Source organism: Salvelinus namaycush, chromosome 17 (genome assembly GCF_016432855.1).
Source record: "Salvelinus namaycush isolate Seneca chromosome 17, SaNama_1.0, whole genome shotgun sequence".
Taxonomy (NCBI): domain Eukaryota; kingdom Metazoa; phylum Chordata; class Actinopteri; order Salmoniformes; family Salmonidae; genus Salvelinus; species Salvelinus namaycush.
Genome location: NC_052323.1, coordinates 31,536,707 through 31,819,130, shown reverse-complemented (window position 1 = coordinate 31,819,130; position 282,424 = coordinate 31,536,707). Strand labels below are relative to the sequence as shown.

The following is a 282,424-nucleotide window of genomic DNA, read 5'->3' as shown; positions in this document are numbered from 1 at the left end:
CATGATCGACACTATCCAGAAAGAGTGGTATCTTTGACAAATTGTTTTTTAACATTCAAACTGAGAAAACGTGTGATGGCGCTAGAGAGTCAGCGGCTCCTAGCTGCTGCAGTCCATGTTGTACTGTTGGGCTTGCTCCACATGTGGTTAATACAGCACTGGTACAACAGACACAGTCTATGTCCCAGAAAGGACCAACACAAAAAGTTGGACATTTCAATGAGTTGCTGGAAAGCAATACAATGGTGGCGCCTAGCACTTAAATTCCCAGTGGAGTTCTCCTAGGTGCAGTTTGCAACCGGGTGACTTTGATCACAGATGCCTCTGTACAGGGATGGGGAGCAGTCTTGAAGCATTCAGGGGTCCATGGTGTATGGTCAGCACCATGAACAACGGCTTACGTCAGTGTACTGGAGTTCACCTTGGACTCCGGCACTTCCTCCCAGTACTGATAGGACAACATGTACTGATACGGACCGACAACAGAACCATAGATGCACACATCAGCCGCCAGGGCAGACTATATCTCCTAGATATAGGACAGATACTTCAAAACCTTATTTCTTATGATACATTTTTTGACTTTGTTTTGCTATTTATGAATGTGTTATTCAAGGTGTTTATTTGGGCTATAGCAGTTAAGGGCAAATTCAATCTTTTTTTTTATACTTACAGGGGTCCTAAAATTCAAGAGACACAAATTCAAAGACTTGATTATGGATGCTCTTAATGACAGTTGTGGCTGCTTTGCGTGATGTATTGTTGTCTCTACCTTCTTGCCCTTTGTGCTGTTGTCTGTGCCCAATAATGTTTGTACCCTGTTTTGTGCTGCTTCCATGCTGTGTTGTGTCATGTGTTGCTGCCATGCTATGTTGTTGTCTTAGGTCTCTCTTTATGTAGTGTTGTCTCTCTTGTCGTGATGTGTTTTTTTGTCCTATATATATATATATATATATATATAATTTATTTTTTATTTTTTTAATCCCAGCCCCCCCCTCCCCGCAGGATGCCTTTTGGTAGGCCGTCATTGTAAATAAGACTGTTAATAACTGACTTGACTATTAAATTAAACAAATAAAACAATTATCCATATATTAGCTTAGTAGAACCCCTAAAAGACCTGGAGACAAGGAGAGGAGACTGCCAGCTTTTCAATTAGCCAGTGTACTATGTAATGCTGCCCTGCGTCTGTGGAGAATCCATTTCCTTGCTGTAGTTTAAGTGGACTCACAAGACAAGTACTGTAATATAGGTTGTGTGTCTGGTCTGGAGTAAGTCATTGTCACACTGTTTATACATTCTGACACATAATAGGTGTGTAATGTCCCCTTCTACTTAGTTTAAGCAGGAAGAGGAGAAGATTTGTGGAGATAGCATGTTGGACCTGCAGTATGTCTGTGTGACAGTTTGGCTAATCCCAGTAAGAGCTAGAATTAGTTTATCTTTCAACCTCAGAAAAAGGTTTAAGAATGTTTAACACCAAAATTATATGGCACTTAATATGTAATATCTAAGTACTGATGTGTATTGATGTGTTAGGTAATGTTGTGTATTAAGTCTGGTACAGCAAAGTGTTTAACAGAACACCTCCAACACCCAACTATGTAATTGTGCCAAGACTGCATATTAGAGGAGAGGGGGGGACAGATTATCCATTATATTGACCAGATACTCAAGTGGCCGCTCTAACAATGAAAAAGTCTTCAAAAATGGAAGGTAGATGGGAGGATGCAAGATCAGGTGGGACCGTTCTAGCCAATGAGAGGGCAGATACCCGTGTGAACAACGGGCACAACGGTTTCCACAGCCACAAAGTCAGTTCGGGACAAATTCATGAAAACTAAAATGTGGTTTTTGGTTTTACTTTAAGGTTAGGATTAGGATTAAGGTTACCCGTGTGGGTAGGGTTAGGTTTAAAATCACATTTTAAGAAGTTAAATTGTAGAAAGGTTTGTGGCTGTGGTAACTAGTGACGATCAGGCACAAATCCGAGATAAACGTTTTCTCAAAATTGCTCAAAGTCGTCTTGTATCAGTACACAACCTAAGCATTACGAAACTTCTATACAATCAAACAAGCCACATGTAGCACATAAGCCCTAACATTTTTTGTTAACCAAATTTGACACTCATTGATGTCCATACAAAAACTCCTCGCTTGATGAGCGAGAAACTAATAAACGCCACCTGCTGGAGAAGACATATTTTGGGGCCCAGTTATCCCTCTCGCTTCGCCTCTTCCACTTTGATTAAAAGGAAAATATGTTCCTGAGCTGGATCTGGTGCCTGCGCCCACCCCCCTAATTACCAAGTCTCACAGCCTGACTCTTTCCTGTTGATGTTTCCAAAGCTGCCTGTGTCTGTGGAAAACTACATTCCTCACACACATGATTTGAATATTTACGTTTCAAATGGCACCCTATTCCACATAAGTAGTGCACTATGTCGGGAATAGGGTACCATTTGGGACGCACAAACATCTGGCAAGACCCTTCCTCCAACCGCCTTCTCAACCCTAGGCTGTTATTGTTATCTATGTTAGCGTGCTCAGCCCCAACATCCATATCTTCATTTCCACCAGAACAAATCTGTGTTTTATAATTGACCACAGTTGTGAAATGACTCCTAACTGTGTTCATGACGTATAAACATAATTTCCTATAGTTGGTACTTTGCAGACGTCTATAGACGGAGCGGGGTGTAGGACGCTAGATCTTTTCAGTCTTTTCAATCAATATGACCAAAACAGGCAAGCTATGTCGGAGCCAGGCAAGGCTGTATTTCATTTGAATGGCTAACAGGCTCACTATCTGTGTGATGTAGATTGTTGAAAGAGGGAGGATTCAGTGTGGTGACTCAAACCAGTAATGGTTCTGTATTCATTCCAGCCTCTATGACTGTCGTTTTATAGCTGAGACCCCGTAGATTCCCTTCTGAATCTCAGTCCAGCTAATTATGTCGCAAACTGTTTTGTGCTCCCTGTATGTTTGTTTTTACTAACTATCTTCTCTCCCCAGATTGTTTAGCTGTAATTGGTCTGACTGGCTGCAAGAAAATCAAGCTAACTGTAATTAAATTATCTTCTCTCTTTTTCTTATACCTTTGGAACACACTGGTGGTTGTGCAATACAGCAGGCCGCTGAAGTGCTAGGCTGATAAGAGAGCTAACGAACGAGGGCAGCCAGTGCTGATTCTGAAAGCCACTTCCTTATATAGCCCTGTCATCTATTTGTCCCAGCAGCAGTGGGAAGACTCGAGACTCCTAAATTGAAGGATCCGTTTGGTTCCATAAATGGCTGCTAAGTTCACGACTCCACCCTTCACCCCAATTCATTTACCTTCCTATCCCTCTATTTGTCTCCCTCATACATCCAGAGTTCTGACTGTCAACCAAATAGGATATGTGCTCCTCTCCTGCTACAGTATATCCTGCTGCCAGGCTGTATGGTTTCTGTCATCCCTCTCCCGGTCAGGCAGGCAGGGAGTCAGGCTGGCAGGAACGGAGACAGACAGGCAGGGAGGTAGAGGCAGGGAGGGAGGGAGAGAGGCAAGCAGGGAGGGAGGGAGGCAGGTCCCCCAGGCAGGGTGGCAGGAGGGAAGGAGGCAGGCAGGTCCCCCAGGCAGGTCGGCAGCTCCCCCAGGCAGGTCGTCAGGTCCACCAGGCAGGTCCCCCAGGCAGCAGGTCCCCCAGGCAGGTCGGCAGGTCCCCCAGGCAGGTCGGCAGGTCCCCCAGGCAGCAGGTCCCCCAGGCAGGTCGGCAGGTCCCCCAGGCCGGCAGGTCCCCCAGGCCGGCAGGTCCCCCAGGCAAGCAGGCAGGTCCCCCAGGCAAGCAGGCAGGTCCCCCAGGCAGGTCTCCCAAGCTGGTAGGGAGGGAGATGGAGTGAGGGAGGAGTTGGTCCCCCCTTTCCTTCCATAACAGCTTCCACTCTTCTGGGAAGGCTTTCCAATAGATGTTGGAACATTGCTGCGGAACATTAGTGAGGTCGAGCACTGACGTTAGGCCTGGCTCGCAGTCAGCATTCCAATTCATCCCAAAGGTGTTCGATGGGGTTGAGGTCAGGGCTCTGTGCAGGCCAGTCATGTTCTTCCACGCAAAAATATTTCCCTTCGCTGGAACTAAAGGGCCTAGCCCGAACCATGAAAAACAGCCCCAGACCATTATTCCTCCTCCACCAAACTTTACAGTTGGCACTATACATTCGGGCAGGTAGACTTCTCCTGGCATCTGCCAAACCCAGATTCCCCCGCCGGACTGCCAGATGGTGAAGCATGATTCATCACTCCAGAGAACGCATTTCCACTGCTCCAGAGTCCAATGGTGGCGAGCTTTACACCAGTCCAACTGACGCTTGGCGTTGTGCATGGTAATCTTAAGCTTGTGTGTGGCTGCTCCGCCACTGAAACACATTTCATGAAGCTCCCTGACGAACAGTTATTGTATTGACGTTGCTTCCAGAGGCAGTTTGGAACTTGGTAGTGAGTGTTGCAACTGAGGGCAAACGATTTTTACAATCTACAAGTTTCAGCACTCGGCGGTCCCGTTCTGTGAGCTTATGTGGCCTACCACTTCGTGGCTGAGCCGTTGTTGCTCCTAGATGTTTCCACTTCACCATAACACCACTTACAGTTGACCGGGGCAGCTCTAGCAGGGCAGAAATTTGACAAACTGACTTGTTGGAAAGAGCATCCTATGACGGTCCACGTTAAAAGTCACTGAGCTCTTCAGTGAGGCCGTTCTACTGCCAGTGTTTGTCTATGGAGATTGCATGGCTTTGTGCTCGCTTTTATATACCCGTCAGCAACGGTTATGGCTAAAATAACCAAACCCACTCATTTGAAGGGATGTCCACATACTTTTGTATATATAGTGTATGTCTTTGAGAGCAGAGACACATCTGCCTCTTGTCAACCTATACTGTGCTATATAATAGTAAGGGAACGGAAAGGGGATACAACTGAAAGCATTCAACTGAAATGTGTCTTCTGCATTTAAGTTTCTTTCTCCCATTGCCCACATTTTTGTGTTTTAAGTTCAGTGCTCTGTTGAAATGGCTCAGTCCCTCCAATAACAACAGGCGGCTATTGCTTCTAGATGGGGTTGGTTGGTGACATCCATTGAGACAGTGAATGTGGGACTTGGTGGGAATTCCCATTGGATTGTGTGTGTTTTATGTATTTGTGTTGCATGTGGCAAAACAACTCTAGACCCAGGGGTATTACATAGACCAACGGGTATTACATAGACCCAGGGGTATTACATAATGCTGAAGGCATTCAAGTCATTAACAACTCTAGACCTAGACTAATAGAAAAGTCCCTATTAATGACCTAGAATGTCACTGCTACCAAATATCTCTCCATGGAGTTCAAATGAAAGAGAACTGAGAAGCATAGTATTTGTTGTGTCTCATCTTGTGCCTCTGCACCCTATCCTAGAAAGATCAGACTTCATGGTCAGACTCCAATCTAGACACATAACTGAGTGGTGCGAAATAGCAGTTTGAGAGATAGAAACTGGCAACTCACCACAAATCTGAGTTTATAGGTGGTGGATGGACCACAGGGTCAAAAGACAGAGATTTTGCACGTTTTTTGATGAAGGTGAATGTTTGTATACACTGCTGCTCATATTTATCTCTGTATATTTATGCTGCCATAGAATAATTTCTCAGCCAATCTAAACAAGCTGTATAATGTGAAGCCCCAGTCTGAGTAAAGTTGATAATGTATCACCCCTTTGGTTTCTATAACAATTCCTTTTCCATGGTGGGTCTCTATTTCAACAATGTTCTCTTAACATATCCATCAATTCTTGGTTCTTCGCTCAGTTCAGAGAAAGAACAAAAAAAGAACACAGGAACACACATTTGGCGCTATATATAATATAATATATACAACTATTTAGGGGGAAGCCCATAAGTCATGGGTCCTCTCCATATGAGGGAAAAAGTGTACACACATGAAGCCTGCGATTTACAAGAAGAAAAAAGGGCCCTATCGGCTGGGCTATTAGGGTTGGGAGCTGCCAAGCCATGAGGCACTGGTTGGCTGCCGTCTTTAATAGCCCTCGTTTCTCCAGATGTAAACAGAGGAGCTTCTCCTAACATTGCCTTTTTAAGGCCTCTCCAGGAGGGAGGGAACAGGGCTGGGGGTGACCCTAGCTTTCTGCACAACCCTAATGAAGGTTCTGCCCCGCCCAGCCATGGTGCAAACCAACATTCCCTCATTTGTTTTACTCTTTTCACTTTTTTCTCCTTCAGTGTCGTCCCCTCTCTGTCTGAATGTAGTCTTTTCCAGCCAGGCAGTACCTCAGGAAGCAACAGCAGCACCTAGGCTTCGAGAGTCTGGAGGATGAGGGGTACGGGTCAAGGGGTGGGGGGTGGCTGACACAGAATGAGTGACATTTCACAGACATGGCAGGGCGCTCCCCCCACCCCCAGGAGATCCCAGTCCATTCTGTGTGTTGGATCCCCACAGCTGTAGGCGTACAGGAGGAAACTTCATCTGGCAGGGTATGAGCCACAAGGTCATGGCTTTGTGTCCCGTTTTTTTCTTTCTTAAAAATGCACTCTCAATCTTTTGTATAATTTCAGCCAGTAGTTTTGAAAGTGGTGCTCATGAGACAAAAGTGAATCTAATTCATACTATATGTTACAAACATGTTGTGCTTAAGATCCTGGAGTGCATCTTTAGTGAATGAATACACTGATGAATCTTCTTAGCTGACTCGGCTTGGTGAGCAGAATGTCTGATCACCACAATATATGATAGTGTTAAAGACATACAGTGCCTTCAAAGTATTCATACCCCTTGACTTATTCCACATGTTGTTGTGTGGAGAAAATAAATGAAAATGGATTAAAAAAATTATACCCAATAATGACAAAGTGAAAACATGTTTTTAGAAATGTTTGCTAATTTATTGACAATGAAATACAGAAATATCTAATTTACTTAAGTGTTGGTGATCATTGCTAGACAACCATTTTCAGGTCTTGCCATAGATTTTCAAGTAAATTTAAGTCAAAACTGTAATTCACTCAGGAACATTCACTGTCTTGGTTAGCAACTTCAGTGTAGATTTGGCCTTGTGTTTTAGGTTATTGTCCTCCTGATAGGTGAATTAATCTCCCAGTGTCTGGTGGAAAGCAGACTGAACCAGGTTTTCCTCTAGGATTTTGCCTGTGCTTAGCTCCATTCCGTTTATTTTTTATCTTGAAAAACTCCCCAGTCCTTAACGATTATAAGCATACCCATAACATGATGCCGCCACCAACATACTTGAAAATATGGAGAATGGTACTCAGTAGTGTATTGGATTTGCCCCAATCATAAGACTTTGTATTCAGGACAAAAAGTTAATTGTTTTGCCACATTTTTTGCAGCATTACTTTAGTGCCTTGTTGGAAACATGATGCATTTTCAGGAATATTTTTATTCTGTACAGTCTTTCTTCTTTTCACTCTGTCAATTAAGTTAGTTTTGTGGAGTAACTACAATGTTGTTGATGCATCCTCAGTTTTCTCCTATCACAGCCATTAAAATCTATAACTGTTTTAAAGTCATCATTGGCCTCATGGTGAAATCCCCGAGCGATTTCCTTCCTCTCCGGCAACTGAGTTAGGAAGGACGGCTGTATCTTTGTAGTGACTGGGTGTATTGATACACCATCCAAAGTGTGATTAAAGGGATATTCGATGTCTGCTTTTTAAAAAATTTAACCCATCTACCAATAGGTGCCCTTCTTTGTGAGGCATTGGAAAACCTACCTGGTCTTTGTGGTTGAATCTGTATTTAAAATTCACTGCTCGGCTGAGGGACCTTACAGATAATTGTGTGTGTGAGGTGCAGAGATGAGGTAGTCATTCAAAGATGAGGTAGTCCATGTAACTTATTGTGACTTGTTCAGCTGATTTTTACTCCTGAACTTATTTAGGCTTACCATAACGAAGGGGTTGAATACTTATTGACTCAAGACATTTCAGCTTTTCATTTTTAATTAATTTGTAAACATTTAAAAAATGTCACTTTGACATTATGGGATATTGTGTGTAGGCCATTGACAAACAAATCTCAATTGAATCCATTTTAAATTCAAAATGTGAAAAAAGTCGAGGTGTGTGAATACTTTCTGAAGGCAGTGTATCTAAATGTTCCTGAGATGTAGGATTAAGTGCGTGTCTGTGGTGAGGGCTAACGTCTGGGCTGAGGGCTAACGTCTGGGCTGAGGGCTAACGTCTGGGCTGAGGGCTAACGTATGGGCTGAGGGCTAACGTCTGGGCTGAGGGCTAACGTCTGGGCTGAGGGCTAACGTCTGGGCTGAGGGCAAACGTCTGTGGTGAGGGCTAACGTCTGGGCTGAGGGCTAACGTCTGGGCTGAGGGCTAACGTCTGGGCTGAGGGCTAACGTCTGGGCTGAGGGCTAACGTCTGGGCTGAGGGCTAACGTCTGGGCTGAGGGCTAACGTCTGTGGTGAGGGCTAACGTCTGTGGTGAGGGCTAATGTCTGTGGTGAGGGCTAACGTCTGTGCTGAGAACTAACGTCTGGGCTGAGGACTAACGTCTGGGCTGAGGGCTAACGTCACCCGCAGTTTCCTAAATTGCTCCTCACCACAGTCTCCCCTGCAAACTGTGACAACATTTGGAAGATGATTGCCAGTCTTTTCATGTTGGATTGGCACCAGCTGCTTTGGCATGTTTCACTCTCGCGGCCACAGGATATGTAGCCAATTACCTTGATGAGCTGATCTGTTGGCCCGTCACACTTCCTGTTGCTCTCCCTCCCATAGTGCCCTGACTCCTTCCCACCATCATTTGACGTGAGCCAGACCTAGCTGTGTTTTTCAGTGCATGTGGTTGGCTTTCATGAAATGTCTTCATCGAACACTTCCATGCTCTAGTGAGCTCTCTCTACAGTCACCCTGATGGTTAGCTATGAAAAATTCACTACCTCCATCCCCATTATTCTCCCTCCTTTCTAAAAGCAAACAAACTTATTTTCCCTCTGTTCTCTGGTATTCCCTCCTCTTTTTTCCCTGACCTTTTAGTATATGATTCCCAGCTTACATTCAGCGAATGCTTTCCCATATGGGGCAGTCGGACTTTTTGAGAGGAAGATAATTATTCCAAATAGCTGTGTCTGAGCGCTGTACTCATGTTCCCAGACCCGACCCGACCAGGCTAGAGCAGGCAGGAATGGCAAGGATCCCTCTCTCCTCCTTAATGGTTTCCACATGGAGCTCTGGAGTGGGCGGCCAAGCCTACAGCACAGGCAGAAAACTCCAAATTTAGAAGAAATATGAAAATGGTCAAATGCGGCTTCGTTTGCAAGGGAGACAGGCCCAGCACCCCCTTCACCCTGCCCCCTCCCTCCCCGTAGATCTCCTTCTCAGACATTGCAGGTCATAGGCTGAGGTCACGGGGCCCTCACGCTAGCAAATCACAGAGCTTTGGGGGCTTTCCCTCATTGGTGCCTGCCCCTCGCCTCATATAAGGTCAAAGAAAAGTCTGTGCTCCCCAAGCCTTGCACCAGGAACCCCTTCAGCCAGTTGGGCTCACACATCGGCCATGGTAGCAGTGTTGGGAAGCCCCCCAACACCTCCCACTTCCACCCCCACCCAGGCCTCACCACTCAGCGTCAGCCACCGGGCCAAGTCTAGGACAGACAGCAACACAGGAGCCACCGAGGACCAGGGCCACAGGCAAAAAGACAGCAGCACAAAGGTAAGTCTGCCTCTGCTACACAGCCTTACATACACTCCCCTACGTACAGTATTTATTTGGAGAGTGAAGCTAAAACTTTTAATTTGGCTCTATACTCCAGCATTCTGGACTGGAGATGAATTGTTTAGTATGATGAGAAAGTACAGAATGTCACCTTTTATTTGAGCGTATTTTCATACATATCTATTATATTGTTTAGAAATTAAAGCACTTTATGTATCTAGTCCCCCCATTTGAAGGTGTCTTAAGTATTTGGTTAAATTAATTTACAGTGTATTAAAGTAGTCAAATGTTTAGTATTTGGTCCCATATTCCCAGCACACAATGACTACATAAAGCTTGTGACTCTACACACTTGTTGGATGCATTTGCAGTTTGTTTTAGATGTATTTCGGGTTATGTTGTGCTCAATATAAATTAATGGTAAATAATGTATTGTGTCATTTTGGAGGAACTTTTATTGTAAATAATAATAGAATATGTTTCTGAACACACACAATGAGCATGCCCCTCAAAGCAAGCTAATCTCTCACCATTACCAATAACAGGAGAGGTTAGCATTATATATCATACCCCCAAGATATGCTAACCTCTTACCATTACCAGTAACAGGAGAGGTTAGCATTTTGGGGGTATGATCTTTGTTCCTCTATAACTTTCTCACTCAGCATTATTCAGAATTCATTCATATAAGTGAATTTGTCCAAATACGTATGAAAAAGAACATGTTCAAATGGGGGACTACATACATAAAGTGCTTTCATTTCTAAAACACATACTGTATGAAAAAAAACTCAAATAAAATGTGACATTCTGTACTGTCACCTCATATAAAACATTTGATCTCAAATCCAAAATGGTGGAGTTTAGAGCCAAATGTACATATTTTAGCTTCACTGTCCAATTACATACTTAGGGGAGTGTGCATCTTTAGAGACAGGGTTCACTCCCCCAAAGTGGAAAATATACCAGTCAACTGTGGACTATGTGACATTGTATGGTCAAGTGATACCCTGATAGATGCTCATAGGTAGAAGTCTTGATGTGGCGGACGGGCAGACGATCAACAGAGTACAAGGTTGAAGGTGACTGATAGAGTTTTTTGTCACCTGTCATCTTCTCCTGTCTGTGCTGGAGGCTGAGGGCTGGATGACCTGGGGTTAGGGTGTTTTTGTCTGCCAGGCGCGTCTGTGGCAGCGCCACGGTGACATGTCTGTTGTGTCCGTGTGTCATGATGACAGACAGCAGGCTAAACTGACACTGAGCTGATGAACAGCCAGGAGATGAGATGATGGCTCTCACTGGGACACAGAATCAGTGTCACTCCAGTGTTACTCTTGGTACTGGTTGGTTTCAACCTTAAGGCTGCTGCCATTGTCAGCAAGACAATGGTTTATTGAGTTAGTGCGGGCAGGAGTGCATTAGGCTTCTTCAGTGAATACTTTACCTTGTGTTAGGTGACACAACAACTCATCTGAATGTGGTGGGGCCAGACGAGCACCACTAACAATGATCTCATTTCTATATTCTTGTTGTTTTATATAACAATCAATAAGAGTGTGGAGGTATAACCAAAGTTATAATCATTGTCTGGGTGGAGGTATAACCGAAGTTATAATCATTGTCTGGGTGGAGGTATAACCGAAGTTATAATCCTGTCAGGGTGGAGGTATAACTGAAGTTGTAATCATGTCAGGGTGGAGGTATAACTGAAGTTGTAATCATGTCAGGGTGGAGGTATAACTGAAGTTGTAATCATGTCAGGGTGGAGGTATAACTGAAGTTGTAATCATGTCAGGGTGGAGGTATAACTGAAGTTGTAATCATGTCAGGGTGGAGGTATAACTGAAGTTGTAATCATGTCAGGGTGGAGGTATAACCGAAGTTATAATCCTGTCAGGGTGGAGGTATAACTGAAGTTGTAATCCTGTCAGGGTGGAGGTATAACTGAAGTTGTAATCCTGTCAGGGTGGAGGTATAACTGAAGTTGTAATCATGTCAGGGTGGAGGTATAACTGAAGTTGTAATCATGTCAGGGTGGAGGTATAACTGAAGTTGTAATCATGTCAGGGTGGAGGTATAACTGAAGTTGTAATCCTGTCAGGGTGGAGGTATAACTGAAGTTGTAATCCTGTCAGGGTGGAGGTATAACTGAAGTTGTAATCATGTCAGGGTGGAGGTATAACTGAAGTTGTAATCCTGTCAGGGTGGAGGTATAACTGAAGTTGTAATCATGTCAGGGTGGAGGTATAACTGAAGTTGTAATCATGTCAGGGTGGAGGTATAACTGAAGTTGTAATCATGTCAGGGTGGAGGTATAACTGAAGTTGTAATCATGTCAGGGTGGAGGTATAACTGAAGTTGTAATCATGTCCGGGTGGAGGTATAACCGAAGTTATAATCCTGTCAGGGTGGAGGTATAACTGAAGTTGTAATCATGTCAGGGTGGAGGTATAACTGAAGTTGTAATCATGTCAGGGTGGAGGTATAACTGAAGTTGTAATCCTGTCAGGGTGGAGGTATAACTGAAGTTGTAATCATGTCAGGGTGGAGGTATAACTGAAGTTGTAATCATGTCAGGGTGGAGGTATAACTGAAGTTATAATCATTGTCTGGGTGGAGGTATAACTGAAGTTGTAATCATGTCAGGGTGGAGGTATAACTGAAGTTGTAATCCTGTCAGGGTGGAGGTATAACTGAAGTTGTAATCATGTCAGGGTGGAGGTATAACTGAAGTTGTAATCATGTCAGGGTGAAGGTATAACTGAAGTTATAATCATTGTCTGGGTGGAGGTATAACTGAAGTTGTAATCATGTCAGGGTGGAGGTATAACTGAAGTTGTAATCCTGTCAGGGTGGAGGTATAACTGAAGTTGTAATCATGTCAGGGTGGAGGTATAACTGAAGTTGTAATCATGTCAGGGTGGAGGTATAACTGAAGTTGTAATCATGTCAGGGTGGAGGTATAACTGATGTTGTAATCATGTCTGGGTGGAGGTATAACTGAAGTTGTAATCATGTCAGGGTGGAGGTATAACTGAAGTTGTAATCATGTCAGGGTGGAGGTATAACTGAAGTTGTAATCATGTCAGGGTGGAGGTATAACTGAAGTTGTAATCATGTCAGGGTGGAGGTATAACTGAAGTTGTAATCATGTCTGGGTGGAGGTATAACTGAAGTTGTAATCATGTCAGGGTGGAGGTATAACTGAAGTTGTAATCCTGTCAGGGTGGAGGTATAACTGAAGTTGTAATCATGTCAGGGTGGAGGTATAACTGAAGTTGTAATCATGTCAGGGTGGAGGTATAACTGAAGTTGTAATCATGTCAGGGTGGAGGTATAACTGAAGTTGTAATCATGTCAGGGTGGAGGTATAACTGAAGTTGTAATCATGTCAGGGTGGAGGTATAACTGAAGTTGTAATCATGTCAGGGTGGAGGTATAACTGATGTTGTAATCCTATCAGGCTAGACAAGCAGCATTTACAGTCTCTGTTGTCCTTTTACTTCTGTCATGGAAACAATGTGGTCTCTTTTCACCTCTGCTATTTCAATATGTGTGTGTTTACATGAAGGAGAGTGAAAGAGGTCAAGGTTGAGGGCTGATTAATATAATAAATAAGTATAATAAAGTAGTATCACCTGACACATAATGGAGTGAACTATGGCAGACACTTTCTACTGGTGGGACTGTAATATTACTCTGTTCCTTCACAACAAGTGGCTAGCAATACAGCCTGAATCTAATCACCATGGAAACTAAAAATAATGTGTTGTCTGCTTTATATTACCTCAACATGCTTAGCAATTCTATTAACTGTCTAAATTTAGTTCAAGACGTATCTGGTGTTTTCCTCTTTTGCTCCTTTAACTTTGATACAGGCCTGGTGTTTAGCTGTTTCCTATAAATCAGTAGTGTGATCCTGATTAATGCAGCACTTCATCGTGTCGGTTAGGTGGTTGATATTAGGCAGCTACACAACAGAACGACAGGTGCATCCACACACCGCTTCGGTGTCATAAGCAGACGGTTCTATAAACAAGGATGATATTCATTAACATTGTGACAGTCTACAAAATGTGTACACAAATAAATGCCTCGCTGTAGCGTCTTCTGACATGAAGTTATCTTTCATCAGGGTATGAAAAGGGAAATGTGAACACAACCCCCCCCCCCCCCCCCCCCCCCCCTTAACTTATTTATACAATCAGTCATTTCTGGTAGACTTGTCTTTGGAAAAACAATGGTATTTTCCACCATATCTGTGTATTAATGCAGAATGCCATATCAGTATATGGATGGATGGTATAGATAGATAGATAGATAGATAGATAGATAGATAGATAGATAGATAGATAGATAGATAGATAGATAGATAGATAGATAGATAGATAGATAGATAGATAGATAGATAGATAGATAGATAGATAGATAGATAGATAGATAGATAGATAGATAGATAGATAGATAGATAGATAGATAGATAGATAGATAGATAGATAGATAGATAGATAGATAGATAGATAGATAGATAGATAGATAGATAGATAGATAGATAGATAGATAGATAGATTGATTGATTGATTGATTGATTGATTGATTGATTGATTAAAATGAGGGGATGGGAGATGGAGACAGTGAGGGAGGGAGAGGAAACCGTCTGGAAGCCATCAAACCACAGAGCCTTTTCACATGACCCCGTAATGGCCCTGGCTCTCTGGCCTGTCCTCTGTTTCACTCTCCTCCTCCCCAGGGGACCCCCGTTCCCAGGGTCCCTCTCACATGTACACCAGGGTGGGTTAGGGGTGGGAGGGGAAACAGGGGGTTAAGTCCTCAGAGAATGACCAAGACCTCTTTTCAGATGCTCAAAGGAGGACAGACAGAAAGCCCTGGCCTGATCATACACACACCTACATACTGTATTCTCTCCCTCCCTCTCAGGAACACACACACAATACCACAGAGGTTGTTTGGTTCTCTTCTATACTGTCTATACGGGTGGGTGAGGTTATCTCCATACTTTGTCTCACCATCCTTTGGATGCTATAGCAGCTCAAGCAGTTTTTCCGTAGCTACAGCCTCACATTCCAGATTCCATCTCTCTCTCTCAGCATTCTGGGAATGCTTCAGTCGTTTTATAACTTCCTCTCTGTGTTGTAAAATGCTTTTCCTGCTGGGCTTTGTGTCTTTTTGAAAAGACAATGTGGCTACATTGTGTCTTTTTGAAATCTCTGATTTATCTAGTCAATTTCATGCCCACTGTTCTTTGCCTCTTACATATTGCTAATTCCTTCTCTTATTTCATTGTGTGCATGTTTGATGCACATTCACAACCTTTGACACCTGACTGAAGAAATTGCCCAATTATTGCTCAATTCTGTTTATCCATGAGCCGTATGAGCGTAAGAAGGAACTTCACCCCCTGTGTAAGAAAGTAGTGTTTTTAAGTCCATTATAGTTTTTGTTAATAATGTATTATTCGTCTTGTGTTTTAAGTCCATTATTGTTATATTATTATTTATATTTTTTTCTTTAACATTTATTTAACTAGGCCGGTCACTTTAGAACAAATTCTTAATTACAATGATCGCCTACCCCGGCCAAACCCTAACCCGGACGACACTGGGCCAATTGTGCGCTGCCCTATGGGAATCCCAAGCACGGCCGGTTGTGATACAGCCTGGAATCGAAAAAACAGGGTCTGTAGTGACGCCTCTAGCCCTGAGATGCAGTGCCTTAGACCGCTACACCACTCGGGAGCCCAAGATAGTGTATTATTCATCTGTAGTGTTTTTAAGTAAATTATAGTTCTTCATCATCTTTGTTTTATTTTCTGGCTATTCTAAAAAATAATGTACAATTCACTATCTAACCTACACACAAGCCAATGGACACACACACACACAACTTTCTTTGGCCCATTGGGATAAGAGATTCATCCTTTCTCAGAAATTCTCTCTCCGTCTTGAGAAATGCACCCAACCCAAATTCCCAAAGTGCTGGGAATCCTGTGTTTATGGAATGCATCTGAGGGAGCGTTGTGGGATCAGGTGTAACAGTATAACTTTAAACCGTCCCCTCGCCCCGACACGGGCGCGAACCAGGGACCTTCTGCACACATCAACAACGGTCGCCCACGAAGCATCATTACCCATCGCTCCACAAAGGCCGCGGCCCTTGCAGAGCAAGGTGCAACACTACTTCTAGGTTTCAGAGCAAGTGACGTAACTGATTGAAACGCTAGTAGCGCGTACCCGCTAACTAGCTAGCCATTTCACATCCGTTACACAGGCATGGGGTGCCCTGGGGGGGGGGGGGGGGGGGGGGGGGGGGGACCTCTGCTGTCCTGGATCTGGGATAGGATGAGAAACACAGCACACTGACTTACAATGGTGAAGATGGGGCATGTACTTTCAAGTCCAAACAAGACGGGCCGTCAAAAGTAGAAATATGCTTCAAGTAAAAAGTTTAATATGTAAGAGACGCATTGACAGCCTTTGATTTCACAGCTTATTTGACTGTCGCTTAGGCATTAGCACAATCGATCACAGTAATAATTTATCCTCTGGATGGTTTAGTTAGACAGGGATGCACAAAGTTGCTTCCATAAGTTTCTGTCAAATACTACTCTGACCATAATGTCTCAATGTATATGCATGTGTTACAAAGTAAGGCCCACGTGAATGTTTACCGTGACTATTCAATTAGCCTCTACTGTGACATTCATTTGTTTCTTTGTTCTTTGCCTCTGAATTCTGAGAGAGAGCGAGAGAGAGAGAGCTCAGAGGTACTAGAGTGCTGAGCTTCATCAACATCTGATTCATCCTCTGTGGTAGACACAGAGAGCAGGCAGAAGAGGGAGAAAGAAAAGAGGAGAGAGAGAGGGAGCCCCCCCCCTCACCCTCCTCACGCTTCCTGCCTAGATGATTTAAGGAGATGGGGAGAAATGAGAGGGGACCTTAAAAGGCAATGTTTGGGCGTCCATTATCAGGCCATGGGTCTGTGTAAACACAGTGTCTGCCTACACGTCTGTCTGTATGTCTGTGGAGGTGAGCACTTTGGCACAGGCTTAGGCACTTCACAGTTACAGAGACACTTGCACACACTCACTCACATACACATGCATACACACCAAAGTAAGCAAGTCCTGGCAATGTATTTTTCACCTTGTCACTTTCAAGTGATAGTTTCTTGACATCGGAGAAGAGTTGAAGTGAAAAGGTTTACAAATCATTTTGACAGATGTTTAGGCTGGAAAGGTCTTCAGTGATACGTTAAAATAGCCAGGTAATTAAACTAATGATATACAGAACATTACATTCATAACATCTAGCATATGCCATGTACACTGCTCTTTCCATGACAGACTGACCAGGTGAAAGCTATAATCCCTTACTGACGTCACTTGTTAATTCCACTTCAATCAGTGTAGATGAAGGGGAGGAGACAAGTTACAGAAGGATTTTTAGGCCTTCAGACAATTGAGACATTGTGTATGTGTGCCATTCAGGGGGTGAATGGGCAAGACAAAAGATTTAAGTGCCTTTGAACGCGGTATGGTAGTAGGTGCCTGGCGCACCAGTTTGAGTGTGGTCAACAGTTTCCCGTGTGTGGTCCACCACCCAAAGGACATCCTGCCAACTTAATATGATTGTGGGACGCATTGGAGTCAACATCGGCCAGCATCACTGTGGAACGCTTTCGACACCTTGTAGAGTCCATGCCTCGACGAATTGAGGCTGTTCTGAGGGGGGGGGGGGGGGGGGGATTCAATATTAGGAAATTGTTCATAATGTGTATAGCAAACTGTAGGCAAAGCTATATAATTGCCTATACATGCATAGTAGTACAGACACCATTTAATACTCAAAAGAATGTGCACCATTGCTGTAGTATATGGCTAGAGAACATTGATGTCATATCAACTACACTAGGTAAACCGGATAAGTTCTAGCTACTCAAAATATATGAGCAAACTGATTTGAATTATTTTGATTTCTCTATACATATAAACCACTAGTTCAATTAAATCAATAGGGTGAAGTGAACACGACATCTTTTTAAGTCAAAGTAATTTAATAAGTACTTGAAATGTTTGAGTTTAGCAGTCCACCTTAAAAACTATGATTTATCATTACTCAAATGTAACTGTACGTTTCCTTTTACTCATAGCCAGTCGATCAATAATATAACAATACTTTTAGCAAAAAAATGCATATTTAATTACAAATCCGTAGAAACTATGAGAATAAAAAAGGTTCAGAACTTTTGTGAAACATCACAGCACAGTTGAAAAATACAGTGCATTCGGAAAGTATTCAGACCCCTTGACTTTTTCCACATTTAGTTACGTTACAGCCTAATTCTAAAATGTATTATATCGTTCTTTCCCTCATCAGTCTACACACAATGCTCCATAATGACAAAGCAAAAACAGTTTTTGTTATAAAGAATAGAACATTTAAGTACATAAGTATTCAGACCCTTTACTCAGGACTTTGATGAAGCACTTTTGGCAGTGATTACAGCCTCGAGTCTTCTTGGCTATGACCCTACAAGCTTGGCACACCTGTTTTTGAGGAGTTTCTCCCATTCTTCTCTGCAGATACTCTCAAGCTCTCAGGTTGGATGGGGAGCGTCGCTGCACAGCTATTTTCAGGTCTTTCCAGAGATGTTCGATCAGGTTCAAGTCCGGGCTCTGGCTGGTCCACTCAAGGACATTCAGAGACCTGTCCCAAAGCCACTCCTGCGTTGTCTTGGCTGTGTGCTTGTTCTGTTGAAAGATGAACTTTCGCCCCAGTCTGAGGTCCTAAGCGCTCTGGAGCGGGTTTTCATCAAGGATCTCTATGTACTTTGCTCCGTTCTTCTTTTTCTCAATCCTGACAAGTCTCCCAGTCCCTGCCGCTGAAAAACATCCCCACAGCATGATGCTGCCACCACCATGCTTCAGCGTAGGGATGTTGCCAGGTTTCCTCCAGACATGACACTTGATATTAAGGCCAAAGAGTTCAATCTTGGTTTCATCAGACCATAGAATCTTGTTCCTCATGGTCTGAGAGTCCTTTAGGTTCCTTTTGGCAAACTCCAAGCGGGCTGTCGTGCCTTTCTGAAGAGTGGCTTCCGTTTGGCCACTCTACCATAAAGGCCTGATTGGTGGAGTGCTACAGAGATGGTTGTCCTTCTGGAAGGTTCTCCACAGAGGAACTCTGGAGCTCTGTCAGAGTGACCATCGGGTTCTTGGCCACCTCACTGACCAAGGCCCTTCTCCTCCGATTGCTCAGTTTGGCCTGGTGGCCAGCTCTAGGAAGAGTCTTGGTGGTTACCATCTTCTTCCATTTAAGAATGATGGAAGCCATTGTGGTCTTCGGGACCTTCAATGCTGCAGAAATGTTTTGGTACCCTTCTACGGACCATTCCTTCGACCTCATGGCTTGGTTTTTGCTCTGACATGCATTGTCAACTCTGGGACCTTATATAGATAGGTGTTTGCCTTTCCAAATCATGTCCAATCAATTGAATTTACCACAGGTGGTAATCAAGTTGTAGAAACATCTGAAGGATGATCAATGGACAAAGGATGCACCTGAGCTCAATATTGAGTGTCATAGCAAAGAATCTGAATACGTATGTAAATAAGGTATTTCTGTTTAAATTTTTTATGAATTAGCTAATATTTCTAAAAAACGTTTTTTGCTTTGTCCACTCTCCCCTCTTCCCTCACTGTAAACCCCAATGTGCTGTCATTACTCACATTTTTTGAGGAAACCTGTTGCACTAGATATTTCTGAGTACAGTTACATAAAGTGATTTTATAGTCATTACTTAAACCGATAGAGTCACTGTGACCCTGTAGGCCAGGGGTCCAGATTTGAGTTGTATCAGCTTGAAATTCTTTATTAACGCCCCCATTAAGCCACCCCTCCAATATAATTTCCCAGTGGGCCTTGCCTTTTTGAGTGAATTGTGGAGTTACTACCCATGGCTGTATTTGTTAGTGACAGAGACATGATTGTTGAATTTGTTCATTTTCAGTCCTGTGGCCTTCACCAAGTGAGTCCATAGGTAAATGTTATCATTATAATTAAACTCTTTATGACAATACATTACATATCTCCTAGTCTTATTTTGAGGCCTAGCTTTACTTGATTACAGTGGTCTGAAATTCATGGTTTGCAGGCCACATCAGGTCTGCAAGTAGGGTTGCAAAATTCCCAGATTTTCAAAAAATCCTAGTTGAAGGATTTCCAGGAATCTTACTAATGCGATTTCTGGAAAACCTGGGAAATGTAACAGAATTTTGCAACCCTACCTGCAAGTCACATTATTCTGGCTTGCAAAGTGATGGGTAATTCCTATTAGAATCCATCCAGAGTTAGGATATCCAACAGCTTAAATTTGTATTCACCAGCAGCCTGCATTCATAATGTCTGCCAGGGTCAGGAACAGTGGGAGGAGACTACCTAAGCCATTTAAACTGGAATAACCATTTCAATAACAGTTGCAACAATTCTAACTAAATGATTGGATTAGTAAAAAAATTTATGTTATTTATCTTTGGGTAGCATAAAATCAATCACTCAATGTACATGCAAAAACACAGATACAGTATGTATTTTTTTCAAAGAATCTATCTGCAGTAGAGCATACTGGGAAAAAGTTAATTCGTTATCATAACTTTAAAAAATGTTGTTGGTGTGACTTCTCATTTAGTTTTGAGTCAGTATCACAAACATTTAAGTAACAGTGACTTTGAGTTCAACTTACTAGAAGTATTTGAGTTCGAAATAGCTTTGGGCTTACAGTGTAATAGTAAAATGTTTTTAACAAGGAGCATGGGAAACAGGAAATGAATACAGAATGTGATGTTTATTGTTTTGTGTTGGTCATTAAGTGTCTGTGGTATCAGTATCATTAGACACAGAGCATGGGAGAGTGTTGTGTTTGTTAGTAATGTTTTCTCGGGCCTGTAGATATCTGTTTGGGTAAGACATCCGGGGTCCTGGATGAGACCTGTATATACAGAGCATTCAGAAAGTATTCACACGCACCCCTTGACTTTTTCCACATGTTGTTGTGTTATATGCAGCCTGAATTGAAAATTGATTAAATTGAGATTTTCTGTCTCTGGCCTACACACAATACCCCATAATGTCAAAGTGGAATAATGTTTTTAGAAATGTTTACAAATTACCTTGGCTGCTGCAATACCTCACTTTAGTCTCTGGTAGACTCCCAGCATGTTATTTAGACAACACCTCACTTTAGTCTCTGGTAGACTCCCAGCATGTTATTTAGACAACACCTCACTTTAGTCTCTGGTAGACTCCCAGCATGTTATTTAGACAACACCTCACTTTAGTCTCTGGTAGACTCCCAGCATGTTATTTAGACAACACCTCACTTTAGTCTCTGGTAGACTCCCAGCATGTTATTTAGACAACACCTCACTTTAGTCTCTGGTAGACTCCCAGCATGTTATTTAGACAATACCTCACTTTAGTCTCTGGTAGACTCCCAGCATGTTATTTAGACAACACCTCACTTTAGTCTCTGGTAGACTCCCAGCATGTTATTTAGACAACACCTCACTTTAGTCTCTGGTAGACTCCCAGCATGTTATTTAGACAATACCTCACTTTAGTCTCTGGTAGACTCCCAGCATGTTATTAGACAATACCTCACTTTAGTCTCTGGTAGACTCCCAGCATGTTATTTAGACAACACCTCACTTTAGTCTCTGGTAGACTCCCAGCATGTTATTTAGACAATACCTCACTTTAGTCTCTGGTAGACTCCCAGCATGTTATTTAGACAACACCTCACTTTAGTCTCTGGTAGACTCCCAGCATGTTATTTAGACAATACCTCACTTTAGTCTCTGGTAGACTCCCAGCATGTTATTTAGACAACACCTCACTTTAGTCTCTGGTAGACTCCCAGCATGTTATTTAGACAATACCTCACTTTAGTCTCTGGTAGACTCCCAGCATGTTATTTAGACAACACCTCACTTTAGTCTCTGGTAGACTCCCAGCATGTTATTTAGACAACACCTCACTTTAGTCTCTGGTAGACTCCCAGCATGTTATTTAGACAACACCTCACTTTAGTCTCTGGTAGACTCCCAGCATGTTATTTAGACAACACCTCACTTTAGTCTCTGGTAGACTCCCAGCATGTTATTTAGACAACACCTCACTTTAGTCTCTGGTAGACTCCCAGCATGTTATTTAGACAACACCTCACTTTAGTCTCTGGTAGACTCCCAGCATGTTATTTAGACAACACCTCACTTTAGTCTCTGGTAGACTCCCAGCATGTTATTTAGACAACACCTCACTTTAGTCTCTGGTAGACTCCCAGCATGTTATTTAGACAACACCTCACTTTAGTCTCTGGTAGACTCCCAGCATGTTATTTAGACAACACCTCACTTTAGTCTCTGGTAGACTCCCAGCATGTTATTAGACAATACCTCACTTTAGTCTCTGGTAGACTCCCAGCATGTTATTTAGACAACACCTCACTTTAGTCTCTGGTAGACTCCCAGCATGTTATTTAGACAATACCTCACTTTAGTCTCTGGTAGACTCCCAGCATGTTATTTAGACAACACCTCACTTTAGTCTCTGGTAGACTCCCAGCATGTTATTTAGACAACACCTCACTTTAGTCTCTGGTAGACTCCCAGCATGTTATTTAGACAACACCTCACTTTAGTCTCTGGTAGACTCCCAGCATGTTATTTAGACAATACCTCACTTTAGTCTCTGGTAGACTCCCAGCATGTTATTTAGACAACACCTCACTTTAGTCTCTGGTAGACTCCCAGCATGTTATTTAGACAACACCTCACTTTAGTCTCTGGTAGACTCCCAGCATGTTATTTAGACAACACCTCACTTTAGTCTCTGGTAGACTCCCAGCATGTTATTTAGACAACACCTCACTTTAGTCTCTGGTAGACTCCCAGCATGTTATATAAACAACACCTCACTTTAGTCTCTGGTAGACTCCCAGCATGTTATTTAGACAATACCTCACTTTAGTCTCTGGTAGACTCCCAGCATGTTATTTAGACAATACCTCACTTTAGTCTCTGGTAGACTCCCAGCATGTTATTTAGACAATACCTCACTTTAGTCTCTGGTAGACTCCCAGCATGTTATTTAGACAACACCTCACTTTAGTCTCTGGTAGACTCCCAGCATGTTATTTAGACAATACCTCACTTTAGTCTCTGGTAGACTCCCAGCATGTTATTTAGACAACACCTCACTTTAGTCTCTGGTAGACTCCCAGCATGTTATTTAGACAACACCTCACTTTAGTCTCTGGTAGACTCCCAGCATGCTATTTAGACAATACGGCAGCCCTTCTTTGTGACTGCTCTTGGGTTTTTCTGGCTTCTCCTTCACCTTCGCGCCCTTTTCCCTTTTATGTCAGTCAGCAGCATTCTGTGACTAGAAAAGGGAATGTATGCAGCCAGCCGACAAGAGAGCCAGGGAGCGAGAGGGAGAGGTGGAGGAGGGGCATGCACGTTGAGAGCAGAGACAAACTATCTGCCTTCCTGCAAGAGCCTGAAAGAGTGAATGCTTATCGAAAGTACAGCTACATTTTCCGGCTCAGAATTCCTTATAAGGGCAGAGGGAGGCTCCAGGAGAGGGGGTTGAGACAACCTAGAGCTCTTTCGTCTTGGGGAGAGCTCCAAATTGCTCTGGAATTCTCCTCTTGTTTCTTCTTTATTTTCTTCACCTCTTTTTGGTTTTGCTTTCCCTCTTTGGACTAAACTGAAAACTCCTTCAGTTAGATTACAGGAGATTTATTGTACTCCTAAATAGACCTCATCATAGCAGCTTTTGGACACTTAGTTTGGACTCTTGTCTGTGAGAACAACGTAGAGCATGGCTCTGTGTAGGTCATCGTCACTAAGCTAGTCAGTATCTCTACAGGCCATGCCTTAGCCACAAAATTAGACACCGCTATCCATGAGCCCATACTGTTGAGTGTCCAGTTCCTGTGTGTGTCTGTGTGAAGTCTTGTGAGTCTGCTGTCTGTCTGCTGGAACTAGTGTTGAACTGTTCTCTTCTATATCTATCCTATTTCAATGTGGGGGAAACAGCAGAGGTCTGCCGGGATATACTGAACTTAAGAGCAGGACATACACTGTATCCCATAGGTGAGTGTCACATGCAGTCTGCCACAGTTACATCAACCTAATCCTCCTCAGAGGTCAGAAATCATAGCTGTGATAGATAGCTGATGTCACTTCTTAGAAATGGTAATAATAATGCTTTCATGTAGTCTGGTGTGTCACTGTGAGTATCACAACTCCCATTTCTCATCCTGGGTCAACTCCTATCCCTCACCCTGGGTCAACCCCATCCCACATCCTGGGCCAACTTCCATCCCACATCCTGGGTCAACTCCTATCCCTCACGCTGGGTCAACTCCCATCCCTCAACTTGGGTCAACTCCCATCCCTCATCCTGGGTCAACTCCCATCCCACATCCTGGGTCAACTCCCATCCCTCATCCTGGGTCAACTCCCATCCCTCATCCTGGGTCAACTCCCATCCCTCATCCTGGGTCAACTCTCATCCTGGGTCAACTCTCATCCTGGGTCAACTCCCATCCCTCATCCTGGGTCAACTCCCGTCCCTCATCCTGGGTCAACTGTTATCCTGGGTCAACTCCCATCCCTCATCCCGAGTCAACTCCCATCCCTCATCCTGGGTCAACTCCCATCCCTCATCCTGGGTCAACTCCCATCCCTCATCCTGGGTCAACTCCCATCCCTCATCCTGGGTCAACTCCCATCCCTCATCCTGGGTCAACTCCCATCCCTCATCCTGGGTCAACTCTCATCCTGGGTCAACTCTCATCCTGGGTCAACTCCCATCCCTCATCCTGGGTCAACTCCCATCCCTCATCCTGGGTCAACTCCCATCCCTCATCCTGGGTCAACTCCCATCCCTCATCCCGGGTCAACTCCCATCCCTCATCCCGGGTCAACTTCCATCCCTCAAGGGCACAGTCAGTACGTCTGTCTAAGTTGGCTGAAAGTCACTGAGGGGAAGGCTGTGTATCAGATGATATCAGATCCAAGGAAATTTGTTTGAAACCTTCCCATCCCCAGCATCCCACAACATCACTTCCCCCCGCGATAGAATAAGCTGATAGTGTGTTCTTTACTCTAATTCGATTATGGGTGTTGTTGACTCAGAGTTGTATTTTTACAACCAAGCATAATCACTAAATAAGTTACTGTAACTAAAATCAGATAAAGTCTCTGAGCTCCATGGGAGTTTCCTCCTCCCCCTGTTTCTCCTCCTCCTTCTCCTCTTCGTGGTGGCTGAGGTCTGATGTTGGGAGGTGGGGCACTGTGGTGTCCTGACCTTAGGGATTCCCAGAGGCCCAGGGAGCTGGTAACCATGACACCCAGTGACACACATTCTGCCCCTACACCAACTAGCATAAACACAACACACATCTACAGTCAGTTAAATTGTTATTATAATGTTAAAATATTTCATTAACTGGTTATCTTATCTAACGTATATGATTACACCAGTCTACATTCTAAATAAATAGCAATAAGAATCTACTGAGAAATGGTGCATGCAGACTTTAATTGACAAAGGAGTGGGAGCAAGGCTAACGGGATGAGAAATGAGTACCTATACAGTAGCAGTGATCGAGCAAGAGATTCCAGAGTGGTATGGCTGAGGGAGGAATCCTGGATGTAGCATGAAGAGTAGAGTAAGTGTGTTTAGAACAGAGGGAGAGAGGGAGCTCCTGGTTGGGGTTCGGGTGGGTGTCCTGCAGTTAGGGGTTTAGTTTGGGTGATGCTGCTGGCACTCTACCCCCTCTGCAGTTGCTGTGAGAAGAACGTGCTGGAACAGGAGATGGCACCACACCCTTACAGTCATTACGGCAGCATCTCTTAACAACATGCTGCTGATCAGAACTCTCTGTGGCCACAATCCAACATGGCTGAAGCTCCTGGAAAATCAGTGCCACAGGCATCCCAAAACATCCCCAGTACACCAATCCCTAGCAGTGAGGGACTGGGATATAGATAGGGGTAAGGTGGGATGGGCTAGCAACTTGCACACAGGGGGGGTGGGCTGTTGTGTGCAATGCGAGGGGGGGGGGGGATTTGGGAAAGCTACAGGGAGGAATGCTAGTGGGAACAGGGACAGGATGGAGCAGCGTTTAAATATGCAGGCAGGGGTCAAAGTCATTTCCTGTTCCCCAACAATAACGTTTACAGCCCCCACATTCCCCAACATACAGCCAGCCAGCCTCACTCTTTATGGTACCATCTCTCTTACAGTTTCCAATTAGAAAAGGACTGTACATACAAGACAACTTTCACAATTGAGTTCAGAATGTGTGCTTCATGTTGTTTGGTGAATGCCCTTAAGAATCCTTCCATTGCTCTTTTTTCCCTACAGGTCAGTCTGAGCTGGGGTCTTAGACAAGAAACAAACCAGAGAGGTTCTAACACCATCCCCTTTGCTAGTCAAAACAACCCTTTTCTTTAGTGATGTGAAGAGAAGACAGGTAAGGTATGATTGGGTGAGTGGGTGTGCCAGAACATTGGCATTGATATTTTACTGTGTAGCTCTATTGCTTGGTCCTCAGGCCCCAGGTGCAGTGCTGCATCTCTGGTCAATTGGGAGTCTGAGATGAAGCACTGTAGCTCGGGAAGGAGGGTGCTGCTACAGCGGGGTGAGTAGTCTGGGACAGAGGGATAGCTCTGTCTATCTCTATGCCTTATAATCATGGAGACCATGCATGGAAGCTGTTATTGTGGCGATCTGTGTTCAGGATATTAGGGAGGGAGGGAGGGCCCCCAGTGACTGGTTCTGCCCCTCCCAGTCTCTCTCTCTCTCTCTCTCTCTCTCTCTCTCTCTCTTTCTCTCTCTCTCTCTCTGTGTCTCTCGCAGGTCTGGACACATATCTGAGATACCAAATCATCGCTCCACCCATGATGTTAACATGTTAATGGACCATTAAAGACTGTAGTTCCTGGTGTGTTTTCCATGCTATAATTTATCTCCTCCTCCTGAGTGCATTTACAGCATTACCCTGGGCTTTTCCTCGTCCCCGGGGTCCAGTTTTCCCAGGAATCCCTTGGGTAATCACAACGGGGATTCCTGGAAATACTGTTCTTGGGGGTGGGGCTTGACTACATGGATCTGGGATAGTAATACAATCTGCTTGTAATATGTTCCACAGGCATGTGGTTGCAACATAATGTCATGTGAAAATGATATGACTGGGGAAGGACGATAAATAAACAGATGAAACTAGTTACTGAATACTGTACAGTATATCTTGATGCAAGGCCATTCTGGGTGCATACTCTGTAAATTACGCTACACCATTTTATATGCATTTCACTGTCAGATAATCTTAATAAAGGGATATCATGTTATATAATAGCTATTTATACCTCCACTTTTTTCTTATTTTTTCATGGGCAATGTTGCCACTGTGCAAATGTTAAAACTCAATAAAAGTTAACATTTCCAACATGTCTATCTCAGTCGTTCAACTTTATTGCAACACTGCAATTTTGATCATCATGTAAACTTGCTGGAATGACCCAAATCTAATTCTGGACAAACTGCCAAATATGAAAACAGTGCCCTCTACATGTAGATATCAACACTACACATTGCTTGTCAAAATCTTCACCACAAGGGGTCAGAGTTGAGCCACTTCCTTACATGTACTAGGGGTAGGCCATCATCCTACATGTGCTACATCAGATTGCCATTATGGCAGACCAAAAATATATATATTTTTTTATATCTTAACATATTTCAGTTCACATAGAGTAGCATTTAGACATAGAGGAAATGTGTATGAGTGTATGTGGGCACTATTCTACAGACATCTTCAAGATAACAGGGAGCGTGTACCCCAAACGTGATGTTCTGTGTCCATTACAAGACTAGTTGAAAGAATGTGTTAGTTTTAGACAAATAGATCTCCTTTGGTAGGAAAATCTAAATCCCTTTTGTATGTATCAATTTATTAAAATGGGTAACTTGGACAAAGCTCATATGAGTACAGGCAGGGGACTGTACAATGTTTATATAATATGTGAAACAATAAAAACCTTTATTTGGGCATTGGGAAAAGGGAGAAGAAAGTGCTTTGACATGAAATCACTTATGAAGAGATTTAGAAAATATCTGGGAATGTAGTGTTCTTTTAGGCTCCAGAAACAGGTGCTACACAACCTTACCCCTTCAGGCATTCAGGAAGAACATGTGCGGTGACTCGCGTCAAAGTAGGCACGTAGATAGATAGTCACATTCATAATAGCTTTGCTACACAATACCATCTGTTCCCCCATTGACCGTCTACTAGACATAGAACATTGTGTGGGCTGCATAAATCTGAGCTTTCTCCAGCCTGGTATAAGAAAGACGAGCACCCCCTTGGTAAATGTTCCCTAGCTCTGCTGTCGCCTGCCTGCAGTCAGTTGTAAGAGGGCAGAGAGAGGGGGAATGTAACAGGCACAGCGTATGAGTAGGAAGGCAGGCAAAGAGGGAGAGGGTGGCCCTTTAAAACTCACTCCCTTCAAGGTTATCTGGAGACACCTCTGGGACCTCATCCAATCAACAGGAGAGTCCTCAGGGACCTCTTCCAATCATCTGGAGACTCCTCAGGGACCTCTTTCAACCATCTAGAGACTCCTCAGGGATCTCTTCCAACCATCTGGAGACTCCTCAGGGACCTCTTCCAACCAACTGTGGAAGCCCATTCCTCAAAGGAGGGTGGGGGAGGGGAGTGCACACATACAGACACACAAGGCACTTCTGAGATGCCTATAGGCTGTAAGTTCTTGGTCATGTTTGGCTCTACTTGCCAACTGGAATCCACTACTGTGTTGATTTGAAATGTTAATATTGTTCCCTACTGTGAGAAACAGGGGAGACACAGAGAAGGTAGTGTAATTCACAGCAGTAAATAAACATATTCATACTTTGAATCTGTTGACTTCGATGGCTCTTTGTAAGACTGTGGGTGGCTGTATGTATCAGAGAGGACTTATATTTGCTGTGGAGATGAACTGCTGCATTCAAGATAGACAAAGATGTTATCAATATGAATTAAACAATTATTATCAGCATCAAATGACAATACTTAAACCATTAACAGATACATAAGGAAGTAGTTAACACTTTACTCTTAGTGGCATTCTTTCTGTCTGAACTTTGCCTCTCTTTGGACTAGGGTATTAGCATTTCCCAGATTCCATGTCAACCATTCTATGTCACAGCTCAGCTAACTCACTAGGCTCTAAATGTTATCCATGGTACACAAAAGGTTTCTAAAGTAACCTATGAAAGGTAGCATAGCATGTGTCCCGCCAATGAATGAGAATTCAAATACAACAAACATATAACCTTGTAGATAAGGCCTAGCTGTTTCATGCTATCTGATTAAGTTGGTCTGGTTTATCTGCTCCTCCTGCTATCTGCTCCCTCCCATTGATGACTCACTGGGAGGGGCACACTTAGCGCAGAGGCACCTGAATACACACCCACACTCCCTTACCTGCTGATAAAGCTGACTGCAACACACCTTGAATTGGGTTCGGCCCAGTTTAACCCCCTCGCTGAGTCACCAGCTGCTGTCAAGGCCTTGGAATCAGAGACAGAACAAGCTGAGTCTAACTTTTTACATCCAGACTGGAGAGTGGATAAGGGAAGGGCGACTGACACGGCTGCGCCAAAGTCAAACCATAGCGTTTGACCAGCACCTTGCCACGTCGACAGGCCACTCTCTGCTAGTGTGAAAGGGAGAATCCCAGTGCTCTTCATGCAGTCAGACTTGTTGGGCCAGGTGCAGGACGGGTATTGGCTATTCCCATAGAGATAGAGGAATCTAGTGCCCAAAAGCCAGTTTAAGCATGGGAAGCGCCATTGAGGAATTTTACTATTATTTAGAAGTAGTCAACTGGGTGGGACTTCCTATCAGTAGCGGTGCGTGGGTCAAATCACTGGGGAAGCCAAGCCCCCCCAACACACACCTTTGTTTTATCACAAAAACCTCTGTCCAGTGATGTCCAGAAAGCATATTGTATGTACAGTAACAGACAGTTACATGACCTACAGCATGGTCAAGCAAGTTAATGTTTCCAACATTTTTGGACAACTAAACAACTATTGATTTAGAACCACAGAGGGTTACCGCAAGCCACAAAGAAAACAGGAGCTGCCTCCACTATTCCAGCACCATTTCAACTTCAACATTTCAACATCATCAAATCACCTCTGCTTAGTCTAATACAGTGACAACTGAAAGATAACAAAAACGATTTAGTCCAATCAATGTAAACTAAATATGATGTGTGTGCGTGTGTGTGTGCACATTCATGCAAGTAGGAAAACATGTTGACTCACCCTACTTGTACAGAAACGCCAATGCCATCATCTTCTCTTTCACGTTCACAAAACGGTCTTTCACTCATACGTACACGCTTTTATTTTTTGTTGTCCAGGGCTATCTGGCTAAAATCCTTGCTAGCCTAACTTCCATTCATGGGAAACGTTAGCTAGTTAACATTAGCCTTCTACATCTAGCTACATATTGAACTTCCATCATCTCAGGCCAGGGGCACAACAATGTATGAATTCATGGTTGGATCTGAATCACTGTTATAATCATCGGCCAGTACAGAGATTTAAGTAAAACCCCAAGTTCAAATCTCCATCCATGGATAATTTAGGAAGGGGACAATTTTGGTCAGAGAGGTGACCAAGAACCCGATGGTCACTCTGACAGAGCTCCAGAGTTCCTCTGTGGAGATGAGATAACCTTTCAGAAGGACTACCATCTCTGCAGCACTCCACCAATCAGGCATTTATGTTAGAGTAGCCAGACGGAAGCCACTCCTCAGTAAAAGGCACATGACAGCCCACTTGGAGTTTGCCAAAAGATACCTAAAGGTCTCTCAGACCATGAGAAACAAGATTCTCTGGTCTGATAAAACCAAGATTGAACTCTTTGGCCTGAATGCCAAGCATCACGTCTGGAGGAAACCTGGCACCATTCCTACAGTGAAGCATGGTGGTGGCAGCACCATGCTGTGGGGATGTTTTTCAGAGGCAGGGACTGGGAGACTTGTCAGGATTGAGGGAAAGCTGAACGGAGAAAAGTACAGAGAGATCCTTGATGAAAACCTGCTCCAGAGCGCTCAGGACCTCAGACTTGGGCAAGAGTTTACATTCCAACAGGACAAGGACCCTAAAGCACACAGCCAAGACAAGAGTGGCTTCGGGACAAGTCTCTGAATGTTCTTGAGTGGCCCAGCCAGAGCCCGGATTGAACCCAATCAAACATCTCTGGAGAGGCCTGAAAATAGCTGTGCGCTGCTCCCCATCCAACCTGACAGAGTTTGAAAGGATCTGCAGAGAAGAATGGGAGAATCTGCCCAAATACAGGTGTGCCAAGCTTGTAGCGTTATACCCAAGAAGACTCAAGGCTGTAATCGATGCCAAAGGTGCTTCAACAAAGTACTGAGTAAAGGGTCTGAATACTTATGTAAATGTGATATTTCTTTTTTTATATACATTTGCAAAAATTTCTAAAAAACAGTTTTTGCTTTGTCATTATGGGGTATTGTGTGTTAAGTGATGAAGAAAAAAAAATATTTCAGAATAAGGCTGTAACGTAATAAAATGTGGAAAAAGTCAAGGGGTCTGAATATTTTCCTACTGCACTGTACATATACACAAAGCAGTACCAGCAAGACTGAGCAAGACCCAGATATTATGTTCTAAAGAAGCTAGAAAATACATAGATTTAGTAAAACATAACGTTGTCCTCTCTGATGATGTGTTGAACGCTTCAGTCAGGGCTGCATTCACACACAACTGTAGCAGAGAGAGTGGGCTTCCCCTAGGGGCAGCTCATCTTTTTATAGCCTCCCTCATTGATAAAAAGCCTTTCCAGCTACTGTGCCAGCTTTCTCCTCCCATCATCCATCTTTATCCCTACAAGGTATCAGGGGAGAGATATACAGGAAGTGGGTGGGGTGGGGTCTCTCTACCCGCATGCACGACCTCATATTTTGTAAGGAAAGTGGTAGCATAGAGTCTATGTATTCCTACATGTATATGACCCACTTTAGGCCACATGTAAGATGATACAGTACCTGGGTACTACAAGGATTAGAAAGACACCCACACATCCTATACAAAACAACTTGGCGAAAAAACAATCTGAGGTGATTTGCTGCTTCATACCAGCACACAAATGAGCTGGTTTGAGATAAAGACAGGATTTGGTTATGTAGCAGGAAAGGTTTACCTAATATGTGGGACATAAAGAAAGCAACATTGTTGTGTTATTGTGCATGGGGGTATTTCAATGACCCAATCCTTTCACATTACTTAAGGAGGGAAACTACACCGCCTGAAATAAATAGCTATTGGTAGGCTATACACAGTGGTGGAAAAAGTACCCAATTGTCATTCTTAAGTAAAAGTAAAGACACTGTAATAGAAAATGTCTCCAGTAAAAGTGAAAGTCACCCAGTAAAATCCTACTTGAGTAAAAGTCTAAAACTATTTGGTTTATAATATACTTAAGTATCAAAAGTAAATGTAATTGCTCAAATGTACTTCAATATAAAAAGTACAAATTCTTTATATTAAGCAAACCAGACGGCACGGTTTTCTTGTTTTGTTTAATTGACGGATAGCCAGGGGCACACTCCAAAGCTCAGACATCATTTACAAACGAGGCAGTAGCGATGACCAGGGAATTGGACCATTTTCCTGTCCTGCTAAGCATTCAAACTGTAACGAGTATGATAGGGTGTATGATAAGGACAATGTATGGAGTAAAAAGTACAGTATTTTCTTTGGGAATGTACTAAAGTAAAAGTCAAAGTTGGCTATACACTGGAAAACGAGGTGAGGTGAGGCAAGCATTTCTGAGGTTACTTTATGCATTGGAAAATAACAGTAGCCCATTGTACCATCAACAGTAAACAACATAATTGAGAGACTATAAAAAGGGATTTTTTAAAAATATATTGGTCAGATTGGCTGACTGACAAAAACATCTGCATATGGTGGGGGGTAGTGTTATGGGAGGGGGATATTTATTCGTGTTCACAAATAGACCATTCTGTAGCCATGTGAAAAAAATATGTAACGCAACAAAAATTGCAATGTTCTGCCTACCAGCTGACGAAGGGATACGACAGATAGAAATATAATAATTGTGTTCATACACAATGCTGTCGCGCAGTTTCACATGGACGCTACATCTGTCATATTGTGGGGCATAGTACAAGGTTCACATCGCAGATGATAACGTTTCTGTTTCACAGTGAACACAAACGTTACGCCCTGCTGCTATAAATGTAGCCGCATTTATGGCATTCCGCACATCAACTGTACAACCTGTAATAGCGGGTGAATATCGAACCTCCAATCAGCCGCTGAGATACAATGCGGACTTGATAAAACCGGACACACTCTTTTCACGCCACTTCGATACAAAGTGATTTTCGTGGCAGGTTAGGAGAGCATTTTCGCTAACCCTTTTCCCAACATTAACCTCAATCTCCTAACCTTCTACGTTAATTATCCTAACCTGTTGTGTTTTCCTAACCTACTACCAAAAAGTCACTTCGGTATGGAAGTGGCGTGAAAAGAGTGTTAGCCTTGTTAAAAGGTTACATTTTGTCCTAAAGACATCCCCCTCCCATGTGGAATGCTGAAATCATGTTCTGAAATATGCACTGCAGACACAAATCCTTGGGGATCTGTTCCATATTATGTCTTCACTGTTCATGAATTTGCAGAAGATGATGATGTACAAGATGTAGCTAAACAACATTACAAAGACAAATAAATGACTAGGATTAGGATAACAACATACTTATCTTCAATTAAAATGTCTGTGAAATTAGATGTGTAGTGGTGCTGCTACTCAATTTTAATCTGGCAAGAGAGAGCTGAGCAGCAGAGCTTTTAACAATCCTTCAGCCCTTCCCCCACACCACACCAGCAGCCTAGGCTCAGTCTACTGTACAATAGCAACCAGGTCATGTCAATAGGGGATAAGTTGAGCCAAAGGGATAAGTTGAGCCACCCTTGTTTCTAAGAAACCATACACAAAATGAATCAATTGACCAAGGAAGGCTCTAAAAATTGTCAAAGACTCCAGCCACCCAAGTCATAGACTGTTCTCTATGCTACCGCACACAAGCGGCACCGATGTACCAAGTCTGGAACCAACAGGACCCTGAACAGCTTCTACCCCCAAGCCATAAGCCATATTTATTCCTTGTGTTATTATTTTTCTATTATTTCAAGAAATGTCTCTCTGCATTGTTGTGAGGGGCCTGTAAGTAAGCATTAACACTCAGTGAAGGCTCATCAGAGGACGAAGAGGAGGACCATCCTCAGTGAATTTCAAAATATAAAAAATTGGGAAACATTAAAAAAGTTATCATTTTTAGATAAAACTTTCTAAATATATTCATGTCACCAAATAATTGATTAAAACACTGTTTTGTAATGAAGGTCTACAGTAGCCTCCACGGCACTCTGTAGGGTAGCACCATGGTGTACCCGGAGGACAGCTAATTTCTGTCCTCCTCTGGGTACATTGACTTCAATACAAAACCTAGGAGGCTAGTGGTTCTCACCCCCTTCCATAGACTTACACAGTAATTATGGCAACTTCTGGAGGACGTCCTACAACCTATCAGAGCTCTTGCAGCATGAACTGACATGTTGTCCACCCAATCAAAGGATCAGAGAATGAATCTAGTACTGAAAGTTTAAACTACAGCTAGCTAGCATTGCAGGGCATAAAATGTGGTGAGTAGTTGACTCAAAGAGATAGAAAAACAACAGTTGTACAGTATTGAACAAATTAATTTCTTAAAAAATTAAGGAGAAGCAAGAGAGAGAGAGAGAGAGAGAAGCTACATTTTGTATTTCTTTCACTTTCACTTACTTAGCTGGCGAATGCAGCTAGCTAGTTTAGCCTACTCAAACACCCAGCTCAAATAGATATATGCTATGTTACCTAGCTGGCTATGGCTATCCAACACTGGAACTCTTCCAAGTCAAGGTAAGCTTTTGGTTTTATTAATTTATTGCCACCGGGACCTGCCGGTATAACTGCTAAACTGCTTGCTAATTGTACACTGTACTGCATGATTGTAGCGGGTTTACTAACGCGTTAGTTCTAGTAGATGTTGTTGACTTGTCATTAGCTAATATGGTAACAATGACGTAGGCTGTGTGTAGCAGTTATGATATGAAGGTTTGGCTTGGAAAGTTTTTTTCGCCTGGTCACTGACAGCTGATTTGTTGTGCACTGAAGTCCACAAGCGAAGGGAAGAGATGAGAGGAGGAGAAGGTGTAGATGCGAGAAGGAATTATGCAACGATCCGGTTGCTATGAAAGTGAACTGTGTTTGCGTGTGATCACGGGTGTATTCATTCCGCCAATTCTGTTGAAAAATATTTCTTAAACAGAACGAAACTGGGATCAACATACCTGAATTTGTCCCATAGAAACTATCGTTTGGAACTGTTGGACTAATGATTACATCCTAGATCAGCTAGATGCAGGCAATATTGTGCAAGGCGGTATTGAAAGTGTCAATGTCTGTCACCTTGATTACTCAAATGTTTCTCAACCTGTTGTAAACTTTCATTCATAGGTTAGTTTGTAGCAACCTCATGATGGGTATAGTAACGTTTGAGTACCTATCGATGTTACATTGAACAGGGTGAACGGAATATTGAATGACAGTCATCCAATATGCCGTAATAGAAATAAGGCCATGCTCGTAAAAAAAATGTGCGTCCTCCCTCATTAACACCATTATGATTATTTCCAGGGATACACATCATCCTGAAATATATGTAGATACAGTTAAAGTCGGAAGTTTACATACACTTAGGTTGGAGTCATTAAAACTCCTTTTTCAACCACTCCACAAATTTATTTTCCAACAATTGTTTACAGACAGATTATTTCACTTATAAGTCACTGTATCACAATTCCAGTGGGTCAGAAGTTTACATACACTAAGTTGACTGTGCCTTTAAACAGCTTGGAAAATTCCAGAAAATGATGTTATGGCTTTAGAAGCTTCTGATAGGCTAATTGACATAATTTGAGAGTCAATTGGAGGTGTACCTGTGGATGTATTTCAAGGCCTACCTTCAAACTCTTTGCTTGACATCATGGGAAATCAAAAGAAATCAGCCAAGACCTCAGAAAAAAAATTGCAAATGGGTCTTCCAAATGGATAATGACCCCAAGCATACTTCCAAAGTTGTGACAAAATGGCTTAAGGACAGCAAAGTCAAGGTATTGGAGTGGCCATCACAAAGCCCTGACCTCAAACCTATAGAAAATTTGTGGGCAGAACTGAAAAAGTGTGTGCGAACAAGGAGGCCTACAAACCTGACTCAGTTACACCAGATCTGTCAGGAGGAATGGGCCAACATTCACCCAACTTATTGTGGGAAGCTTGTGGAAGGCTATCTGAAATGTTTGACCCAAGTTAAACAATTTAAAGGCAATGCTACCAAATACTAATTGAGTGTATGTAAACTTCTGACCCACTGGGAATGTGATGAAAGAAATAAAAGCTGAAATAAATCACTCTCTACTATCATTCTGACATTTCACATTCTTAAAATAAAATGGCGATCCTAACTGACCTAAGACAGGGCATTTTTACTAGGATTAAAAGTCAGGAATTGTGAAAACTGAGTTTAAATGTATTTGGCTAAGGTGTATGTAAACTTACGACTTCAACTGTTTTGTTAGAAATAATATTATATTTCACTTGACAGAGTGATGCTGAATGTAAAAAAGGACAACTTATCCCACTCTTCCCTACAGCTTTTGTGTTTGATTGATTTCAAAAGTAGTTATTTGCATTTTAGCTAACCCTAACTCTTTTCCTAACCTTAACCTAATTCTCCTAACCTGCTATGTTAATTATCCTAACCTGCTGCGTATGTTCTTAAAAGCTGTATCCCTTCTAGACAAAACCCAGCAACCAGGCTTCACCACCTCATACAATGGACCCTTCCCTCTCTAGCACCTCCCAGCATTATACAACAGTTCTCTAATTCCACTTTCTAGTGCCCACATGCAGCTGAAATTCTTTGTTTTGTGGGTAGTGCCTGCCTGGTTTTTAGAGGGAGCAAAGGTATAACGGAGGACAAGGCCAGAGAGAGAGAGCTAGGGTTTAGTTAGTATGGCATAGGTATTACATTACACCGCAGTAGCACCTCTAGCAGGCAGTCATGTCTATAAGGGATACAGATTTTTTTATTTTAGAGAACCTTAACCTAATTCTCCTAGTTTGCTACGAAAATACAATTTTAACATAAACTGTATCCCATCTAGACAAAACCCTATCAGGGAGAGGGAAAGGGAAAGGGGGGAGCCAGATCAGCATGTGATACCTCCCAACCACTCGATCTGCTTATATCACGTCGAGGCCATTCCTCTGCTTCGGAGCCTTTTATGAAGAGGCGGCACTGGGGTAGTTATTTAAACCCTCTATTACTGAGATGGTGAATTAATCTTGATCCTGAATGGGATTGGTTAATTAGCTTAAAAAATAAAAAACATCTTATGAATACTCCGTTTTCAAAATACTATCCTTTCCAAGACACTGGGGTGCTGCTGTGGGTCAATAATGGTTGAATTGAACAGTTTGAAATGGCGGATGACATGTTACCTTTAAAACGTTAACAATGACAAATTGTGAGATTCAAGTTTGACCTACTCTTTTTATTTACCTAGCTCACATACTAGCCTTATTTTTTTACTCTCTCCAGACAGGGTCATCCCTTTGGCCCCTTTTGTCAGGCCAGAGGGCTGTCTGGGGCCTCTCTTTCTCTGCAAACAGCTGCTTTCCGCATGTGTTGACCTCACAATGGATAAAATGACAAACAGGCCTCATTCACCCTGCCGCAACCCTTGCGCTGTTGTGTCTTCCTAGGCTGGAGAATGACGTCTCACAGACCTTTTTCTCTCTTGGTCTAAAAACCCTCCCATCCCCCACTCCATCCAGCATTTCTCTAAGCAGTCTGGTGTCTAGTGTGTCATGGTTGACAAATCCTTGGCCACACAAGGCCCCTTCTAGGACTCTCAGACTTGCCAAAGGCAGTTAGATATTTGCACAAAACCAGAAAACACACTGAGGGATACAGCATCTTAGAGCACTTCACTTTTGCTACATTTCCTACCAGCTTTGGAAGTGGCCATGCAGGATTGACAATGCACTATGACTACAATGACAGATCTTACAGAACAATGCAAACACCCCAATAATGTTAGGGGGAGGTTTAGTCTAATACAGATGTCCATTTTTACTTGAAATACTCCCATTTCCATGCTGTGGGGGGGAGGGAAATACCTTCTGTTGCATTGCACTTTGCTCCTAAACCTATTGTGTAGTTCTCGCATTCCTTCTCAGTTGTCCCACTAACCCTTGACACTTACTCCCATTGTCCCACAAGTGCATAATGAGGCATACGAGTCTCATACAGAAGACTTACTGCTAGGCCAGATTCTTCTTTGCTTTGGGCAGTTTTATTTAGAGTCGATGAGGTGTAGATAATTAAACGATTTTCCACGACAGCCATTTGAAGCCATTTTAATATTTACAGATATAAATCCTGGAAGATTTTTTTTCAAAACACCACCACAAGCACCTACAACTACCCACCAACCCAACAACATCATTTACCAGGAACTGCTTTTTCTAGATTACAGCAATACCCTTTTAGACCATTTCCACAAATGTGTCCCTTTGTCTAGAGCAATCTGAGTCTGATATCTTTGAACAAAAGTCTTTCCTTATCTATCCCCAATCCTGCCGATGTCTCCAGTTTCCAAATGCTTACAATACTAAGGTTGTGTGGTAGTCAACAGGTAAATGTGTAAAGACAAGCAAATGGAAAGCAAAAAATGCTTATTTTTTCTTCTTCAACAGCCATCATCATCCAGGCATAAGGCAGAAGTCCGTGTGTTCTTCAAATTACAGACTGGGACAGTGGTGCTGACAAGTCATTTGAATTTATTCTGACATGCTAAAAGGGAATAAATTACACTTTTATAGAACGTCCAGCTGTAAAATAGCTAATGCTGGGTCAGGGGGAATAATGTGTGGGGGACGGGACAAACAGCCCCTGGTGTGCATCTGTTGTGACTACAGGCTGACTGAAATCCAAATGGTTCTTGCCTTACAAGACTCAAAGTATATAAAAAAAAGAAACCCTCCAACACTTTCTTCGCAATAAAAAAAAAATGAAAATTAGGAAACGGTTGCTACTCTAAGCAGCAGCAATATGTATTTGCAGAGAGAAAGACCCAGAGTATTTTACAACAGGATCTGCTTCCCCTTAGAAAGTAACAAAAACACCCTTTCCCCAAAATTATCAATTCAATACAGGGAAAGACAACTATAAAACTGAAAAAAACGTTCTGATAAAAAAGTGTGTATATATATATATATATATATATAAATTATAACAGGAAGGGCGGGTGGAGTGAGCACGTTTGTCTGTCTCAAAAACGGAACATTGAGGCCATCCATAATAGCAATTACATGAAACAAAAACATTTTCAAAATAAATTCATTGATGCATAATTTTTTCTAAGCAATTTACAAACAGGTTTAGTCAAGTGGTGCCTAATTTATAATGAATATGCTTTTGTGGAGTTCATATTTTTTATTCGTTGTTTGAGACTTCAGAAGTACAATATTAATACAGCGTTCTAAAGAGAAACCTAGTGTTTTCATCTTCACATTAGAAGCTCTTCTAGCACATATCTGCAGGCAGAATCTTAATTACCTTTTTTATGAAAACAAAATAAATCCAATGTTTGCTTAGTAAATACCCAGGATTCATTCATAACAAAGGAAACAGTTTCAGATTACATCTTTCATTTTGCTTGAGGATGAGGGAAAAAAGTTGAATAAGGAAGAGAAAATGGTTGTTTCAAATGTTCAATCTGACTGACGTGTGTCTGGGTCATCATGCCACACTCGGTGACAGAGGGAATGGGGGCAAAGCTGCTCTGACAGGCAGCCATGAGGTGAGGGAGGCACCCAAACAGCAGCTCTCAGAGGGAGAAAGTATCAAGGGGAAAGTATTGGCAGGTGCACAAACATCCGCAGTGAGCCAACCATTTCTTAGTTTTCCGTTTTGAAGAAACAAAAAATCTTCAGGGGCAGGACAATAGAGAAGGCTACAGCTTCGGAAAATTCCATACCAAGCCTGCTTTCGGTGTGGATATAGTATATACATAACAATATATAGATATATGCAGAGCATGTTATCTATATAGAGCGATTACATATATAGTATATGGAAGGAAAGTTCTTTAACAGGAAAAAAGGGTTGCCCACAATGCCTGGCAGGTTCTGGTGAATTTGATCCTGGATGCCGGGGTGTGATTGGAAGGCAAATCCTGCTACGGCCACTCTGCTCTGCTTCCTTTCATTGTCTTACTGCTCAGAAGCCTGCAAGACAAACGAAGAGACAGAGAGAGGCCATAGGTTACACATCAAGTAGAACAGGTTATCAAACAGGGTTGAGTGACTGCTATAAACAAGGCCAACTAAGTCACTGCAGTTTTCCATCCCTGTAACATAAAAAGTGCCCAGTCACCAGTCCCACTCTGCAGCAAAGCTGGGACCTGCTGCTGCAGAGTGCCTGAGATGGGGGAATCAAACATTTATGGAGCCTTTACTCTGAGCCTCCTGTAATGAAAATATTAACCACCGCTTCAGCTTAAAAGGTTCACAACTAGCACAGGAGACAACAGCAGCTGTGTAGTGTACCGGGGAGTGGGTATAGATGTTCACAACTAGCACAGGAGACAACAGCAGCTGTGTAGTGTACCAGGGAGTGGGTACAGACAGAAAGACACTAGTGGAACGGTCATGAAGGAAACAATGCAGCTTATCAATAAACCTATTTGAAAGGGCAACGTTACACAGAGATCAAACAAAAACACCTTTAAAAGACAAATAGGGATGTGGCCTGCTTATGTGAGCCACACTTCCTTCATACTTGTCTGCAGTGGAAGGTAACCTTTACAGACAGCCATTAACCAAAGACATGCAGCAATTGGCCTTTAGAGAGGCGTCAATCCACAGGACAGAAACATGGGCACAACAATCCTAAAAGATGTGAGGATTCCTTCATCTTTCTTATGGGCTCCTACAATCTTGTCTTCCTCAAGCAAGCCTTCACACATTGATGATGCATGCCGAGCCTCATCCAGTGGGTTTAAATGAGTGCAGTGCAAGTCGGGACATGATCTCAACAGATCTGAGTGATTTGAGAAGCATTTTTGACAAGCTCTCACGAGCCACCTTCCGCTACAGCTGTACCCTCCAATGTGGTTTGACTCAAAGGAAAGGTAGTTTTGCTGCAGGGATGACATGGGAGGGTGTCTACAGAGAGTCAGAGGATTAATCCACCATGCAAATAAGCAAAAGTAATGGGTCTTAATTACACATGAAATGGTCTGCAGCTTTCGCTCAATGTGAATCGTTGGTTCAATTCAAAACCTAACACGGATCTGCGGATGTTCCTGGCGTTTTAAGTGTCTGGAGGGGCCAGCTGATGCAAAAGACAAGTCTCACTCTCAGGGGTGAAAGGCCAGCGCAATCCTCCATATACAAACCATTAACAGATCAAGCCTCTTCTAATATAGCAAATAGCCTTTAGGAGACGTCACAGCAACATGGCGATGATATTTAGGCCTTACAGACACTAAAGACCAAGCGATCATCAAAATGTTTTGAGAGTATAGCTGGGTTAACGGAGTTTGCTTTGAGCGTTGGCTACTTGTGTTTGCCTGATTATGTCAACGTGGCTTGCTCTAAACAAATATCATATAATACAAGGCCATTGGGCAAAACATGAGGGCTGAAATGCAAACTCACATTAACAACGTTTCCATTGTTACAAGGCTAAGTGTGCCCAAGTCAAACTGGTATCCAAGAAACCAGCAAGTTCTTTCAAGCTTCAATAAGCCAGAACTCGGCTATTTAAATTTCTGGCTGTGGGTACTCAGCACCTTCACTGGCAGTGTTATCTTAAATGGACAGCTAGCAGGAGAGAACACTAACCACCAGACCAAGAAATAACATGTCCTTTTCCATACATCTTCAAAACAAACACACGAAGAAAAAAAATCTGGGGGTCCATTTACAAAGGTAATTTTTTGATCAGTTCCAGAGGAAAAACTTTGATCTCTCCACCCCTGCATGAAAGGCACATAAAGCAGAGCTCAACTGTGCTGCAGGCTACTGTGTGCATGGAGTCCACATACTAAAACAGACACCGTGTACACAATGGATTAGACCAATACCACGTCATCAGCAAAATCATATTTATAACTAGCCCCTCCTCACAGCACTTGTTCAGTGCCATCATGTGGGATGTTCCTTGAAAGAGGGGGGAGAGGGGCATAGAGAGTCCTCGTGCTTTGATTTCCTATTCATATTTAATGGATTTCAAAGCTCTTCTTGGCAGTGAAGACACAGCACTGGTATAAGTCGGGCCAACAGAGGGGCCAAAAATGATGATTTGCCTGACGTCACCGAGAGAAAACATCTAATCCAACAAAAAACTGTAACCCGCAGTAAATATAAGTCACAGGAAGCCCTGTTCGAAACACGGTTTAACCAACAATACGTCACACAAACAAAATGGTAGAGGAGCATAAAATGTAATGTGCTAATAAGTCAGAGGGGCTGGCGTGCTGGGGAAGAGCAGGAGCGATACACTGAGCCCTCTCAGGGGTGCCATCCAGGTCACGTCACCCATTTACATGGGCATTCTTCCTCCCCAATCAACCTGCATGCAAACCCAAAACATTTTGGTCTAATAAATATTTAATCCGATTGTGTACTGAGAATTTAATTCAGCCCTGCCTAAGATTTGGGAAGCAGGCACATATGGACTAATACACGTGAGAGGGAGGGCTTCATTTGAGTCCTCCATGCACTGTGGGCACAAACACATGGTGTGTGTGGAGCAGTGAGTTCTGGGCCAATGTGACAGCCATGGTTTAAAGGGCAACTGCACTTCCTGATTTGGCCTCATTTTAGATTTGGTTCATTAAGAAATGCTAGCGGCCATAACTGAATTCAAACGTGAGTTAGTTTCATGTGGGTGTTCGCAGGTGGGAAGAGTTTGCCAATTTATTTAGCCAATTAGATTCAGCCTGTTGGTGTGCGACCATGGCAAATTTGGTTAAACTTTGGATAGCCCATCTCTGGGGATAGTTAGGGACAGTCAATAAATTACACAATGCAAAATGGGACAATATTTTTATGTTGCACATCTTTTAGTTCTCATTAAATGCTTTCAATAATTGTATATGAATTTCTGCAATTTAGTTGGTTTAAAGTTTTTAAGTCATTGAAATTTGGAGTTCATCAACTTAAAAAAAATATTATCCCATTAACATTGTGTAATTTACTGATGGTCCTTAACTAACCCCATCGGGATATCGAATGCCATATTAAATTAACCATGTGCATTATGATCGGGTCGTGTGCAGCTGCGCTCTGAATTGATGATTACTTGGGTGCTGGCAGCTGTGAGTAGGATTAAAATAAACCCAACCCACGGAAAATGTTAAGGTACCCTTCATTATTTAACATACAATTATTTCCTATCATCTCTCAAATCTCAATTTTGGACAAGACTAAGACCAAAATTATCCTATTTACACTTTGTAGTGAATTTTGACACTATAATCAATGTTTGACTCATATCGATGCCACATACGCCATTTTGAAAACGATAAGTTGCATCTTAGGCGAAGTCGCTGTTTATGGGGTGGGGACAAATAAAACACCACCACTATGGTGGTTTTAAGTAAAAGGGGGCGAGGCATTAACTTGGTGTAAGCGTTCCTTTTACTACCAATACAGGTCAAGTGGAAGGCTGCTCTGCAATTTCATGCCAGAGATTACACACCTAAATGGGCTATTGCCTAATCCCTGTGGAAATCCTAGTCATCACCTGATGAAAACTGCTTCAGGTTTTTTGAAAAATTGGGTTGACTCTTCTGCCATCAACCCTGGGCACCCGGGATACCCTCTACGAGAGGGAGGGGAGAGACTGGAATTAAAAGAGGTCATTCAAGAGTCACATCACATGAGCACTAAAATTCACATGAACACAGGCAGCCATTTATTACCATGAACAATGGTCTCATACATGTGTGTGCAGTGTGTGGTTAGAATCTCACTCCCACTGTATCTGAGAGCATTACAATAAAGATTAACAAGTGTTAGATCAAGGAACAATGATTGCGAGAAATCAAGAGTCAATCGTACATCATTTAGAGAAGGGGTTAATTCAAGAGGGAAATCAACTTTAACATCCACAGAAGATAATAAAGCCACAACCCTTTGTCCCAGAGAAGAATAAAAGACATTGGGGTACAAAGTTAGTAGTCAAATTTCCCAAGGACGTCTTTGCATCTGCAAGACAGACCAATTGAATTTCTCTTTATCTTTCAGGGGCCTCCTCGAACTAACACTGTTGTGTTGTTTGTGGTCTCATTAATCCGCTGGGAGAGAATGTTCCAAATCCACAGTTTTTTTTTTTTCAAGCACTTTGAAGGGGGAACGAAAATAAAAGCAATTGGCGTCTCCATTTTTGCACTTGAAACGTCGCTTGGCTTTTTGCTACTAACCTTTCATGTTACTCTTGGGTTTGTCAGTTTGCTTGCCTGAGGGAGTTTGTGCCGGTTGCCCCTGTCCCCCTGAGGACGCAGCCTGCTGGGCTGCTTTCTGCTTCAGCATCGTCCAGTCAAACGTGTAGTCGTACTGGTGGTTCAAAGTCCTGGACAAACAGACACTTTCAGACATGCAGTCACACTGAGCTCACCTATATTCATCAACTTTTTACTGCTGCCAAAGGACAACTTGTTTTCAGCCTAAACATACATAAAAGCAGAAAGAGACTACATGAAAAACACAGGCCTAAAGAGGTTGCTCCTTTCACTGTTGTTTCATAAAGTACACTTCACTATTAACGTCTAGAACACCTTAAGGACTCCATATGCTTTACATGCAATGCAACCAAGTAATTTTTTTCTGCCTCGTGGGTCTTGACAGTGAGAGAAACATGTGATTTGGTGCACACGCATTTCAGCTCCCTTGGGGACAGGGAGGTTAATGTTAAAGGTTGAGAAATGACAAGCACCTGAAGAGAATGCGGAACAGCTGACGCAGGTACATGTAGTCAGGCGCCTCCTCGAACCGCAGCCCACGACAGTAGTTCAGGTACATGGCGAACTCTGCTGGGAAACCCTGGAAACAACCACAGGAAAGTAGGAAGGTTATCTATCGATCCATGCCCAACTGTCTGGCTTACGGTCATGTATACATTATTTACCATGACAGTCAGTGCCTAATAAACTACTCAGATGCGTTCTGGTAAGGCAAGTTACCGAAAGAAAAGAGCGGGCATGTTGCCCAAGTTAGTCCACAGCCTAATGCAAGGCATCAGGCTTAGCAGCACACTCTCTCAGCCAGCTACTTAAGTCTTTTAATGAGCAATGGCCATCATGCTTTCAGGTCCAAGGTGATGGATGCATAACAGCCACTATTTAAAGACTGGATTAGATTAGCGACACCAGCCAACATCTCTACTCTCATACGCTACGAGACAGCCTTTAGAACTCCTTCAAACAGGCTCGTACTTCACTGGCTGATGTGACTACTCAAGGACTTCCATAGTAAGCATCTACCTTTCTGACCCGGAGACCCCAAATAAAAATAGGACCAACTCAGTCCGCGGGTGGGCGTGCCAGGTTGATTCTTCTATGGTTTCACTCACCTTACACAACACCTCGACTGGAGTGGACATCTTCTTCTCGCTAATCTTCTCGTACTTCTGTTTCTTTGTGGCAGCCTGTGGAACATGTGGGCGAGAAATGAAAATGTTGTGCACCACAGTTTAACACTACCCTTTGCAATTTCTCATCACACACAAGTTTGTCATTGCCGGTGAGGTCAGTGGTCCATACAGAATGTAATGTATTAGTTTGGCCTGATGTGACTTACAGCACTGTGAAAGAGCCACCTAAGGGAAATATTCAGGAAAATGTTGGGACATTTGAGGAAGTTTTGTATTTTTCTCAGTAATACAAATATGTGTACATAGTGTTTTGTGACCTAGCCTATCTTGATAGGCCGGGCAACTGGGGCTGTATGTATATGAAGAATGGCTTGGTTCTGTAGGTATGTACCTAACACCTTGCTGAGGACTTGAGTTTCTATCACTGTAGGCTGCCGCTCCATGTAATTACATTAACACACAGCACAGATCTCTCGTGTTCCCTATTTAACCCTTGTAGCGTCAGAAAAGGGGAAGGTGCATTATGCTGCAAATGCAAGTCTTGGTGACTTTACAAAAGCATAAAACTGAGTACACTCGAGGCACCCCATATCTCTGGAGGATTTATTAATTTAAAAAAAAGGTATCTAGCTAAACCTTAGGGAAGTAGCTGACCTCAACACTACAACTTGAATGGAAAGTTAGGGGTTATCTACAAGACTAGCTAACATCCTGCATTGTACAAGGCATATTATGTAATGTTAAACAATTTAATTCCTGAAGTTGTCAGAGAATACAACTATAAAATAAAACATGCAAATGTGAATAAGTCATAAAAATTGTAAATAATCTGAAATCAAGTTATGGAGACAGCTGACAATCAGTTTATTTTATTGGGGGGGGAAATCTAGTAGCAGAATCATGGAGGAAAAGCTGTGGCGAGCGAGCAAGTTGGTTTCAATGTGAGTAGGTGAAATATGAACCACTTATATAGTGGACTGGGAGCCCTAGAGTACCTGCCTGGCCTACCTTTAGACCCTGCCAGGGCAGGCTGGTTCTGTTGAAGTACATCAGGACGTAGCCTAGCGACTCCATGTCATCTCGGCGACTGGAAACAAACAAGCAGAGACATTTGGCATTCAGCACGTAAAAAGGTAACATCACAGTTGGTTCAAGAGCAACACATTTGACATTAATCTCAAGGCCCTTTGTAATTGTAATGGCTAAGCTGTACACTAACTTTCAGACCAGTGACATAGCATTTAACTGGTAAAGTGCAAGCAGGCACTGTCATTGAATAATTCACTTGAATTAGAGGGTGGGATGTCTATCCTGTTACAGTGTTTCAACAGAAGGCAATCCTTTCCCACATATTTTGTTTTTGGAGCACGGGTCAGTAGAGAAGCCACATACGGTGTTTTTTTATATCCCAACTGAATGCTTCAAATGACATGAAAACCAGCATTCATAAAAAGCCTGTTTAGACGGGAACAAAAGGATTTCTAGCCATGTTGAATTCTATCTTATTACGAAAGTCATTGCTCACAATGTATCAAAGGTTTTAAGAAAATTACTGCATGCTTACGTTGCTGTAATATGCAATACAAATAAAAACATGTAGTCTTGGACTTCCATGCCTACTGTACAGCTCAATGCAGAGTTTTGGTATATAAGGGAAGCATGACTGGCTAAATCACACAGCCCTGTTTGTCAAAATTAGGATTCTGGGTCAGCCAAGCTTGTTGGTGGAGGCTAGATTCTAACGCGACCAATGAGTGCAGCTTGGTCATCATGAGGGCAAGTCCTTAGAGAGCCAGCTTGCAGCCCCAGCAGGAACACACAGTCTGAACATCAAACGCTCCTTCATGCCACTCAAAAATGATCCCAATAAAGTGCAGAAAAGACACATTAACCTATATATTAAGCCCTAGGAATCCTATCACTCCGGCTGAAAGCGTGCAAACAATAAGGAGTGAGAAGAGAATATCCAGCGAAGGCTGAAATAGATTCCAGATGACTGTAGTTACTGGGTGGTGATCTCTTACCTCTGCTCGATGCCCAGGTGCGCGTTGATGCTGGCATAGCGTGCTGTGCCGGTGAGATTCTTGTCTTCTCGGTAGGGTATGTGCTGTCGTGTCCTGTTGTCCCGGTATTTTTTGGCCAGACCAAAGTCGATGAGGAACAACTGAAAGGATGGGGGAAAGAAAAAACATTGACATTTTAGAAATATCCTGATTCACAGGGAACGATTGGCAAAATGGAGGCTGTCACTGTGCAAGATCGTGGGTCTATTCTTCCAATTTCCTGCTCTGCTCCGTGTACCATTTTACTAGCGAGGCAGCCATCCTCAAGGCCCCTGCTTATTATCTATGAAAACTGTGCTGGCAGGATCAGGGAACACCCAGGGGTCAGAGTCAGATGGAATCTCTGCAGCAAACTCACGAAGGTTTTCATTCACTAATAGCTCCCTGCCTGCTAACAGCTCTCTATGGTTGTTGAATTCCCCGGCCATCACAGTCTTGTCTCAGATCGGAATGATCTTATTTGTTGACTGCCTGCCATACTTCTCCACTCTACTGCCCACACACAACTGCAGGTTGCAGTCCCTGAGAGAGTGCCTCACCCAACAGAAGTTTTTCACTGAGGCAGCAGTGACCGACTGGCGGATCCACTCAGCCGTGCCTATGCTTGCTTGGCTCAGCTGGGGATTCAAACCTTATTTCCTCCCGTCTACGCCTATCGGAACGTTCTATTGTGACGCTTCGATCTGAAAAGTCAGGTCGGGAGGAAAGGCAGTTTCACACGCAACCATCCACTTGCCGTAAACTAAGTAACACTCCCTTTTCCGCAGTATTCATTAACTTGCAACTTTGTCCTCTACCTTGATATACCTTCAGCTGGTGTTCAATAGCAACAACATTGCAGGCAGAATGAAATATTTCAGAGTCTATAAATACACAACGTAGCAAGGCCAGTGGCCACCCTAAATAGCATTTTCCAGTGTTCACAGAACAAAAGCAGGGGCTGGAGGAGCTTTCATTAAACCTGCAGAGCTGAAATATAAAATCAAGGAAGTGTTAAGTTGAAGTAAGCTGCTATCTGGTAAGACATTTGAACATTCACTGACTTCACCTAGGTCTAAATCCTTAAGAACTACATAAATGGTAAGTATGAGTTTTGTTTAAATGTGAAAATAAGCCAACCATTACAGCACTTGCATGAGCAATGCGTACAGTCGAAGGATTGCTGAAACTTAGCTTCATCATTTGAACCATCAGTAGAAATGTAACCTATTTGAGAATGTGGTCCAAATACACAATCAATCCAATGTGTGGAGGACAATTTCACAAAAAAAGACCTGTTCTGATGAAAAGCATCCCATGTTCTTCTCCATCTGCTAATATTCAAGGTCATTGTGAATGGGGGGTCAGTTACCTTGTAAAAGATACTTCAACATCAGAACTGTATCTGACAAGCCAATGACTTTCAAAATAGGCTACATGTTGGTTTCAACTCTAACATGCCGAGTCACTCCATTTCTTAGAATTTTGGTTCTTAGTTCAATCTTCAACAACATACCATTACCTGAACATTCACAACCGTCTCAAAAGCAACCATAGACTTCACAGGCCCACCCTAACCAACGAAACTGTGAAACAAAGCACCTAGATACTTTTAAAAGTCAAAGTATGTTTCATCAGAAGATTTTCAGACTGAGGGTTCTGGTTGCAAAGCCATACTAGTAATTAACCTTCAAGGAGTCTAGTTCTCTTCCCCTTTGAAAAACAGGAACTGAAAAATGTGTAACTCTAGGTCTGCTAATCTGCGAGCAAACATAAGTTAACCACACCCGTCTGCCTTGCTGGTCCCCGATCTGGCTTTTCAGGTCCTACATTTTCCAAACATTACTTTTTTTCAGCTCATCATGGGTCGGCAGGTTGCCTAGTGGTTAGAGCGTTGGGCCAGTAACCGAAAGGTTGCTGGATCAGAATCTGCCCCTGAACAAGGCAGTTAACCCACTGTAATGCTACATGCAGGTCACCAATTAGCTACAGTACTGCTGAGCCGACAAAATATCTGTAGGAATTTAAGAAAATTGCCCTCAACTCAATGTTGGCTCATTTTGGCTAACACACATGTTCCTGTGTTGACATATCCTGAAACCCCAAAAGAGATAATCATTTGTGAAACCAAAAGAAATATAAATCATCTGTTTAACTGGCAAGTAAATCTCAAGAAACAGCACCAAGGAAATGGAAAAGAAACCAAAATATAAAATTAGCCTGGTGGGCGCCGTGACGACTTCAAATGAGGAGCACGTCCTCCTCAAAAAATCTGATAGCATATTCCACTACTAGTCACCATATGTCCTTCATCCACCTAAACACAGATCCCTGCAATCTGGAGTAGGTGTTCATCTCTAGATTTGTTTAGCATGTGTGTCTGGTTTAATGCCAATATGGTGTTCACCAAATTAATGAAATAAAAAAGTAGTACTCCTTCTAAATGGGTAAAATAAACTCCAAAAGGAAAAAGCAAACAGAATTTGGGGGAGTATTAAGAGGCGGTTGTAGTTTCAGACCTGGTTTAATCCTGAGAAAGATGGGTCCTGAGAAGAACTAACAGCCAAGCTTCTTTTCCTCTTCCCCACTGGAGATTCCAAACACTGAACAAATAGAGGGTGCAGTGCATCAAACAGGATTGCTGACAATCCCACAAGGCCAGCGCAGACAGGCAACACCAAGGCTCAGAAAAAGAACGGGAGGAGAGGGAGGAGAAGGGGAAGAGAAAGCCCAAGGCCATCCTTCATCCACCAGCAAAGCATGAGCTAAAATCAGAGAGGAGTCTGTGGTAGGACTTCCTAGGAGTTAGCCTGGGCTTAGATGCAAGTCAGTATTTAGGCTAGGTAGATGGGGGCGGGAGGGAGATGTCCTGCAGGATATGCAGTCCACACTGCAATACCAATTTCAGTCGTAGAGGCAGAATTGAAGACAAAATAACGGCCCAATCCCGATGTTATTCATGTTTTTAAAAAAACTTGTATTTCCAAGCCTGTTTTGCATTTTTGACTTTGCATTGGCTTTTTGATATTCCAGCATTTAATGCTAGCAGTGGCCACAGTATAATTGCTTTGTACCATAATCATCCTACAAATTTGGACCAACAGTCTGCCTGAGTGCAGAACACAATACGCAGTTGACTGACTGGCACAACTAGGGTTAAAAGAGAATTCAAATAATGAAGGCCATTCCCTAACATGGGTACTCATTTAGCAATAACGCATGAAAAAGCTTTGAAAAATGCAGCCACCCAACCCACCACCTCCTTGAGATCTCACAGGAAGCAATGGGTCCCCCATTTTTTTTTTTTTTTTTTTTTTTTTTTTTTAATTATCCTGAAACGGGTTATAAACAGTAGACACCTTCAGTAAGGAAGAGGGTAGAATACTTTGGCAGACTTTGGAAAAGCCCAATCTGGCAATTAGCAGCTCTACAGCGCCAAACAGAGGGAAAGCGTGCAGTACAAGAAAGAAGCATGAACTAATCTGCATGTAGCCGTCAATACATAGAGTAGATTTAGTACAGCTGCGAGAAACGCGTAACAGGACAGCCTTTGTGATAGCGGCTCTTGATTAGAGGATTTCTATAGAGCAGCCCTGGACAAAGCAACAAAACAAGCGGAGTATCACTCTCCAAACCATAGAGAAGAAGCTAGTGTTGGTGCAGTGTTCACATGCAATCTATTAAGACGGGGGATTAAGGTTAAGGTTTAACAATTGCTCTTTGGCAGAGATATATTTTCACCAATGAAGCCATGTCCAAATGAAGACTATTTCAGAAACACACTTCCTGAATTAAAGGCAACCACCCTATTGGGCACAAGCTAAGGGGTATATAAGCACCATTGTAAAACAGCAGATAGGAAGCAGAATGCAAAGTGAGTTCAGGTGAAGAGAAAGGCAGTTGATTTAAACATGAGGATAGAGTGGGGATCGCAAAAGCTACTGCTATGCCAGTCTTCCCATCTATTGAGTTCAGTGTCAGAACTTGCAATCCAAAAGGATTGTATGCGCACCCTTTATAATGTTGTTCAATTTCAGTAAATAAACAAAGTGAAAATTTCATGTGTATGAAAAAAATAAAATACGCTTTAGGCTGGCATTCACACAGACACACAATGGTAAACACTTATTCCAGACAGCACTGCCAAAAATTGTAATACAGGCTTCAATGCTTGAATACCCAAAAGGTACCGTTTCATTTTGATTAGACTAGTCTGATGAGTTTATATCACGTAATACTAACGATAGCCACAGCTGGTGTGGATAGGTCCGTGTTAAAACACACATCATGCTTTAACTTTGCCAAACGTTGCCTGTCTGCAAGGGCTCAAAATAGTGAGTTATTTAAAAACAAAATACAAATCAGGCAACTTGAGATACAGTTTGTATATGAAAAAAGAATCGAAAACGCCTTAACATTATTTTCTGCAAAGGGGAAAGAATGAATGGGATTACACATCATGCAGAAACCTTTTTGTAGTCCTGTCTAAGATCTCAAACAGATCCACACCTATGATGCTGTCTAAGAGGGCCTGTATTACCTGATTGTAAAAGTACCTAAATGTGACTAACAAAACAATTCCATCCACATAACAAGTGGACTAAACCAACCACAAACAATTACCCTTGAAAATGCCCATTACCAGGACATGAAGCCTATTCAAATATATATATATATATATATTTTTAAATCACATTGACCTCACTGAGGATTAGATAGTCAATATTTCCACAAAAAAATACATGAAACCAGCAAAAGAAGATAGTTCTATTAACAATAGGGCTACTTGTATCACTTCACACAATGGTGTATAAAATAAAAGTGAAACTAGGTAAGAGATTCACTCCACTTACTGCATCTCAGGAGGGGGAAACTGCTGAAAGCTTACCTTGTTACAGTGACGGCCAATACCCATTAAAAAGTTGTCTGGCTTGATATCTCTGTGAATGAAGTTCTTTGTGTGCACATACTCGATTCTGCTGATCATCTGTGGGGAAAACGCCTGTCAATCAGCTAACACAGAACTTCAAAATAGACTGGTCTTCTAAGTCCATTTTCAAACGTTTCATAAGAATGAGAAATGTACAAGTAATATTCTCCCTTTGGCAAATACAGAATTAATGTTTGTTTTTTATGTAACCAGACAAAGTTAAGCAAAGGGCCAAAGTGGAAGATAAAGAGCATTGATTAAATGGAGTTACCTGGTCTGCGAGCATTAGTACAGTTTTCATTGTGAACCTGCGCGAGCAGAAGTTGAAGAGGTCTTCCAGACTAGGTCCCAGCAGGTCCATCACTAGGACATTGTAGTCCTTTTCTTGGCCATACCACCTGCAAGACAGCACCAGCCATGCATCAATATTCATAACCATAAAATGTTATTTCAGTGTTGTCTTAGGTAAAACTTTACATAGCAATTGCATAGTAATTTATTAGGCCTATGTAAAATAACCGGTAATGCAACAGTTCTGTGTGGTCAAATCGCATATTTCAATACCAGAGGCAAAAATGTATGTGGAGGTTGAACTTTAGTCTTTAGGCCAAAACCTGTTTGTATGGAGGTCATAACACCATCCCAAACCCTAAGACTCCAGTGAGTTATTAAGGGAGGCCTCATCTATCATTAACAGAGATGCCTCTTTTTTTTTAGGCTGGCCTGACAATAGTTAAAGCTTGGCTCTTCAACCCTGTTCCTGGAGAGCTACCATCCTGTAGGTTCACTCCAACCACAATCTAGCGCACCTGATTCTAATAATTAACTGGTTGATAAGTCAAATCAGGTTAGTTACAACTGGGGTTGGAGCAAAAAACCTACATGAGGGTAGCTCTCTAGGAACAGGGTTCGAAAGCCCAGAGTTAGAGTCGGTCTAATCCTCACAGCTCTGACATTCGAGGTCAAAGAGACTCCCAACACTTCTCCAGTACACTGCCAGGCCAGCAGTCGCCAGGCAACCATCTTGTCCAAGATTCCACTAAACAAAGAGGTATTGTGTGGGAATGATGTACTGCAAGAGTCCACACAGCCATTTTGCTACTCTGACAGATCTTGTTTGCGGAATTAGCTACGGGTGTGGTTAGTCAATAACACTTTCACAAGACCGTCCATGGTGGCAGCAAAGAAATTGCACTTTGAATAAAGTAAACCGTTCCAAACTCTGCATTTCTACGAGCTTACACACCCCCAGGACACACACTCCCAAGCACAAGCGTAACAGCCAACATGTGGCAGCCAAAAAGTATGGTGCTAGAATTTGGTAGGTCTATGCAAAGCTCTCGAATGTTTGGTCGATAGGCTGATGGTCGGCCGAGATTTTTAGTCTAGCAGTGACAAATATATATTTGAAAAATTGTATGGCACACGAGACACCTGTCTGATTCAGGTGTGTCTGAGTGGACTAATCCATTGCAGAGGCAGTGGGTATGGCACACCAGTAGTACATTTACAGTTACTTATCATAAATTATAAACCACAGTGTTTGTTTGGTTACGGTAATTTCTGTTAATGCATTCAACACATTATTATTACAGTCTCACCGTTGTCATTGTATGAGTGGACACATTGTTTGCAAAGCGCACAACCTAGGCTACACTTGTGAGAAAAAGTTTGGGTTTATTATTTCATTCAATTTACGAGTTGTCAATTTATTAAATTGTCTTTTGTTTGGCGCATTCCTGTCAATCTTGTAAGGACACGCACGTGATTACGCATAGAAGTAGACCTAGGCTACCTGGCCTACGTGCAAATGTAGGTCTATAAATGTTCCCATTTGGGGATCTGATACCATTTCTGATTGAAAAGCTCCAGTGATGGTGAGTTAAGACAGTTATTTTTTCTTTGCCTCAAACAGCAAGTAAACAGTCTGTATTTACATCCACTGAGAAAGATCATAGTTCCCTAACATAGCCTATTGAAAAATCTTTCCAGCTCTCCCCTTTTACATAACCACTCAGCATGAAAGGGGGGGAAAAAAACATGTCATGCTTTGATCCAGGGGAAACGTCATAAAATAGACCAACCTGATTACTTCTTATGCCTTGCGCAAATAGCCGACAGCTGTGTGTGTGTCTGGAGCTCACTGGCACGGGAAACTGAGGTCCCAGAATATTTTATACAATGTTGTAAGTTTGCTAGCACTAGCTTCTGGCTGGACTAAGTTAATAGTTGATACAATGTTTCTAGTTCCTTGAAAATATTTGTTTTCTTCTGTTTAGGCTACACTGATTCATTATTAAATCACAGTGCCTAAAGCATCTGAAAAGCTCAGTAGCCTACATACAGTTGATTTTATTCAAACCGGGTGTCTATATATGGAAAAATACACCTTTGAAAAATTTGGGCAATTGAACAGGTGACTCTCGGTCGACACTGCGATAGACAATTCAGATGCAGAACAATTTAAACCTGCCAATCTTTAGAATGCAAAACAAGAAAGAAAAAAATCTATATGCTAATGAAGCAAGTGGCGTGACATCTTGAAGGTAGTATCCTCCTACATTTGAGAATGTCAAATAGAGGGTTGACAGTCAAAAAATAGCTTGTGAATACAAAGATAATCCTGGCAGATCTGGGTAAACTCAATTCTTTACTCAAACCTCACCATAGAAATATAATTGTACAGACAATGTACAGTTGCGGCCAAAAATATTGGCACCCTTGCACTTTTCTTAAATAGTTCCATAGTTCTAAAATAAGCTGAAATAAAAATTTAAAAAACAGGAGAAATATGGGCATAATATATCAGTGTAAACCCAGGCTGCCTTAGAGACAATCCAAAATGTAACTACAAAGGAAACTAAATTAAGGAAAGAAACAAGTCATTAACCGATAGGCCTAGCATTTTTTAAGGTGGAATTTGAAAAAGAGCAGAGTTTCATCATCTCAATGGACCCAAGAGAAAATGCATAAGCACAAGACTTCCCTTTGTTGATTATGCCGCGTTCACGTCATGTCGGAAACAAGGGACCTCCGACTTAAAATGAACTTAAGTTATTTGCGTAGGGCTTTCTATTAGTTGATTGTGGGAAGCCTTGTTCAGCAGGTTCTTCTGGCTTTGACAAAGTTCTGTCACTCTCTCAGCTAGTTCCTATAGTAACCTTCCCAAACATCCTAAAACAACTCAATTCAAAAGCACTATATAGCTCCTGACACTACCAACTGAGCCTCAAAGCCTGCACATTAATGTACAATTCACACTCATGTACCAATAATTCTGAAATGGCCTTGAGCCCTTTGAGGTGCCCAAGAGAAGAAGTCACCTGCCTGGGTAACACCCAGTATCTGCTGGAGGTACCAGCTGATAAACAGCTTTCAGTTGTGCAAATTAGAAATCACCAACCCCCTACTTACCTACCAACAGCCAATGGCTTGGCATATCCATGACTAGAGTTACCCAACACAAAATGAGTCTTATCTGTACACGGTACGTAGCTAAGTAACAGAATGCAGCTCTAGAGATTAGGTTACCAGTAAGCCACCATGCCTTGGTCAACAAGCATCAACTTAGTTTGAATATACCAACACACAGTTGGCTACGTTTCAAGTGGACTTCATCTGTTGATGGTCTTCTTTACTAAAGAGGAAGTTGGGCTATCTGGGGCTGCAGGCAGCCTAGTGGTTAAGAGCATTGTGTCTTTGAGCAAGGCACTTAAACCTAATTGCTCCTGTAAGTCAGTCTGGATAAGAGCATCTGCTAAATTACAACAAAAAAATAAAAATGTTTGCACAAGCTCCCTACGCAGGTAATAATGGAATTATTTTAATCTCAATAACTTGGCTCTACAACCCTTCAGTCAATTAAGTAGTGTCATTTTTCCAGAATATTTGCACTTAAGTTTATAGCCACTGGCTCTAGTCTAATATCCCTTTCATACACAGACCAAAATACCACTAATATACCACGCCTGCATTTTTATACCAGCTTTTTCAAACATCCGAAAGCGGAAAAAAAATCATGGAAAAATAAGCCACCTAAAGACCTAGTCATGATTCCTGCAATTTCACAGACCCTGTGAAACCTGCTTTTTTGCAGGTCAATTCATAAATTATGTTTAACACCTCCCTAATTAAAAATTGTTTAACACGTCCCTAATTTTAAATGCAAACAGCCGCATGGTTAACCAACACCCCCACTTTGCCAGTTACACCACGATATGTATAAAAGGGGTAGGTATACCTGCAAATATGCTAAACAATGGGCTGTTTGAAAGGGGGTCATAAACATGGCCTTGTATTGTTTACATGTAACATCACATATTCTGTCTGAAATGGGTATAAGTAGGTCTAATTAAAATGTGATGAAAATAGGAGAGGGGGAAAAGCATTGGAGAACTTTCCAGATTGAAACTTCCAACTCTCGTTGTGGAAAGAAAATGTCAGGTGAGTTGCATAACAGAAAGGTCCCTAGACAGGTGCACCAGCCACATGCTGATGTACCTGAACACAAACAATTGGCTATGAGAGTACAGAACCTGGAGAGAATAGCAGATAAAATAGTGTGGCAGCCCCAACATTTCTAGTCTAAATTGTTCTAGTTGGGTAGTGCATATTATTCAACAATGTATACATACAATGTATACATACATAGACCCCTTTGACTTTTTCCCACATTGTGTTATGTTAGAGCCTTATTCAAAAATGTATGTCATACCCCCCCCCCCCCTCAAGCTACACACAATACTCTACAGACAAAGGAAAAACGGGTTTGAAATTTTTTGCACATTTGTTAAAAATAAAAACCATAAATCACATAACTATTCAGAACCTTTTTACTCAGTACTTTGTTGAAGCAATTTTGGCAGCAATTACAGCTTCAAGTCTTCTTGGGTATGACGCTACAAGCTTGGCACACCTGTATTTGGGGAGTTACTCCCATTCCTCTCTGCAGATCTTCTCAAGCTCTGTCAGGTTGGATGGAGAGCGTTGCTGCACATTAGGCCACTCAAGAAAATTCCGAGACTTGTCCCAAAGCCTGCTTTGTGCTTAGGGTCATTGTTCTCTTGGAAGATGAGCCATCACCCCAAGTTGGAGGTCCTGAGCGCTCTGGAGCAGGATTTCATCAAGGATCTCCCTATACTGGGCCTCCCGGGTGGCGCAGTGGTCTAAGGCACTGCATCTAAGGCACTGCAACGCAGTGCGAGCTGTGCCACCAGAGACTCTGGGTTCGAGCCCAGAAACAATTGGTCTAGCGTCGTCCGGGTAGGGAGGGTTTGGCCGGCAGGGATATCCTTGTCTCATCACGCACTAGCGACTCCTGTGGCGGGCCGGGCGCAGTGCACGCTAGATGTACGGTGTTAACTCTGACATATTGGTGAGGCTGGCTGGGTTGGGATGGATGCGCGCTGTGTTAAGAAGCAGTGCGGCTTGGTTGGGTTGTGTTTCAGAGGACGCATGGCTCTCGACCTTCCCCTCCCGAGTCCGTGCGGGAGTTGTCCTGGTGTCTTTTAGTAGTGGTTTCTTTGCAGCAATTTGACCATGAAGGCCTGATTCATAGTCTCCTCTGAACAGTTGATGTTGAGATGTGTTTGTTACTTGTACTCTGAAGCATTTATTTGGGCTACAATTTCTGAGGCTGGAAACTCTAATGATCTTATACTCTGCAGCAGAAGTAACTCTGGGTCTTCCATTCCTGTGGCGGTCCTCCGTTCACCCACAGCGCGTCTCACAAAGACACAGTAGTTGGAACCAAAAATCTCCAATTTGGACATCTGCTGCAGTGGATGAGTTGATTAGAGTTAACTGCACCTTAGATTGCAGCCCAAATAAATGCTTCACAGAGTTTCAAGTAACAGACACATCTCAACATCAACTGTTCAGAGGAGACTATGAATCAGGCCTTCATGGTCAAATTGCTGCAAAGAAACCACTACCAAAGGACACCAATAAGAAGAGACTTGCTCAGGCCAAGAAACACAAGAAATGGACATTAGACTGGTGGAAAATTGTCCTTTGGTCTAGAGTCCAAATTGGAGATTTTTGGTTCCAACTGCCGTGTCTTTGTGAGATGCGCTGTGGGTGAACGGATGATCTCCACATGCTTATTTCCCACCGGAAAGCATGGAGGTGGTGGTGTGATGGTGCTTTGCTGGTGACACTGATTTATTTCAAATTCAAGGCACACTTGACCAGCATAGCTACCACAGCATTCTGCAGTGAAACACCATCACATCTGGTTTGGGCTTAGTGAGACTATCATTTGTTTTTCAACAGGACAATGACCCAACACACCTACAGGTTGTGTAAGGGCTATTCTACCAAGGAGAGTAATGGAGTGCTACATCACATGATCTGGCCTCCACAATCCCCCGACCTCAACCAAATTGAGATGGTTTGGGATGAGTCGGACCGCAGAGTGAAGGAAAAGCAGCCAACAAGTGCTCAGCATATGTGGGAACTCCTTCAAGACGGTGGGAAAAGCATTCCAGATGGAGCTGGTTGAGAGAATGCCAAGAGTGTGCAAAGTAAACCCCCCTACCTTGTCACCACACAACTAATTGGCTCAAACATATTAAAATATTGCACAAATTAACATTTAAGGCACACCTGTTAATTGAAATGCATTCCAGGTGACTATCCCATGAAGCTGGTTGAGAGAATGCCAAGAGTGTGCAAAGCTGTCAAGGCAAAGGGTGGCTATTTGAAGAATCTCAAATATAACATTAATTTATTTAACACTTTTTTGATTACTACATGATTCCATTTGTGTTATTTCATAGTTGTGATGTCTTCACTATTATTCTACAATGTAGAAAATAGTAAAATAAGGAAAAATCCTTGAATGAGGTTCTAAATCTTTTGACCAGTAGTGTATATCTGTAAATTAACCAATGAAATAAAGCCACACCCAGCCATGATTACAGACACCTGTGTGTCCTTTGAAACTATATAAACTGGTGACCCGCAGTGTTTGTCATTGTACCCTGATGAAGACAAGCTTGTCTGTTGAAACGTTGGTAATTAAATTATAAAAAAATGTTTTACCTTTATTTAACCAAGTAAAACCCATTGAGGTTAGAAACATATTTTACGAGGGCGACCTGGCAAGAAAGCAAAAGGGAAATAGCAGCGTGTACATAAATTACAGAAAAATACAAAATATTCTCATAAGACAAAGTGTCACAAGTTGCAGATACAATTGAAGATTAGAAACAACTGCGTCTATCACAAACCGTGTTGCCTGTTTTTAGACTGTTCGACAAGGGCACTAAATCTCTCAACTTAAATATATTTTGAAGCATGTTCCAGGATGAAGGAGCATTATTGCATCTGAGCTCCTAGTGTGCGTCTCTCCTTTTCTTTTTCAAGTGTTCTACCCTAGCCAGCACCTCGCCTAAACAGGTGTGCGTTTCTTTCGCCTCCACACGATCTTATATAGCCACATACATATTGCACATTTCCCTACATTCAGTACTCTATTGAATATAGGAGAAATGTGCAATATGTATTATGTATGTGGCTATTTAAGAAGTGCACAATGTGTACGTTGGGTAAGGTTTAATGAATGTATTATGCTGAATGTGTAATGTACAGTGTCTATTTTGTAAACAGTAGTACTGTGTCCAATAATTTTTACCTTGGGGACATTAAAATTGATCCTATCACCTTTGATGGCTTTCGTATCCTTATGTCCCTTTTCCAAGTCAAATGCAAACAAGTGGTGTATCTTGTCACAACACCATAAAACAATTGTGTATCACTGATAATATCGATAAATTATAAGTCAACTGGGTAATTATGACCCTAACTCGGTTGTTTTAAACGTGCACAGCCAGTTTACAGCCTGCCTGCCTCGATTATTAATTTCACCAATGTGTCAGTGAACTAACCCATTACCCAAGTTCTACTCTACATATTGCCCTATAACTCATGAAATCTAAAATAAACTAATTGTAGGTGTTTAACGAGAGAGAGATATGGTCCTACTTCATCGTTGAAGTCACCTTGAGACAAAAGCAATAGGCCCAGATAGCTAGTTGTTTTCGCTAGTGCTGAGCCGCCATTTTCTAACAGGGAAGGAAGACATGTTGGAACAAACAATAAAAGAGGAGCGGCCATTTCCAGCACACCGATTTTTTTTCGCGGCCTGGTGATTTTTTTGCATGTTAAAACTAGAACAGTGTACACATTGGTGAAAATCTACATGGCTCATGAAGGATTGGTCATTCGAATAATATTAACGTTAAAAGGGAATGTATGTGGAACGTTTTCATAAGCAAAGATCAAGGAAAATCATGAAGCCATGGCGATTAAAGCTAACTAATGCCAGCTAACGTTAACTAGCTTAACTTACCAACTACAACTGGCATATGGAAGTAAACCTGACATGTTTGCATGAGTAATGTAACTGTACAAATATTGTACAATTAGCTATGACTTTTCTCCACATACATCTCCGATATTAAACTGTCCAAAATAATGAAAATGTACATTACCTTATGTGTGGGATTCCAACTCCTCCTTGTAATATTTTGTACAGCTTGCTTTCATATAACAACTGTGGGTGTCTGGCTTTCTGAGATTCCAATTTTACAGCTACCTCCTGGAAAACAAAATGATCAGTAAGTTAGCTAACGTAGTCGTCCACCTAGTTAGTAACACTTTAGACTAGTCACGTTAGCAAGGCAGCGTTTAGTTATTAACGTTAACTAGGTGCTTTAGTTTAAGATGCATCAATTCAATCGTAATTTACTAGGTACAACAAATGTGTTATTTCTAAGTTACGAACGTTATGTAGTTCGTTGCACGTTTTAGTGTGGGCAATATCGACAAGTATCTTAGATGACAGTTAGCTAGCTAGGCTAATGTTAGCTGGGTATTCATTGAGCATCGTTGCCCAACATTTCAGCTAACTTAGCTAGCTAACGTTAGGAAGGCTAACTAAGCAATCTGCTGTTCAATCTTGTAGTCGGCTTGGCTGTTGGTTAACAGCGAACAATTAGTTACCCACTACTTTAATGGTTATTAACGTTACCTCTCCATTTGTGATGTTGATCGCCAGGTATATATCACCAAATGATCCAGATCCAATTTTTCTGACAAGTTTGTATTTTCCACCGACAATGAATTCGGCTTTTGAGCCGCTGCTGCTTGCCATATCCTCAAAATCACGAGCAACCCCAATCAGTTTAAAATAGTTTTCTCTGGGACTGCTCCGTCGGTTCCCCTACTTGGCCAGCTCGTTATCAGAACATATCGTGAACATACAATCCTGGTTGGTCGTGTGCTATGTACTTGAACTATGTACTTGAAACAATGTAATGTTAACGAACTAGGACAGACTTCGTTTATTCTCATGCGTTATTCACTAGCTAGCTAGTAAAAAAAAACATACAAAATAAACCCAACACATATCACGAAAAAGGCCAAACAATTATTCTGAAAACACTTCTACTGTGCCGTGTTTGTCCGTCGCCCAGTGCCTCGTCGCTAGCCCGCTAGCGTCGAGCTATCGAAATGACACCAGTGGTACTGCGAAGCACCGTTCGATAATCTGTTTGTACCACCTCCGCGAGGGGCAATATTGTTCTTGTTTGTCAAATTTTCGATGAAAGTTACAGCTTTTATGTGATTCTCCTTTGTTCGTATTATATTTTACGGAAACCTAGGGTCGCTGCTTTCCTTCAAAGCGCAACCCACTCACTCCGCCATTTTCTTGTCACTACTCCACAAAAATCCACCGTCCGTCTCGAGGTGATTACCTAGCTAGCTTAGCTTCAGAACAAGGCGCAGGCGGGCGCGAGGAACACTGGGGGGCGCGAGCGCAGAGGACGCCTTGTGACGTTTTGAATTTGCGCTTACGAAAGAGAGCCTTGCCTAGTAAGTGCGCGTGAGAAAAATAAAGAAACAGTTTAGCATATTACAACGTTCAATGTATGCATTGTAATTAGTGTGCAAGATACCGAGTACTTTCCACTGATGTTTTCAGATCAAAAGCCGCACTCTACCTTTTCATCTAATGTTCGGGACACATTTAAAATCTAAGCGAATGTTATGCCATGGATCATATAGCCAAAGCCTATGCGTTGGGACTTGACATTAGAGAACCCATTTTTAACAAATGTCGGTTTAATTTTGGTGACAGTTGTTTCTACATAGGCTACTATACTGACAGCGTCATTGTATTAAGTGTCACCAGTGTTACAACGGTTCACTGGTGCCATCTATTGCCTCACTTACTCACAGATCTTTTTAGTGAAACAAATCCTAGCCTGTTTGACATTATCCTCCCTCTTAACACTTATTAGGTTGTATTCTCCTGCCCAGACATTGCTGACGCATTCCATCTCTTACAACGCCTGGATAGGTATTTTACATATCAGCTAATCACATAAATTATAGCAATCTGGTGCCATTGAGGAAGTTAAACAAGGAACAGTCATTTGTGTTGGTAATATTATTTCTAGTCAATAGCACATCTAGAAAACAATAAGGTCTTTAAAGAAGTGGAACCTATGGAAGTTGTCCCTCCCCCCCCAAAAAACAAATCTGACTAGGAGTTATGCAATAGTAAATCATAATTATGAGATAGTAAGTCATTATTATGAGATATAAAGTAATTGTGAGATAGCAAGTCATTATGAGAAAGTAAGTCATAATTATTAGATATGTAAGTCATAATAATGGATTACTAAGTCATAATTATGAGATACTACGTTATTATTGTGAGAAAGTAAGTCATTATTGTGAGATAGTAAGTCATAATTATGAGATATGTAAGTCATAATAATGAGATACTAAGTCCTAATTATGAAATACTAAGTCATTATTATGCGATATAAAGTCATAATAATGAGATAGTAAGTCATAATTATGAGATTGTAAATCATATTGAGAAATAAAGTCATAATTACGAGATAGTAAGTTATAATAATGAGATTGTAAGTCATTATTATGAGATTTAAAGTCATAATTATGAGATAGTAAGTCATATTTATGATATAGTGATAATAATGAGATAGTAAGTCATAATAATGAGATTGTAAGTCATTATTATGAGATTTAAAGCAATAATTACGAGATAGTAAGTCATAATAATGAGATTGTAAGTCATTATTATGAGATTTAAAGTCATAATTACGAGATAGTAAGTCATATTTATGATATAGTGATAATAATGAGATACTAAGTCATAATTATTAGATATGTAAGTCATAATAATTAAATACCATGTCATAATTATGAGATAGTAAGTCATATGAGATAATGATAATAATGATATTGTAAGTCATAATTATAAGATCGTAAGTCATTATTATAAGATAGTAAGTCGTAATAATGCGATACTAAGTCATTATAGTTATGTGATAGTAAGTACAATCAATCAAATCAAATTTGTCACATGCTTCGTAAACAACAGGTGTAGACTAACCGTGAAATGCTTACTTATGGACCTTTCCCTACCATGCAGAGAGAAAAAAAGAGAAACAATAGAAAAATAGACGAATAATAACACAAGGAATAAATACACAATGAGTAATAATAACTTGGCTATATACACGGGGTACCAGTGCCGAGTCGATGTGCAGGGGTACGAGGTAATTAAGGTACTGTAGATATGTACAATGCCTTCAGAAAGTAGGTCCTATTCACACCACTTTACTTTTTTCACATTTTCTTGTGTTACAGCCTGAATTTCAAATTGATTAAATTGAGATTCTGCGTCACTGGCCTACACACAATACCCCATAATGTCAAAATGGAATTATGTTTAAAAAAAGATATACAAATTGATAAAAAATGAAAAGCTGAAATGTTTTGAGTCAATAAGTATTAAACCCCTTTGTTATGGCAAGCCTAAATAAGTTTAGGAGTAAAAATGTGCTTAACAAGTCACATAATAAGTTGCATGGACTCTGTGTGCAATAATAGTTTAACATGACTACCTCATCTCTGTACCCCACACATCTGTAAGGTCCCTCAGTCAAGCAGTGAATTTCAAACATAGATTTAACCACAAAGACCAGAGAGGTTTTCCAATGTCTCGCAAAGAAGAGCACCTATTGATAGGAGCACCCCTCATAGCCTGGTTCCTCTCTAGGTTTCTTCCTAGGTTCTAGCCTTTCTAGGGAGTTTTTCCTAGCCACCGTGCTTCTACACCTGCATTGCTTGCTGTTTGGGGTTTTAGGCTAGGTTTCTCTACAGCACTTTGTGACATCAGCTGATGTAAGAAGGGATTTATAAATAAATGTTGTTGATTGATTGATTGATTGATTGATGGGTAAAAATAAAAAAGCAGACATTGAATATCCATTTGATATATCATGGTGAAGTTCATGGTATCATGGTGAAGTTATTAATTACACTTTGGATGGTGTAGCAATACACCCATTCACTACAAAGATACAGGTGTCCTTCCTAACTCAGTCACCGGAGAGGAAGAAAACCGCACAGGGATTTCACCATGAGGCCAATGGTGACTTTAAAACAGTTCCAGTTTAATGGCTGTAATAGGAGAAAACTGAGGACGCATCAACAACATTGTAGTTACTCCACAATACTAACCTAAATGACAGAGTGAAAAGAAGGAAGCCTGTATAGAAAAAAAATATTCAAAAAAATGCATCCTGTTTGCAACAAGGCATTAAAGTAAAACTGAATACAAAGTATCATGTTTGGGGAAAATCCAAGACAACACATCACTGAGTACCACTCTTCATATTTTCAAGCATGGTGGTGGCTGCATCATGTTATGGGTGTAACGATCTTCGTCTGGAGAAAGAGAGGAGGACCAAAGCGCAGCGTGGTAAGTGTTCATGATGAATCTTTAATAGAACAAACTGAACACTGAAATACAAAACAATAAATTGAACGAACGAAAACCGAAACAGTTCCGTGTGGAACACACAGACACGGAAGACAACCACCCACAAAACACAACAGAAAACAGGCTCCCTAAATATGGTTCCCAATCAGAAACAATGACTAACACCTGCCTCTGATTGAGAACCATATCAGGCCAAACGAAAAACCCAACATAGAAACACAAACATAGATAACCCACCCAACTCACGCCCTGACCATACTAAAACAAAGAAATAACAAAATAACTAAGGTCAGAACGTAACAATGGGTATGCTTATCATTGGCGAGGATAGGAAATGGAATAGAGCTAAGTACAGGCAAAACCCTAGAGGAAAACCTGGTTGAGTCTGCTTTTCAACAGACACTGGGGGACAAAGTCACCTTTCAGCAGGACAATAACCTAAAAGGCCAAATGTACACTGGAGTGGCTTACAGTATCAAGACAACGTTGAAAGTTCCTGAGTGACCAAGTTACAGTTTTGACATAAATTGGCTTGAAATCTATAGCAAGACTTGGAAATTGCTGTGATCAACAACCAACTTGACAAAGCTTGAAGAATAAAAAATAAATAATCATGTGCAAATATTGTACAATCCTGGTGTGCAAAGCTCTTACAGATTTACCCAGAAAGACTCACAGCTGTAATCGCTGCCAAAGGTGATTCTCACATGTATTCACGTAGTAGTGTAAATATTTCATTAAATTAGATATTTCTCTATCTAATTTAATTATGTATTTACACTCCTGGTATTATGGGGTATTGTGTGTAGATGGGTGAGACAAAAAATGTATTTAATCCAATGAGCATAAACATATCTATTTGCATAAGGAATTGGCAACTCTTTCTCATTCTGAGAAATAATCATCTTCCTATCCAGGCAGGCCACTTGATTTCAACATCTAAACAAAGTGAACAGGCTGTTGTTCAAACATTTGGAGATAGACAGAAAGGTGTATTTATAACAGTTCGACTGTTCTACCGTGTTAGCAAGCAAATAGATCCACGTTGGCTAGACTTTAAATATAAAGACTAGCTGGCTACTCACTAGCAGTGGACTTGTGCTTGAGAGACCTGTGTTCATTTTCTATAATGCCTGCTACCAGAAGTTGGTCATTATTAGTGGATGTGCATTGTGCATGGTTCTGGTTAGATTTGTAACAAAAACTGAATTTTCATAGACAGACTTGAAAGCCAGATCAATGATTATTGCAAACAAATTAGGTTAAAATATTTTGATTAAATAATTAAATTATTAGTGGGTCTTATGGTTGAAGGCTTATGTTTAGCCTAGGTATAATTTTATAAGCCCTGAATTCATTAGATTATTCCTGACTGTTTGAAATGCAGTGTATTGACCTTCAATTGTGCAACAAAGCTTGTTTAGAGAAAAATATTTTAAAAATCAAGATATATATTGTGAATCGCCATAAGTTAGATATGATTTTTAGGCCACAGTGCCCAGCCATACTTGGGTGGCTGGAGTCTTTGACAATTTTTAGGCCCTTCCTCTGACACCGCCTGGTATAGAGATCCTGGATGGCAGGGAGCTCAGCCCCAGTGATGCAATGGGCCGTACGTACTACCCCCTGTAGCGCCTTGCGGTCGGATGCCAAGCAGTTCCCATACCAAGCAGTGATGCAGCCAGTCAAGATGCTCTCAGTGGTGCAGCTGTAAAACTTTTTGAGGATCTGAGGGCTCATGCCAAATCTTTTCAGCCTCCTGAGGGGAAAGAGGCGTTGTCGTGTCCTCTTCATGACTGTGTTGGTGTGTGTGGACCTTGATAATTCCTTAGTGATATGGACACAGAGGAACTTAAAGCACTCGACATGCTCCACTACAGCCCTGTCAATGTGGATGGGGCCGTGCTCAGCCATTCTGTAGTCTACGATCAGCTCCTTTGTCTTGGAGTGCAATAGAGATTGCGTCATCTGTGGATCTGTTAAGGCGGTATGCAAATTGGAGTGGGTCCAGGGTGTCTGAGATTATGGAGTTGATGTGAGCCATGACCAGCCTTTCAAAGCATTTCATGGCTACAGATGTGAGTGCTACGGGGCAATAGTTATTTAAACAGGCTACCTTGATGTTCTTAGGCACAGGGACTATGGTGGTCTGCTTAAAACATGTAGGTACTACAGACTGGGTCAAGGAGAGGATGAAAATGTCAGTGAAGACACTTGCCAGTTGGTCAGTGTATGCTCTGAGTACACGTCCTGGTAATCAGTTTGGCTTTGTGGCCTTATGAATGTTAACCTGTTTACAGGTCTTACTCACATCGGCTACGGAGAGCGTGATCACACAGTCGTCTGGAACAGCTGGTGCTCTCATGCATGGTTCAGTGTTGCTAGCCTCGTAGCAGCATAGAAGGTATTTAGCTTCACTGGTAGACTCGCATTCCTGGACAGCTCTCCGGCTGAGTTTCCCTTTATAATCCGTGATAGTTTGCAAGCCCTGTATTTGTATTTTATAGGGATCCCCATTAGTTCCTGCTAAGGCAGCAACTACTCTTTCTGCGGTCCAAACACATTAAGACACTTATATTACACATAAACAAAAGATAAAACAGTACATCATATAACACTGTCACACCACCACATATCTACAACACAAAATGTATGTGTGAGTATGCGTGTATCTGTGCCTGTGTGTGTATCTCTTCACAGTCCTTGCTGTTCCATAAGGTGTATTTTTTAATCTGTTTTTGAAATCTGATTCTACTGCTTGCATCAGTTACTTGGTTGTGGAATAGAGTTCCATGTAGTCATGCTTCTATCTAGCACTGTGTGCCTCCCGTAGTCTGTTCTGGACTTGGTGATTGTGAACAGACCTCTGGTGGCATGTCTGTGGGGTATGTATGGGTGTCCGAGCTGTGTGCAAGTAGTTTAAACAGACAGCTTGGCGCATTCAGCTTGTCAATAACTCTTACAAAAACAAGTAGTGATGAAGTCAATCTCTCCTCCACTTTGAGCCATGAGAGATTGACATGCAAATCATTAATGTTAGCTCTCCATGTACATTTAAGGACAAGCCGCGCTGCCCTGTTCTGAGCCAATTGCAATTTTCCTGAGTTCCTCTTTGTGGCATCTGACCACACGACTGAACAGTAATCCAGGTGCATGTCACATTCCTGACCTTATTTGCCTTTGTTTTACTTTGTTTAGTTGGTCAGGACGTGAGCTGGGTGGGTAGTCTATGTTATGTGTTTCTATGTTTAGGTTCATTGGTAATTAGCCTTATATGGTTCTCAATCAGGGACAGGTGTTTGACGTTTCCTCTGATTGAGAACCATATAAAGGTAGGCTGTTCACACTGTTTGTTTGTGGGTGATTGTTCCTGTGTCTGTGTCTGTTGCACCACACGGGACTGTTTCGTTTGTTCGTTCGTTTGGCTAGTCTTACCTGTTCGTGCGTTCTTCGTGTTTATGTAAGTTCTCAAGTTCAGGTCTGTCTACGTCGTTTTGTTGTTTTGTAATTTTCCAAGTGTTTTTCGTGTTCGTCTTGTCTTTAATAAATATCAATTATGTCTGCATACAACGCTGCATTTTGGTCCGACCCTTACTCCTCCTCCTCGTCCGAGAAGGAGGCATTAGACAGCCGTTACAGAATCACCCACCAAACCAGGACCAAGCAGCGGCAGCAGGAGAGGCTGCACTATTTGGAGAAATGGACATGGGAGGACGACCTAGACGGCAAAGGACCCTGGGCAGAGCCAGGGGAATATCGCTGCCCCAAAGAAGAGCTGGAGGCAGCGAAGGCGGAGAGGCGCTATTATGAGGCGCTCGCACGGCAGAGCGGTTGGAGGCCCGAGAGACAGCCCCAAAAATTTATTGGGGGGAGGCACACGGGGAGTGTGGCAGAGTCAGGAGTCAGACCTGAGCCAACTCCCCCTGCTTACCGTAAGGAGCCGGTGAGGGCGGAATTGGAGGTGAGTGACGCAGAGACTGTGAAGGATTTAATGGGGAAATTGGAGGAGAGAGTAATGAGGGATGTACTGGTTTGGTGCATGAGGCACGACATCCGTCCGACTGAACGTGTCGGTGAGTTGATGTCACCGGGAACAGCTCTCCATACTCGTCCTGAGGTGCGTGCTAGCCGTCTGGTTAAGACAGAGCCTACACCACGCACCAAGCCTCCTGTGCGTCTCCAGAGTCCTGTGCGTCCTGTTACTGCTCCACGCACTAGCCCTATGGTGCGTGTCTCCTGCCCATTACCACCAGTGCCTACACCACGCACCAAGCCTCCTGTGCGTCTCCAGAGCCCTGTTCCTCCTCCACGCACTAGCCCTATGGTGCGTGTCTCCTGCCCATTACCACCAGTGCCTACACCACGCACCAAGCCTCCTGTGCATCTCCAGAGCCCTGTTCCTTCTCCCCGCACTCGCCCTGAGGTGCGTGCCCTCAGTCCGGTACCACCAGTTCCGGCACCACGCACCAGGCCTATAGTGCGCTTTGGGAAACCAGTGTGCCCTGTTCCTGCTCCCCGCACTAGCCTTGAGGTGTGTGTCTCCAGTCCGGTACCACCAGTTCCGGCACCACGCACTAGGCCTAATGTGCGTCTCCAGAGCCCTGTACGCACTGTTCCTTCTTCCCGCACTCGCCCTGAGGAGCGTGCCCTCAGTCCGGTACCACCAGTTCCGGCACCACGCACCAGGCCTATAGTGCGCTTTGAGAAACCAGTGTGCCCTGTTCCTGCTCCCCGCACTAGCCTTGAGGTGCGTGTCTCCAGTCCGGTACCACCAGTTCCGGCACCACGCACCAGGCCTACAGTGCGCCTCAGCCGGCCAGAGTCTGCCGTCTGCCCAGCGGCGCCTGAACTGCCCGTCTGCCCAACGGCGCCTGAACTGCCGTCTGCCCAACGGCGCCTGAACTGCCCGTCTGCCCAACGCCGTCTGAACTGTCCGTCTGCCAAGCGCCGCATGAACTGCCTGTCTGTACTGAGCCTTCAAAGCCGCCCGTCTGTACTGAGCCTGCAAAGCCGCCCGTCTGTACTGAGCCTGCAAAGCCGCCCGTCTGTACTGAGCCTTCAAAGCCGCCCGTCTGTCATGAGCTTTCAGAGCCGTCCGCCAGACAGGAGCCGCTAGAGCCGTCCGCCAGACAGGAGCCGCTAGAGCCGTCCGCCAGACAGGAGCCGCTAGAGCCGTCCGCCAGACAGGAGCCGCCAGAGCCTTCCGCCAGACAGGAGCAGCCAGAGCCTTCCGCCAGACAGGAGCAGCCAGAGCCTTCCGCCAGACAGGAGCAGCCAGAGCCTTCCGCCAGACAGGAGCAGCCAGAGCCTTCCGCCAGACAGGAGCAGCCAGAGCCTTCAGCCAGCCATGAGCAGCAAGAGCCGCCAGCCAGCCATGAGCAGCCAGAGCCGCCAGCCAGCCATGAGCAGCCAGAGCCGCCAGCCAGCCATGAGCAGCCAGAGCCGCCAGCCAGCCATGAGCAGCCAGAGCCGCCAGCCAGCCATGAGCAGCCAGAGCCGCCAGCCAGCCATGAGCAGCCAGAGCCGCCAGCCAGCCATGAGCCGCCAGAGCCGCCAGCCAGCCATGAGCCGCCAGAGCCGCCAACCAGCCATGAGCCGCCAGAGCCGCCAGCCAGCCATGAGCCGCCAGAGCCGCCAGCCAGCCATGAGCCGCCAGAGCCGCCAGCCAGCCATGAGCAGCAAGAGCCGCCAGCCAGCCATGAGCAGCCAGAGCCGCCAGCCAGTCATGAGCCGCCAGCCAGTCATGAGCTGCCCTCCAGTCATGAGCTGCCCTCCAGTCATGAGATGCCCTCCAGTCATGAGCTGCCCTCCAGTCCGGAGCTGCCATTAGTCCGGAGCTGCCCTTCAGTCCAGAGCTGCCTCTCTGTCCGGAGCTGCCCTTCAGTCCGGAGCTGCCCTTCAGTCCGGAGTTGCCCCTCTGTCCTGAGCTACCTCTCTGTCCTGAGCTACCTCTCTATCCTGAGCTACTTCTCTGTCCTGAGTTGTCTATATTTAGGAGGGACCTTGGTGAGGGTTCCTGGACCATGGTCGGGGGCGAGGGTCGCCACTCAAGGGACGCTAAGGAGGGGGACAAAGACAATGGTGGAGTGGTGTCCTCGTCCTGCGCCGGAGCCGCCACCGTGGACAGATGCCCACCCAGACCCTCCCCTTGAGGTTCAGTTTTGCGGCCGGAGTCCGCATCTTGGGGGGGGGGGGGGGGGGGGGGGGGGTACTGTCACGTTCCTGACCTTATTTGCCTTTGTTTTACTTTGTTTAGTTGGTCAGGACGTGAGCTGGGTGGGTAGTCTATGTTATGTGTTTCTATGTTTAGGTTCATTGGTAATTAGCCTTATATGGTTCTCAATCAGGGACAGGTGTTTGACGTTTCCTCTGATTGAGAACCATATAAAGGTAGGCTGTTCACACTGTTTGTTTGTGGGTGATTGTTCCTGTGTCTGTGTCTGTTGCACCACACGGGACTGTTTCGTTTGTTCGTTCGTTTGGCTAGTTTTACCTGTTCGTGCGTTCTTCGTGTTTATGTAAGTTCTCAAGTTCAGGTCTGTCTACGTCGTTTTGTTGTTTTGTAATTTTCCAAGTGTTTTTCGTGTTCGTCTTGTCTTTAATAAATATCAATTATGTCTGCATACAACGCTGCATTTTGGTCCGACCCTTACTCCTCCTCCTCGTCCGAGAAGGAGGCATTAGACAGCCGTTACAGTGCAACAAAACTAGGGCCTGTAGGACCTGCCTTGTTAATAGTGTTGTTAAGAAAGCAGAGCAGTGCTTTATTAGGGACAGACTTCTCCCCATCTTAGCTACTGTTGTATCAATATGTTTTGACCATGACAGTATATAATCCAGGGTTACTCCAAGCAGTTTAGTCATCTCAATTTGCTCAATTTCCACATGATTTATTACAAGATTTATTTGAGGTTTAGGGTTTAGTGAGTGTTTTGTTCCAAATACAATGCTTTAAGTTTTAGAAATATTTAGGGCTAACTTATTCCTTGCCACCCACTCTGAAACTAACTCCAGCTCTTTGTTGAGTGTTGCAGTCATTTCAGTCGCTGTAGTAGCTGACGTGTATGGCGTTGAGTCATCTGCATAAATAGACACTCTGGCTTTACTCAAAGTCAGTGGCATGTCGTTAGTAAAAAATTTAAAAAGCAAGGGGCCTAAACAGCTACCCTGGGGAATTCCTGATTCTAACTGGATTATATTTGAGAGGCTTCCATTATAGAACACCCTCTGTGTTCTGTTAGACAAGTAACTCTTTATCCACATTATAGCAGGGGGTGTAAAGCCATAACACATACGTTTTTCCAGCAGCAGACTATGATCGATAATGTCAAAACCTGCACTGAAGTCTAACAAGACAGCCCCCACAATCATTTTATCATAAATTTCTCTCAGCCAATCGTCAGTCATTTGTGTAAGTTCTGTGCTTGTTGAGGGTCCTTCCCTATAAGCATGCTGAAAGTCCAGGGCGAACTCCTGGGCGCTCCTCGTCCCCTGTGTAACGGCTTTCTTCGCCCTCCCCTAACGAGGAGTAAGAAATGTCGGACCAATGCGCAGCGTGGTATGTGTCCATAATGTATTTTAATGAGACAAACGAACACAGAAACAAAACAATAAACGATACGTGAAATACAAACCGAAACAGTTCCGTGTGGGACAAACACTGACACGGAAAATAACCACCCACGAAACCCAGGTGGAAAAAGGCTACCTAAGTATGATTCTCAATCAGAGACAACTAACGACACCTGCCTCTGATTGAGAATCATACCAGGCCAAACGAAAAAACCAACATAGAAAAACAAACATAGATAACCCACCCAACTCACGCCCTGACCACACTAAAACAAAGAAATAACAAAAGAACTAGGGTCAGAACGTGACACCCTGCCTCAGGTGGAAGAGACGTTCACCCGCCGCTCTACCCTCGGGCGGCTGGTCGAAGACTGCCCGAAAGCGGCGGGTGAACTCCTCGAAGTGGTTCAGCGCCGCATCTCCTTCTACCCACACGGCGTTAGCCCACTCCAGGGCTTTCCCCGAGAGGCACGAAACGAGGGCGGACACCCTCTCACGTCCCGAAGGAGCCGGGTGGACGGTCCCCAGATACAGGTCCAGCTGGAGCAGGAACCCCTGGCAGCGTGCCGCCGTCCCATCAAACTCCCTGGGAAAGGCGAGACGAATCCCACTGCGACCGGGTGCAGGGGAGGCGAGTAGTGGAGACCCCTGTTGTGCTGGTGGAGGCGCTGGAGGGACTCCCTGTCTCTCCCAGTGGTCCATAGTCTGGACGATGCGGTCCATGACAGCTCCGAGATGGTGAAGCATCGCCGCGTGCTCCCGGACGTGCTCCTCTACCCCCACAAAGGGGGCACCCGCTCCTGCTTACTACATTGATGGGTGTGGAATTCTGTAACGGGGTGAGTGACTGGTTGCCGGGAAGTCAGGCGCAGGACAGCAAAGATGGGTGATAACAGGAGAACTTTAATATACACCCTGGCCCAAAGGCACAGGCGAGGCAGCACAAAGCACAACCACGGTAACATGAACCGGATTAAACAAAACAAACAAACCTAGGTTTGAAACAAACCTAGCGCAAGCCAGCCTGTAGCGTAACAAACTACACAAAGAACAATTCCACACACAGACATGGGGGAAACAAAGGGTAATATACATTTAGTCTGATGAGGGAATGTGAACCAGGTGTGCGGGAAAACAAGACAAAACAAATGGAAAATGAAAGGTGGAGCGGTGATGGCTAGAAGACCAGTGACGTCGACCGCCGAACGCCGCCCGAACAAGGAGAGGGACCGACTTCGGCGTAAGTCGTGACATTAGCACTAAATATTTCTAAAACTTAAAGCATTGTATTTGTAAGAAAACACTCACTAAACCCTAAACCTCAACTAAATCATGTAAAAAATATTGTGGAAATTGAGCAAGTTGAGATGACTAAACTGCTTGGAGTAACCCTAGATTGTATACTGTCATGGTCAAAACATATTGATGCAGTAGTAGCTAAGATGGGGAGAAGTCTGTCTATAATAAAGCGATGCTCTGCTTTCTTAACAACACTATCAACAAGGCAGGTCCTACAGGCCCTAGTTTTGTCGCACCTTGACTACTGTTCAGTTGTGTGGTCAGTTGCTACAAAAAATAACTTAGGAAAATTGCAATTGGCTCAGAACATGGCAGCACAGCTGGCCCTTGGATGTACACAGAGAGCTAATATTAATAATATGCATGTCAATCTCTCCTGGGTGAAAGTGGAGGAGAGATTGACTTCATCACTACTTTTATTTATGAGAGGTATTGACATGTTGAATGCACCGACCTGTCTGTCTAAACTACTTGCACACAGCTCGGACACCCATGCATACCCCACAAGACATCCCACAAGAGGTCTCTTCACAGTCCCCAAGTCCAGAACAGACTATGGGAGGCACACAGTACTACATAGAGCAATGACTACATGGAACTCTATTCCACATCAAGTAACTGACACAAGCAGGTAAATTAGATTTCAAAAACAGATTAAAAAACACCTTATGGAACAGCGGGGACTGTGAAGCAACACAAACATTGGCACAGACTCATGCATACACACACACAAACACAAACACACACACACGATAACAGACGCACTATACATACACATGGATTTAGTACAGTACTGTAGATACAGTATGTTCTAGTGGTGGAGTAGGGGCCTGAGGGCACATAGTGTGTTGTGAAATCTGTGAATGTATTGTAATGTTTTTAAAATTGTATAAACTGCCTTAATTCTGCTGGACCACAGCAGCTAATAGTAATCCATAATAAATACAAATACAAATACACACACACCCTCCCTTGAGCTTTACCAACTCTGCCGTTCTGTGCTGCCGATGTAAAGAAAAACCAGCTAGATTTATATTTACCATGTTCTTGTTCAGCCACAACTCAGAGAAACATAGGATATTATAGTTCATCAGATCAGGTTGATAGGATAGTCTTGAATGGAGCTCATACAGATATGTAAGTCATAATAATGAGATAGTAAGACATTATTATGAGATACAGTATATAAGTCATAATTATGAGAGTAGTAATGACTGCTCCTCCCCTCCCTAAAATGGGCTCAGTGTGAGGTGTATGAAGGTGGCATGTGCTCCAGAGAGAACAAGTAAGTATAAAACACATGGGTTATTTACCTTGTGTAAATAGGGTTTCTGAGAGAGTATTATTCTTTTTATACCTATCCTACTATGTGCTGTGATGTAAGTATAAAGCACAAGGGTGAGGTTATTTACCTGCAGTAAATAAAGCTTCAGAGAGAATTATTCCCTATATAATATAGATGATTGATGCTGTCTTTTAGGCTATTTCAATCACTAGCAATCACTGGCAAAGTGAGGCCAGACCACACAGAAAGGTTAGGCAATATGTCAATAAGAAAAACATTCCCCAGAAGTCTGAGAAAATAAGATGATGAAGCAGGTGCTAGATGCACCTAGAATCAATGATACGGACCTCCAAACCTTACCCCAGTTTCGGTGAGGTAACTTTACGTGACCATGTTCTAGAAACATTTTCCCTATCACCAAAGGGACCACTGATGCACAAATGTGCCACTGACGCACATATCTATCTTATGTATTGACTGTGGCTAGAAATTCGGTAGGGTGATTAAAAAAATGTAAACATATTTTGGGATAGAGACACATCATGAGCGGTCCTTTAACCGATACATTTATTCTGATCAACCATGCTTAAATAAACAGTAAACAAATAACTTATAGACATCATCATTCGTTAAAAAACATAAAATCATTAGATAAATCTTGTAATTTAATAAGAGAAAGAGTGTAGACTCAGTATTACGCTCATTAATCCTTGAGGTTTCTGTTAAGCATTTTACATTCAATCATGCTCTTTTGAATTGAAGGTGCCACATTTCATTTATTTTTCACAGGCTCAACTGTAAGCATGTCCTGGTCAAGCATGGAGGAGTGTTTGAGGCATAACAAGAAGACACAGTCGATAACGTGGCACACAACCATTGGTTGATGCATGCAATGTCTGAGCAGGGGAATGAGACTGGGGCTGCAGTCCAAACATGTCATTTTTAACCCCTCAGCCCTTGCACTAGCCGGATGCAGTTTGATTGCCATCTTAAGTGGAGGTCCATTTCACTAACGTTACCCCCTCGGCTCTCGATTCAGCTTGAGGTAGCGAGTGAAGAACCATGATCACTTGTGGGGTTGATATGACCCACAATTCAATGCAAACTGTACTCATACTCCGGTGGCTGAAGTATATGACGGCTACATTTTCGGCATGTCAGACAAAATTATGAAGCTAGCTTAACCCTTGTGTTGTCTTAAGAGGTTAAGGGTAAAAAATGACCCGCCACTATGTTTAACAGCAGAGAAACCCCCCTAATTTATATTTTTTCAACTTGAAATCTTATGACTTTTCCTAGTGACCCCAACATTCGAAAAAGTTAAACATCTCCTTTGTACATATTTCCATGAAAGCTGTACACCACCAGGGTACAAAGATTGTCTTATGGTAATTTTTGACACGGCAGTTACAAAACGATTTACACACCACAAAAACCACAAAGACACACACACACACAAACAATGAGAAATTGAGATTATGTGTGCTACTGATTGAACTCAGCCAGCAGCTCCTGAAGAGGAAGATCACCATGGTTGGCAAAGTTAGAAAGAACAAGCCTGAGCTCACCCCTGCACTCCTCGCAACAAGTGGGAGAGAGGCCTTCTCATCAAAGTTTGCCTTCACCCACACCACCACTCTAGTTTCTTACCTCCCATTGAGGAACAAGAATGTGGTCCTCCTGAGCACACTGCACAAAACGGCTGAGATCAGTGATCGTGAGGACAGGAAGCCAGCCATCATCCTGGACTACAACCACAACAAAGGAGGCATAGACAACCTGGACAAGGGGATTGGAACGTACAGCTGCAGGAGGATGACTGCCCGCTGGCCCCTGGTCATCTTCCATAACATCATTGATGTGTCCTCATATAATGCCTTAGTGATATGGAACAAGATCAACCCTACCTGGATGCCTGATAAGCGGAACAAGACGAGGGTGTTCCTGGAGCAGCTGGGAAAGGCACTTGTAACCCCACACATTCAAAGAAGGGAGCCCCTTCCCCGCACAGCAGCCTCTGCAGCGCTTGTGAAAGCTGTTCAGGGGGCTGAATCTTGTCCTGATCCACCTGAGGCTGCAGCTGGGGCAGGCAAGAGGAGGAGATGCCAATTCTGCCCCCCAAAGAAGGACTGTAAAACAAATACTGTGTGCTGCACATGTGAGAAATACATCTGCAAAGTCCATGCATACACACTTGCACACTGTCCTACATGTGCTAATTAGAGTTGATTGATTTATGTTCTTCACGTTTTAGTTTTGTATCTATTATCTTATTTTATTCTTATTATTGTTGTTGTTTATACACCTTGTGGGTGGGGGCAATGGTTCAAAGAATGGGAGAAAACTAGTATTTTGTAGTTGAATTCCTCATTGTACAGTATATAAGAATATATCACTATGTTGCCAAAAAGTTCAAGACTGTTATTGTTTCCCTTCAATAAAATACATTCAAAACTACTTTCTGCACATTTCTGTTACTTTCGTAGGCTATACAAGTGCTATCGCTTGCTAAAAAAATTATGTTTATACCTCTACTTCTACATAATAATACACCTCTACTTTAGTAAAGTAAACAATTATAACAGGTGTGTTGTAATAAAAACGAGGGGTGTCCACTGATTAAATGCAGTCTTTCTGCATTGTGCAGAGGGGAAACCCAGATATTCACAACGTTTGTGATGAATGACAGGTTGTTTCTTCATGCAAAATAGATTTGGGGTTTAAAATTCAATTAAGCTGCTTTATTTTAGAGGTTTAGTGAAGGCGGGTCATTTTTGACCGTTAGGACAAGGGGAGTATACAGAATGAAAAACTACACAAGGGTTAATAAAAAAAATATAAAGATGATATTGATTTTAGCATTGGCAAATTGGCTTAGTCTGGTAGTGAGGAACCTATAAAACCTAGCTAGCTTCAAATTTATTGGAATAAATGACCAAACTATAAAACTAGCTAGCCAACTATGGGTAAATGTAGCTATCTAGCTACCTGAAAGGAGTGCTAGCTAGCTATGTACATTCATAGCTTTAGGTTGGTTGTTTTTAATCAAGATTTCCACCAAGGCCTTTGTTTCTCCGATCACACACATTTAAGGTACACTCGGAGTCGGATGTGATGTTGTAAAACATCATTCAAGGGCTGAGGGTTTTGGGCCGAGAGCTGTCAACTTTGAATTTGGACTGTAGCCATGGCCTTGCTACCCCCCTTACTATATCAATAGGCAGCCATTTTGACTGCAACATTCTAACAGTCCAATAAATACACAAAATAAACTCAGCAACAAAAATGTTTTATCTCACTGTCAACTGCCTTTATTTTCAGCAAATTTAACATGTGTAAATATTTGTATGAACATAACAAGATTCAACAAGTGAGACATAAACTGAAGAAGTTCCACAGACATGTGACTAACAGAAATGGAATAATGTGCCCCTGAACAAAAGGCGGGGCCAAAATCAAAAGTAACAGTCAGTATCTGGTGTGGCCACCAGCTGCATTAAGTAATGCAGTGCATCTCCTCCTTGTGGACTGCACCAGATTTGCCAGTTCTTGCTGTGAGATGTTACCCCACTCTTCCACCAAGGCACCTGCAAGTTCCTGGACATGTCTGTGGGGAATGGCCCTAGCCCTCACCCTCCGATCCAACAGGTGCCAGACGTGCTCAATGGGATTGAGATCCGGGCTCTTCGCTGGCCATGGCAGAACACTGACATTCCTGTCTTGCAGGAAATCACGCACAGAACGAGCCGTATTGCTGGTGGCATTGTCATGCTGGAGGGTCATGTCAGGATGAGCCTGCAGGAAGGGTACCACATGAGGGAGTAGGATGTCTTCCCTGTAACGCACAGCAGTGAGATTGCCTGCAATGACAACAAGCTCAGTCCGATGATGCTGTGACACACCGCCCCAGACCATGACGGACTCTCCACCTCCAAATTGATTCCGCTCCAGAGTACAGGCCTCGGTGTAACGCTCATTCCTTCGACGATAAACACGAATCCGACCATCACCCCTGGTGAGACAAAACTGCAACTCGTCAGTGAAGAGCACTTTTTGCCAGTCCTGTCTGGTTCAGCAACGGTGGGTTTGTGCCCATAGGTGACGTTGTTGCCGGTGATGTCTGGCAAGGATCTGCCTTACAACAGGTCTACAAGCCCTCGGTCCAGCCTCTCTCAGCCTATTGCAGACAGTCTGAGCTCTGATGGAGGGATTGTGCGTTCCTGGTGTAACTCGGGCAGTTGTTGTTGCCATCTTGTGTCCCACAGGTGTGTTGTTCGGATGTACCAATCCCTTGCAGGTGTTGTTACACATGGTCTGCCACTGCGAGGACGATCAGCTGTCCATCCTGTCTCCCTGTAGCGCTGTCTTAGGCGTCTCGCAGTACGGACATTGCAATTTATTGCCCTGGCCACATCTGCAGTCCTCATGCCTCCTCGTAGCATGCCTAAGGCAAGTTCACGCAGAGGAGCAGGGACCCTGGGCATCTTTCTTTTGGTGTTTTTCAGAGTCAGTAGAAAGGCCTCTTTAGTGTCCTAAGTTTTCATAACTGTGACCTTAATTGCCTACCGTCTGTAAGCTGGGTCAGGGTCCTGAAAAAGGGACGTTTATATGCCATCGGAAAAATAATAATTTGGTTGATTATTATAATTTTTTTCAAAGAACACAATAGCATTATGTGATTCAAATTTAAAAAAATCTAAAATGTTAATTGTTTTTGTACATTTTCTTTCCTTCACATTTTCAAACAGTCCATTTATATTTTCCAACGGGGCTATACATTTGGGTGAGTTTTTTTTCTCGCCTGAGTAGCCTCGTTTCACTGCCAAAAATAAAATTGAACCGTCTAGTGTTAGGCAAAATAACAACACAATGTCAAATACAGGTAGCCTAGTCAAATAATTAACATCCAATCACATTAACCGTTACGTCTTGCGGGAATTCCACTAACGGTCCGTATGTAGCCAAACGTAGCTGCTGCTCATGTTGGTATCTGTACGGATGGCGCAAAAGCCATGACAGGGAGACATAGTGGAGTGGTAACGCACGTACAAGCAGTTGCTCCCAACACCACTTGGGTACACTGCAGCATCCACCAAGAGACTCTTGCTGCCAAGGCAATGCCTGACAGCTTGAAAGACGTTTTGGACACTACAGTAAAAATGGTTAACTTTGTTAAAGCAAGGCCCCTGAACTCTCGTATATTTTCTGCACTATGAAATGATATGGGCAGCGACCATGTAACACTTTGACAACAAGGGGCAAAGTATTGACACGTTTTTTTGAATTGGGAGACGAGCTTCAAGTTTTCTTTACTGACCATAATTTTCACTTGTCTGACCTATTCGCTTGCATGATGATGAGTTTCTTACACGACTGGCCTATCTGGGGGATGTTTTTTCTCACCTGAATGATCTGAATTTAGGATTACAGGGACTCTCCGCAACTATATTCAATGTGCGGGACAAAGTTGAGGCTATGATTCAGAAGTTGGAGCTCTTCTCTGACTGCATTAACAAGGACAACAAACATGTCTTTCCATCATTGTATGATTTTTTGGTGTGCAAATGAACTCAATGTCACGCCCTGACCTTAGAGAGCCTTTTTATGTCTCTATTTGGTTTGGTCAGGGTGTGATTTGGGGTGGGCATTCTATGTTCTTTATTTCTATGATTTGTGATTCTATGTTTTGGCCGGGTATGGTTCTCAATCAGAGACAGCTGTCTATTGTTGTCTCTGATTGGGAATCATACTTAGGCAGCCTGTTTTGCCACTTTATGTTGTGGGATGTTGTTTTTGTTAGCTCTGTGTAGCCTTTAAGACGTTACGTTCGTTGTTGTTTTGTTTGGTGTTAGGGTTTTTTAATAAAGAAGAATGAACATGTACCTCACTGCACCTTGGTCTCCTTCCGATGAGCGTTACACTCAAGCTTACGGACAATATCATATGTGATTTAGCGAAGCACCTGAGTAAGTTGGGTGCGCAATTACACAGGTACTTTCCCGAAACAGATGACACAAAAAACTGGATTCGTTATCCCTTTCATGCCCTGCCTCCAGTCCACTTACCGATATCTGAACAAGAGAGCCTCATCGAAATTGCAACAAGCGGTTCTGTGAAAATGTTATTTAATCAAAAGCCACTTCCAGATTTCTGGATAGTGCTGCGCTCAGAGTATCCTGCTTTGGCAAATTGCGCTGTTAAGACACTGATGCCCTTTGCAACCACGTACCTATGTGAGAGTGGATTCTCAGCCCTCACTAGCATGAAACTAAATACAGGCATAGACTGTGTGGAAAATTATTTAACACTGAGACTCTCCAATACAACTCAACACTGCAGAGTTATGTTCATTCTTTCAAGCACACCCTTCTCATTAACCTGTGGTGAGTTATTCACCATTTTTTATGAACAAATAAGGTTTTATATGTAAGATGGTTAAATAAAGAGCAGAATTATTGATTATTATTATTATTTGTGCCCTGGTACTATAAGAGCACTTTGTCACTTCCCACGAGCCAGGTTGTGACAATAACTCACACTCATTCTTATGTTCAATAAATGTATCGTATAGTGTGTGTGTGGAAGGCTTACATTGATGGCAAAAAACAACATTTGAGAGTACGCTGACCCTAGTGCTAGATGGGGTACGCAGCTGGAGGTTGAATGTTTGAAGGGGTATGGGACTATAAATGTTTGGGATCCACTGCTGTAGATGATCTATTGCTGCATGCTCACTGTGTTGAACATAAAGGACCAGTGGTTATTCTTGGAAAAAAGTGATATTTTGAAATAGAGTTCATATCTTCAATTTTGAGAGTTATTCGGCAAAGGTAAATGTGTTGGAAACCTCAGAATCTGCTCTTTCTGATACTATATAGAAATCAGAACATCTTACCTGTACCTGTAGGATTTGAAAAAGTAACTTTTTGGTGGTTCTGAAAGTAATTACATGTCCTCCTAAAACTGCTTATAACACTAATGTTGTGATCTCTAAATTCTAACATAGGTGTGTCAAAAATACTTATTTAGTTCAAGCCAAGGACGGAGGGTTGCATGACTTTAAAAATGGCAGAGATACATGTATTGCAAACAAAACGGAAGAAGTTGAGCCTCACACTTCAACACTCTTAGTTGATGCGTAAACTGATCCACTATGCTGTTTACTTTCTGCGTCTACGTCATATCGCTGAGTCTACCTTTAATTGAAACAATAACAAAGTGGTCACCTGCCTCTGTTTTAGTAAAAAGCAGAGGGATGGGCCTAGAGAATGGTATCAATTTCAAATTCATAGACGGGGCTATGGATGCAAGGACTGACCATCCATGAAATCAAAATGATAGTTTTATCCATGTTTAACGCCTCCCCTCAAAGTCATCTGAAAATGGAGGAAAAAAGATTCAACTCAGACAGAGCTTGCAGCATATGACCTGCTGTAAAGATGCCTTAGAAATTAGTAGCCTAGCTACATACTACTCTGATACTTCCATTCATTCTAAAATATACCGGATTATCTTCTTGAGCAATTATTCAATTGAGAATGCACAAGGTGTACTGTGTGACTTGGTTATCTTTCTGAGTCATTTGTGGATGCACGTTTTCATTTAGAGACTACAAATTACATTGACAAAGACAAAGGATGACTGATATCCTGCATTGTTACGGTCTCAAAGCACAATTGACCTCTTTAGAAACCAAGTTCAACTTTTTCCAGTCATTCCACTCATTTTCTACCAATGAACAGTCACTCACTTTGGGAGCTGTGTAGTGAAACTGGGGTTTGCCTGAAAAATAATGGTTTGTCTCTTTTTTATTCCTATACAGACACAATAGAAAAATACTTATTTAGAAATAAGTACATCTTATTCTGACAATGTGAATTGAAAAAGGGAAGATATGTACTGTGTTTGTTTTGTTGCAGAGATTTAATAAATAAGTATTGAGCAAATGAAAGCAGAACATGTACACAAGAACATAAAACTGCAGTACTTATTGTTAGTTTTATCTTGTGGGCCCACGATCCAGATCTGTGTTAGTTATGATGACCATGCTGAATGAGGAAGCAACAGAATACATTGGAACACATCACCATTGGCCCCTGCTAGCCAACACACTGCTATGTGACAAAAACTCAGTGGCAATAACAAACAAACCAGCTGGGAGGAGAGATGGAGAGGTGGGAGGAGTGGTATTTAACTGACAGGTCAAGTCCCAAAAGCACCATATAAAAAGGCAGGCTAGATGGCAAAGGAAACACAAACATACAGACTCACAACTCCAAGCCATACCTTCACAGAGACTATGAAGATGACAATACTGCTCTGTGCTATCGTGCTCCTCTCTCTCTCTGGTGAGTACTATTGCCATAACCAAAAGCACTTATGAGCTGTTTTGACATACGGTACATGTAAAAATATTGCTTGATATTTTAACATTGAACATTTCACTTTATTCTGTACTTAGATCAATGAGGTTTTGGGAATAATCAGACAACTCTTCACTGTGAGCGATGCTAGTTGAATTGGTTACACGCTTTCAGATGAATTTAAGAATGAAGAGTAGCCTATAAGGAAGTGGTGACAGCTTAGGTTATCTACGTTTAGGATACCTACGTTTAGGATAGACTACCCAGTTGTAAGAGCCCACACAAATGGAACGTCAGAGTTGCACCAAGAAAAGAATGTCAGGTGATATCATTTTGTCTACCAAGGCACTTCTATGAAGCTGACTCTGAGAGAGCTCATCGTGTGGGGAGCCATGATCCTATTAAATTCCTATGAATAATTATTGTAATTCCTAATTATATGCATGTCCCCCAGTGTCACAGGACACCGGTGAGAGAATATGGACAACAGTCTCAGACCCCATGCCATTAATACCAAGATAAAAGTTATTTCCAAGATAGATACCTTGACATTGGTGTTACTGGTATGTATCTCACTGGCTGTGTCATCATAGAGCTAAAGATAACACATTGAGTAAATTCAACAAGGGACAGTCATTTCATCTGGAAAACAATAAGGTATTTAAAGAAGTGGAATGGGATCTTGTTTCAAAGGCCAATAATAAAAGAAGGCATACTTTTCAGACAGTTGCTGAGCAACATTCCACCAACCTTTTCCCCCACACTGAATATTGTGAATCACATCAAGGAAAAAGTGAATACCCTTTTCTTTTCATGTTTTGTACAGTTTTTGCCATGGATGAAGAAAGATGCCCACAGCCCAGAGAGGTGAGATACATTAGGAAATAGTTATTCTATGGAAACAAGGACATTACAATACTTTTTATGAGGATGTGTATGTCAAAATAACTATAATAGTAAGGACTGCTCTTCCCCTGCCTAAAACAGCCTCAGTGTGAGGTGTATGAAGGCGGCATGTGCTCCAGAGAGTTTGATCCTGTGTGTGGGAGCGATGGCAACACATACACCACCGAGTGTGTGCTGTGTCGTGAGAATAAGTAAGTATAAAACACATGGGTTATTTACCTTGTGTAAATAGAGTATTATTCCTATTATACCTATCCTACTATGTGCTGTAATGTAAGTATAAAGCACAAGGGTGAGGTTATTTAACTGCCGTAAATAAAGTTTCAGAGAAAATTATTCCCTATATAATATAGATGATTGATGCTGTCTTTTAGGCCATTTCAATCACTAGCAAACACTGGCAAAGTGAGGCCAGACCACACAGAAAAGTTAGGCAATATGTCAATAAGAAAAACATTCCCCAGAAGTCTGAGAAAATAAGATGATGAAGCAGGTGCTAGATGCACCTAGAATCAATGATACGGACCTCCAAACCTTACCCCAGTTTCGGTGAGGTAACTTTACGTGACCATGTTCTAGAAACAGTTGCATCATCAGGAAAGGGAAGTGCCACTGACGCACAAATCTTACCTATTGACTGTGGCTAGAAATTTAGCAAACTGGATGTTCTTCAAAAATAGATGGGAGGGGTTGAGGGTAGCGGAAGGATAAGAGTAATAACAAACAAAAGATAACTATTGTAAAATAGATTGTGTCTGTAAAATGTATATAGTATGTTTAAGCTGGAAGTACAAGCCGAAGTGTTGTTCATAAGTTTACTCCAATTAGGGGAGGGATGGAGGAAAATAATAATATACAGTTGAAGTCGGAAGTTTACATACACTTAGGTTGGAGTCATTAAAACTCGTTTTTCAACCACTACACAAATTTCTTGTTAACAAACTATAGTTTTGGCAAGTCGGTTAGGACATCTACTTTGTGCATGACACAAGTCATTTTTCCAACAATTGTTTACAGACAGGTTATTTCACTTATAATTCACTGTATCACAATTCCAGTGGGTCAGAAGTTTAAATACACTAAGTTGACTGTGCCTTTAAACAGCTTGGAAAATTCCTGAAAATGATGTTATGGCTTTAGAAGCTTCTGTTAGGCTAATTGACATAATTTGAGTCAATTGGAGGTGTACCTGTGGATGTATTTCAAGGCCTACCTTCAAACTCAGTGCCTCTTCGCTTGACATCATGGGAAAATCAAAAGAAATCAGCCAAGACTTCAGAAAAAAATTGTAGACCTCCACAAGTCTGGTTCATCCTTGGGAGCAATTTCCAAACGCCTTAAGGTACCACGTTCATCTGTACAAACAATAGTAAGTATAAACACCATAGGACCACGCAGCCGTCATACCGCTCAGGAAGGAGACGCGTTCTGTCTCCTAGAGTTGAACGTACTTTGGTGCGAAAAGTGCAAATCAATCCCAGAACAACAGCAAAGGACCTTGTGAAGATGCTGGAGGAAACGGGTACAAAAGTATCTATATCAACAGCAAAACGAGCCCTATATCGACATAACCTGAAAGGCCGCTCAGCAAGGAAGAAGCCACTGCTCCAAAACCACCATAAAAAAAGCCAGACTATGGTTTGCAACTGCAAATGGGGACAAAGATCATACTTTTTGGAGAAATGTCCTCTGGTCTGATGAAACAAAAATAGAACTGTTTGGCCATAATGACCATCATTATGTTTGGAGGAAAAAGGGGGATGCTTGCAAGCCGAAGAACACCATCCGAACCGTGAAGCACGGGGGTGGCAGCATCATGTTGTGGTGGTGCTTTGCTGCAGGAGGGACTGGTGCACTTCACAAAATAGATGGCTTCATGAGGAACAAACATTATGTGGATATATTGAAGCAACATCAGTCATGAAGTTAAAGCTTGGTTGGAAATGGGTCTTCCAAATGGACAATGACCCCAAGCATACTTCCAAAGTTGTGGCAAAATGGCTTAAGGACAACAAAGTCAAGGTATTGGAGTGGCCATCAAAAGCCCTGACCTCAATCGTATAGAAAATTTGAGGGCAGAACTAAAAAGCCTGTGTGAGCAAGGAGGCCTATAAACCTGATCCAGTTACACCAGCTCTGTCAGGAGGAATGGGCCAAAATTCACCCAACTTATTGTGGGAAAGCTTGTGGAAGGCTACCCGAAACGTTTGACCCAAGTTAAACAATTAAAAGGCAATGCTACCAAATACTAATTGAGTGTATGTAAACTTCTGACCCACTGGGAATGTGATGAAAGAAATATAAGCTAAAATAAATCACTCTCGACTATTATTTTGACATTTCACATTATTAAAATAAAGTGGTGATCCTAACTGACCTAAAACAGGGAATTTTTTACTTGGATTAAATGTTGGGAATTGTGAAAAACTGAGTTTAAATGTATTTGGCTAAGGTGTTTGTCAACTTCTGACTTCAACTATATATATGTGTGTGTATGGAGGATTGGAAATGATACAGACAATTACATTGATGGAAGCTACAATCTGCAATATAAAGCTGATCTGCACCCCCAAAAAGTTTAAAATAAAAGACATCTGACATTATTAGAATAAAGTGTGTATTTGAGAGAAGTAGACTCAATATTATACTCAACAATCCTTGAGGTTTCTGTTCAGCATTTTACATTCAATCATGCCCTTTTGAATTGAAGGTGCCATATTTGAACCTTCCATTTTAAGTTGTTAACAGAAGCCCTCTTTTTCACAGGCTTAAACACAAGCAAGTCCTGGTCAAGCATGGAGGAGTGTGTGAGGCATAACAAGAAGTCTCTCTGGACACCTGTCCTGCCGGAATGATCCAGAGGAGGAGTATCACTGGACATCAGCTTTCGAAATCTGTAGACTAATAAAATTATGAAGCATGAAAATGTAGTCTCTTCTCTTATGAAAGCTAATAGAATATTATGGAAGTATATTGAACAAAAATATGGGACCACCACTTTACATGTTGCATTTATGTTTCATGAGCTGAAATAAAAGATCCCAGAAATGTTCCATACACACTCAAAGCGTATTTCTCTCCAATTTTGCACACACATTTGTTTACATTCCTGTTAGTGAGCGTTTCTCCTTTGCCAAAATAATCCATCCACTTTACAGGTGAGGCATGTCAAGAAGCTGATTAAACAGCATCATTACACAGGTGCACTTTGTGCTAGGGACAATAAAAGGGCACTCTAAAATCTGCAGTTGTCACACAACACAATGCCACAGATGTCTCAAGTTGAGGGAGCGTGCAGTTGGCATGCTGACTGCAGGAATGTCCACCAGAGCTGTTGCCAGAGAATTTAATGTTAATTTAAGCCATCTCCAACTTCATTTTAGAGAATTTGGCAGAATATCCAACCAGCCACACAACCGCAGACCACGTGTAACCAGGATCTCCACATCCGTCTTCTTCACCTGCAGGATCGTCTGAGACCAGCCACTCGGACAGCTGATGAAACAGACAAAGTATTTCTGTCTGTAATAAATCCCATTTGTGTTGAAAAACTAATTCTGATTGGCTGGGCCTGGCTCCCCAGTGGGTTAGCCTGGCTCCCAAATGGGTAGGCCCATGCCCTCTCAAGGCTGCGTCCCTGCCCAGTCATGTGAAATCCCTAGATTAGGGCCCAATTTATTTTCTTAAATTGACTGATTTCCTTTTATGAACTGTAACTCAGTAAAATCATTAATTGTTGCATTTATATTTTTGTTCAATATAGTTCTGATTTCATTATTGTTAGCAGCAGGATAAATAGGGGGTGCTTATAATTGTCCTGTTTCACACATGTACAAGTACGTAACTTATAAAAGTGTGTGGTGTGAAATGGAAATGTTTTTGTTGCATATCCCACTCCCCCTGAGACACCTGCAGAGAGTAGGGTCACGGCCTGGGATCAGCCAACCCTGTAGAAATTAGGGTTAAGTGCCTTGCTCAAGGGCAGATCGACAGCTTTTTCACCTAGTCGGCTCGGGGATTCGAACTAGCAACCTTTCGGTTACTAACCCAATGCTCTACCCGCCCCCCACAGGCGCACCAGTCTCACATTAGTGGGCAATCCAACAAGAAGATCGATAGAGCACACTGAATAAGAAACATGTCATATAAGGGAAAGTAATGTAATTTAGCCCAGCTAAATGTATTCCTCAGGGAGGACTGGAGAGCCTTATTTTGAGACAAGCCAAAGCATGAGGCATCACAGATGCAGAAAAAAAAGCTGTAAGGAAGGCTAAGCCCTCTGAGGCAGCAACTGAAAAAAGCAACCTTCTGATTTGCAGATGTGTGATCATATTACATAGTCTCAAATTAAAAATGTTACATTACAGAACTGCAGACTTGTTTTTATTGTCCTTTGATGGGTTTTTTCCACCCAGCCCTATGCTCACTTCAGTTTCAGCAGCACTGTCTCCAACAGAACCAGGATCTCCCCAAAGTACCCATCCTCGTCTCCGAGGGCCTGCTCTGAGAGCACCAGTTCCTGGTACTGCTCCTGTAGGGTGCGGAGGGAGGAAGACAGGGTGTAGTCCTGCCGATACTGAGTCTGGCAGTGAGGCATCATGGCCAGGATAGTTCTCAGGGCCTTCTCCTTCCAGTCGTGCTCTGGGGAGGCCAACAGTTCAGGCACCAGGCTGCACCAGCCCTGCTCTGCCAACAGTGGCATGAGGGAGACCTGTGCGTACTGCTGCAAACGCTCGTTGTGAGAAGCATCTGGAATGGGGTCCAGTCCAGTCTGAGAGATCAGCTCCTAGAATAGAGAATGTGCCATTCACATCATTTGATTTCATATGACTAGACTTGCATTTATAGGCAAGGTTTTCATAAGAGCACCACTCACCTTCTCATTTATCATGTCATAGAGTATGGTTACAATCCTCACACGGAGAGCCCCGCCTTCGGAAGCTCGGAAAAGATCCCCCAACACCTGCAGCCCACCCAGCTTCAGGAAGTGGCTTTGGGCAAAGGGGAAGTGACGTAGCAAAGAGGCCACAGCAAACAACGCCTGTATACAGACAAACATTAGCATCAGTAATGTGCCAGGTAGAGAATTATGCAAAATAGTGTGCTAATTGTAAAACTTCACTGTAGACAGATGTGAGGAAACCTTACAGTTTTAAAATGGAAAGAGAGTCTCCTACTGGATAATTAACGGTGCTACAATTACAATCAGAGTACTAACGAATGGATTTGATTATGTGGGAACAAGACTTGCCTTCTTTTTAACAGACATGGGTCGTGGAGTGGCGAGTAACATTAACAGCTTCTGCAGGGTACCACTTTCAACTGCCTCCACCTGCACCACCGGGTTACTAGGAAGAACATAATCAATGATAATGTTACTGGCGCACACACAAATACAAACATGCTGTCTTTTGGCTGGTATTTACAATTAGACTGTTGGTATGGGTTCCTAGAGACTGCTATACCTTGACAGAGCTGACCCCAAGACAAAAGCAGCACTCTCCTGAAGGCGATAGTCTGTGCTGTTCAAAGCATCAACCACAAGCTTCAATCCTCCGCTAGACGCCAAGTTCTGGGCATTGTCCACCTGACAACACAGATAACAAGGAAACTAATTATAATGTTATTTCTACAATCAAATTAAAACAAAAAAAAATGTAAAATCATTTTTGCATCTTTTATTGTCTCAACAATTTATACTCCCAAACCATTAGTATATTCAGACCCCTTCCCTTTCTCCACTGTTACATTATAGCCTTATTCCAAAAAATATTTGTTTTCCTCAATCTACACACAACACTCCATAATGACAATGTGAAAACAGGTTAAGACATTTTCAAAAACGTATTAAAAATAAAAAACAGAAATACCTTATTTACATTAGTATTCAGACCCATTGCTATGAGAGTTAAAATTGAGCTCAGGTGCATCCTGTTTCCATTGATCATCCTTGAGAGGTTTCTACAACTTGATTGGAGTCCACCTGTGGTAAATTCAATTGAACGGACATGATTTGGAAAGGCATATACCGGTCTAGATAAGGTCTCACAGTTGACAGTGCACGTCAGAGCAAAAACCAAGCCATGAGGTCGAAGGAATCGCCTGTAGAGCTCCGAGACAGGATTGTGTTGAAGCACAGATCTGGTGAAGGTTACCAAAACATTTCTGCAGCATTGAAGGTCCCCAAGAACACAGTGGCCTCCGTCATTCTTAAATGGAAACAGTTTTGAACCACCAAAACGCTTTCTAGAGCTGGCCGCCCGGCCAAACTTAGCAATCGGGAGAGAAGGGCCTTGGTCAGGGAGGTGACCAAGAACCCAATGATCACTCTGACAGAGCTCCTCTGTGGAGATTGGAGAACCTTCCAGAAGGACAACCATCTCTGCAGCACTCCGCCAATCAGGCCTTTATGGTAGAGTGGCCAGACAGAAGCCACTCCTCAGTGACAGCCCGCTTGGAGTTTGCCAAAAGGCATCTAAAGGACTCTCAGTCCAAGAGAAAGAAGATTCTCTGGTCTGATGAAATCAAGATGTAACTCTTTGGCCTGAATGCCAAGCATGACGTCTGGAAGAAACCTGGCACCATCTCTACAGTGAAGCATGGTGGTGGCAGCATCATGCTGTAGGGATGTTTTCAGTGGCAGGGACTGGGAGACTAGTCAGGATCGAGGGAAAGATGAACAGCGCAGAGTACATAGAGATCCTTGATGAAAACCTGCTCCAGAGCGCTCAGGACCTCAGACTAGGGTGAAGGTTCACCAAACAATAGGACAATGACCCTAAGCACACAGCCAAGACAATGCAGGAGTGGCTTTGGTACAGGTTTCTGAATGTTCTTGAGTGGCCCAGCCAGAGCCCGGACTTGAACCGGATCAAACATCTCTGGAGAGACCTGAAAATAGCTGTGCAGCGACGCTTCCCATCCAACCTGACAGAGCTTGAGAGGCTCTGCAGAGAGGAATGGGAGAAACTCCCCAAATACAGGTGTGCCAAGCTAGTAGCGTCATACCCAAGAAGACTCGAAGCTGTAATTGCTGCCAAAGGTGCTTCAATGAAGTACTGAGTAAAGGGTCTGAATAATTATGTAAATGTTATAGTTCAATTTTTTTTTTTTAAATACATTTTCTAAAATTTCAAAAACTTTAACCTTTGTCATTATGGGGTATTGTGTGTAGATTGAGGGGGGGGGGGGGAATTCAATCAATTTTAGAATAAGGTGGTAATGAAACAAATGTGGGAAAAGTAAAGGGGTCTGAAAACTTTCCGAAGCCACTGTATCTCGTTGCCTCCCACCTCATTAGTATCTCGTTGCCTCCCACCTCATTAGTATCTCATTGCTCACCTGATGAACAAGGTACTCTAGGTCATGTAAAGCTTTTATCTTCTCCTCCACAGTGGTGTTTGAGCTGTTGAATTGGGACATCAGTCTGCTAATAACCTGGAAGTCTGACTCCATCAGCATGTCCAGTTTGGCCATGTCTCTTTTCAGCTCCTCCATGGGACGAAACTGGGCTCTGAGAGCCTCCTAAACACACAGGGAAACACACTAGAACCATAAGTAATAGTTTGCCAACCGAGAAGGAAATCAAAGACAGACGAATGCCTCGGTGATCCCATCTCTTTTCACAGCCGCGTGTCTCCGCCGTGAACAGAGACTACAGACACATCAAATCAGGCCAAACCTTCTCTTCTTTTTCTTTGTCACTAGTTTCAGGATCCACTCCTTCTTTTATATTTTTCAGAGCCTTCTTCAGCTCCTCAGCATTGAAGGATGGGCCTGGTGTGTTCTCCTTCCCCTGTCTGACTCAGAGAAAACACCTGTGGGTAGTCTGATGTAATCTCAAGCAAAGATAGTATGGCCCTCTACTGTATAATAGCTACATGGCAAAAATGTTCTACAGTGTTTCAAACTGACAGAAACATTTCAACAGGATCCTTACCTTTGTCCATCGATCTGGTATTTGAGAATCTGATGTTCCCCAAGTTTGACCTCCCTCTGTCTTGTCTGGAGGTTGAGCCTTACGTGAGAGCCCCTTGGGACTGCCTGGCCTGAGTGATAACAATTTTGTACAGTGAATACTTTTGATTCTGCCATACACATTAATACTCCATGCCGTTTCTTGTTTCTGTGTGTTGCACTTGCATTCAGTGGCATTTATGAATCACATGATTATTCATATCATTATTGACACCAAACGGAAGAACCAAGGACACGGATGGTTCATGATGTTGTGAGATTCTCTCTGGTGTTTACAGAACAGCTGGTGCTGTGAGATTAGGATATCAGGACCTGCTTAGACAAAGCAATTGTAACAGTAGAGTAAAGGATTGCAATATATGGGAAAATAAATGGCTGCAGTATTTCTGCTATACTGAGTACATGGTGCATGGAATGCTAAGGCATAAATATATGAATGTGTGCATTCTTATTTTAAATGTATGTAGTTCTGTCCTTGTGCTGTACTTGTCTATTAAATGTTCTGTATTATGTCATGTTTTATGTTGTCTGGACCCCAGGAAGAGTAGCTGCTGCTTTAACAGTCGCTAAGGGGGATCCTAATAAAATACATGTATTACTACTGTGTGTACTTCATGAGACACCTGTGCATTAATACTTAAAAAACAAACAATCACCTGGTTTGAGAGACTGCCACTGATCCGTGGGACGGAACACATCCAAATCCTCAGGATCACTCTCTTCCTCCATGTGGTGCGCATCTTCATCATCCAGGCTGGTCTCAGTGCTCTCCACAACAGTCAGAGCAGAGGAAGACTACAGGGCCAGGGGATTGTATCAGATTCATGTAGGCTACAGACTCTCATCAAACTCTGGTAGGCTACACACAAACTGTTTAACAATATATTTATACAGTAGTATATCGAGTATAGGTATATCATTAACTCATTAATAACTCACTTTTTCGCTGAGAACATGGACGAATTGACAACTCAATACTAAGAGCATGAGTGCCATCTTCAGCCTGGTAGATTTACTTCCTTTTCTCAGGTATCCGGTCAACATACTGGCTGTAGTATAGCTAACACAACTAATATATTGATGGTGAAAATATCGATATCATAACACTATAGGGTGACAAATACAATTCATGTGAACTACGACGCATTGTACTATTTATTTACCCGACCGCACCATTTCAGATTTAAGCATGGACGTGTAACGTTGATACTTGTCAGAAATTAGACCACTCCCACCGTATTTGTCATCACGACCGGGAGCCAATCGTATTTAAAAGAGTGTCACTCGTTTTCAAATCTATGCGATCGGATTGGCTAATGGCGATCCCTGTATGATCTTTGTGACGTAATTACATGACATTTCATCAGTCTTTTTGGAAGTTTTATTTCATATTATTACATGAACTGACAACTGTACATATAGCCCATGTGCCATACCAAAAATTGGCCCATCTCGGGGTGGCAAAGATTTGATGGCATTAAATTGTTCCCCACAAGCCCCTGATCAAATTGATATACAACCTCTAGGGGTTCTTCAAGAAATCGAATATTGCATAATGTGGCAACAGATCATTGTAACTGTAGGCCTACATAGAAAATCTCACACCAGTTTGTCAAAACAGTTATGGTACTGTAAACATGTATATAAATCTTACAACATATGAAAAAGTAACTATAGTGTTTTCTTCTCAGAAGACAGAGATAAGCAGGAGAAGAGACTAATACTCTTCCGTGTGTCGGTTATAGCGGGTTAACCCTGATCTATACTGGAGGTCCAGGGCTTGCTTGGTTACACGTGGTCTGCGGTTGTGAAGCCGGTGGACGTACTGACAAATTCTCTAAAACGACATTGGAGGCGGCTTATGGTAAAGAAATTAACATTCAATTCTCTGGCAACAGCTCTGGTGGACATTCCTGCAGTCAGCATGCCAATTGTACACTCCCTCAAAACTTCAGACATCTGTGGCATTGTGTTGTGTGACAAAACTTCAGATTTTAGAGTGCCCTTTTATTGTCCCTAGCACAAGGTGCACCTGTGTAATGATCATGCCGTTTAATCAGCTTCTTGACATGCCTCACCTGTAAAGTGGATGGATTATTTTGGCAAAGGAGAAATGCTCACTAACAGTGATGTAAACAAATTTGTGCACAAAAACATGAAACATCGTACCACCACTTTACATGTTGCGTTTATATTTTTGTGCAATATAATTTAATCCTGGCTTAATATACTGTATGATGACTATACAACTAAAAACACTTACTCAATGGGCCTCCTTGTTGTGTGTGAAATTGTGTTAGTTATCATCTAAGTACTAAGTGATGATAGAGCACTTCCCAAAACTGCCCATAGACTAATTTAACAATAAATACAAAAAAATGCTGATTGACTGTGCTTTGATATCAGATAGGGGGTTAAAAAGCATCTTACCAAATATTTCATTTTAACACTTAAATGAGATTAAATCAGACTAAAATCCATATTTTGTGGTAATTGTATTAATATATTTACAAACTGTTAAAATATACACTGAGTGTACAAAACATTAGGAACACCTGCTCTTTCCATGACAGACTGACCAGGTGAAAGCTATGATCCCTTATTGATGTCACTTGTTAAATCCACTTCAATCAGTGTAGATGAAGGGGAGGAGACAGGTTAAAGAAGGATTTTTAAGCTTTGAGACATGGATTGTGTATGTGTGCCATTCAGAGAGTGCCTTCCTTCTCCATCTCCTTAGTCTTGATTTTACAGTCAGCTAAAAGAGACCTAAAGGCAATTGCAAACCATTCCGTTTGTATAAAGATGCTGTCAAATGCAAAGCCATACAGATGAGGTTTACAACCCTGTCGTCTTCATTTATAGTAAAAATATAAAACGATTTATTTACAAACAAATTTTCTAGGCCTACGTGGTACGCCATACAATAAACCCCATTAGATTGAAGGTAAACAGGCTAATTCCAAAACCACTTGACAAAATTCAAGTACATGTGTTAATAAGAACAAAAAAATGCTAAAACAATGACAAATGTAATTTAAACTGTTCCCAAAGGCAGCAGGCTGTAAACCATTATTAGTACTTAAATGACATCATCTAATACAGTACATGCAACGGAAGAACAAGTTACACACTGACTCATGGTACACTGTATACAGTAAATTACAAGGGTTCTCCTAATAGCAATTCTAGCCTTAATCCAGGCAGTCAGCTTTGTAGGAAAAATGTCCCGAAAAGTGTAATACTTATAAAAAGGTATCTTAATACAATTTTTAGGTCAGGTGGCAGCATAATTGCCCCTACTGGAAGTCGAAGGCAAATCAGTGCAAATCAGTGAAGACTCTTTCCTGTGACAGCCCTCCCGAAAGGCAGGGGAAGGGTAGGCAGTGGTGGACGAGTGGTGAGAGCCCGAACAAAACCCAGGAAGAACACAGAGAAACCAAAGTTGACACAGCGGAGGAGAGACAAGGGTCTGCAGCACCATAGGGACACTGACATGGGGGGGGTTGGGGATAGTGGTTGGGGGCTCCTCACAGATGCGGACACACTTGCTGTCTCCAGGCAAGGCAGGGTTAGGCTTGGGGCTGTTGGGGGGGCTGCAGAGGGGTAACGGTGGGCCTCTCCTTTACACAAGGGTGGGCCTCTGCTTCCGTTTCCTCTTTCATGTGCTTGGGGAGATCCATCTCCAGGACCATGGGCTCCTCTTTCTTCACCTCTGGGAGGTCACTAGGCATGTCTACAGGGAGTTTCTCGCACTTGCGCTTCTGAATAAGATATTTATTCCCCACTAAAAACACAACATCATTGAGTTAATACCTCTTACCTATTGTCTAAATGTTTGAAATATGTAAGTAATCACTGCACCTGTGTTCAAGTGAATGTCACTATATAGGCAAATTTACCATTGGGCTCATATTTCCACCTAAACTCTTCCACTTTGACTTGCAGCTTGATGTTGTCACTCTGGCTCTGTTTGAGGGCCCTCACTACACTGAATAACTTTCTCTCCAGCTCCAGTGCTTTGACTCTCAGAGAGTGACTTCATTATTTGCATGAACAACTCATCCCCCAGTCGCTCTGCATCCTTCCTACACACACAAACATCACACATCACAACAATCAAACGCTGACGCAGGTATGATAGCTCCAATTTGTATACTGAACTTTAAATGCAGACCATTTATGGGTTAAACTGAAGGCCTTCATCGACTCAGCATGTAAATACTAACTGTACACTAAAACCAGAGATAACTCGCAGAGTTCAAAAGTTGGATTTTCAGGTCAGTGTAGTAAGTCCCGTCCGTTTCCACTGGAGCTGAAGAGAGCTGTGCCTTCAATGTCATCTGCATAGACAAAGTAACCAACAATTGACATAACTACACAATCACTTCATACTGTGAATCTGTTGTCCTATCACATGTTGTAGTGTTATGGATTTGAATCGAAGTGACCACAAACAAGAGGATATCACCGCTACTTTCTCCGGGTGACGTAGTTTGATCTTGAAAGCTTGTATCTCACTGTTCTTCTCTGAGAGAATGGACTGTAGGCGCTCCAAGTGAGCAGGGCCTGCCCTGGAGCCTTGCAGCTGCATCATTGTGGCTATCTGAACCTGGAGGGAAAAAACAAGAGGAAAAAGCTAATAAATTCCAAATGCACCTCTGGTTCAGTCTCACATTGTCACTAGGAGTGATTGACTGGAAACACAAGGGAAAGTGTTTTGTATTGTACCTTAATACGATGAAGATGTTGTTCTGAGATCACATGCTGCTTCTGAAGGGATCGGTACTTTCATACTGATCAACTGTCTCTTAATCGCTGCTCGCTTGTCCTCAAGCTAAAAGAGAAATATAGCACCTACCTCTCCAAATAAAGAATTTCCCTTGCTGTTTGGATCTTGTGCCTGTTGCAACACCTGATCCAGTTGAATCTGGAGATCTCGTTGGCCTCCAGGGCTTTCTAAAGCAGGCAAATAGGAACAATAGTGTCATTAGCATGAATGACTATGAATCTAGTGTAACGCATGCATAATATATATATTTTTTTCCCCACCTTTATTTAACCAGGTAGGCTAGTTGAGAACAAGTTCTCATTTACAACTGCGACCTGGCCAAGATAAAGCAAAGCAGTGCGACAGAAACAACAACACAGAGTTACACATGGAATAAACAAGCGTACAGTCAATAACACAATAGAAAAAAAGAAAGTCTATATACAATGTGTGCAAATGGCATGAGGTGGTAAGGCAATAAATAGGCCATAGTAGCAAAGTAATTACAATTTAGCAGATTAACACTGGAGTGATAGATGAGCAGATGATGATGATCAGATGATGGTGTGTAAGTAGTGATACTGGTGTGCAAAAGAGCAGCAAAGTAAATAAAAACAATATGGGGATGAGATAGGTAGATTGGGTGGGCAATTTACAGATGGACTATGTACAGCTGCAGCGATCGGTTAGCTGCTCAGATAGCTGATGTTTAAAGTTAGTGAGGAAAATGTAAGTCTCCAGCTTCAGCGATTTTTGCAATTCGTTCCAGTCACTGGCAGCAGAGAATGGGAAGGAACGGCGGCCAAAGGAAGTGTTGGCTTTGGGGATGACCATTGAGATATACCTGCTGGAGCGCGTACTACGGGTGGGTGTTGTTATTGTGACCAGTGAGCTGAGATAAGGCGGAGCTTTACCTAGCATAGACTTATAGATGACCTGGAGCCAGTGGGTCTGGCAACGAATATGTAGCGAGGGCCAGCCGACTAGAGCATACAGGTCGCAGTGGTGGGTGGTATAAGGCGCTTTGGTAACAAAACGGATGGCACTGTGATAGACTACATCCAATTTGCTGAGTAGAGTATTGGAAGCTATTTTGTAGATGACATTGCCAAAGTCGAGGATCGGTAGGATAGTCAGTTTTACTAGGGTAAGTTTGCGGCGTGAGTGAAGGAGACTTTGTTGCGAAATAGAAAGCCGATTCTAGATTTAATTTTGGATTGGAGATGTTTAATATGAGACTGGAAGGAGAGTTTACAGTCTAGCCAGACACCTAGGTATTTGTAGTTGTCCACGTATTCTAGGTCAGAACCGTCCAGAGTAGTGATGCTAGTCGGGCCAGCGGGTGCGGGCAGTGCACGGTTGAAAAGCATGCATTTGGTTTTGCTAGCGTTTAAGAGCAGTTGGAGGCCACAGAAGGAGTGTTGTATGGCATTGAAGCTCATTTGGAGGTTAGTTAACACAGTGTCCAAAGAAGGGCCAGATGTATACAGAATGGTGTCGTCTGCATAGAGATGGATCAGGGAATCACCCGCAGCAAGAGCGGCATCGTTGATATATACAGAGAAAAGAGTTGTTCCGAGAATTGAACCCTGTGGTACCCCCATAGAGACTGCCAGAGGTCCGGACAACAGGCCCTCCGATTTTACACACTGAACTCTGTCTGCAAAGTAGTTGGTGAACCAGGCGAGGCAGCCATTTGAGAAACCAAGGCTATTAAGTCTGCCGATAAGAATACGGTGATTGACAGAGTCGAAAGCCTTGGCCAGGTCGATGAAGACGGCTGCACAGTACTGTCTTTTATCGATGGCGGTTATGATATCGTTTAGTACCTTGAGCCTTATCCTAAACTGCTAAAAGATTATTATTTTACTCCAAGGCGTTAAAGCAGGAGACAGCTTCTCTCTCATGCTCTTCCTTCTCAGTGATTCGCTCCAGTTAACATTGAAGGTTTGTGTTGGTCAGCTCCAGATGCTGGCCTTTGTACTGGGCCTCCTGAAGTGCCTGCTCCAAGGTGGCCTGAGTGGACAAAAAGAAAATGGCTACCTATACTGTACCACATGTAATCATTGTTTACCAAGATTTTAATCAGCTATGGATGAACAAATTATTTTTCTAGTTATCCTGAGTCTTTATGGGTCTTTACAGAGAGTGTAATATTAAATATTTTGTTCACCTTAGCATCCTCCAGCTCCATCCTCTCCTCCTGCAACTCCATCAACTCTGAGGACATGGTTTCATGGAGTCCGCTCTGTGACCAAACGCAGCTCCTCCATCTTGTTCCTCAGGGTCTCTGTCTGGAGCTCCAGTTTATGCTTCAGCTGCTTCTCAATGAGCTGCGCCTCATCCAATTCAGCTTTCATTTTCTCCACCTGCGGCCAAACACACACATCACATTCATTCACTACAATGACTGGGCACTACGTATTGTCAAGGAAAACGAATTGACTCAAAGACAACTTGTGATGTCCTTAGCAGAGATGATTTCAGTGTGGAGAATTCCACAACAAAGTAACTTTGCATTCATTCTTCCTCGTCTAGATTCAGCATATCCCCCAAATACTGCAAATGGTGTACAGAGATGTACAGGTAACCCAAACCACATCACTGGCAGCCCAACCTTGTTCTTGCACTCATTGAGCTCCATAGCATGGTTTCTCTCCAGCATGGATTCCTGTTTCTCCCACTGCAGCCTCCGCTGGCTGTTGACCAAGTCGTAGTCGGAGCGCAGGCTGTCCAGCACACGGCTTTTCAGCTCCACTTCCCGCTGCAGAGAGTATTTCTCTTCCTTCAGGGCCTGAGAACCGACACACAAGAGACTATAGTCGTACCTCTAACATCAACCCACTCTATCTGTGTTCTCATCCTAACCCTGTTTAACATTCCTGTAATATCAGTAGTAACAAGATTCCTGTCATGCAATATCAGGATGATTACACCATTCATATTAGTAGTTTTTATGGAAAGCAGTTGTCTTATTTTGTAATGAGTTATACTGCTTCTGTCATTCATTCGTCAACTGTCAAGACAGCTGCCTTTAATGATGTCAGTAATTGCCTAGTGTGAATGATCACCTCCACAGTGTTGGTAATCTCTATCCTCGGTTCATCCAACTTGTTCTGCAGATCCAGCTGCCCATCCAGCAGCTGAAGGCCATATTGGGTTGCTTTCTGCAGCGTACCCTCTGCTTCTTTCAACTTGTGTTGTAGTCGCTGGATCAAAATCATCTCCTGAAGTAGACATCTTTCACAATTGAAGAAAAGCAAAAAGAGATAAACTTAACAGGAACACTTATTAAGGAAGGTGTGGGACATCCATTAAGTCAAGCAATGGCTCATATGGTGTTAGGTGGGATAGTTCAATTATGTAACGCATGTGGGCTATTCTGTGATTACAATATCTGATTTAAATGAACAGAACAAACAAGGATACCAAATAGATATTAGTCTAATGATGGACTAAAGACAAACCTGGATCTAAACCGTGTTGAGAGAACAATGGATAAAGGTTGTAGCTAGTAGTAACTGCTCTATAACTTGGACTCAGTAACTGGGTCCTTTTTAGTAGGCACGAAACTGGATAAAACGATTGTATACATATGCTTTCTAGTGAACAATGCAGCATACAACTGATACACGTATTTGATCTAATGTTAGTTTTGTTTATCTGACAAGCTAGGCCTCATAGCTAGCTAGTAACACGATATCAAGCTTTTTTCCCCTCCTGATATTCAAGTTCACTAGCTCCGTTAGCTAAACTTGTAATCTCGTCCACAAGCCGGCTGTCTCTCTAGCAATCGAGCCTGGGGACGAGGTTAGCTAGCTAGCTTGCAAAATTGCAAGCTAACTGTTGATTGCACAAAGACGGTTACCTTCCGAAAAGTTGTAAGTGATCATATTTGAAGAGGATAACTGTCAAACTGTTTAGCTTGCAGCCTAGCTTGTTAGCATACCTTTCCACATGCCGTCAAAAAGGGCACCGAACCACCACACCTCAAATATTATTAGGTTTTCCACCATTTACGAAACACGATTTGAATTCTGATCCAGCTCCAGCCACAAGCCAAATATCGCGACAGATAATGATACGTCTGTTGCTCTGCCTTTTTACAAGGATCAATACTTTATGTCAATAATGCACAACGTGTGTTTGAAAATGTTATGAGCATATAATGCAGTCCACCATGTTTATTGCTATGATTATATTATCCCAAAATCTGATGTTATTCTCTCAGGTGTGTCAATGTGCCATTTTCTTGGCTTTAAAAAAAACATGTTTTACTTAATATGAACACTATTACAATACTTACATTGTCTTTCTAACATATTGTATTTTATTCTAGGCATTTGGATAAAGTCATTGAGCCAAACAGACATGGTAAACAATGTAGGCTATGACTATTGATGTGGTGCTTGAGATGGTTTGATCACCAGAAACTTTCACATGCATCTCTGGGTGTGACATAACCTTTGTGAAACATGTCCAGTGATACATCTCCTGTTGTGGTGGAAATTAAACGGAATATGCAGTCTCTCACCTCACACTGAAACCATGTCCAATCTTCCAAACTATTGCAATCCACTAAAGCTCAGACTATAGTGACTGCAGGACCAAACACTAAAACACTACAATTAAATCAAAGTAGCACACAAACCTCATATAAGAACAAAAGCTATGTTAACCCTGTGCCACTTTGTCAACTGGTTTTAGCTACATGTAATTACTCCAAAATAATTTCATAATCTCATCATGAAGGCTTACTATTATACTTATTTAGTAGGTTTAGCAGATCGGATATACTTTTATCTCATTTGTACTACCTCTTAGTGTTGCAGAGTTGCCAAATGTGTTCCACTAGAGGGAAGTATTACTACTCTTTGATATTCTGCTTGATTTTTATTTTCTAACCATAAGCTGAAATAAATAGTTATTTCTTACCATCTAGCCTGGATCTAACTCATGTAGTCTTCAAATAATTGTTTGACAAGGAGATATTGCTGAATATGCTGAATATCGGCAGGTAGCCTAGTGGTTAGAGCATTGGGCCAGTAACCGAAAGGGTGCTGGATTGAATCCCTGAGCTGACAAGGTAAAAATATGTCATCCTACTCCTGAACAGGGCAGTTAACCCACTGTTCCCCAGTAGGCTGTCAATGTAAATAAGAATTTGTTCTTAACTGTTAAATAAGTTAAATTAAGGTTCAATTTAAAATATATATATATATATCAATATTTAACATCACATAGTTCCAGATTGTGCACTGTGTATAATATATAGAGCACTGAACAGTCTCCAACCCATCAGCTCATAGAACAGGAATATTCAGAGAGACAGAGTACTTAAATCAACCTGAGGAAGACGATGCACATGATGAAGGCTGCTCATCAGTGAAAATAATAGTTTGAACACTGGTGGTACCAAAATCCTCGATTTCGCATCTCCAGAGAATAGGGGCCTCCCCATTCAAACACAAATGAGCAGCAGCATACCATGCCATTGTCTGAGGAGCTGACCACAGACGCTACCTCTGTTGTTGTGCAAATACATCCAATCAGTCTAACTATTTACATCAGGAACAGCATCATTTCAATTTTAGATTATGTAAAGGTTATATGCTATTAAATTATGACTTTTGTTTTATGCACTAGCTCCACAGTGCACCTTGAAAATAAATAGTTTGTTGCATTTGACTATTTTTCTTCATTTTTCCCAAATGCAGTTTAGATTATGTCAAAGTTAAAGGCTAATGTTTTTCACTAACTTCATAGGAAAAATATCAAGCTTAAATGTCTGTTATTGTTTTTTTCTCTCTCAAATGTTAAGTCTGAAGCAGACATCAAGGCACTCTAAACAGTCTTTCACCATACAATAGCTGGTTGGAAGCTGGCTTGGGGTATCATTTTACACTGCAATTTATATAAGCAATTTGAAGGGATACAAAGAAAACAAAAGTAATTTTTATTTGTCACATGGGCTGAATTCAACAGGTGTAGACATTACCGTGAAATGCTAACTTACAAGCCCTTAACCAACAATGCAGTTCAAGAAATAGAGTTAAGAAAATATTTACTAAATAAACTAAAGTAAAAGATAAAATACTAATAAAAAAGTAACACAACAAAATAACAATAACGAGGCTATATTACAGGGGGTACCGGTACCGAGTCAATGTGCAGGGGTACAGGTTAGTCAGGTAATTTATACATGTAGGTAGGGTTATACAAGGAGGGGAATTTGCGTAAAGTATGTGAATGGGCGGTCGAAATTCACTGCTTTGTGTGTCTACCTTCTTGACCTTTGTGCTGTTGACTGTGCCCAATAATGTTTGTACCATGTTGTTGTTGTTATGTTGCTACCATGCTGTGTTGTCATGTGTTGCTGCCTTGCTATGTTGTTGTCTAGGTCTCTCTTTATGTAGTGTTGTGTTGTCTTTCTTGTTGTGATGTGTGTTTTGTCCTAAATTAATATTGTATTTATTTATTTTAATCCGAGGCCCCTGTCCCCGCAGGAGGCTTTTTGCCTTTTGGTTGGCTGTCATTGTAAATAAGAATTTGTTCTTAACTGACTTGCCTAGTTAAATAAAATAAAAAATAAATAAAAAATCACAACAAAGTTAAGTTCTACAGATATAAGTAAGATACTAAATTATACAATTAAAATAAACTTTATTTCCAAAATTACTTTCCAACCCTCAAAAGAACAAAAGATGATCAGTTTATTCACAACGATCAACGGGTGACTAGGGGCTGCGTAAATTCGCTAATCCTCCCTGTATATGAATTAAATTGAAAGGAGTACTTTGGAAGTTGACGTGATCTACAGATCCGATAATCTGCGCAGCATTTTGCTTCAACCTACGCCCCTGACAACTCCAATGTCAGGGGCGTAACGGTGATGTTGCTGTAGTCTGACGTCACACTATAACTTTGTTATAAATACGGCCTGGACGCCATTTCCCTACCTCCAAGCTTTGCTGATACAGGTTTTCTGTCGAGCTAGCTACGCAGTATTTTCTGTCAAGAAATGGACGCCGCAAATCAACTTTGCAAACTTTTTGTCGGTGGATTGAACGTAGATACCGACGATGACGGGCTCCGCAAGCATTTTGAGCAGTATGGTCAACTGACCGACTGCGTTGTGGTTGTGAATAAGCAGCTACAGAGGTCCCGCTGTTTCGGCTTTGTTACCTACTCGAGCGGGGAGGAGGCCGATGCAGCAATGGCGGCTAGGCCACATGTCGTTGATGGCACCAACGTGGAGTTGAAAAGAGCGGTCGCTCGTGAAGATGCTGGAAAACCCGAGGCACTCGCCAAGGTCAAGAAAATATTCATCGGTGGACTGAAAGACGACATCGAAGATGAACATCTGAATGATTATTTTTCCCAGTTCGGCGAGATCGAGAAGGCCGAAGTAATCGCGGAGAAGGAAACCGGAAAGAAAAGGGGTTTCGGCTTTGTTCACTTCACAGATAACGACTCGGCCGACAAGGCAGTGGTTGTAAAGTTCCACACCATCAATGGGCACAAGGTGGAAGTGAAGAAAGCCCTCACCAAGCAGGAGATGCAAGCTGGTGGTGGCGGCAGGGGTGGAAGAGGGGGGAGAGGCATGAGAGGAGGACAAAATGGCTTCGGTGGCGGCAGAGGTGGTTACGACAGCTACGGGGGCGGTTTCGGTGGGGGCTATGGAGGCAATAGCGGCGGTTATGGCGGCGGCTACGGAAGTGGAGGCTATGGCGGTGGTTATGGAGGCGCAAGTTACGGAGGTGGCTACGGCGACCAGATGGGAGGTTATGGTGGCGGCAATGGCTACAGTGACTTTGGCAGTGGGTACAGCCAGCAGTCCTCCGGGTATGGGCCCATGAAAGGGGCCAGCAACTATGCCGGTAGGAGCCCCGCTCCATACGCCCCCAGAGGCGGTGCGGGTGGCTACAACAGAGGGGCTTATGGCGGCTACTAAACCCGTTGCTACGACAGACTATTTGCAAAGAAATGTCTTTTACACCCTCAACCGTCGGATCGGACGACCTCAAACCGAACTAAAAAAAATCAGTCATCGGGCATCTGCCATAAAGTACTGGCAAAATGCCGACACTGTGAAACCTAATCATTAAGAAGACCTCAAAACCAAACAGGTAGGAAGATGACTTCCGACCCAGAACCTGATTAGCACGACCAGCTGTTGCTGTAGGAAAAGTTCGATTGCAAAACCCATTTATCATTTGTTCCAAGTTGAGGGCGTGTAGCTGTCGTTAGTTGGCTTGCTTTTTTTTTTTTTTTTTTTTAGTTTTGCGTACATTCGTTTTTGAGTTTAGTCAAGGATTGTTTTGTTTGATACTATATTTTCTCTTATCTACATTTTAAGCAATTAGTTCCGAATTTCCCAGGGATCTAATCTTTTTTTCAATGTTTGGGGAATGGGACGCATGTGCTATGGAGTTGTATTTATTAGCTATGACTCTGATGTAAATTTGTATTCTATCCACTACTAGCCTATAGGTTTTAGGTGACGCTTAGGTGGTGGGGCGGATCCAGTTTAAACGTTTCATTCTTGACAATGTTTTGTAAATCAACGAAGTACGTCACAGTAATTTCCCAACACACATAGCGTCCGCTATCAGCTTAATGTTCCTTTCATTTACTTCAGCAATATCTCATGTATATTGTATAATCTGTCTGAAGATCAAACTACAATTGTTAAGCATTGGTATGCATATGTATGTTCATTTTAAATAAAAAGTTAAACAAACTTAGTTATTTTACTCATTTTACCAGGATGTCTTAAATGAATAGTTCGGGTTTTTGACATAGCTTTATCCACTTCCCCAAAGTCAAATCAATGTATACCATTTGTAATCATCAGCGTCCAGTATGAGGGGAAGTTAGTACTTTCGAGCGCCAATACTTCCTTCAAACTGCACGCAGGTGCATATAAATGGCATCTACAAGTTCATCTTCCTGGGGAAGTAATGGGCCTCGTCAAAATCCCGAACTGTCCCTCTAAGTCCACTTCTGATTGGTTATATTATGTGACTTATTTTAATATATTTAATATTAGCTTCATGGCATTTCTTCCATTGCTCTTCCCAGCTAAGGGGGTGAAGAATGGATTGCAGTTAAGTTTGCCCATGGCCAATGCATGGAGGCTTTGTTGGTTGGCAATAACAAATTGTTCCATAAAGTTAACTGGCTTTTAACTTGTGGACCTGAGGGCTCTCATATTTATCTTTGATTCCTACATTTAGGTGTTCATACTGTTATCCAAGTACGTCAACATAGCAGTAGCAGTTTGACTTTATACAGGGACCCTGTTCTATACCTGGGGTCGATTGTCATAGGACTCTGAAATATCTCTTTAGGATCACATCAGCAAACTAGGTATGTAAATCAAACTGTCTTCACTATGTGTTGGTCAAGTATTAAAGATATGGATTTGAAATGGTACTCAACTGTACTGATTAGGATTAATTTATTGATAGTTTTTTGCATTTATCAGTAGTTGGTCTTTGGCCTTATGCATCTTTTAAGAGGGGATTTTACTGCACTTACTTGGTCCTAAATCTAAAATAATGGTCTGAGGAGACTAAGTGCACTTCCTACATTAATGCAAATATATGGAATGGCACATGGTGTTACCTCCTGACTTGGCTTGATGTATTTATCTGCACTGTCTCATTCTTTACCCCTTTCCTCTCTCCTCCAGGTAGCCATGGTGACCTGACTGCCAGGACACCAATCTGGCAAGGCCTTGGTTTCCTTCAGGACTGAGGGATTGCAGTTAAGGCTGTCCCACTACCATGGGTGGAACCCCTGGACATTCTGCCTAATGTGTGCATTAAAATCTTTATTGTATTTACCAGGTTTCAATGATTGCCAGTGGGTTTATTCTAGTCAATCTAGGAGGGTGATGTAATTGAGTACTTATTCTGTTCTTACCAGTTGTAGGGAAGTTGGTCATAAATGTTAGATCATTGCATACTATGGAAAATGGACACCAATGATGGCGTTGGTGTGCTATGCTTTTAATTTGCTGCAATTGTAATAAAACTATTTTTTTAAAGATTTACATTGTTTTATTGGGACATGTGCAATGGGTTTGAAGGGGAATATTGTTGCATGGTAGTTTTTGCCTTTGGATTGCACTCTATAACTCTTCAAATGTTCAAGTTACATTTACTGAACTTTGGACATGCAGCCCAATTCCATTAGTCCACTAATTTGCTATTTTGAGCAGTCAGCTTAGTTTAATAGTTGTGCCAGGTACAGTGAATCTTAACCTCTGAACTCCAAAGATGCAGGTCAAAGTGAGTGATCTGAATTGGGCTGCCTGTCTCCATGCAGTTATTGAACATTTACTTGTACTATAACCGGTAAATTAAATTTAGGCAGATGTTTTCAGATCTCAAAAGCCACTTAATGTTGAAATGGACCCATATTGCATGGCATCTGTAGTGTTATGCCTCAATCCTGACTGAATAGGTAAGATGGACACCATACGGTACATTTTTAGCAAAAGATACATTTCTATATGCAAATTCAGCAGCATTGTGGCCTGCTGTGCACTGCCAGGATTATCTGCACATCCTGTAATGTATTCATATCTTTCTTCACACTCACATTAAATCCGTGTGGCTCAGTTGGTAGAGCATGGTGCTTCAAACAGCCAGGGTTTTGGGTTCAATTCCTACAGTGGACCAGTATGAAAAAGGTATGCTATTACTGCTTACTGTTAGTTCTAGATAAGTGTCTGCTGAATGTATTCAAGTTGCCGATTATTTTTTTTTACACTTGAATGTTCAATGCCAGTCTTTTTTAATGGTTAGGGGGAACAAAGGAGTAACAGATGTAGTACGGAATGAAAGGTCGTCCACAAATGAGGAGCCAAAAATCATTGGCATCAATACTGCTTTGAATGCGCACAGCAGTGTCATGTGCTAGAACAGAACTGACATGAATGGACACTGAAATGACCAGAGTACTGATGTGAATAAAGACCTGGATTAGTGAAAGCTAGGTAGATAATGGATATTCAGATCATTACATATGAAGAGATTGTATGAAACGAGAAGGATGCATTTACAAATTATGAGAACGGCAATTTGAATAAAATGAGGTGGGATTTGAGTGGAACAACCAATCAGAACTGTTGACGTATTTCCAAACCTACGCCAGACGTCATTGCGTCGCCGGTAGCTTCTTTTAAAGCGATGCGATTTTGTCAGGTTACATTTTATTTGCTGTAAAACAACTCTGCTGGTAATCATGACGAACCAACTTTGCAAACTGTTTGTCGGTGGCTTGAACGTCGAGACTACAGACGATGGCCTTCGTCAACATTTCGAGCAGTACGGCCAGTTAACCGACTGCGTAGTGGTCCAGAACCAGCAGCTACAAAGGTCTCGCTGTTTCGGCTTTGTAACCTACTCAAGTGCGGAGGAGGCCGACGCAGCCATGGCCGCCAGGCCACATGTCGTCGATGGTACCAACGTGGAGTTAAAAAGGGCCGTTGCACGGGAAGATGCTGGTAGGCCAGAGGCACTCGCCAAAGTAAAGAAAATATTTATTGGTGGGCTGAAAGACGACATTGAAGACGAACATTTGAATGATTATTTCTCTCAGTTTGGCGCAATTGAGAAGGCCGAAGTCATCAGCGACAAAGAGACTTTCAAAAAAAGGGGATTCGGCTTTGTCTACTTCGAAGATAATGACTCTGCCGACAAAGCGGTAGTGCTGAAGTTCCACACCATCAATGGACACAAAGTGGAGGTGAAGAAGGCCCTCACCAAACAAGAGATGCAGTCAGCCGGTGGTCGTGGTGGCCGGGGTGGGAGAGGAATGAGGGGTTCTCAAAATGGCTACGACGGCGGAAGAGGTGGCGGCTACGGCAGCTATGGCGGTGGCTATGGAGGAAACGATGGCGGCTACGGTGGAGGATACGGCAACGGAGGTGGTTACGGTAACCAAGGGGGATACGGAGGAGGTTATGGCGATCAAATGGGGGGCAGTTATGGTGGGAACGGTTACAATGACTTTGGCGGAGATTATGGTCAGCAGTCTTCCGGTTATGGTGCAATGAAGGGGGGTAGCTATTCAGGCAGGAGCGCTGCACCGTACTCCCGTGGAGGTGCCGGTGGCTATGGCAGGGGTGGATATGGTGGTTATTAGACACCGTTTACCTCTCAACCCCAATTTGAAATGTTCATAATTTCTGATTCAATGAACTGAATTTACACACACGGGCCAGAGTGCCCTATTTCTTTGTTGCTCCAATAAAAAGGACTCGCGCCCCTCACCCACCCTGATTTAACCCCTATTCTACTCCCTCCATCTGGACTACACCATTGTCCCTAGGCGGCGTTACTAAAGACATTATGGACTTTGTTACCAGTTCAACTTTCTGACTTGTCGATGTAGTTTCGTGATTCTTTAAACATTTTTTTTGTATTAAATTGTAGTTAACGTCCGTGCTTCAAGACTTTCCTATGATACTGTATGTCAGATGTCAAACTTGTTCCATGGAGGGTCTAGTGTTTGCAGCTTTTTCCCCCCTTTCAATTACGCCCTAGGCTTCAGTGTGGGGAGTTCCTTACTAATTAGTGACCTTAATTCATCAAGTACAAGGGAGGAGCGAAGACACTCGGCCTTCTGTGGAATGAGTTTGACACCTGTGCTCTGTCCTTAGTACCAGCAAGGTTAATAACAAGTCAAATTGCTTTGCAACATGAAACTCAGGGGTATTAATGGAGTTGAAAGCAGTCTTCATGAATGCTTGAGTGGTTTAAGATCATAACATTTCGTGACAAGTGTTTTGAGGAATTTAAAGAACTATGGTTATTGTTTTTAATGGTTACCTCCTAATGCTTTTCTCCGTCCAATATGTGCTGTTCAATACCTTGTAAATCAATGCAGTTGTGGAATGTTACTAAAATCCTGAATTAGTTGACTCTTGAGTCTCACTCCTTTGCCTGTAATAAAGTTTTTAATGTTGTCAATTTAACCCTATGGCATTTTGTGTGAAACTGGCCTACATTCATAAAAAAATTGTTTCAGACCTTCCAGAATGTCCTATGTTACGCTGTCTACAACCAGTCCTCCTTGAGGGAGGAGTGAGAAACATGATTGGTGGCAAGACCGTTACACTACCAAGGGATGTCTTTTCTAATACTAGGTCTATCTGAATCAATGTGGGATTTTTGGTTGTCTGACACCTAGTTTGTTTGGATAGCAGTGAGGATTGTTATTTTTCTCCAGTACGTTGGATATACTTAAGCAATAAGGCACGGAGGGGTGTGGTATATGGCCAATATACCATGGCTAAGGGCTGTATCCAGGCACTCTGTTGTCTGATATACCATGGCTGTCAGCCAGTCAGGGCTTGATCCACCCAGTTTATAAAACCTTTCAACACAACTTTTTTCTTGCTGCATACCTTGCCAAATGTAAACTAGTCCATACGATTGTATTCTAGTTTGTCCTGTTCAAATTTTATTCCAATGTGCCCAATCATTAGGTCCTTACGATTATGGAAACCTGTAAAATGGGGAACTTTTTTGCTAGAATGATTAACTCAGAACTACAATTTACAATAGCTCGCCCCTAGGAGGCTCGTAGACGTGTAAGCATTACGTCGACGCCAACCATTTGTCTACATCCGCCATTTTAGACGCCAAGAGAAGCACTGTCAAAAGTCTATGCGTTGACATAACCAGATAAATTGCATCAAAGCGAGATGGAAAATCAACTCTGCAAGCTCTTCATTGGTGGACTAAATGTTCACACCACTGACGGTGGTCTTCGTAAACACTTTGAACAGTATGGCCAGCTAACCGACTGCGTAGTTGTTCAGAACCAGCAACTACAGCGGTCTCGCTGTTTTGGGTTTGTAACCTATGCTACTGCTGATGAGGCAGACGCTGCAATGTCCGCGCGTCCTCATGCCCTGGATGGCAACAATGTTGAACTGAAAAGAGCAGTGGCACGTGAAGATGCGGGAAAACCTGAGGCTCTGGCCAAGGTTAAGAAAATATTTATCGGGGGTCTGAAAGAAGACATAGAGGATGGACATCTGAACGAGTACTTCTCTCAGTTCGGTACTATCGAGAAGGCCGAGGTTATTAGCGATAATCAAACTGGTAAGAAGAGGGGGTTTGGTTTTGTTTATTTCGAAGATTATGATTCTGCCGACAAAGCGGTGGTACTGAAGTTCCACCATATAAATGGCCATAAAGTAGAGGTGAAAAAAGCCCTCACCAAGCAAGAAATGCAGGCTGCTGGCACCCGTGGCGGGAGGGGAGGAAGGTTTCAAAATGGATACGGTGGTGGCTATGGAGGAGGTTATGGAGGCAGTGACGGTGGATACGGCGTGGGGTACAGTGGAGGCTACGGGGGAAGCTATGGTGACCAAATGGGTGGCTACGGTGGGAACGGCTACAGTGATTTTGGAGCTGGCTATAGCGAGCAGTCATCTAATTATGGCCCCATGAAAGGTAATTACTCGGGCAGAAGCAGCGCACCTTACACCCGAGGTGGTGGTGGTTACGGCAGGGGGGGGTACGATGGCGCATACTAGAGCTCCAGCAAATCTTACTCAAAGCAGCCTCGTTCCCTTAGCAAAAATGATTACACCTTCATAACATAGTTCCCACCAAGCGTTCTATAATGGTACGAGAGTGACTGAACACTGAGCCCAAGTGGTTCAGACAGGAAAGTTACTACAGTATTCTCTATTCAAGGCTGACCCAAATAGGCAACGTTAGGGCCATCTAGCAACTAACTACAGATTATCTTGGGGGCAGATGTCTCCACCTTCATAGCAACTGCAGATGTCTCCACCTTCATAGCAACAACATTTCTCTAGGAGACCTTCACCTCCATAGCAACTACAGATCTCTCTAGAAGGCAGATGTCTTCACCCCATAGCAACTACTGAGCTCTAGGAGGCAGATGTCATCACTCCAAAGTTCTCATAACTTAGCTCTAAATGGCCATTGTCCATCCACCACAAGTAATAGGACTACTCCTTTGGATTCTTTTATTTTGAGCAGTGGACCACTGTTTGTATTTTGCCAAGATGCTGTTAAAATTAAGTTAATACGTCTGCTTGTTATCCTAGATTGTTATATTTGCTTTAATGTGTTGTAACTAAATTACATTTTGTTTAAAAATATTTGTATTTAAGTTGGAGTGTTATTAATTTGGGACCCCTTGTTTGACTTAGCCATGTAGTGAACTTGATGGCGTCCTTTTCTGCATCTAAGTAGTTTAAAGGTAACTTAAGTTATTTTGCCCATACATTTCTTACTTGCCCCTGCACTATACCAAAGTATATGACATATCTGCCCAATACCATTTGGTTTCAAAGGGAAATCTCCACACATTATTTATTTTGGACTATAAGGACTAGGTCACACTTTTTAAGTATTCAAGGTTCACTGCTGTTACTGAAATATAGGCTATTTGTTGTAGTGTTTGATTTGTGATTCCCATTTAGTTTGAATATAAAATAATTGTAACATTACTATGATCATTATGTTATAGTTGTTAACCATTAACATATTCTCACTTCTCAACTACTTCAAATTCTGTAAACAGATGTAATCTAAGCTTTCCAGCGTTTCTATTTTACAGTAGAACCAGAAAGACTTCAGTAACAAGGATATATCTTTATGCTTCTGTCTTGTGTATTTTTGGTGAACAGAGTTAAACTTATTGTTTTTCAGTAAACTGTGTGTAATATATCCATCTAATAAACCCTTCTATATAGAAATGAATTAGACCTTAAGTACTTTGAATTAAATCAGGTAAAACTTAGGGTATGAAACAACAGTAAGTAACCTGCTGTGGTACAGAAAACGTTATCAGGGTTTGTTCTTTAAGCACCTTAAAATTAATTCCTAGATTTTGATGAATATTCTTTATACTAATTGGATTTGCTAGCCACTCATGTTTTGATATTCAAGTAGCTCTTAGGCCCCCAAAAATATATTAAATCAATCAGATTTGGTAGAGTAATGAATAGACTATATTTCTGTCTTGGAACATATATGTATTACATCCAGAATGTCTTTATTCCTCCATGAAATTAATGCTAGAGCTCTGTTCCAAAGCTCTACGGGCCCGATTCCGACTTAGGAAATGACGCCTTTCTTACACCATGACTTTCCTACGCACTTCTCAGTAGCTGGTATTCAGACTTACCTTATGAAGGTGTGCAACAGCCTTTGCAGGTGTGGTTCCTAATACATTTAATTCAAGCACATTATATTAGGGAGAATAGTGTACAATAGTAGGTTATACCCTTATCGATTGCCTGCACTAACCATTGAACTGTGATACAGCCAAGTGTTCTGCCATTTGTTGGGTTGAAACTGTTATGGCTTGGTCTGCGCTATGCTCCATAACGATTTAATTAGCCTACATGTTATATATACAGTTGAAGTGGAAGTTTACATACACCTACATACATTTAAACTCAGTTTTTCACAATTCCTGACATTTAATCATAGTAAAAATGCCCTGTCTTAGGTCAGTTAGGATCACCACTTTATTTTAAGAATGTGAAATGTCAGAATAAGAGTAGAGAGAATTATTTCTTTCAGCTTTTATTTCTTTCATCACATTCCCAGTGGGTCAGAAGTTTACATACACTCAATTAGTACTTGGTAGCATTGCCTTTAAATTGTTTAACTTTGATCAAATGTTTCGGGTAGCCTTCCGCAAGCTTCCCACAATAAGTTGGGTGAATTTTGGCCTATTTCTCCTGATAGAGCTGGTGTAACTGAGTCAGGTATGTAAGGCCTCCTTGCTCGCACACTCTTTTTCAGTTCTGCCCACAAATTTTCTATAGGATTGAGGTCAGGGCTTTTGATGGCCACTCCAATACCTTGACTTTGTTGTCCTTAAGCCATTTTGCCACAACTTTGGAAGTATGCTCGGGTTCATTGTATAATTTGGAAGACCCATTTGTGACCAAGCTTTAACTTCCTGACTGATCTCATGAGATGTTGCTTCAATATATCCACATCATTTTCCTCCGTCATGATGTCATCTATTTTGTGAAGTGCACCAGTCCCTCCTGCAGCAAAGCACCCCCACAACATGATGCTGCCACCCCTGTGCTGCACGGTTGGGATGGGGTTATTCGGCTTGCAAGCCTCCCCCTTTTTCCTCCAAGCATAACAATGGTCATTATGGCTAAACAGTTCCATTTTTGTTTAATCAGACCAGAGGATATTTCTCAAAAAAGTACGATCTTTGTCCCCATGTGCAGTTGCAAACCGTAGTCTGGCTTTTTTATGGAGGTTTTGGAGCAGTGGCTTTTTCCTTGCTGAGCGGCCTTTCAGGTTATGTCGATATAGGACTCGTTTTACTGTGGATATAGATACTTTTGTACTTGTTTCCTCCAGCATCTTCACAAGGTCCTTTGCTGTTGTTCTGGGATTGATTGGCACTTTTCACACCAAAGTACGTTTATCTCTAGGAGACAGAACGCGTCTCCTTCCTGAGCGGTATGACGGCTGCGTGGTCCCATGGGGTTTATACTTGCGCACTATTGTTTGTACAGATGAACGTGGTACCTTCAGGCGTTTGGAAATTGCTCCCAATGATGAACCAGACTTGTGGAGATCTACAATTTTTTTTCTGAGGTCTTGGCTGATTTCTTTTGACTTTCCCATGATGTCAAGCAAAGAGGCACTGAGTATGAAGGTAGGCCTTGAAATACATCCACAGGTACACCTCCAGTTGACTCAAATGATGTCAATTAGCCTATCAGAAGCTTCTAAAGCCATGACGTTTTCTGGAATTTTCCAAGCTGTTTAAAGGCACACTCAACTTAGTGTATGTAATCATCTGACCCACTGGAATTGTGATACAGTGAGTTATAAGTGAAATAATCTGTCTGTAAACAATTGTTGGAAAAATGACTTGTCATGCACAAAGTAGATGTCCTAACTGACTTGCCAATACTATAGTTTGTTAACAAGACATTTGTGTAGTGGTTGAAAAACGAGTTTTAATGACTTGAACCAAAGTGTAGGTAAACTTCCGACTTCAACTGTATGTATACACACAAAAGTATGTGGACACCCCTTCAAATGAGTGGATTCGGCTATTTCAACCACACCCGTTGCTGGCAGGTGTGTAAAATCGAGCACACAGCCATGCAATCTCCATAGACAAATATTGGCAATAGAATGGCCTTACTGAAGAGCTCAGTCACTTTCAACGTGGCAGCGTCATAGGATGCCACTTTTCCAACAAGTCAGTTTGTCAAATTTCTGCCCTGCTAGAGCTGCCCCGGTCATCTGTAAGTGCTGTTACTGTGAAGTGGAAACGTCTAGGAGCAACAACGGCTCAGCCGCGAAGTGGTAGGCCACACAAGCTCACAGAATAGGACCGCTGAGTGCTGAAGCGTGTCACGCATAAAAATTGTCTTCTGTTGCAACACTCACCGAGTTCCAAACTGCTTCTGGAAGCAACTTCAGCACAATAACTGTTCGTTGGGAGCTTCATTAAATGGGTTTCCATGGCCGAGCAGCTGCACACAAGCCTAAGATCACCATGCACAATGCCAATCGTCGGCTGGAGTTGTGTAAAGCTCACCGCCATTGGACTCTGGAGCAGTGGAAACGTGTTCTCTGGAGTGATGAATCATGCTTCACCATCTGGCAGTCCGACGGACGCATCTGGGTTTGGCGGATGCCAGGAGAACGTTACCTGCCCGAATGCATAGTGCCAACTGTAAAGTTTGGTGGTGGAGGAATAATGGTCTGGGGCTGTTTTTCATGGTTCGATCTAGGCCCCTTAGTTCCAGTGAAATTAAATCTTAACGCTAAATCATATAATGACATTCTTGTCGATTCTGTGCTTCCAGCTTTGGGGCAACAGTTTGGGGAATGCCCTTTCCTGTTTCAGCATGACAATGCCACCGTGCACAAAGCGAGGTCCATACAGAAATGGTTTGTCAAGATCGGTGTGGAAGAACTTGACTGGCTTGCACAGAACCCTGACCTCAACCTCATCGAACACCTTTGGGATGAATTGGAACGCTGACTGCGAGTCAGTCCTAATTGCCCAACATCAGTGTCTGACCTCACTAATGCTCTTGTGGCTGAATTGAAGCAAGTCTCCGCAGCAATGTTCCAACATCAAGTGGAAAGCCTTTTCAGAAGAGTGGAGGCTGTTTGTTATACCAGCAAAGGGGGGACCAAATCCATATTTATGCCCATGATTTTAGAATGAAATGTTCAATGAGCAGGTGTCCACATGCTTTTGGTCATGTAGTGTATATAATCAACTGTTACTAATGATCCTCAGCAACAACCACATGGTCATGACGGCATTTACAGAGGAAGCAAATGAAGGTAAACGAAACAATATCATTAAATGGAATGATAATGTAGGTTATACCAACTGAAGGGAACTAACAGTAAATTGGCAGTTGAATATGTGTTATTAGGCCTACTGACGATCGATACTAATAGTGGCTGATATTTAACATGATAGAAGTAGGAAACTGAGAAAGATGGGGTAGCCTATATTTAAGACATTTGAGTGGTCATCCCTGCAAGTCAAAGTCCGTACAATTTAAATTCTGCATAATGGCACAGCATTTTATAAACTTTACAGTAGGAAAGTTGATATGCATCAGTTTGCTGCCATATGACTGGTTTTAAATTTGTCTCTAGCGACTATAAGGTAAAATATATCTAAACCGAGTGTCATTTATATTTACAATTCCCTTATCCAAACGGATTACTCATTTACCTAGCTCTTAAGTTGTAAATTACAGTCCAATGTTATTTCTAATAAAAAATTAAGTGGATGCTTTTTCCAATTGAAACCTGTAGGTTTGCTAGACCTTATTCATGGTTTCCTCACGTGTAAAAGTGGTGGAATTAAGTTAAGATCAGAATACAGCGTATCTGTTGACACACCTCCGCCACACCTTCATTTATTCAATCTCCACCCAAAACAAATAGCAGGTGAATAGAATACTATTCTCATGCTTAAATTAAAGGTCAGAATACGCATAGAGAGAGGTGCATAGAAAGGGAATTATGTTCCATTTACACGTGCTTAACTTGGGTTGGAATCGGGCCCTTGGTGAACAAATACCCTGGGTACCTTAGCTGTGTCTTCTATGTCATGGGAATCTCCAGGGTATTCCGAGCTCTAGAATTCCAGCTGAAAGTCCATAGGATATGCTTCCATAAGATATCAGGTTTGTTACAATACATGCATCATTGAAATAGTCCTGGGCCTATTCCACTTCACCGGGAAACATCATTTTTATGTCTGGATGACAATTTAAAAAATGTTCTCTTTCCACAGAGTTGTCGAAATGGATAGATTATGACACATTCTTCCTATGTCCTGCTGGTTAATGAGGATCGCCAGGTATCGATTGGACCAAGATGAGGACAAGTTCCTATAAGGAGGAAAACTCTGTCTATGACATCGGGACGACTAAGGTGAGTTTACTAATTTGCTTATTACAGATGCATTTTGTTCACAATGGCCTACACATATGATATGGCCTACACATTTTCATTGATTCACAGTGCTTCATTTAAGTCAAAGGAACTTCCTTATGTTTTTTGTCTTTAGCCTAAGGAGGGCAGCATTTCTTTGCTCATAAAGGGTTAATTACTATTTTGGTTAAAGTGCCAATGGATAGCTAACTGGGTACTACATGGGTTTTATAATTGTTTTAATGGTTATCAAATTCCAATGTATTTTGACAGGTGTTACCCAAGACTGTGCTGATCCAGCTCTTGTGGTCCTGTCATCACAGGATGAAAAAAGATGTCTGTGAAAGATGCAGGTTTTTTGAAGGACCTAATATCCATCTGTTGGGAAGGTTGAAACTTTCACTGAATCATTCAGATGTGTATCCTTGTTTTGTATTCCAGTATGTGGAATAAATTGCACTGCTTATACTGTACTGTAATGGTTATTAGTCAATTCAATAAATATCGATATTTTTAAAACTTATACATTGATATTTCTTCTAAAATGTAAAGTGGTGCTTATGACAGTGTACTAAGCTCCTTTTTTATGTAATTTTAGATGCATGCTGTTTTATCTTGTAAGCCACCTTGTACCATATCTTGTAAACAAAGTGAAACACATGATCACATTTCAAGTTTGCTGACCCTCAGGCTAGATAATAGCTTCTATGCTATTTTGCTAGCTAAAGCGTTGAGTGAGATAGTTAGGCTATTCACAATAGTTCCCTCAAATAAAGTCATGTTGTTTAGCTTATACAAGTATTCAGACCCTTGACTTTTTCCACATTTTGTTACGTTACAGCCTTATTCTAAAATGGATTAAATAAATCCACATCAATCTACATACAATACCCCAAAATGACAAAGTGAGAACAGGTTTTGAGACATTTTTGCAAATGTATAAAAAACTAAAAACAAATATCTTATTTACATTAGTATTCAGACACTTTGCTATGAGACTCATAATTGAGCTCAGGTACATCCTGTTTCCATTGATCATCATTGAGATGTTTCTAGAACTTGGGAGTCCACCTGTGGTAAATTATATTAATTGGACATGATTTGGAAAGGCACACACCTGTCTATATAATTTCTCAGGTCGAATTAATTGTCCGTAGAGATCCGAGACAGTATTGTGCCGAGCAACAAATCTAGGGAAAGGTACGAAAAAAAGTCTGCAGCATTGAAGGTCCCCAAGAACACAGTGGCCACATTGATTCTTAAATGGAAGAAGTTTGGGACCACAAAGACTCTTCCTAGAGCTAGCCACTTGGCCAAGCTGAGCAGTCGGGGGAGAAGGTCCTTGGTCAGGGAGGTGACCAAGAACCCGATGGTCACTCTGACAGAGCTCCAGAGTTCCTCTGTGGTGATGGGAGAACATTCCAGAAGGACAACCATTTCTGCAGCACTCCACCAATCAGGCCTTCATGGTAGAGTGGCCAGACAGAAGCCACTCCTCAGTTAAAAAGCACACGACAGCCCACTTGGAGTTTGCCAAAAGGCACCTAAAGGACTCTCAGACCATGAGAAACAAGATTCTCTGGTCTGATGAAACCAAGATTGAACTCTTTGGCCTGAATGCCAAGCGTTACATCTGGAGGAAACCTGGCACCATCTCTACGGTGAAGTATGGTGGTGGCAGCATCATGCTGTGGGGATGTTTTTCAGAGGCAGGGACTGGGAGAAAGATGAACGAAGCAAAGTACAGAGAGATCCTTGATGTAAACCTGCTCCAGAGTGCTCAGGACCTCAGACTGGGGCGAAGGTTAATCTTCCAACAGGACAAAGACCCTAACCACACAGCCAAGACAATGCAGGAGTGGCTTCGGGACAAGTCTCTGAATGTCCTTGAGTGGCCCAGCCAGAGCCCGGACTTGAACCCGATCGAACATCTCTGGAGAGACCTGAAAATAGCTGTGCAGCGACGCTCCCCATCCAACCTGACAGAGCTTGAGAGGATCTGCAGAGAAGAATGGGAGAAACTCCCCAAATACAGGTGTGCTAAGCTTGTAGCTTCACACCCAAGAAGACTTGAGGCTGTAATCTCTGCCAAAGGTCCTTCAACAGAGTACTGAGGAAGGGGTCTGAATTCTTAGGTAAATGTGATATTTCCGTTTTTTATTTTTAATAAATGTGCAAACATTTCTATAAACCTGCTTTGCATTGTCATTATGGGGTATTGTATGTAGATTGATGAGGGGGAAAAAATATTTGATCCATTTTAGAATAAGGCTGTAGGTAACAAAATGTGGAAAAAGTCAAGGGGTCTGAATACTTTCAGAATGCACTGTATATCAATATTCTAAAGTTGATATGATGAATATTGATATTATTAGCTATAAAGTTACCTCATGAATGCCTACTTTGTAACCGACTGTCCCAACGACGTCTCTTGGGTGGATTCTTCTTCTCACTCGACACTCCGTAACCTAGCAACGCGGGAGCAAGTGGAACCAAGATGTTTCTCTCGGTGGAACAAAGCTTTGCCGATTGAAATGTGGCCGGATGAAGCAGCAGTGGTGACAGGGGAAACATTCTTCCTTAATCAGTTCTCAGAAAATACATGTTGTAATAGTTTAAGGTAAAAAGGAAAGAAGCAGTAACCATGGGAAGATGCTTGCTTATTATTAGCTAGGTTTATTTGTCAGCTAATGAATGAGTCAATATTCGATTATAAGCAATTTCATGCTAGTGTTGTGTTGGACTTAGTTTGGACGATACATTTTGTGCATGGGCCCGTAGCCATCCCCTGTACTTATGCAGCACATCTGATATCATGGATTGTATAACCTTGGGGTAAGTTGACATAATAGTCGGGATGAAAGTGTACGCTTCCGATGAATTCAGTACAGCTGTTGTCGGATTACTTTCTCCATAATTTGGAGAGATTTGGCATTTTCTATGATAGCTGGATGATTTGCTAGTTTAGCTAACTAACGTTACTGTACTGCCTCGTTGGTTTGTCAATGTAGTTCTAGTATTAGCAATCTAAACGAACAGCGTGAGTAAAAGGTAGCCCAAGACAACTGTATGTTACCGTACTTTGTTAGTAGGTTCGTCAATAAGAGTGGCACATACTTATTGTAACGTGGTTCTAGTAACCAAGTAACGTTACTAGCTAGCGAAAGAGCTGACAAATTACTAGCTACGAACATCAGCTGCTAAATTACTGTGTTAGCCAGCTAGCGACTGTAGCTACTGTTGAAGCATACATTACAATACTTTATTGTAATTTAAAATGCGTGTTCAGTTATTTTGAGCAACACGAATTTATCTCTAGCATTGTCTTTGGAATGACAGTGGGATTTTGTTAATACCATTTTTGTACAAATCAAAGGGCTGGGGTTATTATGCATGAGGTTAATGATCTTTAGTTATCTTGGGTAGGCCTATTAATGTCCAGTTTTTTATCCTTGACCAGTCGAGAATCTAATGACCAGCAGCCGACCTGTGACCCCGAGGAAGATGCCATGGATGTGGGGATGCACACCTTCAACCACACCCATATGAGAAAGGCATTTCAGCTGATGAATGACATGAGGTGGTAGGTTGGTTGCCTAGTATCCCCTTTTTTCATCACTGAAAATAAGCCATGTGATGGCCTTTGTAAGATGTTGATATAACCCAGTGTCATTAGACTCAGTAATAGCCTTCACATTATACATAATGGCTTATCCTTGGCACCAAATAGTCTACTTTGCAATGAATGACCTAATACTATAGTAACCCCGGCACACAGCTAGAGCACTTATATCCAGTTAACAGTTATTTAGAAATCCTCAGTATGATGATTTGGGAAAACACTGTTCAACCATCCTTTGTGTTTACAGTAAGAATATGCTGTGCGACGTTCTGTTGGTGGCGGGAAATGTAGAGGTGACAGCTCACAAGTTGGTGCTAGCCTCCTGCAGCCCCTACTTCTGTGCCATGTTCACAGGTATTAGCCTTCCTACAGTTCGTGGTAAATGGACTACTGTATACGTTTGTGTATATAGGCTACATTTGTCATCATTGTGAAAGCCGTGGGTCAATTGAAACATGTTGTGAATGTGAAGCCCACTTTATTGTGACAGTGAGATTATTTTTTTCCTCATGTCACATAAAACCTTCTCAAGTGGGTTCTCTCACTGTGTGTGGCGGACAGGGGACATGAGTGAGAGCAAAGCCCAGCAGGTGGAGATCAGGGATGTGGATGGCCAAACACTAAAAAAACTGGTGGACTATATCTATACAGCTATAATTGAAGTAACGGAGGACAACGTTCAGGTGAGCTACAGCGTCCCTCTCTGTGTCCTCCGACATGTTTAAGTGCTTACAGCAGTGGAGTCAATCGATTCTTTCATGTTGCTTTGGCATTCCTTCATTGGTCTCTTCAGAATTATACTTTATATGTGGCATAAAGTTGTCTCCCCCTACCAGCCCTTTCCCTTTCTCCAGCATTTACAGAGGCAGGGCTTTTCCTCTTATTATTAGCTCAGGAAATGTGAATGAAGGGAGAGGAAATCCTCTCAATGTTTGCAACATGCCTGCTTTGTGTGTGTGTTTGTTTTAGAATGGCATCCAAGCCTTGTCGTTAGATTGGATCATTTTTCTCTGTGTGTGTGTGTGTGTGTGTGTGTGTGTGTGTGTGTGTGTGTGTGTGTGTGTGTGTGTGTGTGTGTGTGTGTGTGTGTGTGTGTGTGTGTGTGTGTGTGTGTGTGGTGCTACGGTATTGTCCATGTTAGCTCTCAGAATGTGTGGGCCACAACTGCTGAAAACACCCACTATAATAGTTAGCCTGCAGCTCCCTGTTCAGACCTTCATTTTTGCAACAGGCAAAAATGAAATCACCAGGCAAAAATGAAATCACCGGCCTAAATTAAAGGAGAGCCTGGCTGAGTGACCTAGTTTCTGTGTGCCTGCCTGTGTGGGGATGTGGACAACTGGGAGCGCTGGGCTGCCTGTTAAAGCACACAATATTACTGAAGGACTGGCAGGCTAGAGGCTAATAAACCAGAGAAGCCAAATGTCTTCTTTAGAATTGACCACCTTGTACCACCGGTACACATTATTCTAGTTGTCCGGCTATAGTCTGAGAGCCAGGGCTGCAGAGTTCTCCTGTTATCCCTGCTGTCTCTGTTTTGGGTTTTTCTCTGTTTGAGTTGCCCTTAATTTTGGTATTAACTCGACTCTGGAATTTAAATGAGTTTGCCTCTCATAGATTCCTCAAACCACATTTTAGTATTAAAATCCTCTGAATTCTAATTGAAAACATGGAGATTTGTTTGGTGTTAGAAATGAATGACAAGGAGAGCATTTTCCTGTTATGTATTCTATTAATTAACCTAATGATATTGTCTTGTATTGGGTCCGCCTTCTCTCTCTGATGGCTGAACAGAGAGTGTCCAGTCTCCTGCTGCGTGTTCTGACCCCTGTGTTGTGTCTCTGTAGGTGCTCCTGCCTGCAGCCAGCCTCCTGCAGCTGATGGACGTGAGGCAGGTGTGCTGCGAGTTCCTGCAGAGCCAGCTGCACCCCACCAACTGTCTGGGCATTCGAGCCTTCGCCGACCTCCACACCTGCACACAGCTCCTCAACCAGTCCCATGCCTACTCTGGTTAGTGGAGCCCCACCTCACTTCTACGTTTCACTAGGCAGAGGGTGTAAGCTTAGCGGAGGGGATGGAGAAACTGCCCTCTGTCTTGGTCAGTCAGTATGAACAGATTGCCGTTAAAAAGCATACAGTGGGTATTTATGACAGACTACTTTGAGCTTCAAGTGAAGGGAGTTCTTGACTCAGACTGCTTTTAGAAGATGTGACCCACCCTGGCTCTGTTTTGCATGGACATAGTTCTGCTCAAACCTTGTATCCCATCTAAATGTCAACAGAATATCAAATTTGACCTTACGTTGTGGAGGCGTGGTAAACTGCTGGGGCTTGCTGGCCGTATGCTGATAACCTTTGTCATTGCTCAGGGGTGTAACAGACCGTAAACAGCCTAGTTGTGTTTGTCTAACTGTGTGCTTGTTTGTTTAACAGAGCAGCATTTTTCCGAGGTGATGCTGGGAGAGGAGTTCATGGGCCTGTCTCTGCAGCATGTGTGCGGTCTCATATCCAGCGACAAACTCACCGTGTCCACAGAGGAGAAGGTAGGCCAGCCACCAGAACATCCCAAACCAACCCCTTATTTTCTGTTCAGGGACAATGCAGGCTCATATCCTATTCTACCCTGTAAAGTGAGGATTACTTTATTTCCCATAATTATGCAAGACAAGTGCACTCCGGCAACTCCTTCTTCTCTTTGCTATCAATGAGCTCAGTACAGCTCAGCTCTCAATCTCTCTCCTCCTGGTCTTCCTCAGACAACACTTATCATAACAACAGGCTTCCCATCACTCACCATAACAACAGATTCGACTCCCAATCGCTCCCCGTGATGGCAGAATCCCCCTCGCTCCCCGTGACAGCAGAGTCCCCGTCCTGCTGTAATAGAGGACAGCCCTGTCACAAACAGCCTGGTCCCAGTCCCAGAGTGACTTACCACAGAGGGAGAGAGAGCTGTTACTGCTGCTACTGCTGTTTCCTCAATGGTTATATGTACACATTTCGATGGGCACAACTCCTATCGCAATTATCTCTCCGTAATTATTTAGAATTCATTAGATTTAGGTAACTGTCTCTTCTATGATTCAGTCATTTAAATACGATTCCATTCTCAATACGTTATTCCCGCAGACCATTTAGACAAGACAACGTATTACATCGAAATCGTCTCGCTATCATTTAGAATGAATTAGTCTCTCAATTTAACCTAAACAAGCTATTAAAACGTTCAGTGTATGTCTTATACAAACACTAGTGACCGTATCTTTCCAGGCAAAACATATCAATAGTGACGGAGACGCAAATAACCCTATTATTATTATTGTCTGTAGTCGTAAACTCGGGCACGTAGTACCGAGACAATTCCCAGAAAATAGCCCTAATTTAAAGGTCCAAGTGTTTCCCCAGCAAGGATTCTCCTTACTCTCTCTCTCTCATTGTCTCTCATTCGCCTACGTTCCCTTTTCTGTCTATCCCTAAACTGTCTCTGTCTGCTATTCCTTGGTGGGGCCCTACAATCCTCTGCCATGTGGCCTGTTTTATCGCAGTTGTAGCACTTTCTGTTCTCGGGTTCTATCCCTTTTCTACTCTCCATGCTTCCCCCTTCCTTTTTAAAATCTTTCCTGCTCTTTCCTCCAATTTTCCCAAGAGTGGCGATCAAATATTCTGCACCTGTCTGTTCTTTCTTATTTTTCTTTTCCTTAAAGCCTCCTTTATGCTTATCTACAATTATCTCGAGGTGATCTGCTTCTTTCTATTCCTCCTCTGAGTCTGGCTGTAGACGCCTGACCTTTTTCTCTCTGTTCCTGCCTTTGACCCTCTCTCCTATGCTTTTCTACCTCTATCCACTTTCTCAATAAGGTTGCTAAATCCTGTCCCCCTTTCTGTGTCTCTTCCTCCTTAGTAGCTCCCGTTTTCTTCGTACTCCTTCCTCCACTTTAAACAGAAGTAGACATTTCTTTTATCTTTTAAATGCAAATACCGCTCATCCCCGGTTAATTCCGGAACCTCCTTTGAGGATTTACTACCCATTGTTAGTAAACCTTGTAGTTGCTATGCTTATTCTCAAAATCTATGTGTATGTATTTCTACGATCTATGTATGTGCTTTTTACCGTTATCCAATTACTATAGTTGCTCTCCTGCCTGACTATGTGTGTGGTCTCTTTAATCTCTTACTCAATTGCTATCGACCTTTTCTAATGTGTATATCTCCTTTCTGGAATCCTTATCTATAGAGGTGCATTATTGGACATGAAATCTTACCCGTACAACTATAAGCTATTTCCCAGGGGTCGTAAAGTCCCAGTTAACAACCTATTTTCTGTTGTGTCAAAGGACTTTTAAAGTTAATATCTCGTATCTTACTCCGCTATATTAGGCTTCCCTTCTTCTTTCTAGAATCTATTTCAGTATTGTCTTTTGAATTGGTTGGGTTATCCTGTTCACATAGAATTACGTCTATTTCACAATGACAAAACCCAGTTTATATCCTCGCTGTATATCAACCAGTTTCATGAGGACTTTATTTAGGTATGTCTTTTGAATTTGATCTATGGCTAATTTACTACATGTTAATTAACCATTTAAGTTATCCTATTTGTACAAAATCCCCGTCCTATCTCACAACACCTATTTAAATCCCGGCTTTAACAAACCCTGCATGCCGTCACAAAGTCGTCCAGATCTATTAAGCTATCTTTATTTATGGTAGCGCACCTTACCTCAGGTCATTTCGGACCTGCACAATTAGTTAACAATCGACGTACACAAAGTAACGCTTGGTGAATCTATTTAGAATGATTAAGCTTCTATTGTTGCTAAATTCTAAATATTTTAGAACATCAAATCAAAGATATCTTAAATCATTCCCCCCTAATTCGTGAATAAAGATTATTGACCTTCGTCTTGAAGACTGGGAAAAGCAATGTAGGTTAGATTCCGTCACCGTCTCTGCCGACCTTAGATATATACCGGCCTGTTATAGAACCCCAATGTCAGGGAACAGGTCTTTAATTTACGGGTCAATGACCCGCCCGTGCACGGTTTTCGGCGTGGTACCTTTGGACGGTAGGAACAGGTATTGGAATCCGGCTCTCGAAGGACCAAATTGTCACGAGAATTATGTTCTCAGTGTTCATAACCCAATTCAATTAAACTACTCGGTCTGCAACCCAGAATCTGTAAGATACTGGTTGAATGAAACAGACGGAGGCCCAGCTACGATAGTCAGAAAGTTTATTTACGATAGCGCTAGTCCATTGTACAAAACCATTCATTTTATACTGGCTCCTTACTTACATTCACACACTAACATTAGGTATCCTACGCACATACATACACACACAAACAGTAGGTATCCTACGCACATATTGTCCTACTACCCAGCCGACAAAGATTAGGGAGGCGGCCGTGAGAATCACTCCCCGTCCTCCCTCAAGATAGGGAGACCGTGAGAATCACTCCCCGTCCTCCCTCAAGATAGGGAGACCGTGAGAATCACTCCCCGTCCTCCCTCAAGATAGGGAGACCGTGAGAATCACTCCCCGTCCTCCCTCAAGATAGGGAGACCGTGAGAATCACTCCCCGTCCTCCCTCAAGATAGAGAGACCGTGAGAATCACTCCCTGTCCTCCCTCAAGATAGGGAGACCGTGGGAAGGACCGTGGGAAGCCAGGTCGGCACTGAATTTTGCTCAGACAGTCTGTGTTTAAGATACTATAAAAACATATTGTACCGATATATTGTTTTACCCTAATTCTTCCACGTGTTTCATAATCTTCTGCAAGCCTAACAGTTTCTCCCCTCCCCGGGTGGAGACAGAATGTCCTGTAAGGAACACAGTGGTCCAGCTTGTCTGTCGATAGCTCCTCTTATCATTTGTTTCCCACTTGCACCCTGCTTACATACTAAAAAGGAACAAAAGGTCCTTGTTCTAATTCTGACTAAAACTACACAAATCATTAATTATACTTTTACTGACTAAAACTACACACATCATTAATAATAATTTTATGATCTTAATCAATTTCATACAATTATATGGTTTCAGGGTGGAATATTCGAATCATTACTTTAAGCATATAAATTCCGGTAACACTACTGCTGCTACTCTTGCTGCTGCTGCTACTGTTGCTGCTGTTGCTGCTGCTGTTGTTGCTGCTGCTGCTGTTGCTACTCCTACTGCTGCTACTCCTACTGCTGCTACTGTTGCTACTCCTACTGCTGCTACTACTACTGCTGCTACTCCTACTGTTGCTACTCCTACTGCTGCTACTCCTACTGCTGCTACTGTTGCTACGCCTACTGTTGCTACTCCTACTGCTGCTACTGTTGCTGATGCTGTTGCTTATGCTACTGCTGCTACTCCTACTGCTGCTACTCCTACTCCTACTGCTGCTACTGTTGCTACTCCTACTGCTGCCACTCCTACTGCTGCTACTCCTACTGCTGCTACTGTTGCTACTCCTACAGCTGCTACTGTTGCTACTCCTATTGCTGCTACTGTTGCTGATGCTGTTGCTGATGCTGTTGCTACTCCTGTTGCTGCTACTGCTTTTACTACTGCTGGCACTACTGCTGGTACTACTGCTGGTACTACTGCTACCTCTACTGCTGCTACTTTTGCTGCTGCTGTTGCTACTCCTACTGCTGCTACTGTTGCTGATGCTGTTGCTACTCCTACTGCTGCTACTGTTGCTGATGCTGTTGCTACTCCTACTGCTGATGCTGATGCTGTTGCTGATGCTGTTGCTACTCCTGTTGCTGTTGCTGCTACTGCTTTTACTACTGCTGGCACTACTGCTGGTACTACTGATGGCACTACTGCTGGTACTACTGATGGCACTACTGCTGGCACTACTGCTGGCACTACTGATGGCACTACTGATGGCACTACTGATGGCACTACTGCTGACACTACTGATGGTACTACTGCTGGCACTACTGCTGGCACTACTGATGGCACTACTGATGGCACTACTGCTGGCACTATTGCTGGCACTGCTGATGACACTACTGATGACACTACTGATGACACTACTGATGACACTACTGATGGTACTACTGATGGTACTACTGATGACACTACTGATGACACTACTGATGGTACTACTGATGGTACTACTGATGGTACTACTGATGGTACTACTGATGACACTACTGATGACACTACTGATGGTACTACTGATGGTACTACTGATGGTACTACTGATGACACTACTGATGACACTACTGATGGTACTACTGATGGTACTACTGATGACACTACTGCTGGCACTACTGCTGCGGACCCACCACTCCAGGCCTCAGGCTCCACTTGCTAATGTGATTACAAAGCAAAGTATCCTCCTCCTCTTCAACCGATGTACACAGCAACATGACACCAGCCCTGTCTCTATTATCTGGCCCCCGTCTCCTATCTATCCATTCACAGCTCTGATCCTATCTATCTTCAGGAGCAGGAGAGTGGAGGAGCAGATTTGATGAGAAAGAGCGAGGGATGGTAGATGGCTGTCTCAGTCTGTGTTCAGATAAAGGAGGGGAGTCAGCATAAGTTAGATCCAGTTCCTATTCCCCTCTTGGTAAATGTAATTAACCCTTTGTGTTCTCTCTCTCTCCTCAGGTATTTGAGGCCATTGTTGCATGGATAAAGCACGACAAGGATTCTCGTCTGGAGCACATGCCAAAGCTGATGGAGCACGTTCGTCTGCCACTACTGTCCAGAGATTACCTAGTACAGGTGGGTCCTACTGTCCAGAGATGACCTAGTACAGGTGGGTCCTACTGTCCAGAGATGACCTAGTACAGGTGAGTACTACTGTCCAGAGATGACCTAGTACAGGTGAGTACTACTGTCCAGAGATGACCTAGTACAGGTGAGTACTACTGTCCTGAGATGACCTAGTACAGGTGAGTCCTACTGTCCAGAGATGACCTAGTACAGGTGAGTACTACTGTCCTGAGATGACCTAGTACAGGTGAGTACTACTGTCCAGAGATGACCTAGTACAGGTGAGTACTACTGTCCAGAGATGACCTAGTACAGGTGAGTACTACGGTCCAGAGATGACCTAGTACAGGTGAGTCCTACGGTCCAGAGATGACCTAGTACAGGTGAGTCCTACGGTCCAGAGATGACCTAGTACAGGTGAGTACTACTGTCCAGAGATGACCTAGTACAGGTGAGTCCTACAGTCCAGAGATGACCTAGTACAGGTGAGTACTACTGTCCAGAGATGACCTAGTACAGGTGGGTCCTACGGTCCAGAGATGACCTAGTACAGGTGAGTCCTACGGTCCAGAGATGACCTAGTACAGGTGGGTCCTACGGTCCAGAGATTACCTAGTACAGGTGGGTCCTACGGTCCATAGATGACCTAGTACAGGTGGGTCCTACGGTCCAGAGATTACCTAGTACAGGTGGGTCCTACGGTCCATAGATGACCTAGTACAGGTGGGTCACTCAGCACCACCATTCACCTTGTTGTCAGATAGCATGAATAATTAATCAAGCACCCACATGCTCCATCATACAAATCAAACTGTGATATTTGAAAACCCACTGCATTGTTTTATTCAAGATGTTGTACTTGACAAATGGTGAAGTTGTTTCATGTGTCTGTATTGCTCACTGTGCTGTGTCCTGTGGAGCAGATAGTGGAGAAGGAGGCCATGATCAAGAACAACAACTCCTGTAAGGACTTCCTGATCGAGGCCATGAAGTACCACCTCCTACCCGCTGACCAACGCCACCTCATCAAGACCGACCGGACACGCCCACGCACGCCTATCAGCCTGCCCAAGGTCAGACAACACTTGCATCACACACGGACACACACACACACGTTTGTTTTATTATCGTTGTGGGGACCAAAACATTTATTCCCATTAAAAAATCGTATTTTCCTTAACATAACTTTAACCCCTATCTCCTAACCCTAAACCTAACCCCTAAGCCTAAATTTGCCTTTTTTACTTTACTTGTGGGGAACTGGGAAATGTCCCCACGAGGGAGAATGTTTCTTGTTTTACTATCCTTGTGGGGATTTCCGGTACCCTCAAGGGGAGCAATACAAGCCCACACACACAGTTATTTATACCCACTGACTGAACCAACCGGAGCCCTATTGTTGTGTTAGGTGATGATAGTGGTGGGTGGGCAGGCTCCTAAGGCCATCCGTAGTGTGGAGTGCTATGACTTCCAGGAGGACCGCTGGTACCAGGTGGCTGACCTGCCGTCCAGACGCTGTCGAGCAGGTAAACACACCTCCCTCTGGCCGCTACTACCTCTGAAATCACACACTCCTCTCTGACTTGTCTGTTCTACTGGGGAAACCTAAAAGCCTTTAATGTCTCTCTCTCTCAGGTGTGGTGTTCATGGCAGGGAGGGTGTACGCTGTGGGAGGCTTCAACGGCTCGTTGCGAGTCAGGACGGTGGACATGTACGACGGGATGAGAGACCAGTGGACCACAGTTCCCAGCATGCAAGAGCGGCGCAGCACTCTGGGGGCAGCCGTGTTGGGGGACCTGCTCTACGCTGTGGGGGGTTTCGACGGGAGCACAGGTACACAGTCCTACCCCGCTCTTCTCCCCTCGCATCACCACTGCCCAACACCAGTGTGTAGTCTAAGAAAGTGTGTTGTCTAAGTGTTCCAGCAGTCCTTTGAGAGGCAGTGGAGCGTGTTGCAGTGTGACTGAATGGAGCAGGGAACAGTAGTACCCCCAGGATGAATGTCTAGATTGTGTGGTTGGGCACAGTGGTGATGTCACCCTGACTTTATGTGATGCGAGAGAGAATTAGTGTTATTGATACAGTGGAGAGGAAAGAGGACAGGGGAGAGGAGAGAGCATTAGTGTTGGCCAAGTGTTGTGCCCTGCTTTCAGAAGGTAAATTAGAGCTGCTTTGTTAACTCTTTCTTCTCGCCCTTTTCCCTCCTTCCTTTTCTCCCTCCGTCTCAGGCCTGTCGTCAGTGGAGGCCTACAGCTATAAGACCAACGAGTGGATGTTTGTTGCTCCCATGAACACGAGACGCAGTAGTGTCGGAGTGGGAGGGGTGGACGGTAAGAGAAGAATAGTGTCAACAGTGCTTTTTATGAGCTTCTCCTCAGTGTCTATATAGAGCTTCTCCTCAGTGTCTATATAGAGCTTCTCCTCAGTGTCTATATAGAGCTTCTCCTCAGTGTCTATATAGAGCTTCTCCTCAGTGTCTATATAGAGCTTCTTCTCAGTGTCTATATAGAGCTTCTTCTCAGTGTCTATATAGAGCTTCTCCTCAGTGTCTATATAGAGCTTCTCCTCAGTGTCTATATAGAGCTTCTCCTCAGTGTCTATATAGAGCTTCTTCTCAGTGTCTATATAGAGCTTCTCCTCAGTGTCTATATAGAGCTTCTTCTCAGTGTCTATATAGAGCTTCTCCTCAGTGTCTATATAGAGCTTCTCCTCAGTGTCTATATAGAGCTTCTCCTCAGTGTCGATATAGAGCTTCTCCTCAGAGTATACCAAACATTAGGAACACCTTAATAGTGAGTTAATAGTGACTCTACAAGGTATCGAAGGTGTTCCACAGGGATGCTTGCCCATGTTGACTACAATGTTTCCCACAGTTATGTCAAGTTGTCTGGATGGACCATTTTTGATACACGTGGGAAACTGTTGAGTGTGAAAAACCCAGCAGCGTTGAGGGTTCTGGACACAAACTGGTGCGCTTGGCACCTACTAACATACCCCGTTCAAAGGCACTTACATTTTTGGTCTTGCCCATTCATCCTCTGAATAGCACATATACACAATGCATGTCTCAATTGTCTCAAGGCTTAAAGCTCCTTCTTTAACCGGTCTCTCCCCTTCATCTACACTGATTGAAGTGGATTTAACAAGTGACATCAATAAGGGATCGTAGCTTTTACCTGGATTCACCTGGTAAGTCTATGTAATAGAAAGAGCAGGTGTTCCTAATGTTTTGTCCACTTAGTGTCTATAGTGTTTCTGTGCCTGTGTATTTGTCAGTTTCCTGTCTGCGGTTGTACTTTGAGCATCTTTTTGTATGTGTTCCTCGTTGTATTCCTCAGTGGGTGTGTATTGTGTTGTACAGGGAAGCTGTATGCGGTGGGTGGCTACGACGGGGCGTCACGGCAGTGTCTCAGCACGGTGGAGGAGTACAACCCAGTCAGTAACCAGTGGGGCTACATGGCTGACATGAGCACCAGACGCAGCGGAGCAGGTGCAGACAGTCCTCACCATCAACAACCCTCTCCTTATCACAGACTAGCTATCCTACGTGTTTAGAAGCAGGCAATGCTACCTCTGTGCCGCACAGACACACTGCACTCACACTGTCAGTGTCCACAGAGACATGGGAGTGCTGTGACTTTAAGTCCAGGGAATGTGTAATGGAGCTGTGTAGTATGATATGTGGTATAGGACTATATATATAGTTGTAATGGGCTCAACTAACCTCACACAGTAACTCTTACTGTCTACAGAGATCCTTGGAAATAGGCAAGGTGTCACAAGACCCAAGGTCTTGTACATAAACATATTCTATTGGGATGGTTTCTCTCTTTCCCAAAGGGTTCTGTTGTTTATTTTCCCTCCCATTCTGTTAGTTTGGTTCTGTGAGAGTGTTTCTGTCTCAGTGAAGGTTGTTGTTCTGAATGTGATCTGGTGGAGGTCCATTGGCCTCTCTGTGTGTGAGCCTCCTGGCTCTGAATGTGATCTGGTGGAGGTCCATTGGCCTCTCTGTGTGTGAGCCTCCTGGCTCTGAATGTGATCTGGTGGAGGTCCATTGGCCTCTCTGTGTGTGAGCCTCCTGGCTCTGAATGTGATCTGGTGGAGGTCCATTGGCCTCTCTGTGTGTGAGCCTCCTGGCTCTGAATGTGTTTGAGTGTCCTGTGCTCATTGTGCAGTCTGCTCAGCTGGCCAGAGGAAGTAGCACCAACACAATGCAGCCCGTTGATTCCTATGGACACTGCCTGGGTTCATCCAGGACTCTACTGCTAACTAACTTACTGGCAGCAGGAGCTAGGAGGGAACAGCACAACCATATCAGTGAAAATGAGACAATACTCACAGGATGTGGTTTTAATGCACTGCAAGCAATATTTTCTTTGCATAGGCATACACCGATCTAAACCCAATGAGCACTGAAATAAGATAATTGCCGTAGAGGTAGATGGCCCACTTAACAAGAGAATTACTGGAAGTGATCGCTCCTCCTTGTGGGTAGTTAATGGACTGCAGTTATTGCTGGGAAACATCTGTAGCTTGTGCAAGTATATGTGTTTGTGGGAATAGATATAACCAGACGTGTGTGTGTGTGTGCAGGTGTTGGGGTGCTAAGTGGGCAGCTGTATGCAGCAGGGGGTCATGATGGGCCCCTGGTGAGGAAGAGTGTGGAGGTGTACGACCCACCTAGTAACACCTGGAGACAGGTGTGTGACATGAACATGTGTCGGAGGAACGCTGGTGAGTAGCCTGATGCAACACACACACAGTCCCCTATGCCCAAATGTTCTGCATATCATTGTCTCTAGAGTGTGTGTGTGTGTGTGTGAGACTCACTAACCTCCTCCCCTGTGTTCATGCAGGTGTGTGTGCTATAAACGGACTGCTGTATGTGATTGGAGGAGACGACGGCTCGTGTAACCTCTCCTCAGTGGAGTATTACAACCCTGCCACAGACAAGTGGAGCCTCATCCCCACCAACATGAGCAACGGCCGAAGCTATGCAGGTAACCTTTCACCTTTGACCTTTCATACCACCTTTCAAATGCTTGTCTCTGCATCCAAACTCAGAACCTTCTCCTTTGAAGAATTAAGACATGTTGGTCGTGAGATGGTTTGGTGTTGAATGTGTTATGCTGCATTTAGTGTGTTATTAATCTATGTCCTGATATACCCTGCTATATCCACTCAAGGTGTATCCGTTATAGACAAGCCTTTATGACTATCAGGCCCCGACGGCAGCAGGACCCCACAGCAACAGGTAGCAATCAAAGGAAGCCACACAGACGTCTGATTTCACAGTCAACTCCATGGAGTAACACTAGCTTGACGGGTGGCTCAGGAGGGAGGGAGACCCCAGCCCGGACAGTGCTCTGCAGAGCTGCTGTCTCAGCCCTGTAACTCTAACTGCATTCCTTCCAGGCAGAGTGGACCTGAGAGAGACATTGGCTTCCATGGTCAAAATGACCCCAAGACTCAACAAATCTGCCTGGATCAGAGTGTCTTAAGACTGGAGGGAGCCTGTTTTCCTACAGCCTCACAGGGGGCCATTTAGCTACATTAGTATTAGGAGGGCCTCACTCCCCTCAGCCTCCTTACAACTGATCAGAGGGGGAAATAAACTGGCCTTGTTTTGAGGGATTGATTAAATGAGCTATGACCAAGAAGAAGGTTGTTGATTGGCCTGGGAAACTAGACTGCGGTCAGTCTGCGGTTTGGGACTGTGACTGTGCAGACACACATTGTGCTAACACGGGCCTCTCAAACCAACAATGAGCTCTGGCAGTGTTGTAGTACTTGAGTCTGACTCAAGTCACGATTTTCATGACTTGTGATTCGGACTCGGACTCGCCTTCTGGTGACTTGTATTTGCACTTGGACTGGATAGGCTACTATAATAAGGAGAATATTAGCAGCACTGGGTGCGCAGAGCATCGAGGGTTCTGTTCTCTAGCAGTAGGAAGGACGCGCCACACACAGCCTACATCAGCTGGTGAGCTGCGGGGGAGCAAGACCGGAAGGCAGGCTCCGCCTCCAATCATTGGCCGCTACACATCGCGCAAGCAACTTTCTTGCTTCCCCGTAACCATCAGTCACTAGCTTACTATTTAGCTTTGCCTGGTTAAGAAACACAAACTGGTTCATGAAATGTAAAACAGTACTAGTGTTGAGTTTAATAGTAAACAACATTGTAGCTATTTGTCTCTCTCTACCCTGAGGATAGAGAAGTAAGCTGTCTTTGAATTTGTCGTCTCGCTCTAGCCGCCCACTTTCCCCCCTGCATCCCATCGTCAGGGATGTATTCATTACGGAAACTGTTTACTGTTTAAGAACCAGGGGTGTATTCATTACGGAAACCATCTACCGTTTAAGAACCAAACAGAGAAAACGAAACGGGGAGGGAACTACCTGAATTTGTCCAATAGAAACTCTTGTTTGCGCTTTCCGTTTGGAGTAAATGATTTGGAAAAGTTTTGCAACAGAATCGGTTTAATGGTTATACCCCTGGTTCTGACAAGTCTCCCTTTAGTTTTCATTCTGCAATAAAAAACCTACTCAAATATCAGTGGGCAGTAGCTGAAAGCCTGACTTAATTTTTGTAGTAAATAAGTAGTGAAACACAGGTATAGATTAGAACTTGTGAGGTAGTGATGATTAGTAAGTGAGTTGGGTTTTTTTCATGAGGGAGTGGTGATATACTGCCATCTGGTGGCAACTAGAAACAATTGCTTAATAAGACCTATTATATATTGATGGATTAGTGACTTGACTCATGACTTGGACTCGACTCGGACTTCAGCCATAGGGACTCGTGACTTGACTCGGACTCGAGCACAGGGGACTTGGGACTCGAGGTTTAGTGACTCGACTACTGATGTAGAAATGCACTGATGATCAGGTCAGTCTCTCTGTTCTCTATTGGAGACCTATGGACTGCAGGACTGCGGCACTATGGTCACTACCAAGGTGAAACCAACAGGCTTTCACTGTCTGCAGCCTGATTGGGCCCTCCCTTTTTAATACCACCTGTACTACTGGTCTGAAGAACTCAGCAGGTAGACTGGAGGACCAACCTGGACCAGCATTCACCAGGAGCCACATGCCTCAAGTACAATTTCCAATTTTAAATCGATATTGTATTTTTTTGGATATTGGAATTGGCTGCAATGGGGCACCATGTTAATGTAGTGTTTTAAATGCACTGTAAAGACAACTGCAAAGTGATAACCAAGATGCACTCAGTCTTGACTTGGCGCACTCTATGTGCCATACTGTTTTCATAATGTGTCTGGGGGTTTGTTCACAAACCTTGTCTCTCTGAAGGAGATGTGCCAAATTGATGCAAAAACAACGTTAGACAATGAACACCGTGTCTAAGAATGAATGCATTATCACCTTTTTGTTTTGTATTAATTTACTGTAACATGAGCAAAAGACTACTGTACAACTTCTGGATCAGGGCCAATAATTCTGGTTAACATTATTTCAAGCTCAGAACATCTTTTACCAGGGTTGGGTTAAATTCCATTTCAACTCTCATCAATTCAAGAAGCGAACTGAAGTTCAATTCATTAATCTAAAAATCCTCTTTGAAAATATAATTAAGCCACGATTAAATGTTCTCTTTTTGAATAATAATGAATCTCTTGACTTGAAATGGAATTGACCCCTACTGTCTTTTTCTACGCCTAGCCTATACTGTAATTTTTTCCCACTGAGATTCTGGTATTTTAAATTATTCTATATACTGCACCATCTGTAGTTTTACTATGGTTAGCCACCCCAGAGCAATGTTGAAATATGCAGGACATAGGCAACTTGTATAATGTTAAGTATATTAAATATTTTATCAAGGTCAGTGAAATATTTTCTAAGGTTTATTGTGGATATTAAATGATAGTACCACCTTTAGAATTCTCTTGAGCATCAGTCCTCTGTTCAGGGAGTGGTTCCATTTGGGTACATGATTATTGTGGTTCCATTTGGGTACATGGTTACGATGGTTCCATTTGGGTACATGGTTACGGTGGTCCCATTTGGGTACATGGTTACGATGGTTCCATTTGGGTACATGGTTACCGTGGTTCCATTACTGTACATGGTTACGGTGGTTCCATGAGGAAACATGGTTATGGTGGTTCTATTTGGAAACATGGTTGTGGTGGTTCTATTTGGGTACATGGTTGTGGTGGTTCTATTTGGGTACATGGTTGTGGTGGTTCTATTTGGGTACATGGTTGTGGTGGTTCTATTTGGAAACATGGTTGTGGTGGTTCTATTTGGGTACATGGTTGTGGTGGTTCTATTTGGGTACATGGTTGTGGTGGTTCTATTTGGAAACATGGTTATTGTGGTTCCATTTGGGTACATAGTTGTGGTGGTTCTATTTAGGTACATGGTTGTGGTGGTTCTATTTGGAAACATGGTTATTGTGGTTCTATTTGGGTACATGGTTGTGGTGGTTCTATTTGGGTACATGGTTGTGGTGGTTCTATTTGGAAGCATGGTTATTGTGGTTCTATTTGGAAACATGGTTATTGTGGTTCTATTTGGGTACATGGTTGTGGTGGTTCTATTTGGGTACATGGTTGTGGTGGTTCTATTTGGAAACATGGTTATTGTGGTTCCATTTGGGTACATAGTTGTGGTGGTTCTATTTAGGTACATGGTTGTGGTGGTTCTATTTGGAAACATGGTTATGGTGGTTCTATTTGGAAACATGATTATGGTGGTTCTATTTGGAAACATGGTTATGGTGGTTCTATTTGGAACATGGTTACGGTGGTTCTATTTGGAAACATGGTTATTGTGGTTCCATTTGGAAACATGGTTATTGTGGTTCCATTTGGAAACATGGTTATTGTGGTTCCATTTGGAAACATGGTTGTGGTGGTTCCATTTGGGTACATGGTTATGGTGGTTCCATTTGGGTACATGGATGTGGTGGTTCTATGAGGAAACATGGTTATGGTGGTTCTATGAGGAAACATGGTTATGGTGGTTCTATGAGGAAACATGGTTACTGTGATTCTATTTGGAAACATGGTTATGGTGGTTCTATTTGGAAACATGATTACTGTGGTTCCATTTGGGTACATGGTTATGGTGGTTTCATTTTTCATTTTAATTTCTAGAACATCTGCCTCTTGTCATAGAACCAAGGTCCCCTCCAAATTACCATGAGCAGTTTTACTTTACACTTTCAATGCTACTGAAACTAACCTGGCTTTTTATTAACTTGGACTATGCAGCTGACTATGTGAGCCACCATTGTAAGATGTGGATTGGTAGGAGAGGTGTGTGTGTGTGTGTGTGACTCAGACTGGGAGTGTATGAGGATGACATCTGTAGTTGTCAGTGACTTTATTAGTGAACGCCATCAGCTCAGCAGCCATGTTTGTGGCCTTGTACATTACATTTCAAGCCACTTGTCATACGGAATGTAGGGCTACTTTCTGTATTGGTGGGAATAGTAATACACCATATATTTCTACTAGCTATCTACAGCATGTCACTGACAATCCTAGACTGAGCAGGGTCACAGGGGGAAGATCTCAATTGCATACTCTGCGTCCTCTTTCCTTGTCTCCTTCTCAAAACCCATTGGATGAGAAAACCATAGGACCCTCCCCTCTGACCTTCTCATCCAATGGGATTTGAGGAGCGAGGACGCAAGGAGTATGCAATTGAGATCTTCCCAGGGTCCCTCTGGAGAGGTGCAGACAGAGGTCAGAGCTGGACCACTCAGGGACCTGCACTGAGCCTGCATAACAACACCAGCCTGGGTTTACAGACCATGGGTGTCCAAAACCCTGTATGGCCTTACTGTGTCCATTCCACTCAACCTGTCCTCATATATCTTCAGCTGCTCGGTTTATGACCAATAAAAATGGCCTTGCATTTTAAGTGGGGGAAGTGTGGCCTTGAATCATTGTCTAACAGTGCGGAACATTAACACGATACTGTATGGGATCTTAGGATTCAGTAGGGACTGTGTATGGTGTTAATCTTTATATACAGTACCAGTCAGAAGTTTGGACACACCTACTCATTCCAGGGTTTAGCTTTATTTTTACTATTTTCTACATTGTAGAATAATAGTGAAGACATCAAAACTATGAAATAACACATGGAATCATGTAGTAGTCAAAGTGTTAAACAATTCAAAATATATTTTTTGAGAGCTTTCAAAGTAGCCACCCTTTGCCTTGATGACAGCTTTGCACACTCTTGGCATTCTCTCAACCAGCTTCATGAGGAATGCTTTTCCAACAGTCTTGAAGGAGTTCCCTGCTTTCCCTTCACTCTGCGGTCCAACTCATCCCAAACCATCTCAATTGGGTAGAGGTTGGGTGATTGTGGAGGCCAGGTCATCTGATGCAGCACTCCATCACTCTAATTCTTGGTCAAACAGCTCTTACACAGCCTGGAGGTGGGTTGGGTCATTGTCCTGTTGAAAAACAAATGATAGTCCCACTAAGCCCAAACCAGATGGGATGGTGTATCGCTGCAGAATGCTGTGGTAGCCATGCCGGTTAAGTGTGCTTTGAATTCTAAGTAAATCAGTGTCACCAGCACAGCAAACTGAAAAAGTGTGTGCGAGCAAGGAGACCTACATACCTGACTCAGTTACACCAGCCCTGTCAGGAGGAATAGGCCAAAATTCACCCAACTTATTGTGGGAAGCTTGTGGAAGGCTACCTGAAACGTTTGACCCAAGTTAAACAATTTAAAGGCAATGCTACCAAATACTATTTGAGTGTAGTGCATGTAAACTTCTGACCCACTGGGAATGTGATGAAAGAAATAAAAGCTGAAATAAATCATTCTCTCGACTATTATTCTGACATTTCACATTCTTAAAATAAAGAGGTGATCCTAAATGACCTAAAACAGGGAAATCTTACTCGGAGTAGATGTCAGGAATTGTGAAAAACTGAGTTTAAATGTATTTGGCTAAGGTGTATGGAAACTTCCGACATCAACTGTATATATGGATATATATTTTTTTACATAGATGTGGTGTCTGTCTTTTTGTGAAATATTCTATAATTCGACAATGATATATTACCATGATAAGAGTATAGCACACTAGCAAGTTGCAATATCAAAGCTGGGATTCAATCCCATTGCCGATTTAGACAATGCACTATTTCCGATTGAGCCAACATATGCAGCGTTAACTGTGAATGTGGTCTCTGCGAACATTGCCTGCAGAAACATTGCCTTTAAAACTTGCATTGCGTGGCCTAAGGTTGTGTGTTCCAGTCCCGCAGGGATCCTATGTACACTGAACAAAAATATAAACGCAATATTGTAAAGTGTTGGCCCCATGTTTCATGAGATTAAATAAAAAATCCCAGAAATTATCCATATGAACAAAAAGCTAATTTCTCATTTTGTTTACATCCCTGTTAGTTGGCATTTCTCATTTGCCAAGATAATCCATCCACCTGACATGTGTGGCATATCAAGAGGCTGATTAAATAGCATGATCATAATACAGGTGCACCTTGTGCTGGGGACTAAAGGCCACTTTAAAATGTGCAGTTTTGTCACACAACACAAGGCCACCGATGTCTTAAGTTTTGAGGGAGCACGCAATTGGCATGCTGACTGCAGGAATGTCCACCAGAGCTGTTGCCAGAGAATTGGTGTGCTGAGGAGTACTGCTGCCTTTAATAAAGCCCTTTTGTGGGGAAAACTCATTCTGATTAGCTGGGCCCGGCTGCCAGGTGGGTGGGGCTATGCCCTCCCAAGCACACCTAAGGCTGGACCCCTGCCCAGTCATGTGAAATCCATAGATCAGGGCATAATGAATGTATTTCAATTGACTGATTTCCTTTTATGAACTGTAAGTAAAATCTTTGAATTGGTTGAATGTTGAGTTTATATTTTTGTTCGGTGTAGTTACTAAAATACTTTGGATAAAAGTGTCTGCTAAGTGGTAATGAGTAATTTAGAAGCTAGAAATGAAGACGCATTGGTCAAACTGTATTTGGAGAGCCTTATTTGGTCTATAGATACTCAATCATTAAACTATCAACCGCAACTGTTGATATGAAACAGTTTGCTCGTGTTAGGGTTGAACCGGGTTGTGGACATGAAACTAGGCCGTGTTGAACCAGAGTATGGACATTAAGTTAGGGTTGAGCTGGGATGTGGACATGAAGCTAGGGTAAGGGTTAAGGTTAGAGTTGAGCTGGGATGTGGACATGAAGCTAGGGTAAGGGTTAAGGTTAGGGTTGAGCTGGGATGTGGACATGAAGCTAGGGTAAGGGTTAAGGTTAGGGTTGAGCTGGGATGTGGACATGAAGCTAGGGTAAGGGTTAAGGTTAGGGTTGAGCTGGGATGTGGACATGAAGCTAGGGTAAGGGTTAAGGTTAGAGTTGAGCTGGGATGTGGACATGAAGCTAGGGTAAGGGTTAAGGTTAGGGTTGAGCTGGGATGTGGACATGGAGCTAGGGTAAGGGTTAAGGTTAGGGTTGAGCTGGGATGTGGACATGAAGCTAGGGTAAGGGTTAAGGTTAGGGTTGAGCTGGGATGTGGACATGGAGCTAGGGTAAGGGTTAAGGTTAGAGTTGAGCTGGGATGTGGACATGAAGCTAGGGTAAGGGTTAAGGTTAGGGTTGAGCTGGGATGTGGACATGAAGCTAGGGTAAGGGTTAAGGTTAGGGTTGAGCTGGGATGTGGACATGGAGCTAGGGTAAGGGTTAGTGCTAGGATTAGGTTTCAGAGGGTTTCTTTTTGTGCTGGTATCAAACCCTGGGTTGCACAGGCCTATTGCAACTTCCTGCTCTGCATGTTGCAAGTTGGTCAGGAGAGGGTGGGAAAACATGGGCGTTTGTTTGCCTGAGGGATCAATGGAGGCCGAGAGCTCAGAGGGGTCACCTGCGATGGTTCAATGAGAGAAATACAACAACGAGAGGAAGAAAAGGCAATAAGTTAGGGATAGGGTTGCGGTTAGGGTTGAGGTTAGGGTTAGGATTGAGGTTCTGCAAGGGTTAGGGTTATGGTGATGTTCTGGTAGGGTTAGGACTAGTATGTGGTGACAAACTCCCATTTGTACCCACATACTCTGTCTTCTATGAAGTTTAACTCTGTAGTAAAAGGGGCATTTCTAGAAGACAAAGGATGATGAGGTTCTCCAACAATTCAGAGTAATATATATATCAGTATATTGACAAAACAAAAATGTGAAAGATATGCAGGTACAACCACACTAGCGTAACCACACTATACACACATTTAGATCTCATATAGTACGACAGTTAAGAATAGCATTGTTAGAATCTAAACAAGGGGGCTCGTTAACACAGAGACAGACTAAGGAGCGTTTTTGGATGAAAAAAATGGAGTACTATTGATCCCACAGTTCTGAATAAGAAGTATTAGTGAAAGGCATGACCACATAGGATCCTCTTTCTCCATCTATTGGACAGTTTTGAGAAGACAGGTGAACTGGTTGTTTTATTCCTGAAGATGATTTTTTCTGAAGATTATTTAAAAATATATTTTTAAACTTTATTTTACTTTGAAGGGCTCATTGAGTTTTGAAATCTATTTTTCAAGAGCGTCCTGGCCAAGATAGGCAGCACCAAGTCATTACACAATTACAGACAGACAACATGAAAAACGAATTACAAGATCGAATTCACAAGAGTATAACAAAATCATAAAACAGCAAATTAAAAACAGTGACAGGTCAGGGAATCAGTCTCAAAATCCTTCATCAGTGATTTTAAAACACCAATCGGGACAAGTTCTTCCAGTTTAAAAGTATTTTGTAAGGTGTTCCAAGCCGATGGCGCAGAGTACATAAAAGCCCTTTTACCAAATTCAGTTCGGACATTTGGAACAGTTAGCAGGATAAAGTCCTGCGAACGAAGAGTACCCACCACATTTCTGAACAATAAAAATGCCCAAATAAAATGGTAGTAAACCAAAAATGGCTTTGTAAATAATAGTATACCAGTGACTGAGCCTACAGATGACTAGAGAAGGCCAGTCAACCCTGGTATACAAAGTGCAGTGGTGCGTAAGGGTTTTGCAGTTTAAAATAAATCTCAAAGCGCCATGGTAAAGAGTGTCAATTGATCTCAAACACTGAGCGGAAGCATTCATTTATAAAATATCCCCAGTCTAGTAAAGGCATAAATGTAGTTGATACTAGCCTCCTTCTGGCTTCAAAAGAAAAACAGGCCTTATTCCTAAAATAAAATCCTAACTTCAGTTAAAACATTTTTGTAAATTGTTGAATATGCAATTTAAAAGAGAGGCCGTCATCAATTAAAATTCCAAGATATTTATATGAGGTTACAGTCTCAATCTCATTGTCCTGACCGGTAGTAATAGGTGAAAGGTTCAAAGGGTTCATTAGATAGAGGTTACTAGACCAGGTCTTGGCTCTGCCCTTAACCTTCCTCTGGGAATGTTTTCACACTTCTTATACAACAACTTTTAGAAAGATGGATCCCTAGGAGCAATAGAATTAGAGAGCACATGCCTGTGCTTTGCTTGTCCTCTTTAAGGTCAATTTCCCCCTAGTTTAACCCTAACCCTAGTCCTAACCCACCATAACCGCAACCCTAACCCTGGTCCTAATCTTTTCATAACCTCAACCCTATCCTAACTGCAACCCTAACCCTTAGAATGGCTTCATGTCCACACCCAGCTCAACCCTGACCTTAGCCATAATCGTAACCCAAACAAATTGTTGTACTTTGTAGTTTGAGGATCTATCTAGGGCGACTCTCCAAATAAAGCGTGACTTAAGTTTTACACAAGTGTTATTGTTGGTTGTGAACACTAGAGGACAGCAGTAACACATAAAAAGACAACCTGGCCAAGCTCTTTCCCCTGGTAGTGTGTGATTGGCAATGACATTTTTTAATTTTTGTCTCAAGGATACATTGATCATTCACTACATTTTGTTAAAGATTCATTTGATAAAGCCTACATATGATCAGCTGATCAACATGTGCTATGGTAATTCAGGGGCCCAGGGAGATGAATTTATGTGTATCTCTAGCCCTGTTTACTCCTCCCTGGTGCTAAAATGGGTCCTTTGTCATGATCTTGTCTACATTCTGATTGTGCCCACATTTCAAGAAATGTCTGTTTTCCATCCACTGTGTCTGCATTGTGACCAGATATCCTGGCCCCTTCCTTTATGCAAATGATTTCACAGCTATTCTTTCAAAATAATATTGATTTATTGTAAGAAACGTATTGATGTAATCAGTCAATGATTTTAGGTGGATAATGATGATTTAAATGTTTTCTCTGTCCAAATCTGCCTACACTTGTAAGATATCCAGAGGTGGTCAGTAAGATCTAGTCACAATCAGATCACAATGTGTCTTTTGATTGTCTACACCTGCCTGAAAATGTGGGCACGATCAGGACAAAGGACACATGTTAAAAGCAGGTATAAATGGCGCTTCTGGTGTAATATATCACAGATTGAGCTTGTTCCAACTGTGGCCTTGCGTGCTGACCTCCATTCTCCTGGGTCATGGTCACCCTCTCCTCACAGACATCTCTGGCCTCCATAAAAACACATTTCAGCTCTTAATAGCCTTCACCTGACTCAATGGACTGCAAACCACCTAGTTGTTGCATGGATACTGGGCTTTATATGTTGCAGTACATTTGTCAATAAAGCTAATGTATTTGTATCTGGTTAATGTAACCTTTCCCCTCAGGTTGAACCCAAGAAGACAACTTCAGCAAAAAGGCACGTAAATTATAATCTTTATTTTTGTATGCATTTTAATGTACTTCATAATTTGTAAATAAAGGAAAACAAGTATTCACAAACATATACATACTGAACAAAAATAAACACAACATGCAACAATTTCAAAGATTTCTCTGTTACACTCCGTATAATCAGTCAATTGAAATAAATAAATTAGGCCCTAATCTATGGATTTCACATGACTAGTCATGTGAAATCCATATTGTTTTCTACTGAGGAGCCAGGCCCAGCCAATCAAAATTAGTTTTTCCCCACAAAAGGGCTTTATTACAGACAGAAATACTCAGTTTCATCATCTGTCCGGGTGGCTGGTCTCGGATGATCCCGCGGGTGAAGAAGCTGTATGTGGAGGTCCTGGGCTGGCGTGGTTAAACATGGTCTGCGGTTGTGAGGCCTGTTGGACATACTGCCAAATTCTCTAAAACAATTGCAAGAAAGTCCACCAGAGCTGTTGCCAGAGAATTTAATGTTAATTTCTCTAACATAAGCCATGTACACTCCCTCAACTTGAGACATTTGTGGCATTGTGTCGTGTGACAACTGCACATTTTAGAGTGCCATTTTATTGTCCCCAGTACACGATGCAGCTGTGTAATGATCATGCTGTTTAATCAGCTTCTTGATATGCCACACCTGCCAGGTGGATGGATTATCTTGGCAAAAGGAGAAATGCTCATTAACAGGGATGTAAATAAATGCACAACATGAGAGAAATAAGCTTTTTGTTCATATGGAACATTTCAGGGATCTTTAATGTCAGCTCTTGAAACCAACATTTTACATGTTGCTTTTACATTTTTTGTTCAGTATAGATGAAAAACACAGGTCCACAGATAGATAGAAGCGCTGGGAGCCGGTTGCTGATTGGCTGGTCAGTTGATGCAACCTGCCACCGGCCCACCTGGGTCAGGAAAACAAACATGCGTGGGATGGCATGGGACTATGAACAGGCTCTGCAGGCACAATGCAAAAATCATCTAGTAAAAAAGCCCTTGAGAATTTGACATGGAAATAACAAATCGATCGACCAATTTCACTTGTTTCCTTTTTAAATAATATAAATCGGAATGTTCGGTCCAAATGTGCCTCCATCCATGTCTCCACATTGATAATCTTGTCACATTTGGTTTAAGCAGTGCCCCAAACAACATTATGCTGACAACAAAAATTATAAAAATGCTGATTTAGCAGACAGAAAACTGAGTCGCAGTGTTACTCTCACAGCAGTTATAGTCAAGTGACAGTTTCATGGGTTGGTCTGCAAGGTAGAAAACAGCTAGTTCCAGTAATAGATTAAACATGAATCAGCCGTATACTCAGAAAATGCACATACAGGGTTAACAAGGCCCCACATTCCATTGATACAGGCCTCAACACTAATTTATTGCTTGATCTTCATGGCACAAAAATAGAAACAATACAAATCTTTGCCATGCAAGCCAACTACAGTCTAGCTTATACAAAACACTGAAGATTCCTATTCAATAGAGATTCTACACTATATTAGTGAGAGGTTACAAAAAAGATTATACTAAATAATGGTCATAAAAAAAACAACACATTCTCATGTTTGAACATCACAGAAAGTAAAACGGGTCAAACGTGTTAAAAATAATACAAATTCTGACGTTCATCCTTCAATATAAATTGTGCTTCTAAAACAAAGGAACAAATCTACAAACAAAACAAGGGCTGCATTCTCAGAATGCTGTGCAAATAACTTCTAGAACCTCTCCACACTGTTCACCCGTACATACAGTATACCAAACCCTGCCAACTCAAACAAAGGTTACAGGACTTTGTTTTGTCCCAGTGAGAGACGAAGGCCAAACTCCTGGTTCAGCGCAAACGTCCTTCAGGCAAGCCTAGATTCCGTCATTCTGGGTGTGTTGGTCTGACATTATTCTACCTGCTGAAACAGATGCAGATCTTTAAAGTCAGTGCCACTGGGGATGTCTTCTCATTCCAAACCATTCCTGGACAACTAGCATACAGCAGTAATTCCCCACCCTGCCCTAAGGAGTGCGTAGGCATCTAGTCTACAACAGATCTTAAATGGTTTGTGTATTTTATCGCCAGGACTAGAACTAGTCAATTGAACAGACAAAGTTCCTGCTTGGTCTTGTCAAGTCCAGAGAGCTTCTGAAGGATAGTGATGTGAGGCTGCCGCGAGGCTGACTGCTAGTTGAGCTAGGGGTCAAAAGGTTGGGGTCGATAATATCTACGGAGTGGCAGGCAGGAGGCATGACGCCAAAAGACCAGACACACCCCAGTGTCATTCCCAACATGCATCATTTTGACTCTGTTGTAGTTGCATGTGACCTTTCGAATGAAGCCCTTAAGAACTTTGGGATAAATAGGGACAGGGTCAAATTGTTGATGTCAGGGGTCGAGGTGCTATTGGTTCTGCTTGGCCGTGGTAAAGGCTTCTCAGAGCTCTGTGGTCAGACAACTCCTCAGAACCTGACAATGACCTGGCTCTACATTGCCTGGCTAAAAACTCTGGCTCATTATGGGACATATCCCATACACTCCACCAACCAGTGTCATCACGCCCTAACACTGCCATATGCTGTATTTAGCATAATACTGATGCAGTTGGAACAGCTTTAGATCAGAGCCAACTCAATAAGACACCTCACAAAGATCCACTCTGCAACTGAAATGGAACGCATATAAATAAAATAAATTGGGACATATTTATATGCTAAAGTCAAGCCGTCCAGCCTTATTGCCAGAAAATGGAGACGGTTAAGGTAACAATGCTAAGTGATGAACCTAACTGGCTGTCCTGCCCACCTGATGTGTCAAACTCCTTTCAGTGATGACTGAATATTAAAATATAAAAACAGAAAGGATGAGCCCAACCAGTCCCAACTGATAAAACTCGCTCAGTTTCCATAGTGGCAATTGTGTAATAATTTAACAATTGGAATAGCATAAGACACTTAAAACTAAGTTCGTTTTCAAACTTGAGAGAATCTCTTCATTAAAGAAAAATGACATACTGTAACATACAAACATGTGTAAATATTTATGTACAAGAAAACATACATTAATTAATTACTTTTTCCCAAACAATCTCACTCAAGACGACACAAAAAACATCCTAGTGTTGAATGATGACGATGGAGTTGGTTAACTGAATCAATATCTGAAATAGAATGAGCATTGTCCTTGCTCAGAGGGAGAGTTCATTTTGTGGCCGGGCGACTACAACACACTACACGCTCCTGTCAAATAGGATTTCTCAGTATGAGAAACTACCATACATGAAGTTAATGAAACAAATTAAGTTTAAACAAAAACTAAACTCTAAAGAGGAAATTCCTCAATGAAACAGGTAGAAAGAAATCAAAAGGGTGTGTCGAGTCTTGACTGGCGGGATGAAGATGTCTCTTCTTCATCAGAGTCCTTAGAAAGGAGCCTACACTGAACATTAGCTGGGGATGGCAGAATCTGATGGGTGGTCTTGGGGAGACAGTAGTGAGATACGGTGGATGCTGTGCCGTCTCTCAGGGGTGCAGGTAGGAGGATGGTTGATAAGGGAGGGGCCATGTAGGGGTGAGATGGGGGACCTTCAGTCAGGTGGATGGAGGGAAGCAGGGTGGCCTCCCTCCCTCTTCTCTCTCTAGATAGACTTAGAGGAATCCTGCTTGCTGATGAGCACCTCCAGCAGGCGCAGTTTGGCTTTGATCCGTTTATACTCTTTGTACTCGTCCATCATGGGTAGCCTGTCCTCCTTCTGGACGTTCCTGTCGAGGGAAAGGGAGAAGGCCTGAGACACTAGTTGGATACGTGTCGGTTGTTTACTGTGTCGGAAGGCTGAACAATCATAAACAAAGAAACTGTTGTAGTAAATAAGACAGGAGCACTGTCTGAGACAACTCAACTAGTCATCCCAAGCGCTTCATCTGTCACGGTGGGGAGATGACGCAGGTACTAAAGCTTCAGCATCCCTGTACAGTGCATTCGTAAAGTATTCAGACCCCATTACTTTCCCCAATTTTTTTTTTACATTACAGCCTTATTGTAAAATAGTTTCAATTGTTTTCCATCAATTTACACACAATACCCCATTATGACAAAGCAAACAGGTTTTTAGAAATGTTTGCAAATGTATCACATTTACATAAGTATTCAGACCCTTTGGCAGTGATTACAGCCTCAAGTCTTCTTGGGTATGAAGCTACAAGCTCGGCACACCTGTATTTGGGGAGTTTCTCCCATTCTTCTCTGCAGATCCTCTCAAGCTCTGTCAGGTTGGATGGGGAGTGTCGCTGCACAGCTATTTTCAGGTCTCTCCATGTTCGATCCGGTTCAAGTCCGGCCTCTGGCTGGGCCACTCAAGGACATTCAGAGACTTGTCCCAAATCCACTCCTGCGTTGTCTTGGCTGTGTGCTTAGGGTTGTTGTCCTGTTGGAAGGTGAACCGTCGCCCCAGTATGAGGTCCTAAGTGCTCGGGAGCAGGTTTTCATCAAGGATCTCTCTGTACTTTTCTCCGTTCATCTTTCCCTCGATCCTGACTAGTCTCCCAGTCCCTGCCGCTGAAAAACATCCCCCACAGCATGATGTGGCCACCACCGTGCTTCACTGTAGGAATGGTGCCAGGATTCCTCCAGATGTGACACTTGGCATTCAGGCCAAAGAGATTGGTTTCATCAGACCAGAGAATCTTTTTTCTAATGGTCAGAGTCCTTTAGGTGCCATTTGGAGAACTGGAGCTCTGTCAGAGTGACCATCGAGTTCTTGGTCACCTCCCTGATCAAAGCCCTTCTTCCCCGATTGCTCAGTTTGGCCAGGCGGCCAGCTCTAGGAATAGTCTTAGTGGTTCCAAACTTCTTCCATTTAAGAATGATGGAGACCACTGTGTTCTTGGGGACCTTCAATGCTGCAGACATTTTTTGTGCTTTGACACAATCCTGTCTAGGAGCTCTACAATTCCTTCGACCTCATGGCTTGGTTTTTTCTCTGACATGCACTATCAACTGTGGGACCTTATGTTATATAAATTATATCAATATATTATTAATATAATTTACCACAATTTCGAGGCTCATAGAAAAGGATCTGAATACTTATGTAAATAAGGTCATTCTGTTTTAATGTTTTATACATTTGCAAACATTTATAAAACCTGTTTTCGCTTTGTCATTATGGGGTATCGTGTGTAGATTGATGAGGGAAAAAAATACTTTTATCCATTTTAAAATAAGGCTGTAACAAAATGTGGAAAAAGTCAAGGGGTCTGAATAATTTCCAAATGCACTGTATGTAGGTGTGTGTGTGTGTGTGTGTGTGTGTGTGTGTGTACCAACCTGCCGTTCTGCTGGTAGAACTCATCCTCAAACTGACGGATGGTGTTCCTTAGCTTCTTCTTTTCAGCCCGGGCTTTCCACAGCTGCTCCAGGAGCTCAGGCCTGTACAGGAGGGGTCATCATGACAATCTCAACCAGGGGTTTCATCAATGCAGAACACAGTGTGTGTGTGTGTGTGTGTGTGTGTACACTACCAGTCAAAAAGTTTGGACACCTACTCATTCAAGGGTTTTTCTTTATTTTTACTATTAGAATAATAGTGAAGACATCAAAACTATGAAACAACACACATGGAATCATGTAGCAACCAAAAAAAAAAGATTTGTTTAACAAAGTAGCCAGCCACCCTTTTCCTTGATGACAGCTTTGCACACTCTTGGCATTCTCTCAACCAGCTTCATGAGGTGGTCACCTGGAATGCATTTCAATTAACAGGTGTGCCTTGTTAAAAGGTAATTTGTGGAATTTCTTTCCTTAATGCGTTTGAGCCAATCAGTTGTGTTGTGACAAGGTAGGGGTGGTATACAGAAGATAGCGCTATTTGGTAAAAGAACAGCTCAAATAAACAAAGAGAAACGACAGTCCATCATTACTTTAAGACATGAAGGTGAGTCAATCCGGAAAATATCAAGAACTTTGAAAGTTTCTTCAAGTGCAGTCGCAAAAACCATCAAGCACTATGATGAAACTGTCTCTCATGAGGACCGCCACAGGAAAGGAAGACCCAGAGTTACCTCTGCTGCAGAGGATAAATTCATTAGCGTTAACTGCACCTCAGATTGCAGCCCAAATAAATGCTAACTACTACAGAACACCAATAAGAAGAAGAGACTTGATTGGGCTAAGAAACACGAGCAATGGACATTAGACCGGTGGAAATTTTGGTTCCAACCGCCGTGTCTTTATGAGACGCAGAGTAGATGAACGGATGATCTCTGCATGTGTGGTCCCACCATGAAGCATGGAGGAGGTGGTGTGATGGTGCTTTGCTGGGGACACTGATTTATTTAGAATTCAAGGAACCAGCATGGCTACCACAGCACTCTGCAGTGATACGCCATCCCATCTGGTTTGCGTTTAGTGGTACTATCATTTGTTTTTCAACAGGACAATGACCCAAAACACACCTCCAGGCTGTGTAAGGGCTATTTGACCAAGAAGGAGAGTGATGGAGTGCTACATCAGATGACCTGGCGTCCACAATCCACCAACCTCAACCCAGTTGAGAAGGTTTGGGATGAGTTAGGCCGCAGAGTGAAGGAAAAGCAGGGAACTCGTTCAAGACTGTTGGAAAAGCCTTCCTCATGAAGATAGTTGAGAGAATGCCAAAAGTATGCAAAGCTGTCAAGGCAAAGCGTGGCTACTTTGAAAAATATAAAACATTAAAAAATGTATTTAACACTTTTTTGGTTACGACATGACATGTGTCATTTCATAGTTTTGATGTAATGTAGAAAATAGTAAAAGTAAAGAAAAACCCTTGAACGAGTAGGTGTGTCCAACCTTTTGACTGGTACTGTATAGATATCTATCTATCTATATGTAGTTGACCGATTAAATCAGCATGGCCGATTAATTGGGGCCAATTTCAAGTTTTCATAACAATCGGTAATCTGCATTTTTGGACACCAATTATGGCCGATTATATTGCACTCCACGAGGAGACTGCGTGGCAGGCTGGCCACCTGTTGCGCGAGTGCAGCAAGGAGCCGAGGTAAGTTGCTAGCTAGCATTAAACTTATTTTATAAAAAAAAACAATAAAATCTTAACAATCACTAGTTAACTACACATGGTTGATGATATTACTAGTTTAACTAGCTTGTCTTGCGTTGCATATAATCAATGCGGTGATGATTTAACAAGCACATTCGCGAAGAAAGCACTGTTGTTGCACCAATGTGTACCTAACCATAAACATCAATGCCTTTCTTAAAATCAATACACAAGTATATATTTTTTTAAATCTATACACAAGTATATTTTTAAAAACCTGCATATTTAGTTAATATTGCCTGCTAACATGAATTTCTTTTAACTAGGGAAATTGTGTCACTTCTCTTGCGTTCAGTCCAAGCAGAGTCAGGGTATATGCAGCAGTTTGGGCCGCCTGGCTCGTTGCGAACTGTGTGAAGACCATTTCTTCCTAACAAAGATTGTAATTAATTCGCCAGAATTTTACATAATTATGAAATAACATTGAAGGTTGTGCAATGTAACAGCAATATTTAGACTTAGGGATGCCACCCGTTATATAAAATATGGAACGGTTCCGTCTTTCACTGAAAGAATAAACGTTTTGTTTTTTAAATGATATTTTCCAGATTTGACCATATTAATGACCCAAGGCTCGTATTTCTGTGTTTATTATATTATAATTAAGTCTATGATTTGATATTTGATAGAGCAGTCTGATTGAACGGTGGTAGGCAGCAGCAGGCTCGTAAGCATTCATTCAAACAGCACTTTCCTGCGTTTGCCAGCAGCTCTTCGCTGTGCTTCAAGCATTGCGCTGTTTATGACTTCAAGCCTATCAACTCCCGAGATTAGGCTGGCAATACTATAGTGCCTATAAGAACATCCAATAGTCAAAGGTATATGAAATACAAACGGTATAGAGAGAAATAGTCCTATAATAACTACAACCTAAAACTTCTTAACTGGGAATATTGAAGACTCATGTTAAAAGGAACCACCAGCTTTCATATGTTCTCATGTTCTGAGCAAGGAACTTAAACATTAGCTTTCTTACATGGCACATATTGCACTTTTACTTTCTTCTCCAACATTGTTTCTGCATTATTTAAACCAAATTGAAGATGTTTCATTATTTATTTGAGGCTAAATTGATTTTATTGATGTATTATATTAAATTAAAATAAGTGTTCATTCAGTATTGTTGTAATTGTCATTATTACAAATAAATAAATAAAAATCGGCATCGGCTTTTTTTGGCCCGCCAATAATCGGTATCGGCATTGAAAAATCATAATCGGTCGACCTCTAATCTCTATTCATCTTAATGGGTTTTATCATCTGAGATTAAAACAGGAAGTCTGTTTAGAGTGTGTGTTTAGAAGCAGGAAGTGATTGCTGTTGCCCTGGCAAACCAGATTACAGAGTTCAGGTTAGGTAGTGACCAGATTACAGAGTTCAGGTTAGGTAGTGACCAGATTACAGAGTTCAGGTTAGGTAGTGACCAGATTACAGAGTTCAGGTTAGGTAGTGACCAGATTACAGAGTTCAGGTTAGGTAGTGACCAGATTACAGAGGTCAGGTTAGGTAGTGACCAGATTACAGAGGTCAGGTTAGGTAGTGACCAGATTACAGAGTTCAGGTTAGGTAGTGACCAGATTACAGAGTTCAGGTTAGGTAGTGACCAGATTACAGAGTTCAGGTTAGGTAGTGACCAGATTACAGAGGTCAGGTTAGGTCAGGTCAGTACCTAGGGCAGAGAGGAAGAGGCGAAGTGAGAGTATTTACTACGCCCAAAATCTGTCCGTGTGAGATTAACCTTTTTTGTACGGAGGTCTATGAGAGCGTCAAATTATTTGATCGAATATAAGTTTTGTAATGTTTAGGCCAGGGTTACTCAACTCTTACCCTATGAGGGCCAGAGTCTACTGGTTTTCTGTTCTACCTGATCATTAATAGCACCCACCTGGTGTCCCAGGTCTAAATCAGCCCTTGATGAGAAGAAAACATGGACTGAAACTGGCTTCTAGGTCCAGAGTTGAGTTTGAGGGGTTTAGGCTGTTACAAATGTACTGATATAAGTGGATGCAAGTGGCCTTCCGGCAACTTTGCAACTTTGAGACAAACTACTGATCTTGCCTGCCTTCAATCATTGAGGATTTGTATTTCCATTGTTAGAGCGGTCACTCTGCTATCTTGTCAATATAATAGATAATCTTTGCCTTCGGTCACAGCACCTGAATCAGCCCTGCTGCTTGGGCTTAAAGCTGGCCTGGCCTGGCAGTCCTCTCTGCTGCCTGGTCTTAAATCTGGCCTGGCCTGGCAGCCCTCTGCTTTTTTAACTAGGCAAGTCAGTTAAGAACAAATTCTTATTTACAATGACGGCCTAGTGGGTTAACTGCCTTGTTCAGGGGCAGAACGACAGATTTTTACCTTGTCAGCTCGGGGATTCGATCCAGCAACCTTTCGGTTACTGGCCCAACTCCCTAACCACTAGGCTACCTGCCGCCCGGGGCTATGTGCTCCCTCACGCCCCTAGGTAGATTGCTGCCTTATCCAGTTTACACTCCTCTAATAGCCATCAACCCGGTTCCAGGTGCTTTAAATACACGTCATATGACAGCCAGAGCTAGAGCCCATTTAACCTCCACGGCCGACATTTCGGGTTTGGATGTGCAGTTTTGTGTGTAGTAAACTACATGGCAGATTTACACTGGTGACTGTGCCAGATTATTGAGGAATGAGGAGGCTGTTGTGAATGGAGTGTAGTGGCATGCAGATGTGATGGTTGTGTGTGTGTGTGTGTGTGTGTGTGTGTGTGTGTGTGTGTGTGTGTGTGTGTGTGTGTGTGTGTGTGTGTGTGTGTGTGTGTGTGTGTGTGTGTGTGTGTGTGTGTAGGTGTGTGTGTGTGTGTGTATGCTCACATTGACGAGGCGTTGGCGCTGGACAGGCGCAGGTCCAGGGCCAGTTTCCCGGAGGTTTCCTCCATCTTGGGCCTGAGCAGGCTGTCTCTGTGTCTCTGGGAGCTGGTCTGGGGCTGGAACACTGGGTCTAGAGCCATGATCACCTCCGACCCCGAGCTCTGGAGCTCCACACTGCTCTCCTCCTCCTCCTTGGCTGTGGCCTCCTCTTCCTCCACCTCACCCTCCTCCTCCTCCTCCTCAATCTCGTCACAGAAGTGGGCAGTCTCTCCCTCGATGATGGGCTTCAGGGTGTGGTTGCGACGCTTGCTGGAGGGGGAAGCGATGATGGGGGTGATGCTGGCGCGGGTGAGCATCTGCTTGACCAGACGGTAGCGGTCGTACAGCGGTTTGACCACCAGCCTCTCCTCTCTGGTCACAGGTCGACCATGGAGTCCCTCATAGTGCAGGAGGTTCTTCTGTAGGACCGTCTTCTCACACGACAGCTGCTCCTTGGTCATTTTCTACAGGGAAAGAACCATTTTACATTCATTACATAAATTGTCTGTTATGGCTTTCCAGCTATCACAGGGACCATTACGTTTTAGGACAGAACTCAGTTCACTATCTGGTTGTAGCTAGACAGTGTATTTTGCCCCCGTCTCACCTTGGTGTCCTCTGGCCAGCCGTCCTCCTCTCTCTTGCCTTTGACGCGGCGCTGGATGAGGTTCAGGGTCTCCTCTCTAGTGGGTAGGTGGCCCTTGGCCTCTCCACCAACATCGTGGCCTGCCTGGTCCAGGGTGGAACCAAAGCTCTTGGGCAAGGTGTTGCTGCGTGGCCGCGTCTGAGTGGTCAGCTCAGCCTCCTTGTGTTTGGCATCTGAGTGGGAGAGAAAGAGGTAAAGAGAAGAAACGTGAGGGTGACTGAGGAACAGAGGGGTTAATTAACATTAGTAACAGTGGACATGCAGGAGCTTCATGGGATGTTATTGCAGCTACCATGAGTCCTCCTGTCTGTCAACCAGAGACAGAGAAAAGGGATAGCCCTGACAATCAACCATATGTCCACAGACACAAACACACCAGACTAGCCACTGCTAAAGGTCTGTCTAAAGCCACAGGAGCATACGGATGGATGAGCAGCAAATCAAATAAACCAGTCAGTCTGCACTAAATTCATTTTACAATGTTCCAAAAGGCATGTTCTCAAGGACCATATCCATTCAAAATAATAACTGTTGGAATCCAGCTTCCACACTCTGGCTAGAGACTCCCACCCTGTTCGCCGCAGAATTTACACCCAAATTACCCCACTACATGACATACTGCCAAACCCCAGACTGCGGGATGTGCTTCTATGTTACCAGTGGATTTTGTCACTTTTGTTTATTTCACCTGCTTTGCAATTTAAACATATGTTTCCCATGCCAATAAACCCCTTTGAATTTTATTGAGGGGGAGAGAGCGAGAGCTATGAGAAGAGAGAAAGAACAGAGAGTCTACCTTCAGTTGGAAGTATTTTTGGTTTCTACTTACTGCTGTTAGTGTACTTACATAGGTAGGGTGTCTGTTTAGAGGCAGTGAGGGGGCGTGCAAGTGTAAAATGGGGTGTGTTCGGGGCGGAGGTGGAGGAGGTGTGGTGGCGTCTGTATGACTGAAGCACCGCCTGGTGCCTCAGGGACCCTTTGAGAAAGAGATGCTGTCTTCCTGCAGTTGGGGGACGTCCGGTTTTAGAATTTTAAAGAAGAGAGAGAAACTTATTCGGCTTTGCATCTCCCGATTGGGGGGGGGGGGGGGGGGGGGTGTTCAAATGGAATTGATATAGATGGATGGGGGGGACTTTCACAATGGACCAACACAGTGAGGGAAGGCCATTATGTTAGAGCCACAGTTGGTGTGTACTGTAATACCCATGCATTGATGAGACTGACCCAGCTCCGCCACCACTGGACTGGGCAGTCAGGCAGGTGGGTCAGGGCAGGACCAGGTTGCCCAGGGGAGGAACAGTATGGCACACAAAAGTTTACCCGACAAGCTGAGCCCAGCCCAACCCAACCAACCCCACCCCTGCCATGGAACCAAGCACCCTCCCACTCCCACCAACACAACCATGCAGACAGAGACTGCTCTTACCTTTTAACTGTTTGCGGATTTTGGTGAGGTCGGTCATCCACTTGAGGACCTTTGGGTTAGCTGCACTATCACCATGAGACGGCTGTGGGGAGGACAGTGAATACTGATGATGAATGGCATCCTGCCAGCTGATGGCATATTGTGCATTTATTCTAAGCATGAATTTGTTCCTCATATTGCAGTGTATATATATATCCTTGTATTTCCACTCTCAAACTGTTACTCATATTGCAGTATCTACAGTGCATTCGGAAAGAATTCAGCCCCCTTGACTTTTTCCACATTTTGTTACGTTAGTCTTTTTCTAAAATGGATAAAATTGTTTCCCCTCAATCTACACACAATACTCCATAATGACAAAGGGAAAACAGGTTTTCATAATTTGTTGCACATCAATAAAACATTTAAAACAAACACTTTATTTACATACAGTACCAGTCAAAAATGTGGACACCTACTCATTCAAGGGTTTTTCTTTATTTTTACTACATGAACACTATGAAATAACACATGGAATCATGTAGTAACCAAAAAAGTGATTGTTCAAAGTAGCCACCCTTTGCCTTGATGACAGCTTTGCACATTCTTGGCATTCTCTCAACCAGCCTCACCTGGAATACTATTTCAACAGTCTTGATGGAGTTCCCAGATATGCTGAGCAATAGGCTGCTTTTCATTCACTCCGCGGTCCAACTCATCCCAAACCATCTCAAATTGGGTTGAGGTCAGGTCATTGTGTAGGCCAGGTCATCTGATGCAGCACGCCGTCACTCTCCTTCTTGGTCAAATAGCCCTTACACAGCCTGGAGGTGTGTTGGCAAACCAGATGGGATGGTGTATCGCTGCAGAATGCTGTGGTAGCCACGCTGGTTAAGTGTGCCTTGAATTCAAAATAAATCAGTGTCACCAGAAAAGCACCCCCACACCTCCTCCATGCTTCACAGTGGGAACACCACATGCGTAGATCATCCGTTCACCTACTCTGCGTCTCAAAAAGACATGGCGGTTGGAACCAAAAATCCATCGGTCTAATGTCCATTGATCATGTTTCTTGGCAAAAGCAAGGCTCTTCTTCTTATCGGTGTCCTTTAGAAGTAGACTGTGGAAATCTGTGTAGGCCTTCATTGTAAATAAGAATTTGTTCTTAACGGACTTGCCAAGTTAAATAAATGTTAAATAAAAGTAGTGGTTTCTTTTCAGCAATTCGACCATGAAGACCTGATTTACATAGTCTCCTCTGAACAGTTGATGTTGAGATATGTCTGTTGCTTGAACTCTGTGAAGCATTTATTTGGGCTGCAATTTCTGAGGCTGGTAACTCTAATGAATGTATCCTCTGCAGCAGAGGTAACTCTGGGCCATCTCAACTGGGTTGAGGTCGGTGGATTGTGGACGCCAGGTCATCTGATGTAGCACTCCATCACTCTCCTTCTTGGTCAAATAGCCCTTACACAGCCTGGAGGTGTGTTTTGGGTCATTGTCCTGTTGAAAAACAAATGATAGTACCACTAAGCGCAAACCAGATGGCATGGCGTATCACTGCAGAGTGCTGTGGTAGCCATGCTGGTTAAGTGTGCCTTGAATTCTAAATAAATCAGTGTCCCCAGCAAAGCACCATCACACCACCTCCTCCATGCTTCATGGTGGGACCACACATGCAGAGATCATCCGTTCATCTACTCTGCGTCTCATAAAGACATGGCGGTTGGAACCAAAATTTCCACCGGTCTAATGTCCATTGCTCGTGTTTCTTAGCCCAATCAAGTCTCTTCTTCTTATTGGTGTTCTGTAGGAGTTAGCATTTATTTGGGCTGCAATCTGAGGTGCAGTTAACGCTAATGAATTTATCCTCTGCAGCAGAGGTAACTCTGGGTCTTCCTTTCCTGTGGCGGTCCTCATGAGAGACAGTTTCATCATAGTGCTTGATGGTTTTTGCGACTGCACTTGAAGAAACTTTAAAAGTTCTTGAAATTTTCTGGATTGACTCACCTTCATGTCTTAAAGTAATGATGGACTGTCGTTTCTCTTTGTTTATTTGAGCTGTTCTTTTACAAAATAGCGCTATCTTCTGTATACCACCCCTACCTTGTCACAACACAACTGATTGGCATTAAGGAAAGAAATTCCACAAATTAACTTTTAACAAGGCACACATGTTAATTGAAATGCATTCCAGGTGACTAACTTATGAAGCTGGTTGAGAGAATGCCAAGTGTGAAAAGTTGTCATCAAGGCAAATGGTGGCTACTTTAAGGAATCTCAAATATAGAAAATATTTGGATTTGTTTAACACTTTTTTGGTTTCTACATGATTCCATGTGTTATTTCATAGTTTTGATGTCTTCACTATTATTCTGTGGAAAAGGCACACCTGTCTATTTAAGGTCCCACAGTTGACAGTGCATGTCAGAGCAAAAACTAAGCCATGAGGTCGATGGAACTGTCCGTAGAGCTCCGAGACAGGATTGTGTCGAGACTCAGATCTGGGGAAGGGTACCAAAACATTTCTGCAGTATTGAAGGTTCCCAAGAACACAGTGGCCTCTATTATTCTTAAATGGAAGCAGTTTGGATCCACCAAGACTCTTCCTAGAGGTGGCTGCCCGGCCAAACTGAGCAATTGGGGAGAAGGGCCTTGGTCAGTGAGGTGACCAAGAACCTGATGGTCACTCTGAAAGAGCACCAGAGTTCATCTGTGGAGATGGAAGAACCTTCCAGAAGGAAAACCATCTCTGCAGCACTCCACCAAGCAGGCCTTTATGGTAGAGTGGCCAGACGGAAGCCATTCAGTAAAAGGCACATGACAGCCCGCCTGGAGTTTGCCAAAAGGCCCGTAAACCTGGAACCCTCCTTACAGTAAAGCATGGTGGTGGCAGCATGATGTGGGGATGCTTTTCAGCAGCAGGTACTGGGCGACTAGTCAGGATTGAGGGAAAGATGAACAGAGCAAAGCACAGAAAGATCCTTGATGAAAACCTGCTTCAGTATGTTCAGGACCTCAGGCTGAGGCGAAAGTTCACCTTCCACAAGGACAACTACTGTAAGCACAAAGCCAAGACAACGCAGGAGTGGCTTCGTGACAAGTCTATGCATGTCCTTGAGTGGCCCAGCCAGAGTCCGGATTTGAACACAATCGAACATCTCTGGAGAGGCCTGAAAATAGCTGTGCAGTGACACTCCCCATCCAAACTGACAGAGCTTGAGAGGACTTGCAGAGAAGAATGGGATAAACTCCCCAAATTATGGTGTGCCAAGTTTGTAGCGTCATACCCAAGAAGACATGAGGCTGTAATCGTTGCCAAAGGTGCTTCAACAAAGTACTGAGTAAAGGGTCTGAATACTTACGTAAATGTGATATTTCCATTTTTTTATACATTTGCAAAAATGTCTAAAAACATGTTTTTGCTTTGTCATTATGGGGTATTGTGTGTAGATTGATGAGGGATAAAAACAATTGAATACATTTTAGAATAAGGCTGTAACGTAACTAAATGTGGAAAAAGTCAAGGGGTCTGAATACTTTCCGAATGCACTGTATCTAACCTTGTAGTTCCTCTCTTTCTCAAACTGTTCCTCAAATTGTTTGATCTTCTTCTTGAGGTTCTGCAGCTTTTTGGTGAGCTGGTGGGGGACCGAGTCGTTCCTCACAGCGCTCTCTTTGGAAGTGAAGGAGGCACGGTGAGGCCTAGATGAGACAAGTGAGTGAGAGTGTGAGAGGCGGTGACCATGCACCTGAAGTCTCAATGCAAAATCCTGGCTTACAAACACGGTTTATAAGATCGAATAACTAAACAGGAAAACATCAAAGTCGCCCATCATATCTATAGAAATAACCATTCCTGATGAGTGAGTCAGTGTGTTCTCACCTCCCCAGGGACTGGTGGGCTTTAGTGGGCGAGTTTGCGTCGGGGTGCTGCAGGAAGCGTTGGCTGTAGCCAAAGTCCAGGAAGCGGCGGGCCATGAGGGGATGGGAGTCCTCCTCGTGGGGCAGGGGCACCATGCGCCCGGCCAGGGGGGACAGCTGGGCCTCACCAGAGTCACTCTCATCCTGCCATGACTTGAAGGCTGGCACGGGGTCTGGGTGGAACAAAAAGAAACGTACAGATGAGTCTCAGTGTGTAACAATGGTCATCTACAGCACTGCAGTTCCAGGACCTACTGAGACAGGACACCAACACATTGGTGTCCTAGTCTCCTCCTGTACAATGGATTAAAGTGAGCTAAAATCAATCACTCTGCCATTTTTGTTGAGTGCTCAAACTCCTTTCTGCCTCTAATTTGTCCTTTAGGAAGTTTTGTCATTCTTTTTTAGTACCCCTCCTTTCCTTTGGTTGCTGAAGGGCTAAGAGTCACCTGAACTATTGACAAAGTATATTTTGGAGCCTATTCCTCTCTGGTGGAGCTGTGGCATTAAAGACATGTGTAGTTGTCTAGGATGTGTGGGCATGTCCGTGCCGAAGCGTGCAGATGAATCGAGTGACAGTCTTTTTATTTTAATTTTAATTTTTTTAAAATTTTATCCCCTTTTCTCCCCAATTTTTCGTGGTATCCAATCGCTAGTAATTACTATCTTGTCTCATCGCTACAACTCCCGTACGGGCTCGGGAGAGACGAAGGTCGAAAGCCATGCGTCCTCCGAAGCACAACCCAACCAAGCCGCACTGCTTCTTTAACACAGCGCGCCTCCAACCCGGAAGCCAGCCGCACCAATGTGTCGGAGGAAACACCGTGCACCTGGCCCCCTTGGTTAGCGCGCACTGCGCCCGGCCCGCCACAGGAGTCGCTGGAGCGCGATGAGACAAGGATATCCCTACCGGCCAAACCCACCCTAACCCGGACGACGCTAGCCCAATTGTGCGTCGCCCCACGGACCTCCCGGTCGCGGCCGGCTGCGACAGAGCCTGGGCGCGAACCCAGAGACTCTGGTGGCGCAGTTAGCACTGCGATGCAGTGCCCTAGACCACTGCGCCACCCGGGAGGCCCAATCGAGTGACAGTCAACGAGAATCATCATGGGCTGCAGAGTAACTCTGCTGTCCTCAGAACTGGAACATTATAAATGATTAGCCGAGGCTACTATGTGTTGAAGCTAGGTTGCACAACGCTAGAATAATATGAAAATAGGCCTAGGCCAACTACACTACACATGGTTCTTTCCTCAGCTTTCTTTAGACCTCTCATTAGATTTTCCATCTTGGTATTATTTGCTCAATTTCACACTTTGTGGCCTGAAATAAATACTGAACAAAAATATCAACGCATCATGCAACAATTTCTAAGCTTTTACTGAGTTACAGTTCATAAGGAAATCAGTCAACTGAAATAAATTCATTAGGCCATAATCTATGGATTTCACATGAGAATACAGATATGATATCTGTTGGTCACAGATACCTTAAAAAAAGGTAGGGGCGTGGATCAGAAAACCAGTCAGTATCTGGTGTGACCACCATTTGCCTCATGCAGCGCGACACATCTCCTTCGCATAAAGTTGATCAGGCTGTTGATTGTAGCCTGTGAAATGTTGTCCCACTTCTCTTCTATGGCTGTGCGAAGTTGCTGGATCTTGGCGGGAACTGGAACAAGCTGTTGTACACAGCGATCCGGAGCATCCCAAACTTGCTCAATGGGTGACATGTCTGGTGAGTATGTAGGCCATGGAAGAACTGGGAAATGTTCAGCTTCCAGGAATTGTGTACAGATCCTTGCGATATGGGGCTGTGCATTATCATGCTAAAACATAAGGTGATGGCAGCGAATGAAATGCACGACAATGGGCCTCAGGTTCAGGTGATGGTATCTCTGTGCATTCAAATTGCCATTTATAAAATGCAATTGTGTCCATTGTCCGTAGCTTATGCCTGCCCATACCATAACCCTACCGCCACCATGTGGCACTCTGTTCACAACAGCAAACCGCTCGCCCACACAACGCCATACACGTGGTCTGCAGTCGTGAAGCTGGTTGGACATCCTGCCAAATTCTCGAAAACAAGGTTGGATGCAATTTACGGTAGAGAAATGAACATTCCATTCTCTGGCAACATCTCTGGTGGACATTCCTGCAATCAGCATGCCAATCGCACGCTCCCTCAAAAATGATGACTGTGGCATTGTGTTGTGTGACAAAACTGCATATTTTAGAGTGGCCTTTTATTGCCCCCAGCACAAGGTGCACCTGTGTAAAAATCATGCTGTGGCCTCCATCATTCTTAAATGGAAGAAGCTTGGAATCACCAAGACTCTTCCTAGAGCTGGCCAACCTGGCCAAATGGAGCAACCGGGGGAGAAAGGCCTTAGTTAGGGAGGTGACCAAGAACCCGACAGAGCTCCAGAGTTCCTCTGTGGAGATGGGAGAACCTTCCAGAAACACAACCAACTCTGCAGCACTCCACCAAAACAGGTATTTATGGTAGAGTGGCCTGATGGAAGCCACACCTCAGTAAAAAGCACATGACAGCCCGCTTTGAGTTTGCCAAAAGGCACCTAAAGGTCTCTGACCATGAAAAACAAGATTCTCGGATCTTATGAAACCAAGATTGAACTCTTTGGCCTAAATGCCAAGTGTCACATCTGGAGGAAACCTGTCATCATGCTGTGGGGATGATTTTCAGCAGCAGAGACTAGGAGACTAGTACAGAGAGATCCTTGATGAAAACCTGCTCCCGAATGCTCAGGACCTCAGACTGGGGCGAAGGTTCACCTACCAACAGGACAACAACCCTAAGCACACAGCCAAGACAACGCAGGAGTGGCTTTGGGACAAGTCTATGTATGTCCTTTAGTGGCCCAGCCAGAGCCCGGACTTGAACCCGTTCGAACATCTCTGGAGACCTAAAAATAGCTGTGCAGCAACGCTCCTCATCCAACCTGATCAAGCTTGAGAGGATCTGCAGAGAAGAATGGGAGAAACTGCCCAAATACAGGTGTGCCAAGCTTGTAGCGTCATACCCAAGAAGATCGAGTCTGTAATCACTGCCAAAGGTGCGTCAACAAAGTACTGAGTAAAGGGTCTGAATACTTGTGGTATTTCAGTTTTTAGCAACAAAAAAAAACCAACCTGTTTTTGCTTTGTCATTATGGGGTATTGTGTGTAGATTGAGGTAAAACAAACTATAATACATTTTAGAATAAGTCGTAACAAAATGTGGGAAAAGTAAAGGGGTCTGCAGTTGACTCTTCTCGATGACTCTTAGATACTGAGGAGTAACCATTAGGAGAGGTGTGAGAATGAACTTGCTGAGTGAGCCCTAAGCTGGTCGCCCAGAAGAGACGAGAGAGGTGAAGGACAGAGAACTCTGGATTAGTCTCACTGACAGGGACCCGGTCCAACAAGGTCTGGATTAGTAAAGAGAAGGATGATGAGGAAGGAAGTATGGATGGATGGATGGAGAGCTCCTACTTACCATGACCTCTCCCCTGCAGGTGCATACATGTGAAGTCTATGAGGGGGAGATGGTTTGGGGATGGTGCTAAGGGAGGAGGGAGAGAGAGATGGCAGAGAACACCGCGTGAGCTGACGTTTCAGGCAACCAGTTTGAGCAGGCATTCTAAGGCACTTTCATTCCTAGCTAGCACAATACATAATTAATCAATCATTTGCATCCATGTTTATTACTTGGAAATGCATTTTGGTTAGTCTCCACTGACTTTTTTATTTTTCATTTTTATTTAACTAGGCAAGTCAGTTAAGAACAAATTCTTATTTTCAATGACTGCCTAAGAACGGTGGGTTAACTGCCTTATTCAGGGGTAGAACGACAGATTTTTACCTTGTCAGCTCGGGGATTCGATCTAGCAACCTTTCGGTTACTAGTCCAATGCTCTAACCACTAGGCTACCTGCGTCCCCCACTTCACTCCATCACTATCCTAACTGTCCCTTAGGGAACATTGTGTATTAAACACACAACAACCATGGTGAGAAAGTTACCTTCCCACTGGCTGTGGGGGAAGATGCGGTGGAGGTGGTGGGAGCTGGGGCAGCTGGCAGGGTGAGAGGGGTACCCCCTGGCGTCTGTGTTGGCATTCTGGTCACACTCACACACATCAGAGACCTGGGTGGAGAGACAGGGTTAAACAGCGTACAGTAGACCCTAGTCGTGAAGAAGGCATTGGCATAGACACTTACACAGGCGATGAGATCAGCCTGGTCCATCTTTTCACAGGCTTGGTTTTCTTGCCTGCAACAAGAGAGAGAGAGAGAGAGACACGTGAATAATGGTCCATTTGAACTACAGAGAGGCACGTATGATGGTTGACCTCATTGGTGATGCTAATGTTTTAATTTGTTACTGTGGCTATTTTCGCCATTGACTATTGAACACAATGCCTTATGCACAATGTATTAGAGTGACCGTTGATCAGCTGACAATAACTGAGGACTACTGTCATGGACAGGCGTGTGTGTGTCTGTATGCTTGCTTTATGTTGAGGCCAATGATGAGCGGAGGTAGGATGACGCCGTATCCAACTGATTAGAATAGACATCATGACGAGTCAAGTGTCCTCCACTCCGCAGCACCAGACAGACATGACAGTCTCATGTCTCGGTCTATTTACAGAAGAACGTCTCCCTCCAGTCTATTCACAGCGGATGGCTCACATCACATCATTATTTTCAAAACCATGTTAGGGCTGTTTGTGTTCTACGTATTAACTAAACACTCATACAAAGCCCCAAAATCCAGATTAGCATACAACTTGTTTGATTGAATGCCAGCCATCAGCCTTCTCTTGGAAGGCAGGAAGTAAAGTAGACAGCAAAGCCTTGGTGTTTTAAGCCGTTGAGGTAATTGTGGATTTTAGCAATACAATTAAATGCTTCAAAGCCAACCTGGCTGTGTTGATATTGTTCTCTGCGTCTACGAGAGCCTCGGCGTGGTCCAGGTCCATTCCAGAACTCTCCTCCAGGGCGGCGTTATGGGAGTCACAATCCTGGACCTCCTGGGAGAAAACAGAAACAATGTCTCAAGAATTAGACTTAATTTCTCTCACACACACACTTAGGCATCCACTTGCCAAGTAGTACCCTTAAGCACAGCCCAACATGTAGGCTCTCTGTCAAATGGAGGCACCATTAACAGCCAACTGTGAGGTTATATTGATGAGATGCTATAGCTTGAATTCCTGGAATGTGGCCTCCTTTCCTTTCTATTAAGTGGGTGAAGATGGCCCTGTATGTATACATGTATGGAGAGGGGAGGAGTGTCTGTGGTCTGAACAGGTGTTGTGGTTATTCTTTGGGGGGCAGGCAGACTATTTAAAGAGGGTGACCCAATTCATGGAGAGAGTCCCACCTCTGGGCTGAGGGGCTGTGGAGCTATGGAGCCCAGCCAGCAGCTATCTATGTGGTGGTGGAGGAGAGAGGGAGAAGTTGGGTAGACATCAGTGTAAACGAGCTGCCATTTTATCTAGGGTTCACCCAGCCTCTATCCAAGGCCAGTAGCCAGGAGAGCTAAAATGGTGCCCAGGAACACTGATGGACCAATGACTGCCATGTCAGAAGACGACTAGTTATATTCAACGATTCCTTCAGATGTCTCCCCCCAAATCCATGACATCTTATGCTATACAGGCTAAATCTGATTCTGTGCAGGATATCTAAAGTGCATCGAATTGGCAGTTATATAGTGTGTGTGATGGTGATTGTCAGGCATGACTGGCTCTGCTTGGCGAGAACAGAACAGTATATGTATCTGACAAACCTCCTCTCGTCTCCCAGCACCCCAGCCCTCCCAGGAGAATTACATCTTTGTTATGGGCCACACAAAAGGCCAAGCTGATAGCAACAAGCATCAACCTTGTAATGAATTGATAGCGCCAGTCATGGTAAACATTCAATATTCTGCTGACAGCCAGAGCATGTGGAGTTGTTTGTCTGCGGTGTGTGTGTTTGAGTGACTGACTTTACAGTATAACTGACCTGTTGGGCCTCAGGGCTGTGCTCTGAGTGCTGCTCCGTCTCTGGGGCTGACAGGGGACTGCTTGTGGGGCCCTCCTCACTCTCACACAGGCCCTCTTCACCATGGCCCTCGCATGGCCCCGGCCTCTCACTGGGGCCTGCCCTGTGGGAACCAACCAAGTCATTAGCCATAATAAGCCACATGGAGCAACAATCAGCATTGCTGGCTGTCAGCTGTGGTAACACAACCTTTCTGGAGCTGCCTGCCACCCAGTTCTGTCCAGAATGTACAGTATGGGTGAACAGGGTGACATGCATGTTAGCCATTCACTCTAAGTGTGCATGCTTTGATACATGTCATTCTGTACGTGTCGAAATAGTTGCATCATGTATGTTGAAATTGGATTTATTTAACTAGGCAAGTCAGTTAAGAACAAATTCTTATTTACAATTACTAACCAATCATGGCCGGATGTGATACAGCCTGGATTCGAACCAGTGACAGTAGTGACGTCTCATGCACTGAGATGCAGTGCCTTAAACCGCTGACCCACTCGGGAGCCCAATGTGCATTTGTATGTGTGTGAAGTGCAATATCTTGTTAGTACATGTACGTGTGTGTGTTCACTGCTCACCCTTGGCTCTCATAGATGATCTCATTGTCGATGGAGCTCTTGAGGTAAAAGAAGTGCTGTCCCACTGCAGCATGGATGGTCCTCTTTATAATGCTGCAGAAACAACACAAGCCCAAAGTATTAACTTCTGTTGCCACAGTACTAACCCTCTGAATCCATCTAATAAGGAGCATGAGAAGCTGAGTTGAACTGCTCCGCGACCCATTTCCTGATCTCTGGCAGGTATAATAAAGTCAACCAGGGAAAAGTCCTGTGATATATAATACAGCACTATCAGAACTAAGTACCAAACTCCCTGCTCATTAAGCTGTACTGAACTCTGCTGTATTCCTGGCTTCAGAAGTGTGCATAGATGGATAAAGGGTTAGCTTCAGCATAGCCATCTACGAAGGTGCCAGTGGTTGGTCAAGCCCAAGCAGCCCCTGGCAAGAACCCAATCACAAGACTGCATAGAGTCCTGGTCACCATTTTGTGGTATAGTTGAGCCCAATAGATATGCATGTACATCATTGGCTGTGCCCAGCTCTGCAACAAACCCTTATCCGTTTTCAGAGAGGACATTTTGTTTACATACAGTGCATTCGGAAAATATTCAGACCTTTTGACTTTTTCCACATTTTGTTACCTTACAGACTAATTCAAAAATATATTATAGTTTTTCCCCCTCAATCTACACACAATACCCCATAATGACAAAGAAATTGCAAATGTAATAAAAAAATAAAAATAAGACAACCCATTTACGTAAGTATTCAGACCCTTTACTCAGTACTTTGTTGAAGCACCTTTGGCAGTTATTACAGCCTCGAGTCTTCTTGGGTATGACGCTACAAGCTTGGCACATCTGTATTTGGGGGCGTTTCTCCCATTCTTCTCTACAAATCCTCTCAAGCTCTGTCAGGTTAGATAGGGAGCGTTGCTCCACAGATATTTTCAGATCTCTCCAGAGATGTTAGATCGCGTTCAAGTCCGGGCTCTGGCTGGGCCACCTGCGTGTGCATGGTGTGAGTGTAGCTGTGCGTGAGTGTAGGTGGTCGTGACGTGGGTGTAGGTGTGCGTGACGCGGGTGTGCGTGACGTGAGTGCACATGACGCGAGTGTGCGTGGGTGTGAGTGTGCGTGACGTGAGTGCGGGTGTGGGTGTGAGTGTGGGTGTGAGTGTGGGTGTGTGCGTGACGTGAGTGTGTGCGTGTGAGTGTGCGTGACGTGAGTGTGGTGTGCGTGAAGTGGGTGTGTAGTGGCGTGTGGTGTGCGTGACGTGAGTGTGCGTGACGTGGGTGTGCGTGACGTGGGTGTGCGTGACGTGGGTGTGCGTGACGTGGGTGTGCGCGTGGTGTGCGCGTGTGGTGTGCGTGACGTGGGTTTGCGTGTGAGTGTGCGTGTGGTGTGCGTGATGTGAGTGCGCGTGTGGTGTGTGCGTGTGGTGTGCATGACGTGGGTGTGCGTGACGTGCGTGACGTGGGTGTGCGTGTGAGTGACGTGAGTGTGTGCGTGTGGTGTGCGTGATGTGAGTGCGCGTGTGGTGTGCGCGTGTGGTGTGCGTGACGTGGGTGTGCGTGTGAGTGACGTGGGTGTGAGTGACGTGGGTGTGCGCGACGTGGGTGTGCGTGTAAATGACGTGGGTGTGCGTGTCGTGGGTGTGCGCGACGTGGGTGTGCGCGACGTGGGTGTGCGTGTGAGTGACGTGGGTGTGAGTGACGTGGGTGTGAGTGACGTGGGTGTGAGTGACGTGGGTGTGAGTGACGTGAGTGTGCGTGTGGTGTGCGTGACGTGAGTGTGCGTGTGGTGTGCGTGACGTGAGTGTGCGTGTGGTGTGCGTGACGTGAGTGTGCGTGTGGTGTGCGTGACGTGAGTGTGCGTGTGGTGTGCGTGACGTGAGTGTGCGTGTGGTGTGCGTGACGTGAGTGTGCGTGACGTGCGTGTGGTGTGCGTGGCGTGACGTGGGTGTGCGCGACGTGGGTGTGCGTGACGTGGGTGTACGTGACGTGGGTGTGCGTGACGTGAGCATGACGTGAGCGTGACATGGGTGTGCGTGAGTGTGTGCGTGGCGTGAGTGTGTGCATGACGTGAATGTGTGCGTGACGTAAGTGTAGGTGTGAGTGAAGTGTGCGTGACGTGGGTGCTGCATGAGAGCACTGCACACTGCATGAGAGCACTGCATGTCCTTTCCTTATGTCATTCATTTCACTCTCAAATCGCCACTCCCAGAAGCACCAAGGGTGGACAGAGGGCAGGCACACAGGAAGTGCGGGCGGGTAGTCAGAGGCCTTTTTACTGTACATAGCAACCCCTTCCTGATGCCACACAAATACGGGGTCCATTTCAATGATGTGGGTAAATGTCAAACAGTACACCGCCTGCCTCTCTGCTCATCAGGCAGTGTTGAGGCAGCTGACAGGAAGAAGGGGTCGGGTTGATTCAGCAGTATGCGCCCTCCGGCTCATAAACAAAGTGTTTGTTGCATGCCAGGAATCTGTGCTTACATAACATCCCGCCACTGTTAGCGCCAGTGTCGGGTTGAGCCAGAGTTTCCCTTTTGGGGGGGGGGTGGGCAACTAAAGGGGCACCCCAGGGGAAAAGACAGGTGCTCTAAAGGTTGATATTGACAGGGTGGGTCACCTCCTCAAGCATGCCATACAGACAAACAGGCACAAAGGTTAACAGTAGAATAGTGTTACTGCCCCATCCTATCCTTAGGCTAGATCTGTGAAACCACTGACAGTAGAGACTCTGACCCACCACAGAATATTAAAGGGGTTCACCATCTCCAGTATCACTTTTCACAGCCAACAGGACCTCCATATGCCAATAGAATTCAGTGCTCTTTCTCTAGTGTTAAAAATATATCCCCTTGGCTCTCACCTCAGTCTCTGCCCAGCTGCTCAAATATATTCAATAACACCTTAATTATTAACACAGAGTCACCCGTCACCCCCTCTCCCCCCTTTTGTTTACTGAGAAAAAAGCAGCACTCTGATTACACACTGACTTTGCAGTAAGAGGCATAAACACTGAAGCCACAAGCTTTTCAGAGACTAAACAGGCCAGACGCTCAGTCGCCCACCACCGCACCTCCCCTTCTGACAGTTAAGTTAAACACGTTACGTAAAAATCTCAGCACAGCTAGACAATGATGCCTTCGTTTGGACTTTGGCCAGCGAAGCAGCCAGTATGGCTCAAGAGAGAAAGAGAGAGTATAGTTGAGTATTGGCCTACTGAGTTCAGATGACATAACCAGTACCATTCCATCTCACTGAATCCCAAGGCAGTCCTTATTTTGCAGTCAGCGTTGTGCTGTAAGTGTAACATTCTCTCTGCTTGGGAAACAATGAGAGCGCTGTTGGACAGGGCCAGACACAGGCCAGAGCGCACAGCACAGAGATCTGTTAGTGCATCTCCCACTCAATCAGATCAGACTGCCTCTCATCAGTCCTGTTTCCCAGACTGTGGAGAAATCAGCATGTGTGACTAGATGGAACACAGGCCAAGGTTTTTAGAGTCAAAGACAACAAGCTTTACTAGCTTTAGAAAGCCCTGGAGCGCCTCATGCATTTGGCTAACGTAATGAGGTGAAATAAGCGCGCCAGCTTTGCCAAAGTGATTTGGGTAAGGGGAACGACTGCCATATCATATGCCACATAGCTCTTTGACAAAGTAGATTGCTGACCTGACCTCCTGATCACAGGGAAAAGGGCTCCAAGTAGTAGGTCAAAGCAATCTTCATCCAAAATACAGGTAGCCTAGGCTTTGACTCAAACTCTTCCGGGAGCCAAATGCTGCCATACATCACACTGTTTCAGCAGGTACTTCAAGAAAAGCACCCCCCCCCCCCCCCCCCCCCCCACTCTCCCAGGCTTGACCTTTCAGCTCGTAAACACCTCTTTTCCTTATGAAAACTAAACACGTCTGTCAATCAGACCTGCAACCTTCCTGTGGGGGAAAGTAGTGGAGGTGTAGAATTAGTCCTCTGATTAAGTTCATCATTAACTACCTGGGCATGACCTCTGACATCATGGGGCTGTATTAATCTATCATACACTACAAATCTCAAAACTGGATGTGACAATACACACAAGCTGTCACAATCCTCCTCCCTCTCATCCTTCCCACCGGGACTTTACCTGTGCAGCAGAATTTCACACGCCATTTTCACTGGTTCTTGGTTCTGCTTGGTTAGTCGAGTGTAGTTTTTTTGTGGGTTATCTGGACTGAGCATTTATTGGTGATAAATTCTGTATGAGCAGCTCAAAGAACAAACCCTGACTACCTGGGTACATATTGTGGAGCCCTGTCCTTGGCTGGCTGGCTGCGTAGTGTTGGGCTCAGCTGCAGTAAACAATTCAAAACCCTGCTCAAATACAGGGCTGCCTGACACAACCAGGGAACCTGACCCGCTGGCCAGTTACCTGGCCTGAGGGGGGTGGGCTTCCCCAACCGACACCCAGTAAACACAGAATACAACACAGCAGCCCCCCAATCACTAAACACACACACTGAAACCTGTCACCCTGGCTTTTATATAACAGGCACATCACCCCTATGTCCGCTTGGCACCCATATCCTACACAATCATATCCCACTGGCAGGGCTGGCTCACTGGCAGGGCTGGCTCACTTATAGCTTCTGACTGGAGCTCAGCTAGGGGGACAGGACGGCCACACCCAGGCTCTCTTTAGCAATTACCTCATCTGTTCCTTATCACTCCCGAGACAAACAAACATCACATACACTCTCCATACATCCTGAGCCAGGTCACCGGCCCGCCTGAACTGACCATGATGGAATCAGTTCAGAAAGTTCCATGTGTTCTGAGAATGCTTCATCATGTCCACTTGCAGCAAAAGGGTCAGGTTTGTTGTTAATCTAACTGAATGTTTTGTTGACCCATATCATAGCTACAGTTGTTTAGTTGCTATAAAAGTCATCTTTCCTGGGTGGAAAGTGTGTTAGAATTCCTAGGAAATTAAGATAAGTCTGTCCAACTACTGTGGGTGAGAACTGATAACATATGTTATATTTGTTATGTAGGTCGCGTGGATACTATATTCCAAGCCAGGTAGTGCATATCAGAGCCATACATTCTAAACATACGGCCCTGGTGCCTATAGCCTTGACATAATCAGGTAGTGAGACAAGGTAAGCTGGGAAAGGATGGTAGTAGGAAGTAACTAAGAGGTGAAGGTGGTGGAATGTAGCTGGACATCACGTCCGCAGAGGACCAGCAGTGGACATAAATGATCAGCTACTTCAAAATAAACCCAGGAGCAGACCAACACCAGGAGTGGGTATATGGAACACATTCAGTAGGTGGAACTTGTTTTGATGGGCCCAGGCCACGAGTGGAGCCGGAGTCCACCTTGTGGGGTGCTGCTAACCATGTAAACGCCTCTCAATGTGTCTACGATGAGTCACTCCGCCGTCCTCATGAGAGACAGCAAGTGCTCTGTTGACACAAATAAGAGCTGCAGGTTTCTGTGGCATGCAGTGGCCTCGGAGCCCTCATAAATAATGTCCACAGGGTCCTCAGGACAGGTCTGGCTGGAGAAAGTAGACCATGAGGAGGAGTTTAGCCCAGGGGCTGTTGATCCTCTGACTCGGACACTGTCCAAGTCTCAAATAACACCCTATTATGGGCCCTGGCCAAAAGTGGTGCACAATGTAGGTAATAGGGTGCCATTTTGGATGCAACCACTGGCTTGTAGGTGGTGTCGTGAAGGAAGGAATGCAGGCAGGCACTGAGTTGGAGAGGTGGACAGGGTGAGGGAAGAGGGAGAGGTGGAGGGAGGTCTGTGACCCTGCCACCTCACACAGACAGTCACTATGGTGCAAACGGCTGTTCACACATTCCCCTGTCTCGCACCTCAGCCAACAGCATGTCTCAAGAACGCTGTTCCTCAGAGTTTATTTCTGTGCCCCATAAAAAAAATGTAGCGGGGAACGGATGGTGGACGGTCCAATGGGCTTATATTTAGATTTGATGGGAGCTGTCGCTGAGATGTCAGGGCACAATGTGGACAAGCTTAATGTCTGTCAGGGCTCGGCACAAACAAGTCAGCAAAGCCTGCAGTTTTTCCCTCCATGACTGAAAGACATCGGACATGATCGGTCAAGTTTTACTGTTGATCCATGACCACCATCATAAGCAAAACTTGCCTATCAAAACATTTAAGACAACATTGTTCTTGTTGAGGATGGTGGTCGGGGGCGGAGCGAGCATGTTGGAGTGAACGGCGGTGTGTGAGGCGCTCCTGCAACTTTTTTGCGAAATAATCTAACTTAATACTGCCCCTGCAGCCATAATTGAGTAGCTCTGATTAAGGGTGCCCATTTCAAACGGCCTCGTACTCAATTCTTGCTCGTACAATATGCATATTATTGTTATTATTGGATGGAAAACTCTCTCTAGTTTCTATAGCCGTTTGAATTATGTCTCTGAGTGGAACAGAACTCATTCTACAGCACTTTTCCTGATAGGGAGTGAGATTTCAGAAATGTTGGCCTCTGGTCCCAGGTCAGTTTTAAAGTCCCTGTAAATCCTATGAGGATACAAACACTGCCCACGCCTTCCTCTAGATGTCAGTAAGTGGTGACAATTTGAATGGAGTCGATTGCGCAATCAGGGCCTGTATAAAACACCAAAGACCGGATGTACCGTTCTTTTGCTCCCTGCGCCTGACGCACGATGGACGTTGGACCTGCTTCTTTCCAAGCTGTTGTTTAGCCAGTAATATATCGCCGGTCATGTTTTTACTCGTTATAGGTGTTAAAAACATCCTAAGGTAGTTAATTTAAACCGTTTTATAGCAATTTATATCCGTTTAGTGCGATTTTGAGGCATTTCTATGTGATGCACTTTGAAGCGCCGGGCACGTTTCGGGGTCCCGGTCGAACGTTAGTGGGCATTTCGACGGACAAGAGGACATCTTTCGACCAAAAGAAGATTAGACCCAAGAAAGGATACATTGCCCAAGATATTCCGCCATTTTGTTTGGTATAGCTTCGCTTGGCGAACCCTGTATTGCACAGTAAGGATAATTTTAGAAATGTAATTCAGCGATTGCATTAAGAACTAATTTGTCTTTCGATAGCTGTCCAACTTATATTTTTTTAGTCAAGTTTATGAATAGTTATCCATGAGACAAGATCACTGTGAAAGATGGCGCCCGACATTTTCAGGCTAGTTTTGCTAGTATTGTCATTGTATAACCACGTTTTTTTGTGGCTAAATATGCACATTTTCGAACAAACTCTATATGTATGTTGTAATATGATGTTACAGGAGTGTCATCGGAAGAATTCTGAGAAGGTTAGTGAAAAAATTAATATATTTTGGCGATGATAACGATATCGCTCTCTTTGGCTTGAATCAATGCTCGGGTAACGTTTGCATATGTGGTATGCTAATATAACGATTTATTGTGTTTTCGCTGTAAAACACTTAGAAAATCTGAAATATTGTCTGAATTCACAAGATCTGTGTCTTTCCATTGCTGTGAGCTGTGTATTTTTAAGAAATGTTTTATGATTAGTAATTAGGTAATACACGTTGCTCTCTGTATTTATTCTAGTCGAGTTGTGATGGTGGGTGCAATTGTAAACTATGATTTATACCTGAAATATGCACATTTTTCTAACAAAACCTATCCTATACAATAAATATGTTATCAGACTGTCATCTGATGAGGTTCTCTTGGTTAGTGGCTATCAATATCTTTATTTGGCCGAATTGGTGATAGCACCTGATGGAGTAAGAGTTAGAAAAGTGGTGTCTTTTGCTAACGTGGTTAGCTAATAGATTTACATATTTTGTCTTCCCTGTAAAACATTTTAAAAATCTGAAATGGTGGCTTTATTCACAAGATCTGTATCTTTCATTTGGTGTCTTGGACTTGTTAATGTGCGAAAGTTAAATATTTTAAAAATATATTTTTTTGAATTTCGCGCCCTGCACTTTGAGCTGGATGTTGTCATAGGTGTACCGATATCGGGCTTGCAGCCATAAGAGGTTTAACCTACTTTATGATACTTTTTACAACAAACGTTTCTTTCTAATACAACATTGTAACTTTGTGTAAAAATGCCAAGTAATAAGCGACCAAAGGACAATAAATCCACACCGGAGGCCTACTCCACACCAAACAACGAGACAGACATGGCGGAAGGCACAGGCAACAACGTGACACTTACAGAACTTAACCGGGCTTTGGGAGAACTACGTGTTGCTTTAGCTGAGGATCTTAAGGCTACTATTGCTGAACTGGACACCAAAATCGAGAGCACCATTCGAACGGTCGCTTCGCAGGGCCAGAGTATTGTGGACCTTGAGAAAGCTTCTGAATTCAACGCTGGTAGGATCGACGAGTTAGAAAAGCTATGCTCGTCACTGCAGGATAGGGTGCAGAGGCTTTCTGTGAAAGTGGTCGACCTGGAGGGCCGTTCCAGACGTAATAACCTTCGCGTTGTTGGTCTGGCAGAGGGGGTGGAGGCGGGCTCTCGCCCCACGACTTCTTCGCCAAGCTATTGAAGGATGCAATGGGATCGGATGTTTTGGCTTCGGATCCCCAGCTGGACCGTGCACATCGCGCCCTTGTCCCAGTGCCTGGACCGGGAAACGTCCTCGCCCAGTAATCATCTGTTGTCACAGTTTCAAGACCAAGGATCTTATCCTGCGTGAGGCCCTAATGAGGGGCAACCTGTTACATAAAGGGCACCCCTTCCATGTCTATGATGATTATGCGCCCGATGTGGCAAAGCACCGCGCCGGCTACAGAGATGTCATGACCAAACTCTACAAACTCCATCTTCGCCCAGCCTTGCTCTTCCCTGCAAGACTTTACACCGCCTTCCGGTGAGAAGATTTGGCTCTCCTCGGTTTTGGACAGCTCTTTGGTCTTGGCCATAGTGGAGTTTGGAGTGTGACTGTTTGAGGTTGTGGACAGGTGTCTTTTATACTGATAACAAGTTCAAACAGGTGCCATTAATACAGGTAACGAGTGGAGGACAGAGGAGCCTCTTAAAGAAGAAGTTACAGGTCTGTGAGAGCCAGAAATCTTGCTTGTTTGTAGGTGACCAAATACTTATTTTCCACCATAATTTGCAAATAAATTCATTAAAAATCCTACAATGTGATTTTCTGGATTTTTTTCTCTCATTTTGTCTGTCATAGTTGAAGTGTACCTATGATGAAAATTACAGGCCTCTCTCATCTTTTTAAGTGGGAGAACTTGCACAATTGGTGGCTGACTAAATACTTTTTTGCCCCACTGTGTGTGTGTGTGTGTATATATATATATATATATATATATATATATAAAATATATTTTTTAATTCATTTATTTATTTATTTTTTGATTGGGGGGGTACGTTTAATTTAGAAAAATCCTTGTTTCCGATCTAACCCACAATATGTAAATGTATGCTGTCTATGTCGGTTGCTGATGGTTCATGTTTAGACCGGCATTGCTTAGCAATATAATCTTGTGATGCTATATCTTGCTTATCTCAGGGATTGACCCAAGATGACGCTTAAGTGCGCAATATGTTTAAGTTGCAACTTATTCTGTTTAGGTTTATTAGATGCTAATTGAACACTTTATTCGCGGGAGCCTCCTCAGTTCATATGTAAGTAGAAGTTCTAGGATAGTGAGAGGTGAACGTATAGTTGGGATTTTATTCTTGTTTTACCTCTTGTTCGAGGTCGCGCCGTGCTTTTTTGGCATCGGCCAGACAATGTGTTTATTATTTTTATTTTTCTATTTTTTTCTCTCCTATTTGTGTATGCTTGTTAAAGGTGGGTTGATCGGGGGGGTAAATGTTGGGGAAAGTAGGGGAACAGGGTGGGAAGTAAAGGTGCTTGCAGGGGGGGAGGGGTTGGTTGGATACTGCTCGGGTGTAGCTGCTACATATGCTGATCGTGATGGTTTGGTGCGCTTTCTTACCTTTTTATTGAGTTACATGTTATGCAGGCCACCATAGGAACTACAAACGAGAGGGGGGCGGGGCTCACATTCACTTCCTGGAATGTCAAGGGTTTAAACGAACCAATTAAGAGAGGCAAGGGCGTGAATACTTATGCAGATGAGATATCTGTATTTCATTTTCAATACATTTGCTAACATTTCTAAAAACATGTTTTCACTGTGTCATTATTGGGTATTGTGTGTAGATGGGTGAGAAAGAAATCTATTGACTCCATTTTGAATTCAGGCTGTACCAACAAAATGTGGAACAAGTCAAGGGGTATGAATACTTTCTGAAGGCACTGATTAAGCCATTTAATGTTGACTGCATGATTATGTCTGGGTCAGCTGTAGCAGCTGCCACCCAAAGCCTTTCCCTATCCCACTAACCACAACATGCTTTCATGTCCAACCACCACCCAGCCTTAAACAGAACGACCAGGAGAAGCGCACACACACAACTACAGTTCACTACTGGTTCCTTGGTGACATGATTCAGAAGCTGGAGGCACTGAGGGAGAGGTCAACTTGGCGAAGGGGGTCTTCTCTGTTCTTGTTTGGCATACCAAAGTGTTGAACAATGCAGCACTCGGGTTGATGGGAAAACAATAGCCCTGAAGCACTTACATTCCGCCAGTGTCATGGTCGTTTTTCAGGTGACTACCTCATGAAGCTGGTTGAGAAAATGCCAAGAGTGTGCAAAGCTGTCATCAAGGCAAAGGGTGGCTATTTTGAAGAATCAAAATATATTTTGATTTATTTAACACGTGGTGCATCTATATGACATTTTTGGCCGATACCGATATTTTCCTTGCCAAAAAAACCAAACGATACCGATAACCGATATAATTTTTTTTGCAGCCTTTTAAGCATTCTAGTATAGTTAACACACACACACACGGACGCAGCGGTCTAAGACACTGCATCGCAGCGCAAGAGGCGTCACTACAGTCGCTGGTTCGAATCCAGGCTGCATCACATCCAGCCGTGATTGGGAGTCCCATAGGGCAGCTCACAATCGGCCCAGCGTCGTCCGGGTTTGGCCGTCATTGTAAATAAGAATTTGTTCTTAACGGACTTGCATAGTTAAATAAAAGGTTACACACACCAAAAAAGTTATTGTTGGCATTTACGTATATGTCCCCATTACCAGTATAACATAATCAAAACCTATTTATTTAACTTACTTGCTGTGCTGTTTCATTGTTCATTCGTTTCATTCTCAACCAGGATTTCTATGGAACACCGTTAGGGTCTTTGCGTGTCAAAAAATAAACTATTTAACGTGTCAAATAAGCTTGTTGACCAATCAGGACCTTTAATTACACTGCACATCACAATTATTTAACGCGTTCATACATTTATTACGTGGTTATTACACATCGATTACACTATCACTCGTATTTCATATGTCACAACGATTCATCGATACGTATGCTATGATGCCAGTAAAGTTGTCTCGCGCACCTACAGTGCCAGTCATAACAAAAGCTAGCTAATTCATGGATGCAAACAATGTTCTTCCCTAAAAACATAGCAAAACGACAATCTGTTTCAGTAGCTATAGTTAGCTAGCTAACTATATAGCTAGGTGTCATCTAAAATAACCCTAATTTATAAGACAGTTCTTATTTGATTAATGCTGGTCGGACCCATCTATGTGAAGTTAGCCACAATAGTGGACTTTGCGGTTAGCCTTCAAAATAAAAGTATGGCATAATTCTACTATTTGTATTAATTTGCATCAATGTCAATGACATACTTTTATTTTGAAGGCAAACCGCAAATTCCACTATTGTGCCTAATCCTTATTGTGCCTAATCCTTATAGCTTCACAACACATAACCCGGTCGAGCCTCACTAGCCAGATGAAGCTAGCTGGCTGCTTATAACTTTAGCTTTGGGCAACAGGGTTAAGTAGCTGGCTAGCCATTTATTTAGGCAAACAACAAGTGGCAACCTAGTTAATACTTACAAGGATTCCTAAATCATTGCTAAGAATAATGAAAATGACTGCAGTTTCTACTGGTCATTGTTTTCAGGCTGGTTGTATTGGTGCTAGCTAGGTACCAAGCTAAAGCTAGCTACCCCAGAAGTTGCGGTCGAACAAATTATGCTTTATTACCAACGCGGTATTGTAAACACATCGTTCGTGGCCAGTGTTTGCTGACTTTTTTGGTACAGCTTTGGCAGTGCTACTGTATCTGTGTTGCACGTATAGCGCAAAATTTTACGTGGTGTCATTACATCATGTACCTTCGTTATATAGGTATGCACGTCAGCTTTGACATTTTTAGCTAATATCGTCCGATTCCGATATGTTCACCGATATATCATGCATCCCTATCTGACACTTTTTTGGTTACTACATGATTCCATGTGTTATTTCATAGTTGATGTCTTCACTATTATTGTACAATGTAGAAAATAGCCAAAATAAAGAAAAACCCTGGAATGAGTAGGTGTCCAAACTTTTGACTGATACTGTATGCTTATTTTTAATACATTTGCAAACATCTCTAAAAACCTGTTTTTGCATTGTCATTATGGGGTATTGTGTGTAGATTAATGAGGAAAAAAAGTATATACTTTCTGAATGCACTGTACAAATGGGGTACCGGTACCGAGTCAATGTCTGGGGGTACAGGTTAGTCGAGGTAATTGAGGTAATATGTACATGTAAGTAGAGGTAAAGTTACTATGCATAGATAAACAGCGTGTGTGTGTTCAATGCAAATAGTCCGTGTAGCCATTTGATTAATTGTTCAGCAGACTTATGGCTTGGGGGAGTAGAAGCTGTTAAGGAGCTTTTTGGACCTAGAATTGGTGCTCCAGTACCGCTTGCCGTGCGATAGCAGAGAGAACAGTCTATGACTAGGGTGGCTGGAGTCTTTGAAAATTGTTAGGGCCATCCTCTGACACCGCCTGGTATAGAGGTCCTGGATGGCAGGAAGTTTGACTCCATTGATGTACTAGGTCGTTCGCATTACCCTCTGTAATGCCTTGCGGTCGGAGGCCGAGCAGTTGCACTTATCCATTTAGCACTGTGGAGACTTGAGATCACAGCAGCTTTGGCCTGGCAGAGACGCTGCTACCCCGGTTCTGGGAAAAGTCTGTTGTTTGGACTAGCACTATTTTGCTCCATGCATTGAATGAGAAAAACATGATAATGATCTAAGTCACTACTTTTCTCAGTGTATTGAAACTTGGGTTCAGGAGCACATGTGGGGTCACATGATTGAAGAATGGTGTCACGATTCCAATTATGTAAGACTGTATCATGTGGGAGCTGAGCTGACCCTATAACATTATGCTGCAAGAGATCTTTATGGCTTCCCCACCAGATTCAAGAACATAGCTGTGGTGAAGCAGGCAGCTGGGCTGGAATGTGACCCCACACCACGCTCATATTCAGCCTGAACATGTCCACACACACACTGAAACATGAGAGGTGGGTGTATGTACACCAGGGAGGAGACAAGAGTACACGGAGGGGTCTGTGTGTTTATACAGTGTAGATGTGTATAGTGTACAGATGAATCATAAGAATTAGAGACACTTCTATTCTCAGTGTATTTATGGTCTGTAATTCTCCATGTCCTTTGTCTACGCTTGATATGTTTGCAATATATGCACAAAGCCATAAACCAAGTCATTATTTATCTGATCTTACCTGGAGGGGGTGACTTGGACCTGGGTGTTACTGTGTTGGGGGGATTCAGAGGCGGAAGGGGGGCCATCCTCGCCATCTTGGGGCAGCTCCTCAAACGCCTCTAATTTGTCATCGTCCAGGAGTTCTGTGATCTGCAGGAGAGAGAAGGGTTGGGGGACATTTTAGACAGAGGCACTCCAACAGATGTCATCTTATTGAAGTAGGCGAGAAGGTTTAAGTATCATCATACATGACACCTCTGACGGAGCTGTACCACAACAAACTGTCAGCCAGACAACATTATGTAGGTTACAAGGGGCTGGGAAATATGGCCAAAATATAATTTCACAAATTTTTCTCATTTCTGATGGCAGTGTTTTCCATTAGCGCTGGCTGTTGGCTATACAGCAGACTACAGCATAATGTTCAGCCAAGTACTTTCCCACTTAAATGAACTAAAGTCAGCCAAACCCTCTCCAGGTAGAATGAATAATATGCATCTTCTAGTGATCTATTGATAGGACAAAGTGAGCAGTGACAGGGAAACCCTGCTGGTTTGACAGTCTGCTGTCGGTCCCGACTCTCGCTACCTGGGTGTGTGCGCTGAGGTTGCAGTCTAATTTCTACACGGATGGAGAGAGCATGAATTTGCTTTCACCATTCAGAATGTTTTATACTTATAAAATAAGACAAATCTGACAGTGAAATTGTCCAATTTGTAGAACTTTTACTTTTTATTTAGCTGTATCAAAATATTGTTATAGACGGTATTGTAAAAATCCATACGGGCACCTATCCCCTTATTGCCCTAATGAATCAATATGCAATTTGCACCAATATCAACAAATAACGTACATAGACAGGCTGCAAACAAAGCATCTCCCATACAGGACCGGTCATGTGGGCTCCAATGTTTTCTGTACAGTTCACAACATAGAAAGACTAGAAACACAAAGCAAACATCTGTTACCAATTAGTGATTGCTGCTGTACGTTTTCAGCCAGGCTTGGCTGTTCCTTAAATAGATCCTAACTGACTCGGTGGTGTTGACGTCCCTTGAAATGTACCTAGATAATGACTCTGCAGTCGGTGCAGTGAGTGTAGAGCCTGCTGCTAATATGGGCCGTACATTACATTGTACAAGATGTTCCATAAAGATACTATAGATCACACCACTCACCACCTTAGGGCACGGAACAATTTGCAGCTATGTTTAATCTCATTGCAAGGCGAGAGAGACTCGTTGGCGTAACCTAACTGAGAATAGGAATTACTAATAGATATTCTGTCTTTGCATCTGTCTGTGTTTACACAGGCAGTAAAATTCAGATATTTTGCCAATAATTGGAATTTTGACCAATGAAATTAAAGGCAAGGCCTGGCCAGACTGATCCATGGAGAATGGATACAAAATCACAACGGATACATTTTGGTCCGTGGTCTGTGTGGCGTTTTAAATGCTAGAACGTGTGCGTAATTGGCTAAACGGATTGTTACGTATCCATCAGCCCATCAAAAGTTCAACTCATCAGAACTTTTGGTGCTTTCAAGACAACTGGTAACTCGGGGGGGGGGGGGAACTAGATCAAATCATGACGTCAGTGATCTTCAGGTCAGAAAGTCAGAGCTCTAGAAAGATGTCTGCGTTTCTGACATGGAAAGTTGGATGACCGTTCAAAAAGTATTGACCACCCAGTCCTTTGGGTGGTGGACCATTCTTGATACACATGGGAAACTGTTGAACATTAAAAAAAAAACTAAAAAAAAAACAGCAGCATTGCAGTTCTTGACCCACTTAAACTAGTAGGCCTGGCACCTACTACCAAACCCTGTTCAATGGCATTTCAATATTTTGTCTTGCCCATTCACCTTCTGAATGGCACACATACACAGTCCATGTCTCAAGGCTTAAAAATCCTTCTTTAACCTGTCTCCTCCCCTTCATCTACACAAGATTCAAGTGAATTTATAGCTTTCACCTGGTCAGTCGAATGGAAAGATGTTCCTAATGTTTTGTACACTGTGTGTCTTGATTAGATAAGTGTTCAACCTCCTGATCAATACATGCTAGAATCCCCTTTGGCAGCAATTACAGCTGTGAGTCTTTCTGGGTAAGTCTAAGAGCTTTGCACACCTGGATTGTACAATATTTGCCCATTATTCTTAAAATATTCAAGTTCAGTCAAGTTTGTTGTTGATCATTGCTAGACAGCCATTTTCAAGTCTTGCCATAGATTTTCAAGCAGATTTAAGTTAATACTGTAACTAAGCCACTCAGGACCATTCAATGTTGTCATGGTAAGCAACTCCAGTGTAGATTTGGCCTTGTATTGTAGGTAATTGTGCTGCTGAAAAGTGAATGTCTCCATGTGTCTGTTGGAAAGCAGACAGCCAGGTTTTCCTCTAGGATTTTGCCTGTGCTTAGCTCAATTCTGTTTCTTTTTATCCCCCAAAAATTGTCGATGACAAGCATACCCATAATATGATGCAGACACCATCATGCTTTAAAATATGAAGAGTTGTATTCAGTGATGCATTGTTGGATTTGCCCAAAACATAACGCTTTGAATTCAGAATTTCTTTTGTAATTTCTTTGCCACATTTCATTCAGTATTACTTTAGTGCATTATTGCAAACAGGATGCAAGTTTTGGATTATTTTTTTCTTCTGTACAGGCTTTTTCACTCTGTCATTTAGGTTAGTATTGTGGAGTAACTACAATGTTGTAGTTATCACAATCACTAAACTAACTGTTATAAAGTCAACATTGGCCTCATGGTGAAATCCCTGAGTGGTTTCCTTTCTCTCCGGCAACGGAGTTAGGAGGGGTGCCTGCATCTTTTTAGTGACTGGGTGTATTGATACAGCATCCAAAGTGTAAATAATAACAGTTTACACCTGAACTTATTTAGGCTTGCCATAACAAAAGGGGTTGAATTCTTATTAACTCAAGGTATCTCAGCATTGCATTTTTTATTAATTTGTAAATATTTTGAAAAACATAATTCCACTTTGACATCATGTGGTATTGTGTGTAGGTCATTTTAAAAATGCAGACTGTAAGACAGCATCATGTGGTGGGAATACTTTGAAGGCACTGTACAAGAGTCACACAAAATTTGCATATTTTTCTCTTTGTAAGAAAACATACTAGCATAGGCCTATACAATGTCTGAGCCATGTTTGATATTGATTTCACACGCATACTGCACTTTATTTTAGTGTTGTTGTTGATGAATAGTCATGTGTTTTCATTTAAGAAAATCCAAAAAGTGGTGTTATTCCTGATGGTGATCATATACAGTGGGGAGAACAAGTATTTGATACACTGCCGATTTTGCAGGTTTTCCTACTTACAAAGCATGTAGAGGTCTGTAATTTTTTATCATAGGTACACTTCAACTGTGAGAGAGGGAATCTAAAACAAAAATCCTGAAAATCACATTGTATGATTTTTAAGTAATTAATTTGCATTTTATTGCATGACATAAGTATTTGATCACCTACCAACCAGTAAGAATTCCGGCTCTCAAAGACCTGTTAGGTTCTTTAAGAAGCCCTTCTGTTCTCCACTCATTACCTGTATTAACTGCACAGTTGAAGTGTACCTATGATAAAAATTACAGACCTCTACATGCTTTGTAAGTAGGAAAACCTGCAAAATCGGCAGTGTATCAAATACTTGTTCTCCCCACTATGAATCAGGAATACCAACACCTTTGATTTTCATAAACAAATTAACTAAAGTAACTGTTGGAATTTCATGTTCCTGCTGTACCGAAATGTCATCCAAAACCGCAATACATACTGAAGTGGGTTTGGTGAACCATTACACCCCTAGTTACTGACTAGTGAACGTGATGGCCAATATCCCAGGCTGTCACCATGAGTCCAAGTAAAACACAGTGAACCAGCCACAAGCTGACTCTGTATCCCACACCATCAGGGAAACAGAATAGTCCCTCCGAGTCAGTGGAAAGTTCCAGACCCAACATGCTAGCTAATGGATGACGTTTCAGAAAGAGGGCTCAGTGGTCAGAGACAAGAATGTGAGGAACAAAAGAGGGCATTAACCTTGGTTTCTGTGTGTGTGTATGTATGTATGTATGTATGTATGTATGTATGTATGTGTCAGGGTTTCCATTAGCCGGCAATTGACAGATTTTGCCCCTGTAAAAATTATGAAAAGCCAATAAATCAAAACCTGTTGGTGGCCAAAATTACCAAATAAAAAAAATTCCCATTGATAAATAATACTTTTTATTCATTGATGGAATGGTTCATTTAACAATTTAGTGCAATTAAATTGGCCTGTGTGTATTTTCATTGGTCATCGTGCATCTTATTTTCCCAACACAACTATTTTGAGCAGGATTTCTCCTGCAGCTCCTCAGCTGTTGGAGTAAAACACGCTTTTATACATGCATTTCCATTTACTTCCCTATTGGACCCAGCGCTATGCCATTTCTCTCCTGTTCTATTGGTTTTCATATCAACGTTTTTTTCTGTTGTCCAGAAGCCAAAGGCACAGTCCATGTAATATTAGCAACCCATCCTAGTTGTTGCATCTTTAAATTCCCCCTCTAAGTTTCTAACATTCTCATCTCTGTCGCATATGGAACCGCTATCAGGTGCGCTGTTTTGAATGGTATTCTCTCACTAATTGCATTTTGGCAAATGTTTGAAAATTACGTTTTACTGGCTGCTTCATCACGGGTTACACGTTTTTTTAAGATGGGTTACACGTTTTTTAAAGATATATTACCGTAACCTAAATGTGGTTTCGGTCATTCTGAGCACCGTGGGTAGATGCCCTAATGGGGTATGCACCCAATGCATATGGGTCCGTAAAATTTATCAAATTGCCAGTAAAGTAAAAATCTTCCCGGTCACGTTGTCCAGCACCACATTTTTTTAACGGAAACCCTGGTGTATGTGGCCTGCTTCAGGACATCACAGCTCGGACCACTGAAAGCTCAGCCTGATAAATTGAAAATTCCTGAGTGAGGCCATAAGGGCGTGTTGAGGAGGAGAATTGCAGTCAGAGATCAGGAGCCAGGGCCTAAAATTAAAAAACGCCAGCCACAGACATTTTACCCGCCAATACCAAAATATATTTTACCAGCCACGTTGGCAGGTGGTTGGCAGGTGGTCAGGGCTCCACAGTGCGAGCGTTTCACTCGAATTTGTGAATAAAATAATGAAGTATGATGACATTTATAGTAAAATAAATTCTGCAGTAGCTGTTTTCAAAGTATTTATGCTGTTTTGTTTCATAGCAGGTAAATTAAAATCACACAAAGAACTATGAATCCTATATAGCCTATTCCACCTCGCGCTGCAACATTGCCTGGCTGGGGACAGGCATAAAAGTTGGTCTAATTTACTTGAAACAAAAAAGTCTGAAGTGAGACTTTGTCCTTATGTTTCTTGGCTATTTACATTGTTTTGTTCACAAGCTAGGTTTTCATATGTTTGAGTTTCAACTGCTAGGGAAGTGAAGACAACGCCTCTATTTGTCAGACTCAATCTCAGGAGGCACAAACATGACGAGTCGCGTTTATGTGGTAACCTCCCACCCTTAAAGGGGCAGGTGAAAATGTTTGGCTCATCTGTGATACTTTGGTTAAAAGACTCAGGTCATAAATGAAATTAAACAATATACCACATTGTTTAAGAAACATTACAAAGCATGCTCATCGTTTTTTGTTAGTGTAATTTTAGTGGAAAATACATATTTTGGCTGATAAATCTGAGTAGCTGGTAGCTGGTAGACCTGCCAGTGGCTGATGGACCAAAAAGTGAATTTTATTGAGGAGGGCCCTATCCACAAAGCATTTCAGAGTAGAAGTGCTAATCTAGGACCTCTACCTATAAATCTTATTCATTATAATCTAAAAGACAAAACTGATCCTAGATCAAATCAAACTCTGTCACACGCGCCAAATACAACAAGTGTAGACCTTACTGTGAAATGCGTACTTACAAGCCCCAACAGTGCAGTTTAAGAAGTTAAGAAAATATTTACCAAATAAACTAAAGTAGAAAATTAAAAGTAACACAATCAAATAACAATATCGAGGCTATATACAGGAGGTAATTTGTACATGTAGTTAGGGCTGAAGTGACTATGCATAGATAATAAACAGCAAGTAGCAGCAGTGTACAAAACAAATGGAGGGAGGGGGGTGTCAATGTAAATAGTCCAGCGGTCATTTGATTAATTGTTCAGCAGTCTTATGGCTTGGGGGTAGAAGCTGTTAAGGAGCCTTTTGGTCCTAGACTTGGCACTCCGGTACCACTTACCGTGTGGTAGCAGAGAAAAGAGTCTATAACTTGGGTGACTGGAGTCTCTGAATTGTATAGGCTTTCCTCTGACATCGGCAATTATATAGGTCCTGGATGACAGGAAGCTTGGCCCCAGGGATGTACTGGGCCGTACGCACTACCCTCTGTAGCGCTTTACGGTCAGATGCCGAGCAGTTTCCATACCAGGCGGTGATGCCACCGTTCAGGATGCTCTCAATGGTGCAGCTGTAGAACTTTGAGGATCTGGGGACCATTGCCAAATCTTTTCAGTCTCCTGAGGGGGAAAATGTTTTGTCGTGCCCTCTTCACGACTGTCTTGGTGTGTTTGGACCATGATAGTTTGTTGGTGATGTGGACACCAAGGAACTTGAAGCTCTCAACCTGCTCCACTACAGCCCCGTTGATGTTAATGGGGGCATGTTCGGCCCACCTTTTCCTGTAGTCCACGATCAGCTCCTTTGTCTTGCTCACATTGAGGGAGAGGTTGCTGTCCTGGCACCACACTGCCAGTTCTCTGACCTCCTCCCTATAGGCTGTCTCATCGTTGTCGGCCATGACTAGCCCAGCCCAGCCATGACTAGCCCAGCCCAGCCATGACTAGCCCAGGCCAGCCATGACTAGCCCAGCCCAAAGGCTGAAATGCAATGAAACTAAAGGCAGCACTTCCCACTCCGACCCATGGTCTCTGGCCAGACAGGATGGAATAAGTACTACTGGCTGCCTGTGCGAGTTAGCCTGGCCTGGATAGAATCTGTCTTAATACTCCTTAAGGTCCGTTAGGAAACAGATGTCCCCAGAGACGGCCGCAGGTGTCAGTTCCACCGTTACATCACCATGGTTATGTAAGCACAGCGGTTAAACATTTTCCTTCAGAGAACCATTTCTGAACAGCCTAATCCTGGGCTACTCAGTCACAATACAGGGGGGAGAAAGGAGTCACATGGAAGGACTTTGTGGCTTATCATTGTCAGCTTCCTGAGTAAGAGAGCGCCTGCCTCGAACGCAAATATGCTGCTGTTGTCGAGGATTAGGTCAAGATTAAGCGGCACATATACAGTACCAGTCAAAACTTGACATACTTACTCATTCACACAAGCATTTTTTTGTTATTGTTTTTATACCATTTTCTACATTGTAAAATAATAGCAAAGACATCAAAAATATTAAATAACATGCAATCATGTAGTAACCAAAAAAGTGTTAAAGAAATCAAAATATATTTTATATTCTTCAAAGTAGCCACCCTTTGCCTTGATGACAGCTTTGCACACTTGGCATTCTCTCAACCAGCTTCACCTGGAATGCTTTTTCAACAGTGTTGGAGTTCCCACATATGCTGAGTACTTGGCTGCTTTTCCTTCACTCTGCGGTCCTACTCATCCCAAACCATCTCAATTGGGTTGAGGTCGGGTGATTGTGGAGGCCAGGTCATCTGATGCAACACTCCATCACTCTCCTTCTTGGTCAAATAGCCCTTACACAGCCTGGAGGTGTTGAAAAGCAAATGATAGGACCACTAAGCCCAAACCAGATGGGTTGGCGTATCACTGCAGAATGCTGTGGTAGCCATGCTGGTTAAGTGTGCCTTGAATTCTAAATAAATACAATTAAATCACTGACAGTGTCACCAGCAAAGCACCCCCACACCATCACACCTCCTCCATGCTTCACGGTGGGAACCACACATGCAGAGATGATCCGTTCACCTACTCCGCGTCTCACAAAGACACGGCGGTTGAAACCAAAATAATCACATTTGGACAGATTTCCATTGGTCTCATGTCCATTGCTCGTGTTTCTTAGCCTAAGCAAGTCTCTTCTTCTTATTATTGGTGTCCTTTAGTAGTGGTTTCTTTGTAGCAATTCGACCATGAAGGCCTGATTTATGCAGTCTCCTCTGAACAGTTGATGTTGAGATGTGTCTGTTACTCTGTTAAGCATTTATTTGGGCTGCAATTTCTGAGGCTGGTAACTCCAATGAACTTATCCTCTGCAGCAGAGGTAACTCTGGGTCTTCCTTTCATGTGGTGGTCCTCATGAGAGCCAGTTTCATCACAGTGCTTGATGGTTTTTGCAACTGCACTTGAAGAAACTTTCAAAGTTCTTGACATTTTCAGAACTGACTGACCTTCATGTCTTAAAGTAATGATGGACTGTCATTTCTATTTGCTTATTTGAGCTGTTCTTGCCATAATATGGACTTCGTCTTTTACCAAATAGGGCCATCTTCTGTATACCACACCTACCTTGTCACAACACAACTGATCGGCTCAAACACAATAAGAAGGAAAGAAATTCCACAAATTAACTTTTAACAAGGCACACCTGTTAATTGAAATGCATTCCAGGTGACTACCTCATTAAGCTGATTGAGAGAATGCCAAGAGTGTGCAAAGCGGTCAACAAGGCAAAGGGTGGCTATTTGATGAATTTCAAATATAAAATATATTTTTGATTTGTTTAACACTTTTTTGGTTACTACAGTTGTGGCCAAAAGTTGAGAATGACACAAATATTAATTTTCACAAAGTCTGCTGCCTCAGTTTGTATGATGGCAATTTGCATATACTCCAGAATGTTATGAAGAGTGATCAGATGAATTGCAATTAATTGCAAAGTCCCTCTTTGCCATGCAAATGAACTGAACCCCCCAAAAACATCTCCACTGCATTTCAGACTTGCCACAAAAGGACCAGCTGACATGTCAGTGATTCTCTCGTTAACCCAGGTGTGAGTGTTGACGAGGACAAGGCTGGAGATCACTCTGTCATGCTGATTGAGTTCGAATAACAGACTGGAAGCTTCAAAAAGAGGGTGGTGCTTGGAATCATTGTTCTTCCTCTGTCATCCATGGTTACTTGCAAGGAAACACGTGCTGTCATCATTGCTTTGCACAAAAAGGGCTTCACAGGCAAGGATATTGCTGCCAGTAAGACTGCACCTAAATCAACCATTTATCGGATCATCAAGAACTTCAAGGAGAGCGGTTCAATTGTTGTGAAGAAGGCTTCAGGGCGTCCAAGAAAGTCCAGCAAGCGACAGGACCGTCTCCTAAAGCTGATTCAGCTGCGGGATCGGGGGACCACCAGTACAGAGCTTGCTCAGGAATGGCAGCAGGCAGCAGCAGGCACGCACAGTGAGGCGAAGACTTTTGGAGGATGGCCTGGTGTCAAGAAGGGCAGCAAAGAAGCCACTTCTCTCCAGGAAAAACATCAGGGACAGACTGATATTCTGCAAAAGGTACAGGGATTGGACTGTTGATGACTGGGGTAAGTCATTTTCTCTGATGAATCCCCTTTCCGATTGATTGGGTCATCCGGAAAAAAGCTTGTCCGGAGAAGACAAGGTGAGCGCTACCATCAGTCCTGTGTCATGCCAACAGTAAAGCATCCTGAGACCATTCATGTGTGGGGTTGCTTCTCAGCCAAGGGAGTGGGCTCACTCACAATTTTGCCTAAGAACACAGCCATGAATAAAGAATGGTACCAACACATCTTCCGAGAGCAACTTCTCCCAACCATCCAGGAACAGTTTGGTGACTAACAATGCCTTTTCCAGCATGATGGAGCACCTTACCATAAGGAAAAAAGTGATAACTAAGTGGCTCGGGGAACAAAACATCGATATTCTGGGTCCATAGAAACTCCAGGAAACTCCCCAGACCTTAATCCCATTGAGAACTTGTGGTCAATCCTCAAGAGGCGGGCGGACAAACAAAACCCCACAAATTCTGACAAACTCCAAGCATTGATTATGCAAGAATGGGCTGCCATCAGTCAGGATGTGGCCCAGAAGTTAATTGACAGCATGCCAGGGCGGATTACAGAGGTCTTTAAAAAGAAGGGTCAACAGTGCAAATATTGACACTTTGCATCAACTTCATGTAATTGTCAATAAAAGCCTTTGACACTTATGAAATGCTTGTAATTATACTTCAGTATTTCATAGTAACATCTGACAAAAATATCTAAAGACACTGAAGCAGCAAACTTTGTAAAAATTCATATTTGTGTCATTCTCAAAACTTTTGGCCATGACTGTACATGATTCCATGTGTTATTTCATTGTTTTGATGTCTTCACTATTATTCTACAATGTAGAAAATAGTAAAAAGAAAATAAAGAAAAACCCTGGAATGAGTAGGTGTCCAAACTTTTGACTGGTACTGTACTCAACGCTGATCTGAAGACTGATGTGTGTGTGTTCTGTGGATGCTAGGGAGACATGGCTGAGAGGAACTCCTGAACACCCATTTTACCACTAAATGCTGGCTACTTCGAGCAACCATCCCTATTATACAAAGACAGGCATGCAGACAGACAGAACTCCTCAACACCTCTTTACTTTCTCTATTCTCTCAAGTTGTCTTTGGCTTGGGGCCAAAAAACAATACTCAACATTTAGACTGCCTTGAAAAGCAACACTGCAGTAATTCCAGAATCTGTTTCATAATCTTTCCTTTTCCATGGCAGTGCCAGACTCAGAGTGGCTGGAATAACGTTAAACCCTTCTACTTCCTCATTACTGAAATACAACAGAACATATTTTCAGCTCAACACATGCAGGGCAGAAGTGAGTTACCTATTATTACATAGGTAATAACAACCAAAGACCATTATGCCTTGACATACGGGCTCCCTACCTCCAAGCTTTTAGCCGTTAACCCATGCAATAGAGTGAGTGAGGTTGTATATTAGGCCCAGAATATAAGACATTTCGAGGGGATAACGGAGAGAAGGGCCTTACCTGTTCGTTGATGGAACTGTAGTCGTTGGTGGTAGAAACGTCATCGTCCTCCGAGTCAAAGAACTCCTCCTGATTCTCCAGCAGCTCCGCCAGGATGCGGCTCACTGACTCCTGCTCCTTCAGGTCCTCCACATCTGTGTCTAAACTAGAGTTACAGAAAATATGACCTCAGATCAGCCGTTATCATAAACACACAGTGTCTAAACTACAGTACAGGCAAAAAATGACCTCAGATCAGCTGTGATCAACCTTCATAACTGAAAGGACTTCTACGTCCATGTGTAAACTACAGTACAAAAAGAGAGGGGAAATGACCTCAGATCAGCTGTTATCCCAACCATCACACCTTATAAAAATACAGTAGCTTATTGCATCATTATGTTTGACTTCAGATAGTCATCTGACTTCACATCAGATGACTAAGAAATACATGTTAGTAAGTACACAACAATATAGCCTCGTTACTGTTACTTTTATTTTTTACATTAGTTTATTTAGTAAATATTTTCTTAACTCTATTTCTTGAACTGCATTGTTGGTTGAGGGCTTGTCAGTTAAGCATTTCACGGTAAGGTCTACACCTGCTGTATTCGGCGCATGTGACAAATAACATTTGATTTTGATTTGAAATATGCATTTCAAACACGTATACGACTAGTGGTATTATAATTAGATTCTGGCATTGACAGAACAGCTGTTATCTCCCTGAAGTCAACAGAACACGGCTGTTTTCAGAACATTGGCTACAGACAATCTCTAGTCTAGAAGATTATTTTATTATTTTGCAGAGCAAAGCAACTCCTCACGTGTCTCCAAAACACATCTGGGTGTCATCTGGGTTTGGTTATTTATTTCAGAATATAAATTAACGTTATACAATTAAGCAATAAGGCCCGAGGGGGTGTGATATATGGCCAATATACCACGGCTAAGGGCTGGTCCAATGCAGAGTGCCTGGATAGAGACCTTAGCCATGGTATATTGCCCATCCTGTATACCACAAATCCCCGAGGTGCCTTATTGCCATTATAAACTGGTTACAAACATAATTAGAGCAGTAGAAATATATTTTTGTGTCATTCTTGTGGTATACGGTCTCATACCACGGCATTCAGCCAATCAGCATTCAGGGCTCAAACCACCCAGTTTATAATTAAATATAATTTGTGCTCTATAACCACTTATGAGCAAAAGTGGCAGCAAAGTGAAAGAGCCATCGATATGCAGGTATGTACAAGTACTACAGGCCTTAGGTATGGAGGTATTTAGGATGGATAGTTGATGTGCTGTCACTATTGTTGGTCGTACTGGAAGATGTCGGGTCCGAAGACGGCGGCGAGGGCTCCAATGCTCCAGCTCTCCTCCTGGAGCGAGGCCACGCTGGACAGGAAGCGGCACAGGAAGCGCAGCAGGCTGTAGTTGACCTGAGGCAGCTGCTGGAGGAAGTACTTCATGTTGCGGGCGAGCTCCTCCTCACTGCTGTAGTCTGGACAACACACAACAACAAGGGTTTATAGATGATGCTGCCAAGGGAAGAAAGTAAGGTGAGAGGGCAGGTGGAAAGCTAGAGAAGGAATAATGTGCAGCACCTTTATCGGGAGTACAGGTCAGATCCACAGAACATCAACAGGAGGATGAGGAGGATGAAGAGGTAGGGGACTGTGGAGAGGTGAATGATGAAGAGAACTAAGATTAACGTACCTTGGTAGAGCTGCAGGATGTGGGCCTGCATGCCTGCAGGGATGATGGGCTCTGGGAGCTCCTGCAGGAAGAGACGGAGCAGGCTGACGGCCGAGGCCAGGTCAGCCTCTTTCTCCAGGTCCACCACCTCCCCAGAGTCATAGCGCTGCCGTAGCCACTCCACCCGCTCCGCGTTACCGTTGACCAGGAATAACCCCTCCAGATCCAGACGCCCTGAGAGCAACACAGAGGCACAGAGGATAGTAGTCAATCACTGGCTCACTCCGCTTAACAGTTCTTGATGAATTAATCCTCTATGGACCATATCAATGAGGACTGTGAATACAGCATTAATTCGCTTTGAATGAGTAGAATGGCCGCTTGACTTTCTCAAACAGATCCCACAGTGATTTAATTACACAAATAAACTTATCAACTTGTCATTTCTCAAATGGGTGAAATTGCACCATTTCCTAGATTTGTAGTGGTACTACAATTTATGCAGATGTACTAACAGCTCAATCACAGAGCGTATTAATGTTGGGGAGGAAGGAATTTTATTTTACCAACAATCCCTTTCAGTGAGTGGTTGTGTTAGTGGCTTCCTCTGTTTCCAGATGCAGCAGCCAGATGACATCATGCCTGTCCGTTGAATCAATTCCCACTATTGAAGCAGGGGGTGTGTACTGTACACAAGGAAATCCACAACCAGGAAACAAAGAACGCAATCATTACACTGTCATGTCATTCCACAACTCTGGGTTGTTCCACCACAGTGAATGAGGAGATCTGCCACTAGGCTTTGTTCATAGTGAGCTGCCTGGTTAAAGAAAACAGTGGGCGGTAACTGTAAGGGAGAGCGCTCTGGTATGTGACCTGGCCCAGACCAGGCCCCCTGCTCACCTCCCCTCCATACCCAGCCTAACTAACCCCACTGGGACTCCAGCAGCAGGCCCCCTGCTCACCTCCCCTCCATACCCAGCCTAACTAACCCCACTGGGACTCCAGCAGCAGGCCCCCTGCTCACCTCCCCTCCATACCCAGCCTAACTAACCCCACTGGGACTCCAGCAGCAGGCCCCCTGCTCACCTCCCCTCCATACCCAGCCTAACTAACCCCACTGGGACTCCAGCAGCAGACCCCCTGCTCACCTCCCCTCCATACCCAGCCTAACTAACCCCACTGGGACTCCAGCAGCAGACCCCCTGCCCAGCTCCCCTCCATACCCAGCCTAACTACCCCACTGGGACCCCAGCAGCATTTCGCTGGCCTGGTCTCCTGCTGCTCACAGAGGTCTTATTAAGTTACAGTGATGGCATCCAGTTGTGAGTGCAAACAGACAGATTCATTTCTGGACTGCACAATTATCATTAATATGGCGACTGGCATGTGAATGAAAGGTGTGTGTGATGTATTACACCTGATGTCAAATGGAATTTAGTTGACTGATAAGCTACCTGCAGATAAAACAAGTTGAAATGCATAGGAGGAAGTGAGAATCCCTGTCATGGTAATAGGAACTGAATGGATGTTTATGCCTGTGGAGTTGCAGCATTATGCCTGCGTTGGATTGACTAGCTCATTTTCCCCCTACACCCATTCTTTCATAGTTTAAAAGGAGTCGAGGTTGGTAAAAAAAAAAGCTATGCGACGGAAGAAGCATGTGAGAAGAGAAGATCTCTCAACTACATGTTTGGTTTATCGTGTTGCAAGGAGGACAGTCATGACTGTAAATGTTTATTTTTCAGCCAGTAGTTCGGCTAGGCTATATGGAACATGAGCAGATTCTTCCTAAATAATAACCTACACCCTATCATCTGTGTGTTTATGTCAATCAAGTAGAAGCGTCGCCAGTGGGGATTGATTACAGCGGCTGAAATGACGACAGGTCGAAGTGTCGCCAGTGGGGATTGATTACAGCGGCTGAAATGACGACAGGTCGAAGTGTCGCCAGTGGGGATTGATTACAGCGGCTGAAATGACGACAGGTCGAAGTGTCGCCAGTGGGGATTGATTACAGCGGCTGAAATGACGACAGGTCGAAGTGTCGCCAGTGGGGATTGATTACAGCGGCTGAAATGACGACAGGTCGAAGTGTCGCCAGTGGGGATTGATTACAGCGGCTGAAATGACGACAGGTCGAAGTGTCGCCAGTGGGGATTGATTACAGCGGCTGAAATGACGAAATGACAACAGGTACATGTTCATCTACCGGAGAGAATTGGCAAAACAATCCCCGACAATATAAAACAAGACAGTGGCAGAATAATGGGATTTACAGTGCACATAAAAATATACCTTAAGGTAAATGTGATGCTCAATGAGGTGATTAATTTGCCAGAGAGAGAGCATGTATTTTGGAGGTCCAATCTGTGCAGCTCTCCTGTGTTGCTCTCGGTCGATAGACAAACAGGAAATAAGCTTTTGGACGAAGTACTGGCTCCCGTTTGATGCCTGAGGAATGAGTCTCTAGTTAGAAATACAGCTTGTGAATGTCCCACTCACCATGCTCTTCGACGTACTCTACGATGTGCCTGACCAGTAGGGGGACCTCCTGGCCTGGCTGGCCGCTCTGCTGCACCTCATCTAGGGGAACCCCAAAAACCCTGGCTGGTGTCAGGGAGTTGCTGGGGGAAGGAGAGAGGCTCTTCCTCATCGCTTCCACAGCCGAGCTGCTTCCGAAGGTCTGGATGTCAGCCACCACCAAACACACACCGGAGAGAGACAGAGGGAGAGACACTCTCACGGGCTGTGTTCTCCATCCAACATACATATCTAAACACACACAGGGCAGCCAGTGTAGTTGTTATCAGACCCAGACAGCGCTGATCCAGTGTAGTTGTTATCAGGTTCCAGCTAGCTCGGAGTGAGTGGGTTATTAAGTAGTGTCATGTGGATGTGTCTGACAGCCATCAGAACAAGCATAGATAGTTACAATGTTAATGGGAGCAGGTGCTTGGGCTTGGAGCGCTAGCTAGGCCACATTTCAGTGACAGGTTTCAGTGTTCTGTGCACTATTAAACAAACAAACACACACTACCCAGGCCAGCGACCTCCCTAAAGAATGGATCTACTTAAGCAATAAGGCCCGGGACGGTGTGTTGTGGTTCTCCATTTGTTCTAAACATGTGGACAAAAATGTTAGCTCAATGCTCACACAAACCTATATGTTGTTGTACTCACCGTTCAGCACTTAAAACACCCAGCAGTTCACCTTATCTTCAGCACCACTCACTAGCAGTGAATCGAATGGTCATCTATGGCTGCTTCAGGTTATGGCAAAAGATGAGCCTGTAGTTCCTCATTGACAGACCGCGAATCCTGATCAGGACTTCAGTAGCTAAGCTGCAGGAGAGAATGGAGAGAGTAAGAAAATAAAGTGTTTGAAAGAAGCTGCTTCGTTAGGTCCAAGACATTCTATTATATTGATAAGATAGTCGAATGATCGCTCGAACAATGAAAATACATGTCCTCAAAAGATGGAAGGCAGGTAGGAGGCAAGATCAGGTGGGACCATTCTAGGGTTGTCTAGATGGGATACAACTTATGTTAAAATGGAGTTTTCGTATCAGGTTAGGAGAATTTACGCAGCAGGATAGGAGCTTTAAGGTAAGCATACCCATCAAGCCCACTTTCATATTTGGATTCAAATTTGTAAAAAAACTGACATTTTCTGCTGTTTGTTTCAACTAATTCATCTAGTTGTTATATCCATAACCTTTTTATTAAGACAATCACGTGTTTTATTAAGTTGTTGACAATTGTGTAAGTTCCACATTTCAAAGGCTACCCTCAGATAAACACATTTCATATTTTTTTTACCTTCTAAGATAAGTGATCATCTTTTATCTAAAATTAAGAGATGTGCTGATATACGCACAGCATATTTTATGAGCATTCATGACTATTTCTTGACAATTTAAAACATGGGTTTTTCATGCCATCAGTCGTGCCTGTATGTCACAGTCTCACAGTATCAACATCATTTTGTTAACTACAACAAGATAATTGATTTCAGGCATTCACAGATTACATGTTTAAACACATTGTCAGATTGATTTTTTACCCCTTTTTCTCCCCAATTTCGTGGTATCCAATTAGTAGTAGTTACTGTCTTGTCTCATCGCTGCAACTCCCGTACGGACTCGTACTCGTGCTAATAATTAGAATCAGGTGCGCTAGATTAGAGCGAGAACCTACAGGACGGTAGATCTCCGGGAACAGGGTTGGAGCGAACCTACAGGACGGTAGATCTCCGGGAACAGGGTTGGAGAGAACCTACAGGACGGTAGATCTCCGGGAACAGGGTTGGAGAGAACCTACAGGACGGTAGATCTCCGGGAATAGGGTTGGAGAGAACCTACAGGACGGTAGATCTCCGGGAACAGGGTTGGAGAGAACCTACAGGACGGTAGATCTCCGGGAACAGGGTTGGAGAGAACCTACAGGACGGTAGATCTCCGGGAATAGGGTTGGAGAGAACCTACAGGACGGTAGATCTCCGGGAACAGGGTTGGAGAGAACCTACAGGACGGTAGATCTCCGGGAATAGGGTTGGAGAGAACCTACAGGACGGTAGATCTCCGGGAACAGGGTTGGAGAGAACCTACAGGACGGTAGATCTCCGGGAATAGGGTTGGAGAGAACCTACAGGACGGTAGATCTCCGGGAATAGGGTTGGAGAGAACCTACAGGACGGTAGATCTCCGGGAACAGGGTTGGAGAGAACCTACAGGACGGTAGATCTCCGGGAATAGGGTTGGAGAGAACCTACAGGACGGTAGATCTCCGGGAACAGGGTTGGAGAGAACCTACAGGACGGTAGATCTCCGGGAACAGGGTTGGAGAGAACCTACAGGACGGTAGATCTCCGGGAATAGGGTTGGAGAGAACCTACAGGACGGTAGATCTCCGGGAACAGGGTTGGAGAGAACCTACAGGACGGTAGATCTCCGGGAACAGGGTTGAGAGAACCCTGCTCTATACAGAAGGTAAATGACAAAGCAATATTGTTCAATAATAACTTTGCATAATATTGTAGTCTATTAGTTCAAACATTTTATGAGTAGACTTTGCTATTGGTCTTTTTCACCATAAATCACTGTTCCTATTAAGCCCAGTATGCTCCTATTTGCATTGAAAAACACATGGGGATAGTGTGTTGATTTCCCTAATATTCAATGAACATAAGCATACATGTTTTTTGTTCAGATTTATGTTGATTAAAACACACCAAAACTACAGTTATGCAATTATTGTACATCTAGCCAGGCTGCCTTTACCATGATTAGAACCAGTTAGAAAACTCTAAAGACATTTGGAGAGGACAGTCATTGATGCAGAGCTAGAAGAATAAGACCAGGGTTGAAGGACAGAGATAGAAGACCTACAAATGAGGGACAATATCACTATTGGGCAACTACTCATGCACTTTTGGTTGGGGTCATAGTCATATGGTTGTCTTTATTCATCCACGTTAGGAATACAAATGGAACTAATTAACAAGAACAGTAGTACAGCAAATGTGAATCAGCTTTCAGATAATTAATATAAAGTTGTGTGTGTTATGGTCTTGTTGCATAGCTTCTTATCCACAGCAGGCCCGGATTTGTGGTCTAACCAAGCAATAAAACACTTGATTCAACTAATCATGTCTTGATTGAAGTCTATGATTAGTTGAATGGGATTTGTACTGGTCAACAACTACTAAAGCCTAAGTCCACATTGTGGATACGACTGGACATACGTTCTACTTTCATGAAGAATAGCAATGACCAGTATATTTGAATAACTTTAGGGGAGATTAATATAATCACATTTTACATAATGTCAGTCTAAGTTTTGAACATTTGGAAATTAATTAAAATTGATTATTTAAGAGGTGGGTTTATTTGGATCACCCATGGGCTTAAAGAGTACACTCGGTAAGCATTAAGCCCAATCCCGACTTTCCACCTATTTTATCAAACATTTGTCTTAAAACATGTTTTAAGTAAAGTCATACAACTTCGAGAGATAAAATCATTCATTTTATATCCACTTTTCTTACAAAAACTAGGGCAGTATACACCGAGTGTAAAAAACATTAGGAACACCTGCTCTTTCTATAACAGACTGACCAGGTGAAAGCTATGATCCCTTACTGACGTCACTTGTTAAATAGACTTCAATCAGTGTAGATGAAGGGGAAGAGACCGGTTAAAGAAGGATTTTTAATCCTCGAGAAAAATGAGCTGAAATTGCACGCGCATCCATTTATAAATCAGGGCATTCGTCACACTCTAACCATGAATTCCATCAAATAAGCCTCATGTAGAAAATTAGCAATTACATTTGTCAACCAAACTACACACTCATTTACTTCCACACACAAATTCCTCACTTCGTTGTCTTATTTTCCTGGACAGATTTTTGGTGTAATAAACCCTCTCGCGTCGCCACATACTCCCTGGCTAGGTTCAGAAAGCACAAAGCCACAATGACCACTTAATTACCATCAGCTGATCCACATCACAACGACCACAAAACATGCCTAATAATTACTGCACTTTAATAGTTCAAAAGAAATGTAGTTCCATAAACATTTATCAAAAATACAATAAATGAAAATATTCCAGGTATCCCACACAAAGCATACCGTTAGCATTCTAGAGAATAGCCTAATCTGGACATTTTATCCAGAAACTATCCACATGCGTGTGGTGTGAGAGACATGACACCTATGATAGAGTCCAGTTGAGCAAGGCTTCTTCCTTAGGCTAGTGTAGCTAGATGGTGGAACTGGAATCTGTGCATACTGGCCTGTCTCATGGCCCCCCAAACGATTCCTCAGCTCAGGAATCTTTCAAGCGAAACAAAGCTACGCTAACTACAGGCTGTTCTAGCTTGTCGGCTAAGTAAGAGATGCCTTCTCTGGGGAGACAGTAGGGTGTTTGAGCACCATTAATGGCACTGTGCAGTAACTATTAATCCTAAAAACCAGGCTAGCGGTCATATGACCTATTAATCCTAAAAACCAGGCTAGCGTCCATATGACCTATTAATCCTAAAAACCAGGCTAGCGTCCATATGATCTATTAATCCTAAAACCCAGGCTAGCGTCCATATGATCTATTAATCCTAAAACCCAGGCTAGCGTCCATATGATCTATTAATCCTAAAACCCAGGCTAGCGTCCTGGGTTAGGGTGCGATTTGGGATGCACATTTGTCACCAACCTCTATGAAGCCTTGGTTTATCACAGTGTGCGATTTCCACGACCATGCAGCATGTTCTTCTTAAATCAGATGTGCTTTTAATTAGGCAAGGGTCACAGACAAACTTGATAGAAAGCTAAGCACAATCTGTGGGATTCATTTAAGATACTCTTTGAAGTAGTAAGGTTTCAGACGTCTTCGGGAAGATGGGCAGGGACTCCGCTGTCCTAGCTTCAGGGGGGGGCTGGTTCCACCATTGGGGTGCCAGGACAGAGAAGAGCTTTGACTGGGCTGAGCAGGAGCTGAACCCCCGTGGGGGGAGGAGAGCGGGCCAGACAGGACAGAACCAGCAGGCAATGAGCTGGTTCCTTATTTCTGGCTTGTTCTGCATCTCATTTGCCAGGCCGAGCAGCAGTCTCACTTAGGCATTTTCAACAATTAAACATCACTAATGCTAATGACATTTCAACAAATGAAAAAAACTAAAAAGGCTACTTCCTGAATCTTTTAACTTAATCTGCTGAAATCCTGGGAGTTTGACAGGTTATGGTCATTTGAGAAGCTCACGACTCCATTGAGACTTGAGTTCCAATCCATTACACTATCATTACCTTATTCAAACAGCAACATGTGATTTTCTCTTATCTGATCTCCAGAAGTGATGGAGGGGTAGTGTGTTGGTGGCAGTGTTGAAAGCAAGTAGAGAGCACAACGGGGACGAGGTATGATGACTAAAACACACCCAAGTCATTGACTTCCACCTCGCCAGATTACTATTGTAGGGCTGAGGTGACCGCAAAGTACTGACACATCTAACCTCTCAGTGGTACTGGCATGGAAAGAGAACAGGTGATGTTGACAGAGGTTTCACAACAGGGCAGTGTGGTACTGACTGGAGGAAAGATGGGAGAAGGATATAGGTTAGGAGGACTTTGACAGAGAGACCCTGTCTGCAATGTCAACACTACAGTTGACCCCAATGCTCTTCCTGAGGTTGAACTCTTTTTGCCAATGGACACCTACTTTCTAATTGAGTGTCAATAATATAGGTAGAGAGAGATACAACTGGGGGTAGTAGGGATGGGCCAGGGATGCTATGCTACTGTTGCCTGATCCTCCCTGGGCATTAATAACTAGATACTTTAAGGGATAGGAATGAGAAGGGCTTGTTATTTAAACCAGAGGCCAGGGTGGCAGAGGGTGCATTTACACAGGCAGCCCAATTCTGATATTTGTTCCACAAATTGCTCTTTTGACCATTCACATATTTTCATAGAAGTTAAGAGCTGATCTGAACGGTCAAAATACCAATTAGTGTAATATGTTTCAGGTTACAGTGCTGATATACATGTATACAGGTTGGCAATAGATTAGATTGTTTTGTAGATCTTACTGAGTAAGCATATGGAAACAGACAATTGGTTAGGACCTAGTGTGCCTTCCGGCTACTGCAGTGTCTCAAACAGTCACAATGCCATCTTACTGTCTGAGCATGGGCAGAGCTAATCATATTGTTGCATTTGCATACAAATTCCATCTTTGATACGGATGTCAGCCATCTGTGAAGGCTTGAGGTGTGGGTGTAGACATGAAATGCCTGCGCCTTAGCCGTGTTGGTCTGCTTGCCTTAATGACATTCTGATTATTGATTAAGCATCGACTTTATCACCTCTGGCTCAAATCAAATCAGCATTTAAAAAAAAACACCATTGTCAAATCAATGATATGGAAAAAGCTTCTGGTGTGCTTGTCTGGGACTACAATAAAACGTGTACTGTTGGGGGTACAAGAGGACTGAAGTTGGGAACCACTACCTTAACACATAGGCAAAGCTTTTTCAAAACAACAGCTGGATATTTGTGTGTGTGAATTTAATATCTTCCGTGAAATTACCCTAACCCTCACCTGAACCTACTAAAATCAAGACAATGACAAAACTAGACAGAATGACGTTGCAGACAGAAGCTCCCTTCTTTGCCGTCTTGCCGAGAGGGCTCAAAGGAAGTAACAACTGAATTGTAATAATGGTAAGTGCCTCACCAAGGCATGAGTCATTGTGACAAGAGGCAGTTAACATAACACTAGGCAGATCAAAGTCTGGAATGTTACAACAGAATCCATCTCCATGAGCAGCAGTGGGATCCTTCCATTTTAAATACACTAACTCAAGATAGAACAGGATAATCATTTGAAACAAACTGTAAATACATCCAGAATTTTCCAGATGGAACATTTTAAAAGTAATTTCCTGAATTGACAAAACATTTAAATTGAAGTCGCCCTCTAAGAGCATCAAAGAAGCATCCCAAGCTTTGGATCCTACTGGTCCAGAAGGCTTGGAGCTCTGCTGTGCTTCATACATAGTGGGATCAAATCAAATTTGATATCACATGCACCAAATACAACAGACTTACGTAAGTGAAATGCTTACGTACAAGCCCTTAAACAACGCTTTAAGAAGTTAAGAAAAATCCTGTGCCTTCAAATCCACTGCTCTTTCCACTCAATCAACAGGAAAACAAAATGGCCTCAATATAGCAGTTGTCAGATGGTGCTTCATCCCAACATGTTCATCTTCTGCTGCCAAACACTTCCCTGCCTACAGACATTAGACTACATCAGGTTTACTAACATTTCACTCATAAAGCTAAACAATCAAAATAACTAGACCCATGAAATAAGTTCACACAACAAGACATAAGCCTAAAGACATAGGAACACTTTCACTCAATACAAAGTGATAGACAGTCACAACAGCTACAGTATGTGGGGGGGGGGAATTCATACTGGTGCACCACCTGGTTCACGACTGTCCATCTACGCTGCCAGGGACAGCGATGGAAAGGAGTGGCAAACCAAGACCAGGAGGAGAGCAAGCAGAGAAATCCCCTGGCCTGATAGACAGCTGATTTAGGTTGTGGTAATCTGAACTAAGACATTCAGCAGGTTTAAAGTACAGGACACCTCAACGCATCTTCTACAAGCATCTGATCACAAGATATGTCCGTATCCCTTTGGATATAGGCGTGTCGCCAAGTTATTCTAAGGCTCGCCTTTTTCTGTTGAGAGAACCTCTTGGGTTAGCAGGTTAGTTTCACGCTCATCGGTTTCAGGCTCTTTGGACGTCCTGTCCTAGGCTCGACAGGGAATCTGACCAGATTTGGTTATGCTTGGCCCGTTTCCATTACAAAACAATCCCCTAGCAACAATCTCACATGGCAGGAGGCTGTGCACTTAGTGACTTGATGTTCCTGTTTTGCCATCCTTCAACTTATGGGCGGCAGGTAGACTAGTGGTTAGAGCGTTGGACTAGTAAACGAAAGGTTGCAAGATCGAATCCCCGAGCTGACAAGGTAAAAATATGTTGTTCTGCCCCTGAACAAGGCAGTTAACCCACTGTTCCTATCTTAAGGATCCGCCCCTTTAAAGAAATGTTTGCCTAAAATGACATACCCAAATCTAACTGCCTGTAGCTCAGGACCTGAAGCAAGGATATGCATATTCTTCATACCATTTCAAAGGAAACACTTTGAAGTTTGTGGAAATGTGAAATTAATGTTGTAGAATATAACGCATCAGATCTGGTAAAAGATAATACAACCGTTCTTTATTTTTTTTTGTACCATCATCTTTGAAATGCAAGAGAAAGGCCATAATGTATTATTCCAGCCCAGGTGCAATTTAGATTTTGGCAACTAGATGGCAGCAGTGTATGAGCATCATTTTAGACTGATCCAATGAACCATTGCATTTCTGATCAAAATTGGGGTCATGTCATAGCTATGTCTAATGTTAACATGAATACTAAACCAATATTAAAACGTAGCTAGCGATCTCTTGGAGGGCTGATGGTAGCTTGCTGGTTAGTATATTTGTGACTTAGGTTGTTAAAGGGTAATGGAAACACTACAGGAAGTAGATCTAAGCAAAGTGATGTTTTCAATCCATTAATACTAAACATGTGCTTGTAACATAAAAACATCTCTATATTTAGTATCTTGATCAATGTTTATTAGAAGTCTGGGTAGCGCCATCTTTAATTTCCATACTAACGACTGACGCCAATGCCTCGCTGGTAGGAGTGAGCAAAATGTGAGTTTTAGCGTGGATACTGAAAGTGAATGCTGCCACTGGCAGGCACCTTTCCTCTACTGGACCTGAAAATTTTCTCACAACTGACAGCTCAGTCACTGAGATCAGGACATGAATAAAGGTAAGAAACAATTTGTTTTTATTTTGGATATCTATGTGCACATTTGAGTATTTTTTCAGATTGATTAGTCTGTGAAATGAAATTGATAACAAGGCGAGTAGACAAGCTATAGTAATTATCTAGCTAGCTAACTACATAAAAACAACATAATATATCAAGTTATCTGTGATAGGAATCCTAGCTAACAATAGTAAGCCTGCTGGATGTTGATTGCAAGAATGTATGTAGCCTAAGCCTGAAGCAAAACCCTTATGACAGGGGTCCCCAATTACACTTAGCCATGGGACAATTTGTCCTTGAGCGGCTGAATCCCTAACAGATATAGAATTTGACAAAAACAGAATAATTTCAAACCTTGTTTACAATGGGATATGATCACAAATGTGCCTCTATTTATGCATGGGAATACTTGGGAACAGATTTTCCAACAACAACAAATACTTTGAGATGATTTCTTGGTGATTTTAGTGTTATGTCCAACAACAAAAAACATATACCCATCTATAACGACTTCTGAAATCTAATGCTGGTAGTCAGCTTTGTAACTAAACTATCCTGGTGTAGCTGGTTCATGACAGCTACTTACATGCATACATCACATTATTTCAGATATGGACTATCAGATAACATTGTTATATGTTATCAAATGAAAACCTTGGGATAATAAAATGTAACTTTGCCGCCTTGTAAGCCGATTGATAACTTGTACAATTCCCTTCCACTCATGATTCCCTTTATGTGCTACTTGGGGAAGACGAGGACAAAGAGGATGAGATTGAAATGGAGGAGCTGGAGGAAGTTAGAGGCACCACGTGGTCCCTCTCAGCTCAACTTTTTGACTGGAAAGTATCTGAATGTACTATTAGGCATATTATATATGTAAAAATGTGCTTATTTTTTAAATACTCACTTTGTCTGTAGGACCCTGTGATAGATGTCAGCTCTCAGACCTTTGTGAGGAGGACGACACTATAGACATGTCTCCTGTGAGCCAGGGAGTCAATAGCTGCCCCCACGGTGACAAGGATAGGCAGGGGCTGGAGAGACTGGACAACATGCTGCTGTGGCTGCAAACGGGGCTGAGGGACAATCACACCCTCACATGACTCACATACCATACATAGCTACGAGCAAAGAGAAATCCTAGTCTTCACCCAGTAGCTCAGATTGTCACTGGTCTTTCCCCTTTTCTTGCAAGCTTTTAATTTGTTCCCATTCTGACTGTTCCTGTATTCAAATCAAAGTTTATTGGTCCATACACAGTTTAGAAGATTTTTTAGGCACAGCCAAATGCTTATTAGGCTATAGACTTAGTGGAATGTATGCAATAAGAATTGAAGTTGTAAAAGCCAATTGTCTTATTCTTAAAATATTTTGTAATTACAGTTGAATTTTGATGACGTTCCTGAGATGAACGTTGTATGTACAGTTGAAGTCGGAAGTTTACATACACTTAGGTTGGAGTCATTAACTTATTTTTCAACCACTCCACAAATTTCTTGTTAACAAACTATAGTTTTGGCAAGTCGGTTAGGACATCTACTTTGTGCATGACAAGTCATTTTTACAACAATTGTTTACAGAGATTATTTCACTGTATGACAATTCCAGTGGGTCAGAAGTTTACATACACTAAGTTGACTGTTCCTTTAAACAGCTTGGAAAATTCCAGAAAAATGTCATGGCTTTAGAAGCTTCTGATAGGCTAATTGACATCATTTGAGTCAGTTGGAGGTGATAGCATGATGTAACTTTGTTTTCCCCTAACCAAGTATTCAGACCCTTTACTCAGGACTTTGTTGAAGCACCTTTGGCAGCAATTAGTCTCGAGTCTTCTTGGGTATGACGCTACAAGCTTGGCAGACGTGTATTTGGGGAGTTTCTCACATTCTTCTCTGCAGATCCTCTCAAGCTCTGTCAGGTTGGATGGGGAGCGTCGCTGCACAGCTATTTTCAAGTCTCTCCAGAGATGTTCGATCCGGTTCAAGTCCGGGCTCTGGCTGGACCACTCAAGGATATTCAAAGACTTGTCCCAAAGCCACTTTGTTGTCTTGGCTGTGTGCTTAGGGTTGTTGTCCTGTTGGAAGATGAACCTTCGCCCCAGTCTGAGGTCCTGAGCAGGTTTTCATCAAGGATCTCTACGTACTTTGCGCCGTTCATCTTTCCCTCGATCCTGACTAGTCTCCCAGTCCCTGCCGCTGAGAAACATCAACACAGCATGATACGGCCATCACCATGCTTCACCGTAGGGAAGGTTTCCTCCAGGTGTGACGCTTGGCATTCAGGCCAAAGAGTTCCATCTTGGTTTCATCAGACCAGAGAATCTTGTTTCTCATGGTCAGAGTCCTTTAGGTGCCTTTTGGCTAACTCCAAGTGGGCTATCCCTAGATCTGTGCCTCAACACAATCCTGTCTGAGCTCTAAGGACAATTCCTTTCACCTCATGGCTTGGTTTTTGCTCTGACATGAACTGTCAACTGTGGGATCTTATATAGACAGGTGTGCGCCTTTCCAAATCATGTGCAATCAATTGAATTTACCATAAGTGGACTCCAATCAAGATGTAGAAACATCTCAAGGATGATCAACGAAAACAGGATGCACCTGAGGTCAATTTTGAGTCTCATAGCAAATGGTCCGAATACTTATGTAGAGACGGTATCCGTTTATTTTTTTAAATACATTTGCAAAAACTTATAAAACCCATTTTAGTTGTCATTATGGGATATTGTGTGTAGATTGACAAGGATTTTTTATTCAATTTTAGAATAAGGCTGTAACATAAAATGTGGAAAAAGGTCAATGGGTCTGAATACTTTCCGAATGCACTGTAAGTTACAGACAATGAACACAATTGCATTTTATCGATGGCAATTTCAATGCACAGTGATACCATGACAAGATCCTGAGGCCCATTGCCGTTCCATTCATCCACTGCCATCACCTTATGTTGCATGATAATACACGGCCCCATGTCGCAAGGATCTGTACACAATTCCTGGAAGCTGAAAATGTCCCAGTTCTTCCAAGGCCTGTATGCTCAGACATGTCAGCCATTGAGCATGTTTGGGATCCTCTGGATTGAAGTGTATGACAGCGTCTTCCAGTTCCCGCCAATATCCAGCAACTTCGCACAGCCATTGAAGAGGAATGAGACAACATTCCACAATCAACAGCCTGATTATGCGAAGGAGATGTGTCACACCAGATATTGACTGGTTTCCTGATATATTTTTTTTTAAGGTATCTGTGACCAACAGATGCATGCAGTCATGTGAAATTCATAGATTAGGGCCTAATGAATTTAAAATTGACTGATTTCCTAATATGATCTGTAACTCAGTAAAATCATTTAAATTGTTGCATGTTGCATTTAGATTTTTGTTCAGTATACTGCACACGTTAAACTTATTCCACTGATAACTTGGCCAAAAGTTGTTTAATCTCTTCGTAATATTCATTTTTTTTTTTTTAAAGGAAAGGTTATTTCTAGATTTTTTAAAATCTGGCTGCGGACCCCGTGCACTACCTCAGATCCCACTTTGACAACCCCTGCATTAGAAAGTTGTGTATTTAGGAGTTGTTTGGCGTATAATAGACACATTTTCACAGGTGTTTTTTCTTGACTGATTACCATTTGATTGATGTGGTGCTATTGTCAGTGCGTGACTTGGGCCGGAGTGTTGTACGGGCCCTTCTAATTTTTGGGTTCCTCTTAAAAACGTGCGTACCGGTTCCTCTTAAAAACAAACAAAGTAGTCTATCGCCGGCCCAGACTCACACACAGATGCAAAAAAGGTTGATCAAAACGGAATTAAGGCAGGATCTGCATTGAATAGCAATGGAGAGTGGGAATGAATTTCCCGATTCTGCTTTGTTCAAGTTTATTTGCCGCTAGTCTGTGAATCTGTGCGTGACAGTAGGCTGTTCGAGATTGCGCAGATTGAAAATGTGCCAGTATGTATGTGCATGATGCGCTGTTACAAACCTCATTTGACAACTTGGAAGGTCATGAAAAGTCATGGAAATTAGTTTCATAATTTCTGTTAATGTCATTCATGAAGGCACACTTAAATATTATCAATCACTTAAAAATCTACAGTATCAGCCATTTTCAGAATGACCCTTCAGTGTGTGTGTGCCAGTGGGCCATTGCCCGATGACATTTCAGCAGCAGGTATAAAATAATGACAGGCTAACTAGATAGCCAATTTAAAATATAACTTAGAGCAGTTCTTGCTAGTTAACTATAGTTAAGCATTAATGTCGCCTTTCTACAAGCACTGAAACTTTGGAAAGATGGGATTTCCCTATTAAATAGCGGCAATGTAATTGCGACAACGTTAACAATATTCTAATAGCCTAATTGACAAAACTTACTGTGCATAGATCTCCCCCGAAACATGAATATTTGAGCCTTATATATAAACATGTCTAGTTAGATACCTTGCTTTGAAGTAGCCTACCTTATCCATTTGATCCCTGATTTATTAATTTAATAAAAGACAAAAGTATTTGGTTGTAAAGTTGCCTGCACAACCAGGAGCTCCCCAGATGGAGGGTTGACCACATGATGACAACCTGTAATTAACAGTACAGTTCTACTTTGTGGGGGGTTAAGTGCCTTGATCAAGGGCACAACAGCAGGTCTACATGGGATCAGACACAGCAGCCTTCCGGTGTCAATAATCTTACTTTTTCTATAAAGGCTATAATAAGTCATGAAAATGTGGTCAAAATTCATAGAGAAGTCATGGAAAATGTGTATAAACAGTGAATAATCAGAGGTCTCTATAACATAATGTAATTTGTGAATTTCGGTGAACATAGTCTAATGGACGGACTTGGAAAGATGAAAGCTCCTGCACTGTCATCATTTGAAAGGGCCGTTTCTCAGCTTTCAAAACATGTATCATGTTTTCATATATGGTTTGACACCAGCAAAGTATGTTCATTAATGTACGCAGAGGTCATGGTCTCAGTAAATTCAGGAATTCCAAAACTCTCCTACCGATGATGCAACAATGCCAATATGGCGATTTACAGTTAGCTGGTGTTCTAAAGCCAAACGTTAGTGTTTCAATTCCCCTTTAAGTAGCTAGCTAACTAGCAAAAGCTGCTTTTCCAAGCTTGCCAACGTTTGCTAGCTAGCATACAATTCTTGGCAATGGTTTAAATGAAAACAATGAACATCTTTAGCAAGACGTTGTCAAATTCATAACCATCACACAGCCTGTGAATGTGACTACAGAACAATGCAATTATTTAGTCAAACAAACAGCAAAAAATACATGTACACATAATTAGGAAATGTAAGCTAGCATGCTAACGATGTTAGCTAAACTGGCGAGCAAATGTTGTGCACCTACCAGGTCAAATCCAACAGGAACGGAGAGCAAGAACCATCAATTCTCGTTTTGAGTCTTTAATTGACGTCTTAACGGACGACAAATTTGATCAAAATGAAACAGATATTAGCAAACAAACAATGTCGAGAACACAGCTAGCTATTTGAAAACAATTCGGTTCCCGTTTGTTAAAATTCAGATTCCGTTCGCAGCTCACACCCACAAGAGATGAAGCTGCCAAATGTTATCCCCGCCTCTCCCATCGAACAGGTTTGTATTCATAAGGCACTAAACGATTTTTTTTACTAAAACAGGAAGGGACTACATGGACTTGTCCAATAAGAACAGCTTGTTTTCGTTTTTCGGTGCACATTTTGTTTAACGTTTTTCTACGTTCTCTAATGAATATCACCCAGATGCACCACCAGACAACCAAATTGAAAACTTCCTCATCCATCCACATCGCGCATCTCACATCAGTAGCAGCAAGCAAACACCACCATCTGAATGTCAGATACACTAACAGCATTGCAGCCGACTCAAATGCAGAATATATCATATCTAGCTATATTTTGGCATTACATATTTTGAAGAGACAGTCACAGTTCAGACAATCTGAATGTTTACCAGGTGTTTTTCAGGTAAATGTACATACAGTAATGCTGCCTAAAAAATAATTGACCATATGAATAAATATGGAAGTATCAAATTGTCTATACATACAATTGCAGTCGTTCACATATCATTTTTAACAAATTAAAATATATGGCCTGAAAATAATAATTACAACAAATAACTAGCTACTGCTTGAAAATGCACAGGTCACTTCGGGCTAAAAGGTTTTACTTTTCAGACTGTCCCAAACTGAATATATTCGATCAATAGATTCGACATGATTACAAACCAAAGATGACTTTATTTGATACAGACTGTGTATCTTGAATTTGAAATGTGATAATTTGGGACTGTCCACAATGATCAGATAGAAAGAGTTTGTGCGCCATCTACTGGGGAAAATACTAGATCGTTTTTGCTGTTGTTGCCCTGCTCAATAAAACAACAACAACCATAATCTCAATGCGTTCTTCATCAGTGTCCCTACCAGAGGTAAATCGCAAACTTGTTCCATTGTTTGTTTATTATTTGAGATTGGTAGCCACACAATTCAATTTCGAAAACAGTGTTTGTGATGCAGACATCTCTGCATTTCTAGAAAGGCAAATGCAAAGTTGCAGTGTGATATAAGTGTGATATAATCGTGTGTGCTGTCTGTGTGTATGGGTCCTGTCTGAGATACACTGAAAATAAGGAAAGACTAATTGTATCTAATCTGTGTAGTGTCTTTGTTGCTCTGTCAGAGAAGGTTGGCTCAGTGACCAGTTCATTAAGTAGCACAGTACCATCTAGCGATAACAAATGGACTGATATTTTGATATTTAGGCTGTCTGAAAGCTCATAGATGTGTGGAGTGAAAATACAACGTTGATTTAGCAATTAACATACAATATCAAGGAAACAATAAAAGGGATGTTTTAGACAGTGCTTTTTAAATGTTTTATATAGCTGTGCTTGTTGACATACACTCCTTAGAATGTTTTTAATGTGTGCTTGGTGGGTCAGTTCAAACAGATACTCCAAAATTCTCTTACCGAATGAACATTTAAATAGCAAAACAACAATAACTCAATAATACAATACATTACACTAGAACGTCTGAGATGAATTCATTCTCACTAACATAGGCTATTGGTCTATTTACAAAATGGTTGTTGATATATGTATATATAAAATGAGGATGCACCTTCTTTGAAGAAAATGTATATTGAGCATTCTGTTCGGTGAAATAAAAATGTAACCGCCATTGTAACAACGTATATCAATGGCTTACAAAATAATCACACCTTCTTGAAGGTTATCATTCAGAAAGGTGTTGGATAATATCACGAAAATGCTTTATAATCAACCACTTGTTAAGTAACAATTTCATGATTCAATGTCTTGATTCTTATGATGTACAATTAGATATATCTTGATAAGATTACTTTTCCATAGGTAATGATGAAGAGTTTCTTCTACAATGGAACATATTGATGAACTCCAGTCTTTGTAAAATACAGCATAAGAACACTGAAGACATCAGGAAAATGATACAAAATACGACAAATGGACAATTTATTATACAATAGCTGTTTACAATAGTTCCTACCAGGTACAGAAAATATATGTCTTACAAGATCTAAATTAACAGGCTGACTTTACATACCCCTCATAATAACCTACAACTGATTTATTGCATAATGGAAAGGGAATGGCACCAAGGACATCTAAAATGACATTGACCTAGTCATCTGAATGTGTTTCTTTCTCTTGTACACTATTCTCTTTGAATGGACTCAAATGTACAAAATGAATGATATACATAGAGTTGTTTTTAAATAATTATCTTCATCACATTCGCTAGATACAGTGTGCTATGTTTGACACTTCTGGAGTGCACAGCAAGATACAGCAGGATTACTCCCAGTTGGTACAATAACAAGAACCCTATGTTCCTTTCATCTTACAAGACATCCACATACTGTAGTCACCAGAATAAACAAATGATTCAAGGGCATACAAAACATCTCCTATTCGAAAGAAAAACACCTTGGGCCAGATTCATGAAGGACCTCTTTCACAGCATTTCCTCCTGTATCATCTTTCACAGCCTTGAACGTTGGCATTGGAGAAATATGACCATTATTACAGTTGAAATGACTTAAGTGACTAACAATAATTAGCCTGATGGCCAACTTAAACGGCACCAGAAAACTAGACATCACTGCTTGATAAATCTCACTCCAAGACCAAGTACTGATTGCTGGGAGATAATGTCTTGTTCTTCACAAAAACAGTCTTAATGTTTTTTTTCTTCACTTGTTCCCTTTGTATACATAATCTATATGTTAAGCTTCATACACCCTACAAAGGAGACAAGAAAAAAAGTATTAAATACAGCCAAATATCATACACAATTACATAGCTATATAGATTCCTAAAACCAAACTTTCAATAGCACTATAATACATTATAGTTCATATTATGAACAATAGGTGCCAGTTCTGTTCCTATAAAACAGTATGTAACATAACCGTTTGCAAAATGCTAAATGTGTTTCAACTGCAGTACAGATGTAGGATCTTAATTTGAGCCAGTTTGCTACAGCAGGAACATTATCCTGCAGCAACAGGAAATGTGAATTATTATGTAGATTATAATTAATGATGAAAACTTCAGAAGCCTTATTAAATCTCAAATACACTACATGTTTTACATTTCCTGCCTTGCAGTAAAGTTCTCCTGCAACAGGGTGATTAAAATAAGATCATATATCTGTACGCAACAGCAGTACTCTTACAACTTTAGTTCATGTAGTGGGATGACCTCTCACCTATGCTTATCCTTCCAGATCCGGAACCACTTGACCAGGTTTTTGGTGCTCTGCAGTTTGGGGTGCAGACAGTACTCCTGCCCCTTGAAGCGCGACACATTCTCCATGGTGACACTGACAAACAAAGAAGCGAGGAAAAGTGTAAGAGAAAATAGCTAATCCACCTTACTGCTTTAGAATCATAAGCGATGTTGGTTAATGTTAGCTGCAAAGTAATTATAACAACCCAAGCAATGTGGTAAGAATACTGCAATAACTTTAATACATTCTATCTCTGACATCTTAAATGTAAACACTCATGGAGGGGTTCTATGAACAGGCTTTAGAAACAGCACTGGGTGGGCAGGCCTATACATGATCTCTGAGCATGGCCAGATGAACCCATTGACATTCAGACCAGCAGTTAGAGATACTAGTCTGTCTTTATGGCATATTTCGGCCGGTCATGACATGTGCTGTGTGTTGTGCCCAGAGCTATGCAGGGGCTTCTCAAATCAATCTCTTATTAGTGTGTCTGCTTCTTAGTGAATGATTCACCTGCCCAGCCAACAGAGGTCTTGGTTAATTTGGTTAACTCCTAAGTTGGAGATGGAAGCACTGCTGTGAAAGTTGCCCCCCCCCCCCCCCCCCCCCCCCCCCCCCCCCCCCCCCCCCCCCAGAATGTTAAATTCTGAGATGTGACCCAATGCCAGCCAACAAAGGAGAGAAGGCGCACTCTTTCCGGAGCCTGCTGAGTCTAAATTTACACTGAGGTCAGTGGCCACCATCTTATGCAAGCAGGCCTGCTTTAACTGGTTGGCATTAATCTGCCTGAATATTAGGTTTATCACATTGACCCCAGGACAGCAGTAAATAAAGCAGTAAATAGCAGTTTAATAGTCCAAGGGCCAACACAACTCTTTGTTGGACGGACTATAAAGTCTTAAGATCATATTGAGAGCAATGTACTGTACTCCATAACAGCAGGACAAAACGACATTTGTTTTCAAGGTATTTTTATGTTGTTGATGGGAACACATTTCTGTGCGATACCTCAAGTGAACAGCAGATGGCGAAAGAGTATGTGACCTTTTACAAAAGTAAGGTCTGCTTCCACCGAAAATGACTCAAATGTAAGATCAGTGTGTATTTGACAATGGGGTCTGATGCATGCAGTAGTATAGGGCAATACAATTCCATTTTGAACCCTCAAAAAGAGGTAAACAGTCGCTCTTATCTGCAGAGGGAAAGTCCCTATTGGATGCCAAGGCCACTCACACTGACAACAGTAGCTGTCTATGCTGTGGTCCAGTTGAGCAAGCAATGCTTTAAGTAATAGAAGTAATAGAAGTAATAGATCAAATGATAGGGAATAATAGGCGACTGGATGGTGCATGTGGACAAAGACCATCATTTACTGTCTAATTTAAGCTAATAGGTTTTCTCAAGAATGTCTGGATTGAGGAGTTATCAGATTCCATTCCAGAGCAATATATTTATAGGTCAATCAGCTGCTTTGATACAGTAGGAGATTAGAACATCAGAGTGACTATTTAGACAAGATACTGCATTTGGCAAACAAACAGAATAGCACACAATGACTGACATCTCCGAAACAAACAGAACATGGGATTGACAATGGCAATGCAGAAAGAGAGAGAGAGCAAGAGAGATAAATGATTCAAAGACTCACAATATCATCTTCTCTTGGCAGAAAGGATGTTTGGGTTTAATCTCCAGCTTTTGCACATCCTTGTAGCGAATCTTTGGCCCTTTTCTTGTGCACCTGCACTTGTAGGCTGTGAAGAAAACAGATGTGTTTTATAAAAGCTTTCAAATAAACACTTTGGTCTGAACGTTTTCAGCCATCTGTAGACTAGCTCTCTGGTATGATTTCCTGACTTCACACAGATTGTCAGGTGCAGCATAGGCCTAGTACTCACTAAACCTGTATGGAATAAAACAAAGAGAACGAGAACGATTTAAGAGGGCTCAGTAACGACAGTATAAAACAGAAAAACGTAATTATTATCTCCATTGTAAATCAAGGCGCGCTGATTCACACCGCCACTGGGATTGTTTCAAATCAAATCAAATCAAGTTTATTTTATATAGCCCTTCGTACATCAGCTAATATCTCGAAGTGCTTTCCCGCGCATGCATGTGGTCAGGCTCGTGCTCACTATGGAACGTGTGACCCACATCTTCAAGGCGACCTCATCAACCATCTCCAATTCCTCAATGCATTACAATTCTCATCATCAACCACGATAACTGACCAAGACTAATCAGAAAAAATATGCAGTATGACTGTAGTATAACTTCAGTATGCTACAAATACTTGTCCAAAATATGGAGTAATTTTGCAGTGTAACTGCAGTTACAGTGTGGTATAACTGCAGTTCAACTGCGTACACTGCAGTTATTCTTCAATTACTGCATCCAAAATACAACAGTTGAGTGCAGTTACTGCACTTTTACTGCAGTTTCAAAACTGTAATATGTTTTGTTAGGTGAAGACCAGCACCGGCTAACCACCATGAATTGGATAAATGTAAAACTATGAAGAATAAAATTGATACAAAGTAACCTGGCTACAGACTGTGGGTGAGTGGTGAACACAACAAACGAACAAAGCCACAATTTTACAAAACAACCCAAGAAGTACAACGCAGTAATAACTCAACGGTTATAAACAACAATAGCCTACTGTTGCCAAAAGTGAGCAAGCCGATTTGGAGATGGTAAATTAATGGCAATGGTAAAACATTACACGTGCAATGTGGCTGCCAAACCAACCAATTGTTTATAAAAACTCATTACCATCAGTTTAATTAACATGTAAAATGCTTAAAACACGTTTTTCATTACTCAAATAGTAATAGATAATTACCTTCTGCTTGGAGGGAATATAAAGCAATAATTAACAAAAGCAACGCTGCTGTTGTACAACGATGCATCTTGTCTGCTGATGATGAACCTCAAATTCTGACCTCCCGACTGGTTTCGCTTAGTAAAAATCACTCAAACAACACTATCCTTGTATTCGCTCCTTAACATTAGAGATGACAGGAGGAACAGTATTTGATCTCTATTCTTCCGAATACTCTCGAGTTTTGACGAACTCCGTAGGTCCAGAGCGCTCAAATCAGATGAAATGTAATCCGCATTTGACGGCACTCGCGTTTCTGGCCTTTTATCTCTACATGTTGTTGAGCCGCAGCTTTTAAAAACCAGCTCTGTCCCATCTCATTAATATGCACAGCCAGCCAACGAATCAAACACTTGAAAAAGAGAAGTGGAATACATAAAAGAGAGTGGAATAGTTATGAAAAAACACTAAAGAAGGAGGGGAAAATGGAAGGTTTAGAATTAGATTAGCCTACTAATTATATATTTGATTGAAGTTTTATGCTGATTTTCAAAGTTGCCTGGGACAGCTAGAGCTGTTCATTTGTGCATGGCCCACACTGCCTCTCCATTCCAAATATTTATTTTCAGGCTGATTGAATCTACTGACACATGTTTCTAAGGCAAACATGTCTTATAATCACAGTAGTGGTGAAATAGTACTTTGGTGCCATCTCAAGACTTCCAGGAATTTAGAGACTTCAAAGACGTTCCAAAGGGATTATCCTGTTTAAATTCCTGAGAAAGATTGAAAACACTGACACTGACATCTGGAAGTAATTAGATGATCATTGATAGAGGGACATACAGTATAATTGCAATTGATGAGAAAACATTTGTACTCAATTAATTGTCCCCATTCCTTGATCATATACCATAGAACAACAGAGTGCTATTTTATTTGAAAATGTATCAAAACAAAATAAGAGTTCAAAATAGGAATTTATAGCCAGCTAACTGAAGTCATGCTTCTTATAACATCCTATTGAAAAGTGACTGACTGTAGACGTGTTGGCATATTGTGTATTGGTCATAATAAAACAGTTATTTGGAACATTTGTGGATAAACAATGTTAATAGGGGTACATGGGAATACGTGCACCCATTGTTTCTTTGCAGATTACCATGCAGAGTTGTTCCTTGTAAAAGATAGCCCTGAGAAAACCCTTTTGACCCTCCCATTTGTGCTACAATAATTTGGTGAACAGAAAGCCTTCATCAGAATATACCCTTCTTTTCCTGGCTTGGATTTTTAGCCAATCCTCTTATCCCATCTGCCATCACTCACTCATACCGGCCTCCATGAAATGTCTCTTTCTGCAGCCTCTCAGAAGCTGTGTGGAAAATGAAAAGTGAGCAAATTAAATTTGAAGCTAAGCATAAGTCATTCTTTGCAATCCAACTGTAACATTTGCCCTGTTTGACTTGAAGCTATTCACAACGAGAAGAGATTGAAGCTGGATTCCAATCAATTGGATCAGTCCAAATCAATTATAGTTTATGTTTGTTGACCTGGTTTATACATACCCACAGAAGGCAGTGATACCTTCTTCATCCATTCAGGATTTTGAGAGAAAATTAGGACCTAGTTTGGTTGGTTGGTTGTTATCCAGTTCAAACATTGGAAACTTTTAATGTTATCCAAAAAGTGTAAAATTGAATAACAAAGTTTAACATTCAGCAGATCATCAGTTGAGCACTTTAGTTCATTTAACCTGAAGTATTTATATGAAAAAAATAGCTGTGCTTACATTTATGGGTTAGACAACGTGCACAACTGTTTATGAAATTATAAACTCCCCATCTCTTAGGAGCACACCTGTATTGTGTCTGTGTGCTTTTAGTACACTTGACAATGGTCTATCACAGAACTACTTCACAGCCCAAAGTAAACTTTATCCCTAAGTCAAACATTGTATTCTATTCTTTGTCTTCCACTGGATGCGATATTGTCACTGATGGAAGGACCCTGCCAGTGTTGGCCGAAATGCAGCCTTTTTTCTGCCAAAAGATGGTCTTGCTATGAAACCCAAACAGATCAGCTAAGCTACGTTTCAATTCTCTGGGTTCTCAGTAGCAAATGGCACCATATTCCCTACAGAGCCCTATGGGCCCTGGTCAAAATAGGGCTCTGGAAAAAGTAGTGCACTATATACGGAATAGGATACCATTTGGGACGCAGACAGAGTGGGATGGGGAGATGGGTCTCTCCAAACATTAGTTGTTCCAGTGAAGGCGATGATTAATCAAGTCCACACAGTCCATCTCCGCCAAAGACGCCTGTTTGCTGGCCGCAAAAACTACATTGATTCACGTTCACCTTTCAGGATGCTGCTGGGACATCACCAAGGCCTACATGTGTGCAATCATATGTGCCTGTGACCTTCTGAGTCATTTTGAGGAAACCCAACCAACTCCTGAAGAGGAGCGCTGCTTTCTGATCCTCATCATATCTGATGCTGGTGATGGAGCTTCACTTATATATAGTGTCTGAATCCTGCCAGTCCAATCAAAGGTGGCAACGTGGGTTGAGCTGTCTTTAACAACATTGAGTTGATATATGTATGTGTATATGCTGGCTCACTCCCAGGGACGACTTCAAATCAAATCACATTTTATTAGTCACATGCTCCGAATACAGCAGGTGTAGACCTTACAGTGAAATGCTTACTTACAAGCCCCTAACCAACAATGCAGTACAAATAAGAATAAGAAATAAAAGTAACAAGTAATTAAAGAGCAGCAGTAAAATAACAATAGCGAGACTATATACATGGGGGTACCGGTACAGTGTCAATGTGCGGGGGCACCGGTTAAGTCAAGGTAATTTAGGTAATATGTACACGTATGTAGAGTTGTTAAAGTGGCTATGCATAGATGATAACAACAGAGAGTAGCAGCAGTGTAAAGGGGGGGGGGGGGGGGGGGGGGGGGGGGCTAGGTAGCCATTTGATTAGATGTCCCTGATGGCTGTTAGCTTACATAGGAATTTATAAGGTCCAGTAGTGTGCAGTATGACTGGGAGATACAGTATGAGTGAAATCAACAGCAGGGCTGTGCCACTGTTGACATTGTCAGGCGAATAAAGACCTTGGCAACCTAATTGGCCTGGGCCTGGGGGGGCCATAGATCATTTTGTCTACTTCCCAAATGGCACCCTATTCCATTCATAGTGCACTACTTTTTGACCAGGGCCCATAGGGCTAAAGAGGGGATGATTATTGTCTGTTTAAATAGAACACAACCCAGTATTATATTCTACATTACATTATATTAGGACCGGATACAATTCAATTTTGGGGTGTTTTATGGTCCACAAATTGTTTTAATCACAATTTGATTATATATAGGGTTGTTTTATTTATTGAGTTACATGAATAATTCACATCAAACTCAATCAAGCCATTACAAGTTCTAGTGGATGCTTGAGTGAATCACTGTCAGTCTGAGAAACTGAACTGAAGGTAGGAACTGCCATATTTGAAATGACAGGCAGCTGTTGAAAGTTAACTGTTGGTGTCAGATTCTCTGTTTTCACCACGTGAATCATCCTACTACCAGAGAAAATAAATTATTTCAGAAACGCGTGGAAGAACTCTCAACATTGAGCAGACCATAGTTTTATCGACGATAGAAAAAACATTCTTTGTATTCAAGTGTCTATCAACTGTCCAACAAGAGTGAGCGCAACAATCTCAAAGATACAGTATACAAGGTTTCTTAATATTAAAATCCTGGAAATAACCTTTATTAACCTGAAACAGTTTGAGCAATGTATAGATTTCTCGTGAGCGTATAGAGTGACTGACTGTCTGAACCAGGTCAGGGAACAGTGGAAAGAACTAAACCAGACCACAATGTCCTTTGTATATGATTTGTACCGCCACAGAAATAGTTATCTAATAAACTCTATCAACTCTCTAACAAAACAGTTTATCTAAGACAGGACCATTTAAAATCATTTTAACCAAATGCTCCCACATCTCATTCAACACATAAACAGAAGGAGGCATTAGCACATGCCAGGAACCCGTAGCAGTGTTGATCTGTTCCATGCTTCAGTACATGTCATGCCTTATGCCTCAGCAGATTTACATTCATAATTCTCATCATCAAAATGTCTGGTTTTTGGTGAGTCATGTGAAGGACACTCACAGACAAGGTTATGTAAGTTATACCTTTAGCCGCTCCTGGTGGAAGCAGCACATTTTAGCCAAGGATTTGTACTATTTTGAGGTATTTCACAGAGAGGGCAGGTTTGTTGTTGATGTTATATAAGTTACATTGATTATATAAAAGGCACTTCTAAAAACTAACAGTGCAGTTCACATTTATCAGCTGACATTTGACATTTGAAATGCATCAAATGTATACTTCCTGGATCTCTGTGGTCACTGTTTACTTGAATTACATAAACTTTACATAAAGTCCACGAAGCAATTGATGTGCTTTTCTTTTTTTTTCTTCCCAGAACCATAGTCAGAGTCAGTCAGAGTGGCTTGGGGTGAAAAGACACGCTTTCATCAGGCTCCAGATTTGCTCACATAAGTAAAGGAATCCAGGGCTGTACCAGGCTGTCAACAGACCCAGCTGGATAGTGATAACATTTTCAGACAGCAGGAAGAACATTCTGTACTATGTGCATACTGCATAGGGGAACATACAGTATGGAACATCTCTCTGGTATTTTCATATGGATTTGGCCTTATCTCTTAGGATACTTTTTATGTGTTTTATACCTTCTACTGGTGTTTGGGGATTTCATTCTGTGATGCATTCCAGAATCATGTCACTGAGAGCACTCCCTTTGGTCCTCTACTATATAAGAAACACCAGTAAGCCAGTAAGTCATTTGTGCTAGGAAGGAAGACATCTTTGTCCACTGATTCTCCAAAACACATTCAGCTGATTAATGGTGTATCGAAACAGAGGTGAACCTTTTCTCACAGGATCCATATTTCCTTGCTTTTTCTGAACATGATTAATCTGTAAGTGTCTGTGTCGGTCAAGAGAGAGATGGTTTATTTGAATGTTGTAGTGTGGGACTGATGTAATCCAGTGGTGCGATAAACCCATCTGCATCGAAAACCTGATGTCCAAACAGAGAGCTCTGGGCTCGTCAAAAAATATGAAGGGAACAGAGTAATTGTAGGAGCGGAGAACACAGACGAACACTCCTGGCCAATGGGATAGAAGGACTGGGGGAATGGAGGCAGGGTGTCTGATTCTCTGTGGGAGAATGCTAAACTGGAGTGCAGCCCAACAATAATCCACATTGCATGAGATTAGTGGGGGTGGATTGTGGGAAAATAAAGCCCTGCAGGTTTTAGCTGTCACTGAGGTTGCTAGGCAAGAACCAGAACATTATCCCACCACAATGTAAATAAACAGCAGTAAAATAAGCTGATTAGCCCCACAAGGCCCAATGCCCCCCACCATTATCTCCACACCACTGATGCTTTCAGGCTGTCTCAAATGACACCCCATAGAGCTCTGGTCAAAGGTAGAGCACCACATAAGGAATAGGGTTTCATTTGGGACGCAACCTCAGTCTGCACTAGGATTTCTGCACCCCTGTCCAAACAACATCTAGCTATCACTCCCCTCACTCAATAAGCCCCATGTGTAGTCTATCTGTCTCTATCTTCTCTGGCACAGAGTATGTTTTTTAACAATTTAGAGCAGAGTAATTTTGGAGCTATTATTTAATCGGGTGAATCACTTATATTGGGTGTTCATCAAATAATAAACTGTTAAAAGAGCAGCTGTGTCAATGTGTCTGAGGGATGATTAATTGTCAGAATACGAAAATGTATCAATAATACTGAGAAACGATTTGCTTTAACATGATGAGGCTTCCTAGATAAATAGGGAAGAGTATTTGTGAAGAGATATCAACTGATTGATATTGGAACTGGAACTGATATGTTTACAACATCATGTTATGTGATTAAGATCCAGTGTTTCACATAATTCACCAAATTCCACATATTAGCATTTAGGCAGTCCCATGTCGGACAACATAAGTGTAGTATAATCACATCTCTTACTGGCTTAACCTAAAACAATAGTTTCAGCTGGTCTGCGTAGTATGTCCTCTGTGACCTTGACAGAGAAATTGGAGCGCTTTAATCCAGCCAATCTGAAGTATTTGTAAGAACAGCAGGCCTGGAGGTAGTAAGTGCTACCTTCAAGTTGATCAAAGGCCCCACCTGAGACAGAATATGTACATCCACACAAATCCCTGTTTTAACAACTGTCTCAAAAGTGTTTGCACAGATACGTCTCTCCGCACAGAGTGCTGAGTCATCAGGATTTGTGTGTTATTGGTGGGTAGTGGCAAGTTGTGCACTGTGCATACTGTTTACTGTGAATACGACATGGCTCATTGAGCTAAAGCCGGGCTCAAGACAGCTATCCGCAAAGTGTTTAATTGTTACAGTGACATGTAAAGGGATATCCCGGAGATGTCTCACTACTTACATCCGTCAGGAAGTACATCTTAAAGGAGAAGTTCAGGCCATTCTAAGGAGATCCTCAATCCATTCTAAGGAGATGCTCAGGGCATTCTAAAGAGATCTTCAGGCCATTCTAAGGAGATCCTCAATCCATTCTAAGGAGATGCTCAGGGCATTCTAAAGAGATCTTCAGGCCATTCTAAGGATATCTTCAGGCCATTCTTAGGAGATGCTCAGGCCATTCCAAGGAGATGCTCAGGGCATTCTAATGAGATGCTCAGGGCATTCTAAGGAGATCCTCAGGCCATTTTTAAGGAGAAACCCAGGCCTTTGCATTCAGCTTATTGCCATTGGATATTCATGAACCTTTTGCATTTTTAATGTCTGTCACTTATCTCCATCTACTTTAACCTTAAACTATATGTGGCAGGCGTCAGAGACACTATCACCTGGATATTTGGTCACCGGATTCTCCCTGCAAGGTTTAGATTTCTTTGACTTTACTAATAGCTTAGGCCATCTGTCCAGTCACTATACACGTTCACTGTAAGCCCTGCAATCACAAACAGTCAACAGTCTCAACATACCTTCTTTTTCATGTGGACCTTCCTATCTTTGGCCAACAACAAAACAGAATACTATTAGTCGGTATGAATTTGGTTCTTGAGTTTCCTGCTGTTGCATTGCTAAATTAATAAAGCTGTGTTATTTATCACAAACAACAATGTAATCAGCCCAAATCCCTACAAAAGGTTGTAGAAAAGTCATTCCTAACCTGCAGTTGTTCTGATCCTTTATCAATAGAATTATATAGAATGTCAGCTTACACCTTCCGAACTCTAGAACCTTCAGCAGACCAAGAGCAAGGACCTGCATTTAAATACCTGCAATAATATTGTCTTAAAACAAACAAATACTGCTCGGGGTGCAGATTTTGTCTCAGGCATAAAAAGCAGGCACCTTCCTCATTGATTTAAGCTCAACCTTGGCAAGGTCTCGTTGACCAACCCAGCATCCAAGCAACTGCTATTGACCTGCTGCTGCGGAAACTATTTGTGAATGAGACACAAGGTCTGAGACAAGCCGGCACTCAGTGGGTAGGGTATTTTTTCATCGGTCATAATGGCTTCTTTGTGCACACATTATCTGCTGGCTTGGGGAACCCTACTTGGAATGGCAGGCACGGTGGAAAGCAGATGCCTGTTGGAGTAACTGCACCAACATCAGCATGCTGCAGTCTCAGACTGGACAGCGTCACAACTGTTGCACAAGCCAGGAGAAACAGGCTATTTTACTTTTCAGAGCGGGCGACTGATTCTCTGTCTTTACATTGACATTTTAGTCATTTAGCACTCTTATCCAGAGCGACTTACAGTCAGACTCCATCTCCATCCTGCCATTAATCAGACGCAGATAGCAGAGATGTCATCAAATGAGTCAACTGAGTAGAATCTCTTTCTGTGAGAGAAAGGAGAAAATGATGGTAACCATATTTTTTGAGTACATTGTTGCACTCAATTCTTAGTTTGTGACTCTCACTGTTCATGCCCTTCATGTACAGAAATCACCAGTTTGTTTGAGTTTGGATATGAAACAAAGCTAAGTCAAACAGAGTCCTTTTGTCCCCCATTTCAGATAAAAATACTATGACGTACTTTATATGCAACTGTCCCACTCAATGTGCATATTTCTTCATGACACACTTGTGGAGCACGTCTGATCTGATGTAAGGGATATTTAGATACTTTCGTCATCAAACTTCTCTACATTCATATTTGGAAGCTGACAATGAGGGGCTTATAGAAAAGATTACAGGATGTCATCCCACAGGCCCTTGTTAGGGAAATTTACATTTATAAATCTTGCTCTCTGAGAAATGATGGAATGATGGAGGGATTCTCGTGGGTAGATAGTCTTGTATTGCCAGAGGCTAAGCCAATAATTACCTTTACTATAATGTAATCCTCTTACCAACGGAACTGGGATTCATTTCCCTGAGATGACCAGAAATGAGGTTTTATTATGTCTGTCTTCCCTAGAATCAGAGAAAACACAAGACTACTGGCACATGGATCTGAAATGTCAGCCCGCAATGAATTTTTATTGTCATCTCCTGCAAAGATAATAATTAGAATGTTTATGCATTGTTTTTATATTGACTGGAAATCACTGGCTTGAAAGACTTTTTGAGTCACTGCGGTGAGAGTTGTCCCGAAGGAAAGGTTCAGTTTGAACAGAGGCCTGAAGCACATACAGTACCTTCAGATTAAAACATGATGTTTAGTATAAAGTTTAAGTGGTTTTGAATAAAGTTTTGCCTGTAGAATCACAAAGACTGCTGGTTGTACAACATGTTTTCAAAAAGTCTGTACATATAGGGGTACAGCAGGAGTTCATAACTCCAAATGGACCAGATTTTTTAACTCTGTGAAGAGGATAAATAATACTATTGACAGATCCCACTAGGCACAGACGTCAGTTAAACAGACAGATCGCACTGAGCACAGACGTTAGTTGTTGTGCTGCTACCATGTTGTGCTGCTGCCATGTTGTGCCATGTTGTTTTGCTACCATGTTGTTGTCATGTTGTGTTGCTACCATGCTGTGTTTTCATGTGTTGCTGTCATGCTATGTTGTTGTCTTAGGTGTTGTGGTGTCTCTCTTGTCGTGATGTGTGTTTTGTCCTATATTTTAATTTAATTTAAAATGTTTAATCCCAGCCCCCGTCCCCGCAGGAGGCCTATAGCCTTCTGGTAGGCCGTCATTGTAAATAAGAATTTGTTCTTAACTGACTTGCCTAGTTAAATAAAGATTAAATAAATAAAATAAAAGACAGATCCCACTGGGCACAGACGTCAGTTCAACAGACAGATCCCACTGGGCACAGACATCAGTTCAACAGACAGATCCCACTGGGCACAGACGTCAGTTCAACAGACATATCCCACTGGGCACAGACGTCAGTTCAACAGACAGATCCCACTGGGCACAGACGTCAGTTCAACAGACAGATCCCACTGGGCACAGACGTCAGTTCAACAGACAGATCCCTCTAGTCACAGACGTCAGTTCAACAGACAGATCCCACTGGGCACAGACGTCAGTTCAACAGACAGATCCCACTGGGCACAGACGTCAGTTCAACAGACAGATCCCACTGGGCACAGACGTCAGTTCAACAGACAGATCCCACTGGGCACAGACGTCAGTTCAACAGACATATCCCACTGGGCACAGACGTCAGTTCAACAGACAGATCCCTCTAGTCACAGACGTCAGTTCAACAGACATATCCCACTGGGCACAGACGTCAGTTCAACAGACAGATCCCTCTAGTCACAGACGTCAGTTCAACAGACATATCCCACTGGGCACAGACGTCAGTTCAACAGACAGATCCCACTGGGCACAGACGTCAGTTCAACAGACAGATCCCACTGGGCACAGACGTCAGTTCAACAGACAGATCCCACTGGGCACAGACGTCAGTTCAACAGACAGATCCCACTAGGCACAGACGTCAGTTCAACAGACATATCCCACTAGGCACAGACATCAGTTCAACAGACAGATCCCACTGGGCACAGACGTCAGTTCAACAGACAGATCCCACTGGGCACAGACGTCAGTTCAACAGACAGATCCCACTAGGCACAGACGTCAGTTCAACAGACATATCCCACTAGGCACAGACGTCAGTTCAACAGACATATCCCACTAGGCACAGACGTCAGTTCAACAGACATATCCCACTAGGCACAGACGTCAGTTCAACAGACATATCCCACTAGGCACAGACGTCAGTTCAACAGAAATATCCCACTAGGCACAGACGTCAGTTCAACAGACAGATCCCACTGGGCACAGACGTCAGTTCAGCAGACAGATCCCACTGGGCACAGACGTCAGTTCAACGTCTAGTTTTGATGTACATTTGGTTGAGTTGCCAACTAACGTGAATTGAACAAGAAATCAACAAAACATTTCACTATGTCATTGGATTTAGGTGAACATTTGGGTGAAAAAAAAATACAAAATTCCCTTAGGTTGATGACTTTTGGAAAATTCAATCCATTTTCCACGTTGATTCAACACCATCACGTTGACATTTTTTGTTGTTGAAATTAAGTGGGAAAGCTCTTGTGATATTCAATCAGTCATTTTCCCAACATTGATGAATAAGATCATTTTTGAGGTACATAGCCAAAGCTCACAAAAGACTGTGAATATAGGGAATATGTGCTTGTCTATCGCTATAACTCTAAATACATAATGTGACATGCAAAGCCACCAGAAGCACCTGGAATAAAGAGCATTCAATTTGATCTGTATTGTTGTCTGCCTGTGTTAGAATGAAGCAGTATTTGACAGAGCAGGTCAACAAGGGACTTCACCAGAAGCATTGAGTCCAGGACAGCTATCATCACAAGACAAACAGGGGGGATGCCACTGCTCCACTTCATAAAGATCTTATCACAGCTGTGGATAGGGATATTGTTCCAAGGAGCTCAGCCATAGAGGACAACATTTTCTACTGTACAAAGATACAGGTGGTGGAGCAAGCCAGAGAGGTTGGGATGGGACCAAAAAGTCACTTCTCTGTGTCTTGGATAACGTCCCTGTTGTCTTATTATAAATCATGTACTCTGTCTGAACTCCAATTCCTACATGAGAACATGTACAATTAGTGGAGTCAGTGTTTGTGTTTATTGTTGTGCAACATAATTGTTTCCACCTCTCTTGGATTGAAGAAACCCGACATTGGAAACCAAGGGCTACAGACGAGACCAGGAGCCATGACTTTAGTTAGTTTGCCTTTCATCTTCAAAAATGGCTGTACTTAGCCAAAGTGAACTCAGCGTGGGATGTTGTTTTGCTACTGAGTTAGTCAGGCAATGCATTTTCCAAATTGAAAACACATTTGAAAACTGTATTGCACAAGCTTCACAGCTGTATCAGCTGACACTACCTTTATGTTACACAAAAAGACACTTCCACATTTATTTTTCCCATAGTAACACTGTTGACCATAAACATGCGGAAATATGCCTCTGAATGCATTGCAAAACAGTAATGTAGGACAAACACTGACAACACAATTACACAGCGAGTGGAACCGGGCCATTCCATTAATGTAGAGAGGGGTGATGATGGTGGTGGAGTTGAGTTGAGTTGAAGGAGGGTGGTGGTGGTGGTGATGGTGTGTGAATCCACTCCCTCCTCAGCCTGGTCTCAGAGCCATACGGAATATACTTTACGTATTTGTGAGCACCTCCAAGACATATGATACCTAAAAGGGTTCCAAAAGGGTTCTTTGGCTGTCCCTATAGGATAACCCTTTTTGGTGGAAAGGGTTCTACATGGAACTCAAAAGGGTTCAACCCAGAACAAAAAAGGGTTCTTAAAAGGGTTCTCCTATAGGGACAGCCGGAGAACCCTTTTAGGTTCTAGATAGAACCTTTTCTACGAGTGTACTAATGGTGTAGTTACTTGAGACAGAAACTAAAGTATGGAGGAGGATTAGGGAAGATGGTTAGGGAGTATAATTAGGGAGTATGATTAGGGAGTATGATTAGGGAGTATGATTAGGGAGTATGGTTAGGGATGATGCTTAGGGAGTATGATTAGGGAGTATGATTAGGGATGATGATTAGGGAGTATGATTAGGGAGTATGATTAGGGAGTATGATTAGGGATGATGATTAGGGAGTATGATTAGGGAGTATGGTTAGGGATGATGATTAGGGAGTATGATTAGGGCAGTTGGTTAGGGAGGATGGTTAGGGAGGATGGTAAGGGAGGATGGTTAGGGAGTATGATTAGGGCAGTTGGTTAGGGAGGATGGTTAGGGAGGATGGTAAGGGAGGATGGTTAGGGAGTATGATTAGGGCAGTTGGTTAGGGAGGATGGTTAGGGAGGATGGTAAGGGAGGATGGTTAGGGAGTATGATTAGGGAGTATGATTAGGGATGATGATTAGGGAGTATGATTAGGGAGTATGGTTAGGGATGATGATTAGGGAGTATGATTAGGGCAGTTGGTTAGGGAGGATGGTTAGGGAGGATGGTTAGGGAGGATGGTAAGGGAGGATGGTTAGGGAGGATGGTAAGGGAGGATGGTTAGGGAGTATGATTAGGGCAGTTGGTTAGGGAGGATGGTTAGGGAGGATGGTAAGGGAGGATGGTTAGGGAGTATGATTAGGGCAGTTGGTTAGGGAGGATGGTTAGGGAGGATGGTAAGGGAGGATGGTTAGGGAGTATGATTAGGGAGTATGATTAGGGATGATGATTAGGGAGTATGATTAGGGAGTATGGTTAGGGATGATGATTAGGGAGTATGATTAGGGCAGTTGGTTAGGGAGGATGGTTAGGGAGGATGGTTAGGGAGGATGGTAAGGGAGGATGGTTAGAGAGGATGGTAAGGGAGGATGGTTAGGGAGGATGGTAAGGGAGGATGGTAAGGGAGGATGGTTAGGGAGGATGGTTAGGGAGGATGGTAAGGGAGGATGGTAAGGGAGGATGTAAGGGAGGATGGTTAGGGAGGATGGTAAGGGAGGATGGTTAGGGAGGATGGTTAGGGAGGATGGTTAGGGAGGATGGTTAGGGAGGATGGTAAGGGAGGATGGTTAGGGAGGATGGTTAGGGAGGATGGTTAGGGAGGATGGTAAGGGAGGATGGTTAGGGAGGATGGTAAGGGAGGATGGTTAGGGAGGATGGTAAGGGAGGATGGTTAGGGAGGATGGTTAGGGAGGATGGTAAGGGAGGATGGTTAGGGAGGATGGTAAGGGAGGATGGGTGGGGAGGATGGGTGGGGAGGATGGTTAGGGAGGATGGTTAGGGAGGATGGGTGGGGAGGATGGGTGGGGAGGATGGTTAGGGAGGATGGTAAGGGAGGATGGTTAGGGAGTATGATTAGGGAGTATGATTAGGGATGATGATTAGGGAGGATGGTTAGGGAGGATGGTTAGGGATGATGATTAGGGAGTATGGTAAGGGAGGATGGTTAGGGAGGATGGGTGGGCGTAATCCACGACTGTCTAGCAATCCAAAGGTTGCATGTATGAGTCGTGTCGGGGACAATGTAGCATTTTAGCTAACCCTTCCCTAACACTTATTTTAAACTCAACCCAATTCACCTAACCTGCTACGCAAATTCACCTAACCTTTGTCGTTTTAGTTCTCCTAACCTTTTTCCATTAGTTCCCCTAACCGCCAACGTCAATTCTCCCTGTAATTCTCTTCATTTTGTTACAGTCCAACAAGCAACCTCGTCTCAGATAAATCCTCCAAGACTTATGATAAACGACATCATCCAATTTGTATGCTATTGTATAACCGGGTAATATGTATGATACTATATCTCCTATAATTTGTATGATATCGTAAGACCGCTATTCCATTCATAATGTAACCTAATGTAACGTAACATACAGTATCATACTAAATGGAGAGTTACAGACTTACCTACAAAGTAATATGAATTGCCCTGAGACCACGTTGCCCTCCAGCACACCATTGGGTTGTTGGGTCCTAGCTGCTAATTAGCCTACTGTCGGTTGGGCCCCGCAGCATCGCCATCCAACACCCCATGGCTGGGAGAGAAAAATTTGAGCAGGGTGACAGAGCAGGTCTTTCTTTCTCTCTCCCTCTTTATTCTCTCTCTCTTTCTCTCAATTAAATTCAATTCAAAGGGCTTTATTGGTATGTTTACATTGCCAAAGCAAGTGAAGTAGATACTAAACAAAAGTGAAATAAACAATATAAATGACCAATAAACATCACACTCACAAAAGTTATCTCTCTCTCTCTTTCTCTCTCTCTCTCTCAATTCAATTCAAGGGGCTTCATTGGCATGGGAAACAATCAGTGCATTCGGAAAGTATTCAGACCCCTTGAATTTTTCTCCAATTTCTCTTTTTAACGCTAGAGCCTTATTCTAAAATGTAATCGTTTTTTTCCCCCTCATCAGTCTACACACAATACCCCATAATGACAAAGCAAAAACAGGGATTTTTTTTTTTTGCTAATTTATAAATAATAAAAAATATATATCACATTTACATAAGTATTCAGACCCTTTACTCAGTACTTTGTTGAAGCACCTTTGGCAGAGATTACAGCCTCAAGTCTTCTTGGGTATGACGCTACAAGCTTGGCACACCTGTATTTGGGGAGTTTCTCCCATTCTTCTTTGCAGATCCTCTCAAGCTCTGTCAGGTTGGATGGGGAGCGGTGCTGCACAGCTATTTTCAAGTCTGTCCAGAGATGTTCGATCAGGTTCAAGTCCGGCCTCTGGCTGGGACACTCAAGGACATTCAGAGACTTGTCCTGAAGCCACTCCTGCATTGTCTTGGCTGTGTGCTTTGAGTCATTGTCGTGTTGGAAGGTGAACCTTCGCCCCAGTCTGAGGTCCTGAGCGCTCTGGAGCAGGTTTTCATCAAGGATCTCTCTGTACTTTGCTCCGTTCACCACAATGCTTCACCGTAGGGATGGTGCCAGGTTTCCTCCAGATGTGATGCTTTGCATTCAGGCCAAAGAGTTCAATCTTGGTTTCATCAGACCATAGAATCTTGGTCATGGTCTGGTCTGAGAGTGTTTATGTGCCTTTTGGCAAACTCCAAGCAGGCTGTCATGTGCCTTTTACTGAAGAGTGCCTTCCGTCTGGCCACTCTACCATGAAGGCCTTATTGGTGGAGTGCTGCAGCGATGGTTGTCCTTCCGGAAAGTTCTCCCATCTCCACAGAGGAACACCCTGTAGCTCTGTCAGAGTGACCATCGGGTTCTTGGCCACCTCTCTGACCAAGGCCCTTCTCTCCCGATTGCTCAGTTTGGCCGGGTGGACAAATTTGCAAAAATGTCTAAATATTTGTTTTCGCTTTGTCTTTTTGGGGTATTGTGTGTAGGTTGATGAGGAAAATGTTTTTTTTTTTTTTGTTTAATCCATTTTAGAATAAGGCTATAATGTAAGAAAATGTGGAAAAAGTCAAGGGGTCTGAATATTTTCCAAATGCACTGTATGTTTACATTGCCAAAGCAAGTGAAATGTTTCTCTCTGTCTCTCTCTCGCTCTGGTCTATCTATCTCTCTCTCTCTCTCTCTCTCTCTCTCTCTCTCTCTCTCTCTCTCTCTCTCTCTCTCTGGTCTATCTCTCACCCCCCCCTCTCTCTGGTCTATTACTCTTCCCCCCCCCCCTCTCTCTCAGGAATCAGGAGCCCAGCTCATCAGCCCTACTCATGTACCTTTTTTCCCTCTTGGGACCTGAGGTCATTTACCCAACACATCCACATCCACTGCCTTCTCTTTCCCCTCTCCTTCTCCCCAAAGGCCCCACCTCCGCTCCCCCTTCAGCTGAAGCTACAGCAGTGGGTCCCACAGGACACAGTCACAACTCACATGATGTTGATAGAATCTATGTAGAATTCTGTAAGCCCCATGGAGATTGATAGCAATAGCATTCATTCGCAGGGAATTGGGTGTTTTTTCTGAGATACTTGGCGTTCCTACAGTATTATTGTCTGATTGCAAGGCCCCATGGGTGGGTGGAGGTTTATTGTTTGTTAATAGCTGCAGCTACAGTTGGTTCTGTGTTTCTGAAGCTGTGCTAGACATTAACTGCTATTAGTTTGTGAACCATGGATCTAGATACTAGCCACTGACGAAGGGCTGTAGTGGCTCTGTCAAGAACACAGTAGTGTCCTTGCTGAAGTGTTGACAATAAAGTGTTTGATGCCCCCTTTCAACTGCCAAATCAGTTGGCTTGGAAAAGGAAATATTGAAACAATGGCACTTTACGTTGTCAAAGGTAATAACATTTATATTTTATTAATTTAGCAGAGTAATTAGGGTTAAGTGCCTTGCTCAAGGATACATCAACAGATTTTCAAGTCCGGGCTCTGGTTAAGCCGCTCAAGGACATTCAGAGACTTGTCCCAAAGCCACTCCAGCATTGTCTTGGCTGTGTGCTTAGGGTCGTTGTCCTGTTGGAAGGTGAACCGTCGCCCCAGTCTGAGGTCGTGAACACTCTGGAGCAGGTTTTCATCAAGGATCTCTCTGTACTTTGCCTCTATCCTGACTACTCCCACTCCCTGCCGCTGAAAAACATCTCCACAGCATGATGCTGCCACCACCATGCTTCACCGTAGGGATAGTGCCAGGTTTCCTCCAGACGTGATGCTTGGCATTCAGGCCAAAGAGTTCAATCTTGGTTTCATCAGATTAGAGAATCTTGTTTCTCATGGTCTGAGAGTCTTTAGGTGCCTCTTGGCAAACTTTAAGTGGGCTGTCATGTGCCTTTTACTGAGGAGTGGTTTCCGTCTGGCCACTCCACCATAAAGTGGAGTGTCCTTATTGGTGGAGTGTTGCAGAGATGGTTGTCCTTCTGGAAAGTTCTCCCATCTCCACAGAGAAACTCTAGAGCTCTGTCAGAGTGACTCCCTGACCAAGGACCTTCTCCCCCGATTGCTCATTTTGACCGGGTGACCAGCTCTACGAAGAGTCTTGTGTGTTCCAAACTACTTCCATTTAACAATGATGGAGGCCACTGTGTTCTTAGGAACCTTCAATGATGCAGACATTTTTTGGTACTGTACCCCAGATCTGTGCCTCAACACAATCCTGTCTTGGAGAGCTATGGACAATTCATTTGACCTCAGGGCATGGTGTTTGCTCTAACATGCAGTGTTAAATGTGGGACCTTATATAGACAGGTGTGTGCCCTTCCAAATCATGTCCAATCAATTGAATTTACCACAGGTGGACTCCAATCAAGTTGTAGAAACATCTCAAGGATGATCAATGGAAACGAGATGCACCTGAGCTCAATTTCGATTCTCATAACAAAGGGTCTGAATTCTTATGTAAACAAAGTATTTCTGTTTTTTATATTTATTACATTTGCAAAAAAATCGAAAAACCTGTTTTCACTTTCTCATTATGGGGTATTGTGTGTAGATTTCTGAGGATTTTATGTATTTAATCCATTTTAGAATAAGGCTGAAACGTAACAAAAATGTGGAAAAAGTCAAGGGGTCTGAATACATTCCGAAGGCACTGTATTAATTGAAATGCCCTTTAATATAGACCACATGGAGAATTCAATCAATCTTGTGACTTCTAGGAAGTTTTTAACCCACTTAATCCCAAACTTTCTCCAAGTTTTCACCATCATTGCAAGCCATAGTAATTTTCTTTCTTTGACAAAGTCATTTCTGAACATTGTTATTTATTTCATGTGTTTAGTAATTCATTTACGTCTGTCCCTCATTTTAAAGTCAACCCTGTCACGTAAACTGAACTCTCGTTTTAATGTGGTAAAATAATTCCTTTTAAAGTCTAATAGTCAAACCATAGTGTAAAAGCAGGTGAGCTGGTTCTACTCTTTTTCGCCACGTTCCGGTGTTTTGTGATGTAAAAGGGGTCGAACATAACATGTAAACACTATTACCCATAGATAGACAGGCTCAAATTCTTTTTACAATACATTGTTTGGGGTGAAGCTTACTTTTAATTGCCCCTCCCTGTTGCGCACTACAAATGTCCATTCCCCCTGTCACAAGTGGATTTATGGCTGTTTTAAAATTAAATTGTCAACCCTGTTACAGTCAACCCTGTTACTTTATTTGGCACTTAAAGGCCCAGTGCAGTACTAAACGTGATTTTACAGTGTTTTATATATTTCCACAATAATACTGTGAAATTGTGAAAATGATGACAATGCCCTTAGTGTAAGAGCTGTTTGAAAAGACCACCTGAAATTTCAATCTGTTTTGGTGGGATGGAGTTTTGGCATGCCTTGTGACATCACCAGGCGAAACATTAGGTGGTGGTAATTCACCAGGTGGAAAATCTCTGCCAATAACAGCTAGCTTTCCGTTTTCCACTGAGACCACTCTCAGACAGTCCTAGCTAAAATCTTGCGTGAAAAATTGCTCTTTGCTAAGAAGCAATTTTTGTGTCTTTTTGGCCATTTTAATTGAAAACAATCACATTTGGGTGTTTAATTGTTACCCAGTATTTTTTTTGAGATGGTGAAACATGTTTTTTATTAAGTTGAACACGTCCTCTTTATAACAGAACGATAAAATTAGGTGAAATCAAAAGTTTTTTTCCTCACTAAGTTACACAACTCAAAAGGCACCCAATTGGTGGAACGACCCAAAGATAACATGGTAGAGTTACCTCGGTTGTACAGTACTTTGGAAATTAGACTGATTGCTGTCTGTGCTGCAGTCATTTTTCAGAACATGAAATGGGACGTTTCAGCATGTTTGGAGGGAAAGGAACGTTGTTTATTGGACTAAGAGGTAGTTGTGCAACATGTCATGCCAGTAAACCATGCTAACCAGAGGTGTTTTGACGTAGGCAGGAGATATGAGTGGAGGTTGAGTCTGTGAACAGGATACTTAGGGGAGTTGCATACTGTACTCAGCAGTAGGGTGGGGCTACAGACCCTGGGTCTAAGCATTCCACTCAACCCTCCAATCTAGTTAAAACACACTTTAATTGCTGGCAGCACGTTATGAGGATGTTGGAATAATTTTTTATAAAAATAAATTCTTTAGAATATGGAAGACAATTTCTTATCCGTTTCTTGCCTACTGGCACACAAGGCAAGAGACAAGACCACTCCAACAGTCCAAATGTTTTGCAGCTTACCTTCAATTTACCTTCAACTTAGTTCCCATTCTACTGTTCTTCTCCAAATTGTTTTGGGGTGTCCAGGTTTACAGCTTCCTTCTATAGTCCACCTAGGGACTGTTGTGGAAAACACACTGAATTACATTTGGCTAAAAGCTCTGTGTTTGCCTTGTCATTTAGTTTATAATCTGGGAGCAGCAAGAGCAGGAGTACTTTTATACCAGACAGTACAGTAGCTCTGATGCTAATCATGATCATACCTGTGTGGCAAGGAGCATGTGATGCAAAACACATCAGACAATAAAGTAAAATCTAATCTAATCATCCCATCATCTATGGGTGGTGATTATGGTTATAAAACCCTCACTGTAGAGTAGTGTGTAGAGCATGAGAAGGTCACAGCACCTCCCCCCCTCTGGTCTGGGTTCTGTTTGACCTCATTAGTCCACCAAGCAGGCCTCCCTCAGGTAGGAGTGACATTTACCAAAGAGTACAGAGCACTGTATCCTGTCATAACCCCCCCCCCCCTGCACTTATGGGAACAGTGCCTCCAAGGAGCCAGGGCATGAGGGAGTCTTTAGGGCACTGATGTACGTTAAAACTAATGCATTCCAGTTTCGCATGAGAAAGTGGGCCCATCTCAACAATCTGCGGCTGTGATTAAGCTGTGGGGTTTCAGAAACATGATACACATGCCTGTGTGATTAAAGACAGACTGTGTGGGAAGAAAAACATGTACCAACCAAGGTATCTGATATCACTGAGTACAGAGAAAAAAATCATGTTTTTAGGAACAATATCTCAATGATGTATTATTAGATATCAAAGTATATGAGTCAGAACAATACCAGACTTATAGATAGGTCACGTTGTTACGACGTTGGTTATTTATTAAGGTGGCTTTCTTTTTCTAGAACCATGCTGTGTATCAGATGACCAAGACCCTATTCTCTCACGTTAAAGAGGGTTGTGAACACCTGGCTGTCATTTGGACTGGTCAAAAACTTGTGACCAATGTATGAACGTATTCTTTTTTTCTTGTGGTAATAATGTTTGCCGCTCGTTTTATGACAAAGAACAAGGCCTTGTTGTAAATGAGCCTATAGACTTACTAGAGGACACTGGCACCAGGACAGGCCAGGTGTGCAGGAACCAGACACCTGTGTAATACTCTAATCAGGTTAACAGCAGCTCTTCACACCTGCTGGATGCCCTCATCAATATGGAACAACCAACCAGGGGACAAATGATGGGGGTGCCCAGGGGTGCTGGCCAGCTGCCTGCGCACTCCCTCCAACAACACACCAGGGCACCCCCTGTAAGTGTTGGAATACTAATGTAGCTGAGGACACCCCCGGAATTGTTGAAGAGTTCAAAGTTGGTTCTGTCCACTGCTTTCCCCACTTCCCCAAGAATCCTAATGTAAGTAGTGTGTTCAGTATAGAATATTGCAGGACTGTTGACCAATGACAGTTGAAAAGCGACTGTGTATAATCACAACTTAATGTGGTCAGTTATAACTGGAGCAGGCCCAACTGTTGATACAATATTGCATATGTACAGTTGCCAATACAACAGATGTGCCATTATTTCCCCAGCCCTTTACTATCCCTACTGATATACTGAGCATGATCGTTACAATTTGTACAGTAAATTATGTGAAAAATGACAAGGTTGCAAGAAATGGCACTATTCTGACATTGCTAAGGGATCTTCACTGGCGAACCCTAGCATGACCTTAGCATGTTAACCTCCTTACACAGTAAAAAGCTATTTGACCAAAGCTATGAACAAGACATTTTTTAATGAAGCATCATCAAAGGAGAAGTCATGTTTTCTTCCCAGAGGTTGTAAAGTAAACAGCCTCTTATTGGAGAGGTTTATGTGGGTTGGTTATGTCAGGGCGAGGCTCTTCACCTCCTAATGTGAGTCCCATGCCAGACTCCCAAGGAAAAAGACGTGGAGAACTCATTAATACATTTACACCCTGAGACATGCATCTGAGATACAGACCATCTGGTGTGAGATTGAAAGGAGAGGGAAGGAAGAGGGAGGGAGAGAGGGAGGGAGAGAGGGTTGAAGAAGGAGGAATTAGTCAGTCTGTGTTAACATGGGAGTTTTTCCTTGTAAGAAGCTGAGACCACAAGTATGATTCTGCTGCTTGGTGAAAATCTTCCTTCCTCCTCCGCTCCAGAGAGCGACAGGTTTACAACATGACAGGACAGATGGCAAACTCTGCAAATACCACCAGGGAAGACAGCCAAAGACAAAACCAACCAGCCAGACACACAAAATCCAACACTTTTACCATACACACAAGAATACTCTTTCGCCTCTTTAAACACCCACAGAAGGACGTCTTAATCCAAAAGTACTTGTGTATAGGATAAAAGAACACAAGACTCAGTAACTAATAGAACCATCCACCCACCTCTGGCCCCTTAAAGGGCAAGTGCATAACCATCCACCCACCTCTGGCCCCTTAAAGTGCAAGTGCACTCTACACTTCCCAACCCCCTTTTCATCCTTTGTGTTAACATTCTCATCTCGGCTGTTGGCAAAAGCCTGACTACCAGGCAGTTGCTGTTGTGTAAGTAGAACTAATGGCACTCCTTTGACATTAATCTGGTCTTGTTTAATGTTCTTGCCTGGTTAATTATCCCCTGGTATGGAGTTTATTAGGTGATTTGTTCTCTGTGTGTTTCCCTGATAAATGCACTGGAGGGGCTTCCAGTGGGCTGCAGCCAGATGGCTCTGCCTGGGGGCACATAGAGACCTCTGAGAGAGCTCTGTCTGTCTCTGTCTCTGTCTCTGTCTCTCTCTCTCTCTGTCTCTCTCTCTCTCTCTCTCTCTCTCTCTCTCTCTCTCTCTCTCTCTCTCTCTCTCTCTCTCTCTCTCTCTCTCTCTCTCTCTCTCTCTCAATTCAATTTCAATTCAATTTCAATTTAAGGGGCTTTATTGGCATGGGAAACATATGTTTACATTGCCAAAGAAAGTGAAATAGATCATAAACAAAAGTGAAATTAACAGTAAAAAATGAACAGTAAACATTACACTCACAGAAGTTCCAAAATAATAAAGACATTTCAAATGTTTCATATTATTTCATATTATGTATACAGTTTTGTAATGATGTGCAAATAGTTAAAGTACAAAAGGGAAAATAAATAAACAAAAATATAGGTTGTATTGACAATGGTGTTTGTTCTTCACTTGTTGCCCTTTTCTTGTGGCGACAGGTCACAAATCTTGCTGCTGTGATTGTACACTGTGGTATTTCACCCAATAGATATGGGAGTTTATCAAACTTGGATTTGTTTTCGAATTCTTTGTGGGTCTGTGTAATCTGAGGGAAATATGTGTCTCTAATATGGTCATACATTTGGCAGGAGGTTAGGAAGTGCAGCTCAGTTTCCACCTCATTTTGTGGGCAGTGTGCACACAGCCTGTCTTCTCTTGAGAGCCAGGTCTGCCTACGGCGGCCTTTCTCAGTAGCAAAGCTATGCTCACTGAGTCTGTACATAGTCAAAGATTTCCTTAATTTTGGGTCAGTCACAGTGGTCAGGTATTCTGCAATTGTGTACTCTCTGTTTAGGGCCAAATAGCATTCTAGTTTGTTTATATTTTTTGTAAATTCTTTCCAATGTGTCAAGTAATTATCTTTTTGTTTTCTCATGATTTGGTTGGATCTAATTGTGTTGCTGTCCAGCTTGCTTAGGGGACTCTTCTCCAGGTTCATTTCTCTGTAGGTGATGGCTTTGTTATGGAAGGTTTGTGAATCACTTCCTTTTTGGTGGTTGTAGAATTTAACGTCTCTTTTCTGGATTTTGATAATTAGTGAGTATCGGCCTAATTCTGCTCTGCATGCATTATTCTGTGTTTTACGTTGTACAAGAAGGACATTTTTGCAGAATTCTGCGTGCGGAGTCTCAATTTGGTGTTTGTCCCATTTTGTGAATTCTTGGTTGGTGAGCGGAACCCAGACCTCACGACCATGAAGGGCAATGGATTCTATAACTGATTCAAGTATTTTTAGCCAGATCCTAATTGGTATGTCGAATTTTATGTTCCTTTTGATGGCATAGAAGGCCCTTCTTGCCTTGTCTCTCAGATCGTTCCCAGCTTTGTGAACCTGTGGCACTGATGTTTAGTGTGCTCTAGGGCAGCGCTTTTTGTGTGCTCTAGGGCAACAGTGTCTAGATGGAATTTATATTTGTGGTCCTGGCAACTGGACCTTATTTGTAACACCATTATTTTTGTCTTACTGAGATTTACTGTCAGGGTCTGACAGAATCTGTGCTGAAGATCTTTGTGCTGCTGTAGGCCCTCCCTTGGGTGGGGACAGAAGCACCAGATCATCAGCAAACAGTAGACATTTGACTTCATATTCTAGTAGGGTGAGGCCGGGTGCTGCAGACTGTTATAGTGCCCTCGCCAATTCGTATGTTGAAGATGGTGGGGCTTAACCTGCATCCCTGTCTCACCCCCTGGCCCCGTGGAAAGAAATGTGTGTGTTTTTTGCCAAGTTTTAACACACAGTTGTTGTTTGTGTACATGGATTTTATAGTGTCATATTTCCCCCAACACCACTTTCCATTCATTTGTTGAGCAGACCCTCATGCCAAATTGAGTCGAAAGCTTTAGAAGACTTTGCCTTTGTTTTGGTTTGTTTGCTTGTCAATTAGGGTGTGCAGGGTGAATACGTGGTCTGTTGTACGGTCATTTGGTAAGAAGCCATTTTTGACATTTGCTCAGTACATTGTTTTCGGATTATGAAATGTACGAGTCTGCTGTTAATGATAATGCAGAGGATTTTCCCAAGGTTGCTTTTGATGCATATCCCCTGGCTTATTGGGGTCAAATTTGTCTCCACTTTTGTGGATTGGGCTGATCAGTCCTTGGTTCCAAATATTGGGGAATATGCAAGAGCTGAGGAGGATGTTAAAGAGTTTAGTATAGCCAATTGGAATTTGTGATCTGTATATTTTATCATTTCATTTAGGATACCATCAACACCACAAGCCTTTTTGGGTTGGAGGGTTTGTATTTTGTCCTGTAGTTCATTCAATGTAATTGGAGAATCCAGTGGGTTCTTAAATAGTTGATTCTAATATTTGTATTTGATCATGTATATGTTTTTGCTGTTTGTTCTTTGTTATAGGGCCAAAAAGAATGGAGAAGTGGTTTATCCATTTTGGATATATAACTCTTTGTGTTGTTGTTTGTTTAGAGTTTTCCAATTTTCTCAGAAGTGGTTAGATTCTATGGATTCTTCAATTACATTGAGCTGATTTCTGACGTCCTGTTCTTTCTTTTTCCATAGTGTATTTCTGTAATGTTTTAGTGATTTATCATAGTGAAGGCATAGGCTCAGGTTTTCTGGGTCTCTATGATTTTGGTTGGATCGGCTTCTCAATTTCTTTCCTTGTCACGGCCGTTAAATGAAGTGGACCAAGGTGCAGCGTGGTAAGCGTACATTTTCTTTTTTATTTGAAATGACGCCAACTAAACAATAAACAATACAAAACAAATCGTGAAGCTTAAGGCTAAGTGCCACAAACAAAGCCAACTTCCCACAAAGACAGGTGGGAAAAAGTGCTACCTAAGTATGGTTCTCAATCAGAGACAACAATAGACAGCTGTCCCTGATTGAGAACCCTACCCGGCCAAAACATAGAAATACAAATAATAGAACATAGAATACCCACCCCAACTCATATGTCAGGGCGTGACATTCTTAGATTTTTGCATTCTCTCTCTCTCTCTCTCTCTCTCTCTCTCTCTCTCTCTCTCTCTCTCTCTCTCTCTCTCTCTCTCTCTCTCTCTCTCTCGCGCCATCTCCTCCTCTTCCACACCGCTCTCTCTTTTCATCTCCTCCTCTTCCACACCTTTCTCTCTTTTCATCTCCTCCTCTTCCACACCTCTCTCTTTTCATATCCTCCTCTTCCACACCTCTCTCTCTTTTCATCTCTTCCTCTTCCACACCTCTCTCTCTTTTCATCTCATCCTCTTCCACACCGCTCTCTCTTTTCATCTCCTCCTCTTCCACACCTCTCTCTTTTCATCTCCTCCTCTTCCACACCTCTCTCTCTTTTCATCTCCTCCTCTTCCACACCGCTCTCTCTTTTCATCTCCTCCTCTTCCACTCCTCTCTCTCTTTTCATCTCCTCCTCTTCCACACCTCTCTCTTTTCATCTCCTCCTCTTCCACACCGCTCTCTCTCTTTTCATTTCCTCCTCTTCCACACCTCTCTCTCTTTTCATCTACTCCTCTTCCACACCTCTCTCTCTTCTCCTCTCATCCTCTTCCACACCGCTCTCTCTCTTTTCATGTCCTCCTCTTCCACACCGCTCTCTCTTTTCACCTCCTCCTCTTCCACACCTCTCTCTTTTCATCTCCTCCTCTTCCACACCTCTCTCTCTTTTCATCTCCTCCTCTTCCACACCTCTCTCTTTTCATCTCCTCCTCTTCCACACCGCTCTCTCTTTTCATCTCCTCCTCTTCCACTCCTCTCTCTCTTTTCATCTCCTCCTCTTCCACACCGCTCTCTCTTTTCATCTCCTCCTCTTCCACACCACTCTCTCTTTTCATCTCCTCCTCTTCCACACCTCTCTCTCTTTTCATCTCCTCCTCTTTCACACCGCTCTCTCTTTTCATCTCCTCCTCTTCCACACCGCTCTCTCTTTTCATCTCCTCCTCTTCCACACCGCTCTCTCTTTTCATCTCCTCCTGGTTCCACACCTCTCTATTTTCATCTCCTCCTCTTCCACACCTCTCTCTCTTTTCATCTCCTCCTCTTCCACACCTCTCTCTCTTTTCATCTCCTCCTCTTCCACACCTCTCTCTCTTTTCATCTCCTCCTCTTCCACACCGCTCTCTCTTTTCATCTCCTCCTCTTCCACACCGCTCTCTCTTTTCATCTCCTCCTCTTCCACAACTCTCTATTTTCATCTCCTCCTCTTCCACACCTCTCTCTCTTTTCATCTCCTCCTCTTTCACACCGCTCTCTCTTTTCATCTCCTCCTCTTCCACACCGCTCTCTCTTTTCATCTCCTCCTCTTCCACACCGCTCTCTCTTTTCATCTCCTCCTGGTTCCACACCTCTCTATTTTCATCTCCTCCTCTTCCACACCTCTCTCTCTTTTCATCTCCTCCTCTTCCACACCTCTCTCTTTTCATCTCCTCCTGGTTCCACACCGCTCTCTCTTTTCATCTCCTCCTGGTTCCACACCTCTCTCTTTTCATCTCCTCCTCTTCCACACCTCTCTCTCTTTTAATCTCCTCCTCTTCCACACCTCTCTCTCTTTTCATCTCCTCCTCTTCCACACCTCTCTCTCTTTTAATCTCCTCCTCTTCCACACCTCTCTCTCTTTTCATCTCCTCCTCTTCCACACCTCTCTCTCTTTTAATCTCCTCCTCTTCCACACCTCTCTCTTTTCATCTCCTCCTCTTCCACTCCTCTCTCTCTTTTCATCTCCTCCTCTTCCACACTGCTTTTGCCTTCAACTCCTCTCCTCACTTATGTCTCTAACCCAGCTCCACACTCCTCTCTCTTCCAGGTCTTCTCTCCTCCAGCTCCTCTCTTGTCACAGCACCAATCTCCTCTAACCTCTAACCTCTCTCCTGTCTGCTCTCCATCACCTGTCTCCTCTACCCTGTCTCCTTTCCCCTGTCTCCTCTCTCCTCTCTATCTCCTGTCTCCTCTCTATCTCCTGTCTCCTCCCTCCTCAATATCTCCTCTCTATCTCCTGTCTCCTATCTATCTCCTGTCTCATCTCTATTTCATGTCTCGTCTCTATCTCCTGGCTCCTTTCTATCTCCTGTCTCCTCTCTCCTGTCTATCTCCTGTCTCATTTCTATTTCATGTCTCGTCTCTATCTCCTGGCTCCTTTCTATCTCCTGTCTCCTCTCTCCTCTCTATCTCCTGTCTCCTATCTATCTCCTGTCTCATCTCTATTTCATGTCTCGTCTCTATCTCCTGGCTCCTTTCTATCTCCTGTCTCCTCTCTCCTGTCTATCTCCTGTCTCATCTCTATTTCATGTCTCGTCTCTATCTCCTGGCTCCTTTCTATCTCCTGTCTCCTCTCTCCTCTCTATCTCCTGTCTCCTCTCTATCTCCTGTCTCCTCCCTCCTCAATATCTCCACTCTATCTCCTGTCTCCTATCTATCTCCTGTCTCCTCTCTATTTCATGTCTCGTCTCTATCTCCTGGCTCCTTTCTATCTCCTGTCTCCTCTCTCCTCTCTATCTCCTGTCTCCTATCTATTTCATGTCTCCTCTCTCCTGTCTCCTCTCTATCTCCTCTCTCCTCTCTCCTGTCTCTTGTCTATGTCCTGTCTCCTATCTCATGTCTCCTCTCTCCTCTCTCCTGTCTCCTCTCTATGTCCTGTCTCCTATCTCCTCTCTCCTATCTCCTCTCTCATGTCTCCTATCTCCTCTCTCCTGTCTCTTGTATATGTCCTGTCTCCTATCTCCTGTCTCCTCTCTCCTGTCTCTTGTCTATGTCCTGTCTCCTATCTCATGTCTCCTCTCTCCTGTCTCCTCTCTATGTCCTGTCTCCTATCTCCTCTCTCCTATCTCCTCTCCCATGTCTCCTCGTTCCTGTCTCCTATCACCTGTGTCATCTTTATCTCCGGTCTCCTATCTCCTGTCTCTTATCTCCTGTCTCCTCTCTATGTCCTGTCTCCTATCTCCTCTCTCCTGTCTCTTCACTCCTGTCTCCTCTCTATCTCCTGTCTCCTCTCTCCTCCTACTCTTGACTGGTTTCCTCTTCACTTTTGACCTATTTTCATCAAAGCTCCTTTCTCCTTCAGGTTCTCTCTCCTCCATCTCCACAGCTCCTCTCTCTTTCAGGTTCTCACTCCTCTCACTCCTGAATGAGAACTCTCAGGGAACATATTGCGTAACCAAATTAATCATGAGGACCTTTGACACACATTTGGCAATTTCTGCAACCCATTGATTCAAAGCAAGCTCTGCTCTTTAAATTACTTGTGTTACGTCATGGTATTATTCCATTGGTGTGTCCTTGAGTGTCCAAGTACCACACCTTCCTTTAATTCTCCCTTGACAGCAAACAATAACACCCTTTTTTAAAATTGTAAACAAACCACAGGACTTGAAAAGTATACTCTTCATCCTCTCACACAAACACATTCTCCTTTTAGTGTCTTTAGTTGTTTTGACAATATTGGGGTTGTTTTTATCGTAAACCATGCCGAAGTTAAAACGCACAACATTTTATGGTCTGCAAACACTCTCAATAGCTGTTATTTGTATAGACTAACAATTCAGGGAACATTGAAAGATACAGGTAACAGGCCGTGACACATTGGGCGTTGGTTAAATGAAAGGTTGGCGGTGGCTCAGTGACGGCGGCTGACTCCTTCATGAGTAGAGGGAAGGAAGGAAAGAGGGAAGGAGTGAAGGAGGGAAGCCCACCTGTTCTCAGTGAGGCAGGACCATGGCCAGGAGGACGCAGCAGATGAAGGGGTGCGGAGTCACAGACAGATGACGAGGGATAATTGGTGGTCTAATGAGGGCCAAACTCAGCCTGCTGGACCACAGAGGGATAGGGAAGGTCATATGATAATAGATAACCTATGAGCAGAATAAAATATATATTTTTGGTTGAAAGACATTAAAAATATGTGTTTAATGGGACGAAAAACAATGGGACGAAAAACAATAGATGTAGAAAGAGTGAAAGTGGATATTGCTAAGGAGTGAGGAAGGAGTCAGTGATATCTCAATAGTGTTTAATTCCACAGTATGGCTTTAGACTGAAGCAAGAATTTTGCTAGGACTGTCTGGGAGTGGTCTGAGTGGGGAGGAGATACACTGAAAACTAGCTGTTATTGGCAGAGAGATTTGGACCTGTCTTTCTTATTGGTCTATTAACTCATTTACATCCTGGTATTTTCAAACAGCTCTTACACTAAAAGGGAATTACCGTCATTTTCACAATTTCACAGTAATGTGCCAACCTCATTGTATGTAAATATATGCTGAACAAAAATAGAAACGCAAGTTTTGAGGGAGCATGCAATTGGCATGCTGACTGCAGGAATGTCCACCAGAGCTGTTGCCAGAGAATTGAATATTAATTTCTCTACCATAAGCTGCCTCCAATGTCATTTTAGAGTTGGCAGTATGTCCAACCGGCCTCACAACCGCAGACCACGTGTAACCATGCCAGCCCAGGACCTCCACATCCGGCTTCCTCAACTGTGGGATTGTCTGAGACCAGCCACCCAGATAGCTGATGAAACTGTGGGTTTGTACAATCGAAGAATTTCTGCACAAACTGTCAGAAACCGTCTCAGGGAAGCTCATCTGTGTGCTTGTCATCCTCACCAGGGTCTTGACCTGACTGCAGTTCGGCATCGTAACTGACTTCAGTGGGCAAATGATCACCTTTAATGGTGACTGGCACGCTGGAGAAGTGTGCTCTTCATGGATGAAACCTGGTTTCAACTGTACCAGGCAGATGACAGACGACAGATGACAGTATGGTGTCGTGTGGGCGAGTTGTTTGCTGATGTCAACATTGTGAACAGAGTTCCCCATGGTGGAGGAGGGGTTATGGTATGAGCAGGCATAAGCTACGGACAATGAACACAATTGCATTTTATTGATGGCAATTTGAATGCACAGAGATACCGTGACGAGGTCCTGATTTCCAGTGTTGTGCCATTCATCCACCATCATCAGCTCATGTTGAAGCATGATAATGCATGGCCCCATGTCACAATGATCTGTTTACACAAGTCCTGGAAGCTGAAATTTCCCAGTTCTCCCATGGCCTGCATACTCGCCAGACATGTCACCCATTGAGCATGTTTGGGATGCTCTGGATCGACGTGTACGACAGCGTGTTCCCGCCAATATCCAGCAACTTCGCACAGCCATAGAAGAGGAGTGGGACATCATTCCATAGGCCACAATCAACAGCCTGATCAGCTCTATGAGAAGGAGATGTGCATGAGGCAAATGGTGGTCACACCAGATACTGACTGGTTTTCTGATCCATGCCCCTACCATTTTTTAATCTATCTGTAACCAACAGATGCATATCTGTATTCCCATGTGATATCCATAGATTAGGGCCTAATTTATTTATTTCAAATGACTGATTTCCTAATAAACTCAGCAAAAAAAGAAACGTCCCTTTTTCAGGACCCTGTCTTTAAAAGATAATTAGTAAAAATCCAAATAACTTCACAGATCTTCATTGTAAAGGGTTTAAACACTGTTTCCCATGCTTGTTCAATGAACCATAAACAATTAATGAACACGCACCTGTGGAACGGTCGTTAAGACACTAACAGCTTACAGACGGTAAGCAATTAAGGTCACAGTTATGAAAACTTAGGACACGAAAGAGGCCTTTCTACTGACTCTGAAAAACACCAAAAGAAAGATGCCCGGGGTCCCTGCTCATCTGCGTGAACGCGCCTTAGGCATGCTGCAAGGAGGCATGAGGACTGCAAATGTGGCCATGGCAATAAACGACAGCGCTACAGGGAGACAGGACGGACAGCTGATTTCCTCGCAGTGGCAGACCACATGTAACAACACCTGCACAGGATAGGTACATCCGAACATCACACGTGCGGGACACGTACAGGATGGCAACAACAACTGCCCGAGTTACACCAGGAACGCACAATCCCTCCGTGTTCAGACTGTATGCAATAGGCTGAGAGAGGCTGGACTGAGGGCTTGTAGGCCTGTTGTAAGGCAGGTCCTCACCAGACATCACCGGCAACAACATCGCCTATGGGCACAAACCCACTGTCGCTGGACCAGACAGGACTGGCAAAAAGTGCTCTTCACTGACGAGTCGCGTTTTTTTCTCACCAGGGGTGATGGTCGGATTCTCGTTTATCGTTGAAGGAATGAGCGTTACACGGAATGAGGCCTGTACTCTGGAGCGGGGTAGATTTGGAGATGGAGGGTCTGTCATGGTCTGGGGCGGTGTGTCACAGCATCATCGGACTGAGCTTGTTGTCATTGCAGGCGATCTCAACGCTGTGCGTTACAGGGAAGACATTCTCCTCCCTCATGTGGTACCCTTTCTTTCCTGCAGGCTCATCCTGACATGACCCTCCAGCATGACAATGCCACTAGCCATACTGCTCGTTCTGTGTGTGATTTCCTGCAAGACAGGAATGTCAGTGTTCTGCCGTTGCCAGCGAAGAGCCCGGATCTCAATCCCATTGACCATGTCTGGGACCTGCTGGATCGGAGGGTGAGGGCTAGGGCCATTCCCCCCAGAAATGTCCGGGAACTTGCAGGTGCCTTGGTGGAAGAGTGGAGTAACATCACACAGCAAGAACTGGCAAATCTGGTGCAGTCCATGAGGAGGAGATGCTGGTGGCCACACCAGTTACTGACTATTTACTTTTGTACTATTTATTTTTACCCCCCCCCCCCCCCCTCCTTTGTTCAGGGACACATTATTCCACATCTGTTAATCACATGTCTGTGGGACTTGTTCAGTTTATGTCTCAGTTGTTGAATCTTGTTATGTTCATACAAATATGTACACGTTAAGTTTGCTGAAAATAAACGCAGTTGACAGCGAGAGGACGTTTCTTTTTTTGCTGAGTTTATGAACTGTAACTCAGTAAAAGCTTAGAAATTGTTGCATGCTGCCTTTAGATTTTTGTTCATTATATAAAACACAGGAAAATTATGTTTTTGATTGCACTAGGGATTTAATTCTATCAGTAATGTATGTTATGTGTCTCAATGTCTCATTTGATGACAACTCACCTACACACACAATCAGAGTGTCTGCTGTGTTCTGACAGGTCTCTCTACATGTCACGATCGTCGTAACTTTGAAGAGAGGACCAAGGCGCAGCGTGATATGAATACATCTTCTTTAATGAAGACAAACAAACACTTACAAACGAACAAAACCAACAAACGATCGTGAAGCTAAACAAACTACGTGCACACATGCAACATAGACATAGACAATTACCCACAATAGCCTAATGCCTATGGCTGCCTTAAATATGGCTCCCAATCAGAGACAACACTAAACAGCTGTCTCTGATTGAGAACCAAACCAGGCAACCATAGACTTTCCTAAACATCTATACTGAACACAACCCCATACACTCTACAAAACCACCTATACAATACCACCACCCAAGACGAGACAAATACACACAAACATCCCCCATGTCACACCCTGACCTAACTAAAATAATACAGAAAACAAAGATAACTAAGGCCAGGGCGTGACAGTACCCCCCCCCCCAAAGGTGCGGACTCCGGCCGCAAAACCTGACACAGAAGGGGAGGGTCCGGGTGGGCCTTCCTACGGCGGCGGCTCGGGTGCGGGACGTGGCCCCCACTCCACCATAGTCAATACCCGCTTTGGTGGCGCCTCTGGCAGATCTTTGCTGACTGGCGGCTCTGGCAGATCCTGGCTGACTGGCGACTCTGGCAGATCCTGGCTGACTGGCGGCTCTGGCAGATCCTGGCTGACTGGCGGCTCTGGCAGATCCTGGCTGACTGACGGCTCTGGCTGGTCATGGCTGGCTGACGGCTCTGGCTGGTCATGGCTGGCTGACGGCTCTGGCTGGTCATGGCTGGCGGGCGGCTCTGGCTGGTCATGGCTGGCGGGCGGCTCTGGCTGGTCATGGCTGGCGGGCGGCTCTGGCTGGTCATGGCTGGCGGGCGGCTCTGGCTGCTCCTGGCTGGCGGACGGCTCTGGCTGCTCCTGTCTGGCGAACGGCTCTGGCTGCTCCTGTCTGGCGGACGGCTCTGGCTGCTCCTGTCTGGCGGACGGCTCTGGCTGCTCCTGTCTGGCGGACGGCTCTGGCTGCTCCTGACTGGCGGACGGCTCTAGCAGCTCGGGACAGACGGGCAGCTCTGACGGCTCGGGACAGACGGGCAGCTCTGACGGCTCGGGACAGACGGGCAGCTCTGACGGCTCGGGACAGACGGGCAGCTCTGACGGCTCGGGACAGACGAGCAGCGCAGGCGGCTCTGGGCAGACGGATAGCGCAGGCGGCTCTGGGCAGACGGACAGTGCAGGCGGCACTGGGCAGACGGCAGACTCAAACGGTGCTGGGCAGATTGGCTCTGGCGCCTCTGGACTGAGGGGCTGAAGCTCTGGCAGCGCCGGACAGGCAGGAGACTCCGACAGCGCTGGAGAGGAGGAAGGCTCTGGCAGCGCTGGACAGATTGGCTCTGGCGCCTCTGGACTGAGGGGCTGAAGCTCTGGCAGCGCCGGACAGGCGGGAGACTCCGACAGCGCTGGAGAGGAGGAAGGCTCTGGCAGCGCTGGACAGGCGGGAGACTGTAGCGATGAGACGGATAGACAGCCTGGTGCGGGGGGCTGCCACCGGAGGGCTGGTGCATGGAGGTGGCACTGGGTAGACCGGACCGTGAAAGCGCACTGGAGATCTTGAGAGCAGGGCTGGCACCATCCGCCCTGGCTGGATCTTCACCCTAGCCCGGCAGATGTGGGGAGCTGGGATGTTGCGCACCGGGCTAAGCACACGCACCGGGAACACCATGCGCTCCACCGCATAACACGGTGCCTGCCCGGTACGACGCCCCCTCTCTCCACTGGAAGCACGGCTGGGAGAGCTGTAGCGCCGAGCTGGCAGAGGACGTGCAGGGCTAGGGAGGCGCACAGGAGGCCTGGTGCGTGAGGCTGGCACAGTCTTAACCAGACGGCTAGCACGCACCTCATAACTAAGGCCAGGGCGTGACACTACATGCCACTATGTGTCTGTGGCTCTTATCTGATGAGGTATAACACAACCCCAAGGCATCAGGCTGATTGAATAACTGTGAGACGATAGTCGCATCTATATAGGCATTGGTTGAAGCTCACTGTTAAAATCAAATTTCCCTAACATCATATCTAAACAAATATGATACCAATTATGATGAATATTCGCAAATCAACTTGATTAGAGGTACACAACATACTCCCCACCTCTCGTCTTGAGCCGTCTGTCCGTTACCGAGAAACACATAGCAGATTTTTTAACAGGGTCGTTAGCAATTTAGTTTTAAGAGTATTTTTTAGGGTAGCTAGCTCATATTATAGACTTCGGATTAGAACGAGACAATAGCATCCGTAAAGTGACCATAGGACATAAACAATGCCAGATTGACTACGTTTTTATGTGCAAAGGTTTTTATTAAATTTCTAATTTATCGCTCCCACTTGCGCATTTCTGTTCATTAAGAAACAACAATGTGCTACCTTTTCGTAGCATTTCTGACAATGCTAACATCTTTTTCTAACCAAATCTCAGAGTTCTATCGAAACAGGCCAGCAACTCAGTCGCTCAGCAACACAAACAGCTCGCCGACTGCACCAGCCAGGCAGCAGCCATGATAAGAAGTGGTTTAGGAGAAACCTAGGCTACTATAGATGTTGGTGATATGATGATATGTTGGTACTTAAGCTGAGGTTAATTTCACTTCCTGTTGAACACTTCCTATTGAACACGGAATGAGGGAGAGCTCGGTTTGTTGTTTTGAAAGGTTTTTTGTTTTGAAAGTGTATTGGAAAGTTTCTTAGTAGCTAGCTAACTTTTTAGTTTGGATCCCGTGACGCATTTGGCATCCGTTGCTGGGACTGCTACTCTCTGTCCAGAGATCCTGCCAAGCAAGGCCGGGTCTGAGGAGCTATTTGGCGTAGCAGCTAGCCTAGCTGCTAGCTAGCTGCCTATTAATTAATAAATCTTGTTAGGGCTAGGGTCTATTTTTCTCCATTTCCGCCTGGCTGTCGTGCTCAAAGTAAACTGCCTGTTTCTCAAGCCCTGAAGCCAGGATATGCATATAATTGGTACCATTGGAAAGAAAACACTCGGAAGTTTGTAGAAATGTTAAATAATGTAGGAGACTATAACACAATAGATCTGGTAGGAAAACATCCAAAGAAAAACCAACCAGAATAATTTATTGTTGAGAGCACATGCTCTTCCGTTAGAACGTATAGGGAAAAAATGTAATCCAGCTCCCAATTCCTATGGCTTTCACTGGATGTCAGTAGTCTTTGTTCAAGGCTTCAGGCTTGCTTCTTCCCAAACGAGGAAGAATTTTGAGTTTTAGTACTGGGACTCAGAGTTGGAAATCAGTCTGTGCACGCGTGATGAAGAGGATGCGCACCTTCTAATATCGCTTTCCTAATTACATTTTAGGGTATCTGAGGATTAGATAGAAACATATTTTGACTTCTTTTAACAAAGTTCAGCGGTAGCTTTTTGGATTCCTTTCTCTGTATGTTGAACGAGTGGATTACTCAAATCGATGGCACCAACTAAACTGACTTTTTGGGATATGAAGAAGGATTTTATCTAACAAAACGACACTACATGTTGTAACTGGGACCCTTTGGATTAAAAATCAGAGGAAGATTTTCAAAAAGTAAGTGAATATTTAATCGCTAATTGTGAATTTATGAAACCTGTGCTGGTGGAAAAATATTTTGATGTGGGGCGCCGTCCTCAAACAATCGCATGGCATGCTTCGTTGTAAAGCCTATTGTAAATCGGACAATGCAGTAAGATTAACAAGAATTTAAGCTTTTAACCGATATAAGACACTTGTATGTACCTAAATGTTTAATATCCATAATTCTTATGATTTTTATTTGAATTGCGCACCCTCCAATCTCACCGGAAGTTGTCGACAGGTGTCCCGCTAGCAGGACGCCTATCCCCAAGATTAAGCTAGCAGGGTTTCTTGAGGGCTTGAATGCAGCCCGGGACTGCGGATTTTGCCGGGTTTGTGGCTGTCTAGATCCCTGCTGTTTGTTGTGTTCAATCTTCCCTGTGACCTGCCCTGTCTGGATATGTGAGGGGTAACAGTGTAACCTACGTTGCTAGCTACCATGACAAAGACCAAAGCTGGTGGGAGTACCGTTGAGGACAGTGGTGTCTCTCTATCACAGGTGAAGGATCTTTTAAACAAACTAAAATAGTTCCACAAGCAGTTGTTACAACAACAAGAAAATAGCTTCAAGTGTTTTGTCCAGAACAGTGTGCAGTTCTCCCAGGGTCAGCTCGACGAGGGGAAACAGGAGAACAGCACAATGACAGCAATCTGTAAGTCATTGAGAGAGGACATCAGTTCTGTGTATGAATCCATGATAACAATGACGGATAAATGAGACTATCTTGAGGGACTATCAAGGCGGAACAACATGGTTTTGGACGGAATTGCAGAATCACCACAAGAGACCTGGGCAGAGTCTGAGGACAAAGTGAGAGAAATAATCTCTGAGAAATTGAAGATGGACCACCGGAAGATTGAGGTGGAGCGCGCCCACAGGACTGGAAAACCCAACACCGTCCCAGGTGATAAGCCCAGGCCGATAGTGGTCAAGTTCCTGAGCTTCAAGGACAAGGTAGCTGTTCTGGAAAGAGCCAAGAACTTGAGAGGAAAGTATATCTTTCTCAACAAGGACTATCCTGAAGCTGGGCGCCAGAAGAGGAAAGAATTTATCCCAGCCATGAAAGCTGCCAGAGCGCGTGGGGACTTACATCTGCTATGACAGGCTCATTGTCCACCCTCCCTTCCAGAAGCTTCTGGAAGGGATGAGAGAGCCAAGCCTATGGGTTTGTAGCTTCAACCCCGCAGCACACACACACATACACCAATTGATTAATGGAGTGCTGAATGTATATATTTTTTCTCTTGCTTTGTTTGCTCTTTTCTATATTATGTCTATCTCTGATAAGCTACCCAGGAAGGGCTGAAAATAGCCCATATTAATATACAGTATGTAGTCTTAGAAATAAGGTTAATGAAATCAATAACTTGCTAACACCCGATAACATTCATATATTAGCTATTTCTAAGACTCACTTAGATAATTAATTTGATGATACAACAGTAGCAATACAAGGATATAACATCTATAGAAGAGACAGAAATGCTTATGGGTGAGGTGTTGCTGTATATATTCGAGCCATATCCCTGTAATGCTTAGAGCATAACTTATGTCAATTGAAGTGTTATGTCAATTTATGTTATTGAAGTGTTGTGGTTGCAGGTTAACTTGGCACATCTAAAGCCTTTTATTTTGTGGTGTTGCTATAGGCCACCAAATGCTAACAGTCAGTATCTAAATAATATGTGTGAAATGCTTGCTAGTGTATGTGATGTAAACAGAGAGGACCTGAATATTGACTGGTTTTCATCAAGCTGTCCACTCAAGAGGAAGCTTCTCACTGTAACCAGTGCCTGTAATCTGGCTATTAGGTTATTAATCAATAATTAATAACCTAATAGCCAGATTACCCTGGTAGGTTATTAATCAATAATTAATAACCTAATAGCCAGATTACCCTGGTAGGTTATTAATCAACCTACCAGGGTTTACAAACACTACAGGGACAAGATTATCCACATGTATCAGTCACAATTTTACTAATACTGTAGGACATTGTTCTAAAGCTGTATCCGTACCCATTGGATGCAGTGATCACAATATTGTGACTATATCCAGGAAGGCCAACGTTCCAAAAGCTGGGCCTAAAATAGTGTATAAGAGATCATACAAAAGATTTAGCTGTGTCTCGTATGTTGATGATGTAAAACATATAAAACAATAGACTTTCAGCATTCTTATAGAGAAGGGCACTCAACATGTACTGCACTGACACAAATTACTGATGATTGGTTGAAATAAATTGATAATAATAGGATTGTAGGAGCTGTACTGTTAGAATTCAGTGCAGCCTTTGATATTATTGACCATAACATGGTGTTGAAAAAATGTATGTGTTATGGCTTTTCAACCTCTGCCATATCATGGATTCAGGAATATCTATCTAATAGAACTCAAAGCATTTTCTTTAATGGAAGCATTCTCTAATGCCAAACATGTAAAGTGTGGTGTACCGCAGGGCAGCTCTCTAGGCCCTCTACTCTTTTCTATTTTTTTTTTACCAATGACCTGCCACTGGTATTAAACAAAGCATGTGTGTCCATGTATGCTGGTGATTCAACCACCTGAACATCTCTAAAACTAAGAGCATTATATTTGGTCCAAATAATTTCTTAAATTCTAGACCTCAGCTGAATCTGGTAATGAATGGTGAGGATGTTGAACAAGTTCAGGGGACTAAATTACTTGGCGTTACCTTAGATTGTAAACTGTCATGGTCAAAACATATAGATTCAACAGTTGTAAAGATGGGGAGAGGTCTGTCCGTAAGAAAGAGATGCTCAGATTTTTTGACATCACATTCCAAAAAGCAGGTCCTGCAGGGTCTAGTTTGTCTTATCTTGATTATTGTCCAGTCGTGTGGTTGAGTGCTGCAAGGAAAGACCTAGTTAAGCTGCAGCTGGACCAGAACAGAGTGGCACGGCTTGCTCTTCATTGTAATCAGAGGGCTGTAAATACTCTGCATGTCAGTCTCTCTTGGCTAAGAGTTGAGGAGAGACTGTGTTGAAAATCCAAAATGTATTGTATAGTCAACTTACACACAGCTCTGACTCACACACCTACCCCACCGACATGTCACCAGTGGTCTTTTCACAGTCCCCAATTCCAGAACAAATTCAAGAATGCGTACAGTATTATAAAGAGCCATTATTGCATGGAACTACGTTCCATCTAATATTGCTCAAATGAATAGCAAACCTGGTTAAAAAAATTGACAAAGCAGCATCTAACGGCACAACGCCTCTCCCCTTTGACCTATATAGTTTTTGGGCATGTATTGGTATTGATATGTAGGCTACGTATGCCATTATTTTTATTTAAAAAAAATATTAATTGATGTAGTTCTGTCCTTGAGCTATTCTTGTCTATTAATGTTCTGTATTATGTCATGTTTCATGTTTTGTGTGGACCCCAGGAAGAGTAGCCGTTGCTTATGCAACAGTTAATGGGAATCCTAATAAAATACCAAAAAATACCAAAATACCAAAATCAATAAATGCATACAGATAATTGTTAAACATGAAAAATGTGTCAGTTGTTATTAGTGAGCTTAATGTGGTTTTGTTTCGATTAGCTAATGTTACGTAGCTAGCTAGCCAGCAGCTGTAACATTAGCTAACTAGCTAAGTAACCTTATACCACAGATACAATAAGTTACCAGTCAGATGAGAGCTAACATTAGCTGGCTAGCTATCTAACAAGTTGTCATGACGTTGCCCTCTTTGGGTACAGCAAGCCCCATCCCCCGATCCCACACTCAGGCTGCTGCGCCCTCAGGTCGTAAATTCCTGGAGGAGATTATCTCCTCATGGCCACAGTATAGAGACAGAGTGAAGTTTTCATAGAGTACAAAGGAATTTCTTCCACCTCACAGAACTTGAGGTCCGAACAACATTTATGTTCTGGAGAAGGTATAAAAGATTGGTGAAGAATCCAGCTACGAACTGGTCCGTTTGGTACAATTTTGTGAAACTCATGGGAGACAATACGGCCACATTACCATAACGCTGTTTATACAATAGCCTCAGATATGAGGCTTACATCTAATTGTTGTACAGGATGAATGAGGAAAGATTAAACTATTTGTGAAATTATGGGATGCTATGTAATGATGTAATGTGAGAGAATTTTATTTCTGTGTAAAGTTTCACTTAAGTCACTGGCACGCCCCCATGAACACAGCCAGGACTTGGCGTCATGAGACAGCCTTTTTCTTCTCTTCCGAATAAAACCCCCACCTTGAGAATTTCTCAACAGACCATGTTTCTCTCAATTACTAGAGGACTAAGGTTGAGACCAGCTTACCTCACCACGAGGGGGCCAAGGTTTGAGACCAGACCAGTTTGCCTCCACACGTGGTTAAACTCTTAGACTATCGATACAGACAGAATAAGAACAAATGTTTGATGCTAATTACTAGTCTGCAGCTAGGAATTCGGTGTCATTGAACGCGAAGCCCGACAACCGCCAAAACATCTATTCTATAACGACATGAATGAATGTCACTCTGAACTATCCATCTAACCACGACAGAGAAAGAGGGGATGGACAGACTCTCCAACAGAAACAAACTTTTCAACAGAGATCCCGACGACACACTGAGCGTAAATATATATATATCGATTGCAATTATTCCCGAATGAGTGAGCGTTCATGTGCAAAGGATTAGCATTTCAATTGTTATAATTATCAACTGTGTGTTGTCTTATCTCAGTCGACCCCCACTTCCCTTTTGTACACCAACCCGCGATGCCGGTTTATCCCACTAGGGAAACTCCGCTATCATTTCCTTGTAACTATCTACTGTTTGTTATGCATTTCTGTGAATTACTTAGTTAGTAAATAAATTATTTTAAGACAATTGATGTATGGATGACTCATAGTGAAGACTGGGTTTGTGCAGATAACCAACAATTTACGGTGTTAGGAATGAGACTAACGTGAGGTAAAGAAGAATTCATTAATAAGAAAGACTAAGTGATCAGATATTAATATCTGAAAGTTATATTAGGAAAATTCTAACTTTTAATCTGAATATTTTCCTTGGTGCCCTGACTTCCTAGTTAATTACAGTTACATGATTAATCAGTTTAATCGCGTAATAATAATTACAGAGAGTCATTTGATAAATAAGTCTTCAGTTTAATGATGCCAAAGACATGAAAAAGTGAGGACAGCTAGCTGCCAATATTTTGCCAAGGAAGGTTTTTTATATAAGGCTGAAGTGATCTGTGTAAAAAAACAAAGGCAGAAATGCCTTCTGGAACATGTGAACTTTCATGGGCCTTAACAACAAACTTGTATGCCATCTGTAAATACGAATAAAATTGTTAAATTACGAGCCTAGTTGGTTTAGCCACGGAAAAAGTCAGGAACCTTCCCGCTAGCCATGATTGGCTGAGATATGGATGGGCTGGACATGCCGAGAGATGAGTTTGAATGGTCTGCTATGTAGCAAGCTTCTGTCTATAACATGAGCTGGTCAGTATGTGTAGGTAATTGTTTCTAACGCAGCTTTTTTGATAGATGAAAGGTTGAACTGCAAAAGTGTTGCTTTCCACTTTCTGGAGGACCGAGTTTTGAAATCAGTGGAATACCCAGTGGAATCAGAGTATGAAAGCTAAGGAGATGGAGAAAATTCTGGCGTTTGATTGCAAAAATGCAGAGTGAGTCGAAAAGAGAACACACAGAAAGAAGGTTGTTGTATAAAACACTTGTCTCCGGATTACATTGTCAAACTAAGGGCAACCATGGCATCCGTGACAGAGAGGGAGACGCGTCCATCCATGTATATGGGTAAGATAGTCTAGCTAGCTACATTTTCAGATATTACATGTTTCTAATTTAGTCAGTAAGTCGTTTTTAGTTATTGCCTAATGTTAGCTAGCTAGCTAACATTGAACCTGGTTGGTTAGGTACCTGCAGATTTATGCAGGGGAATAATTTTATGAGTTGGGATTATGGTTTGTTTAGCTAGTTAGCTGCATGTCTAAACAAAAGACTCTACAATGCAAGTAACCATTTCACTACACCTTATGTATCCTGTGCATGTGACAAATAAACTTTGATTTAATTTGATATAGTATGTGTTTATCAGAGATGGTAATGTGAAGAACAACATGACCTGGACCAAAGTCAAATTAAGATATAACGTTAGGCCAACGAGACAGTGTCCAAGTTCAGAAATTCTCTGGTAGAATGCCCTGCTTTTATTTAATCACACTCACAACCGTAAGCTATTTTCTGTAATTGGCTCGCCATTAACTTGTAAATAACGATCTTGTTGTGAGTGCATTTTCCTGTAATGATGAAGTCAAATGAGCTAAAGTGAAGATGTTGTCAGCTATATGATATGCTCATTATTTGAACTGGCTAGCCAGCTAACTTAACATTAGCTAGCTAGCTAGCTAGCTATCTATCAAGATATAAATGAATCAACATATTGTTTAGAAAGAAGCTTTGGTGTTAAAATGCACTAGTTATGCTATTTTGGACACCAAGGCTGCTGATGTCATGTAGCCTGTAGTTTTGGTGTTTATAATTTTTCGTAACGATAATGACAAGTTTAATGTCGGAAGACAGTAGAATGTTCATGATGTCACTACGACAAATGTCAATAGACATAGTATAAACCAGCCATTAGTCTTGAAAGCTTTGGTTGTTGAGTACATGGCCTCACATCGGGGCGGCAGGTAGCCTAGTGGTTGGACTAGTAACTGAAAGGTTGCAAGATCAAATCCCCGAGCTGACAAGGTGAAAATCTGTTGTTCTACCCCTGAACAAGGCAGTTAACCCACTGTCATTGAAAATAAGAATTTGTTCTTAACTGACTTGCCTAGTTAAATAAAGGTAAAAAAAACATGTGAATCCTTAAAGAGATGGGTGGGGCTAAGGCTTAACAGGGTGCCAAGCTTGTAGTGTCATACCCAAGAATGCTGAATGGGTCTAGACAAAGAAAAACTCTCCAGTAGGTTTACTAAAACATTCATAGGCCATTTTCTCAAAAGTGAGGTTACAAGTTTATCAACTTTCAATGCAGATTTACTTTCCCTTTGTTCTTTAACTTTAGTGTACCATTTTCAAGCTCTGAGTCTCTACTTTTATCCAATGTAAAAAAAAAAAAAAAATTGCTAAAATTTTGCTAAAAATTTTGTTAAAATGCAGCCGTACTCTAAAAGTGGGCTCTGGCTGGGCCACTCAAGGACATTCAGAGACCTGTCCCGAAGCCATTCCTACGTTGTCTTGGCTGTGTGTTTAGGGTCGTAGCCCTGTTCGAAGGTGAACCTTCACTGTAGTCTGAGGTCCTGAGCGCTCTGGGGCAGGTTTTCATCAAGGATCTCTCTGTACTTTTCTCCGTTCATCTTTCCTTCGATCCTGACTAGTCTCCCAGTCCCTGCCGTTGAAAAACATCCCCACAGCATGATGCTGCCACCACCATGCTTCACCATAGGGATGGTGCCAAGTTTCCTCCAGACGTGATGCTTGGCATTCAGACCAAGGAGTTCAATTTTGGTTTCATCAGACCAAACAATCTTATTTCTCATGGTCTGAGTGTCCTTTAGGTGCCTTTTGCAAACTCTAAGTGGGCTGTCAGGCTTTTTAGAGGAGTGGCTTCCGTCTGGCCACTGTACCATAAAGGCCTGATTGGTGGAGTGCTGCAGAGATGGTTGTCTTTCTGGAAGGTTTTCCCATCTCCACAGAGGAAGTCTGGAGCTCTGTAAGAGTAAACATCGGGTTCTTAATCACTTCCCTGATCAAGGCCCTTCTCCCCCGATTGCTCAGTTTGGCCTGGCGGACAGCTCTAGGAATAGTCTTGGTGGTTTCAAACTTCTTCCATTTAAGAATTTTTGGTACCCTTTCCCAGATCTGTGCCTCGACACAATCCTGTCTCGGCGCTCTACGGACAATTCCTTCAACCTCTTGGCTTGGATTTTGTTCTGACGTGCATTGTCAACTGTGGATCCTTATATAGACAGGCGTGTGCCTTTCCAAATCATGTCCAATCAATTGAATTTACCACAGGTGGACTTCAATCAAGTTGTAGAAACATTTCAAGGATGATCAATGGAAACAGGATGCACCTGAGCTCAATTTCGAGTCTCATCGCAAAGGGTCTGAATACTTATGTAAATAATGTATTTCTTTTTTTTATATACATTTGCAAAAATGTCTTAAAACCTGTTTTTTCTTTGTCTTTATGTAGCACTGTGTGTAGATTGTTGACGAAAATATATAATTTATTCAATTTTAGAATAAGGTTGTAACGTCACAAAATGTGGAAAAAGTCAAGGGGTCTGAATGCTTTTCAAATGCACTGTATATACTCAAGAAGAATATAAATGCAAAATGTAAAGTGATGGTCTCATGTTTCAGGAGCTATGCCCTCCCAGGCCCACCCATGGCTGCGCCCCTGCCTAGTCATATGAAATGCATAGATTAGGTCCTAATGAATTTATTTAAATTGACTGATTTCCTTATATGAACTTTAACTCAGTAAAATCTTTGAAATTGTTGCATGTTGCATTTATGTTTTTGTTTAGTATATATATATATATATATACACTGCTCAAAAAAATAAAGGGAACACTTAAACAACACAATGTAACTCCAAGTCAATCACACTTCTGTGAAATCAAACTGTCCACTTAGGAAGCAACACTGATTGACAATAAATTTCACATGCTGTTGTGCAAATGGAATAGACAAAAGGTGGAAATTATAGGCAATTAGCAAGACACCCCCAATAAAGGAGTGGTTCTGCAGGTGGTGACCACAGACAACTTCTCAGTTCCTATGCTTCCTGGCTGATGTTTTGGTCACTTTTGAATGCTGGCGGTGCTTTCACTCCAGTGGTAGCATGAGACGGAGTCTACAACCCACACAAGTGGCTCAGGTAGTGCAGCTCATCCAGGATGGCACATCAATGCGAGCTGTGGCAAGAAGGTTTGCTGTGTCTGTCAGCGTAGTGTCCAGAGCATGGAGGCGCTACCAGGAGACAGGCCAGTACATCAGGAGACGTGGAGGAGGCCGTAGGAGGGCAACAACCCAGCAGCAGGACCGCTACCTCCGCCTTTGTGCAAGGAGGAGCACTGCCAGAGCCCTGCAAAATGACCTCCAGCAGATTAAAGAAGCAATAAAACTGTCCGGCTAGTTGAGTATCTGGAGCATCAGCATTTGTGGGTTCGATTACAGGCTCAAATTGTCCAGAAACAAAGACTTTCTTCTGAAACTCGTCAGTCTATTCTTGTTCTGAGAAATGAAAGCTATTCCATGTGAGAAATTGCTAAGAAACTGAAGATCTCGTACAATGCTGTGTACTACTCCCTTCCCAGAACAGCACAAACTGGCTCTAACCAGAATAGAAAGAGGTGTGGGAGGCCCCGGTGCACAACTGAGCAAGAGGACAAGTACATTAGAGTGTCTAGTTTGAGAAACAGACGCCTCACAAGTCCTCCACTGGCAGCTTCATTAAATAGTGCCTGCAAAACACCAGTCTCAACGTCAACAGCGAAGAGGCGACTCTGGGATGCTGGCCTTCTAGGCAGCAATATTATTATATATTATTGTTCTATTATAATATTATACTAAATTATTGTTGCATTACCATCTTTATTTCAAAATGAAATACAAGTACTAACATAACTTTAAGCTACATATTATTTTCGACAGAGGTAAAGAACTGTCCATTGATCAGCACAGCAATTGATAAAACAGGACCATGTTAAAAACACAAGTGGTTCTGAGCTTAATAAACAAATTTGGGCAGTCTTGACACAAGATTTTTAACAGAAATGCAATGGTTCATTGGATCACACTAAAATTTTGCACATACACTGCTGCCATTTTGTGGTCAATATAAAAATTGCACATGGGTTGGAATCATATATTATGGCCTTTCTCTTGCATTTCAAAGATGATGATACAAAAAAATTACAAAAAAACTGTTGGTTTTTTCTTTGTATTATCTTTTACCAGATCTAATGTGTTATATTCTCCAACATTCCTTTCACATTTCCACAAACTTCAAAGTTTTCCTTTCAAATGGTACCACGAAAATGCATATCCTTGCTTCAGGGCCTGAGCTACAGGCAGTTAGAATTGGGTATGTCATTTTAGGTGAACATTTAAAAAAAGAGGCTGATCCTTAAGATGTAGTGTGTAAAGAATCTAATACTTTACCTTGTATGTGGTACAAATCACATTTTTGTGGATGCTCATCCTCTAATATTATGAATCAGCCTGCTTGAGAAGGTTTGAATCCTATGCAACCTGCCTACACATAGTTTAAAGTACAATACCAACATAACTACTGTTGCGCTCATGTGAATGTCCTTTCTTTTTCGGCTTCTGACCAATGCCTATTCTCACTTAAAACATTGTGTTTTATTTTTTATTATCATTAGGCATGACGCTGCAGTAGTTGTGCTGTGAAATTGGGCTGGCACTGATGAGAAAATCTCCCACAGCAACAATTAGCTGGAGTGATACCTACATAACAGAGTTTTGCTGCTTTCTTCCAGTTAAATGCGGTCTTCTCTAGAAACAATGAGAATGTACTCTCCTGAGGCCTCACCTCACCTGCACCTGACCTGCTCTCAAATTTCTCATCAATTATTAGTCAACTGCTTACGTGGAGAGTTAATTTAAAAAATAGAGGATCGACTGGCGAATGTGTCGATAATTGGGACTATTTTTCTCTCTCTCAATGACAGGTTTAGTCCTCTACTTGTAAAAGATAGATGCCTTGGCAGTGTGGTTGTCCTCATTTCCCCACGACAGCCTGGGTTGTTCCAGTGCCCAGGTTTCCAATGTGCTGCTGGCCACACAGCCATCCGTATAATGACTATGACTCTGAACTATGCTCCAAATGCCCATCAGATGACACCCTGAGACACCCATGAAACACTGAATGAAACATAGAACATGTTTGACATTCTGAAAATCTGACAAAATGTGGAAAAAGAGCAGAAGAAACATTGGAAGGTCAGCTTTAATAGTTTTCTTCCTCATCTCTGTGAGCAGCTGGACGGAAGGCGGGTGGAGCTCCTTGGGATTAGGCGATAAATCAGAAAGTATGATGTGGGAACCAATGACCTGCTAGGAGACGTGTGCTGTGGCAGCGGAGTCGCACACACAGAGAGGTCAGCCTGTCCTTGAGTTGGCTGGTGGGGGTGGGGGTGGGGGTGGGGCTCTTCCTGTCTTCCCCCACTAATATTTATACAGAGAACCAGGACGTTTGCCCCTCTCTGTTCCCACTCTTAGCCTGTTAGGGGAATATACATGTTACTGGATCATGTAACAAAAGGAAAACAGAACAGTGCTTTATCGGTCAAAGACAATCAGTTGTGAACATAGACGGTTAAAGAAATTGGCATTTTTATGCAAGGAAGGATTCTGCCACATGACTTACAGTACAGCTAGATTTAAATTCAACTTTGTTGCAGGTCAGGGTATATAGTTTGTTTTCCTTGACACTGGAATTCTATCAACCAATGCTGGTTAGATTTACTCCTCTCAGTCCACTCCTGACAAAGGTCAAATGAAGAGTCTTTATCCCCCTCCTCTTCCCCAAAGTCACGGCCCCTGTCCTGTCCCTGCACTGTCCCTGTCCTGTCCTGTCCCTGTCCCTTCCTGTCCTGGTCCTGTCCTTGTTTTGTCCCTGTTTTGTCCCTGTCCTGTCCCTGTCCCGTCCCTGTCCCTGTCCCGTCCCTGTCCCTGTCCTGTCTTTTCCCTGTCTTGTCCTGTCCCTGTGCGTCTTCAAGGCGCTGCGTTAAACACTCTGTGTAAGTAATCTGACAAGACAGCGATCAGAGGGACGGAGAAGAAGCCTCTTGGCAGCTCAGATTATACAAAACAGTGAGGGATTATGAAGACCCATAAAAACCTATTTTACCCAGGCTGCTTTAGATGACTGATATAGACAGGGATTGCAGCCATCCCAGGAAAATACACTCACTCACATGTCGTTGGGAATTAAGATGGAGAAAGGGAATGAGAGGAGGAGGAGGAGGGAATAAAACTTTTGGCCGCGGCTAGCAGCTGTAAGGTGATGGAGGAATGTGATCAGTGCTATGTAATCAGAGCCACTAATTACTGTACATGTCATAAAGCGCTTGCTTTAGGCTATCTAGGGACCAGCTGAGACCCAGGTGCTATCTACTGCATGGTTAGAACCTTCCCCTTTAATGTTATTGTCCATAATCACCTTTTACCAAGGACCAAATCAATAATGTGGACTCAATCTAAAACAGTACCATTTTTCCTGACAACAGCAGCATCATCATAAGACACAGTTGAAGCATGAGCACATACGCCTATCTATGTATATCCATCCATTTATTGCTGTTGGTTTTTAGAGGCAGAATTACAATGTGCAGCAGATACTGTATAAGGACTCATTGACTAAATCAATCTCACCTCAAGGTCATGTTTTATAATGTACACCTAACCTAATGTCAATCTCTCATTGCCTCTGAGCTCTAACCAAGAACTGGACAATGCATCTACTAGAATAACTGACAGCATGACTGGTGTGTCAATCATCTTTCTCTGTCTCTGTCTCTCTCTCCATCTACTTCTTTCTCTCTCTCTCTCTCTCTCTCTCTCTCTCTCTCTCTCTCTCTCTCTCTCTCTCTCTCTCTCTCTCTCTCTCTCTCTCTCTCTCTCTCTCTCTCTCTCTCTCTCTCTCTCTCTCTCTCTCTCTCTCCACACCAAATGGGTTATCTGTCATAATTGTCAGAACACTCCATCCATGTAACATAAACAAGCAGGCTCTTTAGCAGTGGCAGCCAAGCAGATTTTTGTTGATGATGGGAACCCAGCAGATGCGGCATCTACTCTGGCCACCTGGTGACCTTTATTCTACTCAGAAGACTGATGGTCTCATCCTGCAGGGCACAGGTCTATCTCAGATGTCAGGCTGACGCTGACCAAGGTTACTTCGCATGGCATGCTGACACTGGAAAATGACCAGTGGACATTTGCCTGGTCTGGTGCTGCATAGGAAGAAGATGTACACATCCTGGAAAGGTGGTTCTTTCAAATTCTTCCTGAAATTTAAGCCTTGGATGTACAACAATAGTGGATATTTTAACAATGTAGGAGACTATACTGTATAAACAGTGGCCTCTGAAATTATTGGCACCCTTAAAAGGTGAGAAAAAATGACTGTATAAATAAATAATTCAAATACTGAGCTATATTGTATACTCAAAAATATTGGGAAATTATAATATTTTATACTAATACAATCGCTCAGAGAAAGAGATTTTGTTGAAAAAGTCATATTTTTTTATGGGTCAAAATGATTGACATCCCTGTTTCCAACCACTTTCAATACCTCACTTTGCGAGGATAATGGCACTGAGACTTTTTCTAAAATGCTTTATGAGAATGGAGAACCCATTGATGATGGAATTTTATTTTATTTGTATTTTTTATTTAACCATTATTTAACTAGGCAACTCAGTTAAACACATTTTTATTTACAAAGACGGCCCACCCTGGCCAAACCCTAACCCGGGGGATGCTGGACAATTGTGCGTCGCCCTATGGCACTCCCAATCACGGCCGGTTGTGATACAGCCTGGAATCGAACCAGAGTCTGTAGTGACGCCTCTAGCACTGCGGATATATGATATTAGTGTTGTTATGCTATGTATATTGTTGATACATTTCAGAAGTCAGCATTAGGTTTATGGTGCTGTCTTTTTAACTGTGTGAAAAATGAGGCCTAAATCCATCAGATTTGTAAGGGTTTTTCTGTTGTGTTTGCTCTTTGTTAACATGATAAGCCTGTACAAACAGTATTGAAACCGATTGGCTGCTACAGAACAAATATTTGCCTAGAGAGCTGCACATGTACCCAGAGTTCATGTTTGGTCTCTGAGTGTGGTCGATGACAATAACATCAAAAACACTGCTTCAGCCTTCATGTTCATATTCTCTATTGTGAGACTGTCCCCTCTCCACTGGTATCAAAGCATTACTATTTTAATTCCGCCTTTGAACACCAACTCACCATTTTGATATTTGACGGATGAATGACAACCTGTTTACCAGAATAATGAATGATAAATGACAACAACCTGTTTACCAGAATAATGAATGATAAATGACAACAACCTGTTTACCAGAATAATGAATGATAAATTACAACAACCTGTTAACCAGAATAATGAATGACAACAATCTGTTTACCAGAATAATGAATGATAAATGACAACAACCTGTTTACCAGAATGATAAATGACAACAACCTGTTTACTAGAATAATGAATGATAAATGACAACAACCTGTTTACCAGAATAATGAATGATAAATGACAACAACCTGTTTACCAGAATAATGAATGACAACAACCTGTTTACCAGAATGATAAATGACAACAACCTGTTTACCAGAATAATGAATGATAAATGACAACAACCTGTTTACCAGAATTATGTTACGAGAAACAAAACAAAGTCTATTTCACCCTTTGAGTTAATTTCATATTCACATCAAGCAAGGGCATTTCTCAGTCTCTCTCTCTGAAAATCAAATAATATCAAATGTTATTGGTCACATACACATACTTAGCAGACGTTATTGCGGGTGTAGCAAAATGCTTGGGTTCCTAGCTCCAAAGGTCCAGTAGTACTTAACAATTCACAACAACACACAAATCTAAACGTAAAATAATGGAATAAAAAAATATATTCATATTAGGACGAGCAATGTTAGAGTGGCATTGACTAAAATACAGTAGACTAGAATACAGTAGACTAGAATACAGTAGACTAGAATACAGTATACTAAAATACAGTAGACTAGAATACAGTAGACTAAAATACAGTAGACTAGAATACAGTAGACTAGAATACAGTAGACTAGAATACAGTATACTAAAATACAGTAGACTAAAATACAGTAGACTAGAATACAGTAGACTAGAATACAGTAGACTAGAATACAGTAGACTAGAATACAGAATTTACATTTTTGAGATGAGTAAAGCAGTATCGAAACATTATTAAAGTGATAAATGTTCCATTGCATTTCTCACTCTCTCAAGAAAAAGCGAGCTGAAGAATTGCAGTGCCATATAGATGAACTCCCTTTGTTAGCTGGTCTGTGTGATACTGTCATTGCATGGGACTGTGACTCTGTCATCTCCAGGGCTCGTGTGGTGGCCATCTTGACTGGGTGGAACAGATGGCAGGCGCCCGGTGGAGGTGAAGGGACGATGATAGGCGATTAGAGCCTTTCAGATGAGCAGCGGGCCTCCTGCTGGGGTTAGCTTGACACTCCTCAAAGCCTGAAATGACTTCCACACCACTCCATGACGCCTTGTCCTCCATGCTCCAACACATCCAACAGGCAGGAGCCACAGGCAGAGGCTTTACTCTCAGAGATTTCTAACAAACAACAGGCCCTCATTATTCTCTTGAGAGTTAAAGTAGAGCTCTAATGAATTTCAGGTTGAGGCAAAGTTAATGGATTTCTAAACATGATTCTCTACTGCATTTGGGTCCGATCTTTCTCAATGGCTCTTCTCAGGAGGGCAACAGGATGACAGTGGACTCACAAAAGATGGCACTATGTTGAGGAGAGGAAGAGTGTGTTCATAGATGTAGATGTGGGGGTGTTGGGGTGGGGGTGTTGATGTGGGGGTGTGGGTGTAGATGTGGGGGTTTAGATGTGTGGGTGGGATTGTGGATGTGGGGTTGTGGGTGTAGATGTGTGTGTGTGTGTGGATATGTGGGTGTGGATGTTGATGTGTTTTTTTTGGTGTTGATGTGGGGGTGCATGTAGGGGTGTGGGAGCTGATCTGGGGGTGTAGATGTGTGGGCGTAGATGTGGGGTGTGTGGATGTGGGGTGTAGATGTGGGGATGTGGGTGTGGATGTGGGTGTGGATGTGTGGGTTTAGATGTGGGGGTGTGGATGTGGTCGTGAGGGTGTAGATGTGGGGTGTGTGGATGTGGATGTGGGGGTGTGTGGATGTGGATGTGGGGGATGTAGACGTGTGAGGGTGTAGATGTGGGGGTGTGGGTGTAGATCTGGGTAGATGTAGACGTGAGGGTGTAGATGTGGGGGTGAGGGTGTAGATGTGGGGTGAGTAGATGTGGATGTGGGGGTGTGTGGATGTGGATGTGAGGGTGTAGATGTGGGGGATGTAGACGTGAGGGTGTAGATGTGGGTGTGGATGTGTGAGTTTAGATGTGGGGGTGTGGATGTGGACGCGAGGGTGTAGATGTGGGGGTGTGGGTGTAGATGTGGGGGTGTGGATGTGGATGTGGGGGTGTGTGAATGTGGATGCGGGGGGGTGTGGATGTGGATGTGGGGGATGTAGACGTGAGGGTGTAGATGTGGGGGATGTGGGCGTGAGGGTGTAGATGTGGGGGTGGGGTGTAGATGTGGGGGATGTAGACATGAGGCTGTCGATGTGGGGGATGTGGGCGTGAGGGTGTAAATGTGGGAGTGTGGGTGTAGATGTGGGGGATGTGTGGATGTGGACGTGAGGGTGTAGATGTGGACGTGAGGGTGTAGATGTGGGGGTATAGGTGTAGATGTGGGGTGTGTGGATGTGGGGGTGTGTGGATGTGGATGTGAGGGTGTAGATGTGGGAGTGTGGGTGTAGATGTGGGGGTGTGGGTGTAGATGTGGGGGTGTGTGGATGTGGATGTGGGGGTGTAGATGTGGACGTGAGGGTGTAGATGTGGGGGTGTGGGCGTGAGGGGAGGGATGTGTGGGTGTAGATGTGGGGGTGTGTGGATGTGGACGTGAGGGTGTAGATATGGGGGATGTGGGCGTGAGGGTGTAGATGTGGGGGTGTGTGGATGTGGACGTGAGGGTGTAGATGTGGGGGTATAGGTGTAGATGTTGGGTGTGTGGATGTGGGGGTGTGTGGATGTGGATGTGGATGTGAGGGTGTAGTTGTGGGGGGCTGGGTGTAGATGTGGGGGATGTGGATGTGAGGGTGTAGTTGTGGGGTGGTGGATGTGGATGTGAGGGTGTAGATGTGGACGTGAGGGTGTAGATGTGGGGGTGTAGGTGTAGATGTGGGGGATGTGGGCGTGATGGTGTAGATGTGGGGGTGTGGGTGTAGATGTGGGGGTGTGTGGATGTGAACGTAAGGGTGTAGATGTGGGGATGAAGGTGTAGATGTGGGGTGTGTGGATGTGGATGTGGGGGGGTGTGGATGTGGACATGCGCGTGTAGATGTGGGGGTGTGGGTGTAGATGTGGGGGATGTAGACGTGAGGGTGTAGATGTGTGGGTGTAGATGTGGGGGATGTGGATGTGTGGGTGTAGATGTGGGGGATGTGGACGTGAGGGTGTAGATGTGGGGGATGTGGATGTGAGGGTGTAGATGTGGGGGATGTAGACGTGAGGGTGTAGATGTGTGGGATGTAGATGTGAGGGTGTAGATGTGGGGGATGTAGACGTGAGGGTGTAGATGTGTGGGTGTAGATGTGGGGGATATGGATGTGTGGGTGTAGATGTGGGGGATGTGGACGTGAGGGTGTAGATGTGGGGGATGTGGATGTGTGGGTGTAGATGTGGGGGATGTGGACGTGAGGGTGTAGATGTGGGGGATGTGGATGTGAGGGTGTAGATGTGGGGGATGTAGACGTGAGGGTGTAGATGTGTGGGTGTAGATGTGGGGGATATGGATGTGTGGGTGTAGATGTGGGGGATGTGGATGTGAGGGTGTAGATGTGGGGGATGTAGACGTGAGGGTGTAGATGTGTGGGTGTAGATGTGGGGGATATGGATGTGTGGGTGTAGATGTGGGGGATGTGGATATGAGGGTGTAGATGTGGGGGATGTAGACGTGAGGGTGTAGATGTGTGGGTGTAGATGTGGGTGTAGATGTGGGGGATGTGGAAGCAACCTAGCCAGAGCTAGGTTGCTTCCCAAATTGCACCCTATTCCTTATAGTGTTCTACTTTTGACCAGAAACTCAAAAGTAGTGCACTATATAGGGAATATGGTGCTATTTGGGAGAGAGGCTCTCGAGCCAGTGGGAGAGAGTCTGCTTCCTGTCCCACACAGGAAGGGCTAATCGAACTGGAAAGTCCACAGCTGTCCGCTATCTGACAGGGCCACAGCAGAAGATGTTGGCCTGTGTGGACAGAAGGATTTTCCAGCTAAGCCTTCAGACTCATTTCCCACAGTCCAGCTTCATAACGACCATACTCTGGCCCAAAACAATTGTAACACTAATGCCAGGACTATGGACCAAAACACAACTAATGTATTGTTTTGGATGTTTTTGAGACCAATCAAACAAGACACAACCCCCAAAACGTGCAGTGGTACTGCAGTAGTGGTTTATTGCTTCCCTAAACTTCCGTAATATAATTGTTTTCATATTCTTTAATTGAAGAGTATTTGATTTGAATGACAAGAGTCAGACTGTATAGTACAGGGTTGGAATACAAGGGAAATTTGACTATTTAACTCAAATACATTAGTATGATCTGATTGGGCACATAGTAGTTATTCACACACTGTTTCTGTTTTTACTGTGGGAAATGTCCCATGTTATGGCTTTAAAGGGGATTTTCAACCTGGGGGAATCTGGGCTTGTTTTCATTATGTCTGAGGACAGTGAGATGTGTTTCACACATAATTGCCCAGGAGGAAGGCAGGTCAGGGCTTCGCGCACCGAATGATACACCACACCCTATGACGGCTTCTGGTGTATGGAGGGGGTGGGGGGGGGGGGGGGGTGTTCTGCTTTGTGGCATTTCGCAAAGGCTCTATGTTATACTGATCGCACTATAAGGCTCTATGTTAAACTGATCGCACTGTAAGGCTCTATGTGATACTGATCGCACTATAAGGCTCTATGTTATACTGATCACACTATAAGGCTCTATGTTATACTGATCGCACTATACGGCTCTATGTTATACTGATCGCACTATACGGCTCTATGTTAAACTGATCGCACTATACGGCTCTATGTTATACTGATCGCACTATGAGGCTCTATGTTATACTGATCACACTATACGGCTCTATGTTAAACTGATCGCACTATACGGCTCTATGTTATACTGATTGCACTATAAGGCTCTATGTTATACTGATTGCACTATTAGGCTCTATGTTATACTGATCGCACTATAAGGTGCTATGTTATAATCAAATCAAATTTGAATTGTCACATGCGCCGAATAGAACAGGTGTAGACATTACCGTGAAATGCTTAACTGACAAGCCCTCAACCAACAATGCAGTTCAAGAAATAGAGTTAATAAAATATTGACTAAATAAACTAAAGTTAAAAAAAAAAGTAATCAATCAAAAGGTAGCACAGGAAACAATAACGAGGCTATATACAGGGGGTACTGGTACTGAGTCAATGTGCGGGGGTATAGGTTAAATCGCGGAAATTTGTAAGTCAACAATGCCTAGATAATTAACAGAGAGTAGCAGCAGTGTAAAAACAAAGGGGGGAGGGGGTCAATGTAAATAGTCCGGGTGGCCATTTGATTAGTTTAGTTGTTCAGCAGTCTTATGGCTTGGGGGTAGAAGCTGTTAAGGAGCCTTTTGGTCCTAGACTTGGTGCTCCGGTACCGCTTTCAACAGTCTATGACTTGAGTGACTGGATTCTTTGACACGTTTTTGGGCCTTCCTCTGACATCGCATAGTATATAGGTCCTAGATGTCAGGAAGGTTGGCCCCAGAGATGTACTGGGCGGTATGCACTACCCTCTGTAGCACCTTCTGGTCAGATGCCTGATTATAATAATTCAGTCCTGTTGATGTTAACGGGGGACTGTTCAGCCCTGCTTTTCCTATTGTCCACGATCAGCTCCTTTGTCTTGCTCACATTGAGAGAGAGGTTGTTGTCCTGACACCACATGGCTAGGTCTCTGACCTCCTCCCTATAGGCTGTCTCATCGTTGATCGTTGGTGATCAGGAATATAGCGAGTTGGATTTAGCTAACATTAGAAGCTCAGCTAAAGCCGATGCCAGCACCAAGAGGGCAGATGACAAATACGGAGACTAGTGAAGTAAGTAATTTTTCCTACTAGCCACCTAACTAACTTTAGTTTATCTACTGAAACCCATATTGTGCATTGCTGGCTAACATACTACTGTGTTACACTGGGGGGAATCAAGTAATTTTAGGTAGGTAGCTAACTAAGTTAGCTAGCTAAAGAACTACCGGTAGCCATATCTATGACTAAAAATAGAAGAGGTTTTACAATCTGAGAGCTTTGGTATCTCGATTGTAAAACCTCTTCTATTTTTAGTCATAGATATGGCTAGCTACTAAGCAGCAAGCTACAACGTTATAACCAGCCACCTAAAGATAGGTTTACCAACAAACGTTAGCACATGACTTGAGTTGGCTAGCTAGTTAGCCTGGCACCTGCTAACTTGTAATGCACCACATCTCACATTTGTAACTTGTTAGCAAACGTATGACATCAGCAACTGTAAATCATTTTACTAGCTAGATATGTAACATAATTGACATGGGTTGACATTGGTTATGATTATGACTATGGATGAATTTCAATCTCACAAAATTATAGGCATGACCCTAGATAGAATTCCAAACAGATGTAAATAACAAGTATTGCATATCCAGCAAGCTAGCTAAATTTACTAGCAAACAGTGATGATAAATAATAATACAACAATATACTTTTCTAAATAGCTGTAACCGAAGCAGGTTTTTTAACATAAATATTTGCCTAAGCATAACTGATAGACATGGCTGTAGATAGATACTGTTTGCCTACCTACCTAGGCTCATTTGTACGGTCTGATCACTGTGCAAAGGTTATGCCCTATTTCTTTCTATTAGGCTAGCTATTGTTGTAAATGTAATCTCCTTGCCTGTGCATATGTACTGTATGCATGTTTAACTGGTCTACCCTAATGTGGATGTGATGCTGACACGGTTGAACTGTTGTTCAAGCTGTACAATAGAGTATGTATTTTTTTGTATTTTGTCTTACAGACAATATTGTGTGGTGCCTGGGCTTCTTCATGGAGTGGATTCTAGATACAGAAACATAATTCCTTTGCCTGCGTGTGTCATTGTTACAGAACTGTATCGCTCTTGAGGGATTAGACATTATGATGGATTTCAAGCAGATGACTCATGAGGAGCTGAATGGCAGTTTGATCATGACAACACTCCTCCCACAGCTTTAGAAGTTTTCCCTGAACTACTGTATGTTTCTATGGAATGACAATTTCGTCTTGACCACCTCTCCCATCATCTGTTGATCACCAGTTCTCTTAGTTACAGATTGTTACACCAGATAATATGATTTAACCAAATATTTTTGGAATCCATTACTGGGAGTTATAGGATAGGTACTGTTTGATGTAGCACAAAGAATTTTCAACCAACCTTAGCGATGCCGTCTTCGTCCTCGATTCGGGGAAACAGGAGTCTCATAAAATGTCCGTGTCCAGATGCAGGGGGTCAGTTAGAACTTAGAAAATGTTATTTTTTGCTCCATAAAGTAATCCAACAATATGTGCACCACCATCGTGTTTATTTCAAGTCTTCTTACTCATTGACCGAGACAGGTCTATGTCATCATGACATGCAGCACTTTGGGGTGGCCGCCCACCTGTCTCGATCAATGAGAGAAGACTTGAAACAGACAAGATGTCGGCAAAAATCTTTGGGTAAATCACATTATCTGGTGTAACAATCTGTAGCTACAGTTCTCAGCCCACCACAAGAGCGCGATAACCCAAGTAAAGCACCCCCGGCCAAACCCTCCCCTAACCCAGACGACGCTGGGCTAATTGTGCGCCGCCCTATGGGACTCCCGGTCACAGCCGTTTGTGACACAGACTGGGATTGAAACCATATACTGTAACATTCTGTAACATTGAATACCCAGCTCGCTTGAGTTAGCATTAAATAGTGTACACTCACTTGCATTTTAGAATTTGACGAATAAACATTCTTTGGAAATCTGAATGTATAGCATCTGTTTGATGCTACAGAGCCCTGTACAGCTTATATAAATATCTTCTGTGAATCTATAAGGGCAGACAAATGTCAAAGATTGATAGAAAATATCCATATTTATTTTATGGTGGTTCTACATCAGGGCTCTCCAACCCCGTTCCTGGAGCACTAGCATCCTGCAGGTTTTCAATCCAACCCTAATCTAGCACATCTGATTCTAATAATTAGCTGGTTAATAAACTGAACCAGATTAGTTACAACTGGGGTTGGAGCAAAAACCTACAGGAGGATAGCTCTCCAGGAACATGGTTGGAGACTTCTGTTCTACATGGTCTTATGCTGAGCCACACTGGCTGCGTTTACACAGACATCCAAATTCTGATATTTTTTCCACTAATTGGTCTTAATCACATCAGATCTGTTTCAGAACTGATTTGATTGGCCAAAAGATCAATTAGTGAAAAGAAAATCAGAATTGGGCTGCCTGTGTAAACGGCCTGTGTAAACGCAGCCATAGTCTTTTATCCGGCTTCGGTACACTGGCAATGGTGTTCAGCATGGTGGGCTGGGGAAAATGAGACTCTTTGTGCTTTTGGCGATGGGCTTGTCCTGTCTGTGGTGAACGACCAGCTGCATAAGACTCTGCCGAAAGTGGTCTAGAGATTCTTAACCACTAACTGTTTGGTCCTCTTGCAGAAGATTTGCTGGTGCTGCACGTCTCCTGGAAAGACATGGTTGTGGTGTTAGCACTTTTTGTGGAAGGGACTTAGGGCAACACGCCTTTGTTGGTGAAGTTATAAACCGAACGGAACTGGCTAGCGTATTGTTTAAGGACAATGACGTCTGCTTTTGAGAGTAAAAATATGTCAACAAAGTGAATGAGCCGGGGAGGGGGGGGGGCTAATGAAGGTGTGAAAAGTCTTAGGAAGGCGGTTATTACACAGTATGAATTGTTGTGTATGGGAGATTGAGGAGAAATGGCACCACAATCGCTCTCATACACAACAATACATTTACTGCCTAAGCATAACCCTGCACAACCAAAACCCCCTTCCTCATCTGAAAGTACTATCGGTAAACCTCCCCCTCCCATTGACTTTGAAAAGGGAAATGGAAAGGGGGATACCTAGTCAGTTGTACAACTGAATGCATTCAACTGAAATGTGTCTTCCGCATTTAACCCAACCCCTCTGAATCAGAGAGGTGCGGGGGGCTGCCTTAATCGACATCCACGTCATTGGCGCCTGGGGAACAGTAACAGATCATTATTGTCAATAGTAGCCCTTTGCAGGGGAATTTTTTAGGCATGTCTTTGTATTGTGTTTTGAGAATCTGCAGAGAGAAGAATTAGATGGTTGTGTCTTTAAAGATGACCAGGAATGTTCTCTTGATAAGTGTGTGAATTGGACCATTTTCCTGTCCTGCTAAGCATTCAAACTGTAACGAGTACTTTTGGGTGTCAGGGAAAATGTATGGAGTAAAAAGTACATTATTTTCTTTTGGAATGTGGTGAGGTAAAAGTAAAAGTTGTACAACATATAAATAATAAAGTAAAGTACAGATACCCCCAAAAACTACTTAAGTAGTACTTTAAAGTATTTTTATTAAACACTTTACACCACTGCTCCCTCATGTTTGCATGCCCAAAATGCCTCCGCTTTGGGGTATTGTTCAGCTGGGCACTGTGGAATAACTCCAGATAACCTGAGTTTAAAAAAAAGAAAAGGTAAAAAGAGTAGGGTAGACTAAACTGATGACATGGTCTGGAAGGTACTCTGTGGTCCTCAGGCTACCTCTAACCACCTGTAACCCCATAACACAAACCATATAAACACTAACCAATACATGTTTACACCATGCTTACAGTAAATTGAGCTATCTTAGCCGTCAGCTTGTGAATATTTTGGCCAATTTACCTTCACCTTGTGCAGAGCTAGGGGTTGGAAGCGCATGATGGTGGAATCAGATTCTGTACCACCTACAACAAAATACTGAACAATACACAGTTTAACCACCCCACTGATTGTATTGATCTTTATTAGACTGGCTAGCTAAGCACACCTAACATGGACATTTCAATATTGTCAGCCTGTTGTAAGTTAACTAGCATCACTAAACTGGCAGCAAGATTGTTAGCCAGCTGAGACTGGCTGAGAACCAACTAAGCAACCTTAGATGATTTATACACATTCATCATAGCTACCTACACACAAACGGAGAGTGAGTTAGCTATATCACTATTCTGTTTTTAGTAATGGAGTGTTTTCCACGCAAGGGTGGTACAGATGGCTACCAAATTGAGATACCAAATAAGAGTAACATTAGCTAGCTTACGTTAGCTAACGTCAGTCAAAGATAGAACGAACAAACAAACATGTTTTCTTTGCTGATGGTAGTTACCAGTCTAGCAGTGAATACCATGAATACCAGCTAGCTGCAGTGAACGGTGCCAAACAGTAGCTATAGCTGTGTGGTAATGTAGCCAGCTGCAGTGAACGGTGCCAGTAGCCATAGCTGTGTGGTAATGTAGCCAGCTGCAGTGAACGGTGCCAGTAGCCATAGCTGTGTGGTAATGTAGCCAGCTGCAGTGAACGGTGCTAGTAGCCATAGCTGTGTGGTAATGTAGCCAGCTGCAGTGAACGGTGCCAGTAGCCATAGCTGTGTGGTAATGTAGCCAGCTGCAGTGAACGGTGCCAGTAGCCATAGCTGTGTGGTAATGTAGCCAGCTGCAGTGAACGGTGCCAGTAGCCATAGCTGTGTGGTAATGTAGCCAGCTGCAGTGAACGGTGCCAGTAGCCATAGCTGTGTGGTAATGTAGCCAGCTGCAGTGAACGGTGCCAGTAGCCATAGCTGTGTGGTAATGTAGCCAGCTGCAGTGAACGGTGCCAGTAGCCATAGCTGTGTGGTAATGTAGCCAGCTGCAGTGAACGGTGCTAGTAGCCATAGCTGTGTGGTAATGTAGCCAGCTGCAGTGAACGGTGCCAGTAGCCATAGCTGTGTGGTAATGTAGCCAGCTGCAGTGAACGGTGCCAGTAGCCATAGCTGTGTGGTAATGTAGCCAGCTGCAGTGAACGGTGCTAGTAGCCATAGCTGTGTGGTAATGTAGCCAGCTGCAGTGAACGGTGCCAGTAGCCATAGCTGTGTGGTAATGTAGCCAGCTGCAGTGAACGGTGCCAGTAGCCATAGCTGTGTGGTAATGTAGCCAGCTGCAGTGAACGGTGCCAGTAGCCATAGCTGTGTGGTAATGTAGCCAGCTGCAGTGAACGGTGCCAGTAGCCATAGCTGTGTGGTAATGTAGCCAGCTGCAGTGAACGGTGCCAGTAGCCATAGCTGTGTGGTAATGTAGCCAGCTGCAGTGAACGGTGCCAGTAGCCATAGCTGTGGGGGATGAGCTTGTTTTTGTTTTGAACCTGTTAACACTCTGTATATGGGCTAGACATCTAAACACAACCACAACCCAACCACAACCACAACCCAACCACAACCCAACCACAACCACAACCCAACTACAACCACAACCCAACCACAACCACCACCCAACCACAACCACAACCACAACCAAACCACAACCCAACCCAACCCCAACCCAACCACAACCCAAACACAACACAACCCAACCACAACCCTACCACAACCCAATCACAACCCAGCCCAACCCAAACCCAACCCAGTCACAACCTATCCAAAACCCAACCCAACCCAACCATAACCCAACCACAACCCAACCGCAACTACAACCCAACAACATCTCAACCACAACTAGATTAGCTTCAGTGGATCATCCAGCTACTTGTAAAATAAATATCACGATGTAAAGAGAAACTTTGAAAACATTTGTTAAACAAAACAATGTCCAGAGAACATGCTAACCGAGTCAGCATGTGTAGCTAAACATCCATGAGGGTGTTTTATGTACTTCCTACACTGAGTGGACAAAACATTAAGAACATGTGCTCTTTCCATGACATAGACTGACCAGGTGAATCCAGGTGAAAGCTATGATCCCTTATTGATGTCATTTGTTAAATCCACTTCAATCAGAGTAGATGAAGGGGAGGAGACAATTATACAATTATTTTTAAGCCTTGAGACAATTGAGACAGGTACTGTGTAGGTGTACCATTCAGAGGTTGAATGAGCAAGACAAACACATTTAAGTGCCTTTGAATGAGTATGCTAGTAAGTGCCAGGCGCACTGGTTTGTGTCAAGAACTGCAACACTGCTGGGTTTTCACACTCAACAGTTTCCTGTGTGTATTAAGAATGGTCCACCACCCAAAGGACATCCAGCCAACCGGACACAACTGGGAACATTGGAGACAAATTGGGCAAGCAACCCTGTGGAACGCTTTCCACACCTTGAATTGATGCTATTCTGAGGTGGGTTGCACTCAATATTAGGAAGGTGTTCTTAATGTTTGGTATACTCAGTGTATATGTTACATGAAAACATTGTAGAATAATGTGCCAGTCTCCAGTGTGATCAATCCGTCTGTGTGACATGAAGCAGAGCCGTTGTCTGGTTGATAGCCATAGAGACAGCTGGGCACCATCTGCCCTGACTCCCTCCTTCTCATGTCCATGGGAGGGGAGCCAGCTGTGTGGTGAGAACTTTCGCTCACTCACTCTCTCGCTCTCTCTCTCTCTCGCGCTCTCTCTCTCGCGCTCTCTCGCGCTCTCTCTCTTTCTCGCTCTTTCTCTCTCTCTGTCTCTCTTTCTCGCTCTTTCTCTCTCTATCTCTCTCTCTCTCTCCCTCTCTCTCTCTCTCTCTCGCTCTCTCTCGCTCTCTCTCTCTCTTGCGCTCGCTCTCTCGCTCTCTCTCTTTCTCGCGCTCTCTCTCTCGCTCTCTCTCGCTCTCTCTCTCTCTCTTTCTCTCTCTTTCTCTCTCTCGCTCTTTCTCGCTCTCTCTCTCTCTCTCTCTCTCTCTCTCTCTCTCTCTCTCTATCGCTCTTTCGCTCTCTCTCTATCGCTCTTTCTCTCTCTCTCGCTCGCTCTCTCTCGCTCACTCTCGCTCTCTCTCTCTCTCTCTCGCTCTCTCTCTCTCACTCACTCTCTCTCTCTCTCTCTCTCGCTCTCTCTCTCGCTCTCTCCCTTTCTCGCTCTCTCTCGCTCTCTCGCTCTCTCGCTTTCTCTCTCTCTCTCTCGCCCTCTCTCTCTCTCGCTCTCTCTCTCTCTCGCTCTCTCTCTTTCTCGCTCCCTCTCTTTCTCTCTCTCCCGCTCTCTCTCGCTATCTCTCGCTCTCTCTCTCTCTCTCGCTCTCTCTCGCTCTCTCGTTCAAACTGACGGTCCATTGGTCATGCATCAAACCCCAGCCATTTTCTCTGTGCTAGCCATGGCCCTATACTAAAACGTTGTTCATTTTAGTCATTTAGTAGATGCTCTTATCCAGAGCGACTTACAGTAGCAATTTGGGTTAAGTGCAGTGCTCACGGGGGCTCTTAACTGCTAGGCTACCTGCCGCCCTACAATGATGCATGGAGAGATTTCTAGGTGAGTGTATTGAGGAGGGATGAGTGTATAGGGTCTGTTGAGGAGGGATGAGTGTACAGAGGCTATTGGGGAGGGATGAGTGTATAGGGTCTATTGGGGAGGGTTGAGTGTATAGGGTCTATTGAGGAGGGATGAGTGTATAGCGTCTATTGAGGAGGGATGAGTGTAAAGGGGTTATTGAGGAGACTTGAGTTTATAGGGGCTATTGAGAATGAGTGTTTATTCTCCAGTGTTTGCACATTTGGCAGTAGAATGGAGGGTAAAGGCGGATTATCCACTCGCCAATGCAGTCTCGCTAGGCAACCGGCTCTTCGAACTCTGTAACAAGGACTCCTCTTCATACGAATGACGGGGATTTGGGCCGGGTCCGCGAGGAGCAGTATATCCTTCGCGTCCGACTCATTAAAGAAAAAATCCTCTTCCAGTTTCAGGTGAGTAATCGCTGTTCTGATGTCCAGAAGCTACTTTTGGTCATAAAAAACGATGACGGAAACATTATGTACAAAAAAGGTTAAAAACAGCGCAAAAACCCCCACAAAATAGCACAATTGGTCAGGAGCCCGTAAAACAGCGGTCACCCCCTCCGGTGCCATTCTATCATCCATTATTTCCATGGCTGAATTCTCACATCACACATAGGTTGGATGACAAACAGATTTAAGCCAGCTCATCCCTCTCTTTATTGCCATGGGAGACCTGCCTCCCTGCATAATGCTGAGGAATTATAAGTAGTATTTCCTCCATTGAGCCAACAGGTCCAGGCACAGTGCTGCTACAGTGCAGCCACCTTTCTCCCCCAGGGAGAGGGAGGGCTGCAGAGGGAATGCCACCCCTGTTCGTTCCACTGTTCCACCCTTCTACCCTTCCTCCTTTCATTATGAGGCATGTCACGGAGCATAATGAGGCAGAACTTTTTCAAAGGATTTGAAAAAATACCAGAAAGGACAAACAAAATCCCTCTTCAGAGTGGAGGAGCTCAAGTTTCAAGTTTTATTTGTCACATGCACAAGTAGCCTACAGTGAAATGCCTAACTTGCAAGCCCTACCCAACATTGCAGTATTCAATATAAAAAAGTACAACTAATAAGAGAATAAAGTCAGTGCCAGTACCAAATGTATTGAGGTAGATATGTACATGTAGGCATGGATCAGGAGAAAGTGACTGGTAGCAGGATAAATATTTATAATAGTGGTAAACAGTATGGCAGCAGCATAAGTAGTGGGTGTGTGCGTGTGTGTGTGGTGGTGAGTGGGCGTGTGAGTGTGTGAGTGTGTGCAAGAGTGTCAGTGTAGGCGTGATAGGTGGATGTAAATGTAAACAGGGCTGGAAAGTGACTGGTAGCAGGAATATATAAATAATATGGTAATATACTAAAGGTAATACAGCCTTCGGAAAGCATTCAGACCCCTTGACTTTTTCCACATTTTGTTACGCTATTCTGAAATTGATTAAATATGTTTTTTTCCTCATCAATCTACACTTAATACCCCATAATGACAAAGTGAAAACAGGTTTTTAGAAATGTTTGCAAATGTATTAAATATAAAAAACAGAAACACCTTATTTACATAAGTATTCAGACCCTTTGCTAGGAGACTCAAAATTGAGCTCAGGTGCATCCTGTTTCCATTGATCATCCTTGAGATGTTTCAACAACTTGTTTAGAGTCCACCTGTGGTAAATTCAATTGATTGTACATGATTTGGAAAGGCACACATCTGTCTATATAAGGTCCCACAGTTGACAGTGCATGTCAGAGCAAAAATCAAACCATGAGGTCGAAGGAATTGTCCGTAGAGCTCCGAGACAGGATTGTGTCGAGGCACAGATCTGGGGAAGTGTACCAAAAAATGTCTGGAGCATTGAAGGTCCCCAAGAACACAGTAACCTCCATCATTCTTAAATGGAAGTAATTTGGAACCACCAAGACTCTTCCTAGAGCTGGCTAACTGGCCAAACTGAGCAATCGGGGGAGAAGGGCCTTGGTCAGAGAGGTGACCAAGAACCCGATGGTCACTCTGACGGAGCTCTATAGTTCCACTATGGAGATGGCTTCCAGAAGGACAACCATCTCTGCAGCACTCCACCAATCAGGCCTTCATGGTAGAGTGGCCAGACGGAAGCCACAGCAAAAGGAACCTAAAGGACTCAGACAATGAGAGACAAGATCATCTGGTCTGATGAAACCGAGATTGAAGTCTTTGGCCTGAATGCCAAGCGTCATGTCTACAGGAAACTTGGCACCATCC

At 43.0% G+C, this 282,424-nt stretch overlaps 10 protein-coding genes and 1 pseudogene across 15 annotated transcripts; 5 read left to right on the top strand and 6 right to left on the bottom strand.

Moving 5' to 3' along the window:
- Positions 1–38,396: 38,396 nt before the first annotated feature.
- On the bottom strand, positions 38,397–62,424 carry LOC120062544 (casein kinase I-like). 3 transcript variants are annotated; one of them, XM_039012596.1, is made up of 10 exons: positions 61,665–62,420; positions 61,126–61,232; positions 52,902–53,028; positions 52,589–52,687; positions 47,683–47,822; positions 46,667–46,745; positions 45,638–45,712; positions 45,002–45,108; positions 44,526–44,638; positions 38,397–40,284 (listed from the first exon to the last, which is right to left on the bottom strand). In XM_039012596.1, exons 1-10 carry the CDS (start codon positions 61,785–61,787, stop codon positions 40,277–40,279), a joined length of 978 nt encoding a protein of 325 aa, XP_038868524.1. In that variant the 5' UTR covers positions 61,788–62,420; the 3' UTR covers positions 38,397–40,276. The 3 variants fall into 3 exon arrangements, with proteins under 3 accessions (XP_038868524.1, XP_038868523.1, XP_038868525.1); XM_039012595.1 differs by having other exon boundaries at positions 44,490–44,638; positions 61,665–62,419; XM_039012597.1 differs by lacking the exon at positions 38,397–40,284 and adding an exon at positions 50,220–50,303 and having other exon boundaries at positions 44,485–44,638; positions 61,665–62,424.
- A 21,432-nt stretch (positions 62,425–83,856) lies between these two features.
- Positions 83,857–87,930, top strand: LOC120062543 (serine protease inhibitor Kazal-type 1-like). Its single transcript, XM_039012594.1, has 4 exons — positions 83,857–83,960; positions 84,802–84,842; positions 84,963–85,072; positions 87,648–87,930. Exons 1-4 carry the CDS (start codon positions 83,912–83,914, stop codon positions 87,697–87,699), a joined length of 252 nt encoding a protein of 83 aa, XP_038868522.1. The 5' UTR covers positions 83,857–83,911; the 3' UTR covers positions 87,700–87,930.
- Positions 87,931–89,022: 1,092 nt separating this feature from the next.
- On the bottom strand, positions 89,023–94,054 carry LOC120062542 (nucleotide exchange factor SIL1-like). Its single transcript, XM_039012593.1, has 9 exons — positions 93,798–94,054; positions 93,515–93,653; positions 92,821–92,929; positions 92,563–92,680; positions 92,223–92,405; positions 90,347–90,468; positions 90,133–90,229; positions 89,758–89,922; positions 89,023–89,667 (listed from the first exon to the last, which is right to left on the bottom strand). Exons 1-9 carry the CDS (start codon positions 93,900–93,902, stop codon positions 89,305–89,307), a joined length of 1,401 nt encoding a protein of 466 aa, XP_038868521.1. The 5' UTR covers positions 93,903–94,054; the 3' UTR covers positions 89,023–89,304.
- A 1,653-nt stretch (positions 94,055–95,707) lies between these two features.
- LOC120062188 lies at positions 95,708–101,704 on the bottom strand (annotated as a pseudogene).
- Positions 101,705–104,574: 2,870 nt separating this feature from the next.
- On the top strand, positions 104,575–107,685 carry LOC120062541 (heterogeneous nuclear ribonucleoprotein A0-like). 2 transcript variants are annotated; one of them, XM_039012591.1, is made up of 2 exons: positions 104,575–105,758; positions 107,327–107,685. In XM_039012591.1, the coding sequence occupies exon 1, from the start codon at positions 104,651–104,653 to the stop codon at positions 105,581–105,583; it is 933 nt and encodes a 310-aa protein (XP_038868519.1). In that variant the 5' UTR covers positions 104,575–104,650; the 3' UTR covers positions 105,584–105,758; positions 107,327–107,685. The 2 variants fall into 2 exon arrangements, with proteins under 2 accessions (XP_038868519.1, XP_038868518.1); XM_039012590.1 differs by having other exon boundaries at positions 104,575–107,001.
- A 1,147-nt stretch (positions 107,686–108,832) lies between these two features.
- Positions 108,833–110,620, top strand: LOC120062540 (heterogeneous nuclear ribonucleoprotein A0-like). Its single transcript, XM_039012589.1, has one exon. It carries the CDS (start codon positions 108,886–108,888, stop codon positions 109,786–109,788), a length of 903 nt encoding a protein of 300 aa, XP_038868517.1. The 5' UTR covers positions 108,833–108,885; the 3' UTR covers positions 109,789–110,620.
- A 646-nt stretch (positions 110,621–111,266) lies between these two features.
- On the top strand, positions 111,267–118,900 carry LOC120062538 (heterogeneous nuclear ribonucleoprotein A0-like). Its single transcript, XM_039012588.1, has 3 exons — positions 111,267–112,109; positions 117,958–118,097; positions 118,371–118,900. Exons 1-2 carry the CDS (start codon positions 111,353–111,355, stop codon positions 118,008–118,010), a joined length of 810 nt encoding a protein of 269 aa, XP_038868516.1. The 5' UTR covers positions 111,267–111,352; the 3' UTR covers positions 118,011–118,097; positions 118,371–118,900.
- A 1,501-nt stretch (positions 118,901–120,401) lies between these two features.
- On the top strand, positions 120,402–134,746 carry LOC120062537 (kelch-like protein 3). 2 transcript variants are annotated; one of them, XM_039012587.1, is made up of 15 exons: positions 120,402–120,932; positions 121,558–121,680; positions 121,967–122,073; positions 122,281–122,402; positions 123,567–123,729; positions 124,153–124,262; positions 129,339–129,455; positions 130,370–130,519; positions 130,855–130,972; positions 131,082–131,279; positions 131,675–131,776; positions 132,808–132,936; positions 134,040–134,180; positions 134,303–134,446; positions 134,633–134,746. In XM_039012587.1, the coding sequence occupies exons 1-15, from the start codon at positions 120,913–120,915 to the stop codon at positions 134,659–134,661; spliced, it is 1,773 nt and encodes a 590-aa protein (XP_038868515.1). In that variant the 5' UTR covers positions 120,402–120,912; the 3' UTR covers positions 134,662–134,746. The 2 variants fall into 2 exon arrangements, with proteins under 2 accessions (XP_038868515.1, XP_038868514.1); XM_039012586.1 differs by having other exon boundaries at positions 120,402–121,680.
- Positions 134,747–145,939: 11,193 nt separating this feature from the next.
- LOC120062536 (protein FAM13B-like) lies at positions 145,940–211,111 on the bottom strand. Of its 2 annotated transcripts, XM_039012584.1 has the most exons (21): positions 210,906–211,111; positions 197,312–197,473; positions 196,634–196,814; positions 194,150–194,362; positions 193,757–193,934; positions 192,449–192,593; positions 181,415–181,545; positions 167,784–167,876; positions 167,170–167,311; positions 166,081–166,190; positions 165,376–165,427; positions 165,178–165,301; positions 164,652–164,717; positions 161,113–161,323; positions 160,790–160,931; positions 157,248–157,329; positions 156,669–156,821; positions 155,783–155,994; positions 155,140–155,639; positions 150,523–150,624; positions 145,940–148,958 (listed from the first exon to the last, which is right to left on the bottom strand). In XM_039012584.1, exons 3-21 carry the CDS (start codon positions 196,782–196,784, stop codon positions 148,835–148,837), a joined length of 2,931 nt encoding a protein of 976 aa, XP_038868512.1. In that variant the 5' UTR covers positions 196,785–196,814; positions 197,312–197,473; positions 210,906–211,111; the 3' UTR covers positions 145,940–148,834. The 2 variants fall into 2 exon arrangements, with proteins under 2 accessions (XP_038868512.1, XP_038868513.1); XM_039012585.1 differs by lacking the exon at positions 156,669–156,821 and having other exon boundaries at positions 196,634–196,903.
- Positions 211,112–212,424: 1,313 nt separating this feature from the next.
- Positions 212,425–217,483, bottom strand: LOC120062535 (C-X-C motif chemokine 14-like). Its single transcript, XM_039012583.1, has 4 exons — positions 217,187–217,483; positions 215,987–216,092; positions 214,315–214,428; positions 212,425–213,845 (listed from the first exon to the last, which is right to left on the bottom strand). The coding sequence occupies exons 1-4, from the start codon at positions 217,251–217,253 to the stop codon at positions 213,830–213,832; spliced, it is 303 nt and encodes a 100-aa protein (XP_038868511.1). The 5' UTR covers positions 217,254–217,483; the 3' UTR covers positions 212,425–213,829.
- Positions 217,484–268,342: 50,859 nt separating this feature from the next.
- LOC120062187 (extensin-like) lies at positions 268,343–270,909 on the bottom strand. The gene is made up of 2 exons (XM_039011991.1): positions 270,897–270,909; positions 268,343–270,615 (listed from the first exon to the last, which is right to left on the bottom strand). Exons 1-2 carry the CDS (start codon positions 270,907–270,909, stop codon positions 268,343–268,345), a joined length of 2,286 nt encoding a protein of 761 aa, XP_038867919.1.
- Between the last annotated feature and the right edge of the window lie 11,515 nt (positions 270,910–282,424).

Excerpts from the sequence above, each read along its gene's own strand:
- LOC120062537 (XM_039012586.1), top strand. The coding sequence starts at position 121,532 with ATGTCCAGTTTTTTATCCTTGACCAGTCGAGAATCTAATGACCAGCAG. Across the intron at positions 131,777-132,807 it reads CGGAGTGGGAGGGGTGGACG|GGAAGCTGTATGCGGTGGGT; the intron begins GTAAGAGAAGAA and ends TGTGTTGTACAG. Across the intron at positions 134,447-134,632 it reads CAACGGCCGAAGCTATGCAG|GTGTATCCGTTATAGACAAG; the intron begins GTAACCTTTCAC and ends TATCCACTCAAG.
- LOC120062543 (XM_039012594.1), top strand. The coding sequence starts at position 83,912 with ATGAAGATGACAATACTGCTCTGTGCTATCGTGCTCCTCTCTCTCTCT. Across the intron at positions 84,843-84,962 it reads GATGCCCACAGCCCAGAGAG|CCTCAGTGTGAGGTGTATGA; the intron begins GTGAGATACATT and ends TGCCTAAAACAG. Across the intron at positions 85,073-87,647 it reads GTGCTGTGTCGTGAGAATAA|GCTTAAACACAAGCAAGTCC; the intron begins GTAAGTATAAAA and ends TCTTTTTCACAG.
- LOC120062538 (XM_039012588.1), top strand. The coding sequence starts at position 111,353 with ATGGAAAATCAACTCTGCAAGCTCTTCATTGGTGGACTAAATGTTCAC. Across the intron at positions 112,110-117,957 it reads TAATTATGGCCCCATGAAAG|AGTTGTCGAAATGGATAGAT; the intron begins GTAATTACTCGG and ends CTCTTTCCACAG.
- LOC120062540 (XM_039012589.1), top strand. The coding sequence starts at position 108,886 with ATGACGAACCAACTTTGCAAACTGTTTGTCGGTGGCTTGAACGTCGAG.
- LOC120062536 (XM_039012584.1), bottom strand. The coding sequence starts at position 196,784 with ATGAGGAAGAGCCTCTCTCCTTCCCCCAGCAACTCCCTGACACCAGCC. Across the intron at positions 165,302-165,375 it reads AGGCTGATCTCATCGCCTGT|GTCTCTGATGTGTGTGAGTG; the intron begins GTAAGTGTCTAT and ends CTCTCCACCCAG. Across the intron at positions 160,932-161,112 it reads GCCCACCAGTCCCTGGGGAG|GCCTCACCGTGCCTCCTTCA; the intron begins GTGAGAACACAC and ends TGTCTCATCTAG.
- LOC120062544 (XM_039012597.1), bottom strand. The coding sequence starts at position 61,787 with ATGGCAAGCAGCAGCGGCTCAAAAGCCGAATTCATTGTCGGTGGAAAA. Across the intron at positions 52,688-52,901 it reads TACTAATGCTCGCAGACCAG|ATGATCAGCAGAATCGAGTA; the intron begins GTAACTCCATTT and ends TTTTCCCCACAG. Across the intron at positions 45,713-46,666 it reads TGCCCTGGCAGGGTCTAAAG|GCTGCCACAAAGAAACAGAA; the intron begins GTAGGCCAGGCA and ends CATGTTCCACAG.
- LOC120062541 (XM_039012591.1), top strand. The coding sequence starts at position 104,651 with ATGGACGCCGCAAATCAACTTTGCAAACTTTTTGTCGGTGGATTGAAC.
- LOC120062542 (XM_039012593.1), bottom strand. The coding sequence starts at position 93,902 with ATGTTGACCGGATACCTGAGAAAAGGAAGTAAATCTACCAGGCTGAAG. Across the intron at positions 90,469-92,222 it reads TAGAGTACCTTGTTCATCAG|GTGGACAATGCCCAGAACTT; the intron begins GTGAGCAATGAG and ends CTGTGTTGTCAG. Across the intron at positions 89,668-89,757 it reads ATGACATGATAAATGAGAAG|GAGCTGATCTCTCAGACTGG; the intron begins GTGAGTGGTGCT and ends TCTCTATTCTAG.
- LOC120062535 (XM_039012583.1), bottom strand. The coding sequence starts at position 217,253 with ATGCATCGTTGTACAACAGCAGCGTTGCTTTTGTTAATTATTGCTTTA. Across the intron at positions 216,093-217,186 it reads ATATTCCCTCCAAGCAGAAG|CCTACAAGTGCAGGTGCACA; the intron begins GTAATTATCTAT and ends TTTTCTTCACAG. Across the intron at positions 214,429-215,986 it reads TGCCAAGAGAAGATGATATT|TGTCACCATGGAGAATGTGT; the intron begins GTGAGTCTTTGA and ends TTTGTTTGTCAG.